Source organism: Mus musculus, chromosome 1 (genome assembly GCF_000001635.26).
Source record: "Mus musculus strain C57BL/6J chromosome 1, GRCm38.p6 C57BL/6J".
Classification (NCBI taxonomy): domain Eukaryota; kingdom Metazoa; phylum Chordata; class Mammalia; order Rodentia; family Muridae; genus Mus; species Mus musculus.
Genome location: NC_000067.6, coordinates 56,742,408 through 56,995,680, shown reverse-complemented (window position 1 = coordinate 56,995,680; position 253,273 = coordinate 56,742,408). Strand labels below are relative to the sequence as shown.

The following is a 253,273-nucleotide window of genomic DNA, read 5'->3' as shown; positions in this document are numbered from 1 at the left end:
CCTGGAGGCCAGAAGAGGACATTAGATTCACTGAGTGTGATGATATCATTCAACATGAGTGCTAGCTCTCAAACTAAGACCCTCTGCAGAATCTACGTGCTCCTAACCGCTGATTTCCCCTCTGGCTCTGTAGGTATTTATCAAGTCCTGCGAAGCAACATTATGCCAACATCCCTAAAGTTGGGTTTAGTTATCATGAATGTTTCATTTCTAAACAGCTCTGGCTTCTCCTTAAGTCTTTGTCTGGCCTGCTCTACTCTCCCAGTTTAGGGAGCATGCCTTGGGTTCTCTTTTCCACAGTCAGGGAAGCCATTCACCTAGGAAAGATGTGGAGGCTTTCCCTCTAATTTTATAGCTGGAGTGTCAGGAGGATTTTTTCTGCTCTTGCAAGGAGGAGGCCAGTTTCACTAGAACCTAGGTTGGAGGACTTGGCTCCTTTGCCCAGCAGGGTGCAGTACTGAGGGGAGAATTACCCTTGGCCAGTGGCAAACATTAGAGAGAAAACTTTACAGTCTCCGAGGAGAGTTCAGAAGGCAGGAAGGATTGTGAAGAAAACTGAGCAGACTGTTGATGAGAAGGAAGAGGAGGGCGGTAGAGGGGGTCTGGCCTTAGTGCCTCTGTTAAGTATGAGGGTCTTGTTCTGTCTTCAGGTTTCCTTCAATCAATCATAGGCTTGACTCCTAACAGGGAAGTAGCAACTTCCTGTTTGTTATGCTAGTACCATATTTCAGCAGTACTCTGGGTTAAACCATTATTGTATAATAAACTAGGAGCCTAATCAACACCATTGTTCATTTACTCATAATTCTAAAGTATTTTAATCGTTTATTCATTGAACGTGGTACTGGGTGACACAAAGATTTTAGTAAGTATTATGTTGTATACTGAGCATGCTCCTCCTCATGCCCCAATCTCTTCACCTTCCTTCCCTCTTCCTTCTCCTCTGGGTCCCCTGGGTCTCCCCATATAATTTCACTTCTACGTAATGTCACATATCCATACAAGGTTTCATGGAGCTTTAAAAAAATCTAGAACCATGTATGAGAGGAAATATCATATTTATCTTTCTGAGACTGGCTTCATCTGCTGAACATGATTCTTTCCAGTTGTAGCTATTTTTCTGAAAACTACACGGCTCCCTTCCTCTTTCTGGTAGAACCTCCCATTGTGTATACATGCCTCATTTTAAAACCCATTTTTCTGTAGTTGGACAACTAAGTTGGTTCCATAGCTTAGCAGTTGTCACTGCTGTGGTAAATATAGATGTCTCTGATGAGCCAACTTCAATATGAGCACATAGTTCTGCTTTTCAAAGAAGATCATAGCTCTCTGGGGAGTGTTCAGGAGCCCAGGCCAGGTTGCTGTGTTCCAGGCCTCTCTGTAATGAGAACGGTGTGGGGCAATTTATGATTGTGCTCATTGTGCTCATGTGGCAGTTATGGACGATCGTGACGTTGGCAGTATGATGACCTATGGAGTTTGGGAACATGTGTGGGCTGAGAGCCTGAGTACATTTCTCAGAGTGCAAAGGTCCTTTTGGCCATTTCGGCCACTCTATGTTTGAGCCTTGTTGGTGGTCTTCCATTTGTCCAGCTTGGAGCCTAGGCCCTTCATTTGACCACTTCCCACCCTTCTCCCAGGAAGACTACCTTACCTCACACACACATAAATATTTTTTATAGCTGTATTCAAGATTTGAAGACTCCGATTTTCTTCTCACTCAGTCAACAGTAGCCGAAATGTGGTTGTTGTCCTAGAGCATCCTACCATACATAGCTAGCATGTAGCACAATCAGCATAGCGCTCATGGATTTCTGTGTCTAAAACACCCCGAATGGCAAATGTTTACTTCTCTGAAATGAGACAGCATGAAAACAGGAAAACATCAAATATCTTTTGCTTTTGGATGAGATCATGTAAAGTCCCCAGTTGATACACTGGCCATAAAGAGGTGAGGAAGACATGGCTCCTAGCTTCAGGATTCTCATGTCTAGAACCATATGCAGTAAATGCTCATGCTTGCTGGACTTAATATTTGAGGTGATTGCCTGCAAACTCCATTTTTCACTCTGCCAGCCTCTCAGTGCTCACTGGGAAGGTTTTTTCCTCCTGAAGAGGAGGTGTAAGTATGTACTTACACCTTTGCCCTGAGGATTCTGGCAGGGTTCTCCTATCTATCTAGTGCATCAGACACTGTCTGCCCACCACTTGACATAAAACACTCACTTCAGTTCTGTGATTTTGGGTTTAAACCACTATTCCTATGTAAGTCCAGCTGCCTCTCAAATGGCTACAGGGCTGATAAACCCAAAGTTAAAAATAACCAGTCAAAAATGCATTTAGGAATCTGGAAAGATGGTTCAGCTAGTAAAAGCACTGGGATTCTCTTCCAGTGGTCCTTAGTCCAATTTCTAGCACCCGCATGGCAGCTTACAAGCATCTATAATTGTAGTCCCAGGAAATCCAATGCCCTTTTCTGGTGTGCAAATGTACAAAGAGACAAAACAGCCATATATATAAAATCTCTCTGTGTGTGTATGTGTGTATGTGTCTGTATATGTATATACATACATACATACATGAAAAAATCCATCAAGATGCATTTAGGGAGCCAGGGAATAGAGACAGTTCATCTATTCATCAGTAGAACATTCTTACAGAGGACCTGAATTCAGTCCCCAATACCCACATTAGAGGTGCTCACAACTGCTTTTAGCTCCAGCTACCAGGGGCTTGGATACCTATAGCCTCCAAAGGCGCTCACATGCACCCCTCTCTGCACACACATATACATACAAATAAATTTTAAAACAATAGAATAAAGTCTTTTTGAAAAAAAAAAAAAACAACTCAGTGTCCTTGCCTGTGGAGTAAGGATTGCTCTCCCCTGTGACTGAGTGTTCATCTGGCTGTTAGCCGCAGTTAACTATTGCTGCCCAGCTTCAGAATTGCATAGCATATTGCTGGTCAGGGGAAAGCTTACAGTTCACTGTGTGAGGTGTGGTTTCTATAGAATGCATATCATCCTTGCACCTACCCCATGGAAGTGAATCAAGGGTCAAGGCATGAAGAACTGGAGGCTGTCTAGATATCAGTTAGTAAAGGAAGGGGGTGAAGCGTTGTGTGTGTCAAGTGTGCAGGCAGGAAGTGTGCGCAGTGTTGAGTGGCTATGAACGGGAAGAGGAGAGGGGCTGTACTTCCCTTTATCACCAAAGACAGTCCATTTCTATCAGGCTATCTTGTCGGTGCTTTGGGAGCCTGGCTTTGAGGATAAAGGAAGCCAGATTGCCCTGGGCAATGGCTGGAGAACAGCAGTCACTCATTTTGGTGCCACGCTGTCAGATCTAGCAGCCTCTGGCCACAAGAGACTCTCCAACTCTAGAATTTGGCTAGTCCGTGATTCAAATGGGCTGAAAATATAAACTACATATATCATTTCTCAGAGAGCTGGTGAAAGAAAAAGAAAGAAAGAAAAGCTATGCCAATAACTTTTGTATTGATTATTATAGAATAAAGAAAATACATTCTAAAAATGTGTTTACCTCTCTCTCTGTTTTTCTATTTTGAGACTATACTGTATTCCAGTATAGTCGCAAACTCATTGCTGGTGTGAAAATGCACTTGAGCTTCTGATTCTCGTGTTTCCAACCCCTCGTTTGCTAAGATTACAGGTACATGCTACACCTGGTGTATGGGCTTTGTGCGTGTCAGGCAAGCACCCTACCAACTGGTCAACATCCCCAGTTTCATACCTGTCTATTTTTAAAAGGTGGTCCCTCAAGTTTTAAAATTATACATGTGGCACATTTATATTGGGCAACATGGTTGATGACTCAGAAGATATACCCCACCCTAGAGGGCGCTGAAGTCCAATGAATGGACAGAGGTGCCAAAGGAATGAGACCAAATGGAGAAAAGGAGGCCTTGTCACCAGGCCAGTAAGAGGACTGCCTTGTGTGAGCACACAGGGGGCTCGCTGTGCATCTCTTGATAGACTTTTCTTTTGTGGCTACCAGTCCTACAGTAAGGGAGCAGGGGTAATGGCTTACATCACGGCTCTCATTAGCTTTGGCTTAGCATTGACTCCTGCTCTTTCTGATCCCATGTGTGGAATCTACTTTGTCCATTCATAAGATGTTTGATGTAAGTTTGATGCTCTAGTCGAGCTGGGGGGGGGGGTGGGGAAGGGGCATCACTAATTCCATTATTTTGCTGACACAGAAATGTCAAACTCAGCATGGTGATAGATGCCCTCAATTTTATCACTTGGGAAATACAGACAGAAGGATCAGGAGTTCAAGGCCAGTCTGGGTTGCACAGTCAGTCTGAGACCAGACTAGGCTACATGAGATTGTTTCTCACACATACAGTTTTTTCAGCCAATACGTTTTATGTGTGAGAATTTGTTTTATTATTTTCCTAAACTGGCTGTGGATCGACACATAGATACTGGTATCGTGCAGGAATAAGTGAATTTTGCATAATAGTTTACAGTTTTCAATGTCCTTTTCAGCAAATTATCACTTCTAATTGTCACAACATCTTGTGAGGCACAAGGCATGTATAGATTTTCTTTTTCATCCATATGTTACAGCTAAGAAACCGAAAAAAGGTTGCCTTGACCAGCATTTGAAAGCTGTTAAGTGACAGAACCGGACGTGAATTGTAGAAAGTCTTATTGGATAGGTTGGCTTCTTGTCCTTGTATACACAGGGGTGCTGAAGTGGGGCTGGTGGTAAGTGGTTTGAAGCTTCCTGAATTCAAGCAATTCTGCCCTCTAAAAGATTAGGAAGGTAAGGGCCATGTACTTTGGAAAGGTACCATTTGAGAAACTGGGCAAAGCTCTGGTTGGAGCATTGCCTTCCACTTGGTAGGAAGACCTCTGAAGTTCTTGTCTCTGTTGATTCCTTCAATGACTGCCCTCGGAGCCTTTGGAAGGCAGGCTGGCTCTTTTCCAGTAGAAAGAGGTTCTGCTGACTCCAGCAGAGGATCCTGGGAATTAACTTCAGGATAAGCCAGGGCAAATGCTGTCAGCTTTTCAGAGATGGACCATTGGTGGAAGAGGAAGAGTTAAAAAGGAATGGCTATACAAGTCTAGGCACAGGGGCTTATGTCTATAATCCCAGCAGTCTGGAAAACTAAGGCAGGAGGATGATACAAATTTGAGAGTAACCTGAGGTACACAGTGAGTTCAAAAATCAGTCTGAGCTACACAGAAAGACTCTGGATTGTAAGAGTTTTCTATTGTGATTGATGGTGGTGGTGATGATGATGGTGACGGTGATGATGATGATGATGTGAACTAGAGATATTAGAGAAGCCAGAGAAAATTTCTACCATGTTTTTTAAAATTAAGGCTGTTAGTCTTCAGATGTCAGCCAAGTTAGGAGCATAAGGCAGGGCCTGGTCTTGACCACCATTGCCTGTGTTTGGAGTTTATCATGTACCATGTCTACTGGCACAAAGATGTTGGCAAAGTAGATTCAGCTACTTGTCATCTGATCAAAGCAAATCACTGCACAACCAAACTTAAAGCCAGCTGTCCAACAGAGTGACAGAGCTAACGGTGACTTGAGAGACAGTCATAGCAAAAATAAGACTCAGAAATGGTGAATATTTGCCTAAGATCAAATAGGTGGTAGTGACTTAAGAACTAAGAAGTAGCCCTAACATGATGGTCAAGAATACTAGCTCATGTGGGCCTAGTTGGTTAGGTCTATAATATCAGGAGGCTGAAGCAGGAAGACCAAAACTTCAAAGTTTACCCAAGTGAGAGAGTTAGGCAACTTAGTGAGACCCCATGTCAGAGAAGGGGCAGAAAGTATGTATGAGCAAGAGATGGTGGATAACATCAGTGTTTAAAACTGGACTCCTGCCTCAAAAAAAAAAAAAAAAAAAAACTGGACTCCTGGGGGCTGGAGAGATGGCTCAGTGGTTAAGAGTACTGCCTGCTCTTCCAGAGGTCCCAAGTTCAAATCCCGGCAACCACATGGTGGCTTACAACCATCCATCATGAGATCTGACTCTCTCTTTTGGGGTGTCTGAAGACAGCTACAGTGTACTTACATATAATAAAATAAATAAATAAATCTTTTTAAAAAATGGACTCCTGTCCTCATAAGAACAATGGGTGCTCTTAATCATTGAGACATCCCTTCACCCCCTACTGTGATGGTTTCACTAAAGATTGTGTGTTGTGGAAGGTGGCTAGTGCCTGGCAAATACAGAAGTGGATGCTCACAGTCATCTATAGGATAGAACACAGGGCCCCCAGTGAAGGAGCTAGAGAAAGTACCCAAGGAGCTGAAGGGGTCTGCAACCCTATAGGTGGAACAACAATATGAACTAATCAGTACCCCCCAGAGCTCGTATCTCTAGCTGCATATATAGCAGAAGATGGCCTAGTCGGCCATCATTGGGAAGAGAAGCCCCTTGGTCTTGCAAAAGACCATAAAGATTATATGCCCCAGTACAGGGGAATACCAGGGCCAGGAAGCAGGAGTGGGTTGGTTGGAGAACAGGGCAGGGGTAGGGTATAGGGGACTTTTAGGATAGCATTTGAAATGTAAATGAAGAAAACATCTAATTAAAAAAAATTTTAAAAGAATAGGGTAAAATGAGTGTGTATGAAATGGAGATGAATATGAGTGTGTGTGTGTGTGAGAGAGAGAGAGAGAGAGAGAGAGAGAGAGAGAGAGAGAGAGAGAGATGCTACTCTGGACTCTAGAGTCCTCTTTGATTTTATAGCTATCTAGTCACCTCGAGACCCTGAGAGGCCTTCGACCTGGAGTCTTCTCTGATGTCACAAGAGTATTTATTGGGAGAAAGCAATTGATTTGTGTTAGGTTTGTTGGAGTGAACTCAAAGCAAGCTCCTTGAAAATTTATTCTGTGAGTATTTTAAACTGGTGTAAATATCTAGACAGAGCTCACAGAGGATAAAATGTTGATCTGAAAAGAAAACCAGACTGAGGGATAAGTCGGGTGTCTCCCATCAGATGTCCCACTTTCCATCAAAGGCAGTGGTGGGCACAGTGTAGCAAGACACAATCCAGAGAGTAGACTCAGAAATCCTCAAAAAAAGAGATGTATGAAAGGAAGAGACTATGTGCACATGGAAAGCCTGGCCTTGCATCTATCTCTGTGTGCAAGTGGAACCCCTGCCCTTGCATTTGGTATGGCTCCCCTCCTCCTGTTCCTGGCCAGCTAGGCCTGCCCACCTCCTGGGTGATATCTGCCCATAGTGTGGCAAAAGAACTCAGGCAGGCAGAAATAGATCTAACCACGAGAGCAGAGAGATGTATAAACCATATGGGGAATATTACCCAGGCTGTTAAAGTATAGCTACTTTCTTTTCTAAAAACCAGATCACTCTAGAAGAGGGAAATGGTGTCATTTTATTTCTTTGTCTACATCACATAATATTGGGCACTGTGCACATTGGGCACATTGCAAGAAGATAGAGTCCATATAAAAGTTCCATATAAGCCCATGATGTGACCTATCTCCATGACATCCTGCTAACTATGGTAGAGCTAATGTTTAATTTCTTATTTAAATTCAGTAATTTTCAATGTGGGAAGGGGAGAATAAATTAAGTTAATAATCACTATATCTTTTATACACAAAGCAGGGAGCAGTTTTTACTATGTTCCAGGAACTGTCTAGGCACCTGACATACAGTGCATTGTTTAATTCCAATACTGTGCAATAACTATTTGTATATTGCTCATTTCACAAAGAAGGAAAGTGGGGCTCAGAGAGGTAAGCTTACTTCCCAATTTCACATTGCTAACAAGTGAGTTCATCTTTAGGTTTAAAATTTGAAAGCATATTTAGATGTTTCCTCTCAGTAGTTACAGAAATCATCATAGTCTTTAAGGACATTGCAAGAAGATGGATTCTATTGCTCAGCCAAACTCACCTCCTGCAGCTGCTGCAGAGGTTTTCTGCAGCAGCTCCCTGCCTGGGCCTCCCCATCACCTTGTGCCCTGTCCAGCACCATCAACACTGACTTCTCCTGGCTGAGAAAGAGGTGTAGACTAGATCCACACCATACCTAGCTAGCATCTAGCCTCAAGATGGGGACTGAGACCGAGGGAAAATGAGCTATACCAGAAACACATACACCTCTTCTCTGACGGAAATCCCTCAGTACACAGAAGGCAGAACTTTAAAGGGGTTTGGGGTTGCCCAGATGCTTTTAAATCTAGAGGATGACAGGAAACCTGGCAGACAGTGACATCCAATTTTGTCTTGTAGTGGGGCATGAGCAAGTACACACAGCAGCTAGCATGCAGTTGTGTTTAGAAGGTAATGAGATAAGTTCCTTAGTAAAGCCTGTCCATCCCTAGCGCTGAAGGAGAGGAACTCTGGTTTGCTTTTGTTCAGCTGTTTATAGTTTTCCTGCAGACACTAGCATGTGTGTTAATTCCTAAACAGATGTTACAATGTGGACTTTCTCTGGGAGTCAGTTTTAACAGGATATGATTCAAAGTGTTTCTCATCAGAAAACAGATCCAGTCAGCTCAGAAAGCTGTTAAAATCACTTCCTGCTTTTCTAGAGGACCTGAGTTCAGTTCCCAGTACTCCTGTCTGGGAGACTCACAACTGTCTACAACTCCAACTCCTGGGGATCTGGCACTCTCTTCTGGGCACCCACACACATAGATACACAGACAAACACATGAAAAAGTATTGAAGGTGGGCAAGAGGACCTTGGGAACCCTCTCCTATGGAGCTAAAGACCATCAGAGTTGTTTCTTTCTTGCCATGCCTGGAACCAGGACAGGTTTAGACCACAAGAAACTCTTATACCCACAAATGAGATGTCTGAACAGCCTTTGGAAGAGAGGGGGCCCTTTTGAAATCAGCCTCAAGTGTCAGGTTTTTCAGGGACACTATATAGGGTCTGGAATTTCCAGCCATATTTAACTTGAATGTTGGGAGGCAAGGACTTGTATCCAGTTCCTCTCCCTGGGGCTTTTCCTTCCTTCCTGCTGCCTGACTGGAAACTTAGTGGGCTTTGGCTTCTAAAAGGTTGACATTTGATGGGCAAGTGAGAGGAAGAGCATGTGGATGCTCTAAAGGATTTCAATGTCACCCCTTTATGAAGTTCAGCGATCAGACTTCTGAATTGTTGATTGTATCAGTCAAATGCCATTTTTCTGTGTAGTATAGTAAGTATTGCATATCTCAGCCAACCTGTGCTTTTCCCATCTTCTCTCTAATTCTCTAAGGACTTTGAAGAAGGGAAGTCAATAAATCAATTGGTACCTTGTCCAATATCCATTTCAATGACATCATAGCCCCATTTGCTAGAGATCAGACATTAGTTACGGAAAAAGATGCAGACATTTCCATTTGTAATGTGTCTCTGCCTTCGTGAACAAGAATACAAATAAGAACAGTGATGTGAAATCGTGAGTAATAGCATTTGTGTTGTCATTGCAAAAATTAAAAGAAGGCAATTATAGAGGGTGACTATGTCACCTACCTTTTATTTATAGAATTTATTACAATGATGATAAAAGTGTTCAATATGAACATAAGTGATAGCATTAAGTAGCATGCTTACTGAGCTATATGGAACCTAAGAGATCATACAGGGATATGATGCCCTGTCATCACAGCTGTGACAGACCCAATGTTATAGAGAAGATCTGCTGTCTGTGCTCTTCCCTGAAGAGTGGTTCTTGTCTTCTATCAGCTCCTGTCATCTGTGGACTGTTTGGGGTAGACCAGATGATCTTTAGGCATGCTTCCATGTGTGAAAACCTCAGGTTTTACGTTCTCCTGGAGAGACTTTCTATCAGGAGGGCAACTGCTCTACAGTTACCATTGCAGAACAGATTTGTTTTTAAAGAGAGAGTCTGGTACTGACCAGGAGGCAGTGCAGGTACACATCACCACACTGGGCATGTGGAATTTACAGTTTAGTTTATCACTTTCCTCTTGACCCTGGATTTCTGTTGTTTTTCTTCCATTATTACGATGTTTAGTTAGCATGCAGAATAGTTGATGTCTACACTTTCAGACACATCCATCACAGCACTTAGGGCACCTCCCTGCTCCCCCACACTGCTCCTCTCCCAATGCTGTTCCTATAACAGTAGTCAAAGCGTTCATGTTTCTGAATCCTCCCTGACCCATGAGGTCAGGAGAGGGGCTCTGATGTTGATCTTCTTGAGATAAAGCTTGCGGCTCTTATAGGCCAAGTGCTCCAATTTGTACGGAAGTTACATAAAGCCCCTGGAAATAAACGACTCGAGAAATCGAATGGGAAGAGATTAGATGCCATAAAATATTTGTAAACAAGGGTCAACATCTGTGGGGCCACGTTCTAGCACAGTATGCACGCTTGCACATACTGGTGTGCAGGAAACACAGTATATCTGTATCTGAACATAGGTTGTCTCCTTGCCAACTAACGCACTGAGCCCTGCCTGTTTCTCAGTGTTTCCCCTGTGCAACACCGGAAATGAGCAGCCATCTGGGCACCGGGTCTCCTCCTCTGCTCTAGGTTCAGGTATCCACAGAGTACCAGCAGAAGGTGACCCAGGAGGACTCTGGCAAGCCAGGTGACTCTAGGCCTGGACTTATAGGTGGCAGAGACCTAGGAGACACAGCTACTTCCCTAGCACTTTGGCTTTGAAGTTAGGGTTAGAAAGTTGTAAACAGTGTGGTTCACCTGTGTCTCTCAGAAGCACCTAGCCTTCTGGAGTAACAGCACAAGGAATTAGTAGTAAGGCCAGAAGCACCTGCTCTGAAATCGGTGGCTAATAGGTGTCCAGCTCACCTCAAACGCTAGGAGCAGCTGGAGTCAGGACCCCAGTGAGGCCTGGGAAGGCCCCGGTTGCTGATCAAGGTGGGGATGGGGTGTAGGGAGGTTACAACACAGGCTCCCTTCCGCGAGAGTGTGGAGGCTTTTCTTAAGTTGCCAGAAAGTCGGGGCCAAGCTCGGCTTGTGTGCCCCATATGCAGAGCCCTTCTTCCCTGCCTGGGATGCTTGCATGGTCTGCACACACCATCTTAACTCCGGTTGCCCTGCGAGGCCTAGGCCCGGTGCGTTCTTGCTTCCGTGCTTCCGCACCTTTTCAACGGAACCCCCCAGTCAAATTATCAGGTGAGCAGAGGAGACCCCAGCCCCTATTGTCCCTCCTCTTTCCTCCCTCGTCTCGGATGGGAATAACGTGCCAGAATGAAGTCATTTGGCGCTACGGACTAGGATTAAGGTTCCGATTAGTTCCGGAGCAGGATGCTAACCGGAGGTCGGGGCACCAGCTCCTTTAGGGGTGCACAGTGCGGAAGCTCCCGCGAAGGTACTCTCTGAATTCAGGTTAGTGCAGGGCGCGCTCTGCTGGGTCAAAGCAGTCATCAATTCCGTCAAAGGGCGCTCTGACTAAGGGTGAATAGGGAGCGGACTACTAAATTAGTCAAATAAGCGAAGTATAACCCAGTCCACGAGGCATTTCCTGGGGTGTGGGTTGGTAGCTGCCACACACCTTTCAAAATGGGGAGCGGTGATGGGAAATGAAGGAGTAAAGGTTTGATCCTCCTCTTGGCGGCTTGTACTCCGGGGCTCCCTGCAGGGGCCAGGCAGCTTCTTCGTCCTGCACAAGGCTTCTCGATTCTCACCTGTTCACTCCGGACCCTGCAGAGGGACCCAAGACCCCATAATGCTCTCCACAGAGGCAAGGCCCAGCCAGAGGATCTAAAGGTGGGGTTGGGGTTCAAACTAGGGATTTGGCTCCAAAGAAGGGAGTGAGAAAGCAGGTACAGATTGTGTCTCTGGTTGATATCTGGGAATGTTAATACTTCACTGCGGTAAAGTAGCCATCAGTGTAGGTTACTCATGGGTCAAGGGCGCCACCGAAAACTGTGAAGACCAAATTGAGCCACCCACACTTTATTACCGGAAGAGGCTAAGCCCAAAGGAGAAGACTCGGTGCCCTTCCAAACCTCACTTCAGGTTTCCCCAGGCAAGCGAGCGGTGGAGTGCAAGCCAGGTTTAAAGGACTCTAGAGAAGAGAGTAGCCAGCCTACTCTGACTTTTCAGAAAACGCTCCGGCAGTTTAGATTACAGAGACAGACTTCGTAAACTCCCAGCACTCCCTTTTCAGGTCAGGGCTGCAGGACCCTCCCCCCACCCCCAACACACCTTTCTCTAAGTTAACCTCCTTCCCGAAATTTTATCAGAATAAAATCTGAATAAGATAATAGGTATGAGAAGGGACCAACTTGGTTGTCTGTAGCTGAACCGAAATAACAGCATAGGGAAGGGCTTTTGAGACGTTTTTCCCCACAAGTTGCTGAAGTGCCGGGCTCTAAGGAGCTCAGCTTGTTGGCAGAAAAAGACTACAAGCCTGGAGCTCCCGGACTGTGTGTGCTGCCAGAGCTCCACCTAGTCTCGGGGCTCAAGGTCCTAAGACTCTGGCTCAGATTAGCCGCTTCTATAGGCCTGTACCTAAAGGCCTCCTGCCAGCATTTCCTCTCCTCTCCTCTCCTCTCCTCTCCTCTCCTCTCCTCTCCTCTCCTCTCCTCTCCTCTCCTCTCCTCTCCTCTCCTCTCCTCTCCTCTCCTCTCCTCCCCTCTCCATTCTTCCCCTCCACTCTCCACTCCTCCCTCTGCCATGTCCCTTTCCCTCCCTGTTGCGCACAGGTAGCCCTGAAAATGAGATGTAAGGGTGGTGAGTTATCTTCTGGATTTAGAAACCTCACCCCGAGGAGACAGGAGGAGGGTCAAAGTGATACCCGATTCTTTGAAAGGAGAGCATGGTTTACTTCCCAGGGGGCAGAGAGAGAACTTTTAAGCACGGGGGCTCTCCAGGATGGTTCTTTGAGCAAGTAAATTCAACCACAGGATCTAGAACTAGGGAGCGACACTTTCAGTGATGACCCAGGCTTGATAGTGCCCTTTATGTTTATCGAGAGGATTGACTCTGGAGGTTGGTCAGTGGTAGGATCGCCCCGGGCACTGCAGCCTCTTTCTGGAAATTAGTGTGTATTCTTTCAGAAGTGGACTCCAGGTTTCTGGCCTGAGCCCTTTCTAACCTTGGATGGGCCTTTATTTGTGGTGATGCTGAGGGGACAGTGGCAGCCATACAGACCTGTCGGTTCTCCACGCCCACCTCCGCTGCAGACCATTCTTCACCAGCTTGGTCCGATGGTTTCTAGGGTCACCCCTCCCCCCAACCACTTCTCTGAAATTTACCAGATTCAAACCTTAAGGCAAGAAAAAAAGTGTTTCATATACAAACCGATCAGGGTATTTGCAGATAATTGCGAATGTCAAATACTCGCGCATGATGACAAAGTGCAGAGATTGCCAGGGCCTGAACTGGGGCCTGAAGGGCTGGAGCTGCTGGGCTGGCCAGCCACCTCAATCTGTTCAGAGGCAGGAAGGGGTGGCATCCACCAGCATCTGCCCACACTACAATTAACTAAGACTTGCCTCTTAGAGCCAGCAGCACGGAGCTCATTCTTCTATCCATTCAGAGTCCTCTCCCCGGCTGGCTCAGCTAGGAAGTGCTAGGGTGAACACTAAGCCAGACAAGCCTGATCCCCTCCATTCTAAGTCCCAAGCATTAAGTAAACACACGCCAGCCTGTTCGCTGAACCTCAAAAGCAAAGGCCCTTCTACCTGCTCCCACCCCAACCCGATTGCCATTGCTCCCTCTTCCTAAGATGTGATATGCTGCACACAGGGAGGAGAGTCAGCAGCCACTCTGATAGCAACCACTTCATCTTTCTAGTGCTAGGGTTGCTTTTACACAGAAATATAGAATGGGGGGAGAGGAGAAGGAGGGAGGGAGGGAGGGAAGGAAGGAAGGAAGGAAGGAAGGAAGGAAGGAAGGAAGGAAGGAAGAAGGAAAGAATCAGAATTGCAGCCTTTTTGCTCCCACTCCCACTGCTGGAGGGGATCTACACTCAGCTTGCCAAAACGGACCATGTTAGGGTTTCAGCAAAAACCAAAGGAGCCTTTTTTTTTTTTTTTTTTTTTTTTTTTTTTTTTTTTTTTTTTTTTTTACACTGCTTCCTGGTCAAGCCTTCCCCAGTGTCCTCCTCCCTGACCCAGGCAAAAACAATCACAATGTTTGAGACTGCTCTAGTCCTCCTGGAAAGGGCCCAGAGTTGGGAATGGGAAGTGCTCTTGTTAGATTAAAAAAGTTAGTTTCTGGAGATGGGGTCTCTTGCTGATGGTATAGTGAAAGCTGGTGAAGACCTGTGGTTTCAGGAGGGAGGAGTCTGGAATCTCAAAGGTGATGAGGACTAAGTTGTTGGTCTGGTCTAAGCGAGATCTGGAGTGGAGGCTGGAGGTAGATGACAGAGAAATGGTAGAGGAGAGCTCAGCACTTATGAATTAACATCAATAACCTATTTGCCCCTGAGTCCAGGGGTTCCCGTTCAACATCGTCTGGGAGGGAGTTATCTCAGATCTTCACCCCACTGTCCCCTTTTCTTTCGGAGAGAGGAAGACTTCGGGCGGAAAGGGAGGGACTTAAAAATGGAAAGGTGTGGCCGACGCCCTAAAACTGTCGCACTCCAGTTTTTGTTGATTTTCAATGATAAACTGGAAAGCAGACAGGGCTGGAGCGGAGCTGAGGGGAAGGAAGGCATAACTTGGGGAAAGTAGAGAGGCACGAACCGAGATTCATTGTGAGGAGGATGGAAGCTGCCGGGTAAAAAGACCTTGGGGTACAGAACTCCCCAACATTTGGGAAGTCAAATCTGGTCCCGGAAGTCCGGTGCCAGCTTCTCAGCCACGGGCCACCAGGAACGCTCTGAGCATCGAGCCCTTCACGTTCCTAACCCGGAAGGTTTCGATCTGGCCCAAAAGTCCTGACTTGAGGTCTCTAGGAACTCAAAGAGCAGCTTGTCCTGCCGGGAATTGGAGCAAGTCCCCTGAAGGGGATGTAGGACGACAGCCAGTATTTTCAAGAGCCTGGGCGGCCAGCCGCGCTGCAACTGTAAGACGTGATTCTATTTGACTTTCCAAATCAAAGTGCATTGATTGGCGCCTAAAGAGTTCACGGCACATAACTGTCTTAATTAAACCTGCTATAAACAGACACATCACTTCTTGCACAGAAAACTTGGGGAAATGGCAGAGGGTCTGGCCGAAACCAGGCTAGAGCGATGCTCTTAAAAAAAAAAAAAAAAAAAAAAAAAAAAAAAAGCGCAAAGCAGGCAAAACCAGAAAAAAGAATAAAAGTGGATTTTCTGCATCCTCAGAAAACAGATGAACCGAAACCAAAACTCGGGATAACAGGGAGTTATGAAGGACAGCCAGGTTCTCAGTGCAGTACTGCTGGGACCCAAGTGCAGAGTAGGGGACCAGTAGTGGACAGCCTAGAGGGCAGGTTGAGGAGACAGAGGTGCCTAGCACTAAGGCTCCAGGTTGCCCTCATTAGGCCCTGTACTTTTCTTCTTAGTCCTTCCAACTTTGCCTGGCACTTCCTCAAAATCACACACCAGCAGGAGAATACTCCATTCCTTGACAATGGCCGGCCAATGCAGAGAGAACAAAGATGACTCACACTGAGATCCTTGGACACAGGCACTGCACTGTCCTGGTTGCTGGAGAAGAAGGTGATGAGTGTTTTCAGGAACCTGATGGAGAGCCAATGGAAAGGAAAGTTGTTTGCCAGTAACCCTCTTTGAAGGTAGGAAGAAGAGATACAGGTACACAAGATCTTTTCAAGATGTGCTAGTGTTGTTGAGTGTACCTGAGTATCAGTGTGGCTGGGGCAATCTTCAAAGAGTGTGAAGGGTCAGCCCCCCCCTCCCGCCACCTCCCCCATGTTGCTGGCCTCTGGAGAAGGAGGCTGAGCCCAGTAGGTCAGCTAGATACCTCTTTCCTCTTGGAAAGTGAAGAGGGGTAGTTCTAATCTCTGAACTCTGGACATTACTGGGCAGAGGCAACCCTCAGCCGGCTTCAGGTCTCCCGGTCTAAAACCACAGGAACAAGGAAAACCTGTCAATTTCCTAGCAAACAGTGAAAAGGAAAAGTTTCCGCAGGATAGTGAAAACGTGGGAGATATGCACACACAGGTTTGGGTATGCTTCTGGTAACTTCAGAAGCCAACACTTTGCCCCCTGGAAAACTCAATCTCATTTCTTTTTCTCTGACCACTTAGTATCCGCTCCTATTAATAATACTGAGGCAAAAATGTTCTTCATTTCGTTTAAATGACACCTGTATATACTAGCTGTGCTGCCTTTGAAACAGATTTTAACTTCAGGTAAATTTCAGTATAACACATTTTCAAGTTGTTTTTAAGTCCAGTCTTTAAGTTCCATGTGTAAAAGAAGAAAAACAAAGCAAACAAGAAGCCCACTTGCTTAGTGAAAACCACTCCAGTTGTTTTTACTTTCCAAGATTTTTGTATGGATTGAAACTACTGTAAAGACACTAATTAATTGACTATAAGCAATTCTTGTACACGGAACAATCTTCTCTATCCTAAAAATTAAACCTTAATACATGGACAGGAAAATATCTACTGTTGCAAAAAAAATGCTCGAAATAGAAGTAGAAATAAAATTTTAAATTGTATTATGGAGTAGACTTTTATTAAAACCAAATTATCACTAAAATCTACGATTCTGAACACAGTGAAAATTAGTTAAAAGGCAATATTAAGGAAACATTGCCGTTTTCTTAAACTGTGACACAAAAATGGTAAAGTGTTTCCTCTTCTATTTTTCTTGTGCTTTTTTTTTTTCTCTTCCGAAATAACCACTGTTCACCTCTCAAAACTCTCCACTCCTGAGCGCAAATCATGATTGTTCTGTATGCTAAGTGCTTTGAAAACGAACAAAACAAACACCTTCCTTACATTCACACTCACACTACACAAATGCACACCACGTAGCCACTCCGTTTTTGAAAACATGGAGAAGAGTGGGAGAGAGGGAGAGAGGGAGAGCGGGAGAGAGGGGAGGGAGGGAAGGAGAGAGAGAGAGAGAGAGAGAGAGAGAGAGAGAGAGAGAGAGAGAGAGAGAGAGAGAGAGAGAGAGAAGCATAGGTAACCAACAAACCCAATTACTAAGCTTTATTGATACTAAAAGGAAAAGTTCCCCTCGTAAAATTTCTCTGAGCTTATTAGTTATTTAAATCAGCCCCGGGGCTGGACCTGCGACGCCTAGGGCACCTTCCTTGGCTCTTGGAGGTGAGCGGCCAGCATCGGCGCCTCGTTGACCCACCACTTCTCACTAGGGACTGAGCAAGAGGGGCGAAGGCAAGCGCAGAGAGCTGAGGTGAGCCACTTGGCCGGGACTGTGAGGCTTGGCAGGGTAAGATTGTCACGGGTACCAGGTATCAGAAATGAACAGACCTCTGCTGCTGCTGAGGCTGTTGGAGAGCAGGCCAAGTTGTCGCGGAGAGCCGCAATTCAACCCTCCCGACTGCAGAGATATATTTTGGGTGGCACTGGTCACTGGTTCCAAAGACCCAGATCTGGCCCGGAGAGGAACTTGCACGTTCGGGTGTCCAGGGCATGCTCCTGTTATAATTAGGGTGGGCATTAGGTGAATTCACACCTTTCTGAGTAGGCTATTTATTCCCTTCAATTGCTGGCAGTTCCACTGTGTGCGAGTGAGGGGATGGGTAGAGGTGGGTAGAGAATTTAATTTATTAAACAACACCACCACCCTTCCTAGCAAAGCATTCTAAGCCACGTCTTAATGCGACTCCAGACCGGCGCCAGGAGACGCCAAGCTCTGCTGGGCTTGTCCTCAGGACGCGGAGGGAAGGCACCCACCGTGCATGAAGAGGACAGAGTCCCGGGATGCAGAGTCTCTGTCACCCGGACTTTAGTTCAGACTACAAGCCTAACTGGACTAAGCGAGTGCCTGGTGGGCTTCCTGTGACCCTGAAAAAAGTGAAAGCGCCATCCAAGGAAGTATTCTAAGCAGTCCCTGGGCAATTTGGTCCGCAGGATACACTGACTACGCGCCTTCTCTGTGGTTCCAGTAAGTGCCTAGACTTTGCGTCCTGGCTTGAACAACTCTGTGAAGTTCTAGCCTAGCAGCGAAGTCGCAGTGAGCTCCGGCGACTGCTCCGGTTAGGGCTGCCTGGCATCCGACGGCCTGAACTCCCCTGCCCGGGCTAGGGTGGTGTGGATCGGCCTGCCAAGAAGTTTGGGATGCTGGTGGAATGTCATGTCTTGCTCTTTTTAGGTGTAGTTTTCAACACAAGCGTCTGGGCGCAACTGCAGGCAAGGATGTTTTGCATACGCGGTCACAGTTTGGTGTTGAGTAGTCTGATGGTGTCCTGGACTGGGCACCGCACCCGCTCCACTCCTCTTTAACCTGAGGATTCCGGCGCTGCGGAAGGGTTCGCTCCAGCCAGCGCAGCCGGTTTCAGCCGCAGCCCACGCGGTGGCGCTGTAGGGAGGCATCGCCTCGACTCTGGGCGGGGACCCCTGGCAGTGACCTGGTCTTGGAGGTGGAGGGACCTTGGTCACTATTCTTGGCCTCTAGATCTTCGCTTTAGGCCTGAATTTCTCGGCCTCGCTAGGTGTTTCCCGGAGAAAAACAGCGCAGCCCCAAGATCGGGACGAAAGGCCGCGGCGGTTCCTTTGGCCTTTTCTCCCTCCTGCCTTGTTAATTTCCATCATTTGCTGTAGATTTCTACGCATAGACTACAATAACTAGGCAGTCATTTTCTCGTTGCTACGGAAGGAAATTACCCATTAAGGCATTGAAAAAAAAAATCCGTCGATCCCAGGAGCCCCGGCGTTGGGTATATTTATGCCATGCGTCGCCAGCGAAGTCCCCTGCCTTTCCCGGATTTCCCACATGGTGACCAGGAATCTGACAACCAAATGAGCCCAAGGACTCTCCCAGCTCTGAAACCTGTCTCCTCACTACTCTCTCTCTAGAAAGCAGAGCCACACCAGACGCCCATCTCTGTCGCCTAGGCTCTCTGACAGAAAGCTACAGGTTACAGGTCTTCCCTGGCACAATTGATGGAGTAACGCTTGGCACTCCCCCCACCCCTTGGGCTTTGGCCTCGGTGTGTTGTCCTGAACTCCAGCTCCCAGACACCTTGGTAGCTCTCGTGAACTAGTTGCCCACCACCCTACCAGTCTCATCTCTGACCAGGCCTCACAGGCACGTTCCTCTCCAGATTCTAGGAGAATCCCACCATGTCCTAGGCTGTCCTACCGCCCCCCCCCCCAGGACCCTAGAGCGGCCAGGGCAACTAACTGCGAGTCGTATTATCTTTGCCTGGTGCGGGTTGTGATGCCAACGAGGAAGCTGGGTAATAACGAAGCAGCCTGCTGCTGCGCTCTGGTCAGTCCCCAGAGCAGTCTGAGAAAGTTGGCTTAAACTCATTCTAGAGGAGCTGCCCCAAGGCCCGTCCGGGTTCCCCAGTCTCCTGGCCTCCAGCTCCTTGCCCACTTGACTCGCTGGATTTGCAATCTAAATGCAGAGGCAGTATGAGGTCTTTTAAAGTGTTAGTCGCCTAACTTTCCACGGGACAGTCCGAGACCAAAATTGGCATAGGCACCCTTAGTAAGAAATAAGTCCCTCTCGTTCCCCACTTCCCGCCCCTAGAGGGGCCAGCTCCAGGAGAAGCATTTGGCCCGTCTTGATTCCTAGAAACCGTCCCTTCGAAGGCTTTTAAGGTGGCGGTTTCCATGAAGTTTGAAATGAGTGCCCTGGGGTGGAGAGAGAGAGAGAGAGAGAGAGAGAGAGAGAGAGAGAGAGAGAGAGAGAGAGAGAGAGAGAGAGAGAGAAGCAGCACAAACTTTCAGCGCTCTAAAAGAGGCAGCGCACTTTTGGAAGTGCCTCTGAGAGCCAGAGAGGCTGGGGGTAAATGCTGGGCCTTCAGAGATCGTGGCCGAAAAGACGCAAAGCGGCGTCCTACCAGGGCTGGCGGGCCTAGGTGGTCTAAGGCTAGCACACAACCTAAGCCGACTTGGGCAGAGGACCCGCACAGCCAAAACCGCAGAGGCAACAGGAGAAATCAAACACCATTGTCATTAAAAGTGCAAAACAGGCCTTAAGAGGACAAAGGCCTGGGTAGAAAGAAAAGCAGTCTAGCAAGCGAGGGAAACTGTGGCACTTAACCCCAGCCTGCAAAGTCCCAGTGTTTTGTTGTTGTTGCTTAAAAATAATAATAACAGTGTGATTGTGAAAGACAGGCGGCCTTTGACTACCTAAGGTAAGGTGGGAATTTTAGGGCTAGGAGAATCCGAGAAAAGTTTGAGTAGATCTCCCTCAAAAAACGGAGGTCTGAAACAACCTACAACCCCCCCCCCCCACCACCACACGCACATACACACAACTTTATTTTCTGAGCACAGAGGTAGCTCATTCTCAATCTGGTGTGTGTGTGGGGTGAGGAGGAGTTTTGAATCAAAGTATTTTAAAAGGCAAATGTACTTATACCATTTAAAAAAGTATGATTGTTTCAAAAATTGTTTGGAAATAAACCGTCGTGGGAAATACAAAAATGAAACCAAACAGTTTTTTGAATCATCATCAAATATATTTATTCACTGTTTTTAAAAATGAAAATGACAAATGTTTTAAAAGTGTTATTTCAAATATAAATTACTGTAGCAATTAGAAGTGTTTGAAAATATTTGCTTTAGCTGAAATGAAGTTAACAAAACTGGATTGGGAAAAACATGTCACTTGAAACAGAAAAGGCCTTTATCCGGGTCAAAACTACAGGGAAAAATTCACACTGGGTATGCATGGCAAAACTTTCTAGAATTCTCCTTTTATGAAACGAGAGAAATTTGAAAATGCTCTACTAAAAATAAATCTGCCAACATTCAAAGTACACTTTTGGTAATGACATCAAATTACACATTGTCATGTATATTAAATGTAATTTGTTTAATTTTTAAAATGTAATTTTAAATAATTTAGAATTACTTGTTCCAAATGGTAGATTTTCTTTACATTATCAAAAATAGACAAAAGAAATAATGAATTTGAAAGGGTGTAGAATCTAGCCACAGTGCACATTTAATTGAACTTAATTGTATGCTTTATTTAAATAGACTTTCTCTTTTTAAAAATAACTTAGTATCAATAGTTCCCCTCAAAGCATAATAAAATATGTACACTTTATAAAATATTAACCGATTAAACAATACTGCCGTGTTGTTTATAAGAGTTGTAGCTGAAGTTCATAATTATACTGTTGACACACGCCAGTGAGGTTAGCGAAGAGATCCTTAGCAAAACGCAAATGACGATTTTCCGACAGTGATTTTTATAAAATAGCTAATTAATGACAGGATAGAATCGTTCCAACCATCGCATCATCAGATATAATAATAGTGACGAATCAGACAAAAAAGATCCCCACTAAACGATTTGCATTTTTTTCCAGAAGTCCTCAAGTCCTAATATCATCAATTCTTCTTAGTTCGTGGACATTGGGCCGGAGGTGGATTCTGTAGTTCCAACACCAAGGTAAGAAAGAAAACGGGGTGGGAGGGGGGGGTTTAATACAGTTAGTATATAAATAAAATATATGCATTTCCAATTTAAAAAGCAGGCTTAGTTTGACAGCGATAGCTAAGTTTTTGAAACACCCCTTTTCATTTCGATATGCTATAACATTGTTCTTTTTTAAAGTTTGTAAATCAAACTTACAGTTTCTTTCTTTCATTGCTTTAAAAAAAAAAAAAAAAAACCAAAAACCAAAAAACAACCTTTCAGCTACCTTCAAGGGCTGATTTTACTTGAGCCACTTTGCTTTCACGGGCTTGGAATTTTCTTTAGCCCCTTTGGCTGGGCATGTTCGTGGGAGCACGGAATTTGGGGGAAGAAAAAAACAGGGAAAAGAAAAAGGCTTCCTAAAACTGCGGTGGCTCTCTGGAGGATTACTACCCTGCCAGGCTCGACTCGGCTCGGCAGGGCTCCCCTTGCCGCCTGGGGCTTCTGGTGAAGTTGGTGGGCGGCTCCTTTGAGTGGGACTCACCGAGGTCTGGGCACCGAGATTTAGGCCAGGGACAGGTTTCGTTTCGGGGACCCTCTTTCTTTTAGAAGCCCTTAGGCTTCCCTGGCCGTGGGTTTGCGACTCTTGGGGCGTTGTGGGGTCAAGGGGGTAGGCTACCAAGCAAGTGGACAGCAGCCCAGTCTCCAGCGCTACTCTCAGATTCAATCTCCACTGGCCCAGCTCAAGGCCAGGATTTAGAGAATTGCCTCGAGCGCGTTTCCCGAAACCGAATTTAGTTTGGCCCTCTGGCGCCGCCGTACAGTCAATACTTCTTAAGGGGGACTAGTGGCTCAGGCAACCGGTGGAAGCCGAGTCCTTGGGGTCCTGGGGAACTGGAGGGAAAGCCCCGGTGCACAGAAGGGACAAGAGATGCCGCCGGCTCAAGGGGCATCTCTGGCCGGAAGGCCGGAGAGGACTGGTTCATATTTTCTCCTTTGAGGTTCCAGGGGCTGACAGAAGCCGGACGCGGCAGGCACCTCGCCGGGGCCGCGGCCCCTGCCCACGTGCTATTTTTTTTTTTTTTTTAAGGAGGTCCGCGCCCATGCCGAATGGCCAAGACAAAAGCGCGGCCGGCAGCGGGGTTTTGGCGGGCAGTCACCGCGCCACCTTAAACAAGTAAAGCTGCGCGAGCCGAAAGGCTAGGGCCGCGGGAGTCCGCAAAAGTTTGTGGCTCCTAAGCCTTAGAAGGACCAGCTAGGGACTCATCGGCGCGGCCTCGCTCGGGGCGGAGAGGCTAGGTCCCCACGGCTCAGCTCTGCTCGCGCCGAACTCGGTCCTCAGCCGCTGAGGGTCTTCGGGAGCCCCAGTGCTGCAACCCGAGGGGCGCGCAGCTTCAGCGCCCCGGCCGGCACAGTGTTCTGGCCTCCGGGCAGCTCGGGCTGCGCCGCTCGCAACGTAGCCCGCGTGGCGAGAGTGGCAGGGATGCAGCCTGCCTTGTGCCCACGGAGCAACCCTTTCTCCAGTGCCGGACCCACAGCCAGCCGGACGGGCGGAGTCTCGCTCCAGGCGTTCGGGACACCCGGGCTATTGTTCCGGACCCGCGGCCGCACGGGATTTGAGGGAGAAGTGGCCTTCCCCAAACGCGGCCGGGAGCGCTTCGGGCCGGGCCGGTCGGCTCCGAGCAGATGGGGAGCTCGCTCGCACCGAGAAAAGTTGCTCCGAGGGGCGGAGGCGGTGGGTGGTGGGCGGAGGCGGTGGGTGGGGGAGGCGATCGCCCTCCTATCTCCAAAGTCGAAAGTACTCGGCGGCGCAATTAACAGAGCCCGGAGACGAGGCAGCCTCTGCCGCCTCCCGAGCGCCAGCCTGCGCCTCTGCGGCGAGCCGCGACACGGAGCGCCCGCCTAGTCGCCGCAGCCTGCGCGCCGGGACGAGTGCGCCTAGGGGCTGGGCGAGGCGGCTGCGCCCTGGACTTGCTACAAGGAGGAGGACCAGACCCTGGGCCCTGGCGTTCGTCAGCGCTTAGACGCACCCATTCGTCGGCCGTGGCCACCGCCTCGCGCCACACTCAGTCCTCAGCCATCCGTCCTTCGTCGCCCGGTGCATGAGGTCCTTGCCACCCCGCTCCCACCTCCGACTCCCCCCTTCCTCCTTTTTCCCTGACTCCCACCCCCTCGCCTATCCCTGTGCCTCCTCCGCAGCCCGGCTCCTTGGGTCGCCGTGCTCACAGCGATTGATTGATTGATGTTTAATTTCCTGCCAGGCGGGGCCCCCCTCCCCCCGCAACCTCCCCAGCCCTCCTCCCCGCCCCCCACTCCCCTCCTTCATTGCGGTGGACCAGTCTGGCTTGGGTTTAGATCCGTCCCCCCCATTCCCATCCCGAAATAACCCAGAGACATCCCCTACCCCCACCCCAAATTATTATTTTGAAGGCGCTAGATCTGGGGACCGAAAGGGGGAGGGGGAGAAATCGGAAACCGAGGACAACCCAAAAGGACTCACTTTGCCTGATGACTCAACGCAACTAATAATCATCTCCCTCTCAGTGTCTTTCTCTCTGCGGCTTGTCAGTGAGTCCGGCTCTGGCTTCTGGCAGAGGCAGCCGCGAGGGGAGAGGTTGGAGGTGACAGCTTGTGCGGCCGCCGCGTTTTCTCTTGCGCGCGGTCCGGGGTCTCCGCACCTTCCCCGCTCTTGGTGGCAACGTCCCCGCGACTCTGGCCGCGCCTCCTCTGGAGCTAGCGGCTGTAGGAGCCAGCAGCCGCCGCAGCCTCCCAGTCCTCAGCCCTTTCTCTCCAGAACCGGTCTTCTACCCGAAGGTGTGAAAGGCTCTTTCAGCCCCCTCTCCCCCCCCCCTCCTCCGCCGTCCCCTCCCCCGCTCGCTCTGGTGCCCCTTTGGAGGAGTCCTCCTTTCCCTCTCCTCCTCCTCCCTCACTGCCCCCCGCCCCCATCATCATAACAACCATCTCCGAACCAGAAGAAGACACCCTGACCCAGGACCTTAAACGCTAGGACCGGGGAAGAGGAAAAGGAAAGGGGAAGGAGGAAAGAGAAAGGAAGACTAGGACAACACTACAATTCACCAAAAACTTTCCACCCTGGATTCTCTACTTTTGCTCCATGGACAGAGCCCCAGCCAGCCAAGTTTCAGACAGACCGTGAGCAGTAAGTACGCTGGGCGAGGGCTCCCACGCGGCGCCTGTAGTTCGGGAAGCCCTGGGCGCGCTAAGTTCCCCGGCTGTTCTGGGGCTCTGGCTCTCACGCGCGCTTAGGCGAAGCCGGGAAGTGCGGTGGAGCCTTCACTGGCAACCCCTCCGAGCACTCCCTACATCTTTCGCATTCTTCTTAACTCCTCTCTGTCCCCCACCACCACCTCGTCTGGACTCGTGGCGACTAGGCTTCTCCCGCGTCCAAAGCGCTCTTAGAGGATTCTCAGAGCCCCTGGTGTATTAGGGGTTCCTTTCATGGGTTTCAGTGACAATGTGGGCGCCGTTTCATCAGGTGTTTTCCCTTCTTCCGGGTCACTCCTCCAAAATTGAAGAGTATGGAGCACTGCTCGCCTAGGGACCTCGAGAAAAACTTTCCAGATTTAGAAATTAGGATTAATGAAGCCTGCTCCTGTACCTAAGAATCAAGATTTCTTTCTCTTATGTTGTACGCTTAATGGCTTAAAAAACAACAACCACATCCAGGATACGATGAAGATAAGAATGCTCCCAAATAATAATTGTGATCCTGGGATGGAGGGTAGCCTTTCCAAATCTCAGAGTGTTTTGGGATGCTCGCTCACGTGAAATTATAGTTAATTTTTTTGTGTGCAAAGGTGTGTGTTTGTGTACACAAGTGTACTTGGTCCATAAAGGTAAAAGGTGGGGATTCCATGGATCCATTGATCCAGCTTGGCCATCCACAGCGCATTTATCAAGCAATTAATTTGCTTAAGGACCCGTGTAAGTCCTTGCTCCCTCCCTGGCCTGGTGGGACCTCTCGCCCATAAGTACGCTCCTTTCAAAACCCTGACACCCCAAGTGGGGCTTATGGTGGTGGTGGCTCTTTATCAAAGAGAGGATAATGCCAGCGCTGCCCGCAATGAATGGGGTACTGCTTAAAGGCTTCGAGGTCCGACTCTGTCCACACAACTGAGGGCTAACTCTTGGGACCTGAGACAGAGCAGGTCTTAGTACCTCAAGTTCTGGGCAGCTTTGGGACCTCCAGTGTTTGTTTGGTTGGGACTTGCTTTCCCGGGACCCTTCGGTACCCTTCTGCAGCGTGGGAGGAAGTTTGTGTGGCTGCGGTGCAGTGCTCTGCCACTGGCCTGATCGTCTATCACGTGTGTGAGCGGTTTTCCCTCTTTTTTTTTTCCCTCCCCCTTTCCTCCCCTCCGCCCCCTCCCTAGGTCCCTGCGCGTTTTATTGCGACCTGCCGGTGGGAACTTTGTCTCCAAATCGGAGCAGCATGGAGCGGCGGAGCGAGAGCCCGTGTCTTCGGGACAGCCCCGACCGAAGAAGCGGCAGCCCCGACGTCAAGGGGCCTCCCCCGGTGAAGGTGGCCCGGCTGGAGCAGAACGGCAGCCCCATGGGAGCCCGCGGGAGGCCCAACGGCGCCGTGGCCAAGGCCGTGGGAGGTAACAGCCCGGAGCTGGGAGGTGCGCGCAGCGGAGGCCCAGTGATAATGGCCTGGGTGTCAGGGTTCAGGTTGATTAGGCGCTGTTTCGGTGTAGGATTACAGGAAGTCAAATCCAGGTTGCCAAATAGTGCCCTAGTTGCCTCTCCGCAACTGGTAGTAGCTTCATCTCGAGTTAAAACAAGAAAGTGGTTTACCCAGAGGGTGGCATTTTTTGGGCACTTTGCCACTCTGTGCTGAGGTGTTGGCAGGTCTGTGTCACAGCCAGCTAACTGTTTCTAGATTTTCCTAGAGAGCTCTTTAGTGTTTTAACTCCTTTGCCTTGCCTCGGATCTGTTTTAGGGCTGAAGCTTGTATGCCTTGGTTGTAGTGGGACAGAGACCTAGGATCTGGCTAGAGTCGAAGCAGTGACTCTGGTGTTCTTCTGTAGCTGGGACAGGGTTGAGACAAATGAGTGACAGCTAGGACTGTGTCCTGCAGAAGTTCTAGGGGAAAAAACCGAAGGATCACCGTGAATCCATTATGTCCTTAGAGGATTTGATGCTGTTTTGCCTGCAGAGTTTAGACGGAGCCGGTTATAACTTTGATAGGAATTAGAGAATTGGGTGAAAAACAGCAAGCAACTCTATATGCTGCCTGCTGCTTCCCTACCCAAGAATTAAATATTATTTTAAAGGAAGACTTTTATGTTTCAGTACATCTACACATAACTTTCTTCAATAGTGTTTAGTAATCTTACAAAATAAGACCAGAGAGGAATTTAAATACTGTATTTTGGGTTTGCAGGGCAGTCAACTAGCTGTTTCGTACATATGAAATGTACAACTTTACACAGCATTCAGACTGTTTTGTTTGGGATAAATTATTCCTTTAATTGTACTATGCCTGAGATACCCCCTCACCCCAGTGGCTTTCAACAGCAGTAAGTTTAATGTAATTCTTAAACTTGGTGATAAAGTCCCACCTCCCATTCCCCCATCCCTTATGTCCCTGTTTGTGGTGACCATCAAATTTTGGAATACATGCTTAGTTTGAAATGTCTCCACACACCTAAGAAGATGACACTTTTCTGTTTTTAATGTTATTACTATTTTTCTTGGTGGTAGTCATTAAACACAGCTTAGCTTGCCTCAATCCTTTAAATTGGCCATTTGTCCCGAGAAGCAGCCTTCCTCTCAATTTTTCAAGTTTTGAAAACATGTTTTGGCTTCTGTATAGTCCCATTTAGAGATGTGAAAACATACTTTTAATGAGACAAAAAGAAATGAAAAAGAAACGAGCATGCAAACAAATCTGGCAACTGCATGGCTAACTTTTCAAGAGTGGGGTTCATGAGTATATTGCCCCAAGACCAGAACAATGACCCGAGCCTCACTTTATGGACACCTCTATGCACACAATGGAGGGAAATCCATCAGAGATATGGTAAAACCAAGCTTCGATCCTGACTGTACAGGCTGCTAATGTCTGGTGAGGACATTTTTGGAAATCCTTGGAAAACACATATTCTGGAAGTCACCTTTTATATAAGAAAAATCGTGGACTTAGTAATTTTTGTTTCCCTTTGTTAATACAGTGCAGTTCAGCTGCACGCTCTAAGTTCGCTGAGTTCTTTAGACAGTTTAGAGTGTAACTATCAAGAATCCTTCAACAAAGCTGGCTTCTTTTTCTTTCATGTCATATTGAACTAGGAAAGAAGTTGCCTCAGTCTGTTGATTCTGGGTCCCTTTAGTATGGAACCCAGAATCTGCTCCTTTGCAGATTTTCTGAAATTACAATTTGCTTTTGACCACTGATTCTAAATTTGCTACAGATAAAATTAATGCCTTTCTGAAGAATAATAGATTTCAGTAAACTTCTCTAGTCAGCACCTTGGAGGCTTAATTTAATTTGGAAACAGTGGGTCCTATTAGATGCCTCCCAAGCTGGAAGTAAGATAACAGCATTTGCCTTAATGCACAACATTTGTAGTGCTTAATAGTAAAGGGTATATGGTGGATTTGTATATGGTGGGTTTATAAATATTCTTTTTAAAAAGCTTTAATTCTCTTATATTTTTAGTGGTAAGCCTAGCCTTTAATGGCTGAGCCATCATCTCTCCAGCATAAAGCTTTAATTCTCTACAGCATAATAGATTCTTTGGAATCTATCTACTTTAAATAAACTAATTTAGAAACCTTCAAAATATAACTTAGAATATCAAATTTTGCAGTGCAATGCTTTTTTGTATTGACTGTTAATAATTATTTTGTTGGCTTCAGTCTATAAAGTTCCCAAGTGTAAGATGTTAATAATTTTATTTCTTTATAACTTCTAATCATGTATGTAGACTGGAAGAAAGCCAAGCCTTTTAAAAATGTATATTTTAAATTAAAAAAAATGTTCAAAGTATATTTCTAGTTAGAAATTCTTGTAATTGAAATGTTTTCTTTTAACATAGGATAAGTATAAAGTAGGTTGTATTTCCACCATTGTACATCTCTTGTTGAATATTCTTTGTAAAACAAACATAGATAGTCACAAAAATGTGTACTGCTGAGCCATTTGTTTTCATCTTCGGGCTATTGCATTGTGTCCATGCTGTGGACATGGACTGTGGACACAGAGTAGTGGGGAGCACAGGCTTGTTTCTCTTGTGTTCCTCCTGAAAATTGTCCTCCTCACAGAGCTAGGGAAAATCATTACGTTAATTGGTTGCTCCGTAAAATAGCAATTTATCCCACCGCTTTTGATAAGCAGGAAGAGATAAATGTTTTTGGTTGGCTGAGAGACCATGTTCTGCTGCTGTGCTCCTTTTTAAAGAGTGGGAACTTGTTAGGATTTTTTGATGAGCTTTAGATATTCATAAAAGGGGGGGTTAGCATTCTTGTAGTAGAGTCTGGTTTGAACCAGTTACGTGGTGAATGTCCCATCGCAGTCTAAGGTGTTTTAAGAATCAACTTAGCGTTAAGTCAGTGCCCTATGTACAATATGGTCAGCCTTAGATGCCCAATAGCAGCTACACTGGTTTTGCTCTGTCTTTTCTAACACCTCTACCCCCCCCCCCCCGGGGATGTTTCTGTTCTTTGTGTTATATTTTCCAAAGCATGGATATAGTGAATTGGAAGGGCTCGGATATATGTAAAAGTCAGCTTTTTTAGAAGGTCTTCATGGGGAAAAAAGGCTAATATCTCTTTAAAAAACATATGAAGGCTGGGAGAGAGTTTAGACAGGCAAGAGCCTTGTGGTGTTGACAGCTTTATATCCCTGCTGGGTGACATTCACTTACTAGAATTGGCGTTCCCTCTCAGCTAGTAATTCACTCCATAAGGATTTGGGAAAAGGATGATTAATGGTGGGGGAATTTATATTTGCAGGATTGTTGATTAAAACTTATAGATCTATTTGAAGACTTAGAAGAAGAAGAGATTATTAAGGATGAGTTAACTAAGCATCAGACTCACTCTTTTCTCCACCCTTATCATGAGCCCCTAAGACCGGCTGTGCTGTGTGGAATCCTCTCAGCCAGGCAACCCACAGCCTAAAATGAAAGTGGGGCCAGGGAAGACTGAGAGGAGCCCAGGCTTCTGCCTTTCCTCCTGGACTGCTGCAAGGGGCCAGCCAGCTGTGCTTTACCAGCAGTAAGTCATTGTGCCTCATTCATTGTTAACACAAGCATTTTCACTTTTTAGTGTTTGGCTTCAAGAGGAACTTTCAGACAGCTTTATTTAAACTGAATGAACAGCACTTGGCTATACCAGATGGTGTATTTGCTGATAGGAAGCATTAAACATCAGAAATCTTTTTGGTATTTTTCTTTATCCTAGGATTTTTTTAAATGCTTTCAAAAAGTGTGTAGTGTGTGTGTGTGTGTGTGTGTGTGTGTGTGTGTGTGTGTGTGTTAAATGTTCTAGTTTGGGGTTTGGAATTTAAACCTTGAGAATGTCTTATTGAAATACCTGTTCATTTTGTTAAAAAAATTGCTTATTTTTGAAAAACATTTTGCTTTAAAAATAATTGGGTTTATTGGCGAACTCCTGGCTGAAGTTACGTCCTAAGAGAACTCCCTGAAGTAGGTGGCTCCCTTGCTTCCAGGTCTCTTTAAGAGCATAGCTGTCTTTTTGCAAGGGGAAGGAATCATTATGCAGTGCACACTTGCTGCATTCAAACAGAGAACAAATGTGATCAAGATTGTTAGGCAGGGCCTCATTTAGAGCGGAACATCATCTACTACAACAACAGTTAGCTTAATTGTCTACATGTGGGACATTGCCTTCTCCATTAAGAGCCAAAGAAATGCGGATCAGGTCAGGTGGAGACACAACATTAGCTGTGGGCCAGCAATAATTTTACTTCTGGGAAGTAGTGCTAATAGGAAAGAATATATATATATATATATATTGTAATATTGAAATATGTAAAAATACTTAGAAATATCATTGTCAACCCAGGGAAGTGGAGAGAACTCTGTGTCCCAGGATAACTATCATAAGGTCAGTGGCAGTTGGAGCATACGCTGATAGGAAGGACTCAGGGTTGCAGAGGGAAGACTTCCCTACCCATCCACACTGTTATTACTGCTTTAAATGGAAAGGTTTAAGGTCTTTTAAGAAGAGTATGAACTTAGGCTTGGGGGTCATCTACTCGTCTAACATGTCCTCTGTAGTTTTGCTGAAGTAGAAAAATAGCTCTTCCCTAAAGTGTTTTTAGCCCTTGGCCTGTTATTAAAATAAAGACATACTTGGTTAAAAAAAAATATATGCAATGGAACGTACACATTAAACAGAACACAGGGTATCCGCCCCTCAAAGTCCTGAATGTAATTTGGTGTTTCAAGTAATCTTGGAAGTTTCATGTTCCATCAGCAGAAACCCGCTGACCATTATATAGTGAAGTTCTGCTGCAGTGGTGTGCACTGTGTGCATGCTTGTGTGTGTGTGTGTGTGTGTGTGTGCTTGTGTGTGTGTATGTGCGCTCACCCACCCACGCACGCATGCTTAAAACTACAAAGAAGTCCCTTAAGCATCTGTTTTTTAACTGGTGCAGAAAATAAGCAATACCTTCATTTCCTGAAGGCCGTGTGACTAGCCGAGGTAATTTGTTCATCCTAGATATCCTGTATTGACTCTTTCTCTCTAATTCCTCTCTCTCTATAGGAAGAGAAAACAGATTAATCATTATTTATAAGATATCAGAGAATACGAATTTGGGTAATTTTAAGGACAAGGGAATCAGTTATTTCAGTCAAGACTATAGTAATTTTTTGGGGTGCCGCTTGGCAAGAGAGCAATTATGAGGCTTGATGGTTTTACTTTGGTGAATTGAAACACTGTTGCTGCTTCCCCCTCCTCTCCTCCTCCTTCTCCTCCTCCTCCTGTTCTTTCTCCTCTTCTGCTAAGCAGCGATTCATTGTAGCAGCAGTGCTGTATGTGAATATACTTAAAAGCTGTGCTACACTAACAGAGTTAGATACATTCCATATTATAGCATTTCCTTTGGATACATATATCATTTGTTGTCTTTTGGCTTCTATTGAGATAAAATTGATTCCATTTCTTAGCATTAAAACTAATAATCCCACATTTGGTATTATTGTTTTATTTCAGCTTGCCAAAAGCTGTTCTTCATAGCAGGAAACATATAACTCACTAAGATATTTATATATTTTTATTTAATAAGTACACTTTAAAAAACTCTCTAAGAAATGTATAGTAACATAGTAACTTGTGCTATCTTTCTTACACTGAGACTGAGGTACAATGGCATTTTGGAACATATTTAAAGACAGAGCATTTGACAAAAGTTGTATGTGTAACAGTTTGTCAGTAGAAAGTGACAAGCGGGAAATGACAAATGAAATGTTGGCATCATCCCTCTTTATTTTGATAAAAATGTCTCAATTTGCAATGATATAATACTGTTTCATAGTATTTCGTGAGTTGTGGGAGATGCATAAGGAGAATTTAGATTTTGTGAACGGGAAATTAGCAGCCCAAACTCTCTTTTCAGAAGCTTTGGCAGCATGGCCCTTTCCCCCTGCTCCCCGAGAACAGGAACAGCAGTGAAATGTTGGATTGAACCCATACAGTTTAACTCATTATTTTTTGAAAAAAAAAAGGGGGGGGGCGGTGGCTGGGTAACTGAAAGTGGTTTCCAGTAGGAGACCTTTATACTTAGCTGAGGAAGTGCAGAAGAGTTTGCCTTTTCGCTTCCTTATTTTCTTTATGGCAATTTGAGAAGGAGCGATTCCCTGCTCTTGGCTTTGATTGTACAGGTCTCCTCTCCTTCCAATCATCACAGCTCTTCAGCAGTCATTTAGCAAGCCAGTCAGGTGAGCTGTGAATTTCTCTTGTTTTAAAGTACAGGAAAGGTTTTGAAACTGTCAGAGCATTAGAAACAGATCTCTAAATACAAAGGATTCATCAGCCTGCTGCTTATGGATGAGTGATTGCCATTTCCAGAGCCAAAGTCAATGTCTGAATGCAATTGAGGCTGAGCTAAGACAGGTCAGTTGAGGGCTTCCAGAGGGTTTATTTTTTCATTTTATTTTATTCCATTTTTTATTTTTCTACTTTTGACACAGGTGTAACTTCTACATTGTATTGTTCTCTCTTTTCTGAAGAAACATTTCTTCCAGTCTTGCTATCCAGCAATTGAGCTTTTATTTCTTTCCTTTATATGGACGTATATTTGATGAGCCTGACATACCATGGCATTTCTGTAAAAATGTTTCGCGGTATTGGTCATGGTGGCTTATGCCTGACATAGCAGCACTTGAGAGACTGAGGCAGGAGAATTCTGAGTTTGAGGCTAGTCTGGGCTAAATATTGAGTTCCTATTCAGCTTGAGCCACATAGCAAGACGTTGTCTCAAAAATCCACAACCACTAACACCAAAAATATCCTATGATAAAGTTTTCAAAGTCATGGAAGAATATATATATATATATATATATATATATATATATATATATATATATATATTTCAAATAGTAGATTTTTTATTAATTGCAAATGATAAATTGTGATGAAAACAAGGATAATTAGGTGACACAAGGTATTAGAAATGTCACCTACTCTGTCTTTTCTTGTTATTTGTGAAGCTTTGGTTAATTGCAGATTAACAACAGGCCAGATAAAAAGCTGTAAATGTCTAAATCTGTTTAGATATGCAGTTATGGCAACTGAATTTAGGGCATGTATTTTAAAATTATTATCTATAACCTCTCAAGCCAAAATAAGAAAGTCCCGGAATGAGTGAAGTATAATGAGACATGTGTGTAAAGATCCTAGGATGAAACCCAGTAATTTTTTGCTAACCTAAAATCATGATAATAATAAAAAGGCAAATCAGGTCCATATTATACTTACCAGAGCAATGCATAAAATAACAGCAGAGCAGAGAAATCAAACCAAAGTCCATAAAGAACAGTGTCAACAGTTTAAACCCTGAAATCCAGTTATTAGAGAGTCAAATCAGTGTACAGCAGGCACTTGCGGGACTGTTGGTCTGATACAGTGGGATAATAAAACTTCTCTGAGAAGTTTTCCATTTAACTTCTTCCTGATGCTGTTACTTACTGTATGAGGTGAAGTGATTTCTCCTCTTAACTTCTTGCCTTATTATCACAATGGAGTTCTGTCCTAGCACAGTTGGTTATTAAACTGTGGTATTAAGAAAATACTTTTTAACAAAAGTAAAGGAAGAGGCTAGCACTGTTTATTAAAGTACATGCATTCCCCAGCTGTGTTTGATACCCACTGATGGTTTCACAGAGCTCCGTGCCCATCTCCGTTTGCATGAAGACTTGTACAGATGTGGGGAGAGATAGATTCCAGATAAGAGAGTGTTTTCTAAAACACTGAAGTGTGATAGGCAATTTACAAGACGTACCTGGGAATAACTGGAGCTACAGCATAGGAATGGTCACTTACCCTTTTCTTCCTTGAAGGTCTTTGCTTGATTTAGGTCCATAGCTGGAAGACAAGTATATCAGTACTGTCATAACTAATTGTTTTATTTTACACAAGAAAAAATCTTTTCTTTCCAGAGAGAACCACACAACTGCAGAGAACTGACCAAAGGCAAAGAGTAAAATAAGAAACCGTATTTTGATATTTTTCTGATTGTGTCAGCACATGAAAATCAAGCCTTTGACTGCTCTATTACTTACACATATAAAGAAATCCAAAATTGATACTTCTGATAGCTTATTAGAAAAATGCATTCATATAAAACTCTTAAAATTGCTGTGTTTTTGAAGCATTATTTTTTTGTTTAATAGAACAAAACTTTCTTTTGTCATAATCCAAAGATGGTAACAGAGCCTCATGATAAATGTCTCTTTAAGTGTCGTAGTAAAAGAAAATGACTTGCCTTCTGAGGCAGTAGAGGGTTTATGTTGTTTTGGACCCATTTCCAAGCAGTGATCGAAAACAGATTACAATAACAATTATACAGTCAGAAGATGCAATATCCATTTCTGCTTTAATTGAGTGAAGGAATAATAAAAACATCATTAAGAAAAATGAGGTGGACCTGTCACACAGTGTACAAATTTTTAGACTTGAAGACGATGCAGAATAACCAGAGTGCTTCTTGTTTTCTGTGGTGTTTATTAGCTGTGATCTGCATTGGCTGTCCTTCCCTGAGAGGTTCACAAAAACTCCTGTGGGAGTGTGTGCCCTGGCACCACAAAGGTGCACTTTTGCCTTAGGGTCTGACATGTTCTTGAGTTATACCTGAGGTGTGACCCCCTCAGCCTCTTTCTAACCTGTGGGGATATATATATCTACAGAATTGGCAGCTTGTCAGTAGTGCGTAAGAGCTAAGTGAGGTACCAGCCAGCAAGTCTTTACAAAGTCCTCAGGAGGCTAAACTGGAAAGAGAAGGTTGAGGCCCACCCATACCTGTCTTCTCCCCTGCACATACGAGAACCTGAACTTCCTCGTTTTCATGTTATCACCTTGTCACTTTGGTAGAAGTAGAGAGTTAAGACTGTCACTTGAATACAGAGCATCTGACTTTCATTCTGAGTTCTGTAAACTATTGCATATATCCATTTGTCTTTTTTTTTTTTTTTTAAATTTGAGGTGGGTTCTCAGTGTGTAGCCCTGGCTAGCCTCAAACATCCCCCTGTCTCTGGGATTAAAGGAGCACACACCAAGTCCCACATTTCCATAATTGTTAACCTTGTTGGGCTGGGCTAACAGCAGCCATTCCGCAGTCCACACTTCTCTGTGGGACAGCAGCAGACAGCAGCCAAGATCACTGGCTAAGTTTTCATGCTGAGTTGCTCTTCTTACTGGAAAACTTCACAGTTCCTGAACACCTGGCCATGACAGTGGAGTCAGGCCCCAGCGGCCTCTCGCAGAGAAGCACTGAGGCTCAAGCACCGGATGTCCCTAGCACTTACAGCCCAAATTTGCACTCAGTTGAGACCCTCAGAAGGGACCTTTTAAAAAAAATCAGTTGTTAAAACATTTTCTTGGTGCCATTACTTGAAAAGATCTTTCTGTGAGCTGCAACATAAAGGATGGAATGGGTGTTATATCCTGTGGTGGAGGGCCCAGAGACCCTGGTCAGCCCAGAGATCATTCTTTCAGAAGGGAATTCCTATTGAATAATCCAAAAGAGCTTAACATGTGTATGCCATAAAGAGCGTTTAGTTAATAACACCTTCATTAAATAGCACCTCAATTAAACCTTTGTCAGCAAAGGTTCTTTTACCTTCATATTCACATAACCTAACAGGGCTGAGCTTTAAGGATCTATTAGTGGTTCTGTTTTTTCTGGGCTTTACAGTTTGAGCCTAAACATTAATTCTGGGTGGAACTTGGCATCTTGTCTCTTTGCCTCAGAGGGAATTTTTGTTGTACAGTAAAAAGTGGTATTTCTTTCACGCAACCACCTTCTCTGAGTTTCCCCCCTTTTCTCCTGAGCAAAAAGCAATTAAGTAGTCAAGGTTTTAAGAGTGTATCTTTAATTTTAAAAACAGAATGATTATTTTAGGTGAATTAAGCAATTTTTCCATTAGTTCACATTGTAAAAAAGAATAGAAAAGGGACGCGGAGTCAATAACGCAAAGAAAGTATTTTCCTTCTCTTCTTCTCAACACGAAACCCATGAATTAGTGGCTACTGTTTTAGATGCTGAGAGTTAAGACATTTTGTTTTATTTGTGTTACCTGCTATTTTAACACTGACTGAAAGAAAGGAAAATCGATTCTCTGTCTGAAACAACTGGGCTTCCCAACCTTATCTTGGAAAACATACTTCCACTCAGTTGTTCTGCGATGGTCTTTTCTGTCGCTTGTTGATACTGTGTTAGGATTGGGTTGTTACAGGCATCTGATCACATAGAAATGGAAAGGGAAGGATGTAGGTTATCTTGGTAGGAAAACTAGCAAGTTCCCAGAGTGTCAGTGGCTGTGTGGTCCATGGCAGAGCAGTCCCTCTGGAGACAGAGGTGGGCTGAGTCGGCTGTGTTGGACAGCTGGCCTCCTCAGGTCAAAAGGCATCTTCAGACAAGGTTCTGTCTTTTGGATCTGGCGGTATTGGTATCAGGAGCCCTTTGTTGAGGGAGCCTGAGGAGAACAGGTTGTCCTCGAGATGGGAGTTATTCCATGTTGAAGACCAGGTGAAGTCACTTTTCAAAAGTAAATAAGGTGATTCTGATTTTTTTCCTGCCCCTCTCAAATGAATGTCTAGGTAATTTTCAGCACAACTAACTCCGTTTATGAGCTCATTCATCCAGCAAGTTTGTGCCTTAAGCACATTTTTATGGTTAACTTATACCTCCCACCCCAAATGGGAGCTTACTATTGAAAGTCTGCCAGTGATCATTAGTTCCCAAGAGATTTGGGAGAGAAGAAGAATGACGGGGTCTCACCTAGAGTGAGACCGTTTGTGTTGACATTTTGCCACCATGGGAAGCCAGAGTCAACCTGAATGTTCAGGGTGACTGTGAACTGTCTGATAGAGATGTATGGGATTCCAATTAGAACAGGGTCAGGATACCAATGCCCCTCTCTTCATGCTGTTCCCGTGCTTAGTGGAAAACAAGCTGCAAAGTAAATCCCTTGGCCCTCCAATAAAAAGATTTATAGCAAAATAATTCTCAGCCCCATAATGGGCCCGTTGTAGGTTTGTGTTTGATATTTGTAAGACTGAAATACAGTCCATGTTCCCAAACTAAGCATTTATTGTAAACAAGTTAACTGCCAAGAGCTTCTATTCTGTCAAACATAATTATATTGAAGATTGATGTATAGCTTGAAAGCAAGGTTGAGAGAGACAATTCCTTTCCATGAAGGGAGGCCTCTGAGACTATGCTCTCTGGTTCTCTGATAGCACCACTTAGGAAAGCCCCCTTCCTCACAGGCAGCCTTATGTAGAATAAACACAGGCTTGGGCTTGAAAATAGACCTGTCTGTCTGTCCTTCTCTTAACCAGAGAGAGGAGCTAGCACTCACAGGAGCTGGTATGAGCAATTCTCGCTCATCATCCAGGTTTGGCAGCCGCGCGGTCCAGAGACAGACTGCGTGCTCTTCCCCAGGCTCTGCTTCAGTGTGCCCACAAGCCTGCACCGATGCTTATAAGCCAACCCCACAGGAAATCCTTCTTTCCTTAATCCTGGCCTTGCCTGTTGGCTATTTTGTGTTATTCTTGTGAGATTAGAATTCTTTGGAAACCATAGCCTCAAGGTGTGGCTTGCTAAAATACTTCAGCGTGAGGTTTAGGGTTGACTTCAGAAAAGAAAGAATTTATAAATCTAGTAGTCTAGGGGAAGTGAAATCTTTTTGAGGTGTACATATCTGGAATTATCCCCAGTTTAACATTCTTTGCTTGGAGGGAAATAGAATTTCATTATTTTGTTTAGGGCAAGGACATCTTACTTTTTAATCCAGGAAACATATCATCTTAGACTTTAGATATATTTCGGTTAAAACAAAAGAAATCACATTCCTCTTTTGATTGAGTGGCAGCCTTTGATTGACCATAGTAAGGGTGAAAATAGTATTTTCTAGCTGGATGTGGTAGCTTATGCTGTAATCCTAGAACTTGGAAGGCAGAGGCAGGAAGATTACTTAAGGTTTTTCTTTTTCAGGGAGGAGCACTGGGGGACTAGCCTGGTCTACCTAGTAAATACCAGGGCATCCAGGGTTAGAGGGTGAGAAACATATCTCAGAAAAACAAAGCAACAAGATTTTCAGTGGGTTTCATAGGTGGTGACTTTCACACAGTTGCCTAGTTTTAAAAATAATCAAATTTAATGTTTCCTTTTAGAAATATGTAGAGTATAAAGAGAATGTCTTAGAATCACAGAGAGAAATAATAGTATTCTATTTTTATTAAGTAATTGCTATAAATTACACTGGTGTGTATATAGTTAAAAGATTGTGTCAGGGAAGTATTTTATCAGACCCTGTTTCCCTGGTCTGTGTTTATTAACTTCGTCTCAGTCACAGTAATAATGACCTCCATATTGTAAGCCAGAGATCTCATTGTCCCTGGAGGGAGCTATCAGATGCCCACTATGATGCTGAGTTTTTGTAGTCTCTGGTCTCCCTCTTTCCCCCCTTTCCACCCTCCCCATGTCAGAGCTCTCTGGGACTTGCTCCCTTTCCCTGTCCACAGGCATTTGATGGATATGAGAGTGAGGGTTTGGGAACAGGGATGCTGGTTGCCTATCCACTGAGATGCAGCTGTGTGGAATCTGCACCCGTTCATTCAGTGATCACTTCTTTACATTTCTGTTAGATATCCATAAATGTTTTACTGTTTAAACCCTAAACATAGTATTTTCTTTTATGAGGGAGAAACCTTTTTTTTTTTTTAATATAAAAACTTTACTTTTCGGTTTTCATTCGATAAAAATCTTTCCACTCTCACATGATTTCCTTTGAGGCTTTGCACCAGTGTTTGATCTCAATTTTTAATAATTTTTTTTGAGTTAAACTCCCCAAAGGAAACATGCTTGTGCTATGAAATATTCCCACTAGAAATACAGGTAGTCCTACCTTATTGAGCACTTGATTCCTGTATTAATTCCTAGCTTGAAAAACCTCAACACAGTTAACCTTGCTCTAACACTACACTGGAGGAATTAATCAAAAAATATTTTTTTAAAAAAATTGTTTGAATTAGATAAAGTAATATTTAGGCAGAGCTCAAAACCTGAGATAATGAAGCAAATAGTATAGGGACAGTTTTTATGACCCCCTTCTTTTGAGGGGTGGGACTCTAGTGAACAGTTGCTGTAGACAGAGTATTGAGAAGGGGCTGAGACAAATGTGTATGCATCCTTGTAAACATGAACACGGCTTAAAATCTACCCTGTCAGAAACTTGCAGAATCAAATTGCTCTTTGTCAGGAGACAAGAATCCGGATACTATTGAAATTTGCTATAATCACTTTTAATACATCATTGACTCTTTTGATGGGCATACTTCAACAACTGTTTAATTTTAAACTTTTAATTGTTCAGTTTTGAAATAATTATCTTCCAGCAATACGCCATGGGCTTGAGCTTTTCTGTAATATCCAGATTGAAAGGAGGCGTTTTGCTGCAATGTAGGCCGTGGTCCTGCTGACCAATTGCCTCCCCAAACCTGAACCTGGCGATTGGTGTTTGTAGCCCGGGAGTCCCAAGTCATGCAGCCTTCCGGTCCTCAAACAGAACCCACAGCAGTGCCTTATGCTGATATGCCAGCAGTCTCTGCCCACTGTGGACACGCATCGCCGCGTGGTCTGGCGAGCTTCCTGTGCCCAAGGGAAAAGCAGCTCGTGAATCCACGTGTCTGTCTCTTTCCTAGAAAGCACTTCCTGTGACCTGATGCTCACTACCGTGTAGGGGGCCCACAGTGATGCTGAGCAGTCCACGCCACTTATTAAAGAAGATGATAAGTGTCTAAGTGGAATTAGCATTGTGTTAAACTGAACCAACGTTTGTTTTGGACATCCCATAGGCCAGGCTTTGAGGTGGGGTGTGGCGGGGGGGGGGGGGGGGATTGTCTAAAGGTGGGCCTCTCCCTGAGGCAGCCACAGGCTAGGTGTGGCTGACATCCGGGGATTTAGTTGCCAGGGTTCAGCTGGGCCTGCAGCGGTCCCTGGTGTCGCTCATTCTTTGTTATTTAGGTAAGTTACCAGAGCCGTGCCTCCTGGGCTCCTATGACACTGTGGTTTCAAACTGCCTTCAAACTGGAGCCTGCCACTGAATTTCCTAGCAGTTAAGCAGCCCTGATGTCAGATTGAGTTACGATTCCTAAACTTGAGGACAGGTCTGGCAGCGGATGAATGTAATGCTACAACCGGTCCTTCTTTCGGCTATTTTGAGGCTCCCATTGAATCTTTGAGAAATAGTGTTCACTCTCCATACTTCTGTCTAACCCTGCACTTCATTTCTAAGGATAGGATCTGCTTCCGGGCTGACAAAGCAACTACTTTTACCACAAAAATCTTGCCTCATTTTTAACCCCTTGTGTCCCCAGATGGTGAGAGGGCGAGAGATGCATTAAGAGATTTTATTGTTGAAACTTTACTTGGTGGCGGGGTGTGTGTGTTCAGTCTGAAGTCCTGGTGGAGAGGAAACCTTTAGGTTTGCGGCTTTGTTTGTCTTTGCCTGTTTCTTTAGAGCAGACAGTAACCTTCCCTCTGTGGCCCTCCACCTTCCTGCCATCACCTCTGTGTGAGGGTTAAATGAAATCAACAGCCAGGAAGAGATGCTGGTATGGAGGTATGTTTGAGGGAGTCTCAAGGCCCCCAGATTGACCTGTGAACTTTTGGGTGACTCCCTTATCCTCGAATGACACACTTCTTTTACACCTACAATTGATGAATTTTTTTTCTACTTTTTTTTTTTAATACTATCTGACATTTCCCCCCAATTAAGTTTATTTGGAAGGAAATATGAAGGTACAGCCCTACCATGAACAGTCCAGTCATCCACAGAGTGCATACAGTGGCCCCATAACGTTACAGCCTGCAGTGCTGAGGTAGCCATTTTAAATCTGTGTGAGTATATACCTGAGATTCACAGAAGGACCAGGAGTACTTTTTTATACTACATCTTCTCTGTTAAAGGAGGAGATGGAGGCCTTTCCATAGCAAAATGAACTGTCTTTGAAACAAATGTTGCTGGAGATTGAACTGCTGGCCTTGTGTTTGCTAAGCATTCTACCCTTGAGCTCTATCCCCACCCCAAAAGTGTCACCTCCTTTATCAATTAATCTCAGAAAATTTCCACATCATCCCCTGAGGACGGGGAGTATACGGCAGCTGGGTTTGGAATGTGGCTGTCTTAATCTCAGAAGGCTGGGCCTGAGAAAGTAGGGAGGCAAGGACAGGGCCAAGGCGAGCTACTACTCTAGGAAAGACACAACTTGGTTAATTTTGAAATTTTGTTTGTGGCCCCAACCAGGAGGTAAATGATGTGCACATTTGTTTTCTGTTTCCGGTTATGATTCTTGGCTCTCAAACTGCACTTTGCTGTTTTAGGGTAGGAGAAAAAGGATAGAAAGTAATGTTGCTCCTGCTCTCCCTCTCTGTCTCTGTATGTATGTGTGTCTGTCAGAGAGAGAGACAGAGAGACAGAGACAGAAGGAGATTATACAAATACTTTCATTTTTCTAGTAAATTGTAATAGGAAAAAGATAGCCTGCCCTTTCGCTCCAGTCTTTGGAGAATAGACTGTATTAAGTTGGCTTCCTGAATTTCTCCCGTCTTTCTTGGGCTTGGTGTAGAAGTTATTTATAATGGAGGTTGTGGAATGTGGTACTTTGCTTCAGGTTCAGTTTATGCAAAGAACGGATAGGGAGGCTCTGTGCACAGCCTTTGTATCTTCAGTTCTTCTGGAATCTTAGGTGACAGATAGTGCGAGATAAACTGAGGAGTGGTCCTGTGGCTGCCTTCATTCCTGAAATGGGTGGGTTTTAGGAGCCACAGGGAGGACAAAGGCAGGCCTGCTATGACCTCAAATAGCTACTGCCCTTCAGGTTGCTGTTCCAAGAATGAAGGTGGACTCAAAAGAGGACAAAGGGGGCCAGGACAAGGGTGGAGTCTGGCCCTTCAGAGTCTTTTCTCATTTTGTCTGTAGTGCCTGAAGAGCAGATCATTTCTGAAGTCATTCCAAGCCTCGCACTGCCCCCACAAATGGGGGTCCTCAAAAAATTCACTGATTCAGTAGCACCGCCCTCTTGGAGGTACAGCGAGTGGAAAGGGTTGCTAGCTAATAGGGCAAGTTGTTGGGTCCCTGTGGGTGGAGTCTGGGATATATTCTCAGAGGAGAATGTGGGGTTTAGATGGGCCGAGTTGTTGCTCTGCCTCAGCTGCATCATTTTCTGGTCCTTTCAGACGCTTCATTTATTAGCTGAGGTCAATGAGGACCTTCTCAGGTGGTAAATATGAGGAAAAAGTACAGGTGACTCGGTGGGTGGGGCGATTCCACCCAGCTGAGGTGGCAACCTCCAGCTGTGATGATCCTGTGCTTCAGGCCAATCTTCCATCTCTCCGGGCTGAGGTTAAAGCACTCAGAGAGCTGGAGAATATTCTAGTTCCTCTCCTTTTGCCCATGGGAGCATTCCTTGTAGCTCAGGACCAGGAAAAGGAAGTGGGAGAGCTTAGAAAAGACGTAGGACTCCCACTGTTAGCAATCAAGTAGCTGCCTAAGGTTTGCTAGGTGTAGAAGAGAGGCAAACACCTTTTACTATCTGAGATAAACAGAATAGCTTTTGTTCTTAAGTTACCTAAGATCTAGAATCCAAAGGAGAGATCCTCACGTATGAGGGGTGGGGTGAAGTGCTCAGGACGATCACGTACTTCCATGTCTTAGTATCATTTTTTAGTGAGTTTTTTCTGTGTGCAAAAAGCCATTGTGTGTGTTTGTAATTTGGCAGATTGCTTGTAGGGGCATATTATCTCACAGAAAATATAAGGCACATGTGTGATGTCTAACAGCCACACTTAAAACAAGCTAAAAAAAACCAAGTAACAATTTTAACAATGCATTTAATTCAGTTTGTTCAAATATTATTTCTACATGCAATTCATTTTCTAACAAATGTTTATAATACATTTACTTTTGTTGCTTTTTTTTTTTTTGGTAGTAAGTCATTAAAATCGAGTGTCTTTTATACTTAACACGGGTCTCAGTTGAAGAGGAGACACTTCAAGGCCATGCTTTTTGCTATAGAGCATGTTGAATGCTATTGGTTATTCTTGTTTGTATGATAAACCATACAGTGATTTCTAGTTTCATTAGGTTATTTGGTGATAGTTTATTCAGTCACTATTAGTGTTATTTTTATTTGAAGAAATACTTTCTTAGTGTCCTGAACATTGCTTACTGAAAAGTATTGAAGAAATGATTGTCTTTTTTCCATCTGTAAAATGGCATTGATACTCATATTTAAAAAAGAAGGCTAGATAACATTGTCTGAGAGCTGGCTGACCTAGATGTATTGCACGTGCACATGCACACCACACACACACACACACACTCACACACACACACACACACACACACACACATCATTTGCATGTTAGCTGGGAGAATTTGAGTCTTAGAGAACTCTACATACATTATGAACAGTCAGTGACTCAGGCAGAGTGACCGAAGCAGGATTGTTTGACTCCAGGGCCGACTGCCTGCCACCCCAGGGCTTTTCAGAACATCTAACTATCTTCCCACCGGTCTGTTCACATGGCCGAGGTGGCAGTACAGAGGCTGGAGCCATGGCTCTTTAGGATGCATGCCCTTCTTCAGAACTATGACAATGAACATGGCTGTTCCAGCCTTCTAACAGATGACAGCAGGGAAGCACGCTTCTCTAGGGGAGAGAGCCCCGTTTCCTGTCTGCAGTGACAGAGGACAGCATATGTCCTGCTTGCCTGAACTAGTCATGATTTTTAGTAAATGGCTGGGGCCCAAGTGCCTGTCTTCAGATTAAACTACCTGCCTACCTCCAGCAATTGTAAAAGGCTTAACAAGGCTTATGATCAAAAGGTCCAAAGTTCTCCACTTGATCATCTGGAAATGGGTCTGTGCCACAATAAAAGAAAAATAATGCCGTAAGCTCAAATACGGGGCTGGAGCCCGAGGCTTCCTTTATTCTCTCGTCTCCTTTAGAACTTGTAACTGTGTTTGGCTCTCTGCTGCTGCTTCTTTATTGAAGCTACTTTATTCTTGCCACTGTTACATTTATTTTTGAAGCATTTTGTAAATTCCCTCCCTGTCCTCTTCTCTATTCTTCCTTTGCCAGAGGACAGCAGTGAGACTGGGGAGGAGTCACTTCCTTGGGAGGTGCACATTTCTTCTTGCCCTGTGTAGGCTTCCCTGGGGTAGACCTGTTTTCAAAGGCTTTTGAGTCCTATGCCTTAATTTTCACGTCAATTATACCAGTTTGCTATTTTTCACTTATTTCACCATTTTCATTAGTAATTGCATCAGTTTTTCTTTTTTTTCTTTTCTTTTTTTTTTCCTTTTTTTTTTTTTTGGTAAAAACAGAATTGCATTATAAAGCCATAATTGTTGAATCAATCAAGTACTAGTAAAATGATTAATTTTTCCAACAATGGAATACAACCTATTACCATATCTGTGATCCTGTGTGTGTATGCCTGTGAGCCTGTGTGTATCCACTGTGTGTGTGTGTGCTTGAGTGTGCGTGCACTTGTTCGTGTGCATGCTAATAGAGATTTGAAGTTGATATCGGGTGTTTCCTCTGTCATTTCCCACCTTACTTTTTGAGGCGGAGTATCCCATCGAACCAGGAGCTTGTCATTTTGGCTAAGCTGGCTGGCTAGTAGTCCAGGATCCTCCTGTCTCTTGGCCCTCACTGCTGCAGTCACAGAACACATGAGTCACTGTGCATGGCTTTGCATTGTGCTGGGTATCTGAACTGTGGTCTTTGTTCTTACAACAAGCACTCATCCACTGAGCCATCTTATTTTTTAGGTAGGTGACCCAGGTAAGGGGATTGGTGGTTGCTTTTGACTAGAAGGAATTACTGCTGTTGTGCTAGCCAGCAGTTGTTCCCTCCAATCACAAACTAAAATGTTTAAGAAATATTTTTCCCAAACTGAGAGTTATAAAACATCAGTTTCTTACATGTTATAGACACCTGAGATTTTATGTTGTATTTTGTATTTAACTAGTTGTGCTGTTACTTTGAAATTAATAGGACCAGTCCCAGACTTACTTAGTCATGGGTGAATGCTAGTTTATAGAGTAGCTAGATTCATTTAAAGGCCTTATCTGTGGTCCCCAGATGTGTGACATGTACGTGTTGACATTAGGAACTGCACATGGATTTTCAGCACTGAAACCTCTGTAGACACAGGTATTAGCGATGAGGCAGCTTATGGCACTGCTGGCTACGTGGCTGTGTGTGAGCATATGCTTAAATCACTAGAGGTAGCAACGAGCCTGCTTCCTTTAACAAAGATTATATACCAGTATGTAAGAGTTAAAAGGTCTAAATGGGGCTATTCCCTGCCGGGAAGGGCTCTCCTGGATGGGTTGTATAAAATGCCATTATGCTTGCTTAGGAAGGTTTTACAATGCTTCCAGCTACAGTGCGGGCAGAAGCCATAGCAGACTTGTTCTTACCTGTATCTATGGAGTGATGGGTGATACCTGACACATAGTAGGTGCAATCAATAAGTGCTATACAAAATGAATGATGAAAAGATAATGTGAGAGACATCTGATTTGTACTCTTCGTTATGTATCTTAAATATATTTGGGAATAACCTCCCATAAACAAATAAATAATAAATACTTCACAGATGGTAACCAAGGAAAACAGCACTATAAAGCACTACACTAAATCATCTCCTTTGCCTAATGTTTGAGTCGTCTCACTGCCACCTTGCATTTTCCATGGTTCTGTACGATGGATGAGTTTTCTGTGGGGAGTAATGATGGAGTCAAGGGTTGTCCCAAGTGTGGTGTGGTGAGACGTGTTGGGCTGTTGCTCAGGCTTAATAATAATTACCAAGATCTTTAATGATAACAATTCTTAATGAGTATTATTATTGTTAATAATGATATTTAATAATTATACCCAATACTTATTATCTTTAATAATAATAATTAGCACATGGGAACCAGTTGTACCATTGTATTATCTTTAGAACAAAACCCTGAGTCTGTGGGCCAGGAGTCTGCAAAAGTGCCTGCTTTTCGCCTCTGCTTTCCAGATCTCAGTGAGTCAGGAGGCATCTGGGGTCAGAGCAGGGAGAGCTGCTGGAAGCCTTCTATACATCTGTGCCTTGGGCCTATCTATCCTCAGTCAGGTTATAGAGGCCTTGTTTTCATTATGGAGTGCCTGGACCAAGTGCTGTCACACTTCCCATCCTCCCTCTGCCCGCCTGTACATCCTTTATAACGTTTGTGTTTTGTTGCACAAAAAAAAAAAAAAAAAAAAAAATAGAGAATGACTCAGTGCAGATCCTCCTTCCATAATGTACTAATTTGTGTGACTTATGCAGGGCAGAGTCCATGTTTATTACATGTCCATTGGTAAATCTTTGATCTTCTTTTGTCTTGCTGTGTTTAGATTTACATGCCTGTATGACATTTTCTAAAAAAAAAGTTAAAAACTGTTTGGTGAATTAAACATTTTTTAAGCTTTTCACACTTTGATACAAAGCAGAGAAATATTTCAGTGACAACCGATTTCAACAGATTTTTGAAATAGACTAATTTGCTTTATTCTTTAGGGTAGTTTATTTATTTATTTTTTTATCTGCAAACATTGAAAAGTATTCTGTCCAGGGATAACTCGTGTTCATGTATAAAATAATTCCAAGGACATGAAGTTTGCATTTAGCTGTATGCTTTATATTAGTTCAACATTAGTTGAGATTTTTCTGATCTGTACTTTTTTCAAGCTAACTTGGGTTGTTTACTGAATCCTAGAAGAGGACTGCTCTTGAATTCCTGTTGACTTTCCTGTATACACTCACATAACTTCTCAGGCCTGGAACTATAACATGCCTCCCTACTGGGTGCTGTAGACTAGCAGCATCGAAATACATTTCTAGACAAAACCAGAGATGACCTGAAAATACTAGTGTTCGGCCAGCCTAAGACCGCAGACATTAAAGGTCCTAAGGTCACCTCGACCTGGGCCACATGCTAAGATACCTCCTTGTGTAGCTGACTTTTTAATCACTGTGGTTTGAGGTCTTTTGCCCCAGTCCTCAGCAATGCTGCTGCAACAGGACTGTCATTATAGAGAAGATCCATTCTCCTCTCCCGAAGCCTTGCATGGGGCCCATAACCATCAGGCTGCTCAACCTTAACTGTGTGTGATTCTAGCCTAGTAACTTTGAGAGCTGTCTCTTCCCTTCTTTTCCTATGGCTCCAACTGCCTTGTAACACCCCGTTCTGCTGTCTGATTGTGTCCTCCTAGGTTTGATGATTCCAGTTTTCTGTGTGGTGGAGCAGTTGGATGGCTCTCTTGAATACGACAACCGAGAAGAGCACGCTGAGTTCGTCTTGGTGCGGAAAGATGTGCTTTTTAGCCAGCTGGTGGAGACCGCGCTCCTGGCCCTGGGGTATTCCCACAGCTCTGCAGCGCAGGCCCAAGGTATTCCTTCTCTCTTTCCTTCTTAGCCTCCGTGTGACCCAGGGAAGTATTGGTTTTTCCAAAAGGGGCTGCAAAACAGTTGTTGGACGCTGCACCTGACACCAGGCCTCAGAAATGTTGGAGGATCTTGTTTTCTTGTTCTGTGAAGTATTTGTCCAGTGCCACAAAAACCAACCAGACTGACTTGTATTTTAAAGCAACCGTCATGATGTTTTTGCATTTGTAATTTTGTTATTTTGCACTAAGTCAGCAAATTGGTGTTTTCGGGTTCAGTGCTGAGATATTTGCCCCGCCCCCCCGCCCGACTTATCCCAACTTTAATATATGGTTTCTAAGCATAAGAAATTTATTTGTTTACTGCCTTGGGCTTATGGTTTCTGCAGTTTGGCATCAGGTTTTAATTAAACAGGAATCAAGTTGCATCTTATGCTTTTGTACCTTTGAAAACTGTTGTTCAGTCTTGATGTGGTCCATTCATTTTAAAAAATCAGTTTCTTTGTAGTCACTCATTTTTACCTATTCAATTAACTGCTAACGTTGCATTATTCTGTTGATAATCCCAGGGAGCTTATGTGCACTGCTCTTGTTTTTTTCTGAAGCATACTCTATTGTTCTGCTATGCCAAAGATGCAGCAAAACAAATAATAACAATATTCCTCAAACCTTGACTAATAGGAAAAGAAACTTGAGCCAGTAGAATTATTGTCCTTGTATTTCAGGTGAAGTGACTGAATCACATAGTTTTTGGTAATAGTTTTAAATAAAGGTGAGAAATTCATAACATCCCTGGCTCACTTTATATGCTAATTTCTTACCATCATTTGTATTAACATTGCTGTGGTTCCCAAGATTTCTTCGTATGCCTTGAGTCTGGCTTCATGTCATCATTAAGAGAGATCCTCCAGCTGGGCAGTGGTGGTGCACGCCTTTAATCCCAGCACTTGGGAGGCAGAAGCAGGCAGATTTCTGAGTTCGAGGCCAGCCTGGTTTACAGAGTGAGTTCCGGGACAGCCAGGACTATACACCCTGACTTGAGGAAAAAAAAAAAAAAAGATTACAAGGGGAGATCAGGTATTCATAGAGCTAGTCATGCAGAAGCCTATGATGTAGGACTTAGAATTTTAAGGTCTTCCCTTTGATTCTATATGCACATTGGTGCTTTTTAAAAGGTAGACTTTGTTTAAATTATAGAGTAGTTCTACCAGGGTGGTCAAGCATATTTTCCCAGGTGAGTGTACCCTACATCCATGTCCTGTCATCTTAGTGCAGAATCCTGCCCTTGGCCAGGCTGAGTGCAGAGACAGCAGCTGTACTGTGGAGTCCACCGCTTTCCCAGCAGCATAACAAAGGGTGGCTTCCTTCTTTTCCTTGAAAACTTTCTTCCTGTGTGAGGGATTCAGGATTTGATCTCCAATAAATTGTATATTGGACACCACTACTTTTATCTCACATGACATGCCCAAATGAATGAAAAGAACTGTTGCCCAGTCCCTGTAAACTTTGATGTCGGTTCAGGGATATTTTCCTTCGAATGTAAAGGTCATTGTATCCTACCGCTTGCATCCTGGCATGCTGGCTTCCTGTTTGACAGGGCTATCTATCTCAGTTAGCATGGCTGCTCGGTACATCATGAGATCACATGTGGAACACGAAGCACTAAGTGGCCAAGATTTGATTCTTGGCACGAGCTAAGGAAGAGACTCTCAGGGAAGCTACACTAGGGAGCCCCATTGACTCTCAGTGATGTGAACTGAGAGGCCCCACTCACAAAGATGAGCCTGGCAGGCAAGCAGTGACTGTTGTCTGTTGTGGAGCATAAGGAGGGGGTGAGCCAAAAGTAAAATAATACATATTACATATATTTATAGATACTTTTGGTTAAGTTGAATTAACTTATCAAAACTACTGTCTAGATTATGTTGTGGGAAAAAGAAGTTTTATTAACATAAACCCCACAGACTTACAAAAAATATTATACTTTGCTTGTTTTTTTCTTATGCTGATGACCTGTTTTGAATAAATGGGAAAACTTAGAATTGTTCATATTTTTTAAAAGATGTATTCTTATATTTACCATTCTGATGATTAGAAGGTTAAATACTCTATTATGGCTAGGTGGAAAATCTTGAATAACATTTTTGGAATAAGTATATTAGATCTTTCTTGTCATTCAGATGGTTGGAAGATGTTTAGGGTAGATGGAGAAACAGGGTTATCCGTTCCTCTGAAAGGCTGTATCGGGTCTCAGGAGTCACTGAGGTGAAGGGGAGCACAAACCCACTGCCTGCATAGCATAACTTGAGTGGCGTGCTGTAGGAGTCAGGTTATTCATGAATTGGACACACAGCACAGCCAGTTTATTCGACAAGGAGATAGCAGCAAATATGGTGTCATGTGACGTAGGCAGAAGGCTTTATGTACGTAGTTTCTATTTTCTTTGTTTTTTTTTTTTTGTTGTTTTTTGTTTTGTTTGTTTTTTTTGTTTTTTTCCCCATGCTTTTGTAATTTTCCCAAGGTAGGGAGTCAAGAGAACCTTCTGGCCAGGGCACCGACAAAGGAGCTGCTGCGGTTTCCCTGAGTTTTGTCTTCCCGTGCTGGAAGTGTGAGGGAGACTCGAGCTGTAAGGATAGTGGGTGTTTGTACCTTTTGGAAAAGGGTTTTTCATTTTGACATGACCAGAGAAGGTTCTCAGTGACTGACTTAGAAAAGCAGTATAAGTGCAAATATGTCTGCAATGTGATTTTGGAGTGCTGCTCCCAGGCAGGGCTGTACCCATCAAGTCCCAATCAGGGGCTTGCTTACCCATGCTCCTGTAAGCACGGGATTGTCAATTTCCTTCTCGGAGAGGGTATTCCCTCCAGGTGAGCTGCAAAGATTTTTACTTATTTGTTTCTAAAGGGTAATAGGAATTCTACTGAAAGAGAGTCCAGGGATTCCCCGGCCCACGTTTGCAAAATATTTATTTAAATGCTGAATATTGGCACTAGAGAAAAAGGCACCAGACACTGTCATAAATCATGGGAACAATGTTTCTAGCTGACTTATAGTTTCCATTTACCAAGACACCACTAACTATGTGACTCTCAATGAGATGCAGGGTTCATCTGATCTGCTATTGAACATATGTAAAAAGCTGAATTGGTAGAAGTAGGTCTATTGAGCAGTGCACACACCTGCATTGTCTGATACACTGTGAGCTCATGTCTCTGTCTCAGAGGTCTTAGAGTAATTGAAGAGAGAATGTGGAGGATGGTCAGAGTCCCCTTCCCCTCATCTTAAACTTGCCATTCTTTTTATTCTTTCTCTTTGAACCTTTTGATGTTGCCCTGTGAGGTTTTCTGTGACATCATGCAGCTCCTGCACTATCCAGAGATTCTTTAATCATTGGTCACCCAGCAGTCATGTTTGCCTACAGGATGGCTTTGGGAGGAGACAGCTGCTGTCCCACCGTGCTTGGGTGTCTTAATTTGCAAATGGTCATTTTATCTATAGTGCTCTTCCCTCAGTAATTTTCAAAATAAAATTAATTAAAATTTTATTTTATGCATGTGAGTGTCTTGCCTGCACAAACGTACATCCACCACCTGCACCTTAGTGCCTGTAGCAGTCCGAGGAATGAGATTCCCTGGACCTGGACTTATGGAAGCCACCATGTGGGTCCTGAGCACCGAACCCAGGTCCTGGAGTAGAGGAGCAGGTGCTCCTAACTGCTGAGCTCTCTCTCTAACCTCGAAATGTGTGCTTCTGTCTGGTAAATTTTATTTAAAAACACACTAAGCAATAAGTAAGCGACAGCCCCCCCCCAAACCGGTTGTCTTTGTTGTCAAGCTGCATGTTTCAAAAGGGGTGCACTAATCACCGTTTCTCATTTATCTTGCAATAATTACATTTGTGAAGTCATTTGAAATGATTTTTTAATGGCACAGAAAATTTTATTTAGTAAATGTTATGTGACTCAACCATGGTGCCACATAGCCTCGATTATATAAAATTTCACATATGTGCAGAGAAGAAAGACAAACAAAGAACATTATCTGTAAATGGTGTGGGTGTAGGATTATGTAGGATTCCTTTTCTTCTAATGAGATCGAAAGTAAGTATAAAATTCTACTTCCTTCTTAAATTCTCTGAACAAGTAGGAAGTTGTTACTTCCATACTCCCATGTTTTGTTAAGTAGTTCCTTTGTTCCTATCTGTAACTGGGACACTCAAGGCATCACAGAGTTACATCTCTGTTGCCTTTTCCTGTGGGAGATTAGGAAAGAACCAGCCTGCTATTTTCACCATTGGGAATGAGGTAAACAATTTCTCAGCATAATGATGCTCAGAGCAGTTGAGCAAGTGCTCTGTTAGACTCTGCTGAGAGATGCGGAGGGCTTGGGTCCTGGTTCAGTTAGGCAGCACAGCAGCCCTGTGAAGGAATGCAGTTACCCAGGGTTTTCCATTTTACTGAAGAGGAAGTTGAGGCAAAAAAAGAGTAGGCAGCCATTCTCGCTGGGGCCTAGGCTGATAGGTGGGGACCCGAGGTGGGAAGCCCTGCCGGCTCTGAACAGGGATGAACCTTAGCAGATGTAGAGTCAGGCTAGAGGTCACATCTCACTGATATCTTCCCTGCAGTGTTTGCCAGAAGCAGCTTTTGGGTAGTGTGCTTCCCAGATACACGATGAGTGCGCGTGTGCGCGTGTATGTGTGTATGTGTAGGCATGTGTGTGTTTTATGTACATGGTTATGCAAATTCAGATATAGGTCTTGCTTCCGTGAAAAAAAGAAAGAAACATGTAGAGATACTTTTTGAAAGCATTGGCTATACAGTTTATTTATTTTTTAACCACAGCATTATTTTTTGTTTTATTTAGACAAGCTCTCCCTCTATTCCAGGCTAGCCTTGAACTCCCAGCAGTCTTTCTGCCTGAGGTTTGGGGTGCTGGGATTATAGGTGTTCACCACCACATTCCACAGACTTCTAAAACTAAATAAAGGGCATCATTGTTTCAGATAAATAATTCCCTAAGGTCAAATTGAATCCTGATTTGTAAATAAAACATGTTTCTTAACAATTCTGGCCTACGTGTTAATAAATCTCTCTGTGTCTCTGTCTCTCTTTTGAGATAGGCTTTGTCTGTGTTGCCCTGGCTGTCCTGGTACTCACTCTGTAGAGTAGGCTGGCCAACCTTGAACTCCGATCTACCTGCCTCTCTAGTGATGGGATTAAGGGTATGTGCCACCATGCCCAGATAACTCCTTGTCTTTAATGCCTGTCTTGAGTTAGTGCCGTTTCAGCTTTTGGAAGTAAAGAGGTGGAGGGGAAATGCTATTTTCAATGAGTTTACATGTGCTTGATTATAGTAAGCAATGAAACATGTAGAACTACTCAGGTGATTTTTGACCCTCTGAGCTCAGAAATACACCACAGTAATATTGAGAGACTACAAATATATGTACAACTTATTTGTTAGTCTGGTGCTACTTTACTTAGTTTTAAATTCAGTTTAGTTATTAATATTATAATATTTATTTAATTTATTTATGTTTGGTGCTTAGTTCAGCGGTTACTCTTTAAAAATTTGCAAGAGTTCCTTCCAGTCTGTTGTTGGAAGTAGGTGGCAAAGTGGGACACAGGCCTTGAAATCTTTGCTCCAATGTCAGTTCCTTACCACGTTTTCAGGGTCTTCCTCTCTGGCTTTGTTTTTTAATGTGGTAGAGCTCTTCCTCTTTCAGGCAATAAGCTGGCTTGGGCTGACATCAGTCACCAGCAGTCATTTGGAAGAATAGACAGAAGAACCTGAGCTATTTACGAAGGAGCCTGGAGAAATGTGTATGCCCTAACGTGTGAGCTTGCTTTCTTCAGTGGGTAGATCTGGGGAAGCTGGAAACTCCTCCATTACCTCATAAACGACCTAAGGTTCACAGTACAGTGTGAGACTACAGTTCAGTGCATGTGCTAAATGGATGAAAGCAAGTTTTGTTTTCTTATTTAATTTTAATTTTTACATCTACTTATTTATTTTTCTGTGTGCATGCCATAGTGCATGGATGAAGGTAGAGGACAAGTTTCAGGAATTGATTTTTTTCCTTCTACCTTGGGGGATCTGGGAATAGAATTCAGGCGATCTGACTTGGTGGCAGTGATTTTTCCTGCTCAGCCACCTCACTGGCCTCAAACATGGTTTTTGAATTCTATACTTTACTAAATTTTATCCACAAAGGATTTTTTTTCTCTCCTGTATCATGAAGTCCATTTCATTCATGATTTAGCTGTTAAAGTCAGAAATGGAATGTAGTTAGGCTCTTTGTTGATGAGCCTGTGCTGAGCTATTCAAATCATAAGTCATAGACATCTATAAATGATATATGCTGGATATTTTAACTAAGTCCTTTTGATTGTATGACTTTTGTTTACATTCACATTTAAGACATCCTAGGACTTTTATTTGTTGTCTTGATTCTCTCTCTCTCTCTTTCAGCTAAACTTAGGGCAAACTTTGATCCTAAAATTTCTTCAGATAGTATGATTTCAAAGGCACAGTCAGTGAGCTCATTTATAATCTCATAAAGAGTTCAGAAATTCACACCTTTTGAGGGAGAATCTGAAAGGACATGTGGTTTAGAGTAGAAAGGTCTCCCATGCCTTGAACTTTGACATTTCTTGGCTCCTTTTTTTTTCTCTCTTCCACTTTTGTTTCTTTAATTAAGCTCTTATGTTTGAGAGAACTTGACTGTTTACCCCTCTTATAATGGCATATTGAAAATGGTCCATATTTAGAAGATCTTGGAGCAAAATTTGAACAAATGAGCTTCTTAAATAAAATTTGTCCCCAAAATAACAGAGAAAGGTACCCCAAATTGCTATAGCCCCACCTTAGGTCTCCCCAAAGTGACGTTAGCTGGGATGTCATACATTTTTAACCCTGTTCCTGCTGTGTGGTCCTGTCCTGCTGTAGAACCTTGAGTTTTCACATATGTGTTCATCTGCATTCATATGCATATGACAAACTGTGAAACACTCCCTTTAAGTAAATGCCAAGAGGAAAATGACATTATCTTATTTTCTTGTCCACCATATAGTTAAGATTAAATATCTAATATAAATATTTATAGCTTTGTATCCCTATTTATTTTGTCATAATATGTGCTACCTTACATATGTAAGTATATAATTATGACTTGTGTGAAAGTCAACTGATAAAAATATTGTCTACATGTAAAGTAGGATAGGATGAGACTCTACCCAACTTGGATGCCTAGCAGTTTAGTAGATAATGCTTGGTAAAAACCACTGTGGGTGAGGACTAGGGATATAGCTCAGTTGGTAGAGTGTTTGCTTAGCATGCGCAAAGCCTTGGGTTCATTCCTTGCACCGCCTTAAGTAGAAGTGGTGGTACACACCTGTAACCCAGCACTTGGGAGTTAGTGTTGAAATGTTCAGAAGTTCAGGTCATCCATCTATAAAGAGAGATCAAGGCCAGCCCGGTATACATGACAGTCACTATAAGTGTCAAGCACTGAAAATGCAGGAGTGACTTGAGTTTTCCTCTGACCTTGCAATTTCCATTTGGGTACATATTTTTAAAAATCCAGCCATGTATGGCAGTCCAGTGCTTGTAATCCACACAGTTAGGAAGTGCAAGCAGGATTAGAGTTTAAGTCTAACTTGGCTCCATAGCAGGAGAGATCCATGTCCAGGAGGGGGGCTGATCACATGACTTCTGGGCTCTGTTGCTTGTGTGAAACAATTCAAATGATCCAGGTGAAACAAATTGACCTCAAAGACAGACAGCTTTTATTTAATAATTAAATAGCTGACCAGCTTCGTTTATTCTTCCTTTATAATTCTGTATATTATTCACTTCCTGTTGCATACTCTCCAGTGTTTCAGGAGTATAGCTAGCTGTAATGGATTATAAATGGGAAGCATATAGCTTGATATTGGTGATAATTCTAGTATGATTTATTCTATATTTGACTTTCATTCTATTGTAAAGCGTAACCTCTTCTTTACGTATATGGGTTTTAAGTACGAGATTGAGTCATTTGCTTAAGATGTACGTCTGTCTGTGCTTTAAGGTGCAGCACAGATTCCATCAAGGAACTCATCCATACACTTTCACAATGCTGCCTCCTCTTAGCTAAATCCTATAAGACTGTCCATCGATACAGGGCTCAGTCTTTGTTTGGACGCCATCGTTTTCCAGCTCTAAGTAAAGTGCATTTGATATTTACATTGGATTTTATAATCTTAAAATGTCTTTTTAAAACCTCCTCCATATTTTTTCTTCTCATGGAAAATGATTGTCGCGTTGAAAGCCCACAGTTTCAAGTAGTCTTTGTGAAATTGTGAGATTTCAGCATTCTGTGGTTTACGCTGGACATTTCTGTGTTCTTATGGGATCTCAGTTCCCTGTATGTTCACTCATTCATGTAGTATCAGAAAGGTGTGACTTGTCCCTTGCTTTGGGCAGCTCTACAGTGTGACAGAAAGGTTCATTAGTGGCTTTGCAGAGTAGGATGACACGTCTGTGTTGAACTGGCTGCTTGGTCACATGTGGGCACCTGACTGGGTTTCATAGGAACCCAACATAAGGGATGGTAGGGGGCATCTGAAACTAGGCACAGCAGTGGGCTTTCAGTTGTATCTGGAAAAATTCTAATGGGTCTGAAGTTGAGATTTTAGAACATGTGACACTTCTTCCCCGAGAACCTGTAATTGGCGAAACTATTTGAGTGTCAACATGAGGAAACACACAGGCTTTCCTCTGGTTTGATGAAATATCAGGCAAGACAAAACTGCTATTTTACAAGCTCTTTACCCAGGTTGGGAAAAGTTGCTGCAGCCTATATGCAAATGAGACAGTGCCAAAGTCCCCCTTGGCTCCCAGCTCCAGTTGGCGGAGAACTGCTTCTGACATATTCCTTATGTCGGTTTGGTAAAGCAGGGAATGGGATGTGGAAAGCTTATAGCACATTTCAGACCTATGCCCTTGATGGTTCTGCCACAGCTCCCATTTACAAATTCTGCCCAGTAATCTCCTATTTAAAAAAGCAGAAACAGAAACAACAAAAACAGACAAACAAAACATGCCAGCAAGTACACCCTTTGTAGAGGGAAGTCTGCTCCTGCTCCAGGTCGACCACCTTCCAGTTTTTGAGAATGTGTGCTCCAGAGCCTAGATGGTAAATAGCAATTCAGAATGTGCATGTCTTGGGAAGATATTTTGTAAGGGTGTAGAGAGACATCACTTCAAGGGGACTGGTTTTACATAATCTGGAAGGGAAGAGACATACCAGAATTATTTGGAAAGTAACATTGTATTGTAAGATCTTTAGCTTTTTAAGCACTGTTTAAGTTAGTGGAGAAAAAACTGATCAAGCCACCCTGGGAGGGCTTGTCCTGTCTGCTTCTCTGGCATGCCCTCACTTCACTCTTACACTAATTGTTATTCTTTGTTATGCACAAGATCCTGTTCTGAGTTAGCTAACAAAGGTCCTGAGATGTTAAGGTCCCTGTCTTTTTTTTTTTTTTTTTTTTTTTTTTTTGGTTTTTCGAGACAGGATTTCTCTGTACAGCCTGGCTGTCCTGGAACTCACTCTGTAGACCAAGCTGACCTCAAACTCAGTAATCCGCCTGCCTCTGCCTCCCGAGTGCTGGGATTAAAGGCATGCGCCACCATGCCCGGCAAGGTTCCTGTCTTGTGCTCTATATTGGGAAGATATTAAAGAATTCACTGTGTAGTAGACGGTTGGGGGAGTCCCCATGTTCCCCATCTGGTATTAAGGCTTTGGCTTCTGGAGACAAAGTACTTCACCAGTACAAAATTGAAAGTTTTAAGTAGGTTTTGAGGGCTAAAAATGAAATGATATGGACAACGCAAAGATTAAAGTTCTTTTTTCTGAATAAAATATGTTACCTTTGTGGGCTAACTTCTGTTGGAAATCAGATAAATGTTGCATTGTTAAAATTAGTTGATGTTAAGCTATGGCTTAGTTCTTATGAAAACATTAACATAATAAGGCTTGTTAGTAATATATGTATATTATACATACATATACATGCACGTAGGTATGTACATGTGTGCTTGTGTGTGTGTGTGTGTGTGTGTATGAATATGTTTTGGTCTTTCAGTGAGCCCAGAACTTGAATGGTAGCAGCCAGGCCCAGCACTCTTCCTGTCTCTGGGAATGGGTGCCATCTACTCTCATGGTCTTCCTGTAGTTACCTATTGTATCAGTTTATTTAGTTTTGGTTTTCTTTTGAGATAGAGTCCACTCTGTAGCCCAGGCCAGCCTCAAACCTACAATCTTGCTGCCTCAGCCTCCTGAGCTGGGTTTCCAACTGGATTCCACTTTATAGAAACCCATTTTATTTGTCTCTAGTTTTGTATATGTGTAAACACCTTGTAAAAGCATAAGATTTTAAAAATCCTTTTTTCTCTTATAAATTAGTGCTCATTAATTGTAGAAAAGTGAGAATTAAATAGTAGAAAGACAACACAAATCTCTGGACAAAATACCAAGGGATGCTTGGGTCTGCTTCTCCTTGGTTCTGTTTCTATATAATTTTCACCTGTTACTATTATACTATCACAGCTTCCATATTCCATCTTCTTTATTATTGTTTCTGGTATCACCTAACAGTGAAGCTCTGATCTAAGAAAACAGGGGACATTTGTTTCTTTTGACTTTTGTGTGTGTGTGTGTGGTTTGTTAAATAGGAACAATTTTAACTTCAGAGTCATAAGTTCAGAGCTGTGTATAGCCTGTGTCGGATAGTCAGATTTGCCCCAACATCTGTATAATAGAGTTGTTTCTTGAAAATGCACTTCAGTACTGGGGAACACCAGGGCCAAGAAGTGGGAGTGGGTGAGTGGGGGGAGGGTATGGGGGACTTTTGGGATAGCATTGGAAATGTAAATGAGGAAAATACCTAATAAAAAATTAAAAAAAAAGAGCTTTAATAGGTGGCAGGAAGTAAAAAGAAAAGAAAATGCATTTCATGTCATTTGAATTGTTGCAGGTGAAAGGCCAGTTATTCAACGCCATCCCCCTTTGAGGCTGCTTTCTTTTTACCCCTGCCTTACGGTATATAAAGAGTTAAATTTTGTGTTTGTGGGTTTTCTTTTCTTTTTTTTTCTTCCTTTTTTTTTATTTTCTGTTTTTTTTTTTAAACATGGAAGAAGGGTATAAAAACATTGTGCCATTCAAGAAACTTGAGCTAATTGCTTTCATATTTTGTTTTTGTAGCCGTCTTGCTGTTACCCGCATGTTGGGCTTTTTCCCCTTGAAAAAGCCCATACACATCACTGTGTGGGCTAGTGACTGAGTGCTTACGACTTTCACAATGACAGTCCTGTGTGAAGATGTCCCTTGGCCCAGGGATTAATAGCTGATGACAGTCTGTCTGTTAGCTTCTGGTTTTGTTGTGTGCAGTAGGGTGGAGATTTTCTGAAAGTGTCATGAGGAAGCTCTGAGGGAGCATTTTTTTATTTTTTTTTTTCTCTCTCATGTTTGGAGTGACTGCAGTCAGCCTGAGGTTGGAGGTGGGGAATTTGTCAGGCAAGTCAGGAATGCACCCTCGTTTGCTGGAGTCTGTTTGCAATCATTTCTGCTGGACCTTGGGGCCTAGTGGGCATGGAGATGAGATGGACATCTTGCTCAGTCTCTCCTCAGAATCTTATTGTTCTAACATGGGTCTGGCATCAACCCCACAGCATTAACAGGTTTGAAATGGGTCTGGGTACAATTCTGTGTACTGAAAGTTGAGCATGAAGCACATACTTATATCTCAACACTTAGGAGGCTGTGGCAGAAGTATTTTAAGTCAAGGGCAGCCTGGGCTACAGAGCGTTTTTTCCCATATCTTAAGTCTTTCCTAATGGTGTCCTAAGCTGCCATCCTACTGGTTACCCTGACCCTCTTTCCTGCAGTTATTCAGTTCACTGTGAGAGCTGACCTTGCAAGTAGAGAATAGTTTCTTTGTCTATGACTCTGCGGGTGGCTCCTGGAGAGATAGAGATTTAGTTGAGCTTTTTAATAGACATAGCAAGGGTTGGTCAGTCTTTTTATATAATTTAAATTATCCATTAAAATGGGTTCCATGTAGCCAAAAATATCAATTCATACAAAAGGAGTGTTAAACAAGCATTGTATCATAAATATGTAATCAGAGATTTCTGTGTAACATGATGTCTTAGTCAGGGTTTCTATTCCTGCACAAACATCATGAGCAAGAAGCAAGTTGGGGAGGAAAGGGTTTATTCGGCTTACACTTTCATACTGCTGTTCATCACCAAGGAAGTCAGGATTGGAACTCAAGCAGGTCAGGAAGCAGGAGCTGATGCAGAGGCCATGGAGGGATGCTCCTTACTGGCTTGCTTCCCCTGGCTTGCTCAGCCTGCTCTCTTATAGAACCAAGACTACCAGCCCAGAGATGGTCCCACCCACAAGGGGCCTTTCCCCCTTGATCACTAATTGAGAAAATGCCTTACAGTTGGATCTCATGGAGGCATTTCCTCAACTGAAGCTCCTTTCTCTGTGATAACTCCAGCCTGTGTCAAGTTGACACAAAACTAGCCAGTACACATGATAAGGTATGATTTGCCTCTCTGTCTCTTCTAACTCTGATAAGTATTTAAATGTACCTACTTGCAGTTTAAATTAGCACAGATGAAAAAAATTAACACATGCAGTTGAAATAAAAAAAAGTAGAAACTCTTCTCCAGTTCATGGAGGACATTTCCTGTGGTGACTGGTGACAAGACCATGAACTTGCTTTAAACCTTGGCAAATAACCCTTTAGCCAAGAAAAGTAAAAGATCAGACCAACTGCATAGTCCTTAGCTCACCAGGCTTCTGTGGAGGTGGCGTCCTCCCATTACAAATGAGAGACCCTCGCTGCAGAGTTGAGTTCAATAAGGATATTTTAATATAGGCTCAAGCATGAGGGCTAAAAACGACAGGTGCTCAGAAGGAAAGAGAGACAGACACCCCAAAAGCTTCTCAGGTCACGGAAAGGAAGCTGTACCCAAGTGTGAGCTTGGCTTCCTCAAGGAAGACTTGCCTGTATTGCTTCAAAGTCTACTTAAGTAACCAGCTTATCATTTAACCACTCGTCTTAAGTGTGTTTTCCTGTTCTATCGGCTACCTTCTGAGTAGCCATGAAGATACAGGTTTAGTGGGTTCTTGCGTATTATCTTATCCTTTGTGGTGTGGGTGCTGTTGCCAGGTAGGGTGCAAGCAAGAAAGCAGAGCTTGTTGTGCATTGAAGTGTGTCCATAGGTTAACTCATTTCATGCATACACATCTGGTGTGGTCTGCTTGTCCCCATCTTGTAGCTGAGACAACTGAGGCAGAAGGAGATTAAATGACAGGCCCCCGGGTACACTGCAAATAAGCAATGGAGCCAGGATCCAACCCAGTCTTTCTACCTCTTGAGGTAATGGCTAGATGCTGATACCCTTCCCCAACCGTGACACGATTAAGGCATTATTGTAATAGTGAATTACGATTAACAATATCAGCTGGGCATGAGGGTGCATGCTTGTAATCCCAGCACACAGGAAGTTGAGGCAGGAGAATAGCTGCAGTCTTGAGGCCATCCTGGGTTATATAATGTAAGAACCCATTTCCAGAAAGCAAACCAAAATAAAACCAATAAAAGCTGCTATAACGTCTCACATATAACTAGAGTCATTCATTAAAATGCTAAATATTTCTCCTCTTTTCCTTTATTCATTTTTTTCTTCAGTGTGTAGAATGGGAGGAAGGGAAACAGGAAGAGAATTTGAGAGACATTACGAATGCATTCTACTTAATCTGAAATATTTTGACGCTTCTGGAGAAGGAAGATGATTTAATTTCATATATAATTGCATGAAGAATCATAAATTATGTTTTCTAAAATACCTATGACACTAAAGCACAAAATGAACAGATAAAACTGATTTGTTCTCTGACAAATCAAGATATATGGCCGTGTTTTCATTACAAGTGCTGTTTGTGCAGAGGGAGCTGCCGAGTACGTTACCATAAGACACGAACTGTTTCCAGGCGGTGCTGCCTCTGCATGGACATCTTGAGGTGATTTATAACCACGCTCAATTATTTTCTTCTAAAACACGCTGGCAGGCGAAGCCCAGGTTGAACTTCTGAAGTCATAGCATGAGGATATGTCTTTCTAGTTGACCTTTGGCATAAACTTCCTACTCGGAAATAAGGTGTTTTTTTCTGCACAGTGAGGTGACTATTTTCAGGGTTTGGGGTACCAGATAGAACATTGTCTCTCAATGCTTTGGATAGTTTCCTGGGAGGTATGTGCTGACTTTCTTCTGAAGGAGAATTTATCCATAGTAAAAATGAGCAAAAGTATTTTTATTCTTCCCATTAGACTGAAAATACCATGTGTTCTAGTTCTCTGTGGTGGAGGAAAATAAAAATTGCAAAATGGAGGTATTATAAGTTACAGCAATTTTCAAAGGACCCGTGTCCTGAAGTTGACACAGACAATTTGTTTATCCTGAATTTTCAAAGTGCTGTGAATGGTTCCGTGTGTAGCATTAGCAGTTCTGGACAAACGAGAGAGCCATGTTGTGTGTGGAGAGATTGACAGGTGCTGTGGTTAGGGCAGTCCATCAGTGGGCTTGTCTGTGTACTGTGACAGACCGTCACTTCCTCCTCTTTGTGAGCCACCTGACAGGTAACAAATGTGCAGGCACGGGAGTAGAGACTCCATGATAAACCTGGACCTCTTTTGTACCCATATCTAGCATGACAGGATCAGACACACAGGAAACATTATTCCTACACTAAGAATCGCACCACGTGACTTGTTAACTCCTTTTTCTTCTATATACATTCCCTACTATGTGTCTGAAGGTTGGATAAAAGTGACTGATATTTAAAATATTAGGTTAAAGAAAATTTAAAAGGAAAGAAATACAAGATTACATAAAATAATGTGACTATAATAATGAATTAGGTCAAGATTTCAAAGTAAAGGTTTCCAAGCTGGGTGGTAGTGGCGCACGCCTTCAATCCTAGCACTTGGGAGGCAGAGGCAGGCGGATTTCTGAGTTCGAGGCCAGCCTGGTCTACAGAATGAGTTCCAGGATAGCCAGGGCTACACAGAGAAACCCTGTCTCAAAAAACCAAAAAAAAAAAAAAAAAAAAAAAGTAAAAGTTTTTAATACATTGACCACTATACATTAGTTTTGAAACATATTTAGCTTATAAGATAATGAGCAGGAATAAGTGGTTAACTAGATTTCTGTCTCTGAGAAATAAGATTTGCTCCCAAAAAGTGTGATGGCTCTGTCAATGTGCTGTTGCCTTGTGAGGTCACATGGGAGCTGACTGTGTGGCCTGGCTAGGGGTAGAGAGGGGAGTGTGTGTCTCTGATTCTCCCCTCTGCACACTGACCTAGGACAGTGGGCCCTGCAGGTCTGTTAGGTGCTGCTGGGTCCTCTACTTGTGACTGCTGTTCAATAATCATGGATTTCCTAATCTGTGACCCTACTTCAGTTTGTTTGTCTCTTAAAGAGTAATAATGGGCTGGAGAGTTGGCTCAGCAGTTAAGAGCACTGGCTGCTCTTCCAGAGACCCTGAGTTCAGTTCTACATGATGGCTCACAACCATCTATAATGGGATGTGGTGCCCTTTTCTGTCATGCAGACATACATGCAAGTGGAACACTCGTGTATATATAAACAACTAAATGATAAAATAAAATAATAGTAATAATGAGTGATGCTAACAAATCTTCATCCCTAAGGTTGTTCGGCTAAATGAACTAAGTAGTGTAAAGCACTTTACTAAGGCCTTGACCCATAGCAAGAGGTGGGTGGAGCTGCTGTGGAGATCCATGTTGCCAGTGGCCATGCTCAGAAGACTATGCAGCCCTAGTGACTTGAGTGTGATTCCTGGGACTCATGTAACGAGAGAACTGACGTGTGTCCACACGTGTACCTTAGTGTGTGCACCCACACACATCATATGTATACCCTCATAGTAATAATAATGATAAGATATCGTTACTGCTAGGGCTAGGGAAGTGACTTAGTTAGCAGAGTGGCTGCTGTATAAACATGTGGGCTTGAGTTTGAACCTCAGTAGCTGTATCAAAAACCTGGGGTCCCAGCACTGGGGAAGTGGAGACTGGAAGATCCTGGGGTTTGCTGGTCAGCATGGCTAGGCAAACTGGTGAACTTCAGAGTTATAAGAGACCCTGTCTCAAAAAACAAGATGTAAAGTGATACACACACACACACACACACACACACACACACACACACACATTATCTCTCTCTCTCTCTCTCACTTTATACCAAAAAATAGATTGTTATTGTTACTGTAGAGTACAAAAGCCAGATAAATCTATTCATTTCTTTTGTTTTCTCAGCTTCAATTCATGCAGTCCCTTAACCTGACGTACTGCATGTGAATTACCAATATTATTTTCTTGATCTGTTTGTTTTCTTGTGGTAGAAGAAGATAAGACATAGGGATACTTGTGTCTTTTAAAAAGCTGGTGGTATCCTATCCTAGGACTCCAATAACTCAAAAGAAGGTTTTCTGTTTTGTTTTGTGTGGAAGAACAGTTCTACGTCACATCGTTACGTACACTTAAAATATTTTATGTAGGCTGGCACTGGGCACTGTCCTAAAGCTTCCTCCTTGAGTCATCTACGTGTTAAGTGCAGGGAAGACATTTAAGCTGTGCATACCTTTTCTCAAATGGTTATGCTTAGATGACTCTGGGGCCATGTTGAACAGGGGAGATATCAAGAAACAGATTATGTGAATGTCTTCCTCTGGAACACATTGGCAGCAGGTGTGTGTACCCTGGAGAACTTGATTGAATGCCAGGAGAATGCCAATTCCACAGGCATCTGGGACTTTTGTCGTGAACTAAATGATCATGACTCAAAAAGAAAATGCTGAAGAGCTTAACTAGCCGAAGACTAGTGTTCAATTCAGCTGTGTCATAGCATAATGTATGTGATTAGCTTGTATATACAGAGGTCAGGAATCAAATGGTACCATGCTCAAAAGTAGTAGTTTTAATTTCCATTTATTGATTATCCTCTCCAGTCACCTTCTCTTACTACTATTTCCTCCCAACCCTATTTAAACTCTTCTTGTTGCTTCATTTCCCCCACCCCCACCTCTTGGGCCAAAATTCTCCTCTTAAAAACAACAACAACGACAACAACATCTAAGTATGATTTACCCATGGGAATCCAGCCTGAGAAATAGGACTGTCCCCTGCCAGTCAGTAGGTGTGTGGTTCCAACCTCTGTTTTGGTATGTGCTTATTCTAATGTTAGAATCATCATCTGGAAGCTAATAATACTTTAAGAAAAGTATAATTATGAAGGTAAATCTGTATCAAAAATTGCATGGTATACCTCAAAGTCAAATATAATTATTAGTGAATAGCTCTCATTTAACAATCATCCAGTTGTAGAATTGTACATAAAGTGGTGTTTCAGAATCCATGTACTTAGAAAATTGTTCAATTTCCCATAAAATATAATTCACCAGATCTTAGACAAAAATCATCTATTTTGGTATAGTAGAGCCATACCTATATGAAAATAACTGGAGTACATCGAAATAGAACACAATGTTCTTCTGTTAGGTCGTGTTGTGTGGTTTTGGGTCCAGTGGTTCTATTTTTACTTTTCTGAGTATTTTGCTCTCCTGGCCTTGGTCTTACCCAGCCATTTCTTTCCTCTGTGGCAGTGGGGGGCCAGGAATGCTCCTGTGCTGTAAGAGGCTGGACAGCTCTTGGTGTAGGGGGCGCGACTGGAGAGCTGGCAAGGAATGGTGTCAGACCTGCTTAATGCCCTTGGGGGGTCACAGAAAGCAAACTGGGGATTGTGCTCTAAGGAGGACAGTCTGGCTGAAGAGGTGATGGTGCTACAGGTCCAGTTCCTGTCCTAACAGGTTTATGTGTCTCTGGAAAACTGGTGAAGGGAGGTGGTAGCTGTGAGCCATTCAGCAAGCAGAACCTCACTGGAGGAATGAGGGGTTCATTCCTTCATTACTCCATTCATTCTCTGATGAATTAGCTGTGTACCCTTCCCTTCAGGGAAACCCTTAGCTACAGGACTGCAGGCAGCCTAGGTATCTATGTGTATTATATGCTATTTTAGTGTGCACTCAGTAGTGGTTTGTTTTTTGTTTTGTTTTGTTTTTTTTTTTGATTTTTGAGACAAGATCTTTCTACATAGCCCTGGCTGTCCTAAAACTCACTAGGTAGATCAGGCTGGCCTTGAACTCACAGAGATCCATGTGCCTCTGCCTTCAGAGTATTGGGACTAAAAGTGTGCACAATCATGCCCAGCTACGCTGAATACTTTTTAACTGGCACGCAGTATTGGTATTAGTGCCTGTTATTACAGTACCATTTTAATTGTACTATGAGTGGTAGTTAAAACAATGTTATAGAGTACTTTAAATGAGTATGTAGGTGGTGGTGGATATATATAGTGCATTTGTGACCTAATTTTCATTTCCATTAATTGTATATGGCAGTCATTTCATTTTATTAGTATTATTTTCTTCTGGTGCAGGGAAGTTGAACCTAGGGTGTCATACATATTAAACACATGCTTTTTAAACAGTTTTACTTGTTTGAGGTTAAGGCCATTGGTGGACTAGAAAACAAAACTGTTCTTTTATTGGAGATAAGTATTGTAGTCTCATTCTTCTTCTTCTTCTTCTCGGAGCTGTTAGTTAGTTCACAGTGTCTGCCTGCTCAGTCTGCACAGTGGGCCTCCTCCCACGGCCCTCACTGTTTTGTATTCTGAGTACAACTGTCCTGACTATTGCCTGTGGAGTGGTCTTTCCTTCATCAGAAGACAATGTCTTTCTCCTATTGCAGCAAGCTGCTTGTCTACCTCTGTCTGACATGTGTGCCAAGGCTTACTACTGGAGGGGCAACTATATTTTGACAAGCTTGGTTGGTTTGCTCTGCTCCTGCTGTGGTCATCCTGTGCTGTGATTTTGGGATTGACCAGTAGGAGCTTTCCCAAGCAGCAGCAGCCAACTGGTATTCAAGAGGATAGGTTTGTGCAGACGGGGGCAGTGACAGCAGCGGGTGCTGGCACTGGAGCCTTGAGTGAGCGCTTTGACACACTGAGTCACAGCCCATTATCACTTGCACTAGTGTCAAAACAATACGGCAGCCTGAACTGCAGCTTGGCTTACGCCTGCTGTCACACATGCGCCTCCTAAGTCATTAGAGTGTTGGCGTGGACTCCTTCCGGGATCAGTCAGAGCTGCATCAGGAGAGAGGGAATCGGTTATTAATCATCTGTGGCTAATTGTGCCAGGGTGGGATGGGGTGTCCTGATAGCACTGTGACAAGGCCAGACTGAGGTCAGTGGCTTTGGCAAGAGCCACACTGGAGAAGGTCGAGTTCAGAAGAGGGAGAAGCCTCATCAGGTAGGGAGCTCTGTTCAGACTGAGACAGGCGGATGACTAGGAAGGCCTTGACAAGGCTGTAAGATTCTGATGGACAGAGATGAAGGGAGACAGTTGGCAGGAGGAAGCTCTCTTTGGCGTATCTGCATGATATACCGAGGGGGCTTTAGGACTCAGAGAAGAACTGTGCATGCCAAGCTGAAGAGTTCATGTTTGCTTAGCAGTCTCCTGTTTGGGACCACCCTTCCTTGAAAGGTGCTGAATCAGTGTGGTTATGGTGTGTAAGAAAAATGTGAAGTCTATTGAGATGTTAGCTGAGGTGATAATCAGCTAAGTTCACAAATAGCAGGAAGTCTACAATAGTGTAATAACCAAAAATTGTTTTGAGTTGTTATTTTTTGTTTTTTGTTTTTGGCTTGTTTCAGGTAGGTGGTTAATCTCATCTAACAGTTTCTTTGCCATAGCATCAAAGGCCCTGGCTTTGAGACTTTTAGAACTTTGGTTCTGATTTCAGAGACTTAGAAAAACGGAGGGCAAGAAGAGCCGAAGACAGGGCATGCCTCTCCATGCAGACCCCCTCTGATGTCAGAAGGAAGGCTTTCTTAGGAATCTGCTTTTTATTGCACTTAAGAGCTTGGGAAATCAAGTTTTCAACTGATACAATGCCTCTCAAAAAAAAAAAAAAAAAAAAAAGAAAAGAAAAAAACAAACAAAACCCACAAAACAATAACAACAACAAAACTCCCCAAAACTGGGATTCTCTGGGAAGGAAGAAGGAAAAGTGGATATTGGTCAGCCAATAGCAGCATTGGCCACCATGTGTTTGTGTCTATCGTGGGAAATCAAGAAAGACAGAGAGCAGAGGGGCAGAAAGCCAACAGAGCCAGCAAGGCATTGTGATTAGAGTCAGATAAAACAACCCCAGAGTTCAGTTTCAATTCTGGGTTTGCTTAACAAAAAAACCCAAACTGTATTGGACAATGGGTTAGGAAAATGAGGCTTTGAGCATGGCACTGCTGTTAGACTTGTGCAGAGGGCAGCACGGCTCTAAGGTTCATTCTTCTTATCTGTAAAACTAGGGACTTACTGGAACACACATACACACACACACACACACACACACACACACACACACACACACACACACACGGAAATGGGACCTTTAAAGCCTGAACCCAGGATGTATGATGCTAAGAAGAGATTGAACATGCATTTTGGAATACCACTTTCAGACTAAATGCTGAGTAAGTTATACAAGAAATAAGCATACATTTCTTAGGAAGCATACATTATGGGAAGATACACATCTTACTAAAAACTGTCTTTCCCTATTTTATGGATCTAATGAATAAGCAAAAGTATTTCATAGATTAGTGTAAAATACTGAATTTAAACAACCCTTTAATATTCCTTGGCATGGGTGTTTCTTTGTCAACCATCCCAGCATTCATATACTGTAAGGAATGGGGGACAAGGGATTATATACAATGTGATTGTTTAAAACAGTCTTTTCCGGATAAATGGTTTGGCTGCTTCCTCTATAGTTAGGCATGTTCTGGTGCTTGCTCCTGCCCATTTTAATCTGGAAAATTTTATGTCAAGGTACAAGTAAGATTGCTGTCTTAGGAGAGAGGGGCTCTTCCTCCCACTGCCCGCTGACAGGCAGATGGGTGGCTTTCTCTGCTCTTCTTGAAGCATTAGTCTGGGAGCAGAGGTCCACGCGCTGGTTTTATCAGCTGCTTGTCTCTGTTCTCTCCTAGCCTGTGAGTTATCATGCGTCGTGCACACTTACCACTTGCTGGTCTAATCTACACCATAGCTACGAAGGAACACTGGGGTATAGATTTACTGCAGGGATTCTTATGAAGACCCCAGTACTTGTTTGCTGGTGATATTGGCTCTCTTTCCCTTCTTTGATCTATGAACAAGAATGGTTGGTATGCATGCTTATCACATTGTGAAGATAAGATTACATTCAAACAGTGTTCTTATTAGCACAGCAGTTATTAACACCTGGCAGGTATTCGTAGTCCAAATTTGGGTGCTGTTCCTAAGAGCCCTGTCAGGTATCTCACAATTGCCTCCATAGGTACCTATACCCATGTGCACATCCTACACTAGGGCGCGCGTGGGCGCGCGCGCACACACACAGACACACACACACACACACACACAGCTACAAATAATAGAAATAAGTCTTTAAACATTGTTTGAAATACAGTAAACAGGACAGAATTGATTTGTCAGGAATTCAGCCTCTTTTCTCTAGCTCTTGTGCTCACAGGCATATAAAAACAGACAAATAGAGGGCACATCAGTACACTTGATTGCCCCTGGGTAGCATATTTCAGTCCTCTCAATAGCTAAGGGGTTAAATTTTGAGTGAGCATATGATGGCAAAGACATAAACGAGCATTTTTTCCCCCTAAACATAAAGAACGACTTGGAAAGAAGTCTGTCGGGGTGGCCAAGGCAAGGAGGCTCCCTCAGAATGGAAAGAGGTCTGTGGAAGTGGAGAGTAAGTGATTCAATATGATTGGAATTTGATCCATAGTAATATGGCTCAAGTGAGATCTTTATCATAGGAAGAAAGAAACTACTCAAGATTCATAAATGCCATTTATTAGCAACTACTACTTGGGCTTCTTTAATTAGAAGGAGTCTTCAGGCCTCTGAGGTCACTAATGGAGCTTTGGAGGTGAGAGGACAAAGGACTTTTATGATTAAGAAAAATCTAAAATAACAACAAAAAACCCTTCTTTATTTCTGTATTTACAAAGGTAACTGTAAATGTTTTACCAGCCTGTAAGTGTGTGTTTTGATCTACTTTTACACTTATTAATGGCATAGTTACTGTAAAAAAAAACTCATCACAGCTTTTAACGCTTTCTTTTATGATAGGCATATGATGTCATTCACATGTAATACATTGCATTAAAACATGGTGACCACCCTGAGCAGATCATTAAAATAATGGGACATTCATTCTGCTGGCACTGCTGCCTAAAATATTCCATCATTAAAGTCATAGTAACATGTGCTGGGAGGGCCGGCTGATTTTGGAGGCTGCAGTTCCACTTCTAGATTGGAAATTCATAAAGATGATTAACTCCCAATTCTTTGGGAAGCAGTGGAATTGACTGGTGACCCTGGGGAGTTCTGAGTTCTGGGCATACTGTCCTATCTAACTGGGGCTTATCTGCAGGAAAGGCTGGGTGGAGCCTGCCCTGCTTTTATCATTTTAACTAAAACACCACAAAGTGCCCAATCCTATGACTATGGCTGCTTTACAATCAACCACAGATTTCAGCAGTTCCTTCTAGTAGCCTTAAATATCATTGAAGTAATCTCTAAATCTAAAATTAGATTTAGCAGACCTACTGTCCTTTGAGGTCAGAGTTCAAGAAGTTCTGGTTAATTTTCTGGGTGTAGATAGGGGAAGACTCACTCAAGATACTCTCTTAAACAAAGGTTTTATTCTCTAGGGCTCAAAAAAAAATCACTTAAATAGTCTTAACAGCTGAATACACACTCAAGTGCATAAACACACACACACACACACACACACACACACACACACACACACACGTACGCAGTTTGTAATCTCTAGTCTCTATGATAGAATGTTTATACCAGCTATTAATGATCCTAGCCTATAGAGTGTATACAAACCCAAAGGGAAAAAAATTCAGTGAAGGTGGGGGTGGTGGAGAGGCAAGCCATGCCCACAAACTTCCTCCCTCCCTCATTCCTCACAGACTTGTAATTAAATTCAGACTTGCTGCAGTATCATTACATAGTGAAGATGAGCTGGAAGCTCTTTTGAAGTTAAATTTCTTAACATTACCCCCTGCAGTAGAAAGGGCATTGCCTTGCTGTGACCAATCTTTAAAAATAGAGCAATGCTAAGCAGTGCGTGCACATGCCCAGCAAAGGAGCCTCCTTCAGAGGGACTTGGTATTTCTTGAAGGTGGTGTTGCCAAACAATGATATAGAAAGGTCTTGTCTTGATTTTTCAAGGCTGGTATCGAAAACATCTACTAGGCTGAACTGTAGGGTGCAGACTGCTGTAGCTGCAGTGTGTCAGCTCACTGGTCTAGGAGGAGGAGATGCCTCCTCGATTACTGAAGGAAGCAGTGTTCACAGTCCAGTGTCACAGAACCCCGACTGAGCTACAAAATGTCAGGAGAATGCATGCTAAACTCTGCTCTTTAGCTCTCATTTTCTTTCTTGTTTTATATCAATAAATGTACCGCAGAAGCCTTCCCCATCTGTGGAATATACTTGCTAATTAAAACGAATAGAGTGGGATTTCCAACTGAATGAAGTGAGGGTAGTAGGATGGGCTATTGGGATTATATTTATATTATAACACAATTGAGGACCATTTCTTCCGTTACCCACCATACTTAGGAATCCTTCCTCCGTGTGGTATCATGCAGCCTTTGTGGGCACCTCTGGGATTTGGGGCCTTGTGTGAGTGTCTTCCTTCTTGGAGACATCTGCTGCATTTGCTTTGAACTTCTTCTACAGGTTGATGGGGACCATTGTCTTTGAAGTTTAGCATTGCTAATTCAATTTCTGAATTTGGAAAGTACTCTTGTGCCTCCCCTAAAACTTCTCTTTTAGCAGTCTAAACCACAGCAGCGGTCTTTGTATTTGGTCACTCTGTCCCTTTGTACTCTGCATCACCCTTGTATCTTGGTGCTGTCTAGTTGTCTGGCTGTCCCACAGCGACTTAACTCATAACCTCGGCTGTGATCTTGACTGTGTAGAAATGTATTAAGTCTTTTCATAAATGTTTACAGTAGTGGCTCATATGAAGTCATTTCAGTATTATCAAGACTGTTTTCACATTTCAAATAAATTTATGTCAGGTCAAAATTATGTATATATGTAACTTAAAAATAAATTAATAATTGTTTTTTCCTTTTGGTTTTATTTAGTCTGGTCAATTGCTTTAGAATCGAGAATCAATTAACTCCTTCCTTCCTTCCTTCCTTCCTTCCTTCCTTCCTTCCTTCCTTCCTTCCCTCCTTCCGTCTCTCTCTCCCTTCCTTCTTCCCTCCCTCCCTCCCTCCCTCCCTCCCTCCCTCCCTCCCTCCCTTCCTTCATCCCTTCCTTCTTTCTGTCTTTTTTTGTTTTAGGTATTTTTGAGGTAGGGTTATTAGCTCAGGGTGACTTTAAACTTGCTGTGACCTAGAATTCTGGTCTTCATACCCCTGCCTCCCATGTGTTTGGATTATAGGCCTGTATATGCCTGGCCAGTTTTGGATCAAAATTAAATCATCCAATATGATTGCAAAATCTACAAATTTTTGTAAGCATCATCATCAAAATTACTAACAAAACTGTGAAGGGATAGGACAAAAGATAAGATAGACTCCCAGGAGTGGCTCATATTCCCAGCTGTTAACCTGCAGGTATAAACTACAGAGCTGGAACTTACTGCCAGGCCCATGAGGTAACTCAAAAGGCTTCCTCGGGTATTTCTACCTTTCCTGTCGCCCACGATAAAAGGATTGAACTTTCTGAGTTCTTACTGGTTTGGAATTTCTGATCTCTATGTTATTTGTTTGTTTGTTTGTTTGTTTTACATTTAGTCATCACTTCTAGCACTATGCTGAGACATGCGTCCTTGAATTAAGAGACTTACATTTATTGTAGTTTATATTCTTTTCTAACTTTATTCCCTGTTCAGTGCCACCACTCTGGCATTTCAAGTTCAAAGCTGCTTTTGCCTCAGCCGGTGGTGAGATAGAAGTAGGTAGGCAGCTAGGTTTGCCTGGAGGAGGGGTGCATCTTTTTGGCATCATCTACCACAGGCGAAACTCCTGTCTCTTTCTATATCTTCATCACTTAAAAACTGTTAGAGTTAACTGTCTCAGGATCTAGCTCTTTGGGCCTGGATTCTGTGATAAGATCTTTAGAGTCCCTGCTTCATTTTCCTGAGGTACTGAGGAATTTACACCCTTAGGGAATTTCCTAAGCGACTAAACTGAAAGCTAGAAAGTGTTGCTTTTAGACTGCCCTTCCCTCTTAGCAGCCTCTCATTTCCTGTTAAACTTTACTCCAGCATACTTCATGTGTGAAATAGGATGAGATTTCTGCTTAAACTGAGATATTCATGACCCGGAGCTGGCTCCAAAGCCAATGAGCGGTCTTCTCATTCATGACCATGGGACATAGTCAATGAGCGGTGCTCTTATTGTTACTATTTTCCATGATGTTGCCCACTCATTCCCATAACTGTGGCTTACAAGCCTTTTTATGGTTTTATGACTATTTAAAACTATCTCCTTAAAACAACTTCATTCATGAAATCATTTTCTGCCACCTTTTCAATTTTTTTTTAAGTTATGAAATACTTAGCTCTCTCTAGGAAAAGTTGGTTTTTATATCTCTGAGTGATTTTGTACAGCTTTATGTTGTTCTGTAGCTAGAGAGATAGATGGCTCCGGGGTTAAGAGCATATGCTGCTCTGGCCAAGCACTTGAGCCTGGTTCCCATCACCCATCTCAGAAGGCTCTCAACCACTTGTAAGTCCAGCGCCAAGGGATTTGATGCCTCTGGTCTCTGCAGGTGCTCACATTCTAGTACAGGCCACCTATGCCTGCATATATACATAATTAAAAACAATGCAATACATCTACAAGAATATATATTGCTCTAAATTGAGGCTGGCATAGTCATTCTGTGTACCATAGTGAGTTGAGCACTGTGAAGCACAAGGTTGTGGGGAAGCCTAGCCTTAGGTCACATAGCATCCAGATAGTCCTGCATAAACCTTGGCTCTAGAAGGGGATCGTCTCAGCACACAATTCTGGAAATTTTTCCTGGTTATTTTTTCACTGTTTAATAGGAAGACCAAACACATTATTAGCATGTAGGGTTTGGATTTAGAGAAAGAACTGAGAATCCTGGTAGCATATTCGTGAGACTATAGATAACCTTGCTTGCATTGCAGCGTTCTTCAAGGGTCAATCCTGAAGGCTCTGCCTTGGGTGAGGTCATGTGTGCACTGTGCAGGGAATAAGAGTATTAATCACTTTCATGTAATTAGACATTCCTACATTTTTAGAATTTCTAAATCAGAATGGATTTGAGGAATTTTACCCAGCAAGCTTTCCCCCTCTTTTTAAAAATAATATATTCCCTAGAAATAAGCATGTGGAGTTTGATTTCTTTACCATGAATAATTGTACTAAAATATCTCAAGGACATGTTCTATATTTTCAGTTGTATTGTCAAGGTTCGGAACACTTTTCAGGAAACAGTTTTTTTTTTTTTCCTGAAAAAGAAAAATAGCAAAACAAACAAAAAAACCCACACATGTGCAGGTACACACACACACACACACACACACACACACACACACACACACACACAAAACTACCAATACCAAAATTCCAACCAGACAACAAAACAGCCCTCACCTCATAAAACAAAAAAAGTGACGCCAATAATGGTGACGTGTTCCTTGCTCACAACTATGCAAGCACCCAGGTCTCTTTATCCACACACTCTTCACCTACATTTCCCCTCTGACCTTTCCATGTACTCTCAGGGATGCACACTCTCTGTTCTTGTATTTATTTCCCCAGGACATTTCTCTGCTAGGCGTCAGGGTACTTATGTAAATACAGACTCCCCATCTCTGGAGACCTAATGAATTGGGTCCCCTGATGGCAGACCCTAGGATTGTTATTTTCACTGGATCTGTTGTGTGTAGAGATATCTGTGACCCTAAGTTTGAGAGCCACTGCTGCAGTCCAATTGTCCTTGGCTTCATTTCTCTCTGATGAAACCGATAGTATGCAGGGCTCCTTCCGAAGCTCTTTGTTGCCGAAGAGCAGGCTGCTCGGTAGGCCAGAACAGATTGTCACCATGTAAATGTGGAGTCAAGGGACATAATTTTACGGGCTCACACCTATCTCTCAGCCAAAGGCATTTCAGGTTAGTTGTTTGCCGCCACTGGTGAAGGAATATGGTATCATTTGAACTGGGACAACCCTAGCTCCGGGTACATTCTGTGGTATGATGTTTGCCAACTCACATTCAGCCCGTGCATTTATAATTGTCAACTGTTTCCATGCATTGAGTCATGGCAGAAAAGCCTCTTCTTTGTAGAACCTCATTAAGATTTCAGTTGCTAACAGATTTTATTTTACAGTTCCAGCTTTCATGATATTAAGATATGGAGATTTGGGCTTCTGGGAGGGACTGTTTACAAGTCTAAAGCTTTCTGCTGTGGGAGCATCACTGTTTTTCTAAGGGCACAACCAGAAAGGAAAAGAAAAGGATGGACCAATATTTTCTAATGGATGTGATGTTGTCAGATGTTGACAGAACAATAAAGGATGCTAAGTCACTTTCAGGATATTATTTGTTTGAGACTTGTGTGATTTTTCTTACTATAGTTTAGTTTCACATTATGTTTTTATAAATTTCTTCTGGTATGGCCAGAAAGACATATCACATCAGTGAAATAGGAACATTTTTAGATGAATATTTCTTTATGGTTATGTATGTATGTATATGTATGTATACGTCATATACATATACATATACACCCTGACTTAAATGACATTTTTTTCTTTCATGGTAGCAACCAAAATTATAGTATCCCATTTTATGTCTTATATTGTTCACCCCCCCTCGTACACTCTAAAAATTTTTTTCTAAATAATGTGTACTTCTTTTTTTCCGCATACCCCTCGCTGTCTTGGAACTTGCTGTGAGGACCAGGCTGAACTCACAGCCTCCTCTGCTTCCCAGGTGCTGGGACTAAAGGTGTGTGCCATCATCACCTAGCATAATATATAGTTCTTTAATTACAGCTAGTGACAATGAGGTGAAGGTTATTGGTTTTGTTGCTTCTAGTTGCCTGCTGCCATATCCAGTCTTCTTTCTGCTAACTTCATCATTCTTTAGTCCTGCACCAAGGGAGCACAGGTCTGTTTACTACCGGGGACTAACCTCCAAGATGGTGGTTATGTGTGAGAATTCTCATCTCTTTCCTGATGCGATGTTACCATGCCTATCCTGTGGAGGCCCTGGCTCCTTTTCCCCTTAGCAGTCATCCCTGCTGCTCTTCAGGGTAAAGTTTTCCACATCCAGCCCAGCTGCTCTGTACAGCTGAGAGGCCATCCTGGTTTCCCCTCTTCCTTTGCCGTTGGTGCATCTGCCCGAAGAACCTCGCTGGATTCTGTTCCCCTGTTGTCCTCACATTACTGTTGTTTAGGGGTGGTCTCATACCCCTTGTTGACAGTGCCTTTTAGTGAGAGTGCTGTTCCTGCTTGGGATCCTGCCGTCACAAGAGCCAGTGTGAGGATAGTCACTGAAGGCAGGCAGAGGAAAGGAGGGCTGAGTTCCTGCTGTCTGACCTGTTTGATTTGCTCTGTTGACACTCTCCACCTGCCTCTGCCATCATCAATATATTGCTGCTTAATATACTCTTGGACAATATGATATCTGTTTATAATGCTAGCTATAAATGTCTAAATCAGAGGCCCTCTCATTTCAAAATTGAAGAGAATGCATGAAAGAACTGGGATTTCTGAACACAAATAGCTTTTGTCAGTGTGTGGCTTGCGTTGCTTGATTTCCATGGAAGTGTGGCAATTTAACAGTACACATCTCCATTGTGACATTGCAGCAGGCACCGAATGTAGTGAAGGATAAAGTCAGATGGGCTCTCTGTGCCACTTGCAGTGCAAGATATTCAGTATCTTAACAGATGGGCTAATACAGTTGAGATCTTCTCTGTGGCTCACAGTCTCTTTTCCTTCCTTCACATAGGCAGTAATGCATATATGCTATTAATATATGCACACTGTTATACCCACTATACGTATGTAAATATCTGTGCCCAAATACACATGTATGTGTATAAATCTGTTATCTCTGTGTTTTCCCTTACCATGTTTCATGGCATGAATTTTGAATTGTGGCAGCATGTCAGCTAACCATCTCATTTGGTATAGACATTTATGCTATTTAGAATTAATTTTTCAAATAACTTTCAAATAAAGATTTATGTATTTGAATTCCATTCTGTTTTTTGATTAATTAGTTGATGGTAGTAGATAATAACTTGAAATAACTTTAAAAAGTCTAGTTTCTACTAGTTGACATTCATGATTGATTTTCATTGACATCTAAGGTGTCATGTTGTCAAATTTCAGTCTTTGCATTTAATTAGTAGTTTTAAAAATTGCAGTTATCTTGGAATTAAGGTTTTTGTTGGGTACTGGGGCTGAGTGTCTCAGGCTGGTCTCAACTGGCTGTCTAGTTAATAATGGCCTTAAACTCTTGATCATCCTGCCTCTATCTTCCAAACTGGAGTTAGAAAACATGGAGTCCATTTAGCATTGTCATGATTTAAAGGTCAACAGGAATTTCTAAAGGATCCTTGAAGGGACAAGGTTGCTAATTGGGATATTCTAAGGCATAATAGTCATTTAAAGATTTTATTGTGAGGTATGCCATGCTTACCAAGGAATACAAGTGAATTTTACGTTTAGTATTAGAAAATAGTTACTAAAACAAGCATTCTGGTTTGCAGCATACTGCTGGAAAAATAGAATATTGCTAGTACCTTCCAAACTGTCTTCTTTTAATTGCTAATTTATTCTTATCAATGTAATTTATTTTTTTCGAATGCGTGCCAAATAGCTCAGTAGCCACGGAGTAGACTTGGAAGAGTTTTCTGTTTCCTCTGCTTTTTTTCTATAATCCTGTCTTACTGTCCCCATCCCAGTGGTTGCTGCTGCTAACTCAGGCGTTTACCCTGCTTCACTGTCCACTCTCCCCCAGCAGCCTCAGCAACCCCTGGAACAGGAGTGAACCTGATCCACCTAAGGCCACCCAAGGCTTGGCTTCTCTATTTAACATAGAGTAAGATCCATGTTTACCCTGAACTGCACAGCTCTTCCTGTTCTCTAGCTTCTTGGTTTCTTCTTGGCCAGCTCTTCTCTGTAGGGGCCATTTTCTTTGACTTCCTGATTGTTCTTCCTCTCAGCATATATTATTTTTGTTCTTGCCACTTGCTTTTTAATTATACCTTTGCTTGTTGGTTAGTAGACATTCAGTCTGATGAGTGCAGGTAGAATGTCTGCCTTAATCACCAGGCTGCCCTTCCATTACCTGGGTGAACATTTAGTCAATGTTGAAATAGCTGAATGAAGGGGAGAGTTTGGTGATGCCTTTGGGAGAGAATAGTTTTTAGTGTCTCAAGGCTTTTTATGTTCAAAACAAGCATATGTATTATGATGTAACAAAATTGAGTCACTGGACCAGGACTGTTTTCTTGGGTGTATGTGTGCCTGGCCTATGTATTATATTTTAACCCTCACTGACTCATTTATTAAATGTCACCAATTAGGGTCAAATACTCAACTGGAGTCTTATTTTTGTTTTCAGTACTTCAGATATGTAGGACAGAAAGATTTATCCAACATACTGGAGTTAGAAGGCTCTTTAGTAGTGGAAAGAATGTGAGTTCTGGAGTTGTGAAACCCTAAGATGGAGAGTAGCTATGCTTCTTGCTTGCAGTCTTGACAGCATGCCTCACAGTCTACCCCTGCTTCTCCTCTCATAAGAAGCAACACCCACCTCATTGGTTTGTAGTAACGACTGACAGAAGATAATACGTGTTAAATTCTAACATGGTGCTGGCCACAAGTAGTTGCTTGATTCATGATGTTATTTATTTTTATTACTTACTTGTCCATATAGTTAGCTGCCTAATCCTTTTCTCCTTTCATTTGGTCCTCTGGAAAACTGAGACAGTGTTTACTTTGTGGGAATAATGTAGACGTGAGATGGGATCATGTGTTAGTACTGATGCATGGCGCCCAGACAACTCTGCCTGCTTTGTAGTTGCTGCACTGAGTGAGCCAGAGTGTTCAGTAGAAGAACAAGTGGGATCCAGTTTCTGGGTGCAGAATCTAAGTCTTTGAGTTTCATTTATTTATTCACCAGCTGTTTTTGGAGATGCTCAGATTAGTGTTGGGACACTAAGACAGTGGAACAGGAAGTGAGAGGAGACAGGAAGTTGTAATCATTTGTCTGATAAGTGAATCGGAAGCACAGTGAGAGTAAGTCTCTTAGGGGTGTAGAGAGGGTCCTGCTCTCCGTGGAGGTCTCTGTGAGGTCTGAGCCTCAGACTGGGAAGACACATGTGAGGGACCAGTCACCCTGCTGCTCCCTAGTCAGACAAATGTGGGTTTCAGTGAAAAATCAATCCATAGGCAAATTATTTGTCCTAACAGGAAGTAGAGATGCTTTCTGTCACAGGACTTTTGTGGAGATTAACACAATGAGAAAATGTTTGGACACACCATTATGTATGAGTGCATATTCTTTGCAATCAAATGAGATTATGTCTACTTTTGTATATACCAGGAGATTGTAGACTAGCTTTATAGATATAGTCCTCTAGGGAGGTTTCATGGGACTAGAAGCTAGTCTACAATCTGTCTGTTGTTTTAAACCTTGTTAAGCCTGATCTATATCTGTACCTGTCAAAGTTCAGAGGTGGTGGCCACTGCTGTCCATCAGCTTCTTAGAACCCTTATTTGGTTATGTAAGAGCCTCCTCCTTATTTACTTCCATACCACAGTGCCTTTCATACTCTGAGTTCTAAGCAGGAAGTCAACTATATTATCTCTGCATTATTGTTTCCTTGGAGTAACTTCAACTTTGAAGGGAATTTGTTCAATTGGCCTCTCATAATTGACAGAGAACCTGGATTCATATATCTCATTTAATGCACCCAGCAACTCTTAGCAAGTGCCATGGACTGAGTAGACTGACCTGGAGAGCTGAAGGGTTTGCTCTTAGGGTTATAGCCAAAGGCTTTCCACTTTAGAAAAGAATACACTTACTTATCTTCTCTATCTTTGTAGGTCCTCAGGCTGGAGACCCTGTAAATTAGACTGACAAAAGACAGATTAACAGGGGAAACCAAGTTTATAAATAGTGGTCTCTGTGTCTCACTCCTCAGATCTTTAGTTCAGTCTGCCAGACCGTGCATCAGGGGTGGTATTCTACTCACAGCCTGTGTCTAGTTCAGTCCTCCATGTGGCATATGTAGGGTGGCATCCAGCTGCCTTCTCTGCGGTGCCTATATTGCAGGTTTCGCCTTCTCTCTCCACCAGGGCACTTTTAAGCTTCCTAACTGGTTTCTGCCTGACCACAGTTTCCCATGGCCTGCATTCTGGAACACTACAAAACTGTCCTTTGGTTGATACAAATAAATGGTGTTTCTCCATTGCTTCTTGGTGCCTTCTCTGCCCTGGCACCCACTGAGGACACATCACATTGCTCTTACCATCTCAGAACCACTGTTTCTTGATGGTAACCTCTCCCCACTGTCAGGGTGTGGACACCTCCATGAGATGCAAGCACTACAGTTCTTAAAGCCTCGTGAGTGGAAGCACACTGCTCAGCCTCTTCTCTACAGACCTCTCCCAGGTGCAGAACCAGCTTCTTCCTTCATATTAGTGTCTTCGTGTCTATGTTAACTCCATTTAAAAATACTCAGTACACTTACCTTCATTTGTGTATTCTTTTCCAGACGTTGTCTGGTTTGTATTAGGCACATTGACAGTTGCTGAGTTCTTTTGCACATTAACCCATGCTTGAGCTGGGTGACTTTGTTGATAAGTTCTAGGATATAGAGTGCTGAGTTGACCATGGACATACTTAATATAATGTGTTGCTTTCTTTCTGTTAAACAGATCAAAGGTTTACAATTATTATTCAGTCTCTGCTTGCTTCAGCCCTTTTTCAGAGCTAAAGCGTATTTTCACATAACGTAGTCTGTAGTCTGCACAAAACAGGAGCATACTACACACAGTTCAATTAAAACTGATTTGAGCATACATCATGAGGCATCGTGGTGAAGATCTATTATAAGATAGGACTTTCTTTAAAAAAAAAAAAACATTTTGTAGCACTGCCCACTCCTTTTCCTAGCAGATTTGTTATCTTTGTCTTGGTAAATAGCCACTTAGGAAAATGGAAAAAGAATGAAAATAAAGGCACTAAGGGATATGGAAGCTCGGCCATCTATCTCCTTTCCCTTTCTCTGAGCTTTTATATATGTTCTGTTTCAAAAACCAGTTTAAAAATAAAAAAGACGAGGGCGGTTGCAATCTGCCACATTTTATGCAGATGAGGTGTGGCCCTCAGGCACCTGCCAAACTGCTAAAAAGCCTTCCACGGACCTGGGAGGTGACAACTCAGATCCTTTCCTTTAGAACAGAAAGGCTTTGCTGGACCATGCTTCCACTAGAAGATGTGGGTCAGGCCACGGTGGAGCATCATCTGAGCATGTGCTCGAAGGCCAGGGCCTCATGGGCTGACATCTCTGTTATTCTTGCTGTTATCCTGAGGACAGTGAGGTTCCCAGAGGCCAGCATGATTGTGACCTCTCTGTGCTGTGGCTATTCTGTAGGTCATTTTCTTTTCTAATTCAAATGCAAACTGTTATCATCTCTGTGAAACACGTCTGTGAGCCTTACTGTTGCAACAGCAAATATCTTTAATTATCCAGAATGTTTTTATGAGGATGACACTCAAGAAGAAAGTTGAGTTTTTGGATTATTGCAGCAGCCATTTTTTTTTTTTTTATGTAGTGCTGGGAATTGAACCCAGGGCTTTGTGTATACTAGGCAAACACTACCAACTGAGCCATATCCTCAGCCCCCATGGCAGCCATTTGTAATGTTGCTGGGTAAGGCATTATCTTTTAAAAAGATGGTAGAGACAAAATGAAATGAAATCAAATCCTCTTCCTCTTTGACTCTTTAGCATACTTTTTATGGAAATAGTTTGGAAATGATTGTCTTTTATGGGAAAAGATTAAGGGCTTTTGTGAACTAAGCTGGGACTAAGAAATTCAAAGAGATAGATCTGGGGCCTATCACCAGTTGTAGGTGTGTAAAGAGTTACAAGAAGTAACTAGTTTTTTAAGTTATCCAAATCCAGCCCATGGTGAGAATTGCTAGATATTCCACATGAGCATATCTTGTGTGAAAAAATTTTGTAACCAAAATTACTCCTTGACACAGAGGAGCAAGAAACATATTAGACAGTCGACATATTCTAGATCATCATGGATATTCAAGAGGAAGAAGTAATTCTGTCCCAGATACAATATTAAACCATCACATAATTTGGTTCACACAGTGTTTTATGTATGAATGACAGAATTCTCTTTTTTGGCTTATTATAAGCATTATTATTATAGGCACCAACCCAACCTAGTGCTATGTCAATAAGTAATTTTGAAGCATGGGTAAGAATCTCAAAGCTTTTGTTTCTTATTTCTTTGCTTTATTTGGGAAAATATAAATTAAGTGCTGAAATATGAAACACGTCACATGGATGAATCTGGAAAGGGAAATTTGCGATCATTTTTAGTTCACAGGGTTCTTAGAATATGCTCATGTTTCAATATGATTATGCAAGATCTTTTTTTTTCCCCTTTACTGAGTGTCAGGAACAAAAGAAGAAGGCTGGTATACTTGAGAGGTGAAGCTGTCTACCAGACTGACTGGCTCTGAAACCTATCCCTGCGTGTGAGACTCACAGACTGATAAACTCATGTCCATGGCTTTTGATGTGTCACCCAACGTTATATGAAATAGTATATCAGAACTAAAAATTTGATGACCACTCGGTTTCTGCTACCAGTCAGTTTGATTGTGGTCATGGGTTGGATCACTGCTTTCTTCTTGTGTAGCAATATAGAATAGCATGAGAGGCCCAAAGCAAATGCTCCATTTCTTGATGGAGTGATTGTGACAAAGCACATTGGACAACTGAAAGTGAGGAGAGGCAAATTTGGGCCCAGAAGGTATCATCTGCAGGATTAGGCATGAAGACAGGATTAGGCATGAAGAAAAGATGGATTCTGGGGGTAGACATTTTCTGTTTTTATCATCATGAATTATGGGATGTAGTTGATAAAACAACAAAGGCATCATACATGCAAACACAGTGGCAGGGAGAGATTAAATGGCTCCTGTTTCGTTCTCCATTTAAGAATGAGTGGCTAAATATATTCTTAGATTTGTGAGGTTCCTTCCTTTTATGGGTGGGCAGCTTAATGATAGTTTGCTCTGAGAATAAAAATGAAACACCATTCTGGTTATTTTAAGGATGGTTCAGTTAAAAGCAAATCAACAGGAATTCCATGTGACCTGTGAACACTTGCCCAGCTCCCCAGATAGAGCCCAGGAGAGTTCTTTATACAGTAGCAGCTCTCAAACAGATTTTCTCTTCTCCTTCAGTTTTTATTTTAATTTATTTAATTTCTATATATTTTTGTGTGTTTTGTTTATTTGCTTTTAAGAATGGATATCACTATGTATCCCAGATTGGGCTTGTGATTTTTTTTTCCTGTTTTGGTTTGCCAGTTGCTGAGGTTATAATATACATTCCCCCATTCTGCTCACCAGACTGTTTTTAAAGTCTTAAGTAAGTCTCACTGATAGACAGAGACAGAGCCTCCCTCTGCTGGGGTGGAGAGACCTTGATACTGGATTCATGCACTCTGCAATAGAGAGGCTTGTTCTGTTTGGGTGTGAGCACAGGTGTAGCCCCGGGGATATAGAAGGTACCAGCAGAGGGAAAGACCAAGCATCTCCCAAGGTGTCCCCTATGGATAAAAGGAAAGTAGGTCCTATTGACATTTTGTTAATAATGAGAATATGTTGAAATTTCTGCTCCTTGATATCTGTTGTGTCATAACTTATGAATCAGATGTATTTACATATGAGGGTTACATTAAGGACTTTAGGAGAGGAAACTATTTGTAGAGCTCTGTGATCGCTCATTCTCTCTAATGTTGAAGTTCTGGGAGTATGTGTTCTAATCATTGTTACCGAATTTGTTAACATAAGAGAAACACTTGGCAGTTCCCCCTAGCTAGCAATTTTAAAGTAGAGAACACAATTCCTATAGCTGCTGTCTTAGTTAGGGTTTCTATTTCTCTGACGAGTCACCATGACCACAGTAACTCTTACAAAGGAAAACATTTAACTGGGGCTTGCTTACAGGGTAGGAGGTTTAATCCATTATTGTCACTGCAGGAAACATGGTAGCATGCAGGCAGAGATAGTGTTGGGTCAGCAGGCTTTAGAAAGAGAGACTCCTTGGGCTTGGCTTGAGCACTAGAAATCTCAAAGCCCATCCTAGTGACACAGACACCTCATAATCATGCCACTTTCTATGAGCCTGCGGGACCATTTTGATTTAGACCACCAGAGTCACTCCCAGTTGGAAGTAAACAGCATAGTTGGTAGAATGATGCTTGTTTTGTCCGACTGAACTAAATTCCTGTTTCCTCATTGATATATATGCCATTGTTTTGCTCACCAACTGGCAGACCTTCAGTTATCCTGAATAGCTGTTTGCTATACTTAGAAAGTTACAGGGAAAAAAAAAATCTCTGCCTGAGAAACATAAAGCTGAGTGTTTGCCATTTTTTAAAAGTAGAATTTTAATAAGGACAGACTAACCTACCGATTCAGTGTTGAGGTTTTATTCAATATTGTCAATTATTTTTATTTTGTTGGTTATTTTAATTATGTACATTTGAAATGTTATCCACCTTCCCAGTTAAACCCTCTATCCCCTTCCCTGTCCCCAGTGCTTCTATGAGGGTGCTCTTCCACTCACCCCACCCCCACCCCCTACCTCAGCACCCTAGCATTCCCCTTCTCTGGGTCATTGAGCCTCCACAGGACCAAGGGGCTCCCCTCCCAGTGATGTCCAATAAGGCCATCCTCTGCTACGTATGCAGCTGGAACCATGTGTTCCTCCATGTGTACTCTTTGGTTGGTGGTTTAGTCCCTGGAATCTTTTGGGGGAGGAGGGTCCGGTTGGTTGAAATTGTTGTTCTTTCTGTGTTTTTGAAGTCTTTAATGCCTCTGTCAAGTGACAATAATGAAAGCCACCATGATTGGACCCCATGTACTTGAGAGGCCTTTTGGTCTAGGATATCAGAGCTGCAGTGGCAGGGGGATACCCAGGGAATCTCTTCGTAGTGTGGGGCATTACACAAAGATTCAGCTTGAGGATGACAGCCCTGACCTTTTTCTGCATTTATCACCTTTTTGGAAGATATCTGTAAGTGCAGAGGGTCTCTGGGATAATTTGAGAGGGCAGGTGGCACTACTAACACTGTGTCTACACAGTAATGGCTTGGTAAAGGATAAGGGGCTCAAGTCACTGAGATACAGCAAACTGCCAAGCCCAGTGCATTAGCCAGCTTTTTATCACTATGACAAAAATACATGCGGAAATGACTTTAAAGGGGAGAAAAGGCTCATTTGGGCTGAGAGTTTTAGAGCCTTCAGTTCATAGTCAGCCAGGTTAGTTGCTCTCAGCTCTACTGTGAAACAGAAAAATAGAGGAGAAGAGCTGCTCACCTTGGGTAGGCAGAAAGCGGAGAGAGCAGGATATGGGCTGATTCCCTTCAAAGGATACCCCAGTGACCTACTACCTCCCACCAGGCCCTGCCTCCTAGCAGCCTGTTTAGCTGTGTGTCCCTCACTGGTGGGATTAGAACGTTTTTACTTCCCAGTAACATCACCAGATGGGGAAACTAAGCCTTCAACCCATGAGCCTTTGGAGACATTTTCAAAACATAACACCAGATAGATCATTTGCTGTGTAAGCCAGTGACATTTTAGGATATTCAGTGTTTTGCTTAAGTAAGGGCATCTCTCCCTCAAAAACATTCTAAAGAAGTAAATGCTTACTTATTTGATGTTAACTTAGCATTCTTGAATGCCAGTTGTACACAGCTCTTTATGATTTCCTTAAAATCTTTCTGCATCTATTTACGGGTGCACGCACATGTCACAGCACATGGAGGGCAGAGGACAATGCACAGAATCGGTTCTCTCCTTTTACCATGTAACTTCAGAGGACTGGGTGACGGCTGTCAAACTTGATAGCTGGCTCCTTGGCCTGGTGAGGCATCTTGGGGCCCAGCTTTGTAGTTTTCCATGCAGTTTGACTTCTGTTCTTTTGCTGTAATCATCTTTGTGAGTTAGGCAGGGCTTTCTTTGTTTCATTTAATTTTTCTTTTGCTTCCACTGCCATGTGTTCTAGTAAAGAAAACGGGTCTCAGAATGGTACACAGCCACAGGCAAAGCCTGTCTCTCTGCCTTCTCTCTTACTGCCTATCAGTGAAATGGCCTTATCGGCACATAATCCATCAGGTATCCATGCACATGACAGTGAGGCTATCTAGGTGGGTAAGCTAGGTTAAATGATGTAAAACCTTGATATCATATGGTCCAAATTTGATGAAAATGCCCTAATGTTTATTCATATATAAGAAATTGTTCTTCACCTGCCATATTGCTCATTCCATCCATGCCAAGTTCACATATCCAAAAAGAAGTAAACACAGTGGCAACTCTCCTCTGGTGCTGACATTGAACCTTCTTATCAAGTATCCTGGCTGACAGTAGGAGCATATTTTCTGGTGACTTAACAACAAGGGATTCTGGGAATCATTTGGTTTCACCTTTTCTCTGGTCAAGAATGTGTGGGTAGATCTTAGTCTTCTGGCCATTGTGTATGTGTGGGTTTTTGTTTGTTCATTTGTTTGTTTGTTTGTTTTGTGGGACTCCTAGGCAGTGATTGATTCTCAAGCCTGGCTCCTCAGCATCCTCTCCTTGGGTCCTCCCATAGAGATTTTGTTTCATAGGCAAGAAAGAGGCTCATGATTTCTCTAGAAATAAAATTGGAGCCCGCTCATTTAATGTGACTACCTTACGCCGCACTATCCTTGGAATGGGACAATAAGAATTAGCTTCTGTCCCTTTCATTCCTCTCAGATCCTCACAAGGTGTCCGATCCAACTGCCATGTCTAATTATACATATAATCATTACCAATATCTAAGTCTCTCCTACTTCCCTTGCCCTTTAATTCATGTGACATTTTTCTGACATGTCTGAATATTCTATGGGGCTCATATAAGCTGTCATCATTATTCATCACCATGTGTGTTGTGACTGTAAGTCTGCCTTTGATCCAGTTCAAGAAACATTTGTCTGCGGAATGAGCACCTATTATGTATTAGGCCCTTGGCTTCTCTCATAGCCGTTAAAATGATAGTGGCATATTTCAAATTTTGTCTTACAGTATTTAAATATGACATTTCCTAAAATGCAAATTAAAGAGCTATCTGGACATCTCGTAAGTGTGAAGTGTTTGAGACCTGTAAATCATGTGCATTATAAAGCTTAATAGCATAGAATACATGATGTGCATCTCATGTACATATACAGAAGCACAGAGAGTGAAAAAAAATCATTAAAATATTCCAAAGGGCACAAAGCAGGCATTCTCCAAATCAAACACCACTCTGACTTCATCCAGGTTTGCTTCCATGTGTTATAGTTGCTTAGTAAATGGCTATAATATCTGTTGAGTCGGAACATAGATAAAGTGTGCTGCATAGTTGCATGTGAGCACACCTTTAATTCTAACACTTATGATCAAAGGCAGGAGGATCTCTGTGACTTCAAGGTCATCCTGGACTACATGGTCAGTTCTATGATAGCTAGGACTATTGTACAATGACCCTCTCTTACCATAAATAAATAAATAAATAAATAAATAAATAAATAAATAAATGAAAGAAAAAATTGTAAAACATAAATAATGTATTTCTTGCAATCATGTAGTCACCTTTTCTTTCTTTTTTTCCAATCATTTTTTATTAGATATTTTCTTTATATACATTTCAAATGCTATTTCAAAAGTTTCCTATACCCTCCCCCTGCCCTGCTCCCCTACCCACCCACTCCCACTTTTTGGCCCTGGCGTTCTCCTGTACTGGGGCATATAAAGTTTGCAACACCAAGGAGCTTCTCTTCCCAGTGATGGCTGACTAGGCCATCTTCTGCTACATATGCAGCTAGAGACATGAGCTCTGGGGGTACTGGTTAGTTCATATTGTTGTTCCACCTATAGGGCTGCAGACCCCTTCAGCTCCTTGGGTACTTTCTCTAGCTTCTCCACTGGGGGCCCTGTGTTCCATCTTATAGCTGACTGTGAGCATCCACTTCTGTATTTGCCAGGCACTGGCATAGCCTCACAGGAGACAGCTATAACAGGGTCCCTTCCGCAAAATCTTTCTGGCATATGCAATAGTGTCTGGGTTTGGTGTAGCCACCTTTTCTTTGATAATCTACATGCCATCATAATAGCACCCTTGAGATCAGCCATTATGTAATTCTAGATTATAGGAAACAGAATATGCCAGAAGGGCTGTTCTGGAATATGTAATGGGAGCATGAGATTGACAAGATTTCCCAAGCCTGCTGAGCCAGGTGGTGGAGTACCTGCAATGCCAGACCCTCAGGAAACTCCACTTTTGCTCCCCTCGGAGAAGATCATGGGTAATTAATTAGGATGTGGACTATGCAAGGCAGCAGTTGCTTTAGGTCTTTAGTGGCTACTTCTTACCTTAGAACACGCAGAAACACTAGCTGAATATGTTTTGAGGAGCAGCTGCCATAATCAGGGCATGGCATAAGTGGAGCAGGACCACGGAAGTCTAAGGTGGTGAGTGTTCCCTATGTCTTTGATTATTGAAGGTATCAGAGACAGAGCAAATACCTTTACCCAAATGTATTTCTGAATGTATTTCTGAAGTGGGGAGGGGAGAAAAGAAGTGGTGAGTTCTTGTTTGTGTTACCTGCCAAAATTAGTCCCTTAATTTGAAATTCTTTCAGACAAAGGTTAAAACTAGAAACAATAATAAGGCAATCTGTCACTGATGAAAAGCTTGCCACCATGCTAGCAGTTTAGAACTGGTCCCAGATAATGTCACACACTTTTCTCATTTGCCCAATTCTCCATGTAATGGTTTTAAACGGTACTCTTATGAAATAAATAGCTAAATGCCAACCACACTTTTTTATGGCCTGTCTGATATTTTGGTTGTTTTTCAGGAGAATTGGAATTTTGAAAATTAAATAAAGGTTTATAAAATACCAACTTCAGAAAGTTTTATTTAATTTTGGAATAATTTTATTCACTCTTCCTACCCCCCTTTCTCTCTGCAACAGGGTCTTTATTAATTTAGTCTAGTTACTTAGTGCTTATATTAAATAATCTAATAAAAATCAGAGTTATAACATAACGTTTCCCAAATGTGAAACAGCGTCTATTACATGGGACAAAATCTTTATGTTGCACAATGTAAAAACATGTATAGAATTACAAGACACCAAATGCTACTGTATATATGTGTGTGCACGTGCACATGTGTGTGTGTGTGTAGAATGTTTTTGTACTGTAATGGGGTTGATTATTTCTAAAACATTTAGAAATGCTGCTTATTACCAATAGTTTGTTTATAAGCTACTCTAAAAATTAATTTTAGTTCTTAAATACCAGTAATCTTCCCTGTAATGTATTATTTTCTGTCTTTGGGTGTTTTGCCTGCATATGTCCATGTGTACTACATCTGTGCTTGTTGCCTATGGAGCCTAGAGTTGAGCATTGGCTACCTTGGAACTGGAATTACAGATGGCTGTGAGCCACCATGAGGGTGTAGGGAATTGAACCCAGTTCCTCTGGAAGAGCAGCAAGAGCTTTTAATGGCTGAGCCATCTCTCTAGCTCCTAGGTTAATATACTTCAAAAATTAAAACTTTGGTTGTTTGTGTTGGTTAATAATACTCAGATTGTTGCAAGTGGATCAGATATGTGTGGGGAATGGAAATCATGCACTTGCGTGCACGAAAGCGTGTGTACATGTGTCCTGTTGATTTCTACATGAATTTATATAACAATAGAGCCTCAATGTTTATTCTGGGTTGTTATTTGTTTTTGTCTGGTATTTGCTTTTGTGCTGTTATAAATACAGGCAGGATTAAATGCATTCTAGGCTCCCAGACTGGTGAGTTGAGAGGTTTCATTAATTTGTGTAAATTACAAAGGCAGCTGGATAAAGTAGAATGCCCAAAGAATACAGTGTAATTTCCATTTCCTTTTACTTGAATGCATTTGAAATATATAGAGCCTTTAGAATCAAGGTAGACACTGTTGGTCTGCTTTAGTAAGTTGTGTTGGCTCTGCTGATCCATGCACAAAGAAGAACAACCTGTGTTTTAAACCTGGCCTTTTGTCTTCCTTTTTTCCTTCTCTCTCCTCACCGAGCATCATTCCACCACAGGTTCAGCAATAATAACTACAATGTATGCCGTGTTCCTTCCACAGGTTGATGAGTTAGCATAGCCAGGCCACAGGTTAGAAGCGCAGGCTGAATTATTACATATTGCTGGGTAGTGATTTCCTGTGAACTTATTTATGGATAAATAATTCTCTGTTCTTATTAGATAGGACAGACAGTTTTAAATTTTTTTTTTAACAAAGCAGAGCCTAACAACAGAAAATGATATGCTGTAGTGCAGGGACACAATTGCTCGACTTGGAAGAGGGCAAACAGATGCGATCAATGCCAGTTCTCCTGGTTTTGCAAGGGGTCTCATCAGCTGTTGGTGTATTGTGGAAATAATACTGAGAATCAGAAGCCCCAAGGCTTAGTTATTCTGAGACTAGAGTTTTTATTGACACTCTTTTTGCTGAGATCTTTTCCAGGGAGTTATGAGATATATAAACTCCAGCCTTTGGATATTAAAACTAATGTCTCATTTTTCCCCAGGTTGAGTTTTCACTTTGCCTTTTAAATTAATGTCAGGATGCACCTGGAATAAAAGAGAGTTACTCACGGAGCTGAATTTTGAGGGTACTGTTGATATCTTGCTTGGTTGCATGCATCTGTCTCCTACATGGATTTTGTCAGCAACTCCCTCCATGTCACTGACCTTTGAGAACTTTCATGTACCGTGTAGATGGCGTAAACCTTCATTGTATGAAGTAGTTCTTACATTTGAGGTACAAGGGTGAAAGTTATCATCCTGGCTTATCTGGAGAGCAGCTTTACTTAGTTGTGTGCTTAGCAATAAGCAGCTTCTCTATTCAAACTCCATAATGCTAGGGACAAGATGCATTGGTATCTCTTTGCATAGCTGTGACTCAGAGACATATGAGAAAATTGTGTCTAGTGGATGCTTAGCACTGATTACAAACCTTTTGATGTTCTGTTGGTTATAGGGTACATCATCACATTCAAGGCCACTTTAAGTGGTTTCTCGAATGTTCAGCTACAATTTGCAATATCCCAAACTCTTTCATTTTTATATATTAAAGATTAATAATTTGAAAGAGAAATTTTGCTTTGACTTTGCAGAATATGTGGTTTCTCAGTCTAAACACTGATAAAAACACAGAAAACACTCATACATACACACTGATGGTTCCTTCTGTGGAACGTCAACTCTTTGAGTCTGGAAGGATATTATATTGAGAGAGTGAAAAAATGGTTTCTGTTGTTGCATCTTTTTAATTTTAGACAAAAATTGCTTCCATTTCCAACTTAATTTTATGTCACTAATGGGAAATTTACCTACAATTGCATTTTGTTATTTGGTCTGAATGCATTACACAAAGAGTGAATTGGCATTCTGTATTTTAGAATGAACAGATTTGTCTGGGTATAAACAGTTTTATTTATATTGTGCCCAATTCAATCATGTTAACATTTGTATGAATTTCAACTCCAAAATAAAGGCCCATAATTTGTGACTCAAAGACCTTGAAACTGCATCTGTAATAGTCTTCAACACCAGGCATTTTCTGAATGTTTGCAGATAACGCATTTCTTGGATGACTTAGGAGATACTGTGTCTGCAGTGGCTCCTTGCAGGGACCATTTTCCCCAGAGAACTGCCTTTTGGTCTTATAACCTGGTGATTCCTTGGTTTCATTTGGTACTTTCCATCAGAATAAATGTTAGTGCCCTGATTGACACATGACTGAGGACAAGATTAGCCCTGCTCCAGGGACTCATTTTTGGGAATTGGCAAGAGAATTCAGACTTACAGCATCGGGGCTGAGTGTAGAAGGGGTCCAGTTGTCCAAACCTTACAAAATGAAGCCCAGTTCCTAGTCATGGTTGTCATCCACTAATTTCTTTTAAATGTAAACGAGGAAAATACCTAATTAAAAAAAGAGGAAAAAAAAAAGCAAGCTACTTTCTGCTAACCTTTAGCTCACTTGCACATATAATAGAAACTCCCCACAGATGAAGGAATGGTTCTTGAGAGAACCAGACATTGGATGTGGTAGCTCATTATAATTCATGAGGCTGAAGCAGGAGGATCCTGAGTTTGAGCAAGCCTCAGCTACATCATAGTCAGACCCTGTCTCAAAAAATGGACAAAGAAACAGGAAAAGCAAAACCAAAAATAAACCCAGACAATAAGAAGACTTGGTACCCGTAAAGCAGTGTAAAGGGATATTGTGATAAGACTCACAAGCCAAGTACAGATTCTCTCCGTGCAGCTGTGCAGAGAAAAGATTACTTCAGATAGGTTGCTTAGAGTTGAGCTAGTCCCAGGGTGAAATCTGAAGAATGTTCATGATTCTAGAAGTGACTCTTGGGGATCAGTGTTCTAGACAAAGTGTGCTGTCTGTTCAGAGCAAGAAAGTGGATCATCCTCCACCATAAGCTTTACTGGACATGTGCGCATGCCTATCTGTGTCAAAAGAAGAAAAAAAATCTGACCTCAGTCATGTTTGTTCCCTTTTTACTTGCTGGAGTTAGAAAGCTTAGATTGTGGCTTTAGAAATAACATCAGTATACTGCCGCTTACCCCAGAGTTATTGAGGTTCTCCTAATGCCGTGAGTCAGGAACTATCCCTAGAGCGCCTAGGACAAATTTAAAATTCACTGTCAAAGGCTGGGATGAGTTTGCTAACTTTGTAATTAACCACTCCTGCTTGGATTGTTGTGGCTTTTTTTTTTTTTTCTTCCCCTAGGGTAGTTCCCTCTATTCATCCAGCACTCTTCCAAGAGAAAATCATCTCCTATAGCTTTGCTAATAAGATGCTGTTGTGAGCTCACTCAGACCTTACAAAGATGTTCTGCTCCTGGTTTTTGTTGAGCCTTGGTCATTTGGCAGTCTCTACTAATTAAAAGCCTCATACTAATGCAAAAGTGGGCATAGTTATCATCCCCACTCTGTAGACAGGAAAACTGAGGTGTAGAGAAAGGAGACAGCTGGCCCCAGATCATGGTTTGCACAAACTCACCCCCAACTCGCTGCTAATTACCTTCTTGCACTAGAGTAACTGGAGGCTTATCTCCATCCATCTTTAGGACAAAGCTTTGTACAAAGGGCTTTACGTGTAAAATACTCAGTTTCCTTGAATCGAATTCTGTGTTTTTAATTCCATTTCATGGACGAGCGGATTGAGGAACAGAGACACTAAGTAACTTGCTAGAGTCACATGATCAGAAGATGGGGGAGCCAGGAATGATCTGTGGCAGTTCTTTTGGAAGCCCACACTCATTCAGACTTACTGTGGTACCAGGCTTCCCAGTTTGATTTCTTTAATTAACATTTGACTGCTATTCTAAGTAATCAGGGAAGGAGACTGTTTCCAAAGTGGATTAATGCACTAGGCAGACAGCCCTGCTTGAAGGGACGGCACATTGAAGAGAGCCCCTCTAGCCATTCTGCCCTGGAGGTAGACAGTTGAGTGTACACTGTGACCTCTCGATAGTAGAGAGAAGGAAAAGCAGGTACTTTCTCCCTGGCCAGAGAGAATAGCATGTACCCTCTGTTTCCTTGAAGCTGTAGAGACCAGCTTGGGGCAGATGCTCTGGGTGGAGGTATTCAATGCTGTGAGGCACCTGCGTGTCTAGTTACAGCCTAAACAAGTCTCTTCCTGGCTCATTGAGGTGGTGAATTTACCTAAATGGAGATAGCTGTCTTCAATCTAATACTTCCAACACACCTCTCTCTTTAATTATGGTTTATTTTTTACTTATTGGGTGAACACGTGTGTGTGTGTGTGTGTGTGTGTGTGTGTGTGAGAGAGAGAGAGAGAGAGAGAGAGAGAGAGAGAGAGGTGCAAGTGTTAAGAGTGCATGTGTGTATGTGTGCATGTGTGCACATTAGACATTGAGTGTCTCCCTTCATGGCTCTCACCTTGTTTTCTGAGACAGCATCTCTCACTGAGTCTGGAGCTCACTGATCAGCTAAGATGAAGGGCCACACGCTGAGGCCTCTGCCTGTCACAGTGCCCTGGCACTAGTGTTATAGACACACACCACCATGCCCAGCCTTTGTGAGTGGTAAGGCCTGCAAGGCGGGCACTCTCCTGACTGAGCCCCCACCCCCCACCCCCCATACCATATCGCTTAGGCTGGCCTTAGATTCACTGTATGGCCTAGGATGTCTGTGAACTTACTGAAATTATGGGCATTTGCCACCATGCTCAACATGTGTAATTTATATATGATAAACATATTTATATTAGGAGGTTGGTTTGATGAGTTTTGACAAATTTTATACTAGTGCAGCCACTAGTCTGAGCAAGCAAGCCCTTCCCAGTGAATTCTCTGGCCTGCTTGTCTCAATTCTGTTCCCATAGGTTCCCATCTTGCTGTTCTTGGATTTGATATAAATGAAACCACACAACTATATTTGGTTGTGTCTGCCCACACTGTATAATGTGCCTTAAAAAATAAAAGGGGGTAAAGTACAGAGACTCACGGCAGGAAGAATGTCCCAGAGGACTGGCCCTGAAAGTTTTCAGGCTTCCTAGTCTTCTGATTCCCTTCATGGTCAGGGCATCCAAAATGACTCCTGGGTTCTCCTCTGTGCCAATCAGAGAGCACAGCCGCTGCCATCCACTTCTCCTAGTCTCTTATCAGAAGGTAGAAAACCTGTGCCAGGAGGATACAGCCAGCTGTGTTGAACTTGTGGGTGATCACGACAATAGCTTTTCTAAAGGAAGTGGAAGCTGCACAATGATTTTCTTAGAAAGGTAGTAGGTTGGACATATTCTGCAGTGTCCTTTTCATGTGGCAAATGTCAGAAAAGATAAAAGGAGGGAAGGAAGCAGCTCAGCCTGCTCCAGGGTGGTTGTCCAGGGGTCCTGCATGCTCATTTCGCATCTACTCTGAGCTGAGCCGCATCCTGTGCACTTTTCATTGTCGTGAGAGGGAATGTTAGGGAAACTATCCCTCACAAAAAAACCAAAAAAAAAAAAAAAAAAAAAAAAAAAGAAAAACCAACCCAGCTTTTCTTGGCAGGGGAACGATGACTTAAGGAGCCAGAACTGGAGACATACGGTACCCTGAATGGGAGCCGCACTGCTTAGCTGGAGCCGGGGCCAGGCACTATTTATACTGTAGCATATTCGGCAGCAGATTGTTAAGTCTTAATACTGAAACAGTGCATCATTTTAATATTTTTGTTCTGTTTCTTCCCTGTTTTCAAGCATTATGTCAGGCAGTACGTGTTCATTTATCTCACTTGGGACAGGACATGCCCTCATCAGAGAGTTCAGCACAACCCTCTGAATTTTGCCCCACAGCTATGGAGTCATTTTGTGAACCTTTGGGTATACAGGTGTTCTCTCTCATCAGTGATAAAAATATATGTATTCCGAGAGAACAGTGTACTTAGACTCACCTGTATTGTCAAAAGGAAAAATAAAAATGCTATTTTTCTTTTATTTCTAAAACATAGCATTTTTATATGTGACATTTTCTGACATCCCATGGGGACCATCAGATTTTTCATAGCATGTAATAAAAGTTTTGTTACCCAGTGTCATTTGTGAAATGAGTTCTGTTATTTTTCTTCATCAAATTTCTGCATACCCTGCGCTCTGGACCAGAGGGGCCCATAGAAGGAATGAATAAGTTAGCTTTCACCACAAACTGCCTGAGTATCCCATGAATCTTCCTGAAGTAGAGCTCACGTCCGTCCAAAGTTGCTATTCTTTGCAGCCTAAGCTAGCACATCCAGGCTTACCACAGACACCAGGAAAAGAACCCAGGAATATAAACAGAGAGGCAGCTGAAAGCACCTTAGGTGACACCTGCAACCAGAAAGCTAGGGAACTCTGCTCCAGGGGCTCCAAGTACTGTGCCCTAGGAATCGTACCCTATTCACAATATGACTGTGTAGCCCACACAGCAGTCTTTTTTAAAAATTTTTCAATCCAATTCAAAATCAAGTCTTATATTTATATGAAGCTTGCTTATTTGAGGGGGTCGTGGTCTGGGAAATCAGTGGCCCTGTATATTTAGCATCAGTTTTAAGTTAGACTATGAAACAAGACTTTGGGGAAAGGAAATATCAGTATGGTTTTCTAAGTAATTTAAGACACAGGAAAACATAAAAGAACCAATTGTCCATGATTAAATCCCATCCCTTTCATTCCTTATCTCTCTTGTGTAGTTCACTAACCCAGTTGTCAGCCAGAAAGCAATAGCTCATTGCACTGGGTTGTAAATGCTCAGAGTGGGCGCTCAGTGTTGACTATTGAATGACCTTCTTGACATTGAACAACTGGAAGGGTTTAATAAATAGCAGATACATGTTTACTGTGCTTTTCTTCCCTGCGCAGGAATAATCAAGCTAGGGAGGTGGAACCCCCTCCCCCTCAGTTATGTGACAGACGCCCCTGATGCGACTGTGGCCGACATGCTGCAAGATGTCTATCACGTTGTGACGCTGAAGATCCAATTACAAAGGTGGGGATTTCTGAAAGGCTGTCTCCGCTTTCTCTCAGGGGCTGCATGGACCATCCATTCACTGTGGATATCAGCTTGGCTCCGTTCATTTCTAGACAGTGGGTAAAAGGAAGAGAGGGGGAGAGAGGTGTGGAGCTGGGGATGCGGCACCAGGCATCTTTATAGTCCACATTCCAACTGCTTTACGCTGTTTGCAGAGGCAGTGAACTGCTCACTCAGGGGCTGCCTGATAAATCATTAAAAATCTCCAGGGCAGGCGAAGGCTCTCTGAGTCTTCTCTTGGCTTTCTCAGGAGCTTAAGGCATAGCATCTGAAGCATTGGGTCCCTCTGCTGTCTTCTGGTTTGTCTGCTGAGGGGACGGTTTTGTTTAGAGATGTCTTTCTTTTTGTGGTGGTCAGTCAGTGAAAGCCTATGGCCTCTAGGGGGACCTCCCAATGTCTAGGGATTTGCTGTAGCCTTCTTATCGTAAACTGTCTGCAAGTTGTGTCTTAAGCAATGTTGTCCTTCAATGTAAGGATTTTAAACAATGATCTCCTTTTGGAGAATTTTTACTTTAATAGGGACTGACCAAACCCACCCTTTGCTAGCAATTCTTCAGGGCCTTTCTCAAAAGTTCTTCTGTGACTGATAAAGAGTCCTGTCTACTTTTCTCTGGGGAAGGTGAGCCTTCACACTTGATGTTGGTGGAATACCCATAATGAGTTTTGGCTAGGGAAGACCATCACCACAGTACTGTGTCACTTCTGGGGTCCACTGGAGACTGCAGAAGCAGCAGCTTGCTCTCCTTCCCTTTCTTGGGAAGCTTCTAGATGAGACACTGACAGAGGACACAGAAGCCACACAGCATTTGCTGTGTGGTCCTGGGCAGCCAGGGCCATGGGCGAGGGCCTCATGTCACTCACTCTCCCTCTGTTTTGCAGTTGTTCAAAGTTGGAAGACTTGCCTGCGGAGCAATGGAACCACGCCACCGTCCGCAATGCCTTAAAGGAACTGCTCAAAGAAATGAACCAGAGCACATTAGCCAAAGAATGCCCTCTCTCCCAGGTCAGTGCCTCCGTCTTCTCTGTGTCCTCTCTGCAGATACACTGCACTGCTGGAACCCTGGTCTGAGAATGAAAGTTGTCATTTCCAGAAAAGCTTTCTAATGGCTTTTAATCAGTGAGAATGCATGAGACATTTTTGAAGCACAGTCACCAACTTCCCCATTGTGTAGATACGTCATGGTGATAGAGGGAGTCACTTAAGTTTCATGTTGAAACTTCTTCTGCTGGTTAAGTGGCAGGTGAGGCCTTGTGCCAGACCTCTAGTTCCAAAGTCCACATTCCAAGTGGTTGCCTTTCTTCACCGGCAGGAGGGATTGGCCATGCTTAACCATACATCTTGGTATGTAGGTAATTCTTTGCTGTTTCATAGTTAGAGATTGATCTTTTCTATATTTATATATGGTATATAATATACACATTATATATAATATACATAATATACATTATATATAATGTTTGTGGAAGTTTTTTTTTTGTTTTAAAATAAAGTTACCACACAAAAATGCTTCATTAGAAACAATGACAATTCACTTTTGTGTGCTCAGAGACTAAAAGAGACTGTGAACATAAGAAACAAGCACTCCAGGGAAGGTACTAAAGCTAAGTCATAACCGGTTTCCCTGCAGGAGCTTGGCTATTATATAAAGGTTTCAGTGGATAGTATATGTTTTCTTGAACATTGCAATGGCCTATCATTTAAAAAAGAAACCTTGAAGACAGAAGAGAAATGTGGAGAGGTCCATAAAAAGGCAGCAATTGCAGACCATGTTTAAGGGGAAGTCATGATTTAGCTGTTCTGTCTGGCCAGATGCTAGCGAAGTATAGGTTGTTGTGTGTCTGTATTTATTTATTTTTATTTCACCTCTCCAAGCATGCATAAATCGGAATAGCCACTCTTGTCCCCTGATGCTTTTGTGAGTAACCACATCTACAAAAGCAGCCTGAATGTGTCACAAATACAGCATCTGGTGTCTCATTTACTCTCGGCTGGCTTTTGACTACAAAACTTCAGTCCTTGAGAGTTTTGATCATTTGCCTCAGCAGAGCTTGCTCACTCTTAGCACAGCATAGGCTCTTATGAGGGTCAAGAGGGCTGAGTCATAGCCAGCCTTAGTGACAGAAGTGGAAGGGAGGACATATAACTCTAAAGCCATGCACCTTCCACTGTTCCTGGATTCTTGATAGAAGTCTGGGTTTTTGTGGTAAAATATCTGAAAGAAGGTTAGTCTTTTAACCCTTTAAAGTCTGCGGGTGAGTAGTATAGCATCCATTCTTGATGCTGTATAACCACCACCCATCTCTTTACAACTTCTGTCACCCTACACAGGGTCTTGAACCCCTGAGTGATGCTTCATTCTTTTCTCTCATTAGGTTGTGCTAACCTCCTTTCTCACACAAGTGGGGCTATGAGAAGATAGTAGAGGCCACTAGTAGTGACACTGCATGAATTTTATGTGACAAATAATACCTCTAAAACAATCTTTACCTTTACTGTTCTAAAAGTATCATTATAATCTTGAGTTTAGTGTGTTCTGAAAGTGAGTAAAGAGTAGACACGGTCACCCACTGCCTGCCACTTGCATTAGCAGAGTACAGAGAAGCTAGGAGCCACAATCCTGTCCCCCAGGATATTCCCACGAGTGCAGTGGCTGCCAGTCACCACTTTTAAATTCTCTCTCATAGCAGATACATTATGTATCTGCATCTCCCCAGCTCTGAGAATCACATGGCTTTTCACACAGATCTATCCCACTATGCCCACAGGAATGGGTGAAGTTTATCCAATCATTTTATCTTTCGTTTTGGAGGAAAGGGAGGCTCTCAGGCCTCCGTCTTTCTGCATTTTTCTTAATAAATCATGCCATGAGTGAGTGGAGGTGTCAGCCTTTGCTTGTTTTCTGCTGTTACTCTGCCTTTGTTTCAGACAAGATCCCTGGCTGCCTGGAACATGAGGTGCTCATCCTGCTGTCAACCCTTGAGTGTTGGCATTACAGATGGGTACCACACGCCAGCCTCTTATTAGCTTTTAGAATCCTCTAGGTTCCTTCCTTTTTCTGGAATTCTAAATCCTTTGACTGACTCATGAGGGACTAGAAGTCATCATTTTTTGTTTGGGAGACAAGGTCACATGTTGTAACCTTGACTGGCTTGGGATGTGCTTCATAGAGATCAGACTAGCTTTGAACTTACAGAGTTCTTACACTTCTGAGTTCTAAGTGCTCAGTCATGGGCACGTGCCACAAACAACGTTCATGTATCTCAGGCTGTCTTCAGGCAATGTGACAGAGGTCAGCCTTCATTACAGTCTTTTTTTTTTATCTCTGTTTGTTACATGGGTATTACATATGTGAACCCCCCCCACCCCAATTATTCTTTTTTTTTTGTCCCCTTGTTTCTTATTTTGTCTGCAAACAGTTGAAGATTATGATGGAGGTAGTAGGGAACATTTTCTTCTTTTTGTTAGTTAGCTTCTCCCCTTAAGAAACTGAGGGCCAGTGAGAGGGTTCAGTGGTAAAGGTGCCTGTCACCCAGCTTGAAGGCCTGACTTAGACCCTGAGATCCACATAATGGAAGGAAAGAACTGGATTCCAGGAGTGGTCCTCTAACCTACATACCCAAACTGTTGCATGTGCCTCTACACAAGCTAAATAATGAAAAACAAATGTAATTAAAAATCTACATGAAGTAAAGTGGAGTTTGTGTGCGGGAGGCAGCCCGTGAGCAGGAGCTAGCTCATGGTGGCCTGCAGCGGTTCCTGAGCAGAGCTTCCCAGTGTAGCTAACTTTGGTCAATGAGTTTTCTCATTGTCAGTCTCTAAGCTGTCAGTTTGGAAATCAGACCATAGTTATAATCAGGTGTGACACAATGTCACCTGGGCAACTTAAAAAAATCAAACCAACAAGTGAGTTTAAAATTTATCTCAAGAATCTAAAGGCAAACTTATTTTTAGACATGGCAATCTAGCTAAAATAAGTATAGTTGGTTATATGTCCCTTAATGATGTAGATTCATCTTGAGAAATGAGATGATTCCATCAGAATCACATGAACATACAGAGCATGCATGCAGAAATGTAGATGGGGAGGTCTGTCACTCAGTGACCTTCTGGTGCAATCGATAGTTGTAGATGTGAGAGATGTACAAAGGTGCTATTGAGACAGCATGGCATATGGTTTTCCAGTAATCTTCACTATGTAGGAGAACATACTCTTAAAAAGGAGGAAGAAACAATATAGCATTTACATAAATCAATACCAAAGATATTTGTGATTGTCAGGCATTACATATTAATATATAGTTGTGTGTGCTATAGGTTTTTTTTTTTTTTTATGACTGGCAATGTAGTAGATTTGTTTACCAGAGTATGCCTGAAAAACATAGCAATAACACATTTTGTTACAATGTTATGGCACTGGGAGATTGGTGTTTTTCAGTTCTATTATATATAGTCTTTCAGGACCATTGTTGTGTGTGCTCACTCTCCCCGAGGAAAGTACCCTTCCACAGCACATCATTGTGTGTTGAATACAGTAAGGAGAATGATATATAGTAGTGTCAGAATGGAAGGTGGGAAGGATTTTAATCAATATTCATCCCATTCTGCCTTCACTGTCTCACCTGGTTTAAGTTGTTATCGACAGGCTGTGGGAATACCAATAGCTTGGCAGTAGACCACTTGCTTGACATGGAAAGGTCCAAGCTGGATCCCCAGTACCACAAAAAGGAACAGGTGATAACCGATGAGAAGATATACTCTGTGCCTGTGATAGTAAATTGTTAAAATGGCTTTAGAGTGGGTTGCGTGGTACGTGCGCATTCTCTGTGTCTCGGGACCCCTGGAAAGTACTGGTTTCCATAGAAGCAGAAGTGCATGTGCTGGATCTGTGTTAGCTCCTCCCACCTTTGCACATCGCTAGCAAAGTGTGGAATTTCTAAAGTACTGGTGGTACCACCACAGTAAGATCTTGTAGTACATTCCAGGATCTCATGATTCAGGGTCAAGCCGCCATAATACTCTTATCTCCTTTAAGTTTAGTGGATTCTCATGTTAAAAATGGGATGATTCCATGCACCATGACCTTTGCTGTACGTTATTTCCGAAAGATCCCTGTGCTTTTAAGTTGTCATGAGTGTGCATGAAGACCTACCTGTACAACTACTGAGTGTACTCTGTGCAGAGAGTTAAGATGAATAACTGTATCACAAACTCAATCAGTTCTTTCTCATAGTTAAAAGTTGTCATTACCCAAGGCATGTCTATTTTTGCTACCCAACTCCTTGGCTTAGCTCATGATTGAAATCTATTCTGTGTTCTGAAGCAGTAGAGACACTCATGTGTAATAATCTGGGGAAGAGAGTTTGACCGAGGCTGTTGCCCAGCCTCCCCCCTTTTAAAGCAGATGCATGAAATGTGGGCCCTGGTGGTAGAGGACACCTTCTCCCTGCCTTCTCACAGAGGCTCAAGATGGCCTGTGCAGCACCACAGAACTGGTAGCTGGAACAGCGTCTAGAGAATGGCTAGAGAGGGAGGGAGGGAGGGAGGGCTTGTCTGGGACCAGAGTGTTGTGCGTTACAGCCTCACCTCTGGACCTGGAAGGGTTAAAGGACAGCTCTAGAAAGTCCTTGGATGCTTTCTAGACTAGCTTCTGAAAGGAAGTCTGACTTTGACTTGTGCTGTGGCTGTCTATCCTGTGCCTTCCCAGAAGACAACACTCATCGCAGGCTAAGGAGATGGCGAGCGAGCATGTTTTCGAGTTCACACCCCAGTGTGGCTGTGGCAGCTTTGATTAGGTAGCTTCCATGTCAGAATTTCTATTATTATGACATTTCAGTTTGGCATTTCGGAATTTCATCCCTGTCCCTTCATGTGTTAAATTTCAATGACTCAGACATCCCACATCAGAACTATGTGAGACACGAAGAAGAAGAGGAAAAAAGGACCGGAGATGGCAGCTTGTCACTTTCCTCAAGGTCCCACTGTCTAGGAAGAGCAAATGCATCTCAGACCAGAGAGGGAGCTCGTGCAACCTGCTGCTGCACAGTTTTATTTGGTTACAAAGCAGATCTTGCCAAGGCAGATCCTCGAAGGGTGGTAGGCAAGACATCATAAGTCTTAGGAGACACTTGGATGCCAGTGGGTTTTTGCATTTTCAGTGTTGTGTTCAGACCCAGGAGAGTGAGGAGCTCTCTCTACTATCTTACCTCAGAGGGGGAGAATGTTCTTTGGTGTGATCAGCTGGGTGAGGCTAGCCATCTGCTGTGTGGAAAAGGCCAAAGAGGTTTCTGTGCGGTGAACTGGGGTCCCTTTCTCCAGATGTGCCTAGTGATGAAACAAAGAGTCAAGCCTGACGTTTTAAATGTGGGTCTGTCTGCTGGGGCTTGAAGTCCCCTGCCGTGTTGCTTACTTTGGTTCCTTGTCATCCTCTTTATCTGTGCTGTGTTATAGAAATGTCATTAGAAGCTCTAAGCTTTCCTGAGCTCCTCCATTTCTGAATGACTGACTTTCTTTCTTTCTTTCTTTCTTTCTTTCTTTCTTTCTTTCTTTCTTTCTTTCTTTCTTTCTTTCTTTCTTCCTTCCTTCCTTCCTTCCTTCCTTCCTTCCTTCCTTCCTTCCTTCCTTTCCTTCCTTCCTTCCTTCCTTCCTTCCTTTCTTTCTTTCTTTCTTTCTTTCTTTCTTTCTTTCTTTCTTTCTTTCTTTCTTTTTGGGACAGGTGAGACTTATTTATAGGCACAATCTCAAACCTAATGCAGGTTATTAGGAACACTTAGCTAAGTGTTCATGCCCACTCTCTGTTACACAACATTTATAGAAATCAAGTGTCCATACGAAACAGACATGTGTAATGTCAGTAAGTTCAGGTATGAGTGGGTCCAGTAGTTTGGATCAGACATAGCATAGAGTCAGGAAGTATCTCTCTGTAGGACATCTAAGTCAAGATGTGCAATTACAATGTAAAATCCCCAGTGCAGAATCAACCTATGCCCCCTTGCTTTTTTTTCCTAACCTCAGGAACAAACAGATCTGAGGCAGGAGGGGAAGAAGCGCCGCAGCAGTCGTGAATGTGAGCGCTCAGAAAGTTTTAGTTCAGTTTTTTTGGTTGAAACACAGTAGAAGTGTTAGGTTTGGTTTCCCCTGATCGAAAATAGCACTGTTAAGTTTCTCATTTGGTGAATTTTCACACAAGTGATAATCACACGTTTCTATAAATTATATTAATTTAACTTATTTCCCTAAACGTTGTTCTGCAGTGTGTAGCACGGATGTTCTCAGATTCTTGGCTGTGTAAGCTTGTTGCAGTTGGAAGAGGAACAGAGACATCTGAGAAGCATTATCTGGATGCTGGTGCTGGAGCATCTGATGTCACCTTGTGCTCTGGCTCAGCAGCCTGGACGTCCCTCCTTCTGCATTTAGTCTGTGTGCCCTAACCTCTCTGTCTTTGACATTACTCTAGGACTGGCTTTTGTTTTAGAAAGCATCATTATTATACAAGTATACTTAAGCGATAGTGAACTCCAGTCACCCTGTTTTGTTATTAAATCATTTCGTTTGTAGAGGAGTCATAGCTTTAAGTTTAAAAGACAAAGGAAACCTGTATGGACTGTGTGCAGTGTGTCTCTTCTGGTCGCTAAAATAAGATATTCTTGTATATGAAAGCTAATTCATCTCTCCCTTCTTTTCAGAGTATGATTTCATCCATTGTAAATAGCACATACTATGCCAATGTGTCAGCAACCAAGTGCCAGGAGTTTGGGAGATGGTACAAAAAGTATAAGAAGATAAAAGGTAATCTTCTTGGATTTTTTTGTTTTTAAAACTATGTATAGATTCTCAGGTAATGAGTTATTAGTTCTTTGCTAATTGTATATACACATACATACGTACGTAAGTATTTTTAAAGGTAAGATTCTAAATATTTTTATCGTAAAATTCAACCCTTAATTTAGGAAGGGTTGTAAATAAGTATTAGGATCACAAAAACAATTCTTAGCATAATTTATCAACTTTGTGATTTCTCCAGAAATTCCCTATAAAAGCCAAAATCCATTAGGATGGAAATTTAAAAGTTTTATTCCATGTTACATAACACCTAGGATTTGACTACTGATTAACAAGTTGGAATGAGCACTGACGCATCAGGAAAGCTTTGGTTAGAAACAGAGTTGTGATGTGTTTATTTAATAGAGACAAACCCTGAATCGTATACCAACCAGGCTTCTGGCAAGTTTGAACTCAGGTCTGGTCTTCAACTTACTAATTACATGAACTTGGTCAAATTATTTAATTTCACCAAGATTCAATATCTTCATCTAAAAATTAGAAATGAAAGTATATAGGTCAGTAGTTCTGAACCTTCCTAATGCTACCACCCTTTAATACAGTTCCTCATGTTGCGGTGACCCCCAACCATAAGATTATTTTCATTGCTATCTTATAACTATAATTTTGCTACTATTATGAATCATAATATAAATATCTGATACACAGGATATCTGGTCAACCTACAGATTAAGAACCATTGGTCTAGATCCTTTAGAAGCTGTGAGGACTAAACAAGATAATATTGACACAGAATTACTTCTGAATAACTAGTAGTTAAGATATACTACTACTACAATACTACTAGTACTACTAAATATTAGTAGGACCAGAAGTTATATATTACATATGAAATTATACGTGGCCTTGAAAACAGTTCTTATACATAACAAGTTAGATGCTATTTAGATCAGCTAGCCATTTATATGAGTGTTGTTTTATCTTTGCAAACATGTTAACATAAAAGTCCTTTTATTCTGTCTGATTTAGGCAGATGTCCTCGTCTTTGAGGAGATTTGGGGTAATTTTTGTGACACTGATGTTTGAGAACCGCTCTAGTCTATAGTTTGCAAGACTGTGACGCTGTCCATCTGACTATACGATGGTGTTCACAGTCTTGTCAACAGCTCACTGCCCTCATTCAAGGGCCACATGATGATCTGCTGGTAGGTAGAAATGAAGGATGAATTCTGTTTTATTACTTGCAGGCTTCCTCGGGGGAGACAGGCTATGTATCAAAGCAATACTTCTGGCTATTGAGTGTCTGAGAGCTTGTTTACAAGATTGCCCTTGAGCAAATGAGCTTTTGGATTCATCAGCCACACAAGTTAGATCAAGAAAAGGGGAGAGCATTTTATGCTAAATATACTATGTAAAAGGAAGTAAAAATCTTGAGGTATCCAGAAGTTAAGTGTGCTGCAAACTGAGTTAAAATTGATTTCTTTTCAACATATTCTCAAATTCTTTAAGTCCTTTTTATTCTGGTAGGGTATTTGCTTTTCAGTATTAATACTTACTCCCATGTAAGAGAAGGTAAATAACTCCGCATCACATGATGTGATGGTGTGGCTCAGAAGGCTTTCTTTTCTTAAAGTGTCCTCTGCGAGTTTTCTTTTTGAAATTGGATTGTTAAAATGCTTGAACATAAAAATCAAAAGAATCATGCAGCTTCAAGGTTGTTTACTGATCACATTTACCTGCTGTTGTGAGTAAAAAGAAGCGAGTGTGTTCTTTTATATGCTGGACTGTAATTATTCCAGCTTCTGGAAACCTGGGAACTATGGAAGTCACAACCAGTGTGTGTGTGTGTGTGTGTGTGTGTGTGTGTGTGTTTGCTCTTTCAGAGACTAGATTCTTTAAGCTGTATTTTTCAAGATAGTAAATGCACAGTTAAATCTTTAAGTGCCATAAAAGTAGATTAAGGCCTTGACTTCGTTCAGTAGGTCAAGGATCTACACCTGAAGAAGCTGTCAGACACTGTGTACACATATTCAAAGAGCTAGTCATTGCTGCTAGAAAGTGTGTGTATCTCTGTGTGTGTGTGTCAGTAGGAGGAAAAAAGGGAAGGTTAAGGTTTGTGTGAAGTAAACACAAGCTGCCATCAAGCAGTTCAAGTGGTGTTGATTCATCAGCCCAGGAAGTGGGAGGAACAACAGAGAATGCATGGCAGGTATAATGGTGTGCAGAAAACCAACACCAAGGAGAGTGTATTTTGTTAACTTTCTACCCTCAGAAAACAGAAGTGTTGAGCCTAGCTGGTTCTTTTCATTTGATAGAGGCTTCTTGCTAAGGATGGGTATTGCAGGAGATTCCTGTCTAGATCCACTTCTCATGGAAGCATCATGGTTTGCTTTCTAACACTTGCTGGTGACCATGCCTTTTCAAAATGTACAGAAGTAATGATATTCAAATCTGGAAGTCTGTAGCAACCAGAGCAAACTGGTACCTTCGCCTGCTTCCTGAGAAGGCAGAAGTCTGAGAGGCACTTACCTCCTGGTCAAGTCATGCAGTCACCAGCATACATCTACCATGGCCTATGTTAGCTGCAGAAGGAAATTTGCAGCCAGCTTACCGATGTCCTAAACAAAATGCAGGCTCCATCCTTAAATATGTTTCCTATTATCTGCTAATGTCTGTTTTAATAAAACAGTGGGAACTAAATGGTTGCTTCTTAATCAAAACCATGATTTCCTAAACATAAGCTCTGTGATTCTGTTACAAATTGCCACATCTAGATCTCCCAGGTCAATTCTTTTTTTCTATTCTCATAGAAATAAATAAACAGTAAAATAATTATATACTCTAAAGATCAAAGCAAAATAAGATTCAAACCTGGCAAAAATAAGAGTCTACTGGAAAGATTAAAAAAAAGAGAAAGATCAGATGGCAAATTCTATAGTTAATACTTAAATAAATATAAGAAAAAGGAACAATCAATAATTTGATATCATTAAAAACAGATGTAAAAACTATAGACAAATGGAATTGTCTAACTTTTGAAGTAAACATTTTAATGTGCATTTTTTGAATTTGTTGTTGCTGTATCTAAACTATTTACACATACTCTTTAAAGGGTCCTAAATTGGTTTGGCTTAGCTTGTTGACTTTATTTTCCCCAGTGATCACAGAAGACCTTGCTCTGTTTACCTTTTTGCTTCAATTTCAAAGACAATCAAGGTTGACAGGGACATATTTGAGTTAACATTACCATGACTTTAGGAGCAATGAGGAAACAGTTTGTATACTCTGGTTTCAATGTCCTACTGTGAACCTAGTCCCAGGACTTTCTGCTTCTAAGGAACATGGGGTGGTGGGTGGCATGTTAGGTTGGTCTGTACCTGTTTTTAAAACTTGCCATTCAGCTCACCCTGTCTAGGCTAGATTTTCAAGAGCACTCAACTCCTCTGTATAAGGAACATGGTGTACTTTTATCCAAAAGGAAAGCAAACAGCCATCTAGTGTTTAGGTGTTATATTAGTGTAGGCAGAGAGAGAATCCATAGTCACCTAGATGTGTTTGGGTTCCTGTATAATCATTTTCAAGGCTTGGGGATTTACTCATGGATATCATCTTAGTAGTTGTTTTGTTAAAAAAAATTAGCCTTTAATCAAACTGTTTTTTGTAAGAACTCCAGATATGAATTTACCCCATATTTTTTATGAAGCCAAGTGGCAGTTGTATTTGCAGTGTAACGGATTCCGTTCTCACACACTCACAGGGCGCATAGGAGAGGTAAGGAAATGGGCCGAGTGAGGCACTCACATTGGTTCTGAGTGGATCCTTGATTAGTGAATTCAAATAGCTTCATATTAAAATATTGTTACTAAAACCTCAAATTAACTATCTTTGCTGGAATTCATCTCAAATATTTAATGTGTCTCAAGAAGTGAGGGGTCATTTAAAGTTCATACAAATACTGATGGCTATTACAAAATTATTTATGTCATAGAATAATACGACCAGAATGACTGGACCAAATCAAACCCTGCATTTTGGTTAGGGTCAAAATCATCCCCATCACTTTCCTGAATCATTGCTTAAAACACTCTTGATTGCTAGTTTTCTTAATTTTATTTGTTTACTTGAGTCTGTTTAGAAAAATATTGCAAAGCTGGGAGAAAAGATTCTTAAAACCAGTGTTACTTCCTTGAGTCTGGTTGAGTCTAGTAATCAGTATTTTATCTGACCCCGTCTAATCTACTCTTGCAAGATCAAACGTCCAGGCCAGCAAGCAGATAGTAAACAAAGCATGTGAAGGGTTTCAGTAAACACAAAGATTAGATGTTGAATGAAAATTAAACTCCTTGAACTAGTCCTCTGTACTAAAGTGGTTAAGTGGGTTGTGATTAAAAGAAATAAGTAATTATGATCATTATAGCCGAAATGATATAATGTTACCACATTTAAAGCACCTCTTGTACCCAGAAATGATTGTGTCATTTACAGAGTGGTGCCTCAGAGTTGAATAGAGAAATCAGTGCCTCCTGACCTGGTTCTTTAAGGCGCCCCTTGCTTCGCCACCGTGGTATCGGCGGTCAGGACAATGCCTTTAATCAACTCCCTGTCCTCCTGCCTCTGCTGCTGTTTAGCTCTGATGAGGTGAAAGGAACTTAGTTTTGTCTACCTGATTCTTCTGAGTTATAAAAGGAATTTGCTTTCACCTTCAGGCCTAAACGAAGGTACCTTGCAAGGAAGCCTATATTATCCCTTTTTGAAAGTAATGCCAACATCAAGCCCTTTGAATTTTTGATAAATATTGGATCCAGGAGACTAGAAGCAGCACTCATACAACCAGCCATTTCTATCTTGCTGGTTTTCAGGCTTCTCAAAGAGCCTTGTGCACTTTTGCTGCGGCCATTGCTGATGTGTATGTCTCAGTCACCTTGGCCGCTTGCTGGTCCAATCAGCAGCATATGATAGTGACATGAAGCAGAAGAATGGTGTGTGAGAGTGTTCTGGGTGCTTGGCCCTCATTAGCTAATTCCTTCCTTGGATCTCTTGAGGCTCATTTTAGCTAGGCTGGTAGTTGCTTACTTTTGGCTTGGATGTATTTATTCATGAGTGTTTAAAGAACTATAAATAATTTTTCTTAATAACAGAATTGATGAAGTAAAAGAAATAAACTTTTCTCCTATTTAATTCCATTTAAAATGTATTTTTAAAAAGATAGATTTCTGTTTCCTTAGCTACCAGTTTTCTATCCATCCATCCATCCATCCTGGATAGTTACAATCTGACAAACTAAGCTCCTGGTTTCTAAAAGTTTGTAATATATACAAAGCAGTTACTAGTACAACTTGTGTTTTAACATTTGAAAATGAACTAGAACATCTCTCTTATATAGCTGGAAGGATTCTAATGATAGGACTATCACAGGGACCATTACATAGGTCTTCTGTGCCCAAAAGAAAAAGATTTTAAAAAGAAACAAAGAATTGCAGTCATAACTAGATAAATGATGTGAGTAAACAAATATTTTGTGAATGCTTGCCATAGTCCCTCTGCAATGGTGATGTCCACAAGAAACACCCATAATATGTAAGATATGGTTTCTCCTTCCATGCGTGTTGCCTCAGACTGGCCATGGAAGCAGCCCTTGAAATATGTCTGGACCTATACAGTCATGTTGGGAGCTAATGTGGTGGGAATACAGAGAAAGGTCCTGTTCTTTACCTGTTGAGTGACAGTATTCATTTGCAGAAAGCAGGAATAGCGGAGGTGGAATATGGGTGTGAGAACCCATGGCTTTTCAGGGAGAAGAAGGAAGGCCATCTTAGGTGCCTGCATATGGTGAGGACAGAGCAGGACGAATGAAGTGGTGTAAGGAGCATGGCATGTTTAGAATTGTTCCCTGTGTCTAAAATGGCAGCCTATTCATCACGACATCATAATGGCTAGGACTTCGGTCATCCTGTCAGCTTGCTGCCAGTATAACAAGAACCAAAGATAATGAATGAGCCTACAAAGAGAAGTTTCTGTCTTGGCTCACAGTTTTGTGGGTTTCAATTCAAGATCCTTTGGTCCATCAGTGACACATCAGCTATAGTCATTGCAGGGGTATGTGGCATTGTACTTCCCACTCTGCCAGGAAGTGAGGAAGACAGAAAGGGACAGGGGTTTGAGGAAACACCTTGATGATCTGAAGACCTCGTGGGAGGCTCTACTTCCTGAAGCTCTGCCTTCCTTATAGCACTGCTTTAGGGAACCAGTACTCATGCCTTTGAGGACATTGGAGATTCAAGCTGAGGAAGCCCATGAACAAGAAGAGAGTAAGAAGCTGGAGTGGCACTGCATTGGGGTGGTGTCAGACACTGGTGATGACATAATTTTGGGGACCGTTTATTATGGATGACATTTGTCTATAACTTGGGCATTATGGCTAGGAACATAGAGCTCACATATTATGGGACTTTGGAAGTCCAGATGTAACAGTTTGAGGAACCACAGAAGGTTTTTCAGTAAAAGTGCAATATAATAAAAATGGTTTTAAAATTCTTCCAGAGAGCTGGGTATGGTGAGTCAGGCCTAAAGTTCTGCCAGGTGTGTGCATGTCAGGAAGGAGAGTGTGAGGATGTGAAGAGGAGGCATGGCCCACTCACCTGGAAATAACTGGATCATACATACTGAATCTCTAATAGTAATCTATGGATATGAAGGTGACAAGAGGCATGACACCTGGGGTGTGTGGGGCAATGGTGAGAAAGACAGGAAGCCACCAACCTGAGTGGCAGAGCATCAGTAAGGCATGGCGAGAGTAGATAGCAGGCTGGGAAAAGAAAGAGGAATTAGGTCATCATCTAAGCTTCAGAACTGAGTGGCTCTTGGTGTATTTGATGGAAATAGGAAATCCTGACTGGAGAGAAACTTGTTGATCATTTAGAAGACAAAAATTAGGTAGCTAGAAATGTCAGTGACCCAATGAACTAAGGACAGAGAGAATAATTAGTCGAGACTTTTTTCTTTTTTTTTTTTTTTTTGGACTGGATAGCTCAAGTGGAACCACAGGAAGAAGAGGAGGAAGAGCCACCTTCTTCCTCCTCCTCCTCCTCCTGCTCCTTCTTCTTCTCCTCCTCCTCTTCTTTTCCTCCCCCTCCTTCTCTTCTTTAGTAATTTTTTATCTTTGAAAAGAATAATATAATTACATTTCCTCCCTTCCCTGTCTTCTCTCCAGCTCCTACCATGACCCTACTCTTGACATTTCTCAAGCCAGCATGTGAGAATCAGAGACCTGCTTTGATTTCTTGATTGCTGCCTAACCAGGTGATTCCTCAGGGGATTCACAAGGTCAAAAATGGAGATGCGCTTGCTGGAAGCTCTTACCTACCAGTGCTCTGTGAGATGCCAATGCTGAAGTCCCATTGCCTCACGAGGGATGGTTCTTCAGCCTGCTACTTGCTCCACTGATGTTGACCTTTATTCTGCCTTTTGCAAGAACTTGACCTTTTCTGAATCCCTAAAGGAATTTCCATTAATCTAGGGCAGTGGTTGTCAACCTTCCTTAATGCCGTGACCCATTAGCACAGTTCTTGTTGCGATGATTCCCAACCATAAAATTGTTTTTGTTGTTACCTCATAACTAATAATTTTGATACTGTTATAAATCTTAATATAAATGTCTGATATCTAACCCCCAAAGGTGTTCCAACCCACAAGTTTCGAACCACTAATGTAGAGTTATCTCTGGAGTATAGGTCCTAGATTCTGGTTTATCCTTCTTCTAGGGGAAAAAAACAACCTCTTTGAAAAAACATACAGCCAAAGGAGAAGGTTTAAATGAAAATTTTAAATGATGAAAATTTTGTTTAATTCATACAGCTAATATCCTTAGGAAGCTAATACTCTATTAAAATAATCCCTTCCTTTCCCATTAATTAGTTATTGAACTAAAGAGTTAATAATTGCCAATTCTTCTGGAAAGAATAATTACAACTTTACTGACTATAAATTGGGAATTGTTCACACAAAGAAAAATACCTCTTTGAAGTTTTGTGCTTTTTTTTATAGCTAGTTTAGTATTTTTCCAAAAAGTAATGGTTTATAACATTTATGCTTCATACAATCAGGGAGACTGATCTTTTGAAAAGAATGGATCAGGAGTGATTATCTCCTTTAACTTTTCCCAATAGGTTGAATTAAAGAATTAACATGTATGGAGTACTAAATGGATGAGGCAGGCTCTAAATATTACTGTTAAGTTTCTGCAAGTATGGCTAATTTTTTTTCATCATGTGCTGAATTTACTTTAAAATTATAGCCTAGATTTGAAAGCAAGAGTGTGGGCATCATTAGATGTAAGGAGAGAGAGAGAGAGAGAGAGAGAGAGAGAGAGAGAGAGAGAGAGAGAGAGAGAGAGAGAGAGAGAGAGAGAAAGAGAGAGAGAGAGAGAAAATATGAATATAAATATATATATAAAAAGAAATGATCGATGTTATCAAACTGCTTGGAGCCAGGGCAATTGTGTCACCAGAGAGTGAGGCTGTGGGGCAGTTAAGTGAACAGTGATCACTTTTTCCATGGAGCTTAATGGATCCTGTGAGCTTTCATTGCCAAGGAAACAGAGGTGTCCATATCCCAGTTCCTTTATAGTGGATGCCTGTGTTCTATAGATCTTAATATGATGGGGAAAGGAAGCTGATAATAAGTGGAAAAATCCACCTAAGGAACCCAGTCATATGATATTATCACAGCGCCGGCTGGTACTCCTCACTTGTGGGGCTGTTTTATTGGGAGTTAACAAGTTGGCTCTGAATGTCTTGCTTTAGGCAGAGACTTTGCAGGCAAATTCCCAACCCAGAGACAAAGTCTCTGTAACAAATTTAAAGAAAGAAAAAAATCTGTAGGTTTGGTAGACGTAAGAGACTTAGCATCCCTACGCCCACATGCCTCTGCCATTTGGCTCTTTCAGTCTCCTAAATCTTTTCTTTAATTATATTTAGTGAACTCTAGTTATTTGTTTCAATGGTGTGGGACTTATATCCGATAGATGCAGGCCTCGTTGTGTCTGTGTTGAATTAACAGAAACTGACTTTGAAATAATCCATTGACTTTTATTTACAGTTATTGACCAGAAGACAATAAATCAGAAATACTTCATAGGTGGGAATATTCAATATAGTCCCATGGGATGCTGTTTTACTTTGTTATGTTTACATTTTAAAGAACTACTTACAGCAAAAGACTTCAGGGAGACAATGGAGTTGTTAATGTATATTCCAGCTCAGAGAGAGGAGCCAAAATAAATACTGGATTTAACCATATGTAATTACCATTTTGGAGAGCCAAAACGGTTGAATGATTGCCCACTTCATGACAGTCAGTCCAACATGAATTCACTCTGATTGCTTGGGACCTTAAGGTATTTGTTAACATGTCATGTATGTGCAACACATTTAATTTACTCTTGGCTATTTCAACTAAATACCTTCACCTTCTACATACAAAATTTACCAATGGTACTTTTTTTTTTTCTCCCTGGGTCACTCACATCTCTCATTGGGTGGATGGCATTCTAAGATGATGTCATTTATATTGGAACAAAGCTCTTTTGACTGCAAGAAAAATAAAATAAGGGGGTTATAATCATGGATTTTTCTTTACTATTAGTGAGCAGATGAATTGCCAATGAAAATAGACATTGAAAGGAGATTTTATTTTTAGATAGAAAGACACTTTTCAGTCATAGGCTGGTATTCTAAGCATTTATGTGCCAAGTGGTTAATTTATCCAAAGCAAAAGAAGAGATGGATTTTTTTAAAATTTAAAATCTAAGGACTGGCATGATTCTTGGCACATAATAATTAATAAGTATTTTTATCTGAACTGAAACAAACAAGAAAACATAAATGACTATTCATTAGAGATTAGCTGATTCAGCTATTGTTCCACCTTTTTTTTTTTTTTTTGATTAAATTTTTCAAGCTGTGTCACTTCAGAAGGATTTGCATAGCACATTGTGGAGAGACATCAGGCAGGACCCTTGTTACTTACGTAACTCACCCAGCCACCAAGTCACTTGTATATAAACTTTCAAAAGCAGGATTGGCACAAGAAGGTTGACCGGTCCTAATCCTAACCCTAACACTAGTAATGAGTGTGTGCCAGCTTGGGCAGTATAGCTCCAGCAACAGACCATAGGTACCAGGAGCCTGGAAAATCTCTTCAGTTTCACTAACTTTTCTACTTTTGCATTTTCTTTTTTCCTCCCTCCCTTTCTTTCTTTCTTTCTTTCTTTCTTTCTTTCTTTCTTTCTTTCTTTCTTTCTTTCTTTCTTTCTTTCTTTCTTTCTTTCTTTCTTTCTTCTTCTTCTTCTTCTTCTTCTTCTTCTTCTTCTTCTTTTTTTTTTTTTTTTTTTTTTTTTTTTTTAATTTGAGACAGGTTTTCTCTGTGTAATAGCCCTGGTTGTTCTGTATTCACTTTGTAGATCAGGCTGGCTTTAAACTCAGAGAGTATCAAGTGTGCGGGAATTAAAGGTGTGTGTGCCCAGCCTACTTTGGATTTTCTGAGCTTCACCTTCATAAATGAACTGTTTATATCTGGGTCACACAGTAGTGAGAATTAAACAACAGGGTTGAGATCTGGATTATGCCATAGCTATAGTATAGATGGCAGGCTCACCTCAGCTGTGATGTACATGGCAGGCTTGCTGGTACCTGAGATACCAACACACTTTTCAAGAGTTGCCTTGGCTTTATAGATAAGAAAATGTCTGTGCCTAAGGCATCTTGTTTCTGAACGAAACTTATTAAAGAACCAGCAAGATGGTTCAGTGGCTAAGGGCACTTTCCGCCAAACTTGAGGATCTGAGATTAGTCTCCAGGACCCACATGGTACAAGGAGAGAACTGACCCCTGTAAGTTGTCCTTTGACATCCACATGCATGCCTTGCTGTCCTCTAGGTCAATAAATAAATCTCATAATTCAAAGAAAAAGAGAAGTCCATCAAAACCACTTGTGAAACATTGAGGCAACGAGCCCCATCACTTCAAGTTAAGCAAAGAAGGTTGGGGGAGGGGACCCAACACAACAAACTCATTTTTGTTGCCTACATGATTTTTAAATTTTACTTAATATGTTAGAACCAATAGCTCCTATTTGAAATATTTTCTGTATCTGAAAGCTATTTGACCTTGAACACATTTTCTAACTTAATTTTTAACAAGGTCGTTATCTACAATATTGCCATTGGAGACTGGCATGATGAATCAGAGAACTTGGGGTAAAGAGTTAGATGGTGCTTGCTAGCGCTATCTTTCTCTGTTTTATACTCAGGCTTTGGGTACCAATTTAAAATGATTGATTTGGTTGGCAGTGCCTCTACCGGGATGCCCAAAGCAAACCTAGCCCCATGCCTGTCTTACCTCTCTAGGGCCACTTGCAGAGAGTGATGGGGTCTAAAGAAACATTGAGAAGTTCTGTTTATTTGTTTTCCCCCTATATTCTTTTACCCAGGGTTTCCAAATGAGGTTCTGGGGAATTCTAGAGTGTTATCTTATTAAGGAATCCATTAGCACTCACTCATGGTAATCTGTTTACATTTGCATAAGCATCTTAGTGGCTTAAAGAAGAATCCACAAGCCAGAGATTCTGGAAGTTTCTCAATGCAAAGTCTTTTACCCAGTTTGCTGCTTTTCACCCATTATAATAACTATGGATGGATTCCAGAGATGATTTCACAGAGCAACTGTGTTAGATCTGCATTGAAATACTGCTCAAGTTTTGGTCTCATATTCGTGGTAACCCTTCTGCCTCAGCCTTCTGAGTGCTCGGATTGCGGGTGTAAATCACCATGTTGAGAGAATTAGAGTATCTATAATTTCCTTCCTAGTCTACTAAAAAGGAAAAAAACAAAACAAAACAAAACAAATAAAAAAAACCAACCTAAACTCAAGCCATTGACCAGTTACTTTAGAGAATACTCCAGGGTGCCATCCTTCCATCTGTTGGTTGGTACAAATATAGCATATATACAAGGCAAGCAGGTTTATTGCTTCTCATTTGAAAATTTGAATCTTACAAGTATTTATATTGCATTTCTGTGAAATTTATTGTTTTAAAAGTTTACATTTATCCTTGTGTGCATGGGTGTGCATGTGGAAATTGGAGGACAGTGTGCTGCCAATCATTTCTCTTCTACCATATGGACCCAGGGGACTGAGCTCACATTGTCAGCTTCAGAGGTAGGCACCCTCATCCACTGAGCCTTCCTACTAGCCCTATAAATTTGGTCATATAATTGTGGGTTTTATCATTTTATCCAATGTCTGTCTTTCCACCTTCCCATTCAAAGGTTTGAGTATGAACTCCGCTGTTAAGAGACGGGGTCTTTTGCTGTACAGGCTGGCTTTGCTATATAGCTAGCATGACCCTGAACTTCTGTTCTTCATATTCCCACTTTCCAAGGGCTTGGATTACCGGTGTGCACGGCCATCACTCCCAGCTCGGTGTATGAATGGTTAATGCTCATTTGGAGAAACTGAGTACTAATGTACGTGTCATGATTCCATTTGATAATGAATTAAAGTGGAGGAATAATTTTCAAAATTGATACGCTGTAATACAGTTATGAACACACAAGAATGACAGAGGTTCTTTAGGTAATCTTGCGGGAAACAGAAGACATTGGTTAGCATGTCCTAATTTTAAAAAATGTGGACTAAGAAGGTTTATGTGTTAATCACAATTATATAAGTATTTTCTGAAATTTATATTAATTTAACAAAAATCTTAATAATATTGTACTTCTAAATTTTACTCCTAGAATTTTGAGATAAAAGTTTTCTTACGATAAGAATGAGTATAGGCCTGGAAAAATGGCTCAGAGCCTGCTACGAACACTGGCTGTTGTGCTGGAGGACCCAGGTTTGATTCCTAGCACCCATAGAGTAACTAACAATGGTCTGAAACTCAAGTTTTCGGCCATCCAAGTCCAGTTCTGGCCTTTGCAGGCACCAAGCATTCATAATGTACACAGAGATAAATGCAAGTAAAACACTCATATACATAAAATAAAAATAAATAAGCCTTTAAAAATAAAACAATAACAAAAACCAGAATTAGGTCCACGGAATCTTCTATTTGTTGAGGTACTCCAGCCAATAATATTTATACATACATACACACACACACACACACACACATATATATATATAATGTACATACACACACACACACACACACACACACACACACACACACACACACATATATACCATATAGTATATATATATGGTATGTATATACACACACATATATATGTATATGTGTGTGTGTATATATATATATATACACATACTGCTTGAATATAGCTTTTAAACACCAGGTTCAATCAATGTTTCTTTATAATATAATTATATTGAAAATAAAACTATCGGGAAATTTTGAATGTTTACATAAGTTTAAAATATAATTAAAGTTCAGTAAAAATCATAGCTTTTCTCTTAAGGATTAGTGAAAAATGGAATCTAGCAATCAGCAAATTCAAGCACTGATTATATGACATCATCATTTTATACTCGTACTAAGATACTTCCAAGCAGAGATGACATAGCATATTGGTTCTCAAGCTTAGGCTACTTACAAGTCATTAGAATCTTGACACACATAAGAACCCTAAGAGATTCTGGCTCAGTACCCATAACTGTTTCTAAACATCTTTCGGTGTGCCATGCATACCAAAGGATCTCAATTGGAATATCTGCTGACTCACAGACCTGTACTGTGTGTAGATGTTGGGGGGCATTAGCTCAAACAGTCTTCATCACCCTGGTTCATGGCAGGAGACAATCATTTTGGATATGAAAAGTTCCAGCACAGGAAAGTGGTCACACACCTGCCAATTGCTGTGTGTGTGAATAGGATTCAATTGAGTAGGATTCTATCCTGGCCTGTGGCTTTGAAGTCTCTGTTGAGAACCATTATAACACACCACAGTCACAACATCTGGAAAGATTTCATGTAAAATTTCAATAAAATGATTCAGGTGCCAGAATATTGGCATATAAGCACTTGCGCTCTCCCTTCTCCCTCTCCATATATATGTGTGTATATATATACACACATATATATATTCTATATGCATAATCTGTATGTAAATATTTTCTAATAATCTATTATATACTTTAACCCTATCATATAGCCAGAAAACTATTTGTTGATGTCCCTCTGCCAATTAAAAGTGGACTTTCATGCTTGGCAATCATGGTGCATGCCTTTAATCCCGGAGTTCAAGGCCAGCCTGGTCTACAGAACCAGTTCCAGGACATCCAGGGCTGCACCGAGAAACCCTGTCCTGAAAGGAAAAGGGGGGAAATAAAGGCCAATTCCTGGCTATGTTCTCTGGCTATGCGGTGCAGTTGCTCGGAGTAAAGCCATACCTGGGGTACTAATGTCTGCTCATAGTATGGATAAACTCTGAGGAGAGCATGTCATCCTGTGCCCTGAGGTGGACATCAGCGCTGAGGCCTTTGTAAGGCTTCTGCAGGCACGGGCTGTAACACTGTTAAACGATGTTCTCTTGTACTGGCCCCTGCTCTGCAGTTCTTCTCTGGGACCGCAGGGCTCTCAGAAACCGGAGGACCTCTGGTCTGATTCCTAAGCTAGAAGGCTTTTGGCCATGCTTTCCTGGGGACTGTGGGAGTGAGGAAAAGCCTTGCAGGAAGGAGACACAAAGGCCTTAAGTCTGATCATGCCTGGGACTTCGCAGCCACTTTACCCTCCAGCACTTCTCTGCTGTACCTGGGCTCCACACTGCCTGTGCGCACTGTGGACGCTGGTGCTGCTCCAATTTCAAATTTTTAGAAGCATTTGTGTTTCAGTAGCTCCTGAGTGTTTTCTGTTGTGAATGCATTCAGCACTGTCAGAGGCCACACTGCTTTCTGTCCTCGCTTCCTTCAGGGTTTCTGCTCTCCTGATGAGCTTCACAAGGACTCCCTGAACCTTATAGGCGAAACAGCGGTGTTCAGTCAGTTTAAGACAAACATGAAATAAATAGGCAGAAACAAAGGATGCAGTGTGAATTAAAATCCCTTAGAAAGGGGGTGGAGGGAAAGAAAAAATATGGGAAGACAGGAAAGAAGAAAAGATGTGGGGAAGGAACGAGAGAGAGGAAAAGAAATGACTTTATTGCATGTACTTACATAGCACGCAAGAGGCTCAGGGTTGCATCCCCAGGAAGCCACCATCCCTTTCCCACTCTGAAAAATAAAAGTAGCTCATGGAAATAAGCAAAACTCTCTTCGAAAGAGGACAGTCTGTGCCAAGTCACTGCTTCCACCGCATGCATCCTTGGTTGATGGTGGGAGAAGAGACTGCTCATGTTCATTTGACTCGCATCTTGTTGCTTTTGATCTTTAGAGGTAAAGAACCTGGATTTTATTGATAAAGCTGTCAGGAGCTGATAAACACAAGAGTATCTTTAGTAATTGACAGAATTAAAATAGAAAAAAAAATAGAAAAAAAACCCAGATGTTTTGTCTCTCTTTTATTGTATTTTGAAAATGAAGCTAATTGCCAACAAATAGAGATCCAGAGTCATCAGGTAAAAATAAGTAGTCTTCATAAAAGTCAGAAAAAAAGAGGAAAACACCCAACTTGCATCTTGGATAGATTTTTCTGCCCCTCTGAAGCGACCCTTCCCTGGTTAGCCATGGCCAGTACTGATATATGTAACCCTTCCTCATTACTGGGTAAATGACACTGAAACATTATTGTTTCTTCTTCTTCTTCTTCTTCTTCTTCTTCTTCTTCTTCTTCTTCTTCTTCTTCTTCTTCTTCTTCTTCTTCTTCTTCTTCTTCTTCTTCTTCTTTTTCTTCTTCTTCTTCTTCTTCTTCTTCTTCTTCTTCTTCTTCTTCTTCTTCTTCTTCTTCTTCTTCTTCTTCTTCTTCTTCTTCTTCTTCTTCTTCTTCTTCTTCTCCTCCTCCTCCTCCTCCTCCTCCTCCTCCTCCTCCTCCTCCTCCCCTCCTTCTTTCTTCTTTCTTCTCTCTTCTTTCTTCTTTCTTGTTTTTTTTTTTTCTGAGTCAGGGTTTCTCTGTGTAGCCCTGGCTGTCCTGGAACTCACTCTGTATGCTCCAATCACAGCTCCTGTCTATAAGCATTTTAAAAGACCTGGGAATTCTTTTTTGTTTGATTGGTTGCTTTTTGTTTGGTTGGGTTTTCTCTGTGTAGTCCTGGGTGTCCTGGAACTCTCTCTGTAGACCAGGCTTGCCTTGAACTCAGAGACCTACCTGCCTCTGCCCATACCCTGAGTGCTGGAAATAAAGATGTGTACCACCATGCCTGACTGCAGATCTGGGCATTCTTATAGGTGGAGTTGTTATGTACAAACTTAAAACAATATGCACTGATCATTATTTTGACACATCACAAACTCCTGTAGGTTTTCTTGATCTCTTATGCTTACACTTACTTACATGCATAATCATGCCTAGATCTGTATTTTTTTTAACAATGCTATTTAGCTATATTACAGAAAAGTCAACTCATTCAAGTGTAGTAAGTCTTTGAAAAAGAAAAAAAAACACTAAAAGTTTAGACAATTAGCTTTGGTTGAAGAATATATTCTATAGAGAGGTGATTCTCTCTCTCTTCTTTTTTAGTAGAAAAAGTGAGGATAAAAGTTTGCTTATTAAGTACTTGGAAACAATTTAAATATTGAATTGACTGAATTACAAGCAAGCACAAACAAACCAATGAGTCACATGTTTACCTGAGACTGAGAGTTTGTGTCTGCGAAGTCTGCCTGCACACTGGAAGCAGTTCATGGTCTCTTTACATCTTCTTTCAATAAAGAAATTACACCAATAATTCCTGTCAGTGGGAAGCCTATTGGATTACCTTATCTAAAGGCTCATAGCCATTTGCTTGGTTTGGATTTAAGGCTCTGTACTTTAATGTTTAATTAATACAATGATTGGAAGATGCATGCCTTTAGAGAAGATTAAAACAATTTGTTTCCCGTGAACCTTATGCAGGAAAGGTGACGTGTAAACTAAATGAGTTACATTCAAAGATTCAGTTAGAAATTAAAGAAGTTTGAAGTAAACGTTTGCCTTACTTGGGAATTCGTAGAAAAGTTAAACAAAAGTTTGGTTCTCTAGAAAAAGAAGAAAAAAAAATAACTGTATGTGTATAATTATGATCCTAAGATAGGTTGGCTTCCTACTTCCTCAAAAAAACCAAACCAAACCAAACCAAACCAAACCAAACCAAACCAAACCAAACCAAACCAAAAAAACCCAAAGCCTTTGAAAATGTGCAAAACTTTTAGATAGGGAATAACATGGTCAAATGCCCAGTTACGTTTTGATATGTAAATTTACTTCCACATATATTCTTTTAAGAAGTCATGTTAAGTTGTTATTTTGGGAAAACCCCCACTTTCTTCCATGTTCCCAGTTGATGATTGTATTCGGATTCTGCATATGCTGCTCAGCTTGTTTCCCAGGACCTGCCATTTCCTTTAAAGTCTCTGAGCCTTTGCAGTCCTTTCCTTCCTTCTTATACTGGCTTCTTTCAGTCTAAGCAGTATATCAACCTGTAAGTGCTCTTTAATGCCAAAAAAAAAAAAAGTTATTTTCAAAAGGTTTTCCTGAGGTTACAGAGCTCTCTAACCTCATGGTTAAAGGTTAAAAGCATGTATTCTTACAGAGGTCCCACGTTCTGTTCTTAAGACCCACATAGGGCAGCTCATGACTGCTTGTAACTTTAGCTCTATGGGGTGTGCTGCCTCCGATTTCTAAGTGCACTTGAGCTCACAGGCACATACCCTTACATACATATACACAGTTAAAGGGAATGGAAATAAACTTCAAAAATATTTTTCTTGCAAGTAAATAGTTTTGATTTCTACCATGTAACCACCACAAACAGTGCCTGTTGAATTTATCTTTAATGGATTTATCTTTATGGTTGAGGAGGCATCTTAGAACTTGATGTGTAGTTCAGGTAGCCTCGAACTTAGAGTGATCTCCTTTCTCTGTGCCACCATCACACCCAACCCAGCTTCTTTAAACTTTTTTTTTTTTTTTTGCATAATTATACCTACTATTTGGAAGCATAAGAAGTAAGGCTTACTTACCAAGGGGCATTGAAATTTGCTTTGAAACACATTTTTGAGGTGATTACTATAAACACTTAAAACTAGCAATGACCTGGCTGTTTCTGCCTCAGGTGTTTTCTTCAAACAACACTTTGTTTTAGACAATAAAGTGCAATAGTACTGGGAAATGAACCCAGGCCTGGAGGAAGTGCTCTTAACTGTTAGGTAAGGCCATGATCCCCCCTTCCTGCAGACGGATCCTATATGCTTGACTCTGTGAAACATTCTCTTTGTTCACTCATTTAAGCTTATCCTTTAAACCTTTAATAATTTGCAATAACCTGGAGCAGGAAAGACTCTTATTTAAGGACTATTAAGGTGATGTTATTAATCTTGGGATTATTAAAATATCTATTTTTAAAAGAAGATAGCAAGTGAGGAAGTAACACATCTATGGTAGCATTTTCCTGAACTTCCACCGCAGTTGGGGTGCTGGCTATCAAAGCCTTATTCACCCTCTGCGTGGTCAGTAGGCACTCTGCCTTTAGGTGTATCCCCAGTGCGTTTCCAACACAGAATTAGAACGTAGCCAGCCTTTGGCAGGAGACGTGGCCCTTGCCGTTTTCCTGATATCTATGAACTATGCTCTTAGCCATGAGCTGTAGTAAGTTAGAGGAGTTGGTGTTTTATTACTAAGGTTGTAGATAGAGGGAGATCACAGGGCTTAGAAATGTCTTAGGCTCTGGTGTTGGTACTAGTTGGTGGGTCTTTCTCTTGCTAGTCTAGGAAATGCTTACTTTTTACAAATTTAAACAAGCTGAAGTGGCAAATATTCTCACTTTATCTTTTATGAAAAAAAAAATGTATAACTATAGCCCAGTGGTTCTCAACCTTCCTAACGCTGCGAGCCTTTTGATGCCATTCTTCATGCTGTGCTAATCCCCAACCATAAAACTATTCTCATTGTTACCTCATAACTCCAATTTTGCTATGTTATGAATCATAATATAAACATTTTTGGAGATAGAGGCTTGTCAAAGGGGCTACGACCCTCAGATTAAGAATGGCTGTTTAAATGTAAATAAATAAAATATCCAAAAAAATAAAAATAAAAAAAGAATGACAGCTTAACCCTTTACCATAAGGATAACTGACTCACTTTTGTTTTGGGGTTTTTCAGACTTGTATGAAAAATATTTGTATCATCAGTGTACCAAAAATATAAAAATTAAGTACTCTATGTAGTTGCAATAAATTATAATCAAGAAAATATATGATTGTAATGGTGAATTTTTTTTTCCTTTCAACAGTGGAAAGAGTGGAGCGAGAGAACCTTTCAGACTATTGTGTTCTGGGCCAGCGGCCAATGCATTTACCAAATATGAACCAGCTGGCATCCCTGGGCAAAACCAACGAACAGTCTCCTCATAGCCAAATCCACCACAGTACTCCAATCCGAAACCAAGTGCCCGCACTCCAGCCCATCATGAGCCCTGGTCTTCTCTCACCGCAGCTCAGTCCTCAGCTTGTCAGGCAGCAAATAGCCATGGCCCATCTGATAAACCAACAGATAGCCGTTAGCCGACTCCTGGCTCACCAGCATCCTCAAGCCATCAACCAGCAGTTCTTGAACCACCCACCCATTCCCAGAGCAGTTAAGCCAGAGCCAACAAACTCCTCTGTGGAAGTCTCTCCTGATATCTACCAGCAAGTTAGAGATGAGTTGAAGAGGGCTAGTGTGTCTCAAGCTGTCTTTGCAAGAGTGGCATTCAACCGCACACAGGTAGGATTCACAATATTCTCTCTGGGGAGTAAGAGTCAGAGTAGGGAAGAAACACGACCTGTATTTATTTCTCTATAATTTCTTCAAACTGTTTTATGTGATGAGGAAATGCCTAGGAGACACTTGCTGTCAAGCATGAGAGCCTGAGTCCAGATCCCAGGACCCACGTCAGAAGCTGGGCACTGGGCTCACAGATTTAAGCCTAGTGAGAGAAAGGTGGCAGGGAGAGATGAGTGGGAATCTGCTGCTCTCTGATGAGTAAGTCTACCTACCCTGTGAGCTCCAGGGTCAGCGAAAAGACCCTGCCGCACAGTAAAACACAAACACACACACACACACACACACACACACACACACACACACACACACAAATAAATGGAGTACAGAGCCAGAAGGATGACCCACAAATGTCAAGGTCTTGCCTCCACAAGCATGTACACCTGTCACGCATATATCATACACACCCATGCATGTGCACCCCTCATATACACATCATACACACCCATGCATGTGCACCCCTCATATACACATCATACACACTCATGCATGTGCACCCCTCATATACATCATACACACCCATGCATGTGCACCCCTCATATACATCATACACACTCATACATGTATACCCCTCATATACATCATACACACTCATGCATGTGCACCCCTCATATACACATCATACACACACAGGTACCATAGTATACAGGAAAAATTTCAGAACTCACATAATTGAATAATAGTCTTCAGTCATGATACAAAGTCACCACTCATCTCTACAAAATCTTAGTTAATTAATTTCAGTTTCCGAGAAGCTGCCACCCAGCTCAGCACCAAGCATTTTCCCACTGATTGGCTGGGTGTTGATGCATGCTCTGCCCTCATCCTTACCCGTTGTGTTTCCCTGGATGGCCCCTTGACTGTGAATCTTGTGATTATTACTACTACCCTTTTAAAATATATTTGAGACTACTTATAAAATTATTTGTGTATGCTCAAATAACTTGTTTTTAAATATTTTTGAACATTATGAAAGTATTTCTATAAACCTTTTCAAATGTGCAAGTTAGATTTCAGGTGTTAACATATAGATTACTTATTTTTAATGTTTTGAAAGAATTACCTTTGACTATAATGTGAATTATAGAGGTGAACAGTTCCTTCACACATGTGTTGTCTTACTGAGTGTGGCTTGTTTGATTTTTTTTTTCTTCTATTTGTGCATCTTAGTCAGTGTATATCAGAAAAGAGTGTTGTTAAAATAAGGGTTTCAGCACTCATCCCAGAGTTTCTGAGTTTAAAAATGGGGACAAGACATAAAGAATTTTATTCTAACAAGGTGGCGATGCACAGGATGGAGGGGTACATTCTGCAAATCACATGTTCTCTCTTATGAGGGACCATCAAGTAAAGGGGCAAGCTTTGGGGGACTGATGCCCTCAGCAGTGAGCAGAGGGTAGCAGAGAGCTGTACTGAACTATGAAGTGTGGTGGGTACTGCAGGAGAGCAGATGCAGTGATGTGGTGGGCCCTGGAAGCTGGGGCTGAGGGACACTCGCAGGAGGATGGGTAGGGCCAGTCTTCAGCAACACAGCAGGGTGGAGCTTAAAGACCTTACTGTACCTAAGGTAGGGAAATAGAAAAGGCTCTGGTGAAAACTGGAAAAATGTAAATATTAGGTTCCTGGGGGAAGCAGGATGTGTAGGTTAATGAAGTTTAATGAAGATCAAGAAGTATATTTAAGCTAATGAAAATCATAAGGAAAATATTGAGTTAAAAACTGTGAGACTGAAGCTGGGCATGGTGGCGCATGCCTTTAATCCCAGCACTCAGGAGGCAGAGGCAGGTGGATTTCTGAGTTCGAGGCCAGCCTGATCTACAAAGTGAGTTCCAGGACAGCCAGGGCTACACAGAGAAACCCTGTCTCGAAAAAAAAAAAAAAAAAAAAAAAAAAAAAAAAAAACAAAAAACAAAAAACAAAAAAAACAAAAAACCTGTGAGATTGGTTGATAGTTGATAATAAAATTAAAGATATTGGTGGGAGATCATTGGTTCAAAAAGATATTGTAAGAACTTGCTAAACATTTTGAACTTTAAGCACTGGAAATGTGTAAGGTCTCATGTAGAAATGTGCTCTGACTTACTAAACAGAATTTGATCATAGAGAGGTTTTTGCCTTTTTTTTTTTTTTTTTTTTTTTTTCTTATGGAAGCTGGGTAGCACTTCCAGTTAGGAGACTGCCAAGAGAGACCCACTGAAATGTGGGGAAGGGTGGACGGACGGAGGCTGGAGGCAGCAGAGTCATCACAGAAGTGCGTTATTGGATACGGGATGAAGCAGTAATGATGGTCTCAGGATGAGCCTGGTGTCTGAAAGCAAAGTAGAGAGATGCTGCAGAGAAGCCGAGTAAGGAGGGCCACAGGGATTTTAAGGGTTCTAGTTGTTTTTACTTTGAAATATTGGCAAATTTCTTATAAAGATTGGCAAAGAATATTGAACCTATAAGTCTGGCACTAAACACAGTGGGTAGGGAGAGAGTGAGATATTAGAAAAGTGGTACAGACAGAGCCTGGAATTTAAACTAGGGAATACAAAGGAAGAGTGGTGCAATGCTTTCAAAAGAAGCCATTGTAGTTTCCTGTGTTTGGACACTTGAGTGGAACTGTTTGAAGAGGTTGTGGGACCTTTAGAAGATGGAGTCCTGCTGGTGGAAATATGTCACTGGGGTGGACATGGAAAGTTTAAAGCTTCTTGTTTTCCTGTCTCTGCTTAACCATGTGTCTTAATTCCTGCTCCTGAACGAATCTCAGGCCTTCCCCTGCTATTATGGACTTACAGCTGCCTAGGACCAGCCTCAGCTAGGCCTGGGTTCCTGAGAGAAGGGGTCAAACCAAGGGTTACAAGCTGATGGCCTATGTTCTGCTTGCTATGTTTCCCTAGACAGCTCTGTGTAGATAGCTTTTGGCTCTGTAGTTTTCTAGCTTTCTGCTTGAGACATCTCTCTCTGGTTGAGACAGTACTCTCTGCTAGTAAAAATTTTAAAAGCTCTCTGGATAGCGCATGGGTTTTCTGACTAGAGTCAGAAAAGTTGCTATAAAAATTTCTTGGATTTTTCAACCAAGTCAGAAATCCCATTAGAAAAGTTCTAAAAGTAATTCTTGGGTTTTCCAATTAAAATCCAAAAACCAAAAAAAAAAAAAAAAATCTAAAAGAGCTGTGTTCGCTCTTTAGACAGCATTCTCTGGATACCTGCTGGAAGACATTCTAAAAGATGTGTGTTAGCTCTCTAAGTAATTATTGGGATTTCCAACCAAGGCCAGGAATCTTGTTAGAAAATGTTGTAAAAGCTATGAAAAATTGTAAAAGAGTCCAACCAAAATCAGAACTCTTGTTAGAAGAAAATTCTTGAAGTGTTGTGTTCACTCTCCAGAGATGTCCAGACAGCTCAGCTCTCCCTAGAAAACATTCTACAGGAGATCCGACTGCACTGCTCTGTGCGAGCTCGTCTCTTGCAGACCAAAACCCACGTTGTTTTATTTACAAATCAAATCAGTTATTTATTCTAGGTTCCCTCTTCACAGGAGTCAGTATTCTATGACCTTAGTCCCTGATTCTTAGGAAGGGGACAGCAAGTGCATTCTTTTTAACATTGCAAAAGAATTCAGATATCTACCTGTCTTTGTAAATTTAGCTCTGTGGGACCTTGTCCTGAGATTACCATTCTAACCATACTTAGATCTAAGTTCTGTCCTAGGGTGACCTTGAACTCAGGAACCTACTGCTCTTGTATCTACCTATCTTTTTATCTTTCTGACCAGCTGGCTTATAATGCGGTTGCTTCTGCTTTTCTGGGTCAGTAAATGCCCTTATATAATTCATATTGTATCCTTATGTTTTGCATAGTTGAGAACTTATATATTTTTGAATACCTGCATTTAGAGTTCTTTCCCATAGCCTACGGGGCTGCCCTGAAGGTCACAGTGCACTACTATTTTGCTGAGAGGAAGACATACCTTTGCCTCCCAGACTCTTTTTTTTTTTTTCCTGGTTTTTTGAGACAGGGTTTCTCTCTGTAGCCCTGGCTGTCCTGGAACTCACTCTGTAGACCAGGCTGGCCTCGAACTCAGAAATCCTGAGTGCTGGGATTAAAGGTGTGTGCCACCACTGCCCTGTGCCTACCAGACTCTTGCTGTCTCTGATTTTCATGGAATCATTAACCTTGCCAGAGAGGACATTCCTTGTAGTAGGAACATTAAAATATGTATAGTCATATATAAATAAGCCTTATGCCCACAGCAGCCATCAACACTTATGGAGGCCCACACCCTCTGGCTCTGTTTCAGGGGTAGGAAACCATGTCATACTGTCCCTGACATGGCCACGTCGGACTCCAACAAACCAATGAACTCTTCCGTAAGTTGCTTCTGTCAGGACATTTTATCCCAGCAATGGAAAAGGAGCTAATGAAGGTAGAAAGCATTCCCACCTTCCAAACCAGGGAAACAGAATACATGCCCAGAGGTCGGTTGGCCATGGAGTAGGAGGGAGATAATAGCCAAAGCAAAGAGCCTCTCGAAGATTCCACATGGATGGAAAGCCATGATATGTGGAGAAAGAGAGGCTGGACATTATGCCACAAGATTTGGCATGATGTCTATTGGTTGGGAGTTGTCCTTATCAAATTTCAGAGTGCAGCTCCTTATAGTGGTGATGACAAGAACCAGCACTTCAGAAGTGAGGAGTGATTAATTGCTCAGGATGCAGAAGCCAATTGCTTTTGCAAAGCTGAGTGGCCAAAAGGCAACCAGGAGCAAATGAGGCATTTGAATGTGATTGGGAGTCAGCTTAAGATAGGTGCTTTGTAGCTTCAGATCAGATTAAGCAGCGTGAAGCAGTCAGAGTCATTGATGGTGATCTGGCAAAGAAGAGGTCCTGGGGCTCCTGGGGTGTGGTATTTATGTGTTAGATGTAGAAGGACAGGAGAGGTGGAATCCTGTTCCCTCGGCTCTTAGCTACCTTTTACATTGTATTAATGACAGAGTCCATTCCCATCACGTGAAAAATGCATTCAACACAAGTTGCATGCATCTTCTTGTGACTTAAAAAACCCAGGCAACATTTGCTTGTCCTTTGGAAAAAAAATCTGTTGCCCACTACTGAAAATATCCAGTGAACGGATCTATCTTCTGCACTTCTATATGCGAGCGTGTTCTGTATCATCCATGTGTATGAGTAGACTTTTCATGCCTAGCCAACATTTTAGTGCCTAATTATGTGCACAGCTCTTTTATTTATTTATTTATTTATTTATTTATTTATTTATTTATTTACTTTTGGATAAGGGTAAAATTGAAAGCATGGTTGTAGTACTTTAGATTTTTAAAGTGATTACAGTGTATATTTCACCCAAACAGCATTGAAGCATGAGGAAAGACTCTCCAATGAGGCAGGACAAAAGACAGTCTTGCTGAGAGGATACACTGAGCCCACTGTGCACTGGGCTCCTGGAGGTCTGTCTTCTCCTGAGGAATCCTTTATGTTTCTCTTTATGGATTAAAGATTTTTTTTTTGGCATTGCCACCTTTGAAGTGCCAAGTTACAGAAAGGTCTAATTGACTCACAGAACACATTTTAATATTTTTTTCTTCTGCCATTAAGTTTGTGAGATGGCTACACCCAGAAGGAAACATTCACTTCCAATCAGCATGAGCTGGAGTTCATGGGCCAGCCTTGAAGATATCAAATGGAAACTACATAGGAATGTATGAGTATTTCCTTTTTAAATTCTGCTTTCAATTTGGGAAAGCTTTTCATCCCTCTGGGATCATAACCTGTTGTGTATAAGCCCAGCCTAATCAAGGTAGATGGTATTGACAGAATGACATAGTTTGAACTTGCCCAGGAGGTCAGCAGGCAGATTGTTTTTGCTGTGTGTGCTGGACTCACTAACAGCACAGATGGGCAGCTAACTTTACCAGCTGTATTGTTAAATGGGAAATACAGTGTCGTGTACCCCCATGAAACCAGCCATGGATTTTCCAAATGCTGAGGCTTTTTTGAGTGGAATCAGTCATTTTGGGTGATAGAGTAACTTGCCAGGTAAAATTCATATTAAAAATGGTTAAATTACATATTTTTTTCTAGAAAGAATAGTTATATGTAGCCATTCGTTATTGATAGGCATCCAAAGGCATCTTTTCCTCAGTTGCTCTTTTTCAAGAACTAATTGTTGTCTCTGGCACTTATTTGTTATTAGTGCTAATAAAAACTGGTATGCCACATGATAGGTCGTGTTCCTGGATTTCGGTTTGAAGATTTAAAAAGAAGTCTCCCTAGTTTGTGTATGTGTAGGTGTGCAGAAATTAAAATCACCTGCAAACATTCATCAATCCAGCATGAATATAAACATAGAAACCTTGTCTGCCTGCTTTTAAGATTTCCAGATGAAAACCTCATGCTTACAGTAAACAGTATCTGAAAAAAAAAGCATGTTATTTAAAGAGACTATTCATTACCTTAGATTGCCGAGCCGTATACCATTTGATTATGTAAAAGTGACATCATTAGGGTCTATATTTTCAAGAGGTTTTTTATTATTTATTTTTGTTTTTTTCTAGGTTAATGTGTAGTGATGGGTTTACTATGGCATCTTCATACATAAATGCTGTTATATTACCATAGTTTGTTCTCATTGTTCCTCTTCCCCCCCTGTCTTCCTGTGGCCTTTGCCCTTGCTGACCTCTACTGGTTTTAAATTTTCTTAATTTTGATTGATGTTGTCTTAGTTTGGGTTTTACTGCAGTGAACAGACACCATGACCAAGGAAACTCTTATAAGGACAACATTTAATTGAGGCTGGCATATAGGTTCAGAGGTTCAGTCCATTATCATCAAGGTGGGAGCATGGTAGCATCCAGGCAGGCAAGATGTAAAAGAAGCTGAGAGTTCTACATCTTCAACTGAAGATAGCTAGGGGAAAACTGGCTTCAAGGAAGCTTGGAGGAGGGTCTCATTGCCTACCCCGCACAGTGACACACTTCCTCCAAGAAGGCCACACCTACTCCAACAAGGCTACACCTACGAGCTCCACTCCCTGGGCCATATTCAAACCACCACAGATGTCTTTCAAAGTCATTTATGTATGTGTTTGGCAGTACCTTGTTGTGTGTCATGCTCATGGCTCTGGTTTTGGAAATGATACCTTTTGGTATCATCTTGTACTGTTACTTGCTATTGTTTTTATTTTTATATTTTTCTTCTTGTTTACCAACAAGACATGTGTCATTCAAACTAAGAACATACAAATTGATTGTTTTTTTCTGCACAAGGGATTTAGCATATTCATGCCTGTAGTGCCATGATGTGAACTCTCCAGTGTCACCATACATAGTTCTGTACATAGTGTATTTGTATCACTGCACTTGTATAACTCTTTTGGAAAGAATGGCTAGCCCTGCTTTTCATGCTATTTTGTAGCAAAAGGGACCAAAGGAGAATAGTGAGGCAGCAGCCATAGCAGTTTTCTTACCTGTCCATTTTAAGCAATTTCTCTTATGGCCCTGTGGAACCACAGAGGCAGGTACACACCCTTGCTTTGTGTGTGTTGCTCCACATTCATCCTTATACTTCTGATGTGGGCTCTTCGTTTTAAGGACTGTCCTTAGGCTACTAGGTGTTGATAAAGAGCTGGAAAAGGGACTGTGTGAGAGGAGCCACACAGTGACAGCCCCTGCCCCTGTGGAAGAGACTGCTCTGATATATATAATCAGCTTGAAGCTCCAACATGGTCTAGATTTTTTCCCCCTCCTTCATTGTCCCTTGGAAGATTTTATTAGCAAGCCTCTTGCATAGGAATTTCTATCTCAGGATTACAGGCCCATGCCTTTTCTATGCCGCTGACATTTGCTCATGCCATAAGAGGGTAAAGCATAGCATCTGATTGGTATCCATTCATTCCACACAGCAACCGCATATGCTGTGTAGGGCTGGAATAGCTGGTCTCTGATACTCACCTATTATCAACATAGTTACTTTAAACTTGAAACCCTGTCGCTCTTCAGTTCACTGACTGGAAAGTAGTATGATTGAGACTGACATAAGGATATTGAGTGGAAGTAGGGGAGAGAGGGAGAGACGGTGAGGGGGGTGGGGGGGGTGGGAGGAGAGATTGAGATTAGGAATGAGAGAATGTGTGTATGTGTAGGAATGAGATTCAGGAGAGAAATGGGACTTGAGGCCTTAAGAACTGTACCACCATTGCCTTGTGAAAAGGACCTCATTGGTGTCAGCTGTGGCATGCTGGTAACATGAGTTTAGAGCAGCTGTGCTCCCTGGCCCTGCCCCTCCCTACTGCTCGGTCCCAGATGCAGATGGTGTCTATTTAGTCGCCATTTCTGTCAGGTTTTCATTTCTGTTCACGTGTTTTCTTCTGCAACTGCATCCTGAATTCATCTTAAGTTGGCACCTTTCTCTCATTAGGTCTGAACATGAAGTAAGTCATTTGGCCATTTACCCCATTTATGTCTTTGCATCTTTAAATGTGAGTTTGAATCTTAATTTTAATCATTCTGTTTCCTTTGTTAAAGAATAGACTTGAAAGCATCGATCAGAGGCTCATGTAGGATGAAAGGCTCCTGAAAATGTTTTAAGGCTTAATATTACTGGTGTCCACTGACCTATAATAAGTAATGTTTCATAAAATATGTACAGTGAGTTTTACTTAATAGATAAACTATTCTCTAATTTACTTAAAAATCCAATGACCTACATATTCATATGTTCAGAAGTCCCCATTTACCAACATCACGTCCCCTCTGAGACCTTCCGTCTGAGCAAATCTGTTAAATGAAGTAGAGGAATCTTTGATCCAAACTAGGGTAAATCCAGTGGAACGGATGCAGTGGCTCATGTGAACAGGAACACCGGCATGCCAGCAGAGGGAACTTAGGGCTGGCCCTGAGCGCAGGGGCCGTCCCTACAGGCCGGCAGTAAGACATAGACACCTTTGAGAATGAGACTTATCTCATGTCAGTTGTTCATGATCAGCTTCTTTTCCTCTAGGAGAGGGGTCAGGTAAGACTTGCTGAACTGATTCTTAGAAACATATTTTTTGGTAGAAGAATGGGTGCATGTAATAGAACATGTTAGTGGGTTTCTGATTTGGTGACTTGCTACTTCAGTTTAATGGCAATCCATGCCGTTTAGCAGAGGTCTCTCTGGAGCAGCAGTGCACGTGCCCTGGCCTTATTTGATTGAGAACAGGACCCTGAAAATTCAGTGAGGTCTCATTTGATTGACATGTCCTCATTTGACTACTTTTTAGTTTTTATGAGACACACACACACACACACACACACAACCCTACAGTTTACTCATCAAAGCCACATCATTTGAAGAAACTTAAGACCAGGGTCATAAATACAATTTAATGAAGTCACTCAGCAACTGGAGAATGTTTTCAGCAGATTGGAAAATTAGATTGAATGATGTATCAGAAAATTTGGCAGGAAGGCCAGCTGCTGAAAATGCAAACACCGTGTATGAAACAGTGTGGATTTTGATTTAAGCTTTATTTACATTGTGTTTGGAATATATGCATGGCCCTAACTGCTCAGGTTAAAATTTCTAAGAACTTGCTAAACATCAGAATCTGAAGCAACACAGTCAGAAAGAAAGAGATATGTTACAACTACAGGAAAAATCATAGCTTAATTCTCTTAGGTGTCTTAGTGTGAGTCCCTTTTGGAGGAGGCAGAAAATGTCTTTTAATGTCATAGTTTGATTTTTACACTGTTAGCCAGAGATGGGAATAATTTAATTGTACATTATAGTTTATATTTGTATAAAACGATACCTCTAAGATGCTCATATTCCTTGTCGGCTGACACAGTGTCAGTCAGGATGATTTCTCAGTATCTAGTTGAGATCCAGGCTCTTTGCAAGTCATGGACCACAATGTAAATCTAGGGTCTTGACTCCATGGTCCAGTGAGCTGGTTATAAAATAACAAGGAGACATGTGAGAAAGAGGAAGTCCACTCCCTGAAAGGTGGGCTGTAAGTATAAAGTGTTGCATATCAGGCATGAACATGTTATTGAATTTTTGATATACCCTCTTTGGATTTCAGAACATTAAATTAATAAAATAGGGAGCGATGACCTTGCTTACTTCATAAAATAATCTTTCATTTCAAAATCACTGGCTTGAATTCTCAGATTTAAAGATTATAATAATATTAATATCTCCCAAGATAGCAGTGTCTCAAAGTTATTGGATAGCATAAGGGGGTGGCTCACTAGATAGCAATCTTATTTCAGCACCTCCCTCACAAATAAGGGATTATTGTTAATTAGTGCCTTTTAGGAAACCTCAGCCAAAACTCATGTGGTTAGGCCAAGGACTAAACTGCGCAGGCTCGGAGCTCGCTCTGTCTGCCTCTGGTAAAGGAGAGGCTGATTTGGCAAGTAGAAAACTACACAGCTCAAGCTCCCTCCCCAGTCTCCCTGAAATGGGAAATGTAGGTAACAGATGATGGAGAGATTCATTTTCTTCTCCCTCTCTCACAAAACAGAGACTCAGAGTGAGCCAGTGTGATGCCAGCTGTGCAGTGTGATCCTCCTATTCCTAACCGATGACCTTATGAGTTAGTCACGAGACGCATAGCAGATCTAACATTTTCATGACTTAGAAATAGAATTATGTTGCTTTTCACTATTGTCTACCACACACCGGTCCATTCTATTGGTCCATTCATTTCACACAGGGAAGGAATCTCCATCTTCAGTATTTGTATCTGCCTCTCCTGGATTTCTGGTGCGAGCATCTACTGTTGTGTTCTTTTAAGGCCTAGGCCATATTTTACAGTTTTGTAAAAATTTCACAGAGGAAATGGAAACACTACCTTTAGTTCTCATTATTTACACATTTCATCATTGTTTAGTTAATAAGCATTAAAACAGTATATTCAAGGAGTGTTCTTTTTATGGCCATTAGCTGAAATGAGGACCTTGGCTAGGGTTATATGCATGGTCAAATAAAGTGAATTAAGGTTTAGTCCAGAAATGCTGTGATGTAAATACAACTGTATTCATTTGAAATCATTTGGGCTTTTCCAAGCAATTTCAATCTGTCTGTAATTTCTGTGCCCGAAATGATCACTATGGACCATGGCATCTCCTTCTGAACTTCTCTTACCACCATGCCCACCTGGAGTACTTTGTAAGTCAGGGTTGGTAGACATTTGCTTGTGTCTAGTTCTATGTACTGCTATAGCAAAATCTTCATCAAAGAGAAAAAAAGCCCTTATAAAACTATATTCATACTATAATTAAAGCAATTTGGTGTTCTCCAATTTCTATAATTCCAATTCATTATAAACATTGGGTTTGATCTATAAAATTAGCTTTATGATCTACTAATAACTATGACCCATTTGAAATGATGATACAGATGAAGGCTTATTTTTAATTATTTTATATGTTACATAGGGAAAGAAATTTACTTACCTCTTTGAAGTATACAGTTTATATCTTGGTGATTGCTATTTTTGAAGCAGTGTCTTATATAGCTCAAGCTGCCCATGAACATTCCAGGCCTCTGTCCGTGGCCTCGAACTCTTCATCCTCCTGTTTTTAACCTCCCAAGTTCTGGAATTGCAGGCTTGTGCCAATGTATCCAACAATAATTACTATTTTAATTTCAGCTTACTGAAAAACACACATAGTCATTCCATTTTATATGAGTATTACCCTTCTTTATATTTTCCTCTAGCCTAAATAATTTTAATTATCTCACTTCCTAAAGGTTATTGTTTATGTTTTTGCCTTATGTATGATAAGAAAATCAGCAAGGTATAACTGACATACTTTGAATATTCAAAGCTTTAAATTTAAAGTAACTATATTCCAACATGTTGTACTCATTTTCACATTTTACAGATTCTTATTTTATATTTAAAAGCTATGCTAGGCATTACACCATAGCTGCCATTTAGTGAACCCTGAGTTCATCTCTGTATTCGTATTAGTGCTGTGAGGGAAGTAGAATTACTTTGATTTTACAGGTGAGACAGTCTGCCCTAGGGAGAGTGATTGATCGGTGTCTAATTCCAGTCCAGTTTTGAGCTCAGGAAGCCTGAATTCAAGCTATCATACCTGCTCCATTCTCAGTCACCTCAGCCATCATGGAGCAGGGTTTGGAAGACACACCCCTTCCTCAAGATGGTACAGGCAGTAAATGCAAACAGGTAACCCTGTTATGGAATGTAAGTGCCACAGTCCCCTATGAAGTAGGCGAGAAGAGGTGCTTTTGACCCTGGAGGTGGTGATAGGAGTTAACGTGTAGATTTTACAGCAGGAAGGAGCACCGCACTGTGGACAGCTCATGCTTTACTTGTCTCTAAAAGCATCTATCTAATGCATTTGAGATAGAAATACTCAGGAATTGTACTTTTTGTTCTGCTTTGTGTTTGGGAAGCATTAATTTTGCTAATGTTGTGATAGAAGAGCCAAACTAGTAAATGTGGGGAATGGGTTATCAATAGTCATTTCACAGAACATTCATGGAAATGAGGGACAACCAGGCTCTAGAACTTTATGAATGAGATAGCCATTGTGCCTGCTACTTGCGGTGTGTGTAGAAGCCCTGTCTGTGCCCAGAACTGACTGCATCACTGACAGAGCGTTTCCAAAGACAACCTGCTCATTCCTCTGCTTTTGCTTTTTGGCGCTAGTGTGGTTTGAAATGTTGGCTTTGAATGTACATGTGTAGCCCTGTTGTGGTGCTTATCATTTCCTAACGACAAGACGGAGCGAAGGGTGAGGAGGAGTGACATCAGGTTGGTCAGCAAATATGTCCGCCATTGCAGAGATTCTGATGTTAAAAATGGCAGCCACTACAAGAACTGGGCTGAGCATGTTCCTCTACTGGGTGTGCCAGCCTGTGGCTTGGACAGGAATGCTGTATTCAAGACAGGACAGGCTTTTTTTGGCCTTCAGAGTGTTTAAGAATGTCCTGCTGTACACATTATCTTGTATTGCATGTGTAATATTGATATGCCAGGTACCATGGTCGGGTTTTGTTGAATGCGCCAGGGAGGAGCTTCTCATGACACAAGTATTTCATTTATAAATTGCCAACTTAAGGTGTATGCTGTAGTTGTTCCAAAGTGAGATTTGCATGAGGCAAAGTGTTACTGTCAGTAGGTTGAGTAAAATGATCCTGAGTGCTTCAAAAGACAGACTTTAAATATGTGGCCTGCTCAGGCCTGCTACAGACTCTCTCTCTACCCAAGATAAGACTCCCTCCCAGAACTGTAATGAATAAGTGTTTTCTTAAAGGTCTATATTTTCCATATCACTAGCTCATCACCAAGCACAAAATATAGAGAATCATCTCTCAGTGACTTTATCTGATAGGAGGCAGTTTTTATAGTGGCCAATGTAAAGGAAGGTGAGAGGAATAATTGTGAGACTGAATTAGTCCTGTGCACCTCAGTGCAAAGGAGGACTATCTGTGCTCATATGCACACCTTTGCAGTGCTTTGAATGGTATATCTCTGGCCTTTAGAAAATACTTTTATAAGTGCATTCTTATTTGCAAAGTACATTAATTCCCTGTAGGTGTTGAATTCTCTCTAACACACCATACAAAATATGACATGCATAGGCTGTCTTTCTCAATAAAGAAATTTTGTAATACAAGAGAAATTTTATTAAACTAATGCAATAACGACATCTTCTTTGAGGATTTAGCCCATCATTTTTAATAATAAAAATCAGATTGCCATTGTTGTGCCCAGTATAGGTTTTATTCAAATCAGACTAAGTACTTTGTCTTCATGGCTCAGCAGAGCTCTGGGAGTTGGGGGTGGGGGGAATATTTTTAGCATTACACAAATGACTTTCAACACCCAGAATCACAGTACAGCTGTAGGTCATGGAAAAGCTGTTCTATCCGTAAGCAGAGGGAGAAATGCTTCAGGAGCAGCTAGAGAGAAACGAGGTAGGGGGCAGCTTCATTAGGAAGGCCAACTGTTAGACAGTGGATACCAGCAGGAGCCGCCTACACGCCCCGGCCTCACTGCACGGGTAACTCCTAAGGAACCCCCGATGGCTTAAGAGTTTGCTATGTAGGATCAGACTAGGAATTTGACCTTACCTGGCTTCTTAAGAGGGCACTGATCATAACTGGTTATAAAATACTACTACTACTAATAATAATAATAATAACAATAATTTCTCTTGTTAACTGAGCATGGACATCAGAACTAAATGAGAAATAAGGCTGATATAAGCCTGCAAAAAGGATAGTGGAATATGAGCAATACACAGAGATGGCCTTCTCTACCTGTCTGATTTCAAGGAGTGGTCATAAGCAGGCCATACACCCTGGTTCATGGAAGAGTGGCCCAAGTCCCTGGTAAAGTCTCCTCTGTCTCTGCCTTTCTGTCATGTTAATCTGGAAAATGGAAATGAGCCTACAGATTGGTTTTGGGGTTTTATTTGTTTGTTTGTTTTCTTTTTTGCCTTCAGATTTTTCGAAATCTTGCTATTGGTTATGACATCACCTGCTTCAAACAATATGCCATTGTAAACACATACTTTCAGAATCACTGTAATATATTTTTGAATCATACATTTTCATAAGAGATGTCACTTTATTTCTGGAAGGGTTTGCCATTAAATGCCCTGTGAAATGTATTCGTCCATCTCAGAGTTAATGAGTAAAGCATGCTGTGAGGAAATAGGGCGTGCGTTTTCTGACACCCCCAGTCTCTGTATTCCTAAGTAGTATGGCCTCTGTGGGTTTCCTTGGAGCAGAGGTCACACCACACACGAGGGGATAATGTGACCTCTCATATCTGCCCTTGCCAGATTGGACCCCAGACTTTGAGACTCCTTGCTGTATGGCCAGTGAGTTGCTTTTTTGGATTGAGTTACCCCTGTCTGTTGTAATAATACATAAACACCACAAGTTGCCTTTTTTGTCTCCCATTTCAATGGCCACAAGCAGCCACATATGTAGTTTATAGGGATGAAAATGGTCTCCAGCTACTTTAATTCTTAGACAAACACCAGGCTTTGGCTCTTCCACATCCCCCTACACACCTGGTGTATATCACTTTAAAAAATAAATTATGCCTCATTAAATTACAATTAAGTGGCATCATGATCATTTGTTTTTCTGGAAGGAAGATGTTTTGCATATTGAAAGCCTAATTTGTTGCAGGTGACAAAAAGGCAGAGCATATTATCTAACATCGCTTCATTTTGGGGGCAGTGTGTGCTGCTTGGTGTGTGTGCACACCAGCACCTCCAGATCTTACTAACGCGCATGGTCATTGGCCCTTCAGAAGGTCTTAGACCACTATATCAGTTTTTTACCTAAGAAAGCACACTTCCCTTGGTTGTCTGGAAAAAGCATGGCCTCTTTTCTTTCAGATGTTCCTCTGCTGTCTTTCCCCTTCCTGGCTGTACCATTATCTCTCCCTGCAGGTGCTACTCATATTTAAAGATTCAGTCAGACCCTATTTCACCACCTCCACAAAGCCTGCCCCTCCAGTCCCACAGTTAGCAATTCATCTTATTTTTAACCAAGATGGTACTAGTGGTATTTTGAATTTATGGCAGTTGTCATTTCTTCCCTTTTTCTTCCTGTTTCCCTCTCATCTCCTAGCACCTCCTCTCCTCTTTCCACTTCTCTCCCCTGCTCCCTTCTCCATTTCTCTTTCTGTTTACCTTTCTTCCCTTGTTTCTATTTGAGACAGTGTCTCACTCTATGACCCAGGGATAGCCTTGACCTTATGACCTTGCTTCTTCCTCCTAAATGCTGGGACCACTGGTGTGCCAATAAGTGCAACCACAGTCAACGCCTTTTCCAATGGCCTCGTAGAAAACCTTGCTCCCACCATGCAGAGAGCTCTGTGGAAGCAGGATCTTTTTCCTTTTGTCTTTTTACCCTTCCCCTGAGTTTTCAAAACCAAATCATAAACGAGAAAAGAATGAATGGAGCTCTTGTTCTTCAGGACAATTATGTTAGGTTTGGGGGTTCCCTCAACAGTTGAGGGATGATATCTGGCCTAGTGTTTCCATAATTTTCTTTTCTGTGATCTATGTAGCCTAACTCTAGAAAGGTACCCAGAACTTGAAAACTACATATGAAGAATAACTGTTCAGATCCAACCAGTCATGACCTGCTCTATGGGGATCTGCACAGCACTTGTTCACATTCTCTTCAGGATTGAAAGCTATTCTGTCAACTAGCCCTAAGAAGATAACAAGGCTTGCATGGAAGCTTGAAGGTCAATCACTATAATGTGTACCACACCTTTATGAGTGTCAGTATGTATCCTGTACACAATAGAAGGAAATATTGTATCACTTGAAACTGATTGAAACTGAAATTTCAGTGATGGAGGATGAAGCTCATTCAGTGTTACTTAGGAATGTTGTTTTACAACAGGTAAACCTGTTTCTTTTGCTTTAAAAATCAACTCAGTTGCTTCCTTTTTTTTTTTTTTTTTCCTGGTTTTTCGAGACAGGGTTTCTCTGTGTAGCCCTGGTTGTCCTGGAACTCACTCTGTAGACCAGGCTGGCCTAGAACACAGAAATCCACCTGCCTCTGCTTCCCAAGGGCTGGGATTAAAGACGTGCACCACCACTGCCCAGCTAGTATCTTCCTTTTATCTGAAGATAGCATGTATCATCAGGCAAGCCAGATTGCATTTACAGATTGTACTTTGAATTATCTTAATTTTAGTGAGTTCCTTCTCAAGCCATCTATCTTCTGCTGGTCCTAGCAATAGTCTGCAAAGCTCATAAACTCCCCATTGGCGAGCCAGTGGAAAGCCCCCTTGAGGCTGTCTTTGCCCAAACCTCTTTTTTTTTTTTTTTTTTTCTTTTTCTCCAGTGATTTTGAACCCAGGAACTAATGTGGCCCGGTATGTGCACATTGTATTCCCTGCCCTTGCAGGCAGCATGTTTCCTTGTCTTATGAACGTAGGCTCTCCCACCGCTGAGGAGACTGTTATTATGTCTCCCTGGAAAATGTTCTGTACCCTACAATGAGGCAAATACTTAGTGGCCACTTTACTCACTACTGGCAGTGTATTTTAATATGATTACTGATATGAAAGTTTAATAAGCATTATCCTGGTTAATTTATTAATTCCCTTCTATGACTTTCCTATTGATAGGAGCACATCTTTTTTTTTTTTTTTCTTCCAGAGCCCAGGAGCCCCAACACATTTTCTATATCTCAGGCTACATAATGGTACTGTCCAAATGATACCTCCTGCTTAGCTGGTTGATAATTAGAATGCCAGATGACACAGTAGCAAAGGCTTTAGAAATATTGATGTGAGATAAATTATTAATTTATGTTCCATTCAAGACAGATTCAATATGGTAAACATTTACTCATCTTGATAATTAGTGGGTGGTGGATTGGGTTGGGGTGTTTGTGTGTGTGTGTGTGTGTGTGTGTGTGTGTGTGTGTGGTGTGTGTGTGTGATGATTTCCAACAAACTGGATTCACTTCACACCTATATCTGCAGAATTTACAACACATCTTTAAAATCGTACTTTACAGCATTTAAATGGACACAAAGTGAAAGTAGTCAAAGTGAAAAAATCAAAACCAAACAGCTAAGGTCTCGTTCACTCTAGTTAGTCACTTACCATTGAAAATGTCCCCAGTGGAAAGAATGCACTTTGGGACTACGGCCATACTTATGAGAGTTGAGGTAAGGGATTTGGAGCAATGTTGTAATTTTCTGGAAGCTGTGTATGAAGGTGATACTGGCCAAGTTTGTTCATTGAGACTGTATCTGCAGTTAGGTAAATTACTTGACAGAAGCAATATATTCCACCAGCCACCTAACTTCCAAATGCTGTCTGTCTGTCTACCTGTCTTTTGCTTCAACAGTGATGTTGACCAGCAGCCATCATCAAGGGTGCTCTCTATGAGAGATGAGTGAATTTTCCTAGAAGACTATCTAGAATGTGACCGATGTAGAACATGGACCCTATGCAGTTTTAAAGTAAAACCATAAAGCAAACTCAAGAAACAAATAAAAACAACACTCAGTGATTTTAATGACGTCTTTTTTTGTTTGTTTGGGAACCTGCATAGTTTTTAGATATGGTATATTAGGACAATAGTATTTTATATCACTATTTCATATGTAAGAGCCTTTGTTGTAACACTATGTGACTCCATAATTTTATGGAGAAAGAATAAGTTAAACTCTACCTCTAAAGATATTTTGATTTATAATTTATATTTTTACACATACCACCTACCTTGCTCTTTCCTTGAGCACATATGTGCATGCCCATATGTGCATGAGTATCTCCATGATGACCCTAAAATTCCTTTATTACAATCTTGAAGAAGGTGGGTAGAGGAGACAGAAGGGAGGAAGGCTGGGGAGGAGGGAGAAAACCAACTCGTTCTTTCTATGCATGGCTCATTATGAGAGAAAGCGCAGAGGAGTATCAATCTTACTGTCTTACTGACCTTGGAAAGTGGGAGCAATTTAAAATCCACTTCCTTTCTTCATATTAATTTAGAGATGTTTAAAAAAAAATCTTTGAAGCAAATCCATTATGAACATTTCAGGTTGCTCAGTTAAAATGGGAAGCAGGGTGACCCAAGGCACAAGTGACTCTTAATTTCGGGAGAATCGATTCATGGAATGCACACTTTCCAGGAAGACAAGTGCCTCACTTGTTGCTCCTAAAAGCATGCCGTGAGATCTGGATTTTCCTTTAATCATTTCAGCAGTAGGATATTTTTACACATACCACCTACCTTGCTCTTTCCTTGAGCACATATGTGCATGCCCACATACTAACTAGCACACAGCCCCCTCCTCCGCCACACATACATACCTTACATACACACACACACACACACACACACACACTTTCTCTCTCTCTCTCTCACACACACACATTTCTTCTAGCTTCATTATGTGGTATATTTTATCCCTATTCACATTCTGACCTCAAGCCAACACCATGTGCTTCCTAGCTATGTTTGTGTAGGCACTTACCCAGGTATTAGGATTCCTCTAATCACAGTAATGTGACCTCTACGTTCAGAGCTAGCAGATGGCACACTGTCGGTAGCTTCCTTGCAGTAGAGTTGTTTTGTATGATTTTAAAAACTAGGTTTATTTATGTATCTCTCTGTATGTGTATGGTATGTTGTGTGCACACCCATGCATGTGCATGCATGTGCACATGGTTGCAGGAGTCAGTTCTCTTCACCTACCATGTAAGCCCCAAGAATCAAACCAAGGTCATCAGGCAAGTGCTTTTACCCACTGAGCCACCTTTCCAGTCCCTGTGTGGTATATTTTATCCCTGAATGATGACTATACTTCCTTGATTGTTGGCAACTGTGTGACATGCCTCCCTATAAATGGTATTTGCCATACTACGGCACAATATAGTAATTTGTATGAAAATGCCCACTATACCCTGCAGACTTCTGTCCAGCCAGAGGATAATTCTCCTTACAGCCACTGCTGTTTTATATGTGAGCTGCATCTCCTGCACTTATATTAATTTCCCTCAGTGCAAAGCATCGTTGGCACGTGCAGAGCTTTACCACAGTCTATAGAAGTGACTTTTTGTGTGATCAAAGTACAGGATTAGCATCTTAGCTCTTCTTGGAGAAACAGTTGTAAAAGTTAGTGCCCTGCAAAAGGATAAAATAAGAATGAGAATATGAAATGATGCTTCTGTGTGATAACCCAACAAGTGCATGCGACAGTAATGGATCTGCCTCTGTCTTAGTATCTCTCTAGCTCAGTGGTTCTCAACTTTCCTAATGGCTCAACCCTTTAATAGTTGCTCATGTTGTGGCACCCCATCCATAAAATTATTTTTGTTGCTACTTCATTACTGTAATTTTGCACCTGTTCTAAGTTGTGATGTAAATATCTCACCTGCAGGATACCTGGTAGGCAACCCCTGTGAAAGGGTTATTCTGCTCTATCAGGGTCAAAGCCTGTATGTTAAGAGCCATTTCTCTAGCTCATCTCCTACTCTCCTCTTAGGCCATGCTGCTGTAGAGTATCGACAAAATCTTTGTGAATTCTGTGTCACTAGAGTACACAAAAACCCTGCTTTTAAAACCCCCATATTGAGTTGAGTCACAAACTCAGAAAACATCAAGTCGATCAAGACATCAGAGCCTATCAGCACTACAGTTAGCACATGCCCCGGTCCCTAGCTAATGTAACCACATTTTCATCACTTGACATTAGAGTTTCCCATGTGGTACCCCACAAAAGTCTGGGGTGCCTCATGGTACCTATGAAAGCATAGCTGCTATGCGTGAAGGCTGGGAAGTTATCAGAGTTGACAGGTTATGTGTGCTTTCTATTCGCCACCTCCCTTTACCTTAGGAAACATCTATATTGAAACCAGTGTCCGGTCATACAGAAATTCAGCCAAACTTTTATTATTTTTTTAAAATCGATGTAAATCTCCCATGCTGTTTAAATGTCGGAACTAAATTTACCAAACTTGGCAGATTCGTAAAGCTAAGCAGGACTGCCAAGAGTTCCCAGTTTCAAGCAGAGAGAGTTCTAACAGCTCCTGAAATACTTGCTGGAGGCACCTGGTGGTTAATTGCAGCTCCATATTTCCTCCTGAGCGCCTACCTTGCTCGCTGGCATTGGCGCACATAGGATTATTACAGCGATGATGAGGTGGCAGAATAGAAGTCCTAAAATAAGGCACAGCCCCGGAAAGGGAACACATTCATACAGACTCCTCCCTAAGGAATTAGGCATGTTCCTGATATTCTCTCAAGCTGGTTATGCCAAACAAGTAGAGGGGCAGTTGGCAAGGGAGACGGAAACCATACCCGTAAATCCGTAGACATGACTTTGCCTATTTTTTCCCCACTCTACCAGGGATTATTGTCAGAGATACTGCGTAAGGAAGAAGATCCCAGGACTGCGTCTCAGTCTCTTCTAGTAAACCTGAGGGCCATGCAGAACTTCCTCAACCTGCCTGAAGTGGAGCGTGATCGCATTTACCAGGATGAGCGAGAGAGGAGCATGAACCCCAATGTGAGCATGGTCTCCTCTGCCTCTAGCAGTCCCAGCTCCTCCCGAACCCCACAGGTGAGCTGTCTGCTCCACACTTCACATACTTCACTCGTGCTTCATGGACATTGTGTTTTTCCTTGAAAACCAAGAAACATCATTGAACAGGTCAAAGGATATAACCTCTGGCTATATCATGAGGTAACCCTGTGCTGTGGAGGTGTGTTATTCCCTTCTCTTTAGGATAACCCCATTCTTCCACATAAGCAGGTGAGGGGACAGGGCAAGAGTAGGAGGTGAGTTCCTGTCTTTTTTACAGTTTCAGAAGAAGAAGAAGAAGTGGGGTTCCTGTGGGGGTTGTGTTTGTATAAGAGCTACTTTATTTTCCTTACATTGCTTGTTTATTTTTCTGGGGGTGGAATGTGGTTGAGGGCAAGAAACAGCAGTTCAGATGCTGCTGTGAGCAATTCAGAAAGATAAAATGGAAGGCAGGAGAGATGGCTCTGCGGTTAAGATGGATTATCATCTTTGTTTGTAATTCCACCTCCAGGGGGATCCTGCACTCATGTGTACCTATGCCACCCAGACCCCCAGTAACAATACAATAAAAAAATTTCCCTTTCCCTTTCCCTTTTCCCTTTTCCCTTTTCCCTTTTCCCTTTTCCCTTTTCCCTTTTCCTTTTCCCTTTTCCCTTTTCCCTTTTCCTTTTCCCTTTTCCCTTTTTTCCCTTTTCCCTTTCCCCTTTCCCCTTTTCCCTTTCCCCTTTCCCCTTTCCCCTTTCCCCTTTCCCCTTTTCCCTTTTCCCTTTTCCCTTTTCCCTTTTCCCTTTTCCCTTTCCCTTTTCCCTTTTCCCTTTCCTTTCCTTTCCTTTCCTCTCTCTCTCCCTCTCTCTCTCTCTCTCTCTCTCTCTCTCTCTCTCCCTCTCTCTCTCTCTCTCTCCATCTCTCTTTCTTTCTTTCTTTAGAGAAACACAGTGGAAAAGTTCTGTGTGTGTGGGTGCAGTAGCTAGGCCAGAGCAAAGGGTCCTGGTGACAGGGAGCCTCATATTTTGTCACTCTAGGATTTGGGAATTTCTGGCCTCCCTGTCTGCTGCACACTTCTGAAGTATTCAGAGCTCACAGTAGGCAGGGCACACTTCCAGTTCAAACGTAAGCTGCTCATCTCCACTTACTCCCTGCTTCCCCTAATTTCTCACTACTCTGTTGACATAGATAAAACCATTTCACTCTCTGGTTCTCTGGGTTGCATAAATTCTGAGTGATGGTTCTCAAAGCTGAAGGTTAATTGGATCATACCAATTTGTGCAAACCTGAAAACTGGGTACAATAAAATCAAAGGTTGCTTTGCTAAGAAACTATAGTTTCATTCTTCTTGGTTTGCTTTCTGATAAGTTCCAAGAAGTTGACTAAACACAGAATTAGAACTTTATTCTGGTAGGAATATTAGGGCCTTCTCAGGTATATTGTCATTTTCTTCCCACATATCTTGACTCTATTTTAGCACCCTACAGTAGATTTGTAATCGTGGATCACCTTCTGTCACGTCCTGCCAAATTGTTTTACTTGTAAATTACGACTCATACTGCTAAGGACTTGGCTACTTACTTTGGACATCTGCAAGCAAGCCTTTTAATTTATTTCTCTTTAAATATCAAAGAATACATAGTGAACTGTTGTTAGGACATTGACAATTTGCGTTAATACTGACTGCTAATAAATTCAATAGTACTTTTACAACGTTTAGCCATTATTGGAGAGTCCAGTCACATTTCCTACTCCGTGTCGTTCCCCCCACCCCCACCCCTCAAGCAGCTCTCTTGGAAGAAGGCCACTTGTACTTGTTAGAAAATGGCACAGGTCAGTTTGTTTTGTTTTCAGAGTCTTTGTAATATTTTTCAAACAAGATTGTATCACCAGCACCTTTCCAAAGACCTGATCACTTCCAGAGCCTGAGTAGCTTAACATGGTTTCACATTAGGGCATTTTCCTTGTCTGAGTTAGGATCCAATCTTGAAATTTCCTAGATAAAACGTCCTTTATGGATAAGTACAGGAAGTTGTGCATTTAATTTTACTGCTTTTTTTATTTCTGAAAATACATATGAAATATTCAGACCTACTTTTGAGGATTATAATCCTAGAACCACGCTTGTACATTCATTACCATTTTATTCTGTATCTGTTGCTGAAGATTGGGAAAAGAAAGTTATTTGAAACTTTCAACATTTAATGCATACCTATGTGTTTATGTATTTAAAATTCGCTCTGACATATCTCAATAATAAAGATGCTTTGTACAAACAACAGCAGCAGAAAATGGTGATACATGCCTGCTGTCTTGGCACTTAGGAGTTGGAGGTGGGAGGACAATAATTTCATGGTCAGTAGTTACAAAGCAGGTTCAAGGCCAGCATGACACCCTGTCTTGTAACTGGAAAAAAAAATGATGCAAATTTCTACAGATCTCTTGTTTGAGGGTGGATGTGAGTGGGAGCTACACTGTCCTCATTTGGAGGAGCATCTTTGTACATGCCAGCAGCTTTAAACAAATCATTTTCCAGAATCCTCCATTCTTCAGTGGCCAGTATCTTCAATGTCCTTGGTAACAAGATGGCATGGGGTGAGAATGGTCCTTTACTCCTTCTCCCTGGTGGCACAGCAAGTACTGTGAGCATTCTGCACAAATTCCACCACTGCTGGTTTGTGGTGACATTCTTGTGTTTCCAGTGAGGAAACAGGCTTCTCTGGGCTAAACAGCTCATATAAGTGAGTTCACATGACTGCGTGGTAGAGTGGGAATTTGAACTGTAGTTTTTCTGATGCCAGAATTCAGAATCTTACCCATGCACCATAGTTACCACTGTGTTTTAGCTCTAAGTGTTCAAGTGAAGATTTAAGCACTGAGGTACACCTCGACAATGAACGACAGGTGAGAAATGGTCTATCATTCTCTTAGCAAGGAGTGTGCAGTGGGTGAGGTACATAGTTTGATTAGAAAAAAACGAATCTAGAGGATTGAGTTATTGTGGGAAGAGAATACTTGCCACAGCAACCTCTCCCATGTCGAAATGGAGTTGCATAGTAGACCGGAGGCTCTGAAGTCAAGGTGTTCGTTGAACACCCTTACTATTGCATGGCCTTTATACCAAGTGAAGACCTCTGTCATTTCAGCTTTTTTACCTGCAAATAAAAATTCAGATAAAACACTACTGGATTTTTATAAGAGCTACAAGATAAAATAGGAGTTAGCAGTCTTCCTAGAGAGCCTGGCACACAGAAGTCCATAAATTATAGTCACTCTGACTTGGCAGTAACTAGTAAAGAAGTTGGGGTGAGGAGGGTAAAAGGAAGATGGTAAGTGCCACCGTGCTCTCTCAGGAAGCCAAGCCTCCATGGGAACTTAGAGCAGGTAGGGCAGGCTTATGACATCCTTGCACAAGTCGGCCATGTCCCAACTGCACGCTGTCTTCCACCAGACCTGTATAGTGCCAGCCTAGGGGAGGTGCAGCTCAGAACACCAACACAGGGAGAGTTGTGATTTACAGACATCATTCTTGTTATGGGATTTTAGAGTGAGTGAGGTCAGAAAGAACCAAACTTAGGCCCATTTAGTCAGCAATGCCTGTGTACCCCGGGGTGGGCTGGCTTGTCCCTGAGTTGTGGCGCCAGGGTTAGGAAATCTGCTTGGACCTTCCAGGTTGGCAGCTTAGGGATCAGACTAAGCAAGGCCACTCTGGGAGTCTTTCGGACCAGGTTGAGTGGGATAGTTTAAGGTATTCGTACCCCAGCAAGCACGACACCTTCTGCGTTGTCCTTCATTTGTCTCTGAAACTAATGGGAAATCATTCGATTAAAACGCACACGGCAGAATGCATGAAACCACAATATGAGTTTAAGGAAATGAAAGCTGCTCGTGGAAGGCATCTGAAGCCGAATTGTATGAAATGAAATTTTGTTTCATTTCCAGTGATTTCCTAGGTGAAATTAGGTGACTGTCTGGGTAGCATAATGACGATAATGACAGGAGCCGCACATACTCAAATAACATACATGAAGCCTTAATAAAGAGCGAGAGGTACTCGCGGGAGTGCATTAAATTGAGTAATAATTTATTATTTAGAGACCTCTACCCATTTACTCAGGTTTTTTTTTTTTCTTGGAGAACTAGCTCTTCTGTAAGGTGTGTCATGTTTTACAAAGAAAAAGGTGAGTGTGTTCTGTGTGCTTGCTTGTGGATAGATGTCATACTTTGGTGTGCTCAGGGTTGCCTTCCTACCTGTGAGCTACCAGGCTACTGTGAGGGGAAGCAAGAGCGGACAGGATTCTGTATGTCCTATAGGAATGCATTGCAATTATTTCCAATCACAATTAACCTGATTAGAATAATGGACAGGAAGTGCCCCTCTGTAGCTAATGTGGTTTGGCATCAGCTGACTGAAACCCTCTGATAATTTCTGCACAGATGGTCGCTCTGAATGCAGCACTTTTTAAATTATTATTTTCATGGTCTCTTGGTAGGCCAAAACCTCGACACCGACAACAGACCTCCCTATTAAGGTGGACGGCGCCAACGTCAACATCACAGCTGCCATTTATGACGAGATCCAACAGGAGATGAAAAGAGCCAAGGTGTCTCAAGCCCTGTTTGCCAAAGTGGCTGCAAACAAAAGTCAGGTGAGTGGGTGGGTGTTTTTTTGTTTTTTGTTTTGTTTCTTTTAAAGAGCAAAATGGAGGGCTGGGACCATTCTCCTTCGCCTCCAATAAAAACACATCTGTTTTTATAATAATAATAACAGTAATAACCCCTGGGGAGCCCATCATGTTCTGCCTTCTGCCCCATGGCTTCGCTGCAACTCCCATCGGAGTTCAGAGGAGAGACAATGCCAGAACCTGCCTTTATTCTCTTAAATAAGTATTTGATATTAAGGAATAAGGGTTAAAATAATTTTTCCCTTATCCAAAGCTTCCCACACTCATTGAAAATTTTTTTCTCTTCCTCAGGAAGCAATTTTTTAATTAAAAAAAAATTTAGCCTGTGCATAACAGCCCCTTCCTTGAGACCACGTTTAACTAGGGCTCATCACCTTCCTATTCCCACCAGGGGAAGGGCTGAGTTTGCTATAATAACCACTTTTGCCTAGCCCCAGAGACACGTTGTGATTGTCAGGTGTTTCGTTCACGTCTTGAATACAGTTGTTTTTCCAGGAGAAAACACACGTGGGGGTTCCAGAATAAGTGCTAAAATCTTTTAGCAGAAAAACATAGATGCTTATCCAGTAAAAGTGTTCAGCACCGGAGCTGCAGGGAGTGCGATGCTCAGGGGACCCAGCACACAGATGCGTGGCTTCCGTTCTGAAAGCAGCACCAGTTGATGGGACCCTCCCCCCCAACCCCCCACTCTCTGCCTGTTTGTTTAAGGGGGCAGCTACCGCCTTTGGTCTGCTCAAGGGCACTCCTCTTTATCCCACAGATAAAGGATTACTATAGGGCAGAGGAAATGGAAGTTAGCTGCAGCTTCATTTTGGGAGCCTTTGATTTTGAGCTTGATTTCCACTGTGCTTTGCATGACAAATGCTTTCATTCCTACATATGCAAATGGTCAAATGGTCTGTGCCCTCTCCCTAACAGATCTGTTGTATGCTATAGTTACTACTAAATATTACATGGTACTGAGCTACTACTGAGTGCTATAGTGCTAAGTTATTGGTTGTCACATTTTTATTAAGCAAGAAAGAGTTCAATAAAAATTAAGTCCTTAAAATGACAAATGTCATCTTTAGTATATTTAGACTAATTGTTTGCATATTGCCCTCTTTTGTGACCTGCAGTTTTACAGTATCTCACCTTCAGTTTTTAGTGAAGAGAGAGAGAGAGAGAGAGAGAGAGAGAGAGAGAGAGAGAGAGAGAACCAAAGGCGTTGGAAGAGGATTGAAATATTTATTTCCCTTTTCAGTTTCCATGGAGTCATTCTTGAAAATGACTCTGATGCCCTTCATCAAGGAAACTAGGGGGCCGAGTTTGCTAAGATATGTCTAACTGTAGGATGAAAAATCCATGAAGAGAAAACACCACAGAACCTCCCTAAACTGTTAAACACACAAAAATCCCATGTACCACATGGCAAAATATAATGAGAGTTGGAACTGTTAAACAAAGAAGTTGTTAAATGCTAACGCCACTTGGCAAAACTACTGTGCATTTAATGGTTTTCCAGCAGGTAATAAGGGGCATATGTGTGAATGTGCAGTGGGGGTAAGAGCTGCACCAGTGATTTTGCAGACCTGACCCTCTCTGTGTCCTGACACCCATTTCACAGTTTTACTTGGGCCTTCTTTTATAAGAGTAAACTGAAGACCAGCGTCTGAGACCTAGCTTGGAGGGCACACAAGCCTCTCATTGCCATGGCACCGTGGCTGTTGGGAGTAGCAAGGCCTCCCGCTGTCCCACATTAACTCAGGTGGCTGTTTGAGAGTTGGTGTTTGCCAGCTGGCTGTTCCCAATCTTGAGGGATTCCTGAGGAATCAGAAGTCCTGATTTCATACAATCTGGAAAAGTGGTTCTGAATATTCCAAAGGATAAAATTGAGCACGCGTGCGGGTGAGACACTTGGAAGTCTCTCTGTTTCCTCAGAAGAATGGTCTCTTTTTTAAAATTTTTGGACAGAGAACCATATTTCAAATAGCTGACCAGATAAGTATTTCAGGAATGATGTTTCTTAAAAAGGTGGTGGTGGGGGGAGGGTTCTGCCAAGTAAGATAGCTTTAGAGACAGTTCAGCATAAAAGAAACTCCGTCGTGGAAGCACCAGCATTCATCCAACAGCAAACTCAATTGTTTGAGTTGCTACATACATTTAATGTATGTTTCCAGTGCAGCTATGGCTCTTGGCCAGATTTTACCTCCCCAAGACGTACACACGTCTTTGGGTTGTGAGAGATGAGAGAACAAAGCTTTCCCCACTCCCTTTCCTAAACTGTCATTTTGTTATTTTTCTCGGAGGGTTTGGGAGTTTTCAGGGTGCCTGAGGAGGCTAATGCCTCTCCAGGGCTTTCTGATCATGCAGAGATCAAATTAGTGAAGTTGTTGATTAAGAACTCTTAAGAACTGGAGGAGACTAAGAGCCCTGAAGCTTAGATATAGGTCCTCAGTCCTCCACTTCATTAGAAATTAACTTTAAATAGAACTCAAGCATCATCTAGTCCATTCCTACTTGCTGTGAATTGGCTGCAATCAGTTATTAAAGATAATGTTGACCACTACCCTGTATGCAGGGAAGTGAAGAGTCAAGGCTGCTGGGATAAAGCAAAGGAGGTGATCTGAAAACAAACAGCTGACCCAGAGGTTGTCGGTGAAATGGCCCTGGTTTGAAGACTACAGGGTGGGGGTGGGGGTAGGGGTGGGGGTGGGGGTGGGGCGCGTCTCCCTGTTACCCACACCCTGTCAGGCCTGGGGGCTCTGCAGCTCTAGCCAGAGGGAGGGTGGGAGGGTCCTCCTCATGCAAGAGGACAGGAGGGTGCAGGGTTAGGAAGGTCTTCTCTCCAGCAAGAGCAGACGAGACAAGATGCTGAGCTCTCTGTAGCTAGCGCAAGAAGACTTTCTAGACACAGTGACGAGTTCTACCATCGTAGTTTCACAAAGCCTGTGTTTTGCATGCGAGGGGTTCTACTGTGTCTGCTCACATGTAAGTGGGTTTCTGTGTGCTCTGTGCTTCATATGCACTACTTCTCGATATAGGCCTGTAAACCTTATTTCCGCATTTCCATTAAAAATGTGTGTTCTGAATTTTCAACTAACAGCTTAACAAATTACAGTTTGACTTGCCTGTTTCTTGTCTTAGAGTTGGGTCTTTCCCCCACCAATTTGAGTTGATTTCTATGTGGCATAAGCGTCTGACTTCATTCTTCTAGATATGAAGATCCAGTTTTCTGGAACATTTTTTAATGATTGATTGATTGGTTGGTTGGTTGGTTGTTTGGTTGGTTAATAGGGTCTCAGTACGTAGCTGGCCTTGAACTTATGAACCTCATCCCACTAAACTTCCATATCCCCATTGTGTTTTTTTGGTATCCTAGTTGAAATATCAGTTTTGTACGTTTGGATTTAGTTCCAAGCCCTCTGTTCTGTTCCTTCAGCCCATGCGTTTGTGTTTACAGCCACATTCTGAAATTCTGACTATTAGCTTTGTAACAAAAGTTGATTGTTGGAGGTGCTAGGGATCAACCTCTGGGCCCTGTGTGTGACAGGCAAGTGCTTTATCACTGAGATAGTGCCTCGGCTCCTGTAGTGTACTTTTAAATCAAGAAGTATGATGTCTCTGACTTTTGGCTCTTTAGGGGACTTTTGTAGTTCCTTACAAAAAGAGAATTCATCTCCATTTCTGTGAAGAATGTACATGGAATTTGTTTGTTTGCCTGTTTCCTGGTGCCAGAGATTGACTTGAGGTCTCACACATGTCAAGGAGGTTATCTACCACTGAGCTACACTCCCCACACCAACCATTGGGGTTTTGATCGGGATTATATGGAGTGTATCTATTGCCTTCAGTAGTGTAGATTTTAAAAATATGCTATAAGGTATCTCTTAAAGGCAAGATCTCCATATGGGAAAGTAAACTTACAAAATATCAATTGTTTTCTTTAGTTTCACTATTGGAGTTTCTTAGCCTTTATTCCTTATGCTGCATGAGACTAAACTGTTGCCATTTTGTATATATTCAAAAGAAATGATTTAACATTATTTTAAGGTCTCATCCTTGGGAGGGTGTTGGAAATAAATATGTGGCTGTGCTCATTTCTGTGGTATGGGAAGTGCCAGGAAGCACAGCCAAAAGGCAGATGACTCCTGGCTTTGTTGTGTCGCTTACCCTTAGCAGAAGTCGGCTAATACTGAGTGTGCTTTGCCTGTCCAGCAAGGCCTTTGGGACAGCTCATGGAAGTGGTCCTTGAAACCACAGTATGTGGACAGTGAGCACAGGATTGCCTCCACATCGGTGTGAGTCTCTGGTTGCCAGTCTTTCCTTCTTTTGACATAACCTGAAGGAATGCTGCGGAGCATCAGCAAACATTGCCCATGGGTTTGTTTTAATAGCAAGCTCATAATAAAGAATTGTCTTCCCAGCCCCCATCTGTTTTATGGTATAAAACTAGTTTTTGTTTATTTGGTCTTCTTGTTGTCTAATGGCATTGTTAACTAGATAACAATGGAAGTTGGTCACAGTATTCATAAATTTCTCAAAATTGGAATGTCATTTAAGTTGGTATTGGTATTTAACCCTTTTTTTCTTTCTGTATTTTGAGTTGACATGTTTTGCCTGTTTATGGTATGGTTCCTTTGGAAACTTGGGTGTGACTTTGAAGCTAATCTGGCTTCCCTGTTAAAGGGCCTTCTCTGAGGCTTGAGCCACGCCAAGGTTCTTCCAGAGAAGAACATGGGTATCTAGCAGTGCTTCCAGCCATGGAAACTGTTTTACGCGTTATTTTCCCAGGGCCAGGACAAGGAGGAGGAAGCAAGCTAAGTACCTAGGGTACACCACATGATTTAGCATCCACTGGCAGCCATACTCCCTTCAAATTGGGCACTACTTGTTAGCTTCCCTCCATATAGTCCTTGCTCTGACCTAGCACAAGTCTTACATATGCCCCTGCTTTCCTAGGTCCTGAAGGAAGTTTGCTAAGCATAAAGTTTAACACTTCTGCTAGAGTAAGAACCTGAAGTAGCCTGAAGTAAGGAGGTGGAAACATCACGGTTATTTATTGTTTAATATGGTAGTAAGGTACATTTTGCTATTAATAAGTTTCTGATATGAATGGAGACAACAAGGTTTCACACTTATTCTTTTGTACACATATGAATGGCTTTTCATGTATGTGTACCCATGTGTACATGTGTATGTGTATACATTTAAACAAAGCAGCAAAATAAACCTCCAGAGACTTGTGAAGTTGAGCACATTCCCATGGATTTGTGGCAGTAGAGGTGACACATTTTTATGCAATCCCTTCTAGATTTAAGCCCTGCACAGCAGAGGTTAAAGAATCATTTTAAAAAATTTTTTTCATTACTCTCAATTACAGACTCAATCTTTGTAAACACATCCATAGAAATGTGAAAGATATGCTTAAGGCAGCCCAGAGAAAGCTGAAAATTGATCCCCATGAGGACTCAGCTTAGGACTTAGTATACAATTGTGGACACTAGGAAAAGCAGCACTCACTCACTTCAAGCAAGGTAAAACGTAATTAACCTTGAACTGTAACCAAGTACTGAGTACATTCCTTTTTTCAGGTTTAGATGACATCCTCAGCAGAGACTCATTGAAGTCCTTGACAGGTCTCCCCCGTATTTAGCCTCTTATCTATTTCAGCTTTCTTGATTAGGTTATCTTGAATCATTAGGGGGGTTATTTATTTTAATAGACACTTATTGGATTCATGAAAAGAGAATTCAGTGACGAAGAAACAAGAGCAGAATACTATCTGGCTCATTTCACACTTGAGGAGAGTCTCAACCAGCTGAAGAGAAATCCTTCCACAGTTACACAAGTTTGTTTGGGGACTTTCTGTGCTTCCATTTAGAAAGCGAACTGTCTGTGGTTAATAATATGAATTTCCCTTTAAGAAACTCAGAAAACATTCCCTTTTGGTTGCATATGCTGACATTTTCTGTATTGAAGATGTGGGTGAGGAAATGGCCTGTTAGATTTCTGCAGCAAGAAGCTTGAGTCATTCCGAGGGACTGTTCATTTGCTGAGTTTCCCATTCATTAGAGTTCCTAGAGGGGCAGAAGGGTGGTGCAGCTTCCTGTTTAGTAGCTGGAGTTCACTCTCCAGCTCTCTCCCAGACACATCAGGAAGGGGGAACATCACCATGACAAGGTCCTCCCTTCTGGGATCTCCCAGCCTTCTTCCCTGGGGGACTGGAGGAGGTAACTTTACCTTCTTTTGCTGGAGACTAGAGCAAGATATGAGCCAAGAATACTTTTTGAAGCAAAATCCAGACTGACTTAAGACTTGCCACTCTTCTCCCTCTGCCTCCCCAGTGCTGGAATATTATTGCTTTGTTTCAAGAAGAGGACCTGATGAGTGGTGGAAGAGTCCTAACCAGTGTCTAGATACAGGAAAAATAGCAAAGTCATACACAGGCATTTCAGTACCATGGACAGGACTCCACGTTCTATGTCCTCTGGGGTCCCCTCCATCTCCTGTAGTACTTAGACTTAAACTTTAGAGATTGAATTCAAACTCATACCTGATGAGTACCCACTCAAGCTAGGCCTTGTTAGTGTTCTATAGATGCCTTGGTAATTTGAACATTCTCAGCCTGTGGTAGTTAGAAACTGAAATGGACATTGTCAGTTTCCATTTAGTTTTGATCCAGGGAAACTCTAAGGACCCCTATGTGAGCAGTAACAGAAAGTTCTCACCAGTGCCCACATAGAAGGTGCTCAAAAGGATAAGTCCAGCTTGTTAAGTGGTCAGTTTGGTGTTAGCGATGTATGTCATTCTTTTTAGACAACCCCCAACAGTACAGCTCGGGCAAAACATGCTTCACTCTCAGGTCATGTGCATTTTCTTTAATGTGCAACAGCATGGTCTCAATGTGCAAAAAAAGGTATCTAGGCTAAATGGTGTCTTTGACTGTGTCATATACTACCCCACCCCCCCAAGGACTCCTTGCTAAATAGAAAAAAGTGTGACAGGAAACCAAAGAAGAGTTGATTCTCTATCTTAACAGTCTAAATGCCTTCAGTAGCTCCCCGAGGCTATAGAACATGAAGATGAGATGTTCACATATTGAGATGGGCAAGAACCCAGATGCCCCTCAACAGAGGAATGGATACAAAAAATGTGGTACATTTACACAATGGAGTACTACTCAGCTATTAAAAAGAATGAATTTATGAAATTCCTAGGCAAATGGTTGGACCTGGAGGGCATCATCCTGAGTGAGGTAACCCAATCACAAAAGAACTCAAATGATATGTACTCACTGATAAGTGGATATTAGCCCAGAAGCTTAGTATACCCGAGATATAAGAGACAATTTGTAAAACACATGAAACTGAAGAAGAGCGAAGACCAAAGTGTGGACACTTTGCCCCTTCTTAGAATTGGAAACAATCACCCATGGAAGGAGTTACAGAGGCAAAGTTTGGAGCTGAGACAAAAAGGATGGACCATCTAGAGACTGCCATATCCAGGAATCCATCCCATAATTAGCCTCCAAACGATGACACCATTGCATACACTAGCAAGCGTTTGCTGAAAGGACCCTGATATAGCTGTCTCTTGTGAGACTAGGCCGGGGCCTAGCAAACACAGAAGTGGATGCTCACAGTCAGCTATTGGATGGATCATAGGGCCCCCAATGGAGGGGCTAGAGAAAGTAACCAAGGAGCTAAAGAGATCTGCAACCCTGTAGGTGCAACAATATTATGAACTAACCAGTAGCCTGGAGCTCTTGACTCTAGCTGCATATGTATCAAAAGATGGCCTAGCCGGCCATCACTGGAAAGAGAGGCCCATTGGTCGTGCAAACTTTATATGCCCCAGTACAGGGGAACGTCAGGGCCAAAAAGTGGGAGTGGGAGGGTAGGGGAGTGGGGGGGAGGGTATGGGGGACTTTTGGCATAGCATTGGAAATGTAATTGAGGAAAATACGTAATAAAAAAAAATCTGAAAAAAAAAAGAGAGATGGGCAAATAGACCTTGTCGTGGCTGCTTTTGGAAATTGGTGTTCCTCTTTAACAAACTGACTTTGAGGTGACAAAATAGTCCCCACATGCTACTTTCTGTATAACCCATCAAGAAGAGGCCAGCCAGCCCTATTGATGAAGGTACATCAGACACATCTACACCTAACATAACACTCATCACACAGTGAAAGAGTATGCAACGTGCTGGAGGCTCAGACAGGAGTGAGCAAAAAGTTTTCAAAGGAGATTAGGCGAAGCCAGGTGACAAGAGCCTTGAAGAACAGTATCTCCAGGGATTATTGATCTGGGCAGGAGGTATTACAGCTAAGAGGGTAGCATGGCAAAGCGAGGAGATGGTAATGTGCATTTACCAAATGTCTGCTGGGACTGAGTAATTCACTGTGTCTGGATAAAAAGGTTGCCTGGGGAATTGTTGAGGGATGGGGCAAGAAGCAGCAGTTTGTGGTCTTAACTGTCACCTCCTCTAGCGGTCTCCTTCCTGCAACTTAGCAATAAAACCCTCTTTTCTGAAAGATAAACGAGAGTTAACTTGTTTTCCAAAAAGAATTGGTGGGATATTTTTTCAAGTAGTACAGAGTCCTAATATATTTACATGATTTGCTTAGTAAATTCAGAATGGCATCCAACTCTCTGGGACATGTGGATTGTAAACAAAGGATACCTTGACCGCTGTGACTGTCACCTCACCTGCAGAGTTAGAGAGGGCCATCAGACTTGTTTTTGCTACCAAGGGAAATTTGCTTAAGAGGCTGAAGAGATGGCTAAAATATAATGTTAATAAAAACAGTTTGCTTATTTTCTGAGTGTTTAGGCACTCATTAACTGTTGGTTGCCAGGAATCAGTCTTTGAACTGCTGCCCCCTCACTGGGTCCCACTGTAAAGATGCAGTCTCTGGAATCATATTCATGGGCTCTGTGTATATTTTCAATATGTAGGTTCTAGTGCTCTCTGGAAGTTTTTAAACTTTTTAAAACTCATTTTGGACACACCAATGTTTAAAGCAAAAAGCATAGAACTAATGCTGCTGTGTCCTGTACCAGCCTTACCCCTTAATGCTGACATTGTCCATCACCGTAGGGAAATTTTATAGCAGTGCAATTAGCAAAACCAGGAAATTAGCAGTTCTCCCATGGACAGTGTGATCCCGTTGCCTTAGTTCTTCTGCTCACATCTTTTTTCTTGGATGCCCAGATCTGTTTGGTGACTTTTATTAGTCTTTACTCTGCGATTCTTCCTCCGTCTTTTATGGCTGTGCCACATCTGAAGAGTACTGACTGATTATTGCATCAAGCTTATCTTGGTTTTGATTTGTGTGCTTTTTTTTTCTTTTTTTTCCTTTTTTTTTTTCATCATTTGTCTGAGGTTATGCATTTGGGCCAAGACCACTTTCTGAATGACAGTCTGCCCATTGTGGTATTTCATGTGACAGTCTGCCTTTTTGTGGTACGTATTGTGACAGTCATGGTGTCAATATAGCTTCAGTAGTGAAGCTGGCCTTGACCAATTGGTACTTCCTTACATGTCTACTAGCCAATTGGTCAAGGTCATTTCTTCTTTGTATTTTTGAACTCTGACAGCTAATTACTGTCTGCTGTTTATGACAGGAATGAGATAACAGATCCTAGAGATAAGAACCAGGGGACACCACCGTTTTTGTGAGGCTCCCCTTTAATACTCAGTATCTTCCACAGAGCAGCCACTTACTCTAGGGTTGTCCATTTCAGGGCAGGGCAAGAACTGAGAAGTCAGATCTCAGGGCTGCAAATCTGAGTGCTATCTGCCATTCTGTGCCATGCTCACACCCTTGAAACTCATAGAATCCCAGTTTATTAGACTGTAAACATTAACTGGACTGCCTGAATATTCAGCTAATCTCTAATCAGAACTTAAAATCAAATCAGACTTAAAATAAGAGGGAAGCCACAGAGGACAGGAAGGAGCTACTGGTTGCTGGAGATCAGATGAACTGTGTTAGTGTTTGAAAATGAAAATACTTCAGGAATGTTCCACACAACACACAGGGAACAACAACAAAAAACCTACTTGAGATTTTTAACAGAAAAAGGAGATTTGTTTATTAATAATTCATGAGTTCCCATTGAACATGCATGACAGAAACAGTGCTATTCAATAGAGAATACAGTCATCTGTCACTGTTTTATTTGACATTTACACTTTTTTTTTTGCCTGATACTGCAAAACTTTCTTGGATGGTATGCAAAAATTATATAAATGAAAAAAAAAACCAACATAGGAACCCTTTATTTCTTCTGTGATGGGTTCTCTCACAGTTACACAGGTACGGATGTGTTCATGCAAGAGCATGACACTTCTTTACACGATCACTAGCCACTAGACAAGCAAATATGAGGCCCTATTAACAAAAAGGAGCCAGTGTCCAAATGGCCTCCTGGAGAGATGGCGTAAACAAAAAGATGCTGGGTGGGATGGGAGGTGAGGAGGAAGGCTAGCGTGCAAATGTGCAGAGGGAGCCAGTGAGGAGACAGCAAATCATGGCCACTGAGAAGAACATTGGCCAAAGAATGAACTGCCATTTCAGATAAGAAATAAATATTTATAAATGGCATCACAGGAGTCCTGCTGGTGGGAATATCAGCATTTTGTAGAGCAAATTAGAGTTAGGAGCTCCTTACCACTTTGTACTAGTGCGGGCTCTCAACAAGCTTTCTGCTCTGTGGGTTAGTTATTATTTATAAAAATCACAGAACCAGCTGATACATTCATAAGCTAATTATTGAAGCAGCTGGGTACACATGGTGCAATATGGCCAAGGCTGTGAAGTATCACAGATTTCTTGGGGCCTGCTGTGGTGGGGGTGCACTGTTGAAGACTCCTTCCCTTAATCTGATCAGCCAAGCAAACACTTTGTGGGGAAACTTGATTAATAACCCTCTAAATACCATGAATGTGCTTCATCTTCCAAACTAGGTTCCCTTAAACATGCCATTAGCTCAGCCCATCAGGGATTTGAGGAAGTTCTCTGCTGCCCTAAGAACATGGCCTTGTTGGCTACTTCCTTATGCCAGAAATTAATTTGGTTTGCTTATGTCTGTACACATGATCACACTTGTGTCTAATCCACTCCCTAATAGCTTCAAGGTCAAGACCTTGCATGTCAGTGGGCAAATTGAGCACTACACTTCTTAAAGACCGATGGCAGATAGCACACAGTCCATAACAACAAGCCTATAGTGAGTTCTAAGTGAGTGTAATGAGCACAGATTATAACAGCGCATATAAATCAAACGTGGCAATGGATGTTGTGCGAGACATTCCAAGTGTCATAAGTGGAGATACCACTCAGCTGTCACCTGTCTTCCTTCAAGCTGTGGCTTCCCACAATGCAATGTGCATCCTTGAAGCCGAACAGCAGGTGCTGTCTTCCTTAAGGTCTGGCTATCTCAGAACTTCATCTTTTAACAGATGTAGGTTTTTGTTTTTATTTTCCATTCAGTGATTGGTCTCCATGCTATTGCCTCCCCTGGGAGATGTTAAACATACCTGTTTGAAACATTTGAAAGAGTTCACTAGAGACTTAATTCAGATCTGTGAAAAGACACAGAAATGGGAGCTTAATTTTTCCACAGATGGCTTATTTTCCATCTCAAGAATTCTTTCCTTTGTATAAAGAACCCCCGAGAAAACACTTTGGGACCAGGAGATTTTTATTAAAATATAATTTATTTTCTGGTAGTGATAAAAATTTATCTTCATTTTTTCATGTGCATGGCACTTGAAAATTAACCATTACCTGTCTCTTGAGTTGTGGGGGGAAGGGCTATAGAAGTACTTGGAAAACACATTTGCAAGCAAGTGGTAAGATACCTTGTTTTCATTCTTCCTAACTCTCTAACTCTCCCAAGCTCCCAGTTTATTGCAAGAAAAGATCAGGTCTGCGCAAATGTGGCCTCTCACTTGTAAAAACAAGGCAGTGTTGTGTTACAGATTAGTTTATAAATCCCCAGTGGCTTCACAGTTCAGTGCCCACAGCTGCTGCACACAGGCCTGGGTTTTTGTCTCCTCTCGGTGCTGCAGCCGGCAGTTGAAGGGGAAAATGGAATGATCAGGTTATTAACATGGAGGCCGCGAGGAGGAGGCTGCACAATGAGAACAGCTGGTGTTGCTGTCTTGGCTGATGCAGCGGAGATAATCAAATCTTGCCTTTTTTTTTTGGGTAAAGGCAGAAGACACAGTGGAGAGTTAGACAAACAACAGCTTATGATATGATATGGGGTTTTTACAATGCGTGTCAGGAGCTTTCGTTGGCTTACAGTGATGATGGAGAGTATGTGGAGACTTGGGATTTGTTTCTCGCAACCTCAGTTGTGTTTATGCACCTTTTAAGAAGAAAAAAAATTCTACCCTTTTGCAAGAGATGAATTGTGGGACAGTTCTTGGTGTTAAAATTAGCGACGTAGCTTGGAAGTGATGGGTTAGAAAGCTACTGGGTAAAATATTTTGACACGAGTCAGTGAGCGATGTTGACAGCCTCTGTATTATTTTCATATAAGCCATCATTTGCATTGCATTTCCTTCCTCATGCAGTTGTAAGAGAGGGAACATCCGGCTGGCAGAGTTGGGACAAGGCACTTGCAGGTGCAGGTTGACCCACTGTCTCCCTTCCTGCAGGTGTGGCCAAGGGGGCTCTGAGCCCAGCGTGTCCACAGATGAAGCAAATGTACCTTGGTCTTTGACTCTAGCCGAGGAGGATGTTTCTATTAGCAGGGTTACAAATGATGAGAAGGACATTAACTGCCTAGAAGACGCAGTGCTATTGGCACCCAAGACATTCTTTTTTTCTTTCTTTTAATTTGCCATCTCATAATATATGTCTGTTTGTCTTTCCTCTCTTCTTAGAGTAGAACACTAACAAGTTGGGTATTGTAAAAATTTATGGCTGAAAATAAAAAACAATCCTTTTTTGGAGAAAGTGTAACTATAATCTCACTTGTACATCTAGAAGAATCTGTTATATGGATTGTTAAGAAATTCATCGGGAATGTATTCTATAGGAATGTGTTAAGAAATTTCAATAGGAATAAAGATTTTGTGGCTGGGGATATAGCCCAGTTGGTAGAGTGCTTGCCTAGCATGTGGGAGGTCCTGAGTTTGATCTCCAGGCCTCTCCATCCTATAAACAGACATTACAGCACAAACCTGCAATCCCGGTACTTGGGAGTTGTCGACAAAAGGATCAGGAATTGAAGGTTATCCTTGACTATACTATGAATCTGAGGTTAGCCTTGGCTTAGCTCAAAATAATGACAATGATGACGATGATGATGATGTAAAAAGTAAAAACAAAACATGTGAAGACTCTTGACCATTGGCCTAAGCATCAACATAGTCATTGGTTGGATTTAAGAGTTGGACCATTTCAGTAGCTTCTACCATTGGTGGGAATAATTCTGACATAAAAACATGGTTTGGGTGTCCAATGGGCCTCTCTTTCCAGTGATGGCCGACTAGGCCATCTTTTGATACATATGCAGCTAAAGTCAAGAGCTCCGGGGTACTGGTTAGTTCATAATGTTGTTCCACCTATAGGGTTGCAGATCCCAGTACAGGGGAACACCAGGGCCAAAAAGGGGGAGTGGGTGGGTAGGGGAGTGGGGGTGGGTGGCTATGGGGGACTTTTGGTATAGCATTGGAAATGTAAATGAGCTAAATACCTAATAAAAAATGGAAAAGAAAAAAAAATAAACTGTGTAGCACCGGTTGGCCCAGTGCTCAGTGGACACTCAATAAATGTTGGTTGAAATGATCCCCCCCCCCCAAAAAAAACCATGGTTTGGGGATGGCAGTTGACTTGGAGTCTAGGCCCATATAGCTGCTGAACACCCTGCAGTCCTAACTCCCACGATCTCCTTCCCTCCAGGGCTGGCTTTGCGAACTGCTTCGTTGGAAGGAGAACCCCAGCCCAGAAAACCGCACCCTTTGGGAGAATCTCTGCACCATCCGCCGTTTCCTGAATCTTCCCCAACATGAGCGGGATGTGATCTATGAGGAAGAATCTCGACATCACCACAGTGAACGCATGCAGCATGTGGTCCAGCTCCCACCTGAGCCCGTGCAGGTCAGTGTCTCCCCAGCCCCAGCCTTAGAGAAGCTTTCTGCTGGCAGCACCTGCTCAGGGTCTGGGAGAGTATCATGTCCTGTGAGAGGAGGTCACAGAATGACCAGGAAATCCATGCCAATGACAATGGCTCTTCTGACAGCAGGTCGCTAAGATAATTAAATAGAGTGTCCATCAGATTCTCCTATTATTTTCTAACTTTTATTTGAGTATATGTACATCTAAATGTATGCACACACACACACATACACACACACACTGAGTGGAGAACTTGCCTTTTCCTAACTGGGCCCTGGGAATCCAACTTAAAGCTCTGGGCTTGGCATCAAATGCCTTCACCCTCTGAGTTGCTGGCCCATCAGTTTGTTTTTAAAAGAAAATCTGAGGTAAATTTTGATCTAAAATTCTTCAGGGAATATTTGTTGGGGGCAAAGCAAAGAAATAGCCTTCTGACCCAAGGAATACCTTTAACTCTCACCGATGCCCTGAGAGAAATTGTGCTACATCCTCAGAGTTTTAAGATGAGCCTTTTCTGTCTCCAGTTCCCACTTTTCCAAGTCTTCCTTATTTGGGTAGCATGCTTTGTTGGGTTAGTTTTCTAATTTCGTTGAAACTAGTATTTCTTTTGGAAATAACTGAGCTTCTTGGTCTCCTCCTGAATCCAGTACCACTTTCAAGAAGTATTAACTAGTGTATTGGTAGAATGTGGCACATCAATAGGTTTGGCCCTGCAGCCCAGTAACAGAAATTTTGACTGCAACAAAGGGGCTCGTGTAAGACCTCTCTCGGACTTAGTTTCTGTGTAGAAGAGTAAAGCTGGGGCGGAACACGTGTGTGTGCACAGGTGTGTAAAGTCTATGATAGGAGATGGTAGTGAAGGAAGGCTGGTTAGGTAACGTTTATGACACAGACAAAATAGAAGAAAGGTGAAGGATGTGGAGGAATAGCCCCTCAGCTATCTGGCTCTCATCTCTTTGCTCCTTACTATATGCCTGGGGAATAGCCAGAAGTAAAGGGGCCTATCCGATCTCAATTTATCAGTATTGACATCTCAGCCAAAACTGTCGTGCTTTTACAAGTCAGTTTCTCTGGTCAGAGTCATGCTCTGACTCATGTGACTCCTGGACTCACTGAGGCAGTGTTTACAAAGTTCTCAGTGAACCCAGGGTAGGTAGGCAGGAGGATGCAGGGTCAATAAACAGCAGAGCCACTTATTCAGGGAGGCTGAACCACAGTGCTTACTCTCCTTTCTCCCTATTCTGATCTTTTCCTGTCCAGGCTTCATCCAAACAGCAAGGAGCATCCCTACAGATAATTAGACCAGTGTACTGAGTCACACAGAACAGTGGCTTTCCAACTTTTAACTTCTTCAAATTAAAGAGAGCTCGGCAGAGTTTACCAACCATCTATTTCAGAAAATAAACCGATTCAAACACTTCCAGAGAAGTGCCCTGTCATTTGAAGTACCACTCTGTATTTTTCAGTACTGTGGAACACTGAGCATATCCAGGAAATAGCACCAGGCAAAAGGCCATAGCAAGAGTAGACATTCCACCCTCTAGGAAACTCCTCATCACCTGCCACCCTTATTTTTCTCATTTTCTGCAGCCTGGTTCAGTCTTCTGATTTAAACCAATAGAACACCAAAGATTGCTTCAGCAACCAGGGACTTTTCGTGGCCTTATATTCAAGGTCTGTCTTAGTCCAATACAAAAGCAAATTTTTTTTCTGTAAAATTTTATTCTTGAGAGTAGCAGCAGGTAGAACCATCTCAGCCACATGTCAGTGATGAAAGTGGAAACTCACAGCTTTTTGGGTTTGCTGTGGTTTTTATTTATTTTTTTATTACTATTTTTTTTTTTTGACTTTTGGAGACAGGGTTTCACTATACAGCACGAGTCAACCCCAAATTTGAGATCCTCCTACTTCAGCATACTCAGTGCCATCATGCCTAGAAACAGAAATTTGAAATAACCCCATGGAGACTCACTATTCACTGCAGTGAGGAGCACTTCCCTTGGGTAATAGCTCTCATCACACCTGTCTGGATTCCTATGCAGACGTTATCATCTATGTGGCTCTAGCTAGATGAGAGAGCATCCAGATGAGTAGTCACACAGTTGACCAGTCTAAGAGGACTAACTCTCAGCCAGGCAGTTCACTCATTTGTTCTTTTGTGTTTTCCATATCAGAGCTAGTTCATGGGTAAGCCAAATCAGCCTTTGTGATTTTCAGTGTGCTGTGCTGTGCCAGTTTATGTCGACTTCCGGTATTTCTAAGACAAATTCCCTTACATTCTGGACTTTTATTCCTATCACATAGCTCTTCACTAAGGAATTTACAAACAAGGCCATTTTTTCTACACTGAATTTGCCCTGTGTATCAGTCTTGACTCTCCCACTACAGTAAAACCTGAGCCTCCCTGTGAGTGATGATGCTACTTCAGTGAATTTATAATGTCAGAAAAATACAAATCTATGGATTCATTATTTATTACAATCATGATATAAAAATGAGGGATAATCACTGGAAACGGCTGGGAATGCTTTTAAACTAGAGAATGCAGCCAACACAGCCTCCTTAGAAGTGCCACTGTGCCTGGTAGAAGACTGACTTGAAATATACCTAGCCATAATGGCATTGTCTGTGGCTGAGCACATGCCAGGGCATTGGACTTAAGAGTTGGGGTTTAACTTGTACCTTTCTATCATTTGTAATTTTAAAAAGATAGGTATGCTTACATATTTTAGGAATTTTAAAATTCATCTATAAGCTTACTATTGGTTTAGCAATGCTGCATTTTGTCTAATTGGGTAGGAAATGTACCATCACTAAATCATTAACGATGATGGCGTCTCATATATACAGCATAAAATGCAGAGGGGGTTTCTCTTGGTGGGCATGGAAGAATACCAATTGATTTCATTGTAACTGGGTATACTAGTCTCCAGTTTTCCTTAAATGGTGAAGATCAAGAGACAGTTTTTGAGTATAATGACTCACTATTTTGGTCTGTTAACCTGGGTGCTATGGTTACCCTGGCTCTGTCTCTGCCTTCATCGGGAGTTGTCTGTGAGGTTCTTCAGCTCAAAGCCCTGGTTTCTTACCAGTTGTTTGCAGACAGAATTTAGAAATGCACCAGTCTTATGTGCACTGGGAATACACTTCTCTTAGGATCATGAAGATTTAAAAATTTAAACCCACAGTTATAAATTATCAGGTTCTACATAAAATTTAGAGAGTCAGAAGATGCGGTCCACCAAGCTCAAGAAGTCCCCACATAGCTGAAGCTACACCGTTTCCATGGGGATCCACACCGTCATGTCACTTCATACCAGCCACACCCTGTGCATTTGTACACACTTCATTCCACTTTATTAATGCAAACTCTGCATACATTATGCCTCTTTGCCACTGTTGATCACCTGACCCTGGTGGTCATGTCTCTACATTTGAAGCGGCTGCATCAGAGCCATGATACTGCCTTTCGGTATGGCTTTAATTTTTTTCCCTACATACTACTTAGTTCTTTAGAATATCACACAATATGTTCTGATCATTTTTACTTAACCCTTTGCTTGTTGGCTGATAAGTATGTCTTTGATGTAACTTCCCATCACAGATGAATCAAGGTTACAGCTGAGCCTCTGCTGAGTTTAGGGCCCATGTAGGAATGTTGTCATTCCTAGACTTGATCGTGATAGAAGAATGACATGTCTCCTCCTTGGAATTCATATTTCCCCAGCAATATGTAATTTTCAGGTCATGTGGAAGTATCTGGCCTTACAAAGTATTCTGTGGCTATTAGAAACACCAGTTAACCTACCTGAGTAGAAACTGGCTTTAACTCTGAACTCACTTTGTAAAGCCATATATAACCCATGTCCACAGGAAGAGATATATTGTCCCAAGGCAAATGAACACTGGGCCTTGGGGAAAATAAAAAAGCATAGATTCACAATAGTGTATGGTTGTCTGTATCAATTCAGCATATAAAGAGACAGTGAGCATATCTCTGGCATTAAAATTTATGAAGAGGGGAGATTTTTTTTAACTTTCTTTTTTTTTCTTTTTTTCTTTCTTAATATTTTTTATTATGTATTTTCCTCATTTACATTTCCAATGCTATCCCAAAAGTCCCCCATACCCTCCCCCCCCACTCCCCTACCCACCCAGTCCCACCTTTTGGCCCTGTAGTTCCCCTGTACTGGGGCATATAAAGTTTGCAACACCAAGGAGCTTCCCTTCCCAGTGATGGCTGACTAGGCCATCTTCTGATACATATGCAGCTAGAGACACGAGCTCTGGGGGTACTGGTTAGTTCATATTGTTGTTCCACCTATAGGGTTGCAGACCCCTTTAGCTCCTTGGGTACTTTCTCTAGCTCCTCCATTAGGGGCCCTGTGATCCATCCAATAGCTGACTGTGAGCATCCACTTCTGTGTTTGCTAGGCCCTGGCATAGTCTCACAAGAGACAGCTATATATAAAGGGTCCTTTCAGCAAATTCTTGCTAGTGTATGCAATGGTGTCAGTGTTTGGAGGCTGATTATGGGATGGATCCCTGGATATGGCAGTCTCTAGATGTTCCATCCTTTTCGTCTCAGCTCCAAACTTTGTCTCTGTAACTCCTTTCATGGGTGTTTTGTTCCCAATTCTAAGAAGGGGCAAAGTGTCCATACTTTGGTCTTCGTTCTTCTTGAGTTTCATGTGTTTTGTAAATTGTATCTTATATCTTGGGTATTCTAAGTTTCTGGGCTAGTATCCACTTATCAGTGAGAACATATCATTTGAGTTCTTTTGTGATTGGGTTACCTCACTCAGGATGATGCCCTCCAGGTCCAACCATTTGCTTAGGAATTTCATAAATTCATTCTTTTTAATAGCTGAGTAGTACTCCATTGTGTAAATGTACCACATTTTCTGTATCCATTCCTCTGTTGAGAGGCATCTGGGTTTTAAGAAAGAATAATATAAAAAGCCTCATGGTGAGTTGATAATGGGGAGAAACATTAAGAAATTCTAATCTACTGAGTGCTGCTGGTTCAAGAGTAGATAGCACAGAGAAGATCAAGAGAGTGAGACAAGGGATGGAGACATGGCTTGTCAGTTAAGATCACTTATTCTTGCAGAGAACCCAGGTTCAATTCCCAGCATCCACATAATGGCTCACAATGGCCAGGACACCAGTTCCAGGGTGTCCTGACAATGATGCTCTCTTCTGACCTCCATGGGTACCAGGTACATACATGGTACATAGGCATACACACTTAAGCACATAACACTCATACACATAAAATATAATAACTTAGAGGGCAGGGCACATGACAAGGGAAACAATGCAAAACTAAAACATTTTGTAAAAAAGGCAAGTACGTTTTATATTTCACTGCAGCAGGTTGAGACAAAGTTTCTTGTGGTTAATGTTTTCTCCCACATGGTTACTATGGCCTGAGGCACTGGACCAGTGGTTCTCAGCCTTCCCAGTGCTGAAGTCCTTCAATACCGTCCCTCATGTTGTAGTGACACTCAACCCTAAGATCATTTCATCGCTACTTCTTTTGCAGCTGTTAAGAATCATAATGCGAATATCTGTGTTTCTGATGGCCCTAGGCAACCACTGTGAAAAGATCACTTAACCCCCAAAAGGTTGAGAACCACTGCCCTAGAGCAAATGGAAATCCTCAGCTTAGAATAAAAAACACTACTTGTATTCAGGCCTTCATAGTAACAACTATACTTTACAATTGGAAATATCTGAGTAGCTATTAAGCCCTGCTGAAGCCAGGATCACCAGAACACCAGTGAGAACACAGGCATTTGTTAGCATCCCTGCTTGCCTCTGTCTGACCACACTTGCCTCTGAGAATGCAATAAAAAGAAAGGCCATTGCTCATTCTATGACTAGTCTCTGAGCAGGGTTGATTGGGGAGCATCCACCAAATTGTTGATGGAGTCCGTGGTTTACTGTTTTATTGTATTTCCACTGCACAGTTTCCGTGGGTTGTTTTCTAAGTTCAGGGATTTGTAGTTAGCTGCTGTATGGTTTCTTGAGAAGTACTTGTTTTAAAATTTTAAAGTTCCGTGCAGCACACTGAGTGAGAACATGAGACCTAGTGTCGAGCAAACACCACCATTGTGCCTTTGTTCATCTGGACAAAGGCTCAGAGAACTCTTGGCATCTTCTAAGCCACAGCCTTCATGTTGCTGGTAGTCACCAATGGTTTGCAACCAGGGCAGTGTTGTCCCCAGGGGATATTTAATAGTGTGTGGAAACATTTTTGATTGTTTCAATTCGAGGATACTACTAGTGTGTAAGCAAATGCTGCCAAACACCCAACAATATGTTAGAGCATCCCCTAAACCAGACTTCGGTGACATGTTATTAGTGCCTCAGTTACAGTTTCTGGTCTAGACTCACCATTGGTGCCTCACCTGTAAAACAGAACACTGTATCTCCAGGCTGATTCTGAATTTTCGCTATATGAAATCCAATATTAGTAATAACAGTGATATTTCTGCATCTTCCCCCTCCCTTTCACTTCCCTCTCCTCCTTCCTCTCCTCTCATCCTCCCTTTCTTCTTCTCCCTGCTCCTCCTCCTCTTCCCTCCTCCCTCCTCTTCTTTTTTTCCTCCTTCCTTTTTCTTTCTCTTCTCCCTTCTTCCTCCTCCTCTTTCTCCTGACCCTTTTCCTTCCCTTCCTTTTCCCATCCCCTCTCTTCTTTCCTCTTTCTATTCCATCCTTCCTTCTTCTCTGGCAGCAATTAGTCTTTTTGAAACCTAGACCCTCCAAATGTGAGATTTAAATTTTTATCATCTGTACTCATTGTAAAAAACCAAGAGAGTGGTTCGTTTTTATCTTCTTAGTAAGCTGAGAAATTGGAGTTTAAAGAAGTTGGGTAACTTGCTCCAAGTGAGAACTTGAATTCACATCTGCCTACCTTCCAAGTCTGACTTTTATTTGTATGTTGCAAAACAGCATTTCCAGAATGCCTACTGTTAGCTGTCTGGTATTGTACACAATTTTTTGCATATATTTTATTTTCAATTATTTAGCTGAATAGGTATAGATTTGTGAGCTTTCCTTTTTACAAGCCACACAGTTTGATGAAACTTGTAACTTACTGGTGTGATGTCAAAGTCCTGGGATCACTGAACTCTTGTGGTTAGCTGCCTTTGAGCCAACTTGGAATGTGGCTTCTCTTGCTAGAGTTGAAGATGTTCTCAGCACCGAGAAAGATATCCTGTGTTCCTACTCCAGTTGGATAGACTCTCTGTCTTGATTTATGAATTCACTTCCAAAAGAACAGCTTCTAGGAAAATAAATAGATAAGCCAATTAATTAATTAAGGATGTTTGCAAATTCGCTAACCAGGTTACTACAATTTTTTTCCCATCTTGGATACGTTCCAAGCGCCTATGCAAAACCTGCTGTTTGAATGTAGTTTCCGTTCTCAGCCCTTGCTGTGCTATTAAGGAGCTATGGCAACGAAGTTTTGCCCTATTTACTACATTGGGGCAGGTGAGTATAAAGAAGTTGGTCCTCATAAGGAGGATTCTTGTTTTCTGTGTCACCAGTTAGGATTGCAGTATGTTTAATTAAAAAAAAAAATGTGCTGCACAGGAATAGATAGAAATAGAAATTTGGGGGTTTTGCTTTTTGGGTTTTTTGTTTTTTTGTTTTTTGCTACCAGTTCTTTTTAGGCAACTGCTGTGTTCATCCCAATGTTCATAGCCCTAACTGTGCTGAAAAGTTTTCCCCAGGGAGCTGGAGCCAGAGTCAGCTTCTTAGGCAGTTGCTATATTAGACTTGGGTTTTAGCACACATTTGAGAATGGAGGCCTGCTTGCTATGGTTAAATTTAAAGTTCCATTATGAGGTATATAAATCTGTATTTGGTTGCTGTGTTTGGAAACATAGTAGAGGAAACAGACAGTGAAGAACTTCGTGGAAATCCATGACTCTGAGTGTGGTTAGCTGTGTAGAAGGCAGAGGGATGTTCAGTCAAAAGTTCGTGATCTCACCTCACTGACCGTCTTTCACACAGACTCTTCCTTCTCTAATAAGCTTTTCTTCCAAACCATCACCTGCTTTGCCCTCATGGCCTGTGCGTCTCCACACTGTAACCTCTGTGTACCATTCATAATTTCTCTGCATTCTAATTACTCCTCATCAGAACCCAGGCCTGTCTTTGTCCCCTACTCTACTTCAAGGTGTTTCCCTAGTCCTGGCTCAAGCCAGTGTATTGTGTTCATCCATATATACTACCTTAGATAACTCCCAAAGAGAAATTGACCTGTCCACTTTATCCCTCTGAAGGCAGATTTTCGAGGCATGAATTTCCAAGCAGTACCACAGACGCTTGGTTGAAAAGGCGCTGCATTAGAATGCGTCTGGAAGACCCTTCTTTTGCAAAGCATCAGAACAACCTTAAGAAGTTGACTGGGAAGTAGAAAAGCTGTGGTTCTGGACTATTCATAAGTAAAGAGCCCCTCCCCCCTAGTCAGAAAATTAGTCACATTTAGGAGAATATGTTCCTTGGGACTATTTTTTTTTTTTTTGTCAGAATAGATGTTTTGCAAGTGTGATAGACAAGCTCAACAAAATCATATTGAAGGGGATTCATATTGCCTGCTTTTTGCATAATGGTTTATGAGTACATCCTGGAAACCCGGTGCTGGAGGGGGACTGCCAGCCCTGTGTGCTTGTGCTTCCCCCCACCCCCACTGACCTCCACGCCCGCTCCTTTCATTGCAGGTTTCCTGGCATCGTCTCCATGTTTCTTTTCGTCAATCAGGGTAGATACTGAATGAACATAATCTTCACTTCTATCTTAATTTGTATCTGGGTCTGCTATTTGTTCTCTTTACACTGGGTTCGACATCTCCTTGAGCTCATTGTTTTAATAATTGGAGCACCTGCTGCACATGAAAACATCCGTACACATAAAGTAAAATACATCTAAACTAAAAAGCCCAAGTAGTACTTAAAAGCATAAAGCTTTTGAGTTCTTTTCTTTTTCAACCCAAGAAGATAGAGAGGAAATGACTTATAAATTTTGAGGTGGGACAAACTGATCCCATATGAATGACACAGCCATGAGAAAAAAAGACATGCAGCAGAGACAAGGCGGAGTGTGTACTAGAAGTGTCCTTCCTGTCTCCCTCCTATAAAAGTAGCAATGATTAACCAAAGCTGACATGAAGGCTGTTGTCGATACTGACCAGTTACTGTTCTAAGCCCAGGCCCTCTCAAGAAGTCCACCTGAGGCAAGGAAAGTACATTCCTTTATACTTCCTGAGATGTCCTCCACCCCTTTATACTGCCCGAGATGTCCTCCAATGCAACTTTTGAAAGTGGCCAGTAAACCTGTTCACAAAGTGCAAGTTGTTAAGAGATTCCAGTGGTTTTTATTCATGGTTTTTATCTCTTCACCTGACAACTACTGAACTCGTCCACGGTAGCAGGGTAGCAGATGTTCTTCTAAGCTGTACATATTCAGTCTCATGATGGCACACAAGTCCTGTTCCAACAGGGTGGTATCTCCTTGCTTCAGGCCTTTTCCTTGTTGTTGTTGTTGTTGTTGTTGTTGTTTTCAGAATGAATCTAGTAGCAACTCTAAAATATATGGAGCCTCTCAGGAATGCCATTACCTTAAGATGCACACTCACACACACTTGGGCACACACATGCATACATGTTTGAAGGTGTGAAGCCAGCAGACATTCTGAGTCACTTCTGGAGGCCAGAGTAATTTACATAGCTCTACAAAATCACATCTGCTGATTAGTAATCAAGTGGTGTTTTTAAAAAATGGTTTTGATGGAAAACAGATACATAAATAGTATGTCTGCTCCTCCCTTAATTTATCCCTGACCACACAGACACTTTGTTCGTGTCTATGTCCTGGCTGTATTCACTCTTACCACCCAGAGTGACTTCTCCAACCTTTTCATGTGGCACTAGGGAAGGGCTAATTCATTGTCAGGGTGCCAGCCAAGCCACCTGGCTCACTGGGCATGCCTTGACCAAGGCTGTCCCTCTGTATTGAGTATGGGAAACACCTCAGGAGACCCGCTCCACAGAGTGCTGTTCACTCATGGACCACTGCTGATTCGGAGGGACTCTTGGTCTTTATAGAAGAAACACAGGACAGTCTGCAGAGAAAGGCTTTCCCATCTGGGAACTTCCCACCAATTGCCTCTGTTGATTGCGGGTGATGCTTTCACGTATTTTGGTTTAGGCTTCATTACTCAAATAATGTCACAAATCCTAGAGCTAATCCCAACCAAAATGACATAGAAAGTGTCTGGAAAGTCAAGCCCAGTTGCCTTTCTGAGTTTAGGAAGTGTATCCTAGGTACCTGATGAAATCTACAAACCTGTTCCATAAATTTAAATATTGAAATATTTCCAAATACATCCAAATGAAAGGGCTATTGTGCTTCCCCTGCTCCCATTCTAAAAGAGATATAAAATTGTCAAGGGGCTTTATTTAACTAGCCCATGGATCCCCAGCTCTGCCATATCACAGTGAGTGCATAGGTAAGGGGAAAACTATCTCCCCAACCCCTGGAACTCTGGCCTGATGTCTAAGGCCACCACTGTAAGTTGAGAGAATACAGTGGCTGCTGAAATATTTTTGGGAATAGTGATAATCACCCTTATCCTGAGATTCATTGCAGCTGAAATGAGCTGGTGTTTGCTTGAGGGTATCTAAGAAATGTTGATAAACTCTGAGTAATAATTTTAGGAAAAAGTTTTATGTTATATGTATGAGTGTTCTGTCTACATGTTTATCAGTGCATGACATGATGCCTACTGCCATCAGGCCCAGAAGAGGATTTTGGGTCCATAAAACTGTAGTTATAGACAGTTGTAGGGTATCATGTAGATGCTGGGAACTGATCTTGGGTCCTCTCAAAAGCAACCAGTGCTTCTAGCCACTAAGCCATCTTTCCAGTCCCTCAGTGGTAGTCTTTTTTTTTTTTTTTTTTTTTTTTTAGATATTTTTTCATTTGCATTTCAAATGCTATCCCAAAAGTCCCCTATACCCTCCTCCTGCCCTGCTCCCCTACCCACTCACTCCAACTTCTTGGCTCTGGCTTTCCCCTGTACTGGGGCATATAAAGTTTGCTAGACCAAGGGGCCTCTCTTCCCAATGATGGCCAACTAGGCCATCTTCTGCTACATATGCAACTAGAGACATGAGTTCTGGGAGTACTGATTAGTTCATATTGTTGTTCCACCTATAGGGTTGCAGACCCCTTCAGCTCTTGGGTACTTTCTCTAGCTCCTACACTGGGGGCCCTGTGTTCCATCCTATAGATGACTGTGAGCATCCACTTCTGTATTTGCCAAGTACTGGCATAGCCTCACATGAGACAGCTATATCAGGGTCCTTTCAGCAAAATCTTAGTGGCATATGCACTAGTGTCTGAATTTGGTGGCTGATTATGGGATGGACCCCTGGGTGGGGCAGTCTCTGGATGGTCCATCCTTTCATCTTAGCTCCAAACTTTGTCTCTGCAATTCCTATGGATATTTTATTCCCTATTCTAGGGAGGAATGAAGTATCCACGAGCTGGTCTTCCTTCTTGATTTTCTTGTGTTTTGGAAGTTGTATCTTAGGTATTCTAGGTTTCTGAGCTAATATCCACTTATCAGTGAATGCATATCAAGTGACTTCTTTTGTGATTGGCCTCAGTAGTAGTCTTATTCATCTTCACTAAGGATAAGGAAAATAATTTTTAGTCCAATGAGTCCAGTATTGAGTTGAGGGTAGTGCCAGTGAATGGTTTCCTAACAGGAATATCTGAGAGTGGTCTGCTTGTTATATAGTTGTTTTGAGACAGATTGAAAGACTTCAGTTACTCTGGTCTCTCCTGACTGTCTATGTCTTAAAGTCCTCCCAAAGTCAAAGTAAGACTTCTTTGCTCAATAAATACCCTCTGTGGGGAAGAGTTAAATGACATTCGTAGAAGGTAAATTTAGTTAGTAGCTGTTTCCTCTTCCCCTTCTTCCTCCTCCTCCTCCTCTTTTTCTACTTGTTTCTTCTCCATCTCCTCTTCCTTCTTCAATGCTTTCACTCTTTAAAAAGCAAAAAGATGCACCCACTTGATAACCACTAGGAACCTGGCTGCTTTGAGACTGTAGAGTTATAAGGCCATGCAGTGGCTAAGCTTGAATATCTTTGGTCCAATATTAAACAGACATCTGAAGCAGTTCCATGTTCGTCTTTGTGGACTTGAAGGAAAATATTAACTGGTCTTGAGGAAAGAAATGTATTCAAAAAGAGCTATTTTGGCTCATAGTTCTAAAGGTTCCCAGCTAAGAAGTGGCCCATCACTTGCTAAGAAGTGGCCCATCACTTAAGTTGTCTGGCTGGAACAGCAGAGTAGGGTGCAGATTGCTTACTTCATAAGCCAGGAGGCAGAAGAGAGAGAGGACAGAGTTTCCCACAATACATTTGGAATAGACAACTCCAGGGACCTAAGGAGGCCCTGCTCCTTCAGTTTTCACTGCCTCCTATTAGCACCGCCTTGGTGACCTCGCCTCTAACACATAGGCCTTTGGAGTTTGCTCATCCAAATCGCAGCATTCCATAAATATTTACTATTTTCTGCATGCTTGTCACCACCTAGGACTTTGGTGCATGCTTTCAGCAACCAAAGTGTCACCCGTACCAGTTTTGTAAACTATTAATAACACGAGGAGGTGATCATGGGGCTCTTTATTTGATACACTCACACCTTGGTTTGCTTCATCTATTTTATCTCAGTGAGTGTCAAACGCAAAACAAAATAAAATAAAAACCCATTGCTCCTGGGAGAGTCAAGTACACAGGGAATGGAACTCTGTAATGCAAGAATATAATGACTCTGAACAGCCTACATTAGTTAGACTCTGACCCAATCACTTTGCTCGTGACTGAGAATTCGGACGACAGCAGGAGAAAGCCAGCACCGAGTTTGAAACTCCGAGCCAAACCTACCTACAGTAGGTCTCTTTTGGAGGTCTCTCTTCAGCTGTTTTTGCTTAGTGAGGAAATCTAATGTAGCTGAAAACTACTGCTGATTTTTATTAAGTGGAAGTCTGGAAGTTCCTCTTGTAATGATAGAAAAGCACACTTCCAATTAAAGAGAAACTGCCAAAGTTCTGACATTCATTTATTTTATTATTACTTGGCTTGACCCTAGAAATGGGGGGGAATCAAGCAAACTGGCTAGGCTAACAGTCCCAAGGCCACAAGTTCAATTTCCTCACAAGCTGTTTTGTGATCAAATTCACTGTAAATCATATAACCCTTCACCTTTTGATATACAATCTTCTGTGGAAATATGTATTGCATGAGAGTCATCATAATCACGTTGCATTGGGAAAATGACAGCTTAGCCAGGCCAAGCAAAGGGATTGCAGAGAGAAAGGTCACGAAGCACTATGTGCCTCATCAAAGGAGGGATGTAGTATAACTTTCCGCAGCAGAGTTGGGGGGATTCTGTAGTGAGTTATAGGCAGCCTGTTACAATTTTAGAAATTTGGTAGGCTTGTTGGTACACCTTTGAGAGCATAAAACCCATCATGGTGGCCTTACCTTGAGAATTTGCTAAGGAGACAATGAGGACTGTTAATTCCAGAGAATCAATCTTTTTTTTTAAAACACCAATACAGAACTGAATACATGTCAGTAAACTTTAGAAAAGAATAAAATAAAAACTTGTTTGCCATTCACATCTTTGATTTTTTATAAATAAATTTTGTCAAGCACCATGGTATGTATGTATGTATGTATGTATGTACATAAAATATATATATTTTAAAAGTCATCTATTTCTAAAACCAACCACAGTGACAACACTGTAGGCACAATTGTCCCCTCTGTTATGAAGAGGAAGCAGAATGACTGAGTCTCCTGTGTGTGAGGTACAGTCCGAACCAGTTGCCTCATCCTGTCCCACGGGTAGATCATCCTTTGATACATCTTTACATTAGATGTATTGAGTGACCAGAACTAGAGGCGCTGTCATTGTATCTGTAAGAAGATAGCCAATATGTTCTGCCTTCCAAGAACAGAGTTGGAATTGTGCCCTGGTGGTCTGCACCCCAGCCATCTCTGTCTATTTGCCCACATGGACCGGAGGAGTGCATTACACCACATGGACAAGTAATGTCCCCCGTGCTTCGTGTTGCCAGCCCTCAACACAGAATGCGTCTGTAATCAGTCCTTATCCCATGTCCTATTCATCTGCACTTGCAGCTTTTCAAAGCCTAGTCTGAAACATCTTGGCACAGATGGAAAAGCACAGGCACTTCTAAGTTCCAGAGCTACAAAGACACAGACCAGACATCTGATATTAATAAATAGCTTGGGTGCAGGGAGAATTAAAAATCAGATTATTTATTTAGAAAGTTGAAAGTCTGCATTTTGATTATTATTCTGCTCTCAAGAGGAAGTAGGTGCGCGTTTAGGGGTTTGCTGTTTTTCTTTCTCATCCACACATTTCCCCCCTTCTCCCCCTCTCTCGTGTTTTGAATTAAAAACCTAAAGACAGCCTGCAAGGCTGTATACATAACTGCAAGAAGGATGCAGTAATCACAGAGTGGTTTGTGATCTCAGACATGGTGGTGTCAGAGTCGGAAGACCAAATGGTGAATTCCTCACTTCCAATCGGCTTCCTTGGAAAACCTTACCACTGTAGTATCATGGATAATAGCTTATCATGGATAATTACATTTTTACAAACGGTAGAGAAAATCATTTTGCTACACACATAGTACTTTCCAGCCGGGCCAGCTTCTCAATCTTTTACAGCTTTCATGTGTTAAGGCTCATGTTTTCTTTGTTTGTTTTAAAATATACTATCACTAATAATAGGTCTGTCCTATGATCAGTCTCCAAGTAGAAGATACCACGGAAGATACCCTTTCCTACTGCCCCAAGTCAAACATCTGATACTTTTGTAAAACATGGTAGTCCTCATGCTTCTCATTAAATGGGCTATGGCAACCAAATTTTTATGCAGATTTCTAAAAGCTTTGGTCATTTTTCAGCTTGTTGCTGTGTATAATAGAATGAACTGTGTTTAGTGGCAAGTCATTGAAAAGTTTAAAAATAAAAATAAAAATTGGGGAGATGGCCAGAGGAGAAAAACTGCCATTGATGTCTTTGCCACTGCTATCCAGTGGTGTGAATTTTGGCGGGCCTGCCACCTGCTCTGCTAACCCATTACCTGCAGTCAGGTTCTACGGAGCAGGAAAAACTACCTTAGGGACAGGACTCTTTCCTTAACCCTTTCTGAGCAGATACAGTACTTCATTTTGAAAATGAAACTGACTCCCCCGAGGCCTTTGAAACTTTAATAATACACAATAAATAAAATCATATCTAATAACTCAGTGCTTTCGTTTGACATCACCACCCTCTCAGTGCGCAGCAACTAGAAACATAAATACTCGCAGGCTTCGAGAGCCCAGTTTCTATTTGCTAAATAAACTTGGCTGGCTTTAAATTCCTCTGTGTACAGTCATTAATACAATCCACTTTGACAGCATTTAATTAAAGTGCTTTTCTCTATTAAATTCATTAAAAGCCCCCCTCCCTCTATATAACTGCTTTCCAGATGCTGAGAGGCACAGGGTTGTCAGGCTCCCTTTGAAGAACTCCTCATTCCTCTTTGTAAAGTGTTTATTATGCTCCATTTAGGAACTGTTAAATATGACTTAGAAGGGAAGGCAGGGTCCAGGACACACTCTCTATCCCTTTAGCAATCTCTTAGAAAACAAATGTTAGTTTACTCATGTGAACAAGCATCTCTGTATACATATTTCTCTTACACTGAGTGACACTTCAGGGCATTCAGAGTAGCATAATGAAGATACATTTCCATATCAGGGCTGAGGAATTTGCATTGGTTCTAAACAAGGTATTTGGCTTGAATCTATTTGCCTGCAGATTCAGGGAGAGTAAGTGTAGCTATTCAGTATTAATAGATTATTGACAGTTTAATGTCTTGGCACCTACTTAGCCCATGAAGTATAATAACCAGGAAGCTGTGCGATATGAAGGCAGTCAATAGCATTTTCAATCAAAACCTTTCAGTTAATTGCTGGTTGACCTTAGAGATTTCCTTGAGGCAGTACTGTTCTTCGTTTAGAGCGATGGGGCCATATTGATTTGTGGAGTTTATTCCGAGATGATTCTTTAATGCCCATTGCTACAGTCTACATGGTAAATTGTGCTTTCTCTGCATCTGCTGTCTGAATTGCCTCTTGGCCGAAATTCTCTCTGCCAGCTCCACTTTAAAAATATTTCATTAAATCCATTCTCAGAAATAGAAAGTCAGGGTTCTTGAAGTCGTACACAATCAAGTGTTTTAATATGATAATAGCATTTTATTCATCAGTTTGGAATTATAATTCTGACAGAGACTCTGTCAAGGCTAAAAACTGTACAATACCTTAAGAGGATAGCACCTTAAAACAAAAGTGTTCTTTGATGGCGTCCCAGTGCCTTTTGATCTCTGTAGATATGGGAGGTGGCTTATGTTTAGCTATCTATGCTTAGCTTCCATGACTTATTTAGTTTTAGTTGAATATTTTAAAAAAACAGATTTTAATAAAATATAAATAAATGACAAAGTGGTAAGAAAGCAGCAAAGAATTTATTTTGACCCATTTGCTCACTTTGAAATGTGTGGCGTGGAAGCTGGAGAGGCTGGGTGAAAATAAAGCAAGAATGCATCTTTGAATTGATTTTGTTACTTTCTTTATTCGCTCAGATGTACTTCATTCATTCCACTCTAAGGAAAACCACATCAACATTTGATGTTCGTTTTGGAAAAGATGTTCAGTGTTTTTCCACCGCATTTTATAGCTAGATAACACTCTCATATATCTCAGTGAGGAGCCAGGGCCCTCTCAAGAGGTCACTGGGACCCATAGGCTTCATTAGAAAACGTGGGCTGCTTTTGTAGATTCTTTCTTGGTTCAAGATTCCCTTCCTTTGTCTTATATGGATTCTCCAAGTTTTGTTTGCTGTTTGCTGTTTGCCTGAAGCAACTTCTCTGGTCATAGCAGCTGCCTGCTATAAGCTTTTTGAGATCTGTTGAGAACACAAATATTTTTACATGTGAGGAGGGACAGAGAGAGAAGCAAATGAGTAAGTATGTCAGTTTCAGTGACCAACAACAGTAATGCCCTACGTGTCAGTCACCTCCAGCCCAGTGATGTGGGAGACTTGGAAAGCTGTATGTGTTGTATGCATGCAAGGAGTTACTACAAACTACTCTAATTCAAGTCTTTTCCGAAAGCATATAACTCTTTCACCAAGATTTCAGTTTAATTAATGTGACATTCATTACTACAAAAGTATTCTGGACATTTTATGATAAATTTTAAGTTCTGACTATCTATTGAAGGCTGTGTGCCTTGTCCTATGAAGTGTTTGGTATTCAAGAATAGATGACTGTCACCAGCAGGTAAGCACCTAGTGAACCACAGAAAAACAATGTCAGGGTGCTAAACTCGACTGGTGAGAGGACTCAGAAGGGCCCCAGAAAGGGACTGTCTAGGGTCCCTTACAGGAGTTTCCTAGAAGAGAAACAGCAGAAGGTAGACTAAGGAATAGGAGGGTTCTGACCACAGAGGTCTGGTTGGTGTGTAGCCTGCAAGTCAGGGGCTGAGCAGCAAGACTTGGGCAGAGGAATAAGCTACAGTCAGGTGACAATCTTCTTGGACACTCAAAGAGACTTTGGCCTGACTTAAGGCCACAGAAGGCCTTTGGCAAGGTGTTTTGTGGGCTTTGGCAGGGAGGCCTGTTAGGAAAAGAGGTCATTCAAGAAAGAGACCTCAGTGGCATGCATATATATATATATATATGTATATATGTATATGATGTATATGTATATGTATATATATATATACACACACACACACACACACACACACACACACACACATGCACATACACACCTTGCCAAAGGCCTTCTGTGGCCTAAATCAGGCCAAAGTCTGTCCAAGAAAATTGTCACCGGACTGACAATCTTCCTCTGCCCAAGTCTTGCTGCTCAGCCCCTGGCTTTCATGTTCTTTCTCTATATATATTTGGAGAGTGGAACCTTCCCACAAGAGCTCTTTAGAAGGTAGTCCTCTTCAGCACATGGGGTGGGCTGCATGTTGACTTTAAGATGAAGGAATCAGTCAGTGGGAACTCCATGATCTTGGCTGTAGCCAACGTAGGGGTTTGGTCTTGGAACACCAATCGAGAGTGTTAATGATTAATTCCCCGCTAATGTCATTTGTAAGTATATTTGTTTTGTACTGAGTTCTCAGCTATTAAATTAAATCCACCCTTAAGCAAATTCACATTTAAAAGTATAATCACTCAACAGTTCCAGCTTATGAGGATGACCAGCATGGGGTAAGCAAATATGCTCAGAAGAGCCAACGTGGCATGTAGACAATGTGGACTTGCTGTGTGAATTCAAGTAGATAAGGATGGTGAATAACTGGCCTCATGGGAACACCATAGTCCTCTTCAGCTTAGAGACTAGAATCTTTCTTGTGGGAAAAGGAACCTTGAGTCCAGTCACTTTGCCCTAGGGAATTAGGAACTGAGGATTTTGTTCCCAGTCACCATCCTGGGAGGAGGAGACTGGTGTTCTTGTCTCATTTTTCATGGTTAAATAAGAGAGCCTGGTCCTTCAAGCCCCCACCTCTTACTGAGGGTCCTAGCCCAAAGCTGAGATGCAAGAGTCTCCCCTTACCTTGTTTCAGTTAGAGCAATCATTAATATGGAGGATACAAAGCTAATATCCCCATAGTGGAGTTTAGCACTGAAAAAGAATGCTCCTGGACTGACAGCTCGTTAACTTTTAGGAAGCCTTATCTCACACCAGTTAGTCTCTCTGTGTTCTTTTCTGGGAATTAGCAAGGAGGCCTGCCACTGATGGGAGTAAATGAAGGCTGAAAAGTAGCCCCGCCTTTGATGCGCCCTCATCTGACACTTTTTAGGCACTAAGTTACCAGGAATCTTGGCTAAGAGACCTCTGCTTCATGGTCTGAGAAACTGCCCTGCTTAGATCATCTGACTTGGTTTACCCAGTCTGGTCTTCAGGGTATAATAAACTATAATATCTCAGTGGTGTGGTAATGCAATAGAGTTTGTCCTTTACCAGAGCCACTGATTATAATGTCCTGCCTAAGATCTGCTTTCTATAAAAGGCATGTCCATACTTTTATGTGTTTGATTCACGCAGTGCAGTTTTCCTAAGTCCTGTTATTAAGTGGTTATATCCAGAAAGCAGAAATATGCTGAGGTCATATATTATTGGTGAGCATCTAATATTTTCACTAACCATAACTGTCAAATTGTTCTGCCTTTAGAGTGTCCCAACTGTAAGAATTATACAGAAAATGTGGCCCATTCCATATCCTACACAGGCCTCAGACACACAGTAACCTGCCTGTGCCCCTTGGCCCCAAATAAGGAACCAAATGTGTTCAGCATTCTCTTCAAATAATTTACACCCTCTGCTGTAACACTGTGACTGGCATTGGCTAGTACCACCCCCATTTTGTTATTTTAGTAAAACCCAACTTGAGAGTTCACAAATCGCATCTCCCAGGCGTTAACAAGGTTGTTTGCATTTCGGTCACATTTTTACTTCTCTTGAGAATTATTTAGCCACCTAGATTAACTGCTTCAGAATTCTGGTGGTCATTTTAACCTGAAAACTTAGCACATCTTTCTTTTTTGGCCTTTGGCCATCCAGAAGCCATTCTGGTTTTTCAGGCTGTTTCTCTGGATGCTGTTTGAATTCCTGTTACTCAAGCCATCCTAACCTTTCACCCTGCTAGTCAGTGACTCTGCTTATCTTTAACTCAACAACTTCTTTCCTGTGGGCTGGGACAAGAACCACCCTTCCCCACTTACACCACTGAAGCAAGACATGTTGACTTAAAAATCAGGTTCTCAGAGTAACTGCCAGCCATTTCCTTGTTCCTCCTTACTGTTTTAACATAAATATGAAATCTTTGCAGCACCTTATCATTGTCTGTGCCTTAAATCTATCTTCAAAGGATAGGCCTTTTTTTTTCTTTGAAAGTGCAGGCCAAGTTTTATCCTCTAAGAAGACATGATAACAGTGATAGTGGTGTGCAAACGGGAGAAAATGGAAGAGTGCTTGGTAGGCATTCGAGACTGCTCAATGGGCCAGGCTCTTCTCAGGCATCAAGATATATATATACAGTCATGGGTTAGACATGCTAAAGAGCCTCATCTTCCTTACTCCTTGTCTAGATTTTGTTGTCATGTTTATGGAATTGTTTTTCACTTACATTATTACTAAATGATCAATAAACTTGACTCTCAGATGAGGCTGATGAACGGGAGGATGGAATTTCCATTAGGTTCAAGGTGTGGCCAATGTTTTGCCTTTCTTAACGTCTAACTTGGAAAAGGATCTTCTTTGCTTGATCTGCTTGTTTTTAATTTTTAGATTTTAAAATTGTATTTTATGTATATGAGTATTTACCTACAAGTATATATTTGCACCATATGAATGCCTGGTACCTACAGAGATCCGAAAAGGGCATTGGGTCCCCTGGAACTGGTTTACAGTTGCTTGTGAGCCTTTGTATTGGTCCTGGGAATTGACCCAACCTCCTCTATAAGAGCAGCAAGGGCTCTGAAGCACTGAGTTCATCTCTCTAGATCCCTCTGCTTATTTAGCTTTGGTTCTGATGTGTTTCTTGGTATCATAGCCACTCTATGCCAGAAATATAAACAAACATTTCTGTCTTTCTACAATGTTGTAATTTATTGAATAAGACTATATACATCAAGTTTATCCATTTCAACAATAAGTTTGTCACATAATCCTGTTTAGGCAAATTATTATTATTATTATCATTGGTGGTGGTTTTATTCCACTCATAATTGCTCATATTAGCTTACTTCATAGCATACAGCACACCAAAAATATATCTGTAGACATGTTTGCATTTACAGAATGAGTACAACCTAAAGAGGCTTCAGTCATTCCTTTTAAAATGGAATCAAAAGCTGTTCTTAAAATGGTGTGTCTGGGGCAAGGAAGAGCCTGAAAAAACAAACCAACAAACAAACAAACCCATGTTTATGCAATATGAAATACCTTAGAGCAGTGGTTCTCAACCTGTGGGTGACCCCTTTTGGCTGGGGATCAGACATCCCTTTCAGAGGGTATCCAAAGAACATTGGAAAATACAGATATTTGCATTATAATCTATAACAGTAGCAATATAACAGTTATGAGGTACAACACAAATAATTTTAGGTTTGTGGGGTCACCACAACATGAGGAACTGTACTAAAGGGTTGCACCATTAGGAAGGTTGAGAACTATGTCTTAGAGGAAGGTATGGACTAATTTTAACATTTGGTGGCCATTTAATTGAGACATAGTTATTCACCTCAACTTTGCTGTTCTTACCTTAGCAGCTCATTCAGTTGTATGAAAGAATTACTTCACTGGGCTGCCTCTTGGATGGTCATAGATTCTGGCCATTCCTAAGACCATTATTAATAACTGCAACATATTTATTTTACCCCAAACTATTCCAAAGTTGTTGGTATGGTTGTTCTCAATTTATTATTGAGGAGAAAATGCTATAAGCCGAAGGCTGTTTTAAGTCCCATGTTTCCTCCAAAACCAAGTTTATTTTAACGGATTATTGTGTCACAGCGTTGTTATGCTTTTATCTTTGACCAAAGTGTTTATTGTGAGAAACAGTTATTAAGCTGCATTAAAAGCATACACAGTCGTCCCATAGTATCTTGGTTACAATATTACAGGAAAGCCAGACTAAGGCTCGAGGATATTGAACATGGATTTCCATGTTGGACTTCCTATCAGTTTGCTTGTTTGTATTGATTTCTTTTGACATGGTCTTCCTTTATTGAGCTTCACACATTCTCTGTCTTTTTTTTAAATCCCCTTCCTACAGTTGTATGTGCTAAGAGCAATTGTACAAAGAAAACCAACTTATATTAAACCTGCCCGGAGTCAAAATGTAATCTAACACCTGTAGTCTGCAGTTTGTCATCGCTTCATGGGTACTCTTTTTTAATAACATATTTCCTGCGTTTTGACCTTAGGATACTGTATAATCGCCCAAAAAGCAACAGAACTAAGCCATAGTTTTTAATAAGCCTTATAATGTTAGGATGTGAAATTACAGCCATAAGAGCCAACACAAGTAACATCATTTGAAGCTAAAAATAGTGCTGAGTTGTGTCTAAGAGAATATGTTTTGCCTGTGAAAATGTCTCCGAATGATAAAGTCAAGAGGCAAATCATAACGTGTGTGTGATTTCCCTACAGCCCTGCTCTCGACCTTACATGATTTGACTCAAGCAAGGATGCTTTCAACTGCAGAATCTATTTTGAATGTTCTAGTAAAAAGCTTGATAATCATTAGGGAGAGTCAGGCTCACGTCTCAAGTGTGATTCAAATAGTATGGAAGTTTCCAATCCTTTTGGTCTTGTGACCCACTTTCATTTTTGCAATTGATGACCTCAGTAATGTGTCATGTATATCAGTCTTACCCAACTGGTAACTAACCTTTACAAATGAAGAGTCTGCTAAGTTTTAAATAACTGTACATGGTACACATGTGTGCAATATACAGTCTTTTATATACATTTGAAGATATTTTAATGTCAGATATTTAATGTCTGATAATTAATGCTTTGGTGAACAGCAACTAGATTCTCAGAATTGCTTGTGTGCTTGATGTAATATGTGCTTCTGGTTGAAGCTGATAAAAGAATTATTATAGCAAGAGATAGTTTAACAGGCATTCCAGATAATTGAGAAATTCTTTTTGATATTTTAGCGAGACTTTGAAAGTGACATGTTTTTGTTTGCAAAATGGAGTTTGCCAAATGGAATTGAGCCAACATATTGGTGAATATTTCATATTTTTGTATTTTATTTATTGGTCTCCATTTAACTTTGAATGGATCTTTTACCAGTTTATAACTTTACAGTATTATATATTAGTCACTTGGGAAATACTAGTTTGTTCATTTATGCAGATTTATAAATGTTGAGGCTTCTTAATATAGCATTTCTAAAAGCATCTTTTAAACCAATACTAATTTTCATCTGTAGTTTTTGTCTTTGGTGTCTTTGGTGCAAATTTTAGCACAATCAAAGCAATGAGAAGTACCTTAGTTTTGCTTGGAAGTAGGCTTGATGTCATGGGTGTCTTCATGCAGCATATAGTTTCACCGAGGTTCATGGATCTTGGCTTTTCGAAAGAGGGTTTCTCTGCGTAGCCCTGGCTGTCCTGGAACTCACTCTGTAGACCAGGCTGGCCTCAGAGATCCGCCTGAATCTCATTTTAAGAAGCACTAGTGAGGACTAGGTCCCTAAGAGTCCACACAGCTTATGGCTGGAGATATCATTTCAAAGGTGGACTCTGGCTTTGAGGTTCAGTTCTGTGTGACAGATCCTTCCAGGGCAGCTTCCATGTGCCAGGTACCATGGTAAGAACATGTATTCATGAAGTCTGATGAAGGAAGGAAGAGAAGTTACTAGCAGAGCTGTTCTCTTATCCATGTGGACCCTTAAGGTGAAAGGGCCAGTTACTGAAATTGTTGCTGGTTTTAATAATAGACATATTGACAAAAAATACATGAAGAATTTAGTATTGATCTTTAAGTATTACTCACATTTTAAAAATGAAACTTGCTTGAAGCTGGAAAGATGGCTTAGTGGTTACAAACACATACTGTTCTCTTCCGGACACTCAGATTTGATTCCTGGCACTAACATTGGGCAGCTCATTACTGCCTGTACTCCAGGGGTCACCTACATTCAACATGCACATATTCACATATACATATGTACATAGTTAATAAAAATAAATCTTTTTAAAATGAAAATTGCTCTTTTAAAAGGCTTTAGTTATGATCAGACCTCTGCCAAATACTTCATACAGAGGATCTCACTTAATCTTTTTTCTTAATTCTGCAGAAGAGATCTTTCAAGGTGCTAAACACTGCATCTTAGAGAAGAGCTTGCTCAAGAGTCTCAAGGCTGCAAACAGTGGTACTTGGAGTAGGAACTGCCTTGAAACGAGAATTTTATAACCCCAAACTTGCTTGAAACTTCTACACAGTTGTATGTTATGAGTTATCTAGTGCCCGTTTTTGAGAAGAGAGGAAATAGCAACAACATTAATACACACACAAACACATCCCTGTTTTTGGTGACAATGTTGTTACTTATTATATGTAGATTAACCAAGAAGAGCCAGTGCTCAGCAGGGGTAAGAGTAAAACTAGAAATAAAGTCGAGAGGCTGTGGGATTGGCTCAGTGCAGCTATCAAAGAAGTCCTGAGCTCTCAGCTAGGCATGAGATATGCAATCCACAGTTCACAGCCCAGTGGGCAAGCTACGTGGGCCATATACTTAATTCCTGCTGTTTATAATCACCAATGTTAGGTGTTTCCCCTGATGAATCTTTAGACTCAAATTAATAGTCTCTACTACTGGTTTGGATGGGGTGGAGGGAAACTTGCCACTAAGTTGTTGAAGCCTCAAGTACAGGACATTATATATATAGTAATGGGTAAAAATAATAGCATGCAATCATTCTTGTGTTTGGTATGCTATAGCAGACTTATGCCAAAGGACTGTTAACCATTGTTCTTGTTGGTTCATGTGTTTTTTTCTTGGAATTTTTGATGCAGGAATACTTTCCTCTTTTTTTTTTTTTATTTTTTGAACTGAGTATTTCGTGTTTATTGGCACAGATGAGGTAAAACAAAGTGAGTAAAAGATATTTTGACTTTTTTGACTTTAACACCCAGTAGATGTGGACAGAAGATATCTTGTCCTTGTTGTCACCTCCTGCTGCTGTGCCTTATGCTGCAAGCAAGGCTTCCTTCTGTGAGTGAATCTTGTCCTAGAGACCTACATGCAGCCACCTGGAAAGCTGCTTTAACCTGTTCCCGTGCCCCACCACCACCACCACCACCCTCTACAGTCACCTCCGTAATCATTTCTCATTTTCTCTATATAAAAACGACCACAAAGTCTTGGCTTATTATAAGTAATCCAGTTCACCCCGTAATGATACACTGAATTATATACTTTCCTAAACTTAATCATTCAAGATCTGCCTTCCTTCCCTGCAGGCCAGAACCATTATATGTTGCACATGGCTCCCAGCTGGTTCTCATTGAGGCCTTCAGAATCTGTTTGAGCGCTGAGAGCTTTAAGAAGAGGGCTTTATCTCTCTCCTTCGGCTTTTGTCATGGTTCCATGAGCTCCTTCTGTTTTCCAAGTTTCTCATGTTAAGACAGAGAAGCAGCATGTGTCCATGTTATAACTGTGCATTGTAACTGGGCAAGAAGGCTTTAGGGCTCTATTTGAAAGATGGCATCTCTTCCAAATATATTTACAACTTTTCTTCCTGTGTTGTTAGTCTCATGTCCATTCATGTACATACATGTTATGTCTCAGCTCAGAGAGATTTCAGAAAATAAAAAGAAAGGAACTTTATCAGGCTTTGAACTTGTAATTTGTTTGTATCCTGCCCATAGCTTACTTATTCACCAACCCTCAACTGTTGGACCTAGAACTCCTTATTTAGAAGCCTTCTAAATGAATGGGACCAATTGTTGTAGGTACCCCATAAGTACCCAGATATTTGATGCATGGATCTACTTTGTTCTCTGTGAATTCAAGGCTGATTGTTGTAAACACAGTTCCTTTTAGGTGTGGTATGTGCCACAGCTGACAAAGGCAGCCATCAATTAAATGTAGAGTAATTATTTCTTCCAGGGCTCAGTTCTGGCTACTTTACACTAATGTTTCCATTTTGGATAATTTAACAATGATCTAGTAACAGTATATGCTGAATACTTCGGATTTAGTACATGGGCATACAGGTATTTGCCCTTCTGCCTTAGTGTAGTATTTTACAGCTCAAGCTCTGCTTTTAGCTAGAATAAATTGTAGGATCACAGGTTTCTCAGGGGTATTGTATCACCCTGATGTTAGAATGCTAAGCTCTCCATGATCCAGGACTGGATCTGTCTCTCTCTATTGTCACTGCATGAAAGTGCAGGACCAGTACTTTGAGTTTTGAAGCACCTTGGTCTTTGCGGTTCATCTTAGCATTGCACGCAGGAGGCACCCAAGCACCTGTGATGTGGCTAATGGGACTGAAGAACTGAAGGATTTTTTTAAAAATATATTTTATTAATTTAAATGTAAGGGGGAGTGTCTGAAAAAATAGCTCATTTGCTAATGTGCTTGCTACATGAACTAGGACATGAGTTTATATCCAGACCCCGTGGTATCGTGCTTCTAATCCCAGTACCTGAGAGGTTGAGACCTGTGGATTCCTGCAGCTGAATGGCCAGGCAGTCTAGCTTCCTCAGTGCATTCTAGACCTGTGAGCAATCCTGTGTCAGAAAAGGGGGCATGAGGAGTAAATGGTGCCTGGGACTAGACATTCAGAGCTGACCTCTGACCTCCCTCCACAGACAGGCACACACATTGGCACACATGTAAAATAAATAAATGTAAAGCTGCCTGCAGCCATGGCCACTGCATGGGAGAGCGTCCTCCATTGAGCTGGCCTTGTTGTTTTTCAGATGCTGCGTGCTTGTCCTTTCCTCCCAGCCTTTTTGCTTGCTTCCTTTGTCTGGAACACTTTTCTGCGTGTGCCACCTCCCCCACCCCTGCCTCCCTCTCTCTCCCCACCCCAGACCTCAGACCTCACACCTACGATGCTTCCTTCATGTGCTTTCCCCATTCACCTCTCTGAAGCACCTGCTCCACCTGTATACTGCATCATTGTCACTCATCATCCTACTCTGGGGTGTTTGACTTAGGGTTTTGCTTCCTGTCTATTCTAAGGATCAACTCAGCTTACCTCTGTACACTCTGCTCATAGGCTTCACATTCAGTTAGAGAGATGAAGAATGCAAGCTCTGTTATTTACAAGCTGGGGTCCCTCGACATATTTGGATTGATTTTTTTGTTTTGTTTTGTTTTTATAAAACAGGTCAAAACATGGGATTACCATGAAATAGAGTATATATTTGAGCTATATCATATATAACACATATAAAACATATATATTTGGAGCATTTGGCTTAGATTTCATGGATGCTAATATCCAATCCAACTGCTGTTGTTCTACCACTGGAATTTGTATATTTCATACTATGGGCCTCTCCCACCATATTCATGTTGAAAGCAAATGATACTGAGAAAAAGAGAGAGGTTTTAACTTATGCTTTCTGGTAATCTCATTATAGAGATACCATAAATGCATTTGTGACAGAAAAATCCAAAACCCAAAAGAACCAAGGAGAATTAATGGGTACATAGAGGTGGAGAGTAAAGGCATAGCTGTCTTGACAAAGTGATGCATTTTATTATGTTAGAAAATCACAGGAACTTGGTGCTGCACCTTAAAGATTAAAGATTGACTACTGGACTCTAAAAGTTTTGCCTAGTTGTAAGAACAAGTCTCAATATGTACCCCAAGCTAGCCTTGGATTCTCAGACCTCTTGCTTGATATATTTCACAGCTGCACAACATCACACTGTTCTAGACCCACAAACTTTTTTTTTTTTTGGAGATGTACAATTTGCACATAGTAAAAATCATAGCTCTTAAACATACAGCTGAATAATCTTTCAGACATATTTTCATTCCTTTAATCAATGCCCAGAGAATATTTTCAGCATCTCCCAAAGACTGTGTCCTAATCTTTCAGTCAGTAACTCTCAAAGACAATGTACTCATGGTGTTGCTGCTGGTCCTAGAACTTGCTCTGTAGACCAGGCTGGCCTCGAACTGAGAAAGATCTGCCTACTCTGCCTCCTGAGGGCTGGAATTAAAGGTGTGTACCACCATGCTGAACTGTTTCAGGCTTTCTTACTGCAGTATGTGTTTTGCTTTTTTTTTCTTTCTTTCTTGACTCTCGCACAAGTAGAATCTTTAGTCTTTCACATCTGACTCCTTTCAACCAACACTAAGTTTGTGACAGTTCCCCGTGGTGGGCTAGTTGGCCTGACATCTCTGTTAATATAATACCCGCTTTACCCTTTCTGTCCCTGAGGAACACTGTTTCCTTTCAACGTTGGGGCTTTTATGACTGAAACTACTAGGACATACCTTTCAGAGGTTGCAGACTTCTTTCTGGCTCTAGACAGTGCACCTTTGTGTTTGTTACTTAGGTTTTATGTGACTGTAGATGTTCAAAACCAGCCAGAACAAGGATGGCATCAAGTGCCATGCCAACATAGAAGGAGGAAAGCTCCAGGGCCTCACTCCTACACCAGAACTGAAGGCAGTGAAGGAATGAGGAGAGCAGGAGGAGTCTTCCCTCCGCAGGGGCATACCAGTGGACAGCCAGCCCTGAAATCACACACACATAATAGTATACAGCGTGAGCAGTGTGTACAGATTTGGAAATATGCATGTCCTCTCTCTCCTCTCCTCTCCTCCCTCTCTCTCTCTCTCCCTCTCTCTCTCTCTCTCTCTCTCTCTCTCTCTTTCTCTCTCTCATACACACACACGAACAAGTAAAGAAAAAAAAAAAGAGTCCAGAGAAGAGAGTGGATGGGAGGCTTTGGAGAGAATAGAAAAGTGATATAATCTCAAAAAGAAATTAAAATAACCCAGTTAGTCATATATAAATGCAAAAACTGCCCAGTGAACTCAGGAATGGGATTGCTTGCAAGTGTGTCAATCAAGAATAACTGGAGTGACTTACATGGTATTTGCTGGAGACAGACCATACCTTGACCCATTCTACTTACTAAAAGGGAACAGAGAGCATGCTGTAACAAATTCAGTCAGGAAAACCAAGGCTGATTGAAGTAGTTTATAAACCTGTCCTGTGAGAAAGAGGAGGGAGAGGCAGGGGCTAAAATTATTAGTGGGAGAAGTAGGGGGGAGAAATGGAGGGAGAGAGATGGATGGGTGGATGGATGGATGGATGGGTGGATGGATGGATGGATGGATGGATGGATGGATGGATGGATGGATGGGTGGATGGGTGGATGGATGGGTGGATGGATGGATGGATGGATGGGTGGATGGGTGGGTGGATGGGTGGATGGGTGGATGGATCGATGGATGGATGGGTGGATGGGTGGATGGGTGGATGGGTGAATGGATGGATGGGTGGATGGATGGGTGGATGGATGGATGGATGGATGAATGGGTGGATGGATGGGTGGATGGGTGGATGGATGGGTGGATGGATGGATGGATGGATGGATGGATGGATGGATGGGTGGATGGATGGACGGATGGGTGGATGGATGGATGGGTGGGTGGGTGGATGGATGGATGGATGGATGGATGGGTGGATGGATGGATGGATGGATGGGTGGATGGATGGGTGGATGGGTGGATGGATGGGTGGATAGATAATACTGAATGAATTGCTGCTAACCTTTAGATGAGAGCTACTGGAGAGTGCTTGGATTAGTGTCCTCTTGACAAAGATCATTTTGTAAGCGAGACAGTCTTGGCGGTGTGGAGGTGTTTCCTCTGTGTACTCTGTCTATCATGGAAACACTACCCAGTAAGAATACACAGACCCTGGAGAGATGAAACGTTATTCAGATCTTTTGCTAGAAACTATCTAGAGATTGTAGTTCTTTGTCTAGAGGAGGTAGAACATTTTGGAAAAGTGAAGATAGTTGTAGTAGACATCACTGGAGATCATTCTTTTCTAAGCATTTTACGCGCAGTGGTTGGGAGGCAGACAGCCATTGGCAAGTACCAGCATACAAGCCAAAGACTCAGTCCTTTATGTAACTTAAAAGCAGATCACTTTTAGAGACGTTCATTTTGTCTTGTGTATTTTGACTGATCTTTTCGAGTCTGTTAGAAAATACTAGAACTTACTTCATGCCTGTATTGTCATGCCCACCAGCCCACTCTTCTGTATTGCTTGGTCAGAAAGTACATTTCATTTTATGGGGAATTTTTATTGCCAGTATTTCTTTTTCAAAATGCTTTTCTAGTCTATGATCTGTAAAGTCCCCTGGGAGCACCCCCCACCCCCCTTTTCAGCCTGACTTCTCCCTATACTCCTGACAGTGCACTCCAATGCAGTGTGTTCCTAGTTAGTTCTTGATCCAGATTACACCTTCATGAAGAATTGTAGGATTACGTTTATATTTATCTATTTTAGACTGCCTGTAACCAAATAAGCAGTGAGCGAGCCCGCGCTGTTATTCTCGCTATTGGGTGTTTCACATTTGTCTTCTTTGTACATTGGTATTGCGGTGCTCTGTTCTAGGAAACGAGGGGAAGTGGAGTAGCCCAACTGTAGGGGCCTAAGGAGAACAAATGCTATCGTGCAGAAAGATTATAGTAACTTCAAAGTAGAGTTTTGGAAAATCTCTTTAAATCTACTCAGTGCACAATGGAAAGCCCCTTAAGAACCAATCTAATTATTCAATTAAATGGAACCGTTCTGCTGGCTTTTACTACAGAAGGCAAGCATAATTTAGAAAATGGAGCATTTTAATTCTCTTTTGTTTTCCAATTAACGCAGTTGCTCTAATAGGGACCACTCGTGCTTGAGCACATGTCCGGCTAGAGTGTGCTTTGTCCCTGATTCCAGTCCCCTTTCTCACCAGAAGCCGAGCCCCTAACCTGTTGAAGCAGAGGTTTATTTATTAGCATGCTCACACTGCCCACATCATAGGCCCCCGAGCACACATCTTCCTGTTGTCAAAGCCACCAAGAACCATGGGAGCCTGCAATGCAGGCCCACTCTCCCTGGCGGGGATAATTAGGACGTTGGAATAAGGGAGCTCTCACTTATTTTGCTGATGCCAGCTTACCACATCAGACCACACGAGTTTGTTCTTAGTTGAAAGTGGTAACAAAAAACGCTAAGAACATTGCCTCTAATTGGTCGGCACTGTTTGGACAGACGCTAGTCCACTGTTTTATAGTCCTTTGTTTTTGACTTCTTTCTGCTACCAGCCACCAGCTTATTACAGTAGGTAGTCTCATTATGTAGCCCAGGCTGGCCTAGTGTTTGTGGTTCTTCATTCTCCAAGCCTCCCACATGCTTATACAGCTGTGGGCCACCATGCTGAGCCCCTCATCAGTGTTTACTAGGTAGCAGTAGTAATTGGAAAAGAAAACCTGCCGTATTTTATCTCTACTATTTATTATCTCTATAAAGAGCTGGCATTTTCACTTGGGTGAGAAAGGATGCTTTTCATCATAGGCCTCTGCAGTGGTGTGGATAGCAGGCTCTCTTAACTTTAGCTGCTCATGCTGACGTCTGTGCTGGTTCTCAGCTAAGCAGTGGGCCACACGGCTAGTCCTGTGGTGGGACACACCACAGGGGTGTGATACCATGGGTGATTTTTTTTTTTAAGGGTGGCTACATACATTTCTTTTTCTGTGTTGCTTGGGTCTGATTCTCTATGGACTCTGGAAAAATGTGTAATTTGGGATCCTAACTTGGGAGAACATTTCATGAAGCATTAGAAAGTTGTAAAGCAGAAATGTGTGTTGTTTTGAAGTGAACTTGAGAGGGCACAGGAAGCTGGGCGCTACTGAGCACAGACATCGTGGATCTCAACTCCACACTTGACTTCACAGGTCTCAGCAGGGATGGCCGTGACTGCTTTTTAATTCTATGACACGCAGCTGCGGGTCAACTGCCAGTGCTGGCCAAGTCTCCCCACTGGGTCACATTCTCCCTTCCAGTCTTCATAGAGTTAATAAGTTCATATTAGAGTGGAAGTTATTTCATGCAGTGGTAATGGTGGAGGGTGAGGCTCAGGGTAAAGTTGCCCACTTAGGGTTTTCTTTTATGAATGTGTAGCATAGGTAGAGATAAAAAGAGGGGTACTTACAAAGAAAAAGAAAAGGAGAAATATTTAAATTTTAACATCTAGCTAGTAAACCTTGCAATTAAAAATTAAAAAATAGAAATTTGGAAGTATGTTCAAAACAGAGGGTTAATTAGTTTATAGGGATATTAAAATGCCTATCTAAATGCGGTTAAATCAGTCAATTAAAATTTAAAACATACAGAAGTTATATCTTTAAATTGCTTGAAAAATTTACATATATTACTTAAAATAATCATATTTAAAGAGCAAAATCAGAACTAAAAGAAGATAAAGTATTTTTTTAATTTGACAAAGGGTAAGTTATCCAGTTCAAAGTCCTATCCATCTCTCTATACCACCTGAGGAACAGTGAGGCTGAGAAGACAATGATTACCACTGACTAGAGGCTTCACCAAGCCAGCGGTAAGCTAGCCGTGACGTCCGGGGCCAAATCCACTCCCAGTGGGCAGAGGTGAGCTCATTCGCTTACACTGAGAAGCACTGAGCAATGGCTGTGGCCCCTTACTGAAAAGGTTCCCCTGTCCCTTCTCCCTTCAGAATGCTGTATTGTATATACACTATGCAGTTAATATATGAGCCATGCTTGTAACACCACTTTCTTTTTTTATTTTGAAAAAAATAATTTTTTTTTGGTTTTTCGAGACAGGGTTTCTCTGTATAGTCCTGGTTGTCCTGGAACTCACTTTGTAGACCAGGCTGGCTTCAAACTCAGAAATCTGCCTGCCTCTGCCTCCCAAGTGCTGGGATTAAAGGCATGCGCCACCACGCCCACTGAAAAATATTTTTAAAAAATGTTTTGTTAATCATTTTATTTGTTTACATTTCAAATAATAGTTCCCTTCCTGGTTTTCCCTCCACAACCCTGCCCATCCCATCCTCCCTCTCCCCCCGCCCCCACCCCTTTGACTCTATGAGGTTGCTCCCCCACCCACTGCTGCCTTATCCGTCTAGCATCCCCTTGTGCTGGAGCATCAAACTTCCACAGGACCAAGGGCCTGCACTCCCATTGATGCCAGATAAGGCTATCCTCTGCTACACATGAGGCTGGAGCCATGGGTCCCTCCATGTATACTCCTTGGTTGATGGTTTAGTTCCTGGGAGCTCTGGGGGATCTGGTTGGTTGATATTGTTATTCTTCCTGTGGGGTTGCAAACCCCTTCAGCTCCTCTAGTCCTTCCCCTAGCTCTTCCATTGGGGTCCCCAGGCTCAGTCTGATGCTTGGCTATGAGTATCAGTATTGGTCAGGTGCTGGAAGAACAACTAAGAGAACAGCCCCACCAGGCTCTTGTCAGCAAGCACTTCTTGGTATCAGCAGTAGTGTGGGGGTTTGGAATCTGCAGATAGGATAGATCCCTGGGTGGGGTTGGTCTCTGGATGGCCTTTGTTTCAGTCTCTGTTCATTTTTTTGTCCCTGTCTTTCCTTTGGACAGAAACGATTCTGGGTTAAAAATTTTGAGATGGCCCCATTCCTCAATTGGGGGCCATGCAGATCTACTGGAGGTGGCCTCTACAGGTTCTATCTCCTCTTTGTTGCTTATTTCGGCTAATGTCATCCCAGTTGGGTCCTGGGAGCCTGAGGCTTCCCAGGCAGGATGCTACTTCCTTAATCCTTCTCTGACACAGGATGAGATGGAGGCTCAAAGACTTGCCCAGCTCCGCCAGCTATGCAGAGAGTCTAACGTTGAACTGCGGTGTCTGCCATTAGTGCAATGGCTATCTTTACAAGTAGAGGTGATCTAAATAAAGCGAAGCCCCTCGAAACTCTGCTTGGTATGACCTTACGCTTAACCACTCAGTGCCCCACAATCTCAGTGCTGGCTTAGTGTATACAGTTCTTTCCTTCTTTCCTTTCCTCTCTCTCTCTCTCTCTCTCTCTCTCTCTCTCTCTCTCTCTCTGTCTCTCTCTCTCTGTCTCTCTCTCTCTCTCTCTCTCTCTCTCTCTCTTTGTTGTTGTTTTTGAAACAAAGTCTTGCTAATACAGTCTAGGCAGGGATTAAATTGCAGTGTAGCCCAATGAACTTAAATTCATGGATATCTTCCTGCCTCTGCCTCCTACATGCTGGGAGTATAAGTGTGTACCACCTTACCCGGCCCAGGTGACTCTCATGAATCACGTGTTTCATAGTTGAGAATCTAAATCTTCAGAAATGATTTCCGCTTTCCCAAGATTTGGCTTTATCTAAGTGCGGTCTGAGGGAGATAATACATGCCGCAAAGGACTGGTGGCCTTGCAAATGTAATCCCAGTCACACTAATTTCCTCCGCCTTCTGATTTTCAGGTCCTTCATCGACAGCAGTCCCAGCCAACTAAGGAGAGCTCCCCTCCCAGAGAAGAAGCACCCCCACCGCCTCCTCCAACAGAAGACAGCTGTGCCAAAAAGCCTCGGTCTCGCACAAAGATCTCTTTGGAAGCCCTGGGCATCCTTCAAAGCTTCATCCATGATGTAGGCCTCTATCCCGACCAGGAAGCCATCCACACACTCTCCGCCCAGCTGGATCTCCCCAAACACACCATCATCAAGTTCTTCCAGAACCAGAGGTACCACGTGAAGCACCATGGCAAGCTGAAGGAGCACCTGGGCTCCGCCGTGGACGTGGCAGAGTATAAGGACGAGGAGCTGCTGACCGAGTCCGAGGAGAATGACAGTGAGGAAGGCTCGGAGGAGATGTACAAGGTGGAGGCCGAGGAAGAGAATGCCGACAAGAGCAAGGCTGCACCGGCCGAAACCGACCAGAGATAATGTGAACTCCGCAGGCAGAGCAATAGATGGGTCCAAGGACTTTCTGTTTTAGTTTCTTTCAAGTTCCTCTCGGCTTTGTTTTATTTTGTTTTGGTTTTGTCTGTTTTATTTTTCTTACCCTTAATGGCATTCCTCTGTTGCACAGGATAGCCTATAGACTGAGTAAGCTCAGAGTTTCTGAATCAGACGTCACCTTGGCAAAGACACTAAGTGTTAAACTTTTACAATTGACTCGACCATAGTAATTCTAGTCACGGGCGACCCTGCCGTCATTCCTGCCAACTTATGGAAGCGATACCAGGCAAATTCCAGGATGGGAAGACCCACGAGATAAATGAAGGAAGCTGCAAGTGTGTATATGTATATGTACATATCTCTATATTTACATATATATATTAAAATTGCATGGGACAGAGAACTTTACAATCCGAAGGACTAGACTGTGAAATGAGTTCTTAAAGAAAAGACTTGTTTATGTATAAAAACTAATACCACTTCACAGTGAGTCACTTTGACTTTGAGAAACTGCAGCCTGCTCTCAGGGCGGGATAACTATTTTTGAATTCCTATTTATTTTGTGTGTTTGTCCCTGATTTTTTTTTTTTTAATTCTATGGCTTCCTATCTGGCAGCTTTTAATGGGTAATTTCTGAGGTATGTATTTAACAAAATAACACTGCCAAAAAGATGAGAGACAGGAGGAAAGAAGAGAGTAAAGTGGGAGAAAATCAGGGCATGTCAAAAAAACCAACATAAGACCAATTCCTCCAGAGGACATAATGCACACCTTAAGACAAGGACTCAGCGCCGTGACCCTCCACACTCCATTCCCGAGCATGCCAGCACTGTATCGAGCGGATGCCTTCTGTGGAATCCCGAGCCCAGTTCAGTGCAGAGGAAACTTGACCTTTAGCGCAGTCTCAATGAGTGACGTTTTGACGTTGGACCTATGGAATCCATGCTATGAGCCACATTTTGTTGTGAAGTTTATTTACTCGCTTGTGGCTTCAAATCTTAAAATTATTAAGCCTGCTCATTTAATATTGTTAGGGTGTTACCCTTTCCTTCCTTTCCTTTCTTTCTTTCTTTCTTTCTTTCTTTCTTTCTTTCTTTCTTTCTTTCTTTCTTTCTTTTTTTTTTTCTGGATTTCTTTTGTTCTTGTTCTTGTTTTGGTTTTGGTTTGGTTTGTTTTAAATAGAACATAGTTTAATGTAATGTTAGGTTAGAGAAAGAAGTTTCTGCCCGGTTAGAGGGGCTCCCGCTCAGATAACTCCACCCTGCCCTCTCCCCGAGTGTTCCTACTCTGCTTCCGTTTAGACTTCCTCTTCTTCACAAATCCCCTTCACTTTAGCCAGACCTCTGCAGACCCTGAGCTCACGCGTCTCCACCCTTCCCCTGCCACGACAGCCCTGGCAGGAACCTGGTTTGGAATCATGCACCTCCAGGCAATAAAGTAAGTGAAGCGATTTCAGCAGAGTCACCTACTCATCGGAAAAGGAAATAATTGTCCCAGTGCCCCACATAGCGCTTACCTTACGTAAAGCAGAACTAATGCCAACGGGCTGTTTTGTGGAACAAGCGTTAAAGCTGCAATCTACCACAGTTTGCCAAATCTCCTCCAGTTTCCTATTAGAAACAGTAGCATTACCTTCCAGTTCCAGTGACAGCGATTGCAAGAGGAGACCTCCCTTCCTTCGGGACCGGCCTCCGGAACCCACTCCAGGCTTGAGATGGCCACTCAGCAGTCCCGCACGGTTGGATTTTATTTTCTTTTGTTTTGTTTTTGAGTTGTATCCTCATGCAACCTTGTCAAAGACCTCATGCAATATCACTTTGAAATTTATTTTCTGTTTACTACACAAACATTGTAATATAACTGTTAATACTATTTATATATTTGAAAGGTATAAGAGGTAGGAGTTTAAAAAAAAAACCTCTATGTGTAGATATTAACTCAGAGCTTACACTATACAGGGAGAAGACACGTTGCAATACAAGCTAATTCTAGCTGCTTAGTAACCTCTGGAGTTTTCAAAGGGACATTTTTCCTGTACTTTTTCAAATAATGATGTTTAAAACAGTTACCCTTGACATGAGCGTCATGCAGCTTTGCAAAAGGATGGCTGTTTGCAACTGAGGCCTGGGCCCGCCCGTCCCCTTTCTGTAGATGCTGCAGCTTTAATCCGAGAGTCCACAGTTGCTGCTTCCTGATCTCCGAGTTACTCTTTCCAAATTGTCTTCTGACGCTGTTGCTGAAGTCACTCTGTACACATCCTAGACACCGATTTTTTTGCCAAGCTCTTACAGGTGGTTCATCGATCGATGGCATCCGCATTTGGTATCTTTTACACTTCAACCAAAAATTTATTAGGTATTTTTCAATGCTAAGTCTTGCCTTTTATTTTTTAATTTCACTGCCAAGTTTGCAGTGGTTCTAAGTGAATCTGTGGGCATTTTAGCCTGTGGTCTTGCCAGATCTTTGCGAATTACAATGCATATATGTCTATTTATTCAATATCTGTCATATAATATCTATTTGGAAGAAGAAACTTTCTCTTGTAGTGCCTCTTGACAAAGCACAATTTCCCGCCTTTTTTTTTTTTTTTGTGAAATGAAGAAAAAAACAAATTGTGTTTTATTGCAGTATCAATAATGTGAATAAGGATTAACATATTGTAAATGTTCCTTTTTCCATGTAAATCAACTATCTTTGTTATCACTAAGTGATAATTTTTAACTTATGTGCATTGTTAGGCTGTTAGAATTTTTTGGTTGTTAAATAAAACGCATTCAATAAATCTGACTTTGTTTGTCAAATAGTTTACTGGACAATAGTCCCCCTTTCCCACATTAAATCTTCAGGTGGAACAAGACCTGGAGAATCTAAGAAAAATATTTTAGTAGACTGTGGTACCCGCAGTTACAGATGTTTCAGTTCTGTTCAGTGTATGAATTCCATTGAACATGTGAACTGTGTGTGTCTCTCAGCATATCTGAACACACACATGTGAACTCTGTGTGTGTCTCTCAGCATTTCTGAACACACACATGCTCACATGCTGTCATGGAGGACCTGGAGAATCATTTAGCCACTGTCTTGTTGTATAAGAACAAAATTCAAATGTATAAAGATATATTTATAGGCTCACTTCTTTATTTTTCTAGTGAATATTTTCTGTTTATAATTAAAAAACCACAAATGACTGCGTGTCAGGAAACTTTTGGAGCACATATGTCCATGGTTAATGGACATAATAAAAGTCTTTTATATTTAGAGCCTGGGTACCATAATGTGTGCTTAGAGGAATGCCGGAAGGATTGATGTATCTGAGAAATGTGCGAAAATGATTTTTTAGAAAGTGCTTACGATGGAAAAGATTACTCCAAAGACTAAAGTTAATAAAGAAACAGCAAGTGTTTAGCTACAGAGAATGTAAATTAAAAAATGATCTTGGTTTTTAGATATTGTTGATTTTTCCTGCCTTTTTCCTTTTTCATCTCTCTGCTTTGGTAGGTGTGCAGATTAATTTTTTTTTTCCTTTCTCCATGATGGAGGAGTCCACATGTCAGGTAACTGTCGTAAGGACAGATAGATAAAACTGGATGTTTACAGAAATGCAGACAGCCTAAGTTTTCTGAGGGCTAACAAGAGCTCAACTTGGGGGTGAGCCATATTCTCAGTGCAAATGTAAATGAGCTCTGGTTTGGGAGGAAGGAAAGCATTGGAGGGATAATTTGACTTTTAACACAAGTGGCTTCCACAGTCCCGCACGTCTTCTGCACGTTTGGAGGCTGGAGTGCACCAGAGATAGACTGTAAAGTGAAAAGGGACAGTGTAAAGTGAAAAGGGCCAGGACAGATGAGCTGCTCTCCTGCTGCTAGCTGCTTCTCTCTCTCCAAGAAGATTCAAAGGCATTTCTGGATACCAGAAGAGCCACTACTCTTGTGGGGAGGAGTATAAGAGAAAATGCGTGGCATTATCTAGAGTGATTCTGAAAGACTTAGCTGCATACATGAAGGAAAGGGGCAGGAAAATACTAAGACGTTGCCCCCAGATAAATGACATGGCTAAGGTAAGTCAGCTTTACAAAGCTGTCAGAGTTCTCAGACCTCTCCAGCCAAAGTTCCATTCCCTCTGTATCCATTCTTCTGTGTTCTATCTTTATGGCCCACGATAACTGTTAGAGCTCTGGCTGTCACTTCTACCTTCCATAGACATGGCTAGAGAGTAATAAACAATTTCATATTTACATCTTTGAGATTTTTTTACAAGTCCTGTGTCTGAATAAATGGGCCAGAAGTGTTTCTAGCTGTGCCATTAGCTCCAGGAAAAGGAGAGTGGGTTTTGGGAGTCAGCTAATAGCTGCTGCCCCAGAAGATATCCAAAGGGATGCTGGAAATAATAGATAAGGACAAAAAGAAGAGGAATATTCTCCCCCAGAAACCCACCCTGGATCATTTATCTTCCTCCTGCTCACCCTACATTCATTATCCCGTTCTTGGGCCCATTCAATCTCAGCATCATGGAGTCTGTCCAGAATGTTTTTGTCAATGTGTTGCAAATCCTGAGGTCTCACAGCTCCCGGGGCTTCCCATCATCCTGGATATCATGGCATGCTGTGGTTCTTATATTAAGCGTGTTCTTTTTGATCCCCAAACTTTGCAGCTACATTCCAGTCAGTGAGTTACCTAGCCCTAGGACAGTGCCTCCTCATATGTAGTCAACAACAACAAAAACGATGGGGTTGGAGAGGGAACAAGGCTTATGTGGTTGATAAAGGCTGGGGATATAAAGTCTACATGAAGCCCTGGTTTTGATCTCAACATCACATAAACTGGGTATGGTGGACCAGGCCTATGACCCCAGCACTCAGGTGGTAGCTACTAGATTATCAAGAGGTCTCTAGCTATATCATGAGTTTGAAGCTAGCCTAAGCTACAAAAAGGAGAGAGAGAGAGAGAGAGAGAGAGAGAGAGAGAGAGAGAGAGAGAGAGAGAGAGAGAGAGAAAAGGAAGAAAAGAAGAAAGGAAAAAAGAAAGAGGAAAGGAAGGAAGAAGGAAGAAAAAAGAAATATATTTTAAAACAAGTTATTCAAATTAAGAGACAGCATACTGCCCAACAGTGAAGAGGAATACACACACACACAACAACAACAACAACAACAACAACAAAGTGGCTGTGAATTTGGAAAAGCAAAGCAAGGAGAGGTGTATGAAATTCTTTGGAGGAAGAAAAGAGAAGGTGAAAATTATACAATCTCAAAAAATGAAGATAATTAGAAGAGGAAGGGGGAGGAGGAGGGGGGAAGAGAAGGAGAAGGCGGAGCCACAGAAGATCAAGAAGAGTTTGGCTTAATAGGAATGTTACCAGGTCTTTCTACTTTTGTGTCCCACAGTGGCTTATTTTTAGGGAGGTGACTAAACTCCTGATTCCAATGTGGGGTTTTGTTTTCCCTAGCATTTAGAGAATTATTCAAGACATATACGTTGGGACCCATAATTTTAAAAACAAAAATTCTAAGTCTTTTCAAAAGGTGAAATTAAGAAAACTGTGGGGTGAGGTTGATAAATTTTGTTGTGAGTTAAAGCTCTTCATCCACCACCTCTCCTTACATTTTATGGTGTGTCTAATATACTCTACAACAGAGCTCATGAGCTACCTAGGCATGGCGACACATGTCTGTAAAACCAGCTCTCAAGAGAACAATGAAAGAAGATGTTGCAAGTTCAAGGCCAGTTCTTGTCTACACAGTGAGACCTTGTCAAAAAGAAAAGAAAAAGAAACAAAGCTATTTCTAAAATGATGCACCTTCCTAGCTCCTAGCCCAAGGGAAGGTTCCTTCTCCAATTCCTCCAGCTTTCACCTAAGCTGTCCACTGCACAGTCAGAGCCAGCCCTGATTGGCTAGTTCATGTCTGTCAGGTTGATATTTGTAAGGCAAAGCCCTGAAGACTTATGGGGATTTGGAACCAAATATAACTTGTTTGCAAGGGTGGCACCATCATCCCAGGTCATGTAACACTGACTATGTCTCTAACCTACCATCCTCATTTAAAGCCAAGGGAAAGTCTGAGACTGGAGTTCAGCCACTACCAAATCAAAGTCAGGGGTAATGAACCAGACTGGTAGTGTTGTGGATGGTCCAGTGTTTGTGAAGATATTTTAAGCTATAGACAACCTAGTGTAAAATTAGTGTAAAAGACTTCTGTTTCTGTATCATTAGATGGTTATAATTCAAGAAGCTCTGAATGACTAAATATAGTGGTTTGTGTCTATGGATCTTATTAGAAATGAGCATATAAGACAAAATATATTATGGTAGTCAGGGTGTGCACCAGTTCTTTCTTAGTGTCTTGTTCAAGAATGAAATAAAGGTGCACACAGATAGAAAAGTAGCAAGGAAACTGTATTCAAAACAATGCAAGAAATATACTGTTAAGAGTCTGAGAGTAAGTACTCAAGGCCCCCGTTGTTGTATGAGACTTTTTATTTTTTAATTGGTACTTAAAAAGTCTGACTGCTAAACTGTATAGCATACGTGGTTTTCTTGTTTGGTCAGCAAGCTTGGACTATGTAACCATTTGTTAATTGCACATGCCCTTTCCCATGATGCATGTGATTTTAATCAAATGTATTCCCATCTATGTGTAAGGTAGTGTGGTACCTAATCTTAGTTGTCAAGTTGACACATCTGGTAAGAGGGACCCTCAATTGAGGGATTGTCTCCACTAGATTGGCTTGTGGGCTTGTTTGTGGAGTATTTTCTTGATTGCTGGTTGATGCAGAAGTCTAGCCCACTGTGGATGGTACCATCCCTAGGCAAGTGGGCCAGGGATGTCTAAGAAGAGTGGTTGAACGTAAGCCTGGAATCAAGCCATTAAAGCAACATTCCTCTGTGGTTTGTGCTTGAGTTCCTGCTTCTAAGTTCCTGGTGTGAGTTCCTATCTTGGCTTCCCTCAGTGCTGAACTCTACCCTATAATGTGTCCTCAGGGTGACAGTCAAGGCTGTTATGCTGACTCAGATATAATGGGTAGTTTGAAGCAGTGAAAAGTCAACCTTCCCAAGAAGTAAATGACAGAACTAGGAAGTCAAGTCAGGACTACATGATGTCAAAGCTTCCATCTTCTCTCCAATAACGCATTACCTCTGTTTTTGTGTCCTAGAATGACTAGACTGTGTGATAGAGCATTAGAGTACTGGGCGCTGTGAGTTGTCATTGCACTTTTATGAGAAGATCATTGTACATCTATTAACACACTTTCATAACTTTCTCTGACTGGCATTTCTGATGAACTTTTTTTTTTTGAAGAGGAAAAAAGTCACTATATTAAACAATAACAACAAAAACAAATCATGCTCTGCTGGTGTGACTATCCCTGGAGGGTAGCTACTTTGGTGACTTTAAAAAAAAATTAAAGTATAAAAACTTTCATATGAAGAAATAATTACAAAATTATTCTATTAATATTACCAGAAATAGTACAAAGCAATAGTGAACGGAAGAGGAAGCTGTTATTTCATAACTATCTATTAATAAGTCTAATCCTATGGCCACGCAGAACAGCAGAGCCTAGGGGTATCCTGAGAGATTTGATAGCATCCTTGGCTGAACAGTTCTAAGAACCCACATTGAAACAAGAAGTAAGGAAACATATTTTGAAGTCATTCCTCTCTCAAGTTGATTGTGGGAAAATGCAGTGGGCTGTCCTCTTGTGTCTTATCAAGTTTGCAGCTTGATATACTAATATCTCAGATTTCTACTTTTTCCATCCATAAAACCAGACTAGCTATTTATATATCTGAAGTTCTCAGAATCAAATAAAGTAACTCTGTTGAGATATCTAAAATATTCCTTTCCTTTCTTCCTTCTCCTTCAAGGAGAGAAAGGAGAGGAAGTATTCAAACGTTCTCGCTGCCTTAGTAATTCAGGTAAATTTTAGAGTTATGGTTAGTTATTTTTAAATGTGATTTAAAACATTTGTGCCCAGCTACTGCCCAGATAAAGAACTGTAACCTAGTCACAGTGATGCCCCACCGGTATTTCCTCCTCTGCCCTTCTCTCCCCTCCCCCCTCTCCCTTCCATCTCTTTCTTCTCTCCCCTCTTTGCTCTTTCTTGCTGTCAAGAGGCATATGATTTTCCTTTTTAATTAAAAACAAAATGAATGTAACATCTTGGCAGTCTTTTGAAATCTTCCAAATGGGCGTTTAGACACTAACCGCCCTGCAGCTGCTGGCTCTGCTTGCACTGTCTTAGACATATTTCCTCTTCTCTCCAGCCTGAAATCCTCTGTGCATCCCTCTGTCCCTTCCTTCTTTGCCCCAGACCATACTACCTTTCTGCACAACACTGTGACAGTACATGAACCCACATACTTCCCTAGCTGGCAGATTAAGATCTTTTAAGCCAGGAACAGTTAAGTCTGTTTGCCTCCTCGGCATCCCTACTTGAGTGCTAAGTTTGTTTTTTGTTTGTTTGTTTGTTTGTTTTTGGTTTGGTTTGGTTTGGTTTTTGGTTGTTGGTTTTTGGTTGGTTTATTTTTTTTAGTATTTGTATTTATATATTTTTTCTTGGATATTTTCTTTATCTTACATTTCAAATGTTATCACCTTTCTAGGTCTCCCCTTCAGAAACCCCCTATCCTATCCCTCTCCCCCTGCCTCTATGAGGGTGCTCCCACCAACCCACCCACTCTCATCCTGCTGCCATGGCATTCCCCTGCACTGGGGCATTGAACACTCTCAGGCCCAAGGACCTCTCCACCCACTGATGTCCAACAAGGCCATCTTCTGCCACATATGTGGCCAGCACCATGGGTTACTCTGTGTGTATTCTTTGGTTGTTGGTCCAGTCCCCGGGAGCTCCAGGGCCACTGGCCTGTTGACATTGTTGCTCCCTCCATGGGGCTGTAAACCTCCGCAGCTCCTTCAGTCCCTTCTCCAACTCCTCCATCGAGGACCCCCAATCTCAGTTCAATGGTTAGCTGCAAGCTTCCTCTGTATTTGTCAGGCTCTGGCAGAGCCTCTCAGGAGACAGCCATATCAGGCTTATATCAGCAGTACTTCCTGGTATCCACAATAATGTCCAGGTTTGGTGGCTGTATATGGGATAGATCCCCAGGCAGGGCAGTCTCTGGATGGCCTTTCCTTTAGTCTTTGCTCCACACTTTGTCTCCATATTTCCTCCTGTGAGTATTTTGTTCACCCTTCTAAAAAGCACTGAAGCATCTACATTTTGGTCTTCCTTCTTCTTAGGTATCATATGATCTGTGAATTGAATCTTGGGTATTCTGAACTTTTGGGCTAATATTCACTTATCAGTGAGTACATATCATGTTTGTTCCTTTGTGACTGAGTAACCTCACTCAGGATGATATTCTCAAGTTCCATCCATTTGCCTGCAAATTTCATGAAGTCATTGATTTTAATGACTGTACTCCACTGTGTAAATGTACCACATTTTCTGTATCCATTCCTCCGTTGAGGGATATCTGGGTTGCTTCCAGCTTTGGCTATTATAAATAAGACTGCTATGAACATAGTGGAGCATGGGTCCTTATTACATGTTGGAGCATCTTCTGGGTATATTCCCAGGAGTGGTATTGCTGGGTCCTCAGGTAATACTATTCCCAATTTTCTGAGGAACTGCCAGACTGATTTCCAGAATGGTTGTACCAGCTTGCAAATCTATCAGCAATGGAGGAGGGATCCTCTTTCTCCACATCTTCTCCAGCATCTTCTATCACCTGAGTTTTTGATCTTAGCCATTCTGACAGGTGTGAGGTGGAATCTCAGGGTTGTTTTGGTTTGTATGTCCCTGAAGCCTAAGAACGTTGAACATTTCTTTAGGTATTTCTGAGCCCTTCGAGTTTCCTCAGCTGAAAATTCTCTGTTTAGCTCTGTTTCCCAATTTTTTAATAGGATTATTTGGTTTTCTGGAGTTTATCTTCTTGAGTTCTTTGCATATATTGGATATTAGCCCTCTATCAGATGTAGAATTGGTAAAGATCTTTTCCCAGAGTGTTGGATGCCATTTTGTCCTATTGATAATGTCCTTTGCCTTACAGAAGTTTTGCAATTTTATGAGGTCCCATTTGTCAATTCTTGATCTTAGAGCCTAAGTCATTGGTGTTCTGTTCAGGAACTTTTTCCATGTGCGCATGTGTTCAAGACATTTCCCCACTTTCTCTTCTAAGTTTAATGCCTTCCTTCCACTCTTGTTTGAGTGGCAGGAGTGCCTAATGCCCCTCCCACTTTTGCCCTGCCAAACCTTTTGGACTGAACAGGGTACTTACATGGGAGCCTTGGCTGACCTCTTTTTGGTCCTTTCCCTCATGCTTCCTGGCTCCAGTGCACTGGCCTCTCTGCAGTCTGGAACATGTTCTAGCCTCTACTTGCCTCCTCTTCTCTCTAAAGAATTCTCCTTTTCCTGACAGCCACTCACTGTTTCTCTCTATTCTGAGCAAAGGCAGCTTCCACATGATAACCTCTCTGACTGAGGCAGGACAGAATAGCAGAGATTAGGGAGACATGGGAATGGGAAGGTGCCCCCCCAACAGACAGGCAGACAGACAGACAGACAGACAGACAGACAGACAGACACACACACACACACACACACACACACACACACACACACACACACAGACACACACACACACACACACACACACACACACACACACACTTCTGAGTTTGGTTGAAGTCTGTCACCAGCTGAGAGTCAAGAATTCCAGCAAGTGCAATGGAGGGCCAAGTCTGGGTCCAAGGTCCTACTGCAGCCATCACTGGTGTCTCTGCTGTCTATGGCCCATGTTACCACCAAAGCCACATTCATGTCCATGATCTGGCTGCTGCCTGAAGTCACGTTGATGTCCAGGCTGCCTCTGAGTGCTTTGTCTGGTGGTCATACTGCAGCTGGGAGGAGGCAAAGAATTCATGGTCTGAGCTGTTACAAGAAACCATGTAGAAGCCCATATCCTTTTTCTTTACGTGTGTGTGTGTGTGTGTGTGTGTGTGTGTGTGTGTGCGCGCGCGTGCGCACGCGCGCGCTAGCGCAAGTGCATGCGTGCACACCTGCATATGTATGTGAGTGGGCTTGGAGGCTAGAAGACAGTGTCAGAAATTAGATGTGGTTGTGAGCTGCCTGATGTGGCCACTGCAAAGAGAGCAAGTGGTTTTGACAGCTGGACCATCTCTCTAGCCAACCACATTTTAAAAATAAGGAAATATTTGTTAAAAATTATGGTATTTGACTTTGAAAAACAAATATATCATTTGCTAATATAAGAATCAAACAATTCTAAAATACAAGGAAAAGTAACCTAGATTCCCAGTTGATGAGGAGGCATGTATCCTTCCTGTAACTGCAAGGATACCTGTGCCTGTCAGTTGCAACTTGGGATAGCTTTAGAAAATCCTGAGTCCAGACTTCTCTCTCCCATGAGAGTGGAACAGGACTGATAGTAAGTAAACCATTGCCATCAATTATTCTGGGTTCACTTGGCAAATATTACACATTTTTAGTGGCAGAACAACCATGCAAATAATCTAGGACAGTGGTTCTCAACTTTCCAATGCTGTGACCTGCGGGGCATTGGGCTATGCAAAGACAGTCTGGTCTCCAGTCAAGCTGAGGTCTGAACCCTGGGACCCAGTAGTGATAATTCACCTACATGGCATGGTAGGCGTTCCCTCATGCTCCTGGAACTCTGGCTCCTGTTGAAGTTACTGCCCCTCTCAGCCCCCACAAGAGAAGCATGGTTAGTAGTCACACAGGCAATGTCCCAAGATTCTGACCTTCAGGCTAGACTCCCCCCCCCCCCCCCGCATTTACCTAGCAACAGTAACAATAGCAGCATACAATAAGAACGGCTGCTTGGCCCCACCTCACTCTCTTGCTCTTGCTCTTACTCCCCTCACTCTCCTCTCTCCTCTTCTCTCTCCTCTCACTCTCTTCCTCTCTCCAGCTTCCTCTCACTTTCTCTCTAGCCTTTCTTCTCTCTCTCTCTCTCTCTCTCTCTCTCTCTCTCTCTCTCTCTCCCTTTCCCCCTTCTCTCCTCTTGGCCATGGCTGGTCTCTCTCTCTTTTCTACCTTCTCTCTCTTTCCCCCTGCTTTCGTATAATAAAGTTCTAAAACCATAGACTATCTCCTGGACTCAAGGCCTGCTGCACTTACTCTCACCTGAGTGGGAACCTCTTTCCCTATGCCCTCTCTCCCATAACCCTGGGTCTACAGGGTGTCGTCCTGGGGCCAATGGTATCAGGGGCTGCCCCTTGTCCACCCCCTGTTGAGTGGGGTCAGTGGCTTAGATGCCTACCCGGGGCTGAGTGGAAATCATCCAGCAGCCCTCTCGCATCTGCCTGCCTAGAGCATAGGAGGAACTCTGGCAGGACGTGGGCTATCCTCCCTTCCCCATCTTCCCCTGCCCCCCTTTAGTTCCCACAGTGATCCTTCAATACAGTTCCTCATGTTCCAGTGATCTCCAAAATTATTCCCTCATAGAATTATTTTTGTTGTTACTTCATAACTGTAATTTTGCTTCTGTAATAAACCACAATGTAAATATCTGTGTTTTCCAATGGTCTTTGGTGAGCCCTGTGAAAGGGTTGTAGTGACTCACAAGTTGAGAAACACTGATCTAGGAGAAACCATGTTATAACCAATTCCACTGTGGGCAAGCATTGGGTTTGGGCTGTGAAGGACAACTAAAACATACAAGAACCTTCTGTATATTAGAGATAAGTTAAAGGTGCCTCTGCTTTGGAAGCCCCCCACAACGAGGGAGTCAATCTATAGGGTGTTAAATAGTTACATGTGCATAATCACACAATTCTGAAGCTCCCTGTGAGTAGCCTTAAGCCTCAGGTCAGTGGCAACAGAAAGATCTACTTTCCTGGCAATGAGGAAACATGCAGTTTCCAACCCACTCAAGAACAAGGGCATGTGTGCCAAGCCCTAGCTACAGCAATGTCTCTCAACTACCTGCCTTCTGTGGAAATCCACTCCGTAAAGACAGTCTACAGCAGTCATTGCCAGACACTGGGACTTCACAGAACAATAAGAGTCTGACTTGGAAGCCAAGGGAGAATACTAAATTTCATACTGGCAAATAAACATTCAAATAACAATGCAAAATGGGAAGCTACTATTGGATCCAAAAAACTATTGCAACAAGGTTAACCCTCTCAGTGTAGGAGGGAAACAGTCTTACAACTGTAAATGTTAAGTGGAAAAATTTAATCAATTTGCTGTAAATGTACATGTCTCCGTTTTATCTTTTTCTTCCTGTTAGGGAGCAGTAGAAAGGGTCAATGCCCAGAGTTGACTACAGAGGACACATGGGAACTGCTATTCTGAGGATTCGGAGGAATATTTACTGTCCCAAATACTTCGTCCTTTGAGACAGCCACCAGAGGCTTCACATTTAACCCCAAATTAATTCAAGCTTGTCAGCAAGAAAGCACTGCCACACATTTCATGCCAGTGAATTTGCTGTTGAATTGTGGGTACAGCTGTTACCTACAAAAGCTTTCAGTGGCTCTCGAGTGAAATTCCACACAAGAAATTTCTATTAGCTATAAAAGCAAGAAATAAATGTGTGAGAAAGGTATGCTGGTGCACATTCCTACACACATTCACAGACACACACCCATAGTCACACATGCACTCACAGACACACACACAAACTCACACACACATACTCACATATACACTCACACACAAATATCATACATACTCACAGATACTCACATACACATGCTTACACACATTCACACACACACACATGCACTCACATACACACACTCAAACACTCACACACACCTCACACCCTATACACACTCACATACACTCACACATATCCTACATACTCACACACTCATGCATACTCACATACACACACACTCACTCACACTGACATTCATACACTCACACATATACCCTACACACACCCCCCACACCCACATATACTCACATACACTCACATACACAACACACACTCACACATTCACACATACACACACACATTCATACATACACAAATACTCACACTGACACATGCTCACACACATACACACACTCACACACACACACACATACATGCACATACACATACTCACATACATTCACACTTAAATGGTGGAAGGCAGAGGTCATTGCCGGGTGTCTTAGTCGGGGTTTCTATTCCTGCACAAACATCATGATCAAGAAGCACTTGGGGAGGAAAGGGTTTATTTAGTTTACACTTCCACATTGCTGTTCAACACCAAAGGAAGTCAGGACTGGAACTCAAACAGGTCAGGAAGCAGGAGCTGATGCAGAGGCCATGGAGGGATGTTACTTACTGGCCTGCTTCTCCTGGCTTGTTCAGCTTGCTTTCTTATAGAACCCAAGACTAGAAACCTCACCCGGCCCGGACACGGACAGGATTGACAGATTGATAGCTCTTTCTCGATTCCGTGGGTGGTGGTGCATGGCCATTCTTAGTTGGTGGAGCGATTTGTCTGGTTAATTCCGATAACGAATGAGACTCTGGCATGCTAACTAGTTACACGACCCCCGAGCGGTCGGTGTCCCTCAAATTCTTAGAGGGACAAGTGGCGTTCAGCCACCTGAGATTGAGCAATAACAGGTCTGTGATGCCCTTACATGCCCGGGGCTGCACGCGCGCTACACTGACTGGCTCAGCTTGTGCCTACCCTACGCCGGCAGGCGCCGGTAACCCGTTGAACCCCACAATGGGCCCTCTCACCCCTGATCACTAATGGAGAAAGTGCCTTACAGCTGAATCTCATGGAGGCATTTCCTCAAGAGAGGCTCCTTTCTTTGTGATAACTCCAGCTTGTGTCAAGTTGAAACACAGAACCAGCCAGTATACACTGGGTATCTTTTTCTATTTCTTTCCACTTTATTTTTTGACACAGAGTCTCTCACTGAACTTGAAGCTCACTGATATGGCAAGACCGGGGTGCCAGCAAGCTCTAAGGATCCTCCAATATCTAACCCCTAGCAGTAGCATTACACATGTTACTGGCTTCTTAGATGAGTTCTGAACAAAGGTCTTTAAACTGAATTATTTTCCCTGGCCTGAACGCAAATAAAAGTCATTGTTTCTCCTTGGAATGGACATGCTACATCTAGAGTTGGCACACTTTGTTATTAGGAAGTTCATGATTTATGCTTAGCAGCTATTGCTGAGTTAATTCTGTATTTCTAAATAGGAAAATGGTGACAAAATCAAGTTACCCAGAAAGCTAAAATCGGATTTTTATTAGCGTACAATTGTAAAATTAAGTCTAGTAAGTTTTCCCCATAGACAGATCTATCTTTCCGGAGATATCAAAGGGCTCTCTGAGGTTCACATCTGGGCCATCTCATCTAACTATGCAGGTTGTATATAGTATAGATGATCCACATAAAGAAGCAAACAGAGACTCAGTTAAGCTGCACGCTCTGGTGGGATCTGCTTCTGTTCAAAGGAAAGGACCTTGGCTACAGATGTTCCCTCCTTAGCTTAGAGTAAGGCTAAACATCCACCCAGTTGGGGGATGCATTTAACACACCCGACCTACTGGGCTATAGCTTAGTAATGCTGTCCACTGCAGAATATTGACTATGTTCCCTCCTAATCCCAGGACCCCTGGGAGCAGGACATCATGGCCTCTGGTCAGCATCATGAGGGTTTAAATACCCTGGACAAAATTCACAGTCAAAATTCAAATTACTGATTCTATTGAATGTGTACTAGCTTGTACCATCATACTTAAAAAAAAATAGCCCCTATGTATTATACCCATGTGAGAATAGGCCAACAGATGACTCTGCCCACCTTCTGACACAAACCTATTTGAATGTATCTCATGTCTCCTCTTGCCCCTCTTTTGTCCCAGTGTCACCTGGGTCCCACAGTCTGTGAGTTGGGAGCTCTCTTAGTCTGTTCTGAGGCTTGCCTGGGCAGTGTGACCCAGCTCTGCCTCTGCTGCAGTAGACTTTGGGCAACATGGAACCAAATTGTCAGCTCATTCCCCCGTCTAGGCTTTAGTAGAGAGGCCAAGACAGAAAACAAGAAATATGAAAGGCAATGAAATTGTTAGTCAGAACTTTTGACTGACTGATGCCTCCAATTTTCCCCCAACATGCCAGATGTACAGCTTTTTACTGTACATAGTTACATATGTGTCCTTTGCATAAAGGCGCTCTGGCTAAACCTCAATCCCTAACTATTATATATTCTGAATAAAAGCGAAACATCTCAGCATTTGCAAAAATTCAAGATTTATCAACATATTGAGCTTTTCCTAAGTCATGAATTCTTGATTTGTACTCCCAGTGCTCTTACATATTCATAGCCCCCTTTAGCCAAAGATCTTCAATATTCATTTACTATGGAGTGGTAAGTATATATTATTCAACTCCATTTACCAATGGGTAAACTGATGCCCAACGAAAGGCCTCATCAGAGGAGCTGAATAAAGAGCAAGATGCTCATAGCCCCTCAAAGAGAGCTCGCTCCAGCTGTCTCCCTCCAGAGAGAAAGGCCCATCGCCTGCCTGTCATTCTCACTTCCCAAGTATTAGGAGAGCTGGGATGCTTCCTTCTGGACTTAGGGGAATGTTTTGAGTAGCATTTCCCCTTAAAGTGCATGGAAAAGAACAACCCAGGGAAATAAAAGAGTAGCCTTTTCCAAATTGCTTTGAACTCACGATGCTAAAGTTAATGGACTCCATTAGTTTCTCCTAAATGCGAAGGCAGGCAGAGAGAGAGCAGTGTTTATTTGCTCCAATAACCAATTAATGCCATTGATTGAGCTGGAGCGGCTGCCCCCCCCCCCCCCGTTTCTATTAGAGAAACAGAGGTCAATTGTCTTAATACCTTCCCTAGACACAGCTCATTCTGTTCCTTTGTATTCTTTATGTTTACTAAATGCTGTTTGAAGAAGAGTTTAAACAGAAGAAAACTCGGATTTCTAGTTAGACCCAGAGAATGAGGGATGAGGGATGGAACCAGAGAGGCTCGTGAGTAACAGCCTGCCTTTGTCAGACGCAGAGAAATGCTAAGCCTGGGCCACTTCTCATCTGTGTAACATGGATTAAACACACTTCTGTAGGAGGATTGCATTTTACCGTAAAGTTAGGGACTGTTTCAAAGTTTTAGGTATTACACAAGTGCCAGTGCTGGTAGCTAAACTGGCAGCATGCAGCTAACGGTGAGAAGGCTGAATCTGTGTTGATCTCACTGCCCACACATAGCAAAGTCCATTTCTCAGAACTTCAACTTCAAAGAATTTGCATGTTTCATCACAATATTGTTCTTCCGAAACAGGGATGTGATTTTGTTTTTATCACTTTGTTGTTGGTGTTGTTGCTTTATTTAATGCATGTGTGAGGTGTGTGTGTCGGGGGGAACAGGGACATATGGTGTGTGTGAGAGAGCAGAAGCCAGAGGGCAGCCTCAAGTATGATTCTCAGGAATTCCTGCACTGTCTTTGAGATGGGTGTTATTAGACGCGTTCTCACGACCGGCCAGGAAGAACACCACAGACCAGAATCTTCTGCGGCAAAGCTTTATTTCTTACATCTTCAGGAGCCAGGGTGCAGGAAGCAAGAGAGAGAGAAAACGAAACCCCGTCCCTCTTAAGGAGCATTCTCCTTCGCCTCGGACGTGTCACTCCCTGATTGGCTGCAGCCCATCGGCCGAGTTGACGTCACGGGGAAGGCAGAGCACAAGTAGTCATAAGATACCCTTGGCACATGCGCAGATTATTTGTTTACCACTTAGAACACAGCTGTCAGCGCCATCTTGTAACGGCGAATGTGGGCGCGGCTCCCAACATCTCCCCCTATCCTTTTAATAAGAGCAAATAGGCCACCCATATTAATGAGAGTGGAGATAGAGGTCAAATCCCCAGTGTGTAGGTAAAGGAGCCATGTACAGGATTAGCTCTTAGGCTCACAGGCTTTTACCCAGAGCAACCCTGACCTGCTCCCGTGTCGTTTTGCCTGGGGGAAGGGAACTAGGACACTGAACCTTCATGAAAGATGACATGTCTCCCTAGAATAGGCTCATATATGCCGCAGAGCCTTTCCATTGCAGTGCTTAGCCTTGCAACTCTCTCGGGCTGCTGAAGCACACTCACTCTATCCCGTGCAATGAGTCTAGCCTCATGGGATATAAGAGCTGAGTGGCCAGCGACCTATTGCCTAAGCATAGATATATCAGGGGAAGCTCCATGTTCTAGTCCTGCAAGCGCCTGGGCAATAACCACCTTGTCTCTCCTAGTTTAGGCCTTAAGCTTACAGACCAATCAAAGAAGCAACACTAATCCACAGCAAAGTGTATCTCCAAATAATATTAATCCCACCCATTTTTTAAAGAAAGAAAATGCTGAGGAGATCCAATTGGGTAATCCTTTGGTCAGCGACAGGTCCAAGCGCGTGGAGTTGACCTGAAGTCTCAATTCCCGAAGGATCTGTTCAAATTCAGCCATCCAATTCTGTAACATATACTGAAAAAGACTTTTTGACAAATTAGCTGCCCTAGTAAATTTAACATACTGAATGGAAATAACACACAATCCCGGAAACTTTTGTTTACATCCCTGCTGAGTTATTTGTCATAATACATCTAGTTGTATCTGGACAAGATCTATGAGTTGATTAACCAGCATGAGACCTCTCTGTATCTTGACATTAGCTGAGGCCTGTTCATCTATGACTGTAGTCACTGAGGCTGACAAAGTGTTAATGGTGTCAGTCGTCTGGACCTGTCCAGACAGAGCCAAGGCTGTCTGAATTAAGGCCAAACCCAGTTCCTAGTTAGTGGTAAAAAAGCAGGAGAATACTTGAGCATTATACATCACCGTCATTGGGAGTGGAAATGTCGACATTATCCCCCAACGCTGCTCTCTCTTTATTATTGACGCCCTGGACATCACCAAGACGAGGGACATTAGTATTCCCTTGGTCAGTCTGGATTTTTCGGGTGAGTCTTTCTGGTACCCAAAATGGGTTGTCTTCATTCTGTGGGAAAACACAGATAGCTCCCCTGGATCTTATCAAGATAGGATCCGGGCCATACCATTTATTATCAAGGACATTTTTCCATTTAACCATCTCATTGGGCCTATCTGGCTCTGAACAATGACGTTCAGCCGCAGTATGGCCATGAGCATCAATATTTAAAAAATTGAGTGTAAAGAGTGCCAAAGACACAGACACTCTTGGTGCTCGGGGTACAGTCTCCTCAAAAGTTCCCCTCTTCTGTTTTATAAGATAGGCTTTGAGGGTGCGATGCGCACGCTCAACAATACCCTGTCCTTGAGGGTTGTACGGAAGTCCAGTCAGGTGGGTTACGTCCATCTGACGGCAGAACTGTTGGAATTTTTGAGACGTATAAGCTGGTCCATTATCAGTCTTAAGGAGTCTGGGTTTCCCCCAAGCACTCCATGCCTCAAGACAATGTTGAATCACATGTGAGGCTTTTTCTCCGGTTAACGGAGAAGCAAACATGATGCCAGAACATGTGTCAATGGACACATGGAGATATTGAAGTTTTCCAAAGGAAGAAACATGTGTAACATCCATTTGCCAGACCTGTAGAGGTCGAATACCGCGTGGGTTAATTCCCACATGAGGAACTGGCAAGAACTCACAGCAGCTTTGACATTGAGTAACAATGTCACGGGCTTCTTTTCTTGTCAAGGAGAAACGACTGCGTAATGTTTCAGCCGTCACATGAAAATTGTTATGAAAATTTCTTGCAGCCTCTACCGGGGATGATAGGGCAGCAGCCACCACTTTAGTGGCCTTATCTGCCAAATCATTTCCCAGAGCCATGGGGCCAGGTAGGCCTGAATGGGCTCTAACATGAGTAATATAAACAGGAGATCTTCTAGATAACAAAACTAATTGTATCTGCTGAAAAATATTGGCAACTCTACTGGAAGACTTAATCACTCCAGCCACTTCTAAAAGATTTACTGCATTTACCACATAACAGGAATCTGACACAATATTAAGGGGTTCTAAAAAGGTTTTTAAAACTTCTAAGACCACTAAACATTCTACCACTTGAGGTGAATTTTCATTATATTGTTTGGATACCACTTTACCATTAGCCACATAGGCACCTATGCCAGTTTTTGATCCATCAGTATATACCACAATCCCATTTTTAAGTGGGTTTCTTACTGTTATTTGTGGAAACACAACCGATTGATTTTGGGCAAACTGTAAGATTGGATGTTTTGGATAATGGTTATCTATTTTTCCTGAAAAGGAGGTAACTAAAACTGCCCAATCATTAGATGCGGCTGCCAAGGTTTGAACCTGTGCAGCAGTATAAGGTACAATTAAAAGATATGGACTTTGCCCAAAGTGGGTGATTGCTGCTTTTAGGCCTTTAAGGGCAAGCTGTGCAATTGCATCAGGATACCAATCTATTATTTTAGCTGGGGATACGTTTGGATGGATCCACAACAATGGCCCATTCTGCCACAAAACTGCAGTTGGCAATTGTGCTGTCTTAAAGACACACAAACTGAAAGGCTGCGAATCCTCAATACGTTGTAATTGTGCATTCTGTAAGGCCTTTTCCACTTTTTGTAAGGCCTGGTTAGCAGCTAGAGTAAGAGTCCTAGGGGAGGAGATATGAGGATCTCCTTCTAAAATACTAAACAAAGGCCTTAACTCAGCAGAAGGAATCTTTAAAAAAGGTCTAAGCCAATTAATATCTCCCAACAGCTTCTGAAAATCATTTAAGGTATGGAGGTGATCTCTTCTTATCTCTACCTTTTGGGGCACAATCTTATCTGGGGACACCACAGAGCCCAAGAATTGTCCTGTATCAGAAATTTGGACCTTTTCTGTGGCTATCTGTAAACCCCACTGACTTAAAGTTTTAAGTAGAAAAGGATATGCCTTTTGTAGCATGGTAAGGTCTTTATGGCACAGGAGGATGTCATCCATGTAAAGGAGCAAAATTAAAGAGGGGAATTGTTCCCTCACTGGCAAAAGAGCTTCTTGTACATAAAGTTGACACATTGTAGGACTATTGGACATTCCCTGTGGTAAGACCTTCCATTGATACCTCTTATCAGGTTCCATGTGATTAATAGAGGGGATGGTAAAGGCAAATCTGGGCCTATCCCTTGGACACAAAGGTATAGAAAAGAAACAATCTTTAATATCTATAATAATTAAATTCCAGCCACGTGGTAAGGCGGAAAGTACAGGGAGACCCCTCTGTACTGGGCCAAATAAGTTCATTTGCTCATTAATGGCTCTGAGGTCATGGAGCAGTCTCCACTTTCCTGACTTTTTCTTAATTACAAAAATTGGAGTATTCCAAGGTGAGGTAGAGGGTTCAATATGGCCTAATTTTAATTGTTCCTCTACCAGTTGAATCACAGCTTCTAGTTTTTCAGAGGATAGGTGCCATTGAGGAACCCACACTGGGTCCCCTGTTTTCCATGGTATGGGTCGTGCTGCCCCAATGGCCGCTAAGGAAAACCCAGACCCTGTCTGTCTTGGTTTCCATTGGGTGAGATGGGCTCTATCCTTCCCTGTTCTTGATGTCCTAACCCTTTTCCTTCTTTATAACCCATCTTTGCCATGATATTTTTTGCTTTAGTTGAATACCCTCCCGATGGGGCGTTTTCATTGGACAAAATAAGGCCCAAATGCTGCATAATATCCCTTCCCCAGAGGTTAACCGGGAGTGGGAGCACATAAGGTATGAATTTCCCTTGCTGCCCTTCAGAGGATTCCCACGTCAAGGCAATGGAGCTTATAGTGGGACATGATTGATATCCTAGGCCCTGTAATGAATGAGATGACTCTGTGGTGGGCCATGCTTTGGGCCACCAATGTGTAGAAATTATACTTTTATCTGCTCCGGTATCAAGGATGCCTTCAAACTCTTTTCCATTAATCTTAAGGCGGAGCTTAGGTCTATCATTTAAAGATACAACCAAATAGGCAGAATCATTTCCTGAGGAGCCCATTTTCTTTATCTCAGGTCCTGCAGATTTCTCCCTGGTATTATCAGGGAGGAGCAGCAGCTGAGCTATCCTATCTCCTTTACTAATAGAAAAAACGCCCTTAGGGCTTGAGCACAGGACCTGTATTTCAGGGGAATGTTGACAATCCATAACTCCAGGGTGGACTACTAAGCCCTGCAAGGTGAGTGAACCTCGGCCGAGAATAAGGCCCATGGTTCCCGGGGGCAAGGATGGTATAGGCTCCACCGGCACCGGCTGAATACTCATTTGAGGCATTAGTAGGAAGTCGGAGGCGGCACGCAGGTCCACCCTTGTGGGTCTTCCTGGGTCGCCTCTCTGACTGCTTCCTGGGTCCTGACAAACCGGTTCCCATATCTTTGAGGGCCCTGGGACCGAGGGCCCGATGACCCGTTTTTTGGCACATCAGTTGATTGACTATCAGGTGGGGGAAGGACTCTGCCCTTTATATCCCTCACAGAGCGACACTGGTCAGCTCTATGATAACCCTTGCCACACTTAGAGCAAAGAGTGAGAGTCCCTCCCTGTTTATCTGGAGCTCTGCAATCTTTCTTAAAATGCCCAGGCTTTCCGCAATTAAAACATGTCCTCTGATCATTTCTGCTCATGGAGCGGTTCTGAGATTGGAGGATGGCGGCCGCTAAGCCTGCATTGGTGAGAGGTCCCCCAAGCTCTCGACAGACCCTGAGCCAGTCTTGTAAGCCTTTGTTCTTTCTTGGGGCTATGGCCGCTCGGCACTCCTTTGTGGCTTGCTCATAGATTAGCTGTTCTATCAGAGGCGCAGCTTGCTCTGACTCTCCAAAAATACGCTCTGCTGCCTCTGTCATTCTGGCCACAAAATCTGAGAAGGATTCCTGAGGTCCCTGGATTATCTTTGTTAACTGCCCAGTGGTTTCACCTGCTCGAGAGAGCGCCTTCCAGGCCCTAATAGCCGTGGAAGAAATCTGGGCATAAGCTCCCCAATGGTAGTTTGTCTGATCAGCAGAATAAGCTCCCTGACCCGTTAACAAGTCAAAAGTCCAATCTCTCTGCTCTGGAGTCAAAGCAGCTGCGTTTGCTCGGGCCTGCGCTTGTGCAGCTTCATGCCAAAGCGCTCTCCATTCCATATATTTGCCCATACTAGGGAGAGCGGCTTTTACAACCGTTTGCCAGTCGGCAGGAGTTAGTGCCATGCCAGCGAGCCTGTCTAACTGCACCAAGGTAAAATTAGCATTGGTTCCGTATTTACGAACCGACTCGGCAATTTCCTTAATTTGTAAGTATTCTACCGGAGCGTGGACACGCCCACCCTCGGCTCCTTCAAAGACCGGAAATGCCTGTTGTATTTTCCTTTGTTCCTCTCTGGGAATGAATGAGTCTGCGCACTGCCTCTCTGCGCACTGCCTCTCTGCGCATTGCTGACGCACTACGCAGGGCGGGGACTCCGCATAGGGCGGACCTTGAAGCCGACTGCCCTGAGGCCAATCAGCAAACTGGCCTTCGCCAGCCGCTTTTGGCTTTTTTCTTGACCAATTAGCTGGCTGGTAATGGGCTGCTTCTTCCTCCCAGTCTGTTTCCTCAGAGGAGGATTCTTCACCTGCTTCAGAACTACTAAGAGCTGGCTTCCTGAGCTCATCTAGTGACGAGTATCTCCTAGAGACCTCCGCTAATTGATCTTTCTTCTTTTCCCTTTTTCCTCTTTTTCTTCTAATCTCTCTCCAGGTATTCCTACCTAACCTTAACTTTTCCTCGGGTTCAAGACCCTTGGAAAGGCCTGTATACTTATTTTGTGTACCATATTTCCTCTTTGCTCCTACTCTCTCTCCCCGCTTTACTTCTGATAGCTTGTCCTGAATTTCATCTAGAATCCGCCCTGCCTTAACCACTTGATAACATGTGAAAAGGAACAAAAGGGCTTCTAACACCAGAAAAAATTCAAGGCCAAACATATTCCACTTTACTTCTGATAGACTGTCTTGAATTTCGTTAGAAAGTTCAAGATCAGACTTACCTCGTAAAGCTGTACTCACTGGTACTCTCGTTCCCCAGCTGAAAAGTTCTGAATTCATACAGTTGAATCCTTCTTAACAGTCTGCTTTACGGGAACCTTTATTACCGCGACCCGCAGTTCTGGTTCTGGAATGAGGGATCTTCCTTGCGCCAGTCCCGAGTTTTTTCTCGTCCCGGAATTCGGCACCAATTGTTATTAGACGCGTTCTCACGACCGGCCAGGAAGAACACCACAGACCAGAATCTTCTGCGGCAAAGCTTTATTTCTTACATCTTCAGGAGCCAGGGTGCAGGAAGCAAGAGAGAGAGAAAACGAAACCCCGTCCCTCTTAAGGAGCATTCTCCTTCGCCTCGGACGTGTCACTCCCTGATTGGCTGCAGCCCATCGGCCGAGTTGACGTCACGGGGAAGGCAGAGCACAAGTAGTCATAAGATACCCTTGGCACATGCGCAGATTATTTGTTTACCACTTAGAACACAGCTGTCAGCGCCATCTTGTAACGGCGAATGTGGGCGCGGCTCCCAACAGATGGGGTCTGTCTTTGGCCAAGAATTCACCAATGAGCCAGACTGGCTGAACAATGAGTCCTAGGAGTCCTCCTGTCTCTGCTTCTGTAGCTAGGATTACAGATGCACACCACGACCGGTCTTTTAAATATATATAATTTCATGTGCATTAGTGTTTTGCCTGCATGGGTCTCTGCGAGGGTGTCAGATCCCTTGGAACTGGAGTTACAGAGAGTTATGATCTGAAGGTGTAGGTGCTGGGAATTGAAGCCGGGTCCTCTGGAAGAACAGCCAGTGCCGTTAACCACGGAGCCAACACTCTAGCCCCAAGCTGTCTTTTTAAAATCTGGGTTCTGGGTATCTGAACTGCTCTCACGTGCATAGCAAGCATTTTACTGGATGGGCCATCCATGCCCCCAGACCCTTTCAGTTGTTGTTTTAAAAAAAAATGAACTTTTAAGCACATTATTAAAATTGAACTCATAATAATGTAGAACAGAGCTGTCCATTATATTTTTCTGACACTATAAAAATATTTTATGTCCATGCTGTTCCGCATGGTAGTCACTCACATGTGCAAAACCAGAACAAAGAAAAATTGATAAATATGCATATTTTTCATGTACAAATGCCCCTTGTAGCTCATCAAATGCTATTATTATGTTTTTGTTTTTGAAAATTAGCAAGGTTTTGCTGAAAGGACTCTGATATAGCTGTCTCTTGTGAGACTATGCCAGGGCCTAGCAAACACAAAAGTGGATGCTCACAGTTAGCTATTGGATGGATCACAGGGCCCCCAATGGAGGAGCTAGAGAAAGTACCCAAGGAGCTAAAGGGGTCTGCAACCCTATAGGTGGAACAACAATATGAACTAACCAGTACCCCCAGAGCTCGTGTCTCTAGCTGCATATGTATCAGAAGATGGCCTAGTCGGCCATCAGTGGAAAGAGAGGCCCATTGGTCGTGCAAACTTTATATGCCTTAGTATATGCCAAGAAGTGGGAGTGGGGGATGGTATAGGGGACTTTTGGGATAGCACTGGAAATGTAAATGAAGAAAATACCTAATTAAAAAAAAGAAAACTAGTTTCAGTTCCTTTTGTTGTTCTCTGGGAAGAACTCTGATTGTCAAGTGGACAGGGCCACAGAACAGGGTTCTTTAAGTGACAAGAGAAAAGTGTGAAAACCAGAGTCATACAACATGGAATAGAATAAATATTATTTTCTTCTGAACTCTGTTTGTTTTCAATATTTCATTGCAAAACCATAGTTAGAGACCAAGGCACATTTTTCGCTCTTCTCATCTTCTGCATCAGAGGATAAGTGTTTTTTCAGAACACCTAAGCTTGTACAACAAGAGTTGTTTCTGTCAGGTTGCTGGACACAGCAGTAATACAATGGTCAGTCAGTTTCCATGCAAATAGCTCTTTAGAGGGTTTTTTGCTTGCAGCTGTGATGGCAAAACCTGAGCTGCATAGGAGACCTTAGGATGTTGGAGAAGTTAAGGAATGCCCCAGGACATAAGCAAGGGTAATGGACTCTGCCAACTCCATGCCATCTGCAACTGCCAGAGCCACCAGCACGAGTTTACTCAAACCCACATGATGATACCCATGTCCCAGAAGTTATTACTATGTGTCCTGCTGAGTTTCAAGAAACCTTGCTTTGGCTCAGCACTTCCTTGCTATGCACCTATCCATCCTTACCAGGGTGGGTGTGTTTACTCTGTGCTGTTGATAGAGTCTTATAACTTGGGAGTATATAACTCTCCTTCTGAATTTATGTAGACAAATGATTTATCTTGTATCTTAGAGAAAACTTTGAAATGAGAATTTTGACCATTAGACTTTAGGGACTCTTGGAGATGGCCTAGATGTGCTTGGTCATGAGTATCTGGGGGCCAGGAGCCAAGTGCTGAAAGCTGAATATTAAATCCTCCAGGGGCTCAAGTGACAAGCACTGGGTCCTAGATGTCACTTATGAAGGTCCTGAAAACATTGAAGGATGGGCCTATTTCGGTGAAGTAGATCACTGAAGGTGTGCTTTGGAAAGCCATGTTGGCTTCCACCCTACTCTCCTTATGATGAGGCTATGATGAGGTGAGGGGTATCTCATTTCATGCACTATGCTCTTATGACACCCATGAGTCTAGGCAACTAGGGTGAACCCTCTGATGCTGTGAGCAGAGGAGGTCTTTTTCTTTCAAGATGTTTCCTCAGTTATTTTAGTTCTGCTGCATAAAAGTAACTAAGTATAGTATATTCCTGAAATTTTGCCTGAATTCAGTCTCATTTAGACTAAATAATTTAGGATTTGTTCTTGTTCAAAGGAATAATAAGAGTAAATTATATGAGTATGTACATAATACGTCTACACATAGCTGAGGATAAGCTTGAAGTCCTTAGCCTCCTGTATGTACCTCCCAAGTGCTAAGAGTACAAGCATATGCCAGCACATCCTGTATATGTGGTACTAGGATTCAAACTCAGGGCTTTGTGAATGATGAGCAAGTACCCACTGAGCTGCATATGTGCATATTAATGACAAGATGTCAGATATAACAAGTTTATTGTATGTGAGAAATTTTGGTATCCATACTTTAAAGTATAGAGTTTCAGTGACTATCTGTAGAGATAGATGATATATACATTATGTAACCAAAGTGAATTTGAGGAACAGTGTATTTATAGAGCTGGAGTTAGCATTAAGGCAACCAGCCAGAGGCACCCTGAAATCAGAAGGCCAGCAAAGTGGGTAACCATCTCCATAAATCGGGAAGGGCCACATGGAGAAGAGGAAGAAAGGGCACACGGTCTCAGAGACAGGCAGGAGGATAACTCTGCATTCTCCATGTTCTAATTTGCCTAGTGTGTCCAAACCTGTGCACCAGAAGCTAGAGTACAAAAGGACCGGTCAAGGTAAACTACGTGATCATCTCTCTGGATGCAGAATAGGCCCATAGAGGGCAAGGAATAAATCTGAGTAGCAAACAGGGAATAACCAAGCTGCACACAGGCCACGTACATTATCCTTATCCAAAAACTCGAATCACATGTTCATATACATTTTGGAAATCACAAACTGACTCTTATTCACTGGGTTTTCATCATTGGGTTCACTTGGAAAATTTTATGCAAAATTAAGTCAGTCTTACACTGTCTAGTCAGTTATGTACATATAAGGAAAGTTGAACGTTGGAGTCTAATTATTTATATGGAACACAGACAAGAATTTTGCCCTAAAGTTGTACTGTGTGTGATATGAGTATTAACCACACAAAAAGCAATTATTTTCACATGTTGCAATATATCAAGATAACAACAGTTTTCTGTCTTATGTCTCTGGCTCATGCGCATACCCTCTCTCTATTCAGAAGAACCAGATGGTTGAAATGAAGATAATTCTCACAGTAATTGGTGGTTTCTTATACGATCTTATTGGGGGATAAGGGAATATCTAATTTGTTTATGGAGGTTTGTGTTACTCTACACTGCCATCTTTCTCAGCTGATAGTAAAGAAGTATTTTTACAAATTAATAACGATTGTCCCTTGTCAGGAACTTCTGTAGATGCTAGGTAAAAAGGAAGGGGTCATGCATTATGCTCAGAAACCTTTTACAATTTGAGCTAGTAAACAAAATTTGCCCTGAAAACATGGCGAGCCTCTTGATTTATCTGCTCTGCTTTTATTTTGCCAGAGTGTCCTTCAGAAGTCATTGTTCTAAATAGTCCCAAGCATGTCCCCTCAGTAGCACAAACATAGTGCTGATTTATTTAGAATATGATGACTAAGCCCTGTGTGCCAAGGCCATGGGATACAAGATCCTCAGCCATCTACCCCTCTGTGCATTCTGCTTATTCACCTTTGCATTTTTACACACAGCATTGATGGTCTGGAGATGTAGGGATTTGGTCATCTAACATATCTAGCAAATGCTACCCCCTTAAAAATGTTTATTGCAGGATATTTGATTACAATGTGAAGACTGAGATTGTGTTGTCTACTGGAAAAAATGAGTTTCTAGTTGGGATGTGGCTCAATCCTTTGCACACACCTTTAATTCCTCTGGTTGAAATGTAGGCATGCCTTTAATCTCAAACAATGAAGATAAAGTTAATTTGTAGAATGAAACACCCCTGTTTGAAAATGATGTCTAATTGAGTGGAAGACAAAGTGATGAATCTGAGAAAGAATTTATTAAATAGGGTACACCCAACTCTCACGAGAATAGATTACAGGCTATGTAAGAAGGAGCAAAGCAGAGGGGGGGGAAAAGAAGAAGAAAGAAGGAGGCTATTTTACTGGAAGAGTTTTACACAGACAGGTTAAAAAGAGAATAAACTAGGCAGGAGTGAAGACAGAACCAGCCAGATAATGAGAATGAGATTAGAACAGTTTGTTAGAGCTGGTTTAAGGCCAAGCAGAGAAGCTGAGAGAAGCCAGGTTAGCATGGAGAGAAATTTTGAGCCAGAAAGCTGAGTGAACCAGGCAGCCAGAGTTCAGAAAGACCTAGAAATGTGAGCTTATTCGGCAGTTAGTCTCAGTGGCTGAAAACAATCTAAGTCTAGATAAGATTGTACGGAGGCTAGAAGCTTCCAGCACTAGGTTAACAAATGGATTCAGTAAGCCTCTGCGATGACAATTACTTCAGGCGAGTAAAAGTAACTTTTACAAATCTTAGCTATCACTGATATTAAAAATTATTATTGATTCACCTTATTTATATTTGAATGTAAATGAGTCTACAAGTATTACGTGTATTGCATAGACAAAGAATTCCTTGAGGTGATAATCATAGATACTGAAGTCACAGAATCCTGCAAGGTGTGTGGAATGAGTCAGGGACCAGAATAGATTACGTACTCTGGCCACTGAGGCCAGAAAATAGAAATAACAACTGAGGGCTTTTCTCCATGTAATGCTCATTGCATGCCTTGGCCATTCATCAGAACCTGCTCCGAGCAGCTTCCGTCACATTTAGTCTTTAGTGATGTTATAACTAAACTACTACATACATCCACATGAGAAATTAAGGGATGTAGTTTTACAGTTACTACATTGCCAGCTCCATGTTTGGTGATATTGTAGCTGTAGCCCAGAGCTGGCCATGATGGTAGCATTCATGCCACAAAAATTGGCAAATTCTACAAAGCAGTCCCTATCCCCTCCACCTTATTTTGGGAAGTGCCAGTTGTTAAATGCCCATTACACTACTGGCTGGACATTGATCTTTTTCTGTTAGTACAAAAGTGAGATATTAGGTATTAAATTGAACCTATATTGTCAGAAACCTATGCTGGGTGCATGATTTCAGGGCAGTGAAATGCAAAGAATGGGAAATTGATTTTTTAGCCCCTAATGAACTCTAATGAACAACAACACCAGAATACTGATCTCCTGATGTAAATTGATTCCCCAGAAAGGGTTGTGTAAATCAATGGGAGAGATGGGAGAGATACTGATGGACAGGTCTCTCTGTCTCTCTGCCTCTCTTCCATTCTCCCTCCATTCATTTCCTTCTTACCCTCTTGCTAAAAATAGATGATACCAAGAAGAGAAGAGTTAGATGCAACTTTAATTTTTTTTTTAAATCTTATTTTTAATGATGGTTCTTAAATGCTTTAACCTGCCTTTAGCCCACCCATCCACCAGAGGTAGTGGGAAAGAAAGGATATGGGGGAAGTGGACCTGTTTAGGAATGTTCTTTGGAGCAACTCTCATTTATGTTGTCTGGAAATCAGCAGTTCAGTTCACAAATTAGCAGAGGCAGCTCAATCTACTCCATATCACTTTATAGATACAATAGTCCAGTTCGCTAGAGTAGGAGTGACAGCATGGATCAACAATGGTGACAATACCTATCAGAGACAGCTAGGCCTCAGGCTCAACACAAGTCAACAAGAAGGATCCAGAGAAATGTCAAAAGAAATTCTCAGCTGTACCTCTCTCAGGGAAGCCAAGATCAGCAAAGACTGTGAGACCCACAAGCATTACACAGCTAGCTCTACAAACAAGCCAAACTCAACCCCTGTGACTGTCTGTTGGGCCCTATTTTTCTCTTCAAACATCCCATGCCCTCCACATGTCTTGCCTCAACACAGGTCTTGCTTCAGCACTTGCGTCTGTCTCAGCTGACATCACTGCTAATCAGCCTGAGTCAGCAGAAGGGATAAGAAACTGCAGCATACCACCAGAAGGATTTTGATGCCTTTTTCTCTATAAAGTCCAGACAAATACAGCTCAACTACACAATGTAAGATGGACCAATATTCATGTGTCATTAACAACAAATCCTTTATCACGTCCCTTTTCTTGTTCTTGCTTTAACAAAACATCTTCTCTCCTATGTCTGCTTCAGCAAAAACGTTCCTTTACAAGTCTGCCTTAGCTTTTCACACCTGTGTCCACTTGAATGAAACGTTCCTTCACATGTTTTCCCCAACAAAACACCATCCAACCAATTTTCCAAAAACCTTTAAGTTTCCACTTCAATGGAGTCTCCAATAATATTCACTTCTCCGTGGCTCCTACAAAAACAACTCTCAGAAACCACATGACATCCACAGGGAGAAAAGCCAGAAAAGCAAGAAAGTAAAGCTATTAGACTCCAGCCTGGGGTAACAATTTCAGGGGAAGCTTCACACTGTTCCAGCCTTCTTTGCGCCCGTCCTGGAAGTAGGTATCTTCTCCTTGCTCGTGGAGGAAGTAATTTGGCATAGGCATCCAGAGAGACTGAGACTTTTAATTTGATGTTGCTCTGAATTAGTTACCTTGTTTGTTTTTACTGGCACTCTATCACTTCTGTCCTAGCCTCTGACCTCACCCTTGGAAAGGCAGGATCCCTGAGAAACACCCACAGACTGTGTTATGAGCACACATGCACACATGCATACATGTCTGTGCATTTCCTTCCTCAGCATCTAGATTCCTCCCTTCAGCTTTTGTGTCCACAACCTGGGTGAGATCATCAAGCAAGCTCTGAAACATCAGTCAGGGCTTCGGGACATCAGTCAGAGCTGTGAGACAGCTGTGGGACTTCAGTCAGGGCTGTGGGACATCAGTCAGGGCTGTGGAATAGTGTGGTCTCCGGATCCAAAGCAATGGGTTCTTCAAAGCCATCCACTCAAGAGATGTGAGTAGGGGAGATAGATGCAGTCCCAGGGGAGCAGAGGCAGGGTCTGGTGAAGGAACATGGGGTGAAGGTTAGAGTCCTCTGTTAGGCCTAGAGTCTCTCTGCACTTCAGCCTCAAACATGTAAATGGAAGCAATAGCTTTTTCCTACATTACAGTTTTTGGTTGTATGTATGTGATAATTGGTTGGGAATACATGTAAAATACATGTGACAGTGAATGGCTATTGTAAGTATCTTGGTTGCTGTTTGATAGGGAAGGCATGTTACACATTCTATAAAAATCTAAGTTATCTTTTGTTTCTTTTTTAACTGTCTTGTGGATTAAGGAGTGTACCCTGGCTTGATGGCACAGGCCCATAATCTACTCAGGGTGCTGAGGCAACTGAAGACCATCTTGAGCAATTTAATGAGAACTTGTCTTAAAACAGTTGAAAAAGGTAGGCCAACAGGTAGAATGCTTGCCACCAAGCACAAAGAAACCTAGGTTCAAACTGCAAGGCTACCAAAAAATGAACAAAAAGTACCCCCACATCAACCAAAAAGTGCTCAGAGCTATAGAGTTCAAAAGTTATCAGACCAAGCTTCTCAATAAAACCAAAGCTAAACATACTCTATATCAGTGACTTTTCTTAGTTTCATCAGAGAACTGAGGTTGCAAGGCAAATCATTAGCTCTGAGACCTGGAAAAAGAAAATACTGAGAATCATGGCTGAGATGAGCCTACCAGGAGCAGGAGCCAGTGAAGCCAATAACTAGGAGGAAACTCTTAGTAATAATTGACAAGTTTCTGGAGGCTAAGGACATATTTGAGAGGATATTGACTTGGGTGGGAGACGGTGGGAAGTTGAGAGAGAGTGGGAAGGTGGGGAGAGTGGGAAATGTGGAGGGATGGGGAGGGGTGAGGGTGGGAGGGTAGGAGGGAGTGGGAAGGGAAGGTGGGCAGAGTGAGAAGGGGGAGGGGAAGGGAGTGGGAGGGAGTGGGAAGATTTTGTGGTGCTTACTTTTAGAAGCGCTTCTAGTTCCTCACACAGAAGTGGGAGAATAATTTCCTTCAGCTTCTAAGAAGAACATGGCAATTCACTCTTGAAACATTCCCAGGACAGTCTCCAAAACCAGGGCCTGCCCCTCATGGGGGTCAGCGAAGCACCATTTGAGATAGGAAAGGCTTGGATTTCAATCTGTCTTTTGGTTATTGAGTCAAAACTTAATTTGACTGTAAGAGATGGACTTTTATTAGTTTTTTAATTTGGGGAGGTGTGTTTTATACCTCAATGTATGTTCAACCTTGATAAATGTTCAGTGTGAGTTTAAGGAGTGAGACAAATATTTTTACTACTCTTCTGCAGCGAAGCTTTGCTTTCCCTTATTGTTTGAATTCCGTTCAAAATTGTCTTTGTGTCCACAGTTTGAATGATACACTTTCTCACTTTCACAATGCCTGGCTCAGGGAATTGCCCTAAAAAGTAAAGCTAAGACATGCCTCTGGGTTTGACCACTTAGAGCTTCAGGACCACTAAACAACCTGGTTTGTTCTGAATTATAGACTTATACATGATTTAATCTATTCTATAGCTTACTGCCATCATGGGCCATTAATACAGCAACAGCCTTTACATCAGGGCCTGTAAGACACAGATAGCACTCAGGCATTCCTAGGAAATTCCAGGAACATTAGAAGACAAAAGAATGGGCTAACAGAGAAAATTCTGGAAATGCTAGCCCCTGGCTTCTACACCTACAAAGAAACATTAAACTCAGAACAGCTGTTAGGATACAACATCTCCCAGGCCACTTCTGACCTTTCATGATTCTTATTATCACACATGACAAAGAGCAAAGGTAGTGTAATGAGAGAAGACAAATGTCAGAACCAGACTGTGATCTGACACAGGTTTTGGAATTCTCAGATAGGTCATTTAAAATGTCAATACATGATGATGATCAGTAAGAAAGGAAGGAAGGACAGATCAATAATTCTGAAGACTTATCAACAAAACTTTATAAGATAAATGGAAGAGATCAAGAAAAAAAAAGGACAGGAAAAAATTATTTAAAACACTGAGGTGAAGACAATTAAAAAAAAAAAGTGTTAGACATCCACAGTGATAAAACGCAAAGAGGAAAGAGAGTGAGCAGAACAGAAGTATTTGAAGTAATACTGGTGAGACTATGTCACTACAATACCTTTCTTTGCAGATGATGCATTATAAGTGCCCCCACCCCCACCCCTGGCACAAACACTACAATGTGTGCCTCTCCATCTTCTGGAACTAATGAACCACTGTAGCAAAGCGACTACTGTAGCAAACCCTCCATGACTTCTCCACCAGGATGGACTGTACTCTTAGAACAAACCTTTCTTTTCATAAGTTACTTTTATAAAATGTTTTATTGCAGCAATAAGACAGTAACCAACAATCAGCTTTATTTATAAGTGCATACACCCTGAAACAGACATGTTATCCATGGATCCAAGAAGAAATAAAGTGTGGTACATCCATACATCCAAAACTTGTTCAGTGACAAACAGGAATTAAAGTTCAAAGAGATATGGAGGAATATTATGTATATGATTCTAGAGAGTAAAACCAGAGCCTTGCAAGCACTAGGCAGGCACTCTACCACTAGACAATATGTCATGCTCCATGGAAGAACTTCAAATTATATTACCAAATGAAAGAAATTAGCTAAAAGGCTGTATCTTGCATGACTACAACTAAGGACACTGTGGAAAAGGTAAAAATATAAAGACAATAAATAGATCTCTACTTTCCAAAAGTCCACAGTAAGAAAGGCTGGGGAAAATAGATAAAGAGAGCTTGGTAATGCACTCTGTATATGCAATGGTAAAAATGTGACATTATACATTTATAATCCCAAAAACTATGTGATATAAAGATTGACATTTAATGTACATACCAGATTTTAGTTCATATTATATATCACATTGGTTCATTAATTTAAAGAAACACACTATAAAACTACAAGATGTTATTCACAATGGAATCATGGTATAGGAAGTTGCTATGGGAATATTACATTATTTGTTCATTTTCTCAAGTAAATATAAAACTGATGTATGGAACAAAGTGAGAAATCTGAGACTTGGAGCTCCAAAAGGTTACATAAAGTATAGTGGTGAAAATCTCTGTGGAGCACTATGATAGAAATAGGAGGCCGTTGGGGAAAGGGTGCATAAGCCCAAAGAGGGAGCTAGTTTTCCTAGGCTAGATGCACACTTGGCATTAAAGAAGTGAGAGAGAGGCCTACAGAGCAGTGGCATTTTATATGGGTTAGAAGTTGGGGTATGTATGATATTATGGCTGAGGATACATGAAAAAAGGTTACACCCCAGATAAGGAACCAAGCAAGAACAGACTAAAGTTAGGATCCCACTAACATCCAACTTGCTGAATCAGCGAGTTTCATTGGGGTTACACACAGAAGCAAAAACTGTCACAAAGATACAATGCCAGAACAAGTGAGCTGTCTTCCAGGCAGATTCACTTGCCTGTGAGTGTCTCTCCCAACTCTTTATTGTATTTGTATAAAGTATGAGAAGGGAGAAGTCTACTGTGTCTGATAGGTTTCAGGGACTTCCTGAAGCTTCTCAGTTGTTTGCTCTCTGAGTCTTCAAGGTCCTCCTTTTAGAACACCCCATATCTTAAAGAGTTTCTTTCAGGATAGAGTGTATCAACTCAGAGCCCTTCCTAAAACAAAATAGTGTTCAATGACATTTAGGAGTGGAAGACTCATTTTTTTCTTCTTTGCAATGCAAGTAGAAAGGAAATCCAGTATACCTTTTATGATTGGTATTAAAAAAAATAGAAATCTTTCATCCATTTAATAGTTCACTTAGTATCAACTATCATAGGCCAGCCTTAGTGTAGAGTTAGGGGGTTTATCATGAAAAATTATACTTTTTTTTCAGTCTTCATTCCCAAGGAGTCAGGTAAACAAATGATGAGAGTTTTTGGAAGTCTATCCAACTGCCTCCTTTTAATAAAGCTGACTTGTGTGATGCAAGGAGTCCGCTTCCTCCACCGTTCCTCAGTGGCAGTGTGCTGTGCTGTGGATCACAGTGAGCAGATGTCCAGCATCTTCTCCCATGCAGAGAAGAATTATGTGCTTGAGTTGTCACTGAATTTACTCTCCATGTGAAGAAGATATAGTTCATGTTGTTCTGAACATTGAATGAAACTAAGGAAAATAAAATGAACTGCACAAAATAACTGCACAGCACTGGGCTTATACTCTCAAGAAAGAAAAGAGAAAATCCAAACTAAGGTCAAATATTCAAGCTCAAAAAAATCACCACGCCAATGTATGCTGTTACCAATCAGAATTCTTTTTTTAAACCTGGCCTATTCCTTCTTTGGCTTGTTGTTTTGAAACAGCATTTCAGTAAGATATGATGCCCTGCCATGCAGATTGTAGTCTTTGTTTTCATTTCTGAGACTGGCATGTAGTGGTTTAACAAAGCAATTTCAGAAAGGGTTTGTCTCCAAGTTAACCTTTTTTCTCTTCTCTTCTCTTCTCTTCTCTTCTCTTCTCTTCTCTTCTCTTCTCTTCTCTTCTCTTCTCTTCTCTTCTCTTCTCTTCTCTTCTCTTCTCTTCTCTTCTCTTCTCTTCTCTTCTCTTCCCTTCCCTTCCCTTCCCTTCCCTTCCCTCCCTCCCCTCCTTCCCTCCCTCCCTCCCTCCCTCCCTCCTTCCTTCCTTCCTTCCTTCCTTCCTTCCTTCCTTCCTTTCTCCCTTCCTTCCTTCCTTCCTTCCTTCCTTCCTTCCTTCCTTCCTTCCTCCCTACCTCTCCCTCTGCCTCCCCCCCTTTTTGTTTATTCTTCTCTCATACAATACATTCCAACCTCAGGGTCCCTTCCTTCCCCTCCTCCCAGCCCCACCCCCCATTCCTCCTCCATCAATCTTTTTTAAAGGATGGGTCAAAAAGATTTGTACCAAAGACCATCCTGGAGCATATGTCTTTTTAACAAACAAAACTATTATTTTTGACAAACTCCTGCAACATGGGATCAGGACATTTTGAAAGGTATGGCTATACAGATACCCCCTTATAACACATGAACACTATCTTTCCCTTCAAAGTGACATTTCCCTTTTGTGACTGGAAATGAGTAATTTGGAGAATCAAGTAATTTTTTGACCATCCTGGATAATCTAGGTAGAAGACAAAAACAAATAAACAAACAAAAACCAGGTTTTTGTTTTGTTTTGTTTTGTTTTGTTTTGTTTTGTTGAGACAGGGTTTCTTCTCTGTGTAGGAGTCTTGAGAGGCAGAAAATTTTAATCAGAATTAAAGTCACAATTAATGGTAACATTATCCTCATTTTCTCACATGACAAAACAAGCTCCAGGAAAAGGAAGTGATGTTGATGACAGGCTCCACATGGTACCTGAGTCACTGGATGCTTTTATCTGTCCCCAGGTCACTGACAGAGGAGGAAAGCATCTGGGTGGTGACTCAGTTACAGATCAGATTGTCCTTGCTGAAATCCTAGTGACGCCCTATGATTCTTCAGGTTCTGACATCCTCTGACCACCATCCTCTCCATCCATGAAGTCAGGGATTCATAGTCAGGTGTTGGGTACAGAGAGCCTATTCCCTGGCACGTGCACCAAGTAGGCATTCATCCAGCAGCGTGAGTTCCTGTTGTCTGATCAAGTTGTTCCTACTTGAAGAGTGTCTCATAAGGTCTGAGTGGTGATTGCCATATTTCTGTGGGTCAGAGTTTAGTAGACCTAAATTTGGCTCCATTTGTTGAGTCACAAGAGAATTGAAAATGTAGGGTTTGTATGTATGTATGCATGCATGCATGCATATATGCATATAAATCTGTATGTATGTATTATGTATTTTTATTATGCAACTGTGAATTTGTGGTCAATTTTATTTGAACCTTTTGGTCACATAGGGAAATATTAGTTTAATATGAATCGCTGACCTGAAGCCAAATTTAACTAAGTACCTTTAAGTATATATAAACTATTTCAAAAAATAACTCCTCACTGGCTCACCAAGGGTTTAAAAATGAAGTACTTCAAATCTAGGAAAAGATGAACATCTCCAAATAACTGTTGCAATTATTATTTTAAAAATTCTTCACTTTTTTGAGAGTTACTTATTTTTATATTATTTATTTAGTGTGTTGTCTGCATATATGTCTGTGCATCATGCCTACAGGGCCCACGGAGACCCAAAGAGGGCATTGGGACTCCTGGAATTGGGGTTTCAGATAGCTGTGGCCCATTATGTGGGTGTCAGGAATTGAGCCCTGGCCTTCTGAAAGAGCAGTTAGTGCTCTTATCTAGTGGGTCATCTCTTCACCCCCCAAACTGTTAAAATTATAGCTAATGATCTCTGTATATGTAGGCTGACCAGCCATACTGCAGAGCTCAAGCCTGATTGGATGAAGATGGGAGCTATCAATCAAAATGGGGAGCATCCATGTATCTTGTTAGTATTTAGCCATATCCAAATGGCATCCCAGGTGGAATCATAGGGCATAGTGCTTTAAAGGGTCCGGCTTTGGTGACAAAACCGAGGTTCATGATCTGCTACTTTGCCAAGTTATACCTTTATATTTAATTTCTCCATTATAAAAATCAATAGATAATTCTAACACTCAAATCAAGCATATGAAAGATTTGATACAGTGGATGGTGGATATTGCAGATAAGCTGTTATCATTGCTGTGAGAGTCATGACTACAGATTCAGGAGTATGGTCCAGGGCAGAGGAAGTTCAAGTAAAAGAAGAAGCTATAAACTCCAAGGGGAATGTAATGAATGTGATATAGCCTGGACCACCAGTTTAGAGGTGGCACTGCCCGCAGTAAACTAGACCACTCAGCATCAAATATGAATTGAGAAAATGTCCCACAGACTAATGACTGACATTTTTAAAGATGAGGTTCTCTCTTCCCAGATGAGCATAGCTTTTGTCAAGTTGACAAAAAAAAAAAAAAAAAAAAAAAAACCAAAAAAACAAAAAAACAAAAACAACTTACCAGCACACTAGGCGTATTAGCTTCCAATGGCTGAAGTATCTGAGCATGGAAAAGATATGCATGTCACCACAGCTTTGGAAGCCAGAGGTAACTAAATATTTTGCAGGACGTGTTCCCTCTAAACCCAGCTAAACATCCTTCCATGCCTCATCCAAGTGTCTGTATCTTTGGTACCTCTTGGCTTCGGCAGGTATCTCTCCATCCTGTCTATGCCTGTGATCTTCCCTCTGTGTGTGGTATCAGGGCTAAAGACTTCACTTTTACCTGATCACTCACTGTACAGTAAAATCAGTTTCCAGATAAACTCACATCCTGAGAAGTTTAGGATTAGGACTTTTATTATGTCTTTTGTGGTCCAGGCATGGGAAAATACATAATTCCATCTATAGGTCCAGGCTCACTGGTCTTTGAAATGTATAACTCCAAGGTTTAACACACAGTTCTAGCCAATGAAGGAAAACCATGGCCATCCAAAGAATTCTATATGTCTTTTCCACTATGTGCTATATGTTTAATCCCCTTAATTGCAAATGGTATAGTCTATTATATATTTTATTGTTAAAATACTAACCTGCAAGCAAAATCTTAGAGTGTTTTAATTCACAGTACACTTTGTGATCCTATTGTAACATTTTTCCCATCTACTACGCTGAGTCTTTCAAGTCAAAGTGCCTAAGACTTCTGTAAGGCATTTTTATGGTCAGGAACACTTGCATGAAATGACTAAATGACCACCCTGGATTATATATTTTGTCTAATGAAATTACCTTATTTTGCTAACCCTTGGGCAACCTCTGCGAAGAAGACAATAGTCTCAGTTGTTTGTTTCCTGGAGAAATAGTAATGATGAACTCAAAAAGCAGAAGAATTTATTTTATCCTATTGCCTAATTTTTCATAATTCCATATGATTTCTATTTATTTTATCTTCATTTAATGTATCCCATACAACATAGGAAGTTTTCCAACACTGGCACTCACCTATTTTTGTTAAGAAGAAAGCATTGCTACATCCAAGGATAGTACTTATTCTTCAGCTGAGGTGACTAGTTTTTCTTCTACTAAGATTTATCCATAGACAGAGGATGTTAAATTCAGTCTCTACTTTAATGGTTGATAGATAAAATATGTGTCTAACTTATTTGGATAATAACTACCTTTTCCCCCCTAAATCTATGTAGAAACTAATAGTTTTCACATGTGCCCCAGCAAATCTTTTCTGGTGCAGTCTTAGGTCACGTAAAACAATGAAGAAACATGGATTTCCAAGCGGGATGTTCATCTGGACAAGGACTGGTGGGAACTTCCGTGTGAAGCCTCATTACTGACTGACACAGATGAAGCTCCTGGCCATAGCTCTTAGGGCTTTCAGTGTTTTAGCTAAGAAATAAAAAAGACAAATATAATTATCAAGACCAAGTAAAAAACAAAGAAGAGTCAAGTAAACAAAATCAGAAACGAAACGAAAAGACAATACAACCTAAGCCATGGGAATTAAAAAGAGCACAAGGAACTGTTATGAATTAGCATATGTCCAGAAAAAAGAACAAACAAAACCCCAACAAAACAACAAACAAAAACAAAAAACGAACCAACAAACCAAGACTTGCCAAGACTGAGTCAAGAGGAGACAGACTGATAATAATAAATGGAGAGATTGGATTGGCATCAAAAATGTTCTAATGAAGAACTCAGGGAGGTGGCTTTTCAGGTCAACTCTATCAAACATTTAAAGATAAATTAATGCCAAATATTTCTTAAATTCTCCCTAAAATAGAATAAGAAATAGTTGTTATGAAGAAAGTATCACCCTGATAGCAAAACTAAAGATAAATGAAAGAAAACTACAGGCTAATTTTCTCCATGAACATGAATACAAAAATCCTCACTAAAATATTAGTAGACCATGGCTGGAGAGATGGCTCGGAGCTTCGTGACCTGCTCTCGCAGAGGATCTGAGTTTGGTTCTCAGAATTCATCCTGGGCAGCTTACAAGTACCTATAACTCCAGCTCCAGTGGATGATACCCTGCTCTGGGCTCTGAGGGCTTCCAGGCAGATAGTAAACACATACATATGCGTGGTGCACACACACATGCATTCATGCACATAAGTATTTACACACACACACACACACACACAAACATAAAATAAAAGTGAATAAATCTTTAACATTTTAGAAAAGAGAATAATATCACAACAGCATAAAACTAATAAAATACTTAGGAATATATTTAACCACCTAAGTAAAAGGTTGTACGATGAAGACCATAAAACCCTGATGAAGGAAAGTAATATAGGTATAGAGAATAAGAGGACAAAATACTTATGGATCAAGACATCCATAATTTAAAATGTCAACTCTAAGCTATTTGCAGATTTAATCGACTTCTCTCAAAATCTCAGTGACATCTTTCAAGAACTAGAGCTCCTGTAGAATTACAAATGATCTTGAACAGCCAAAGCAATTTAAACAGGAGTAAAACTGAATAAGTCACACGTTCTGCTCTCAAAGTATATTGCAAAGCCCCAGAAGTCAAAACCGAATGGTGCATAAAAACAGGCATATTGACTGATGGGACAAAATGGAAAACCAGATATAACCCCAGACATATGTGCCCAACTGATGCTTGAGAAGGGGATTAAGAGTACACAATAGGAAAAACATTTCTCTCTTCAATAAATGGTGTGCTGGAAAAGATGGATATCCAAATGTAAAAAAAAGATGAGATTGGATCCTTCCTTAAACCATGTGCAAAACTCATGCCAAGGCCATCATTAGGTTTGGTAGTACTATTACTTCAAATTTTTTTCTCTCTCTCTCTCTTCTTTTTTCTTTCTTCCTTTCTTTCTAAAGATTTGTTTATTTTATTATATTTGGGTACCATGTAGCTGTCTTCAGACACTCCAGAAGAGGGCTTCAGATCTCATTAAGGATGGTTGTAAGTTATCATGTGGTTGCTAGGATTTGAACTCAGGACCTCCAGAAAAGCAGTCAGTGCAGTTAACTGCTGAGCCATCTCTTCAGCCCTCATTTTTTATTTTTTAATTTAATTTTTTTTTTACTTATACACTTTACATCCCACTCAGTGTCCCACTCCTGGTTACCCCATCTCACATGTACGTGCACAATTACTAGCATAGAGCTAGCTCCTGGCTTATAGTCCATTGCAACACCTTCACCAGGTCTTTCAATGTGGCTCCGTCTTATGCTGGAAATCATGTCACTCTGATGCCCTAATAGATGGTACTCAGGAATGGGCCCTTGGCCAGAGGTCTAGGAGTCTTGTTTCCTTTCAGGCAGGGGTAAAGCCATCTTGACATTCTCTTTTCAAGTTAACACCTTGAGATTGGAAATGGTTCAGTAACGTTATCTGTGTGTTTTGTTGAAGCATAAGCTACAATTATTATTGACACCAGGGATTTTTAGACATGCAAACAAACACAATCTCAGCTTCTGTACAAATCATAACCCTGTGCAATGATTCCTTTATCTGAACCCAGGTCCTGAGCTGCATATGGTCCTCTGATGACAGAATGCCCCATTTTGGTACTGTCAGCAGGATCAGACAGCCTGGAACTCTGTTGTTGCTGTATTGAGAACAACATGGTGTTGTTAGTCAATGATATTCTGCCTGGCTTGGGTTAGTTCCTAGTTACCACCAATTTGGCTATGGTACCCCAACTCCCTGTTTGAGTTTATAAGGATTTACAAGAATGAATGGCACAGTTTCCCATCCTGTAGTATCCATCTCTTCCATCATGTGATGTATTTATGACATCATTTTGGTCAATCTCAAATAATCTAAAATCTGCTCAAGAGAAGAAAACTCTAGCTAAAAATCAGCTCATTTTTCCATTGTCTCAAAATCTTTCTTCTATATGCTGGATGTTTTTGTTATTATTCTGTTTCATTTTAACACTAAGTAGAAAGAAACCAAACTGCTTTTTTGTTTATTTTATGTACATAAATGTTTATTATATGAGTGCCTTGGAGTTATGGATGATTGTGGGCCACCATCTGGGTGTTGGTAACCCAGGTCCTCTGCAAGAGTAATAAGTATTCTTAATTGCTAAGCCATCTCTCCAGCCCCTCACAATGGCTTTTAATCTTAGGTAGGTAATCAGAATTGATTGCCCCATCATGTTACTTGTATTGGTTAGAATATGCTTGACCCATGTAAAGTGGCACTATTAGAAGCAACCCTATAGGTGGAACAACAATATGAACTAACAAGTACCCCTGCCCCGCCCTCCCCCCCGCCCCCCCCCCCGAGCTTGTGTCTCTAGCTGCATATGCATCAGCTAGGGCCATCAGTGGAAAGAAGCCCATTGGTCTTGCAAACTTTATATGCCTCAGTACAGGGGAACACCAGGGCCAAGAAGTGGGAGTGGGTGGGTAGGGGAGTGTGGGGGGGGAAGGTATGGGGGACTTTTGGGATACCATTGAAAATGTAAATGAAAAAAGTACCTAATAATATTAATATTAATAATAAAAGAAGGTATGGCCTTGTTGGAGTATGTGTGGCTTTGCTGAAGGAAGTTCAACATGGTGGGAATGGGATTTGAGGTCCTAAGCTCAAGCTGTATCCAGGGCAGAAGTGACCCTCCTCCTGGCTACCTACAGAAGCCAGTCGCCCCCTGGCTGCCTTTGGAGGATCAACATTTAGAACTCTAGGCTCCTCCAACAGTATGTCTACCTGAATTCTACCATGCTTCCCATTATTATGATAATGAAACTGTAAGCCAGCCCCAATTAAATGTTTGCCTTTATAAGAGTTGCCTTGGTCATGATGTCTCCCCACAGAAATAAAACCCTAATTAATACATTACTAGAGAATAATTCAGTCTCTTTTAAAATGGGCATGTTTCCTGCTGGTCATTAGGATTGCCTTGATATATAAATTTGTACATTACCAGCTACAGGTGGGAAAACCAATAGAGATAAAACTCTTTCACAACTTATGGTTTCCAACCTCAACTATAGGCCTCACCACATGTTGTCATGGTGATATTCTCACAGTCTAGTCTGATGTTTGTTGCTGCTGTTTTAAACCTATCTTTCTATTTTAACTCACACACACATATATATATATATATATATATATATATATATATATATATAGAGAGAGAGAGAGAGAGAGAGAGAGAGACAGACAGACAGACAGACAGACAGACAGATATTTGGGCCAATGTGCAAGTTGCTGATATAACTACATTCAAAATGACTTTCTTAAGAGAGCTTGTTCCCATAGAAAGAGTGGAAATGCTTTTCATGAGCCTGGTACACTGGGAGCTCCTTAGGACTTTTAAGAAGGATTTGCTGTGAAGCAATTTGTGACTTGGGAAGATGATTGACAGATGTATAGAGGGGGATTAGAAGGAATGGAGTTAAGGCAATAGAAAAGAAGTTTTCTGACCAAGAAAGAACAGGCTAAAGGCAATGTTCAGGAGGAATGCCTTACACAAACCTTTTTCTCTGAGTTAGGGAGTAAGCAACAGTGTCTTAGCAACTGGTGACACTGGGCAGGCTTCCCTCTTTTCCTCACTCTCAGGCTATAGCAGCTTTAGCCCTGACATATACATTATATATATCCTTCTGGTCTCAAGGATACTACAGAACTGGGGCAGCTCTCTGTATGCTAGGTCTTGGGGATGCATCAGTGGGAACATGCAACATAGATGAAGCAGTGTGACCCATGAGACATGTAGTTGAGGCATGGGAGGACAAGAGAGCCTTGGTGGAAGAAGAGAGAGAGCTTATGGAGTGAGTGCAAAACACAGTGTCATCACCGTGATGTCAAAGGAGCTCAGCATGCCCCAGGAGATAACAGGGAGCCAAAAGAGGCCTTAATCCAAGATGTAGGCAAAGGTGAGGAAACATGTACTGTTTTCATTTCCTAAAGGTCATGAAGGTAACACTGGGGATGAGTGAAAGATTGCTGTAATAGCCCTCGACCATCATGACACTAATGAAGACCTCTAAATGAGTGGTTATAGGAAATAGAGTAGAGGGGGTGAGAGACAGGAAGGACGTGGAATCCACTGTGCTCAATGTCTGATCAGGTGGAACCTGGGAAGGGTGTTGGGATGGGTCTGGATTTCTAGAATGAACAGGTGTACAACACCCCTCACTGAGGTGGTGGGGAGCTGGTGAAAGAATTGGGTGGGAGCTCCATGTTGGATTGTAAGGTGTGAAAGTCTGTGGGATACTTGAATGGATCTGGAGACCTGTCAATTAGATAGAGGTGTTCAGTGTCACAAGGAAGCCCCAGGGTAGAGATTGAGTGCTTGTTTCAGTAAAGAAGGACCGGATGGGTAGTTAGATTGTCAGGAAGATGGAGAAGAAAAGAACCTGGTGGCAAGCTGCTGGTTAGAAGAGAAGAGATGGAAAGTCATTTGTCCTCTTTCAACTATTCCTTTGGGATGTGTGTAGAGTAGAAGGTTTTATGCTCAGACCTTGGAGAACTCTATCCAATACTCAGGAACCTCAGTCACTGCTTCTATCCCATTGCCCTCCTTCCCTGGCTCTCTTCCTTCTTTCCATTCAACAAAGGTCTACCAGTAACCAGAACGTATGTACCCAGAAACTCAGAATCAACAAAAACAGACCCACGAGCCAAGGAGTAATTAGGCAGAGGATTTGAATGGATACTTTATAAATAAAGATACAGAACTAGAGTAGACTGTGGTGGTTTGACTAGGAATAGCCTCCATAGGCTCACAGGTTTGAATGCTTGCTCATTAGGAGGTGGTGCTGCTTGACAGGAGTTCAGAGGTGTGGCCTTGTTGGAGTGGGTGTGGTCTTGTTGGAATGGGTGTGGCCTTGTTGGAGTAGGTGTGGCTTTGATGGAGGAATTGCATCACTGTTGGTGGGCTTTAGGCTTTCCAGTGCTCAATCGGGGCTTAGTGACTCTTTCTGTTGCCTGCTGATAAGGACGTAGAACTCTCAGCTACCTTTGCAGCACCATGTTTGCCTGCATGCCACCATGCTTCCCACCATGATGACTATGGACTAAACCTTTGAACCATAAGCCAGCCCCAATTGAATGTTTTCCTCGATAAGATTTGCCATGGCCAAGGAGTCCCTCCACAGCAGTAGAACATTGACTAAGATGCAAACCAAGTACATGACATTTTGCTCGGCTTGGTTAAAATGGATTTTGGTCTGGAACCAAGTACCAGGCTTTGTTTAGTGTGATATCACAACCATATGAATCTGAATTCTAGCATCTTTAACATATTCCAAAAACAGGCTAAAACTGCTCATTGCTTCTGTCTGGTGAGTCATGCAGCCCCTCCCCCTGCAACCTTTGCACAGTATTTGAAAAACCTATAAGACATCTGGTGTCTTACCACCTGGCTTATCATTCACTTTTTTGTTTTCATTTATCCAAAACAGTGTTTGAGCATCTTGACAGTGACAAAGGCCCTTCATCCTCTTAGGGAGTTTGTATAGTATAAGGGGAGTTTAGGGGACATCCAGAAAATAGAAAACAACAACAAAACAAAAACAAACCAAAAAAGAGGAAGAAAATGTCATTGTTTCTATTGAAGTCTTGCCAAACATTTAGATTGCCTTGTGAACATAATTTAAAATAAAATAAAACAAAATAAAACAAAAATAGACAATTTTTGACATGCAGCTAGTGCCGGAAGGCTGGGCCCTGCAAAGGGTGTTGCTGTTTTTACACCATCGGCTGATTCATCCAGTGAACCTTTAGGATGTTTTTAGGATTTTACTGTGGTTTCTGAAAGGATTCCCCTTCTTCCCTTAGAACATTCTCCCTTTGGACCATCCGAGTATGGAAACAGGCAGTCCCACGGAGAGATTGCCTGGCACTTCCATCCATGGTCTATGAAACCTCGAAGGTTAATGGGATGGGTGGAAGCTCTCCCATCCTCGGCCCTGGCTGCTAGACTAGAATGCCGAGGGTGCTGGAAGTGGAGTGAGCCTGATTCATTGGCTTAGCTAGGCGCATGCAGTGGCTTCCTCACCAACACCCCAAACCTACAGAACACAACAGGGCTAACCACCATCAGGTGACTGCACTGAGGCAGTTGGGCCAGTCAAAACTGCATCTGATGAGTGAATAATTTGAGGCTTTCTTTGTGAAAGTGACGGTTTTTAAATGGCCACCATATGGGGGCAGGCAGGTGGCTGGCAAAGGTTTCTGTCTTGCTTTTACTAGACAGGCTGCCCTGCAGCACGCTGTCCACAAAGGGCACCGGCACCGACTCGATTCCTGAAGCTTCTTGCCAGCCTGCGTCTTGACAGAGGTTGCTCCTGCCTGAGCAGGTGGCAGGTGCTGGCCTGGACCGAGCCCTGAGCTCGCCTGCAGTTATGCTGTCAGCCTCTTTCAGAGCTAATGCGTCGTGACAACTACCTACCTGGAGTGTGTTAATGGCAGCAAGCCACTGCAAAATTGATGGTGGATTTGACACAGAAGAGTGGTTTCTCGTGTTACAGGAGTCCAGGAGGCAGAGCAGTCTCGTTCTCTTTGTCAATGGAGACAGAAGGTGAGGGTCGGGGCCTGGGCAATGGCATAGATTTGAAAATCCAAATTTGCAGTTGACTTGACCTACCCTTCGCCTGTGTGTCAGAGACATTTGCCCTCTCCCTTGAAAGCGTGAGCTTCAGCTGCTCTTTAAAAAACAAATTACGAAAAGATGATCTTCGAACTGGAGTCTATATGATATTAATAACACAGAAGGCTGACAAGAAATGGGATGCATTCATGCTTCTACCGTAGAGCACGAGGATGAAACCTCCCATTGCTCTTGCCTGCCTGGGTCAGCATGAATGCTTGCATGGATTAATTATACAGTTGACTGATGCTTGCTCAGAGACTCATAATCACTGCCCTGTTTAGCGTCCCTCCTATGGACAGATCAGAACCCATTTATATCCAAGACCTCTGCCAGTACCATTTGTCTCACCACAATTATTGGATTGGTTGGGGTTCTCTAGAGAAGTGGAACCTGATGGGATGACTATATATGTCGAAGGGGATTTGTCAGGTGGCCTTAAATCATCTGTGATGGGTAGCCTAAACAGTGGCTGTCTTCACTGCGTAAGGTTGACAAGGTGCTACCTGCTCAGTCCACAAGGCTGGTTGCTTCAGCGGTCGATATGGGTTAGTGCTGATGGCCTGCTGGGTTTCTGGAGAGGAGCTGGCCCCAGGTCCCTGTTGCAAGACTGAAGAGGCTGGATTCAGATGTCAGCAGAGGACAGTCGCAGCAGTGGAAGCAGGAGTAGTAGATGCCTTCTGTGAGGGGCAAAGGCAGGCAGAGGAATGCATTGTTCCCTCAGTTCTCTTCATTTCGGGTCTCACTCAAGGGGAAACTCTCCCCACTTAGCTAATCCCTCCAGAAGATAGTCTCACTCAGAAATCTATTCTCATTGAAGAGCAAAATTAACCATCACAATGATTTAATTTAAATTAAATTTGCTTCGTTGTTTTGTTTCCTAAACTTTCAGGATGGAAAAAGGTACTGCTGCCTCTGAGTCTGTGAAGAGCAGCTGTACAGCAATGAGGAAGGTAAAGTATATACCCATTATTGCCAGAAAATCGGTTGAAGTAATCCACAAGATTGCCCATTACAATGCCCCCCAAAATGTTTGCTCTATACTCAATTATTCTAAATTGCTTAATTTTGGCATTCTTATCAATGTTTAGATTAAAGTAATATTTATCAGTTTAAAAACATTGTGGCTGTGGAATTAGCAAAGAGACAGCCAGATTTTGGCTTCTTTGAATATAGCTTCCTGTTAGTAAATAATGGACCAAATGTGTGGATTTGTGGGTATGCTTAAAAGATGGGAAATCACCATCTTACAAGAGTGTGAATCTCTAAACATGGGATCTTTCAGGCCATTTTTAACATTGTTGATAAAGCCCTTTTTCCTTCAACTATCAACTTGAAATTAGATTAAAATGGAAACATATTTCTTGGCTAGGTGGAGTGTCTGTGTATCTATAACCCCATCACTGGGAGGTTGAGGCAGGAGGATCACATGTTTGAGGCCAGACCACAGGGAGCCAAAGGGAGTTCAAGGCCAGCCTCACTATAGATCCAGACCCCATCAAACAGACAAAGAACAAGTGCCACAAAAAAACGAAGACAAATATCCATTTTTTTTTTCTAACTAGAAATTCTCACTCCAGATCTGCCTACATTCTAATTCTTTTTATACCATCGGCTTAAGAACTGTTTTCAAATGGGCAGTAACAAGCTCATTTTGATGGCAGAGTATTTTCTTTTTAATAAATAAATTAAAAAAAAAAAACCAAGCCAATGGCATCTTGAACAACAAAACTTCCCCTATAATGTCCCAAGCTTTAGCTGCTGGGTTGGTTTTTTTTTTTTTTTTTTTTTTTTTTCTTTCTTTCATCTTATTCTATATTTGACTTTATTTTGCTAAACCAATACATTTGTAGCATTTCTATGCTCTGGGCACAATTGTAAACAATATTCAGATACTGTCTCACTTAACCTCTACAAAGTAGATACTACTAGCATCCCCTCTTTTTTACAGGTGGGGACACTAGGGCTGGGGGGGGGAAGGAATGACACATTCTACAGTCTAGCTTCTTAATAATCTCCCCCTGCCCTCTCTAGGGGGTGTTTAAGGCTGGCCGTGATGTATTTCAAAGAGTACACAAAGCTTTGAGGCTAATTTTTCCCATATGAATCTGAGTGTCTTACAGGGTGTCTTACTAAACTTCAGAGACGGTTTAATTTGTAATTTTCTCTTAAAAATTGGAAATTGCTCCTAATTGGTTGCTTTAACTTTGCTCATTCCAACTTTTCTTTCATATAAAATATTTCTTTAATATAAAAGAGCTTGTTGTAGTCCTTGTCTACCCTCCTTCCCTCAGATAGTTTTTAAATTAAATGGTAAATTGCAGTCCTCATACATGGTTACCATTGGCCTCTGGGTACCCTTCAGGATAGATGCGATGTGAATGAAGTTAAACCTCCCATGTCTAGATCCTTAGGAAACTCAGGACTTTCGGGGAGGGGGATGGCTTCTATGCCACAAATAACAAACCCTATAGCTGTTAGACCAGATTTCCCCTTTCAGTGTCAGCTCCTAGCACGTACCAACACCTCATGTCCAGTCTTACAGGGTGACTACTGTTCCAAGTCCCAGGAGAATGGAACTGAGGAGATCAGATCATGATGGGACCTGACAGGAGCAAGAACATGATCCAAAGTATCCAAGGAGTCTGAACTACGGCTGGAAGATCTCAAAAATAAAGAAAATCCAAGACACAAAGACAACGGAGAGAGAGAAATCAGAATGTTTTAGCAGAGCTTAAGGGAAAGATAAGACCCATAAAATAGCAATCCCCCAAATTAAAACAGCTAATGGAAGGGATAAAAGGAAGGTATACCACTGAAACCAAGGTGAGTGAGGTGTAAGGTCAAATGCAAGCATGGTCTCAAGCACAGAGCAGAGAGGTACAAGGAAAAAACCGAAAGCGACAAATGAAAAGATAGAATTCATGAAGAAGAAGGTGAACCCAGAAAAATGTAACATTCCTAGCCAAAGACAAATGGAGAATATAAAAGGAAGTGGTAACCAGAAGAGTGTCTGCATGTGTATTCATGTCGGTGTGCAAGGATAAATATGGATGCTTATGGAGATATATGGATGTGTATGGATGTATATGGATATGTATGGATGTATATGGATATATACGGATATGTATGGGTGTGTATGGATGTATACAGATATGTATGGATGTATATGGATATGTATGGATGTATATGGATATGTATGGATGTATATGGATATATACGGATATGTATGGGTGTGTATGGATGTATACAGATATGTATGGATGTATATGGATATGTATGGATGTATATGGATATGTATGGATGTGTATGGATGTATACGGATATGTATGGATGTATATGGATGTGTATGGATGTATATGGATGTATATGGATATGTATGGATGTTTATGGATATGTATGGATGTGTATGGATGTGAGAAGATATATATGGATCTGTATGGATGTATAAGAATATTGTTTACGCTCTGGATTGTATTAGATAAACATACCAAAGAAGAAAAGTTGCCCTTTTTTTCCCCCTGGCTTTATAAGAAACACACATCTGCATGCATAGACACATACTGCATTTGTAGGTATGGTTAATTCCAGTGCAAAGTATTTACAAGATAGATTACCACAGTGAACCAGACATATCCAGGCTCTGTCTTTGGTCTTGGAGTCTAGTTGAAGAGACCGATAGGTATTCAAATGTCAAATTGCATTTGCAAGGATTGTAAAAAGCCAGCAAACTGTGGGAAGAGAGGTGAGGGTTGTGAGACACTAAGGAAGAGGAAAGGGAGAGAAAAGAGAAAAAGAAGGGACCTTGGTTGGGAAACTGGAATAAGTCTTGCTAGTAGATTCAGGGAAGCAGAGGTCAAGGGCTTTGTGGAACTGTCATTCCAGGTACGTTCATCTTCTCAACAGTACAATGCAGGCATGTTCCTGTTTTTCAGATGAATAAACTGAGGCAAGGAGAGGTTAACTAACTTCCTTACAGTCGTCTGCTCACTCAACCCGTATTTCCTTTCCTGTCTGCCTCCAGAATCCAGAGTGCAAGAATGTCGACAGACAGCATTTATCTTTTGGTTCTCCTTGACCTTAGGAACAGTTACAGACAAGAGGAGGTCTCTGGCTAAGCCACCCTCACGCAGCCTCCCTGCAGTAGCTGACACACATGCCTGCCTGTCACATCTGTGGACTTATCAGAGGGCTCTTAAACCATGGGTAAATGATCCCCAGGCTGTCTTCAAGATAATCAGAAACAAATGGAAAATACTTCTCCTGTATTATCAACAGCATATCAGCAAGACTTATGTCTTAAAATGTGCATTCAATTTCTAATATTAAAAAGCATAGTTAAAGCCATATGTTGGATATTATCACGCATCTTTGTGAAATTAGTACGGGACCCATTTGAATAACCATTTTGTTCAGATCAAACCTACTGGGGTTTCTTTCTTTCTCCCTTCTTACTCTCTCTCTCTCTCTCTCTCTCTCTCTCTCTCATCTTTTTTTCTTTTGAAAAAAGTCATCTCCCTTCCCTCTTACCCTTTTGTAAATTTAAATATAAAGCTAGGAGTGTATGTATGCGTGTTTCTGTCTGTCTGTTTGTATATATACATTGGTGCTTGGAAATGGGGATAAATTATTAAAACCCAGAAATTTAGATTTGAAAAATTGTTTTGTAGAGAGATGGAAGTTGGATGTGACAATCTGCTTGTGAAAGGCATGGATAAGGTGTCCCTCCCCTCCCCTTCTCCTTCCCCTTCTTCCCCCTCCCCTTCCCCTTCCCTTTCTTTCACTTATTTTCCCCTCCCACTCTATCTCTTTCTTTGTCTTCTCATCTTGGGTATGGTTAAGGGTGCTGCAGGTCTCTTCTACCTAATCTTCTAGTTATTCTTCTAAACACTTAATGCACATATCATGTGGCCCTTTCAAAGCTCCACCCAATCAATACCAGAGAACTTTAATCATGGCTGTTCTGCTCATTTCCCCATTTAAAGTCATCACTTTCATAAAATGAGCAATCATCAAAAGATACTCATTCATTTTTTTCTTCCATTTCTAAAGTATAATTAAGAGAAGCATTATACTAGAGCATTTGAGGTCCAAAACATCTAAGTAACCATGGGGTCCCAACCATCCACTTGCCTTCCTGTTGTAGAGATATGTGTTTCTAGAGCATTCTACTGAATCCTGGGAATAAAACTAATTGTGAATATATGAGAACCCAGAGTCTAGTCTATGAGAATGCAGAAATCCATGGAATTCCTTAAAATTAAAAAAAATAAAAACAACCTAGTTGGATTTTTCGTAACAGACACATGTGAAGTAGATGCCTAAACATCCTATTTCTCATCATTGAAGCTAAAGGGGTTTTACAAAGTATAGGGTTCAGCCAGGGTAAGAAAAACAAAGACCAAGAGTATACATGAAATTAGTTGATTTAGTTTGTTTTAAGTAAAACAGAATAACAACCAAAATCTCTTGACTGTAGGAGCTGAATCAGCAAATAGACAAACCCCCCCTCCCCCAAAGAATCAACCCTATATTTACAACCCACTTGAGGTTTTCACTCTAACAGACTAGTCACTAAGTATAGATGGTCCTCTCACTGCTGGTTTGTACAGTTTCAAATTTGTTTCCTTCTTTGGTCTGGACCTCAAGAGACAGACTCTGTTCAGATGGTGTCACTCTGTACTCTCTAGCTGATGCTTCATGTATAATAAAGAAGTAATAATTTTTCATGAGAACATTTTTTTATGCCAACTCATCTTGTGCCCTAATAGAAGCGATAATAAAAGAGGTTTGTGAATGAAATGCCACTTGGTTTGGCTTAGGCTAAATTCAAGGATGGTGTGCACTGATAGCCACACACTCAGAGGAAGAAACAGTCAGTGAATGTGGTGGAAAGGGAAGGTAGCCATCGGAGGCATGGCTTCAGGAACACTACTACTGAGCACAGGCAGCTCCAGAAGAAAGTTAAGAGCTGAGCTGTACAGAAAGTAGTCATAGGAACGTGTAGTACAAACAACTTAAGCTTTACCCTGACTACCTTACAGATAAATGAGACTCAGACTATGGTTATTTTATTTGGTTTTGACAATTACTGTGGGGGTCACCCCTAATCTACTCTTCTAACTGCAGGCCTAGGTACCTCCCCGGAGGCGTACCCCAGATACTTGCTGTTTCTCCTGGCCATGTGCTGATGGCTCCTTTCCCCTCATGGCCACTTCCTCCCTCTCTTTTATCTTCTTCCTTCTCCCATGGTCTCTCCTCCTTCAACCAGGTCACTACAAACTCACCTACCTCTAATCCCTCCAGTAATTGGCTGTAGCCAATTTTATTTAACGAGTAGTTTTAAATCAAAGAAAAAAGTTTGCATATAAAAAAAGCTTGCAAACAGTAGAAATCATTTGTATGCGCAGACCTTTGTGTATAGAATGTAGCATTACAACACATAGCAATAGACCAAACCTCAACAGGAATGACTGTGTTGCTTGGTTTATAGGAAACTGGTTGAATCTCAGTGGGTACCACATACAGAGGAAGCCACACTCTTACTATGTAAGTATAAGGAATAAGGGATCTGACCCACAGCCCCAGCCCTGTTTCCTCTGCTGTGGTCTTCTCTTTATCTTCAAGCTCTCGGTGGAGCCTGCCACCACCTTTCCTTCTCCCAAGACCTACTTTCTCTCCCACGCCCCCATACAGATTTGATTCCCATCCTCTCAGCTAAGAAGTACCTGCCTCCTGAGTAACCCCCCTCCTCCTAACAAGCCCCTTTGTCCTATTAACCTTTACCCACTTTGGGTGAGAAGAACATGGAGCTAGAATGAGGATTATGGTGATGACAATGGAGGAGAGGCGACAGATGAACAGAGATTTAGCACAAATAATAGAATTTAGCAGCACGCAATATTGAGAAGGCTAGGCTGACTCCATGACAGGTTGGCAGTTAAGAAGACTGTTTCCAAGAACTGGGCAATTCCAGCCTTAGAAACTACCCCACCACCTGGTCTGAGGCAAGGAGAAGGAGTCAGCAGCAGTTTCCAGACTTCCTCAGCTACTTCCTCTGCACAGTTTCCAGACCTCCCCAGCAAGTTCCCAGCTGCCACGCCCCAGTAATGGGATGTCC

At 42.0% G+C, this 253,273-nt stretch overlaps 1 protein-coding gene and 2 long non-coding RNA genes across 11 annotated transcripts; 1 reads left to right on the top strand and 2 right to left on the bottom strand.

Moving 5' to 3' along the window:
* Positions 1-14,490: 14,490 nt before the first annotated feature.
* On the top strand, positions 14,491-201,700 carry Satb2 (special AT-rich sequence binding protein 2). 8 transcript variants are annotated; one of them, XM_030252735.1, is made up of 12 exons: positions 14,491-15,663; positions 21,360-21,442; positions 25,801-26,049; positions 47,426-47,602; positions 96,564-96,690; positions 97,612-97,735; positions 104,416-104,518; positions 123,897-124,369; positions 145,298-145,510; positions 149,950-150,105; positions 164,045-164,242; positions 198,437-201,689. In XM_030252735.1, exons 3-12 carry the CDS (start codon positions 25,860-25,862, stop codon positions 198,896-198,898), a joined length of 2,223 nt encoding a protein of 740 aa, XP_030108595.1. In that variant the 5' UTR covers positions 14,491-15,663; positions 21,360-21,442; positions 25,801-25,859; the 3' UTR covers positions 198,899-201,689. The 8 variants fall into 8 exon arrangements, with proteins under 8 accessions (XP_030108595.1, XP_030108598.1, NP_001345509.1 ...); NM_001358580.1 differs by having other exon boundaries at positions 15,433-15,663; positions 25,801-26,028; positions 198,437-201,700; XM_006495827.4 differs by lacking the exon at positions 14,491-15,663 and adding an exon at positions 17,027-17,260.
* On the bottom strand, positions 20,485-24,212 carry 9130024F11Rik (RIKEN cDNA 9130024F11 gene). 2 transcript variants are annotated; one of them, NR_024326.1, is made up of 2 exons: positions 23,910-24,212; positions 20,485-21,423 (listed from the first exon to the last, which is right to left on the bottom strand). It is a non-coding gene; the product is annotated as an RIKEN cDNA 9130024F11 gene (long non-coding RNA). The 2 variants fall into 2 exon arrangements; NR_024325.1 differs by having other exon boundaries at positions 20,485-24,212.
* Positions 101,467-110,284, bottom strand: Gm51624. Its single transcript, XR_003947825.1, has 3 exons — positions 110,225-110,284; positions 102,937-103,054; positions 101,467-101,495 (listed from the first exon to the last, which is right to left on the bottom strand). It is a non-coding gene; the product is annotated as a predicted gene, 51624 (long non-coding RNA).
* Positions 201,701-253,273: the final 51,573 nt, after the last annotated feature.

What these genes read in the sequence shown, in the direction of transcription:
- Satb2 (XM_030252735.1), top strand. Translation starts at nt 25,860, where the DNA reads ATGGAGCGGCGGAGCGAGAGCCCGTGTCTTCGGGACAGCCCCGACCGA. An exon ending in AAAGTATAAGAAGATAAAAG is followed by an intron (nt 104,519 to 123,896) that starts GTAATCTTCTTG and finishes TCCTTTCAACAG; the next exon opens with TGGAAAGAGTGGAGCGAGAG. An exon ending in TGGCTGCAAACAAAAGTCAG is followed by an intron (nt 150,106 to 164,044) that starts GTGAGTGGGTGG and finishes CCTTCCCTCCAG; the next exon opens with GGCTGGCTTTGCGAACTGCT.